At 42.7% G+C, this 288,358-nt stretch overlaps 1 protein-coding gene across 2 annotated transcripts; it reads left to right on the top strand.

Annotated features, from left to right (window-relative positions):
• The first annotated feature begins 51,590 nt into the window (after window positions 1-51,590).
• LOC124802856 lies at window positions 51,591-275,467 on the top strand. 2 transcript variants are annotated; one of them, XM_047263888.1, is made up of 9 exons: window positions 51,591-51,861; window positions 140,937-141,137; window positions 178,872-179,083; window positions 194,764-195,195; window positions 195,314-195,743; window positions 203,397-203,615; window positions 239,840-239,984; window positions 262,752-265,317; window positions 273,610-275,467. In XM_047263888.1, the coding sequence occupies exons 1-9, from the start codon at window positions 51,706-51,708 to the stop codon at window positions 274,613-274,615; spliced, it is 5,367 nt and encodes a 1,788-aa protein (XP_047119844.1). In that variant the 5' UTR covers window positions 51,591-51,705; the 3' UTR covers window positions 274,616-275,467. The 2 variants fall into 2 exon arrangements, with proteins under 2 accessions (XP_047119844.1, XP_047119845.1); XM_047263889.1 differs by lacking the exon at window positions 51,591-51,861 and adding an exon at window positions 152,983-153,072 and having other exon boundaries at window positions 141,120-141,137.
• Window positions 275,468-288,358: the final 12,891 nt, after the last annotated feature.

Genomic DNA, 288,358 nt, shown 5'->3' with positions numbered 1-288,358 from the left:
TTTTTGTAGTTTTTTTCGTCTGACGCTTATTTCGTGAGTTATTTGGCCCAGTCACGATCAATGGACCACACTGTATATAGCATTGTAAAGTTAGTATGGTTCATGTTATGGCATGAGTAGAGAGCATGACTGTGTGTCCTATTGTAAGAGTCTTTCCGCATTTGACGATATGTATGGTAGTTTGCATGATTCAACTGTCAGTGCAATATGGCGATCTGTGTAAAATAACTGCTGGAAGTCTCGTCTGCAGAAGGAAAAAAAAGGCTGACAGTGCTTCGATATCGGCGGTATCAATAATTCGGCGGGAAAATTCGATAAGACCCGATGATAATGCTCGATTCATTCACATCCTTGGTGCTGGGACATAGGAGCCAATACATAGCGTTGAGGACGTTTGCGTATGTTGAAAGCAGGATGGATATCACGTTAGGTACACTGCGACGAGTGAATTGAATGTTATTTTCGTAAACAGGTTCTGTTAGGGCAAGAATTTCCGTGCATACAACAGAGAGATCAAGAAACCGAGCGTTAACTATTTCTGGGACAGTGTACAGTTCCCGAGAGGTCGACTGCTTCTTATTTCTTTTTTCTTACAAAGCCACGTGAGGTAAGAATAACATTGAGAATGTTTTAGAAGGTGAGTCGCCACGCAGATGTTTTGCGGTGAGGTGAGAGCCACGCTGGATATTTAAGTATAGTTAAAAGGGTGTGTCACGTCACGCTAGGAGCAATACGCATCGGCGATAAAGACATCTGCTGCTCAGAGGTATGAGCGTGTCTTGGAATTCTGTGACGTCAGTATAAGCGTGACTGTATTCACGAAAATAGAAGCAGGCGACTTTCACCTGCATTCGGCGGCGGCTCGCGGCTGTGCGCGCCCCTTGGAGCGCCTGTGCACCCATGTGTTCATGTTAGTGTCTAGGTGAATACGCATTTAGATAGGAATTTCCCAGGTGCCAAGTATGAATCAGATGGCGCCGTCTCATGCTTGTGGGACCTGGGCGGGGTCACGTGCGCGGTTTGACAGCTGACAGCCACATATCTTCACGCTCTAGTTGACAGGATGTGGGGATGGGGGGAGGTGCTGTTTGTGAACATTGATTGCATTATTTTGCAAATGGGACTGTAGGCTGCGCCATGCTCTATTTGGACAGTTTACGAGTACTACACATCACTATGCTGTATTGTTTAGGAGTAGTTTGCAGTGTAAGGTGGCTATAATTTCGCAACTTGCAAACACTCATCCACATACTTTACCATGATCTACAAACACAATTACGTATCATGTGATAGGTTGTACACCATATATATGAATATACAAAGGAGACTGACATTGTCGCGTACGTCTTGTAAAAAATTGTTAACGCTTATTGCATGAAAGGTAATAGAGTGGCTTTATTATAACGACGGTGTAATGGATGATTGCCTATACTAATAGAGGTTGCCAGTGGAAATGAAATGGCTGGAGGAACTGTAGCCCTGGGTGGAAGGCCCACACAGGTGTGTTGGTCCTCCTTAAACACAGGAAACAGCAAGATGGACGCCGTAGCACATAAGCGCTGGAGCACAATAGAGTCGCGACTGGCTGGTGTTGTAGCCGAACCGGAAGGATTATACTTCAGAAACGCTGAAAATCTTGGATGCACGTAAGAGGATCGAAGAGGTGGTACCTTGGAAACCACGCAGGCTGGGTTATTTTCAAGGATTTTTACTCAGAAGCGTCCCATTGTATGAGTATAGGTTTTTCCTCGCAAACTTTCTGCACTGTATGACGGAAGACTAAAATGTGGTTGGTCGGTGTTTGGAAGAATCTGTAGAGAGGGAGAATATTTCGTGGTTTTGGGAATATGATTCGTTGTCGGAATTACGAGGGTGAGAAGCCAAGCCTTGCTGGGAAGCCAGCACTGGGGAGACGTGGTCTTCCATTGTGAGCGCCCGTGTGTGACGGTCGCTCGGTATCATCTTTTGTTGGTACAGACGGACTTGCTGTCTTTGCTCTCAGTAGAGTTTATAGTTAGAACAGTTAGAAACTGTACTGTTGTGAACCTATACTATTCTGGACTTCACCTCCAGGTTGGATGTCGTCGTTGAGTACGCAGCGTTCTGTAATTGAGAGCACTTCCTCTGCCTATACTTAATGTTGAGACGTTATCTGAACTCCGTCCTTGTGGTTGGGAGTTCGTGTTTCTCATCTTTAGAACACAGAGGGGAGAAGACAGTATTAGAGTATATTAGTCAGAGGACCACCTTCTGACATCCTAGTGTTTGAAAGAGTTTATTTGAAGCTGAAGTTCTTCCATCGTCGCAGACGAGTACGAGAACCATCACTTCGATGCACTGGATGCAGTACATACAGTGATATCGCAAATTGCTTCGGCTTATTAGGGTTATAGAAGCTAAACAGCTGTGATCACGTTAGTTTATTTCCACTGAGGTTTCACACCCCCGTAGATCATCTTTGAAAGTAGTGTCTTCTAGTGTTTGGTACGTAGATGATTTCAGTCATTTGGTGTTATTGATATTTGACCACACAGTCATAATAAGGGACAGAGTTTGGCAATTGATCAGTAATTTTACTTAGGAAATGTAAACTTTGTAATATAAAGGTATTTTTTAATCCACAATAAATATATATGCAGGAACAAAGTTTATCATTTAGTAGGATTAGTTGCCTTCATCATTTATTTATGTTTAGATTGTAATTTATATGGTAAAGTCCATTAAGAGATCCTAAGATCTGCTTCAGGGGGTAGTCGGACAGGGCCAAATCTTCATTTTAGCATTTATTATTTTCCATTGCCCACATTCTTTTACACCTGCCTGGAGTAGCATCTTGGATATGGTGACCCCGCCAGGATCATACTTAGACTATTCTGATAGTATTCATAAAGTGGTTTGAAACCTCAGAAATTTTCAAAAATTTTTTTTTCCATTTAATGTTTAGGTGTTATTGATAGTGATCAGCAGTTTGCATGTATAGTTTGCAGTGGTAAAGTCATGCAATAACATTAAAAATAATATTTGTGGATTTATTGTATTTCTTTACAGAGGCATTGCAATTTATTGATTTATGTTATGTAATGTGTAAGTGTATTTTGTTGTATTGTAATGTCACTGATCATTTACGACATGCCGTTAGTTTAGCTTCTTTGTTGTAGATATTTATCTTATGTGATGTTACATAATAAGTGTGGGTATTGTAAATTGAGCGTATTTTAAGAGAGAATTGTCACCAGGGATCAGTCCATGTTAACTAGGGTGAATGCGCGCTTAGTAGCACAACAGAGCACTAGTTGTAATGGTGTATAAATGACAGATAGACGGGGTAGTCAGGAAATCCTATGGGATGAGAAAGAGTTAGTTATGTTAGCAGCACAAGGCATTGGTGAGAAGAATACCGATCCAAGGGACCTTTTTGAGTATGATAGACACAGTCAAGCCTGTGGTAGGCAATCTGATAGCGAAGATGAGGAACAGCGACACAATGAGGCAATCGTAAAGATATGCGAATATAGTGTAGGGAGCCCAAGTGAACGCAGAACAATTAAGAATTGTGGCAGATCCCCGTCTGTGGCATCGTCACGAGGCAGCATATCAGGGGCACGCAGTGATGACTTTCTTGAACACCAAGAAATGGAAACGGAAAAGGGGAGGAGGTCACTTAAGAGTAGATGAATGGGAAGTCACAACAGGAGAGAAGATTTAGATAATGCAGGTCTGTTGGACATCCTTACATACCTAAAAGTAATGGGAAGTGAAATGGGAAATAAAATTCAAAACGTTAGTGCTGACATGCAGAAGGTCAGGTCTGAATTGAGAGAGCAAATAAAAAGGCGAAATGATAAAGTATGCTCTGAAATGGGTAGTAAAATTCCAAACGTTAGTGCTGAAATGAGAAGTACAATTCAAAACCTTAGTGTCGAGATTCAGTCGATAAAACGTAACACGAGGGAAGTGAAAAATAAGGTGGTAATGCTCCGAATAAAACTAGAACGAGAGATTGCGGAGGTCAGAAGAACCGCGAACGAGGCGCTATTACAAGCGAGGAAGGCAAAGCGGTTTGCTCTTGAAACATTAGGGAAGACGGAAAACACGACAAAGACAGGTAGAAGTGCATTGACGAAGTTGCAGAGGCGCGTGAAACAAGTAAAAATAACGCAGCTGCAAAAGACGGAAATTGCACCAAATAAGGCATTGACCGAGGAGCTCTCCCAATTTAAACAGAACATACAAAGCGAAATTAAGCAATTATCTCAGTAAGTCAGGTTGCAACCAAGGCAAAAATCACCTCTCAGAAAAGGAGTAGTAGGCGATTGGGAAACAACAGAAACCGAAAGAGCCAGTTCAAACTCTACACGATCATGTCCAAGGCCAGACGATATTAGAGTGTGCTCGAATGTAAGAGTTGCTCGTCAACTACAGACTGAAAGTGTATCTGCAGAGCAACGAAATATCACTAGAGATATTGTTCCTGCGTCTACACAGGGCACGACTGGATCGCAAATTGCGAATATGGCGAACAGCAACGAAATATTTCATACACATAATTGTTATCCAATAATGCGCACCATGAAACATTTTTCCAGTGAGGAAAACGGACAGGGAATAGAAGAGGAGATGCCCAAAGTAACGGTAGACAGGGAATGTTTGCGCCAAGTGAGAATGTGATAGGCCGAGCGGGAAGAAACTCTAATGAAATTTTCGATTTTAAGGATTTTATCTCTGTACGAATATTTCAGCATTACAAAGACGAAGGTAATGTTTTACACCCGAAAACCTTTATTGATCAATGTTATTTGTCATTACCTCCTCACTGGCTTCTGATGTACTAACTGGACTTCGTATGTTCACATATCGAGGGAACAACGGCCGAATGCGGAACGTTGCAAAAACATTCACGCCATACGAAGAGTTTCGTGGTGCATTTTTAAACAAATGCTGGTCCAAGGAGACACAGGACAAGATCAAACAGGACATAATGATGAGTAGAGACTTGGAGAGTTCATGGTTCCGTAGACTGGTGAAGTTTTTCGAAAACTTTACCAAAAAAAATCAGTATTTGGACGACCCATGCACACCGGCTGAGATCATAAGATTGTGTTACATGAAGTTGCCAATTTCCTACTAGCAAACGCTCGTCGGCCGATATGGAAGTGATGTAGAAGGGTTAAGGTATCCTGAGAGAGTTGGAGTTCGCTTTCAACGAGCAGCAGGCGCAAGAAAAACGTAGGCCGAGAGACATGCAAGATGAAAGAATGGAGAACAACGGAGGGAATAGTAGAGGCCAAACTTGGCAAAACAATGTAAATCGTCAGCCTCACCAAAACTTGGACCAGAGAGATCGTAGCGGGAGTAATGACAATGGAGGAACTTTGGCAGAGAATATAGGCAATAAAATAACAGGAGATGGGAGCCACAAAATAATGGCGCAACATGGAGCGCCAATAGAGAAACTCGTCAATGGTCGGACCGAGGATGGGGTGGAACGAATAACAATAGGAATCGAGAACAATCAGTTGAAATTAGACCACCCAACCCTGGGAGAGTACGGAAAAATAGCCTAGAATAAGGAGGAAGAATTAAGGTGAGTATATTGTTTATAGTTAGCAATTAAGTATTACACTGAAGGGATCTGTAGATTTATCAAATTTTATATAATATTATTATGTTAAAAAGAGGTACTACAGTACATAAAAGGGCAGGATGTCGTGGGTAAGAAAATTAGGAGAGTTTCTTGGTGCAGATTATAACTATGTGCACAGCAAGCTGAGCGTGTAATTTTAGAAGGTGTTTAGAGTTTAAGATGTGCTATCTGACCATGAAAGAATAAACTGAAATTGAGAAACGTGTGGTGCTGCAAAATGTTGTAAAGTTGTGAATAGATAAAATTGATACCCAGTTGATGTGGAACGTATTAGCAGAACATCAGCATTTGAAAAGTTTTAGAACTAATGAATGAAACGAGTGTCTATTTTACGTATTTAGCAATGGGATCATAAATGAGTAACTTGCTAATAGGGTTTGCGGTGACACGCAGGTGTGTCGCCCAAGTATGATTTGTCTCCATTCAGAGAAATGGGAGTTCAATAGGTGGCCAGATCCGCGTGTCTACGAGAGAGCGCACCGTTTTTGTATGGTAATGTTGTATTTATGCTGTACAAAGAGACGGAATAATTGTTTACATGGTCTCCATTTCTGCGGAATTCCGTAGGAGCGCACCGAAATATTATTTAAGTGTTAGAGAGACATGAAATGGAAGTGTAATAAGGGGATAGACACGTAAAGTGTAATAAGGGAAAAGTACGAAGCTGAACGTTCAAAGCACAGGACACAGAGGGTAATACATAAGGGCATGGCAGTCGTGTTGATGAGCAGTGATTTTATATAATGTACTAAAATCTTTATATTTCCAGGTACCACTAATAAAATAACATGTAACTTTCTTAAGATGAAAAGAAGAGACCACCAGAGAAAGGTAAAAGCAACAGTTCCGAAAAATGGGGACAGCGTCAGAGAAGGTAGTACTGAGTAAGACCATGAGAAAAGGTACGTAAAAATATGACTAAAGAAGCTTGCAGTAATTTATACTAAACTTGCTACGTAGTTTATAATTGTCCACAGGAAACAAGCCGAAGCATGAAATGAAGAAGAGGCCCACCTAATCATTCATTTGTGCATGCTGGGTGTGTGTGCAGATGTGCACTTTATTGTTCACAGATATTCACGACGACATCCACGGCGAACCCAAGAGCCATGAGATCGGACGATCTTGTGATGCACAACGACAAAGTAGTTTTCTTTGAATAGTAGCGTATTTAGGCTTATATAAACATCCTACTGGCCAGTAGTTAACAGTAGTGTAACAAATGGTTAACAAGTAGTTGGCAATTATTTACATTGGGTCCGGTGATGAGTATAATGCTACATTTGCATGGACAACTAATGAATATGTACTTTTTATAGGTATACAGGTGCTGATAGATATTTAATAATTACAGTACATAGGTTGAGGTGTGTTCTTTTATTAGTAACATTAATTTTGTACATGAAAAAAAATTATCAAAATAATAACAGTAAATACGTGAGTGTCCTGGCTAATAATACAAATAGAACAATAATAAATGTAAAGGTAAATGACCTCATTAACCAGTGCATCTTAAAATTTCATATTTCACAAATGTCAATAAATTGTGTTATGTGTTGTATAGTATTTGTTGTAAATCGGAAACTAATTGTAAGCACTAGTGAGCACAGAATGCGCAAAAAAAAAGAAAAACTTTGCGAGATACACAGGCAACAACATGATGTGTCGATGGAACGGGAGGCTAACAGGATGCCGTCTGTAAACCAAAGCCCAGCTGCGGACGTGGGCAAACAGCTGGGCTATTCATCAGTGACCTGAAGGTCTCGGGCGGCAGACAATGACGGCACAGGTAACAGGCGGCAGCCGCTACAGCCCTGCTCGTTCGGGCCAACATGGGTGTTTAAACGGCCACTGATGACTTGTCTCCACTGCTGTATTACACGATGGAGATGAGATAAGCCAATTGTACACATAATACCGTCAAGTAAGCCTACAGCAACTGCTAATAGCTGTACAGAACTGTCAACTGTGTTTGCTTTCTTCTGCGGTCCTCCACCTTATTCTGCAGTCACCTTGCATTGACTTCTGAGGAATCTGAGTCACACACAACGGCTCAAGTTCCATGTATAGTGTCACCAACCAGATAACCTACCGGTCCACAATTACTGATATCCTTATCCAAAATACAATAGTTATCTCAAGAAAGAGGCGACATGAAGAACAGAAGAGTAGGACCACAAGCATAGTAAAAGAAGAAACATGAAGAACTGAAGACTAGGCACAATTACACTTCTCTTAGCCAACGCAAAAGAATTCTAGGTGACCTATAACGATCTTACCTGACTGTACCTCCCTCATACTGTGTGCAAATTCGACGAAAACTTGGCTGTTTCAAATCATACACCCACTTACCTGGCTGTATAAACCAAAGGTCCTTCTGCATCATCAATTCCGCGAGAGACTGGTAACCTCACGAGATCAACAATCGACTGAAGGTCCAAAGACTGACTTGTAAAGGCAACATGTCCGATCTCTAACAATCTTCGTGTCCTAAACTTCACAAAAAGAAAAACTGTAGCTTCCACTCCCGTACACAAATGAAGACGTAAGTGTGTTGTGAAATACGAATCAGTGTGTGAATCTTGATAAAAAAAGGTGCATAGTGTAGTGGACAGTGAACAGTTACACTCAGAAACTAACAGTTTCCGATATCTACCATTTGTGTAAACATTTTGTACTTATTTTTCAGGGTAGTCTTATGAAAATATTTGTGTATGTATTGCTGTAAAATATTGTTTGACTTTGTCTTTGATAATGACGCGATGTCCTTCACTGTTTTTATATATTTGTGTATTTCCAGAATTTTATTTGTGTATGTACTTACGTAAAATTATTGTCGATCATTTTCTTTGTTAATGATACTATGGGTTTTTAATGTTTTTATGTATTACATTTTACACACTGTGAACAAACACATTAGTTAAAATTGGTGCTCGATCCGAACTCTTATCACAAACATTAATTGTCACAGTAAACGTAAATGCAGTTTGTCAAAGAACACTTTAGAAAATAAAATTTTGGAAATGTTTAAAGAGTATACACGTTAAGGAAAAACTAGTCTTGGCCAATCAGTTTGTGAAATGATGTTTTCTTTTGTAATGTAAGCCAAGAGCATAAATATGACCAAGTGAAATTACGTAGGATGTTTCACAGAATTTTATGTAATTGTATAATGACCAATAGGTAACCTCTTGAATAATTGATGTAACTGCTTATCTTGCATATTAATGACTAAATAAAGCACATGTAATTTATTGGACGACCACTTTGAAAAGATTAGGGTACTTTAATATTTCTTGTCTCAGCTTATCTCTTAGGGATGGATGAATGACAGAGATCGTGGACCTTAAGTCTAAAGAAAGGAACTGCTATTTTTGAAAAAAGCATAAAAATTGTTGTATTGTTGGATAATTTCTTTTGATATTGTATATTCCAGTTGTCACGTCTCGAGAAAATGTCCCAAACATAAAGGGAACACAGATTATAATAAACATGTAATAAGTAAATTTATGGCAGTAAACTCATGAATGAATGCAGAATGACTGTAGAAGAACATATCATGATTCAAGTGTTCCTCTGCCCTCGTATTCTTATTAGTTCGCTTGTACAGACAATTGATGGTTATATGAGTTTTACTGGATGAGATAACACTATAAGAGTTACCCCATCCTAGTACAAAATAGTTGGTTAGGTGGGGGTATTGTAAGGTGGCTATAATTTCGCAACTTACAAGGAGTCATTCACATACAAACGCAATTAGGTATCATGTGATAGGATGTACATCGTATATATCAATGTATAGAGGAGACTGACATTGTCATATACGTCTTGTGAATAATTGTTAACGCTTTTGCATGAAAGGTGATGGGGTGTCTTTATTATATAAACGGCGTAATGGATGATTGCCTATACTAGTAGAGGTTGCAACGCCAGTGGAAATGAAATGGCTGGAGGAACTGTAGCCCTGGGTGAAAGGCCCACACAAGTGTGTTGGTCCTCCTTAAACACAGGAAACAGCAAGATGGACGCCGTAGCACATAAGCGCTGGAGCACAATAGAGTCGCGACTGGCCGGTGTTGTAGCCGAACCGGAAGGATTATACTTCGGAAACGCTGAAAATCTTGGATGCACGTAAGAGGATCGAAGAGGTGGCACCTTGGCAACCACACAGGCTGGGTTATTTCCAAGGATTTTTACTCAGAAGCGTCCCATTGTATGAGTATAGGTTTTTCCTCGCAAACTTTCTGCACTGGATGACGGAAGACTAAAATATGGTTGGTCGGTGTTTGGAAGAATCTGTAGAGAGGGAGAATATTTCGTGGTTTTGGGAATATGATTCGTTGTCGGAATTACGAGGGTGAGAAGCCAAGCCTTGCTGGGAAGCCAGCACTGGGGAGACGTGGTCTTCCATTGTGAGCGCCCGTGTGTGACGGTCGCTCGGTATCATCTTTTGTTGGTACAGATGGACTTGCTGTCTTTGCTCTCAGTAGAGTTTATAGTCAGAACAGTTAGAAACTGTACTGTTGCGAACCTATACTATTCTGGACTTCACCTCCAGGTTGGATGTCGTCGTTGAGTACGCAGCGTTCTGTAATTGAGAGCACTTCCTCTGCCTATACTTATGTTGAGACGTTATCTGAACTCCGTCCTTGTGGTTGGGAGTTCGCGTTTCTCGTCTTTAAAACACATAGAGTAGAAGACAGTATTAGAGTATATTAGTCAGAGGACCACCTTCTGACATCCTAGTGTTTGAAAGAGTTTATTTGAGGCTGAAGTTCTTCCTTCGTCGCAGACAAGTATGAGAACCATCATTTCGATGCACCGGATGCAGTACATACAGTGATATCGCAAATTGCTTCGGCTTATTAGGGCTATAAAAGCTAAACAGCTGTGATCACGTTAGTTTATTTCCACTGAGGTTCCACTCCCCCGTAGATCATCTTTGAAAGTAGTGTCTTCTAGTGTTTGGTACGTAGATGATGTCAGTCATTTGGTGTTATTGATATTAGACCACACAGTCATAATAAGGTGCAGATTTGGGCAATTGATCAGTAATTTTACTTAGGAAATGTAAACTTTGTAATATAAAGGTATTTTTTAATCCACAATAAATATACAATCCTGGAAATTGAAATAAGAACACCGTGAATTCATTGTCCCAGGAAGGGGAAACTTTATTGGCACATTCCTGGGGTTAGACACATCACATGATCACACTGACAGAACCACAGGCACATAGACACAGGCAACAGAGCATTCACAATGTCGGCACTAGTACAGTCTATATCCACCTTTCGCAGCAATGCAGGCTGCTATTCTCCCATGGAGACGATCGTAGAGATGCTGGATGTAGTCCTGTGGAACGGCTTGCCATGCCATTTCCACCTGGCGCCTCAGTTGGACCAGCGTTCGTGCTGGACGTGCAGACCGCGTGAGACGACGCTTCATCCAGTCCCAAACATGCTCAATGGGGGACAGATCCGGAGATCTTGCTGGCCAGGGTAGTTGACTTACACCTTCTAGAGCACGTTGGGTGGCACGGGATACATGCGGACGTGCATTGTCCTGTTGGAACAGCAGGTTCCCTTGCCGGTCTAGGAATGGTAGAACGATGGGTTCGATGACGGTTTGGATGTACCGTGCACTATTCAGTGCCCCTCGACGATCACCAGTGGTGTACGGCCAGTGTAGGAGATCGCTCCCCACACCATGATGCTGGGTGTTGGCCCTGTGTGCCTCGGTCGTATGCAGTCCTGATTGTGGCGCTCACCTGCACGGCGCCAAACACGCATACGACCATCATTGGCACCAAGGCAGAAGCGACTCTCATCGCTGAAGACGACACGTCTCCATTCGTCCCTCTATTCACGCCTGTCGCGACACCACTGGAGGCGGGCTGCACGATGTTGGGGCGTGAGCGGAAGACGGCCTAACGGTGTGCGGGACCGTAGCCCAGCTTCATGGAGACGGTTGCGAATGGTCCTTGCCGATACCCCAGGAGCAACAGTGTCCCTAATTTGCTGGGAAGTGGCGGTGCGGTCCCCTACGGCACTGCGTAGGATCCTACGGTCTTGGCGTGCATCCGTGCGTCGCTGCGGTCCGGTCCCAGGTCGACGGGCACGTGCACCTTCCGCCGACCGCTGGCGACAACATCGATGTACTGTGGAGACCTCACGCCCCACGTGTTGAGCAATTCGCGGTACGTCCACCCGGCCTCCCGCATGCCCACTATACGCCCTCGCTCAAAGTCCGTCAACTGCACATACGGTTCACGTCCACGCTGTCGCGGCATGCTACCAGTGCTAAAGACTGCGATGGAGCTCCGTATGCCACGGCAAACTGGCTGACACTGACGGCGGCGGTGCACAAATGCTGCGCAGTTAGCGCCATTCGACGGCCAACACCGCGGTTCCTGGTGTGTCCGCTGTGCCTTGCGTGTGATCATTGCTTGTACAGCCCTCTCGCAGTGTCCGGAGCAAGTATGGTGGGTCTGACACACCGGTGTCAATGTGTTCTTTTTTCCATTTCCAGGAGTGTATATGCAGGAACAACGTTTATCATTTAGTAGGATTAGTTGCCTTCATCATGTACTTATGCTTAGATTGTAATTTATATGGTAAAGTCCATTAAGAGATACTAAGATCTGCTTCTGGAGGCAGTCAGACAGGGCCAAATCTTCATTTTAGCGTTTATTATTTTCTATTGCCCACATTCTTTTACACATTCCTGGAGTAGCATCTTGGGGCAGGCCAGTACTGATTTTTTTTGCAAAATTAGTAGTTGTTTGCGTAGCTGGAGAGCGTTGTTTAGTAGTAGTTTACAGGTCTGGGGCCTGTGTGAGATGGCTCCAAGCATGTCAGAGTGTGTGTTTTGTGTTAGTGTGCTAAATATACTCGATCCCTAAGTAAATTGTTTCAAAATAAATAGAGTGCAGTCCTGCCTTACTCTGCACAGCAACCCAGAGCAGGCTAGTCATTTTCGCGCCATTTTCCCTTCCAGACTACCATCTTGAGTTACATCACACGAGGGAAGACAGCACCATTTGGTGGCAGTGCTGTGCACCAGGTCAGTTGTAGTCTAGATCTCGTGTTGGAGAAACTGCCTGCAAAATAAAGACTTGTCTCTAGAGTCATTTTCCCGCCTTCCCCTCCCCCCCCCCCACCTTCTTGGATTATGTCACGAAACGGAAGACAGTACTCTCTGTTGCTGGTACTGAGTACTAGGCCACATGGCGAACAAAATGTATGCAGCCATCTTGAATAACGCTACTTGTGTCATCACCAGACATCGCAGTAGCGTCTTCCAGCAGTGCCGATATGTACTAAGTCAGCTGGAGTCCGCATCTCATGGTGAACACACTGGGTGTCGCCATCTTGGATTATGGTACTTGCGTCATCGCCTGACGTCATGAGAACACCCTCTGGTGGTGGCAATGTGTACTAAGTCAGTTGAGCTCTGGGCCTCGTGGTGAACACACCTGCATGAAATTGTTTAAATAGTAAAGACAAATCTCCAAGTCCTTTTTGCCACAAATTCTTAGTAGGAGGTGGCAGTCGGGTGACTCAGATTAGTACAAGTGTGCTTTCTTTCACTCCATTTTCTTAGCTTAATAGACATATGCGAATTGACGTTTGTTTATGGCCAAAATTAAAACTTGGCGCCAAAATCCGCCATCTTGAATGATGTTACAGCTACCATCTTGGATGACATCATAGGAGGAAGTGACAGTCGGGTGACTTAGGTTAGCCCAAGTGAGCTATCTGCCCACGATTTTCTTTGCTTAGTAGAGATAACTGGGGTGTGGTGCATTATCCTGTTGGAATTTGAACTTATCGCCATTTTTTCTGGGGGAGGAGGGTTACGTTAGTGGAGGTAGTCCAATTGCCCCATTTTCCCGCCAAAATTCAAACTTCCCGCCAAAATCCGCCATCTTGAATGATGTTACAGCTACCATCTTGGATGACATCATCGCCGCCATCTTGGATGACGGTACGTTTAGGCCATACAGGATTTGTTCCAATACTTTAGTCAAGTCCATGCCACATCGTGTTGCAGTGTTGCAGCTTTTCTGCGTGCTCGAGGGAGGCCTACGCGATATTAGGCAGGTGTAGCAGTTTCTTTGGCTGTTCAGTGTATTAACACACATTTTTATTAATTTCATTGTAGAGCAAATATCAGTCATTGCTACTTAATTTTATCGTTTTCCACGTCATCACGATGGTTACTCATTCACTGTAGATTCGTCATTTCCTTCTGTAGCAGGATAATCTTCTGTTCGCAGGACATCGTTTTAACCTAAGCCACTTTGCGTGTGTGTGAGAAAGGGTGGGAGAAAGAGGGAACAAAGGGGTTAACAAATTGTGTACATCAGCCTTTTCATGTTTTACATCTACTACTATACCAGCATCTCTGGTCCGCATGCACTGCAGCCATTCCTCCCCGTCCCTTTTCCAGTTGCGTAAACAACTGCAAGTAAGTCTTTGCACAAAGTCGACTCGCTCTAATTTCACCTTCGTGATCTTTTCGTGAGATAGGCCTACATGTAGGAACAAGCAATATAATAGTTTAATTGCTTCTAGCCGAGTGGATTGGCCGAGCGGTTTGAGGCGTCATGTCACGCCAGAGGTTCGAGTCCTCCCTCGTACATGGGTGTGAGTGTTGTTCTTAGCATAAGTTAGTTTAAGTATGTAAGTCTAGGGATCGATGACCTGAGCAGTTTGCTCCCTTAGGAATTCACACACATTTGAACTTTTTTTTAAATTGCTTGTATACTGTTTAAATAAGGTGAGGGCATGGAAACTCCATAGCAATTGGCTATATATGACGTGGAAGGCAGTCTAAAAACCACGCCATAACTGCCAAGTGGAGCAGCATAATGCTGTTAAACTCACCGCAGGGTATTCTGTATGGCCCTGTCTCATCTGGTTAACTTGGAAATTATACATTGTGTTTCACAATTCAAGTTACGCACTTCCAAAGGCTATAGACGGGACTTAGTAGATCAAGTTTTACGTAGGAACGCATGTCCAGGAACGTCATCCAACGATGCTACAGGGTGTCAGAGTTACAGGGGTCGGCGCCTATAAATGTATGCATATACAGGGTGATTCTGTGATGATGTTACAAACTTTCTAGGCTGATGGAGAATTTGAGTCTAGGGTCTCTATACCAGGAACGAACGAGTCGAAAGCAGTTCTGACAATGGGATACATGTACTGGTACTACTGTTACTAGGATTGTGGGGCAGGCAACTTTCAGAGGTTGGCACTTACCGGTGTGATGTGTGCTTTGTCAGCAGTCATTCGACCATGAAATCGAAGTTTTCTCACCGCCCACCTAACTGTCATAGTACTTGCAATGGATCCTGATACAGTTTGGAGTTCCTATGTGATGGTCCGGAAAGATATCTGCCTATTACACATTACAACCCCCTTCAATTGTCGGAGGTCTCTGTCAGTCAACAGACGAGGTCGGCCTGTACGCTTTTGCGCTGTACGTGTCCCTTCACGTTTCCACTCCATTATCACATCGTAAACAGAAGACCTAGGGATGTTTAGGAGTGTAGAAATCTCGCGTACAGACTTATGACGCAAGTGACACCCAAACACCTGACCACGTTGGAAGACCTCGAGTTCCACGGAGTGCTCTCTCACAATGTGTAATGACTGCTGAGGTCGCTGGAGCACCTGGCATTAGGAGGCAGCACAATGCACCTAATATGAAAAACGTCTGTTTTTGCGTGTGTCCAGATCACGTAGTGTATGTTCAGTTCGCTTCATCGCGCCATGCGTGTGTAGCTTTAGTGTCATGGTTATGTTGTTGGTGAGCTTGAAAGAGACAAGGAAGAGCGTGCATCCCTGCGCAGGCACACAACTTGCTCATGTCGAATAACACCACCGGTTTCGACGACCCTACTCGGATGAATCACCGTTAACAGTGTCACAGGTCCTCATCCTATAAGATACAGCAGACAAGTCTGAAAACTAGCCAGGAGACTGAATCTATATCTGACAGTCAAGAACTCCATGCCACAGCATCTCCCCCTGTCCTCCTTTTGTTTGCCAAATATTGGCGGCGAACGTTTCATTAAACGGCTGAGTCTAGGACCATCCCAAAAAGTGAGGCAGATGGATGTGTAAGGAATTGTTTTTCGTCACACAGGATCAAAATACACTAACGGAAAAAAATCGCACCACCAAGAACGAACTGTGTAACATACATTGAGGTGACGAAAGTAAGGGAATAGTGATATGCACATATACAGACTGCGGCAGTATCGCGTGCGCAACTCATAAAAGGGGCAGAGGGCAGTGCATTGGCGCAGCTGTCATATGTACTCAGGTTATTCACGTGGAAATGTTTCCGATGTGATTACGGCAGCATAACGACCATTAACAGACTTTGATCGTGGAAGAGTAGTTGGAGCTAGACGCAAGTAGTAGGGACGCCAGCACGTGTTGTTAGTGCGGGCCTGTCTACATCGGTGGCAGGTATGCACTCAGGGGCAACCTATGATTGACAGGTACTTAACCTATTGTTCTCTTTTGATTGACAGGTACTTAACCTATTGTTCTGCTAAAAGGATCCTTCCTTTTGATTGACAGGCACTTAACCTATTGTTCCCCACCCCCACCCCCTCACCCCCTGCTGCTACAGGTACACTTTCAGGTCTGAGTTATTGGAATACATCCCTCTCACACTCATCAGTTTGATTGACTACCTAATTAAATTCATCAGTTAATTAACCTATCCCCCACTGGTAAAAACCCGTCCCCTTCCACCCTCCCTACCAGAAAATGGCGAGAAAAAGACTCAGTTGATCGGTCATTTGGAGGCAAATCGATTACTGTGTGTGGAACATTGTTTCAGAGGATTCAAGGCAGTGTATGGAATATATAGAAATTGGTGGAGAGGAAGGATTTTATAACAGGAAATTCAAGGGTATATTGTTTATTTATAAAAGATTCAGTTTCTGGGGTTGGATTTCTCTTGCTCATCATTCTCTGCTGTTTGGAAACATGTAGGTCCTGCAAGAAGCAATTACATGGGGCAAACATGTTGCATAACCTAATGTTTGGCACTGTACTCTGGGTGTCTTAACCTAATGTTTGAGCCTTTGTCAGCACTTAACCTATTCTTCTGTTAACCGGTTTTCCATGTCTCCCCCAATTCCTAAAACTGTTGTACCGCATTTGATACTATTTTCTGGAACACTTTTCGAATTTCACATGCTTTTGAACGACATTTCTGGCGCATTCTTTGTTGTCCCCAACCCCCTGAAACTATTGTACTGCGTTTCACATAAAAAATATGCAAATTAAAGTAGTTTCATGCACATAACCAGCAGTTCTGCTCCATGTCAACCATTCATGCACACCCTCCCCTTAACTATTGTACCGCTAACACCACATTCGTATAAAAAATTTATGCAAATTCATTAAATCGATATTCTTCAGATGTATGGGGTAGTTTTTTTTTTTAATTTGCAGTGTCCTATTGGTCAGTAAAATCGATGGAATATAGTTTAAACGAAAGATCGCTAGTAAAAAACACATGCCACCACTCGACGCCCGACGCTGACGCCGGAGTCAGAGTGTACCGTCAGCCTCCGCAAAGTGACGCCACGGCCAAGCCACGCACAGATGCCCATTTCGGCCCCTCGAGAATGAGGTGGTGGCATCCCTTTAATACTTGACACCTGAGAAATTCCTCTCGAAATGCGTGATCACCTAGGTACCATTGCTGATGCGACCGGACGGAAGTGAAGACCTATTTGCTGATCGCAGACCCTCCAAGGGCGCGTGCGCATCGACGCCAGCACGAGCAAACGCCGGACGAACGCCAGCGCGAGCCATCATTCTCACGCCGCTGCCGCTGCTGCCTGCAGCGACCAGGGGAAAGTTGGGTCTGTTTTCGTGTACGTGCTTAGTTCTTCGAGTGTTACACTGACGTCACAGAACTCCAAGGCACGCTCACACAGGTCCCATATGCGAGACGCCTCTGGGCAGCACATGTGTTTGCCATTGCTGATGTGACAAATGGCTCTGAGCACTATGGCACTTAACATCTGAGGTCATCAGTCCCCTAGAACTTAGAACTACTTAAACCTAACTAACCTAAGGACATCACACTCATCCATGCCCGAGGCAAGATTCGAACCTGCGACCGTAGCGGTTGCGCTATTCCAGACTGAAGCGCCTAGAACCGCTCGGCCACACAGGCCAGCTGCTGATACGACACCTGTAGATACTGACGTCACAGAATAGCACAGGGTGCATTGTTCCTAGTGATCCTAACGGGACAGCCTGTTCATCACTGAATTTACCTGTCAAACTGCTGCTGCTGACAGTGTGAGAGCACCGTCCACCATTATTTTCCTGCAGACGAGACTTCCAGCGACAAAATGCAACTTGCTAAATTGCACCGACAGTTAAACCCTGCAAAAGTTGTCTACAGATCATCAAATACATACAAGACTCACAAGAATATCGGGAGCCAGGAACTTATTTACCAGTGTAACTACAATTAAATATTACGATCGTTAAACTTCACATTCTTAAGAGCACTCATCCTAAGCAAAACTAATGTCATTTGAGACATGCACAGCCTTTATATACAAATACGTACATAATGTAATAGGAGATAGGGCTTTTCTAAACAACAACAAAGATGTATGGTGAGTAATTTTATTCTCGGTTTATTCAGTTCACACAAATACTATATAATTCTTCAGGTACAATGCAGTTTTTGAGGAACAATATAGTATTCTTGAGGTACAAATTGACTCTGCTGTTCCAATGCAGAAATAATTTAAACTTACACGCTATAACAGTAATACTGGTAGGAATTTTTTTTATAAACCTATGCAAAAAACTAATGCGGAGACACTTTCTTTACTACTATAACTAAATTCGACACCCCCAGTAGCATAGCTTTTACCTTAATTCTGATGGACTGTGCAAGCTTAGAATCTAATTTCGATAGTCCACAATAGTAAAGGTTTTTTTAAAAAAACAATTCTCTCACTCAATGCATGTATATACACCTGTAAATAGTACACAAAAATATTTACACGACCCACACACACACACACACAAAACTACCTACACTATGATAACTGGGTCATACGACTACTCTACAGACTCTCTCTCTCTCTCTCTCTCTCTCTCTCTCTCTCTCTCTCTCTCACTACCAGTCGATCAGAGTCCCCCACCGCTTCTCTCGCTAAAAGTCAGTAGTGTGAGTACGGCCGAGTTTCAATTCCATCATCACAAGTGACCCTTTTATCGTCATGAGGCGACAGACCGATTTTAGACTGCAGCACAGTGTACAACATGTGTCCTCTCGATCGAATACTGGTCTACTGTACCATATGCGGTGGTTGCAGTGCAGCACCGCTGACACCACAGTACATACACTGCGAACAGTCTTCCATAGAGAGGGCTCTCGATGCCATGCGAATGCACACCCTTACCCCGCCTCTGGGTGGCACCTTCCTACGTGCGTTACACATACATTTTTGAGCATGCCAAATTCAGAAGAACACAAAATCCCCAAGACCAACTAATTTTCACGGAAGCTCGAAATTTAGTGCGGACGTCAATGCGAGATGATTTTAATAGTTTCCACAATGAAAAATGGCTCTGAGCACTATGGGACTCAACTGCTGAGGTCATTAGTCCCCTAGAACTTAGAACTAGTTAAACCTAACTAACCTAAGGACATCACAAACACCCATGCCCGAGGCAGGATTCGAACCTGCGACCGTAGCGGTCTTGCGGTTCCAGACTGCAGCGCCTTTAACCGCACGGCCACTTCGGCCGGCTTTCCACAATGAAACATTGTCTCAAAACATGGTACAAACCCAAAGATATTCTGGTCGTATGTAAAGTACACCAGTTGCAAAAAACAGTCAATACCGTCACTGCGCAATAGCGATGGGAATGTTGCCGATGATGGTGCCACTAAAGCGCAATTATTAAATACAGTTTTCCATAATTCCTTCACGACAGAAGATGAAGTAAATATTCCACAATTCGAAACCAGAACAGCTGTTAACATGAGTGACATAAACGTAGATATCTTGGTTGTTGCGAACCAACTCAAATCACTTAAGAAAGGCAAGTCTTCCGGTCCAGATGATATACAAATCAGGCTCCTTTCAGAGTATGCAGACAATAGCGCCTTTCTTAGCAATCATATACAACCGCTCACTTGACAAAAGGTCTGTTCCTAAAGACTGAATAGTCAAGAAAGGAAATAGGAGTAAACCATTGAATTACAGACCCATATCACTGACCTCAATTTGCAGTAGGATTTTGGTGCATATACTGTACTCGAACATTATGAATCACCTTGAAGAAAATGACTTATTGATGCATAACCAACACGTATTCATAAAATATACACCACTGGCCATTAAAATTGCTGCACCACGAAGATGACGTGCTACAGACGCGAAATTTAACCGACAGGAAGAAGATGCTGTGATATGCAAATGAGCATTCACACAAGGTTGGCGCCGGTGGCGACACCTACAACGTGCTGACATGAGGAAAGTTTCCAATCGATTTCTCATCCACAAACAGCAGTTGACCGGCGTTGCCCGGTGAAACGTTGTTGTGATGCCTCCTGTAATGAGGAGAAAGGCGTATCATCACGTTTCCGACTTTGATAAAGGTCGGATTGTAGTCTATCGCGATTGCGGTTTATCGTATCGCGACATTGCTGCTCGCGATGGTCGAGATCCAATGACTGTTAGCAGAATATGGAATCGGTGGGTTCAGGAGGGTAATACAGAACGCCATGCTGGATCTCAACGGCCTCGTATCATTAGCAGTCGAGATGACAGGCATCTTATCTGCTTGGCTGTAACGGATCGTGCAGCCACGTCTCGATCCCCGAGTCAACAGATGGAGACGTTTGCAAGACAGCAACCATCTGCACGAACAGTTCGACGACGTTTGCAGCAGCATGGACTATCAGCTCGGAGACCATGGCTGCGGTTACACTTGACGCTGCATCACAGACAGGAGCGCCTGCGATGGTGTACTCAACGACAAAACTAGGTGCACGAATGGCAAAACGTCATTTTTTCGGATGAATCCAAGTTCTGCTTACAGCATCATGATGGCCGCATCCGTGTTTGGCGACATCGCGGTGAACGAGCATTGGAAGCGTGTATTCGTCATCGCCGTACTGGCGTATCACCCGGCGTGATGTTATGGGGTGCCATTGGTTACATGTCTCGGTCACCTCTTGTTCGCATTGACGGCACTTTGAACACTGGACGTTACATTTCAGATGTGTTACGACCCGTGGCTCTACCCTTCATTCGATCCCTGCGAAACCCTACATTTCAGCAGAATAATGCACGACCGCACGTTGCAGGTCCTGTACGGGCCTTTCTGGATGCAGAAAATGTTCGACTGCTGCCCTGGCCAGCACATTCTCCAGATCTCTCACCAACTGAAAACGTCTGGTCAATGGTGGCCGAGCAACTGGCTCGTCACAATACGCCAGTCCCTACTCTTGATGAATTGTGGTACTGTGTTGAAGCACCATGGGCAGCACGCCATCCAAGCTGTTTGACTCAATGCCCAGGCGTATCAAGGCCGTTATTACGGCCAGAGATGGTTGTTCTGGGTACTGATTTCTCAGGATCTATGCACCCAAATTGCGTGAAAATGTAATCACAAGTCGGTTCTAGTATAATATATTTGTCCAATGAATACCCGTTTATCATCTGCATTTCTTCTTGGCGTAGCAATTTTAATGGAGAGTAGTGTAGTTCTTGTGCAACACAGCTAGCTCTTCGTTCCCATGAAATAATGAGTGCTGTCGACAAGGGATCCCAGATCTATTCCATATTCCTAGATTTCCAGAAGGCTTTTGATACCGTTCCTTACAAGCGACTATGAATCAAATTGCGTGCATATGGAGTATCGTCTCAGTTGCGTGACGGGATTCGTGATTTACTCTCAGAGAGGTCACAGTTCGTAGCGAGCAGTCTGCAGCAGCGGCAGATTTAAATATACGATCGCAATAACGACCACATCCTAAAAAGGGTGCAGGTAGAGGTGAAAGAAAATAATAACGTGTTTCTTTTCACAGCATTCCAGATGCAATCGCATTAAACTGGCGCCCGAAACGTGGGGCTCGAATATGCAGTGGCCACAATAACTAAGAAATAGTTTGGGAATCGTTGCGATTGAACTTTGTTGAGAAAAGATTAATCACTTTCAAATGTGTTATACAATCCATACTGTGTGGTAATCTGTGTAAACGATCTTTTACATGAGAAAACTCAACATCGAGAGAGAGTATCCACATAAAGTAATTTAGGATCTGCAAAATGAGTTTTCACAAACTCACAATGAAAGCAGCCACCGCCGGACCTAAGCCATCACTCTGACGCCGCTGGCGACTGCGTGTGGCATCAGTATAACACACAAAGAACTTTAACTGTAGACGTGACTTTGACATGCCGTCGGCAGCGGCGTGAGAATGATGGCTTGCGGTGGTGGCTCGCCGCGGCGTCGACGCTAGCACCCCTTGGAGCGTTTGATACTTTGACGACAGTTCGAAAGCGTTTTTACGTGCGATGATTGTTTGTGGGCTACATTATTTCCGGCTTAGATTACGTCACGGAACGGACAAAGGCGCCCGAATATGTTTGCCTTAGATAAAATCCTTCAGCACCCATACGCCATAGGAAATATTCCACAACCAGCTAGACACAGACAGTGCTCGCAGACCGGCACAGACTTGTCCAGCGTGGTTCTGTCCCCTAAATAGCTGTCTCCAGCCAATCAGGTTTTGGCGTAGTGATACTTACTGCAGGCCGTGGCTCGAGCTTACCTGCCGGAAGTAGTGCTCGGAATGTCTGTTTCCATTATCTTGTATGTAAATAGCTGGTGTTTACCATGGTGCTTTTGGTACGCCTTGGGCATAGACAACCTCGTCCTCTGTGGTGTAATATGGGTTGCCGGACCTCCGGGGCTACCTTGGCTCCAGCATAACACCCCTCCCCTCTTGGAAAAGATGGTGCACACGGGCGACTACAGGGGAAAGCGGCATGGGGACGTCTGCATCGTCCAACTGAGACGACGCCGAAGAGGGGCCAGGAAGTGGGTTCAGGGGAAGCTCCCAGAGCTGTCCCATGTCCGGAGTATGTGGCAGCGTGGAGCTAGCAACCGACATCTGCTGTCTATCTGTGGGAAAATCATCCACCAACTGAGGAGAGGGCATCAACATAGGCCCCAAGGAAGGGACCAGCAGTGGGAGGGAAAGAGGGGAGCCGGCAGCTGGGGCTGCGGCTGCTCGACGAAACGAGGATGCAGTTGGTTGCAGTGACATGAAACCACCCTGTCGTCCAGGCGTACGTCGGAAAGTTGTCGACCACAGGGCCAGATAACAATCCCTGGAAGCCAGCTGGGCTGGGGCCTGAAACCGCGAACCCACACCTTGGAGCTGAATGAATATCGGGAAGTGCCTGGTAGGGCGCGAGGACCAACCTGTGGCAGGAGGAGATGGAGTAGGGTCCGAGGCTGGCGACCATGGATCAGTTTGGCTGGACTCTAGGTACTGAGAAATAATGTAAGAGCTTCTTCCGGAGAATGGTCCTCCTTGTAATTCTTCATCTGAGTTTGGATTGGGGATGGAAAGGAGGGGTAAAGATGTAGTGGATACCATTATCGTGGCAGAATTTGGCGAACTCTTGACTGCCAAATTGCGGGCTGTTGTCTGATACCAAGGTGACGGGAAGGCCTTAAATGGAAAATATTTTTGACAAGGCTATGATAGTGATAGAGGAGCATCGGATAATGAAAGGGAAGTGGGAGTAGGCATCTGTGATGAATAACCAGTAAGCACTGAGGAAACGTCCCGCAAAACCCACATGGATGCGTTATCATGGGAGGGAAGCGGCCGGCCGGGATTGGAAGGACTGGCATGGTGTGCGAAGGGCCTCAGTACACTGCTGACAACCCCAGACCATGCGCTCCACGTCCACTGTCATGCCTACCCAGAAGTCATGGCGACGTGCGAGTGTTTTCGTCCAGTGACCTTGATGTACTACATGGAGAATCCAGGACTGCAAGGAAGCTAGTACGAAGCCTAGTGGATTGGCGTCGTTTTCCACATGATGGACCACCCCGTCGACGGCCACCAGTTGATGGATGGAGAAGAAGAATCGGAGGTCAGCCTAGGTGGAGGAAGTGCCAGACAGCCGAGGAGAACATACTGGCACACCAGTTGGAGGAGTGGATCTGCGGTCGTCGCTGCGACCGCCCTATCATCTGTGACTGGGAATGCAAGTAAAGCATCCTGTATGTCGTCATTGATGTGAAAAATTAGGAGGTCCGACGAATCGAATGCCGAATCCCTGCTGGAAGGCAGTCGAGACAAGGCATCAGCGTTGATATGCCGAGAGGTGGTCCAGAAATGGATGGTGCACCTAAAATGTGAAAGGAATAGGGTCCATCGCTGCAGGCGGTGAGAAGTCTTCGTGGGTAACTGGGCTGTTGGGGAAAATAAGGCCACGAGGATCTTATGGTCAGTGATTGAGCGAAAAGATGTACCGTAAAGGTATGGTAGGAATTTGGTTCAGGCAAACACGATGGCTAGAGCCTCCTTCTCTATTTGGGAATATTTACATTGTGCCTCTGCAAGGGAATTAGAATGTACGACACTGGGTGTTCTGATCCATCTGGTATTCAGTGCGAAAGGACAGCCCCAACACCATAGTCTGAGGCGTCCATTACAGGTACGCACTGCACAATACGCCCACCTGTCGGGGCAGTCTTCCTGTGCATGATTCTTAAAGCATGCCGGGCAGGACGGCAGCCGGAGAGGCTGGCGGTGATGGCGAGGGCGTGGGGGCCTCCGTGCACTGATGGTCTGTGCCTGACCTGCGGAGCTGTCCAAGAGCGCGAATTCCTGGACAGCGCTACTGCAGATCAAAATGGTCGGCACTGGTCATCGGAATGGACGGCGGCAACGTCTTCGACCTCCGCCAGCGATGTGACAGGCTCCGAGGCCTCGTGGTGGCGGAGGGCCGCCACTTCCGTCAAGTATTCCAAACGCTTGTTGGCCGCTGTAGAGACTTCGTACTTGAATGCTACATCAATAATCTGGTCCAGAGTAGGATCGTCGAGTCTGAGGGCGTCGCGCTGGAAAGCCGCGTCAGGGGTGGCGTGGATGAGGTTGTCGTGGACCATCTCGTCCGTGTAGGATTCTTTGGAGACTCGTGTGTTGAAGTGACATCTCAAGCTGAGACCTTGCAGTTCCACTGCTCACTGGCGATAGGATTGGCCAGCCTTCTTGCGACACTGGTAAAATTCGACACGGGCAGCCAACACCTGGAACCATCATTGGTAGTAAGCCACGAGAACCTCACAAATCTGAGAGGAAGTCAAAGAATCCGGAGATCGAGGATGGAGTTCTGTCAAAAGAACATACACTTTGGACTGGTTCCAGGACAAAAAGTAGGAACGACGAGCAGCCTCTTGGACATCCTGGTGGATTTGAAAATGCTGCTGGAGCTGCTTCTCGTATGTTCCCCAGCCTTCAGCATCCTCGTTGAAAGCAGGAAATGACGGCGGCGGCGAACCCGGGCGTTTTTGCAAGAGTTCCGTATATAAACGTTTCTGTGTATCCTGAGATTTCTTGCAAAACTGTTGAAAACCTTGTAAGTCGTGCACACTTTGGGCCAGCTGCTGAAGTACAGCTTCCGCCATGAGGAAGACACACGCAGGAACCAACTCGTCGCCACTTGTGTTGTGACACAATTCGCAATTTTTCACGAACACAACTTTTATTGAGATAAGTTCACACGGTTGATGACTGAACAACAAATAAAAAGGTAACAATAACGATGGCAGTAAAAGCCTCCTAATTGAGCAAACAAAAGTTCACTTCTAATTTTCCACAAAGGATCATGGTAACACTCACACACTTGTAAGAGTCCAATTCAGAGACGAAGATGTAATGTTCCGCGATCCAAGTACACAAGGTCAGCATGCAGAGTGAACTTAACTTTGGGGCTGGTTCTAGCCCCTAAATAACCGTTTCCAGCCTATCAGGTTTTGGCGTAGTGATACTTCCTGCAGGCCATGGCTCGAGCTCCCCCTGCAGGGAGTCGTGCTCGGAATGTCTTTTTGCATTATCTTGTATGTAAATAGCTGGTGTTTACGATGGTGTTTTTGGTACACCTTGGACATAGACAATCTCGTCCTCTGTGGTGTAATATGGGTTGCCGGCCCTCAGGGGCTACAGTGGCTCCGGCATAGCAGAATTAAATCCATTTCTTCTTCTTATTGTTTCAGCGCATATCCACCAACACCAAAGCGTGGATTACATGAACCATGTCATGCAACAGCATACACAGTGGCACCAGCTGCTCCAGCAGCAGCAGCATCAGCAGCATTGTAAGTATATATACCATCTTGGTAGTACTGGTGTGACCAACTCCATAGATGATTTCGTGAGAGATCAAAATCGATAACGGTAACTTTTTCTTTTCACTAAGAATTTCGTATTGTATTCATGTTTTATTGTTTCAGCATGTATCCAGCAGGTAATTGATGAAGCTGAGAGGTAACAGCAACAGCAGTGGCGGCAACAACAGTGGTTGCAACTGCACCAGCAGCAGCAACTGCAATAACAACAACAATAACAACAACAGTGGCTGCAGCTGCACCAGCATCAGCAGCAGTGGCATGAACTGCAGCAGCATATAGGTCTTTCATTGTATATGTAATGTATTGTGACCAACGAGTCTGAGGTTGTTGTAGATGATTTAGAGGGACCAAAGTTGATAAATGTTACTTTTTCACTAATAATTTCGTATTCGTGCAGTGTATGTCCTGTATACATGGCTTCTTTCTAAAAAAAATCATTGTTTACGTAATATGTTGTAGGTGATGTTGTTGTAGCTGATTTCGAGGATCAAAAACGATAAAACATTCTTCTTTCCTTTTCACTAGGTATTTCGTGTAGTACTGTGTATATGTAATTAAACTACATTGTATATGTAATATGGTGTATATTCTTTGTTGTTGTAGATGATTTCCTGGCATAAAAAGAAGGGGGACAGGGAGGGGTATGCGCTAGAGATATCCAGGAGCCATCGCAGATCTCATGTAAGTGAGTATTCTAGAAATATATATATTTTGTTCCCCATAGTTTCTGTGTGTGGTGTTTTGTTATTATTAGATCATTATGTTTCAGGTGATATACGGGAAATGAATCGATAGCTCTTCCTAAATAATAAGCAGGCATGCATTAATGTCGAAAATAGAAATGATCAGGCTTGTTCTGAATGGTCAATCCTGGCTTGCGAGAGAAATTACAGACACAATCCTCAATGCACAACTCAGTATGGCAGATACCTTGACATTCATAAGTGTTATAACTTTGTTGGTATAGAGTTCCCCATCAAGAACCAGGACATACCTAAATTTGAGGAACTGAATACCGGCATATCGGTTCATGTTTATGGCCTGGAGAAGAAAAGCAAGTCACATGAGCAAGACAAGCATATCATCGTCGGCCCCTCCATTACTAAAAATTTGCCGGTGAGCATAAGCTGCATGTAAACATGCTGCTCTTCTCTGAAGGTGATAATTATCATTATGTTTGGATCAAGGACATGTCCCAACTCCTATTCTCTCAACTGAATAACGACAGGCCTAAAAAACATATTTGCTTACGGTGCCTCAATTATTTCTCCTCAGACAAATTACCAGCGGCGCATCTAGTAGACTATGCTTCCAAGGACCCGGTACGTGTTATTACGCCTACTGAGGAAAACAAATTCATAAAGTTTAAGAATGCTTACCGTCAGGAGCGATAACCGTTTGACTTTGAATGCCTCCTCGCTGCTGTGACCCACTGTGATGGTGAGCCTACAGCCTCGCATGACAGTGGTCCCTACGAAGAGTTTCCACTTTTCTATCTAACGGCAGCCCACAAATATGACAATTAACAGCGTTATTATACAAATCTTCATTGTCCTTCGATCTGATAATGGGAGCATTGCCTACTGAGGAAAACAAATTCATAAAGTTTAAGAATGCTTACCGCCAGGAGCGACAGCCATTTGACTTTGAATGCCTCCTCGCTCCTGTGACCCGCTGTGATGGTGATCCTACAGCCTCGTATACCACCTTTACAGAGAAACACGTACCATATGCGGCAGTGTACCACATTGTATCATCATATGATTCCTGTCTTAACCGCTACAAATCTTTTGTAGTGGGTAATCCTGCCGTTTGGTTGCTCACTGAGCTCGAAAAATTTTCGTGGTAGGTTGTTAAGCTTTACAGTGGCAACGATCCCATGACCAAATCGAAGGACAATGAAAATTTGTATAATAACGCTGTTAATTGTCATATTTGTGGGCTGCCGTTAGATAGAAAAGTGGAAACTCTTCATAGGAGCCACTGTCATCTAATGGGGTAGTTCCGTGGCGCATCTCACAATGCGTGAGCAAGTATCAGCTTCACACACCACTTTTCTTCCACAATTTCAGTGGATATGATGCTCACTTTCTAGTTGAGCACTTGGCTGATTTCGGTTGGGAGAAAAATCAAGTCAGTGTCCTACCTGACAGCGTTGAGAAGTATATTTCATTCTCCAAACGAATGGCGCCGAGAATTATGCTCCACTTCCTTGATACGCTACGTTTTATGCATGCACCGCTCCAGAAACTCGTTGAAACTCTACCTCGGGGACATGCATATCACTCGAGTTGCATTTCCCGATGAGGAAAAGTTTCTACTTGTGACTAGGAAGGGGGTTTTCACATATGAGTATGTAGATAGTATGGCGAAACCAGGCTACCTGGCATAACTGCATTCTCCAGCAACCTTACAGGCCATACCATAACGGATGCAGAGTATGAGCATGCTGTGAATGTCTGGTGGGAATTCAATATTTCTACTTTAGGAGAGTACGCATGGCTTTACATGGACACTGACATGTGCTTGCTTGTGGACGTTTTCGAGAAATTCCAGAGTCTATGCATGATCACATATTCTCTGGATCCTGCCTTTTATTATATGGCACCTGGGTTGTCTTGAGATGCAATGCTCAAGAAAAAGAACTGTACCATTGTATGCTGACATGCTTCTTTTCTGTGAGCGAGGGATCTGTCGGGGACTTTGCCAATGTGTCCATAGGCACGCAAAGGCAAATAACTCGCGGATGGGTGACAGGTTCAGCGCATCCCTTAATTCAAGTTATATAATGTACATTGATGTGAATAACTTATACAGGCACGCCATGCAGCAATCACTGCTGACTGGAGAGTTTTGATGTGTGTCTGAAGATGAATGCAAGGGATTAGGTGGAAAAATCATGGGAGGTGTGGCAGCAGATTCTGATGTAGGGTACATGGTAGAGGCAAAACTCACACACCCTATTAGCTTGCACAATGTGCACGCCAATCTTCTGCTGTGTGCAGGGCAGCTAGTTCCATGAGGAAGCTTCATACCAAAACTGTTCACAACACTGAGGGATTACAGAGGTATATTATTCCTTATTTTAACCTCCAGCAGTGTCTCAGCTTGGCTATGGAGCTGGTTAGAATCACCCAGGCTATTTCCTTCAAGCAGTCACTCTGATTGAAGGAGTATATTGATTTGAATACGAGTATATTGATTTGAATATGAGTATGCTTATTTGAATACGAGACTCAACTTTAACCTGCTCGATGTAGGCAGCAGCGGCATGAGAGCAATGGCTCGCGCTGGCATTGCATCTGGCAGTGGCTCGTGGCGGCGTCTACACGTGGGTGCTTTTGGAGCATCTGGGCTCTGCAAATAGGTCTTTGTACCGTCTGTTCACGTCAGCAACGGTGCGTATGTGATAACATATTTCGAGAGGAATTTCTCAGGTGTCAAGTATGAAAGCGATGCCGCCACCTCATGCTTGCTGGAGCCAAACGGGCACCTGTGCATGGCTTGTTCGTGGAATCACTTTGCGGGGGCCACCAGTGCACCTCGACTCTGGCGTGGTGTGTCAAGTGGTGTCGTGTGTCTTTTTTTTAGTAGTGATCTTTCGTTTACACTATATTCCATCGATTTTACTGACCAATAGGATGATGTGAATTAAAAAACTCCCCCATACATGTGAAGAATATCGATTTAATTAATTTGCATAAATTTTTTATATGAACGTGGTGTTAACAGTACAATAGTTACGGGCAGGATGTGCGTGAGTGGGTGACAGGACTAGAACAGTAGGTTAAGTGCAGAACACTATGTTAATTTGCATAATTTTTATGTAAAACACAGTACAATAGTTTTAGGGGGTTGGTGACAAAGAAGAATGCACCAGAAATGTCGTTCAAAAGCATGTGAAATTCGAAAAGTGTACCAGAAAATGGTGGAGGACATAACTGATTACTTAATTTGGTATCAAATGCGGTACAATAATTTAAGAAAATGGAGGTAACATGGTAAACCAGTTAACAGAACAATAGGTTAAGTGCCGACAAAAGCTCAAACATTAGGTTATGCAAGATGTTTGCTGATGTGTCGGCAGCTGGGCCAACACCTTGTAGATCGAGATGGCTGAAAATGCACGCTAGACTAACGCAGACGGGCGTGACGTACTGGAACAGGCTACGTAATTAATGCTATGAAGAAAAGTACGTAGCTGGATTAATACTTATCTTTAATCAATCATTGTGGTACATCGGTCTTGACAATACACAGGAGACTTTAATTACAATCACTGTAAGGCTAATGGCGCCTTGCTAGTTCGTAGCCATTAACTTAGCTGAAGGCTATTCTGTCTCTCGGCTAATGAGAGAGAAAGGCTTCGTACATCTAGTCGCTAGCTAGGTCGTCCGTACAACTGGGGCGAGTGCTCTATCGTATCTCGAGACCTGCCTTGTGGTGGCGCTAGGTCTGTGATCACACAGTGGCGACACACGGGTCCGAGATGTACTAAATGGACTGCGGCCGATTTAATCTACCACCTAGCAAGTGTGGTGTCTGGCGGTGACACCACATTTGCCCCATGTAATTGCTTCTTGCAGGACCTACATGTTTCCAAACAGCAGAGAATGATCAGAAAGAGAAATCCAAGGCCACAAACTGAATTTTTTATAAATAAACAATATACCCTTGAATTTCCTGTTATGAGATCCTTCCGCTGCAGCAATTTCCATATATTTCATACACTGCCTCGAATCCCGTACAACAATATTCCATATACAGCGATCGATTTGCCTCCAAATGACGGATCAACTGAGTCTTTTTCCTGCCAATTTCAGGGAGGGGAGGGAGGTTTACCAGAGGGGAAAAGGTTAATTAATTGATCAATTTAATTAAATAGTCAGTCAAATTGATAAGAGTGAGAGGTATACATTGCAATAGCTCAGACCTGAAAGTGTACCTGTAGCAGCAAGAAGGGAGGGAGAAGGGGAGGGGGTGGGGGAACAATACGTTAAGTGCCTGTCAATCAAAAGGAAGGATCCTTTTAGCAGAACATTACGTTAAGTACCTGTCAATCAAAGGAGAACAATAGGTTTGCCGCTGAGTGCATACCTGACCCCGATGTAGGCAGCCCGCACAAACAAAATGTGCTGGCGTCCTTGTTGTTCTACTACTGATGCAGGGGACATTCCATTTCGGAAATCGTTAAGGAATTCAGTATTCTGAGGTACACAGTTTCAAGAGTGTTCTGATAATACCAAATTTCAGTCATAACCTCTCACCATGAACCACCGAGAGCAGCGGAGTTTGCATAAAAAAAAGTGCATCTTTTGGCGTTAAAGAGCTATGGCAACAGGCGATTGACGCGAGTGTGTTTGCTAACAGCACTTTGTTGGCAGCTCCTCTCCAGCACTCGCAGTCATATCAGTTTAGCTTTAGACCCCTGGAAAACCGTGGCCTAGGCCGATTAGACACTATTTCAGTTGGTAAGAGCTGACAGTAGGGGTCGAGTGTGGCGCAAATCGACGATGCCGTGTGCGCATGTTGTCAACAAGTCATTGTGCGAGCTGGTCGTGGCTTAATAATGGTGGGGGCTATGTTTACACTGAATTCACTGGATCCTGTAGTACAACTGAACAAATCGTTGACTTAAATGGTTATGTTCGGCTTTTTGCAGAGCATCTGCAGTCGTTCATAGACTTCATGTTCCCAAACAACAATGTCATGTCAATGGTTCGTGGAACATTCTGGACAAGTCGAGCGAATGATTTGGGCACCCAATCACCCGACATGAATCCCATCGAATATTTGTGGGACGTAATCGAGAGATCAATTGTGCACAACATCCTCCAGCGGCACCACTTTCGCACTTACGAATGGCTGTAGAGACAGCATGGCTCAGTATATCTCAAACGGGACTTCCAATGAATCTTTGAGGCCCACAATTTAGATGAATGCAGATCACAGAATTCTGGCTTGAACTATTAACTCCAGATTAAAGTAGGTAATGAAAAATTTAGGTATACCCCAGGCATGCTCAGTACTCGAATGCAGTACCAAAGACACACTAAGCAACATTCGTAACATAATAGCAGTAATGGATATCTGCAAACTAAAAGCCTCCATAATTTCTAATAACTTTTCTAAAGTATTTTACAGGGTCTCCTACAGTTTTCTATTGAAAACAATGGAGGCATTTGGAATTAGTAATAAATTCAGGCAGGGCATCAAAATCTTGTTGAACAGGGAAAAATCAGAAATAAGGGTTAATGGAAAACTAACAGAACCCATTGCCGTTAGGTGATCAGTACGACAGGTCTGTCCATTATGATTGGCTCTTAATAAACTTTCAGCTTTTCAACCTTAAATAACACTCACAAAATCTTAGACTATTATTAGCTGTTTTTATTAAATTGAAAAAATAAGTGAAGACAACTGAGTGCAGAATAACGAGGGCAGCAAATATATTTCTCTTTGAAGTTACTTCATGTAAATCACAGATATAATCATTGAAATTGCACTCTCAACACTCTCCTCAATCCAAGGATTTTACATTTAACATTAACAAAAACTGAGATAAACACAACAAGCTTCTCAGAGCGATGGTTGTAGGAGCTGGTAAATCTTTTCTTAATATGTCTGTACTGTGGTCCTCCGAACGTACATGCTCGGTGATGATTATTTTGCGGTGGTGGACGCACACAGTTAAATTGAACCTCGACATGCCTCAAACCACTATGTTCCCATTTCTTCAGTTACACAGGACTGATTATCCTCGAATAAACGAACTGTTAGCTGGATAGGAATTTGAATGACCTGCAGTAAGTATTTCAGCCAGATTAACTCGGCAGCAGCTGTTGCCAGAGCTACTTATTCTGTCTCTGTAGACGACAAAGCAACACTAGTTTGCTTCTTCGTTGCCCAACAGGAGGTACTTCCAAACAACTGTAACAGATAACCAGAGGTAGATCTTGCGTCTTCCTTTTTGTTCCTGTTTACATCAACATAGGTCAGAAGGGCTTCTTGTTTCCCTTTCCGAGTACGTAGTTTCATGTAGATGATTCCTATGATACATCTCAAAACTCTTTTAAAGCATCGCTAGAGTTTTTCCGATGGATTGTTTTGGTATCTGCATAGGAAGTTGACCATAGCACACAAAGCGCCGAACTGGTTTAGCCGCGTGGTCCAAGGGGCCTAGCCACGGTTTGCATGGCTCGCCCCGTCGGAGGTTCGAGTACTCCCTCGGGCATGGGTGTGTGTGTTGTCCCTAGCGTAAGTTAGTTTAAGTTAGATTAAGTAATGTGTAAGCCTAGGGACCGGTGGTCTCAACAGTTTGGTCCCATAGGAACTTACTACCAATTACCACCACACAAAGCTCTCACTGCATGTATCAAGCATCCAATCAACTCCCTGCATGGCTTATTGATCCTTTTTCCTTCCTTAATTTCCAGTTTAACTTCCATATGTGTCTTGCCCGGGTTACAATCTTACACGCTGAATTGTTGTAGCAAACACTTCAAATACGACATTTGGCTCAGATACATTTCTTCTTTGTTCCTTGAAATCTCGATTCCCAAATATGATTGTGGCTCTCTTAGTTCCTTTACTGTAAACTTTTTCTTTAACTTAAATTTCACTCAGTCGATTTCATCTCTATTATTTCCTGCCATATGTCATCAACAGATAGCACAATGTAAATGACAACGTCCTTTAAATTCATATAGTACAGACAATTATCTGCTTCTGACGGAGTGAATCTTATAGTACGTATGAATAGAATGATTCCATGCTAGTGGTGCTTGTTTTAAGCCGTATAAAGACTTCGTAACCTGCAAACCAAACCACTCGTGTCTCTCAGTTCTTTAGGAATAACCATCCATATTTCCTCCTTGAGTAAGGCATGAAAAAAGTCATTGGTAACATCAAATTGTTCCAGAACCAGTCCGTGTTGCGTTGCAATAACTAGCATCATTCTAACAGTTGCAGTTCCAGCCACTGGCGCATACGTTTCCTCGTAGTCAGATCCTCTTGACTCTGAACATCCTTTAGCCGCAAGTCCAGCCTTGTGTCTTATGATATCTCCGTCCTTGCCCTTCTTCAATCTGAATACCCGAGTATTGCCGATGGCCTTCCTTCCAGCGGACAATTTAACAAAATCCAAGTCTTGTTTTCCTTTATCGAGTCAGTTTCATCCTGTACAGCTTTATGCCAGTATACGTTATCTTCCCAAGCTGCAACTTCCTTGTGGCTTTTCGGTACATCACCAACAAATGATTCAGCATTCAGTGCGAGAACGGCATAGTCATCTGGGTATTTGGAAGCGTTCCTCTTCCTGGTAGAACGTCGAACAGCTTCATCTTCAGCTTCCTCTTCGTCACTGGTCACTTGTAGTATGGGAATTCTTTCATGATCTCCATCATTTGATTTAATATTGTCTTCGGTGAGTTCACCTTCATTATCGTCTTTGTGTTTCTTCTTTGATGATTCCAGTACAGATTCCGGAATCCAGTCCTCAACTGGTATACGTTCAAAGTCAAACCTTCCTTTGTAGAAAACAATATTCCTTCGTGTGACTATTTTTCCATCCTCTAGACACCAAAGTCTGTAGCCATTAAGATAGTAGCCAGAGAAGTAGCACTTCAAAGATTTGCTCTCAGACTTTCCTGTTCTCAATTCATTAGATAAGCAATGTATCCAAATGCTCTCAGCTTACTTAAGTTAGGTTCCTCGTTGTACCACAGAGCTCCAGGAACTGTTCCTTCCAAACCCGCAGTAGGATTTCTATATACAGCAGTACGAACAGCTTCTGATCAGAACGTCTTACTTAATTTATATTGAAGCCTCACACAGCGATAATAAGAGTTCTGTTCATTCGCTGCGAGATACCATTTTGCTGAGGAGTACATCTGATTCTAAACTCAAACTGTATTCCTTGTTCTTCCAAAACTACTTCAAATTGCTCGAAATGTATTCACGACCATTGTCACACCGCAATCTGCTGATCTTCAAGTTGAAATGAGCTGTAGCCATTGCGTGAAACATGTTCAGATGGCGAGTTACCTTCTACTTCGATTCCAGTGCATAGGCCACCTGAAATACGAGTATATAAAGTCGTCGACTAACGTGAGCACGTACCTCTTACCGTCGAACGATTGTGATGAAATTGGCCCACACGAGTCTCTGTGGATTAACTCAAGAGATCTGGTGGCACATTTCCTAGTGTGATTGTATGGCAGTTGTGATTGTTTTCCTTTAACACAATCTGAGCATCATTCTGTAGGGATTGTTGAAGTGGCCACTTCCATACCATCAACTTTGACTGGAGACGTTTAATGCTAAGTGGCCTAATCTGCGGTGCACAATTTCACATTAATTTCAGTTGAAGCAGCTGACAAGACTATATGTTGCAAAAAATTTAAAACGTATAGCTGAGAGTTATTCCTATTTGCAATGGTAATGATTTCTTTTCCCCATTTAATTAAACCGTGATCTTTTTTAAACGTAAGACTAAAACCATTCATTCCCAATTTTCTAACTGACAGAAAATTGTATTAAGATTAGGAGTAGCTAAAGCATCTTTGAGTGTTATCTGAATTTCCTTTCCTTTTACAACACTAGTGACTTTAAATTTCTCCTTTTACTTTAGCCTCAAGAAAAATGCCTGACTTGGGCTCTTTCATTTGTTGTTCCAGTTTCTTCAAATTAGTGAGAGCTATCTTACTGTTAATCAAGTGTTCCGTTGCCGCAGAATCCAAGAACCAATTTATGTAGTTCACTGACTGATCTTCGCTTGATGCTGCTAAACTACGACCACTGAATTGGTGGATCCTGAATTCCTCTTTGGTAACTTAACTCTGCAGTTAGGTGTTTTGTGATCAGACTTTCCACAACGATGCCTTGTAAGGTTAAACGAGTTCCCTGAAGTTCCTTGCTGATTTCTTGTTTTACTGGCGTCTGACGAACTATTTTTCTTATATCGTTGACTCTGAAAAGCTGTAGGAGGTGATGTATCTTCATTTCTGTTTTTCCCGACGACTCTCTTCCACCTCGATTCTTCATCCTGCAGCCTATCTTTCACGAAGCTTAGCATCAAGTCTTTCATTGAGAGCGTCTCTACGGCAGTGGCCACTACGTTATATTCTGCAGGCATCGTTAGAAGTAGATGGTGTACGATGTCGGTTTCTTCGACGGTAGCTCCAGTCTAACATAAATCTCGAATCAATTTTTCAAACTTAAGAAAGTGATTAATTAGCGTATCACTTGTTGCATTAAATTTCGTAGTTACTATCTATTTTCTCAGCTGATGTTGACTAACAATTCATTTTCTCTCAAGCATATTGCACAGAGATGTCCATAAATCGAAAGAGATTACTGTAACGTAGAAAATTATTACGAGTCGTCATCTTGCCTTGAAAGCATAGCTTTCATGCACTCGGGAGGAAAGTGATGGTTCTCACGTCGGCACTTCTGACGCTGTCTACTGGGCCGAACGAGCCGCGTAGCCTACTTGATTAACACTGCGTGTAATATATTACAAATACTCTCTATAAATCTGAAGAAATGCTGTTAAATATTAATCGACCGTTTCCATACTTACGAGGTGCATTCAAGTTCTAAGGCCTCCAATTTTTTTTCTCTGGACTGGAAAGAGATAGAAACATGCACATTGTTTTAAAATGAGGCCGCGTTCATTGTCAATACATCCCAGAGATGGCAGCACTGTACGGCAGATGGAATTTTACCGCCAGCGGCGAGAATGAGAACTGTTTTAAATACTTAAAATGGCGACGTTTTCCTTACTTGAACAGCATGCAATCATTCGTTTTCTGAATTTGCGTGGTGTGAAACCAATTGAAATTCATCGACAGTTCAAGGAGACATGTGGTGATGGAGTTATGGATGTGTCGAAAGTGCGTTCGTGGGTGCGACAGTTTAATGAAGGCACAACATCATGTGACAACAAACCGAAACAACCTTGGGCTCTCACAAGTTGGTCTGACGACATGATCGAGAAAGTGGAGAGAATTGTTTTGGGGGATCGCTGAATGACTGTTGAACAGATCGCCTCCAGAGTTGGCATTTCTGTGGGTTCTGTGCACACAATCCTGCATGACGACCTGAAAATGCGAAAAGTGTCATCCAGGTGGGTGCCACGAATGCTGATGGACGACCACATGGCTGCCCGTGTGGCATGTTGCCAAGCAATGTTGACGCGCAACAACAGCATGAATGGGACTTTTTTTTCGTCGGTTGTGACAATGGATGAGACGTGGATGCCATTTTTCAATCCAGAAACAAAACGCCAGTCAGCTCAATGGAAGCACACAGATTCACCGCCACCAAAAAAATTTCGGGTAACCGCCAGTGCTGAAAAACTGATGGTGTCCATGTTCTGGGACAGCGAGTTCGTAATCGTTACCCATTGCGTTCCAAAGGGCACTACGGTAACAGGTGCATCCTACGAAAATGTTTTGAAGAACAAATTCCTTCCTGCACTCCAACAAAAACGTTCGGGAAGGGCTGTGCGTGTGCTGTTTCACCAAGACAATGCACCCGCACATCGAGCTAACGTTACGCAACAGTTTCTTCGTGATAACAACTTTGAAGTGATTCCTCATGCTCCCTACTCACCTGACCTGGCTCCTAGAGACTTTTGGCTTTTTCCAACAATGAAAGACACTCTCCTTGGCCGCACATTCACCAGCCGTGCTGCTATTGCCTCAGCGATTTTCCAGTGGTCAAAACAGACTCCTAAAGAAGCCTTCGCCGTTCCATGGAATCATGGCGTCAGCGTTGTGAAAAATGTGTACGTCTGCAGGGCGATTATGTCGAGAAGTAACGCCAGTTTCATCGATTTTGGGTGAGTAGTTAATTAGAAAAAAAATCGGAGGCCTTAAACTTGAATGCACTTCGTATTACACAAAATTCTATAGATAAGACAACCATACTGTTAAAATTTCAAACCAATAACTGCAATGCCTTTGGAGACATAAATTTTTCCAGAATGAGATTTTCACTCTGCAGCGGAGTGTGCACTGATATGAAACTTCCTGGCAGATTAAAACTGTGTGCCCGACCGAGACTCGAACTCGGGACCTTTGCTTTTCGCGGGCAAGTGCTCTACCATCTGAGCTACCGAAGCACGACTCACGGCCGGTACTCACAGCTTTACTTCTGCCAGTATCTCGTCTCGTACCTTCCAAACTTTACAGAAGCTCTCCTGTGAACCTTGCAGAACTAGCACTCCTGAAAGAAAGGATACTGCGGAGACATGGCTTAGCCACAGCCTGGGGGATGTTTCCAGAATGAGATTTTCACTCTGCAGTGGAGTGTGCGCTGATATGAAATTTCGTGGCAGATTAAAACTGTGTGCCCGACCGAGTCTTGGTCGGGCACACACTTTTAATCTGCCAGGAAGTTTCACATAAATTTTTACCTGAAACAAACAAAACCGTGCTGGCATTGAGAAACTGAGTTAAGTGCTGTAATGTATTCATCTATAGTATCAATTGAAATCACACACAAAGGGATAGGTTTATATAATTTAATTTTCTGGAATTTTCTTCAGGTTCATTACTACAGATTTCTGAGTTAATTGTAAATTGTAAATTGTAAATTGTAAAATCTCGGTGTGGCACACAGTTTTAATCTACCAGGAGTTTCATATCAGCGCACACTCCACTGCAGATTGAAAATCTCATTCTGTAATGGGAAGTAGTTCGGAAAATTATTGTTTCATCGTGTTTTGGTAGTGTGAGTGTTTCAGAGTCGCTGTGAGAGTGAATGGGGAAATGAGAATATGATATTTTATTAAAATTAGGAAACTATATGCGTGAGATATTTGTTGTGCAATAGGGGAATTTGTGACGTATGTCCGAGTCAACTCGATTTCCTAGAAGGCAGCCAGAAGGGACGCTGATTATTAAATTTATTAGTAATTTATTTTGTAGAAAGGCACCGTTAAATTTTATTTAATTTAGGAATTGCGAGATTTCTAGTCTAAATTACGCATGGTAATCTGATTGGTTGACATTAGAGATACCGCGAGTATAGAAGAGCTGATGATCTGATTGGCTGCCTCACATACTAACGAATAGGAATTCGGCGTTTCCCGCACGTTTGAGTAGGGTTTTGTGCCTCTGATCTATGAGTCAGGATAGTGGCTCGGTAGCCATCGTTCTAGCCACAGGGGAAAAAGAATTACAGGATTTGGTGGACACCATTGAAGCTAACGGAAAAAATTATGGAATGAAAATTAACACAAAAAACAAAAGTATTGGCACTAGCAGGAAATAAAGAAATAAAAATTATGTTGAATGGAGATATACTAGAACAGGTACAAAATTTTAAGTATCTTGGAAGTAGGTTAAACATCTACTGGAAGTGCACCACAGAAATTAAAACAAGGATAGCAATGGTAAAAGAGGCATTTTATAAGAAAAGGAGAATTTTCTGCAGCGGTCTGGACAGAGAACTCAGGAAGAGACTCATAAAATGTCTTGTATGGAGTGTTCTTCTGTATGGCGCTGAAACATGGATTTTGAGGAAGAAAACAGAGAAAATCTGGAGGCTTTTGAGATGTGGACGTGGTGGGGGATCGAAAGAATAACTTGGATGGACAGAGGAAAAAATGAAGAGGTATCCAGAAGAGTGGGAGAGAAAAGACAGTTACCAGGTGCAATAAAAAGAAGAAAATGAAATTGGAATGCACATATATTAAGAAAGAATGAAGGACTGATAAAAACAGCTTTAGAAGGTTATGTAGAAGGGAAAAGCAAGCGAGGAAGGAGAGATTTCAGATACTGGATGACGAGATGGATGGTACAACATACAGCAGTCTTAATAAGAAATCAATGGATCGCAGAAAATCGAGAGGAAAAGGACATGCTAATATAGCAGAAAACTGATGATGATGAGCCGTCTTGTGGTAAACACCTATGTTAAATCGCGCTGAACAAATTTGTTTAAAAAAAAAAAAAAAGCGTTTGATCTGTTCTCGTATCGCTGACGGAAAGCGAGTACAGTGTTGAGTATTTTGTGAAAGCTTGAACTTTATGAGTAGTTTATTCGCGTGTGAACATTTCAAGTCGTACATAAACTCCGCGTGGCGTGGTTCGAGCAGATTACGAGGCATTATGGCGAGCACTTCGTTATAAGAAGCATACTGAACGACTGACTGTAATCGTGGGTCAGTGACTGTTTAGGACGTTCAAAGTATCTTCTAAATATCTTCTGGCTGCTTTCGGGTGTGCACTTGTTACAGGAATAATAGTATCATTCCATAAATGATGTCAGGATATTAAATACGAAATTATAGCCATTTTCCTTGTTTTAAAGACAATAAAGTAACTAAAAGGAAATTTCTGACTTCTTTTTTTTTTTCAAACGATCATGCAATAATCCCGAACTCTCGATAGTTTAACTAACTCTCAGCTACTGCCCATGGACTAGAGTTATGTGGCCTTTTGTATTTTGTAGGTATTTTGTCGAATTTACGTTAACGTTGCTTTTGTCGGCTAAACCAGTATCTACCACCGCAGAGTGAAGGAGCAGGCAACCTGAAGGCTATCCATGTAGGTGGACTAATTGTTTCATGGATAGTGAGAGACCAAACAGCCCCGCCACAGTTACCTTACCTTTCGTATATTCCAAGTGACTGTCGGCGACGTTTTGGATAACATGGACTTACATTTCCGATCTTGATTAGGCAACTCAGCCAGTCACGTTTTCCTTGTGACACACTGCATGTCCACCTCTCCGTCCACAAATTCTACTTTTGTGAGATAATTCGCATGCACAGACAGTAAAAGTTTCAATTTTTCGAGAAGAGTTTCCATTCTGAATTTCCAGTTGTTGAAATTTGTTCCATCAAATCAAGGAATGCGATATTTTTCCACTTCAGTTGCCAACTTGAAAAACCTTTGCGTGAGTGTTCACTCATGGCCAGGTATTTTATCACAAATTCCGTTTTAAAACAAACCTTGGTCCATAACCTGAAAAATTTTCAGTTTCTCAATCTTAAATAACAGTCATAAAATGTTAAAGACCTTTATTAGTTTTATTAAATTGAAAAAATAACTGAAGACAATTCAGCACAGAATAACGACGGCACCAAAGCTTTTTTATCTTTGAAGTTATTTTTCGTAAATCACACATATAATCATTGAAATTACCTCAGCAGTTTGGGAAACTGAAAATTTATTGGCTCTTTACTTAATCGTGGTGGAGCCATTGATCAGGAAAGTGAACAGTGTGATTTCGGGTTTGACGTTATTAAAGTAAAAGATTTTGTGCAGGACATCCGCTGACGATCTATGTGTAATTGTTTCGGCATAAGAACAGACAGTCCGTCAAAAGCATTCTTGACAGCTACAGCTGCGTTGCTGGAGCCATTATCAACTATAACAAATCTCGAATAATGCACTTTGGTAATGGTTTCCAGTTAGAGGAACAACCATTAGATCCCAGTAGCAACGAAGATACGAAGTCTAGGGCCTCACAAAAGATAGCGGTTTGTAATAGGCGTTCAGGGTTTTACAAAGTTAGAGCCAGCATTCATGCGCACTCAATGCATAGTCTAAATAAGCATCAAAAGGCAAAACTAGTAAACGGCTGCAACTTAGCCAATGTTTTCTATGCCACATCCATACTGCCAGTCCCATCAACAATAGTTAAAAGTATCATGCCAGATTTAGGGTATTTTGTGTGTGGAGGAAATATATTCAAGATACAATACAAGAATGTAACCTCACCCTGTGAGAAAGGTGGAATCAGTATAACTGATGTATGGGCAACATGCAAAGAGAGTCATATAGCACCTGTTAATACTAGAAAAATACATCCAAAACTTAGGTTCTTGACAATGGCAATAAGTGAGAGTAGCCACCTAAGTTGCAGTGATAAAATGTACAGTGCAAGAAAATGGCATGGTCACTTAACAAAACAACACCTCCAAATAGAATCCAGAACAAGTACGCTCTTTTAAACTGGGCTGAGGTCTGGAAGAATATTAATGAACATCATCTACTAACACATACCAGATTGACGTGGTGTAAGGTTGTCAAAACCATTTCAGTACCTAGTCGGCTACATTCTATTCCCCTAGCTGATTCGCCCAGCTGTGTGAAATGTCACACAAAAGACACATTAACACACAGATTTACACGTTGCCAGCCAACGAAGTATGGCAGTGATTTCTAGGAAGACTTCCTCTAACATTAAGAATGGCGATACCATATGTTCATATACAACATGTACTGTGGCCATATGTAGACACAGCTCTCGGACTTCAAATATAGACTCATAACACCACATGATGAAATGTGGAGGAAACGAAAATGTAAGGAGGTATTTATTAACTATGCAGTGGCATGGTATTTTTGTACTTAGTAAAGCAACCAGTCGTTTTCTTGTTGTTTCGATATCTTTTAGAAACATTATATTCAGCCACAAAGTAAAAGTGAGAATACATGTCTAAGTCTATGTAAAGAATATGATACGATTCAGTATAAGCGAAAACAGTGTATTTCCGATATTAAATAGTAGGAAATTAGTTATTGTATGTTTACCAAAATTTTTGTAAATCAGAAACTGTACTTGTAAATTTTAAAAGGAAGAAAGGAAAACACGTAAAAGGGAAAGAGACAGAGAGAGAGAGAGAAGGTGACCACTCCCTTTAAGCGGAAAATATGGGTTCGAGTACCGGTTGTAATGGTCGCCTAGTCGTAGATATTGCTAATTGCTATAATCGCACTATTTCACTCCCATTTACGGAGCTCGTTAGCACTTGATGTTAGGTTGGCGCCATTAAAATGCATTGTAGTAATCGCTGCTGCATGCTGGATCGCTGCTGTGTCTCGATGTTGATGCTGGCTCTAAATCTGGTTGTCTAGGGGTAAAATGATGAGGTCCTGTGTTTTTGATGTGCTTTTGATGATAAATAACGAGCGAAACCAACAAATACTTAAACTTCAAATATTTATTACCCTGGTGGCCATCTTAATTCCACTGTCCACCAAAGACAATAACACAACACAAAGTAGTACTTCCTTTACGTGTTCTTTGCATTGTTTATACACCTTGAACAATAACAAACAAATACACTTTACCAAAGTGACATTCTGACTGCTCCCTCAACCCTTCTTGCTGCTTGTATTTATAACCTTGTCAAAGAACTACTAAAAAGAGATATAGTTTATAAGTCACATGTACATCTGTTATCATAATTTGTGCAGAAAAGTTATTAATTTACATCGAGTGACGTAATTTAACATGTTATTGAAATGACAGACAGATTTGTTGACTTGACAGACTAATTCTTTGGTACAAAAAGGCCGTTTTTTAGAAGTTTGTCAATTGACTTCTCTACTTTGCATAAATAAGTAAATAACATGAATTATTAAGAATTACATTGGTTTTCGTCTAAAATAGGATTGATTACATGAATACTGAGTGAAAATAGTCCTAGTGAACAAATAGGTTTCACTGGGTGATTTTTATTTAAGGAGATCCAAAATACCTAAGTTGACCATTATTTTTCGTACTTCATATTAATTATTTATGATGAACTTAGTGTTTTTACATGATGACATTTGCTGTATCAGTGATCAAGTGATATTAACTTTTGTGTGGGTCAGTTATTCAGTATAATTTAATGAGTTGACAGTTTATGGAGACATGTTATGCAATCATTGTTAACATACACAATAACTTTTCTATAATCATAAATAGTCGTTAAACTGGTTGAATTTGGAGGGTATCGCATACTTCGGTAAAGTAAAGCCTTTAATATGTTCTGTTACACGGTCCAGCACAAATTTTCATGTGTAGGTATTATTTCCATACCTACTATAGCTGATGTCAAAAGAATTCCTAATTGGCGAATAAATTTCATAATAGTATCTGATATGTTTGAATACAGCTATATAATTTTACTAGCAAATGAATGTAGATGTCTTGAAGTGTTTGAACAACAGTACTCTTGTTGTTTCTTTTCTGACGAGTTTGCCATACAAATGATATCAAGAACATAAGTTATGAAATTTGTTTTGGCCACTGCTAGTTCCTTAATTCTGATATTATACTTCTGCTTCTTGTATCGTGAATGGTACCACATAAAATATTATCACCGTTCAGTACTGGGACAAGCGAAGTACCATTGTATTGGCGTTAAGAAATCAGCCATTCGTAGTTTCTACGATTCTTATAGTCCGATGCACGATCGATGGCTATTTGTAGAGCTCGAGACATAGACGGAAATTTCACTGTTGGCTATTCCAAGTGACAGTTGTGGTAGGTGCATACATGTGCTCTGCACTTGAAGAAAGCATGTATACTGCAAATTATGTCTCTCGCCTCCTTGTGCAAAATTTGTCGCTTACCATCACTATAAGCTTTGACAAGTCGCAACAAATGGAACAAAACTACACTAAATAACTTGCTACGATCATGTTTAATACACTACTGGCCATTAAAATTGCTACACGACGAAGATGACGTGCTACAGACGCGAAGTTTAACCGACAGGAAGACGATGTTGTGTTTTGCAAATGATTAGCTTTTCAGAGCATTCACACAAGCTTGGCGCCATTGGCGACACCTACAACGTGCTGACATGAGGAAAGTTTCCAATCGATTTCTCCTACACAAACAACAGTTGACCGGCGTTGCCTGGTGAAACGCTGTTATGATGCCTCGTGTAAGGAGGAGAAATGCATACCATCACGTTTCCTACTTTCATAAAGGTCAGATTGTGGCCTATCGCGATTGCGGTTTATCGTATCGTGACATTGCTGCTCGCGTTGGTCGAGATCCAGTGACTGCTAGCAGAATATGGACTCGGTGGGTTCAAGAGGGGAATACGGAACACCGTGCTGGACCCCAACTGTGTCGTATCACTAGCAGCCTAGATGACAGGCATCTTATCTGCTTGGCTGTAACGGATCGTGCAGCCACGTCTCGATCCCCAAGTCAACAGATGGGGACGTTTGCAAGACAACAACCATCTGAACGAACAGTTCGACAACGTTTGCAGCAGCATGGACTATCATCTCGGAGACCATGGCAGCGGTTACCCCCGACGCTGCATCACAAACAGCAACGCCTGTGATGTTGTACTCAACGACGAACTTGGGTGCACGAGTGGCAAAACGTCATTTTTTCAGATGAATCCAGGTTCTGTTTACAGTATCATGATGGTCGCATCCGTGTTTGGCGACATCGCGGTGAACGAGCATTGGAAGCGTGTATTCGTCATCGCCGTACTGGCGTATCACCCGGCGTGATGTTATGGGGTGCCATTGGTTACATGTCTCGGTCACCTCTTGTTCGCATTGACGGCACTTTGAACACTGGACGTTACATTTCAGATGTGTTACGACCCGTGGCTCTACCCTTCATTCGATCCATGCGAAACCCTACATTTCAGCAGGATAATGCATGACCGCATGTTGCAGGTCCTGTACGAGCCTTTCTGGATACAGAAAATGTTCGACTGCTGCCCTGGCCAGCACATTCTCCAGATCTCTCACCAACTGAAAACGTCTGGTCAATGGTGGCCGAGCAACTGGCTCGTCACAATATGCCAGTCACTACTCTTGATGAACTGTGGTATTGTGTTGAAGCTGCATGGGCAGCTGTACCTGTACACTCCATCCACGCTCTGTTTGTCTCAATGCCCAGGCGTATCAAGGCCGTTATTACGGCCAGAGGTGGTTGTTCTGGGTACTGATTTCTCAGGATCTATGCACCCAAATTGCGTGAAAGTGTAATCACATGTCAGTTCTAGTATAATATATTTGTCCAATGCATACCCATTCATCATCTGCATTTCTTCTTGGTGTAGCAATTTTAATGGCCAGTAGTGTACTTACATTTATCTATGATACTCATAGCAGAGCACTGAGAAAACTACTGAACGTCCATTGGCTGTCAAAGAATGCATGATGCAGATGCTCAGAACAAGCCTAAATCGTTTATTGCCCCAGCTGTAGTTTATATTTATTCAGTATTTAACAGTGTCCATGTTTGCAGCGCAGTTTTCCATAATGGCTAATACGATGTGATTGTAGAACACACAAAGACAATATTTTTTTAATTTTATTGGCTTGTAGCATACAAAATTTTTAACTATCCAGTTTGGATGCATTGACACACATACACATAGCATATTACCATTTGTTAATCTTCTTTCATGTTTATGTCTTCAGGTCGAGACTTTTGTACTTATATTACAAAGATAAAGCAATAAAAAATTACAATACTAATATGACAAGCAAAGACTTACAATTACATTCCACAGTTACATTACTGATCTTTCGTTAGCAACCAAGCAAATAGGTTATATTATTATTCCCTTTCAATTTACGAGTAAAACTAGGATTGCAATAGTTAATTTCCCAATTTTTTATGAAAAAAAGGCAGGAGAAAGTTGTTAGGACACATACAAGTCCAGTGTGTTAAATAAATATGGACAGAGGCCCATTCACCCCAACTCAATGTGGAGTTATAGAATCGAGAATTACAGGGAGCAGAAGCTCTCCTGAACATGAGTATGAATATCGAGCAAACGACGTTTCAGCAGCAAAACGCACATTGGAGCAGAAGGTAAAACTAAAAGAGAAGTGACAAGCAGTCACCATCCAACAACACCAGTAACAAATAACAAAGCAGGTAAGGAATTCGACAATGCTCAACAAAGGTACATCTGACAGTTTAATTTCAATGTAGGATCAAATTCCCTTCTCCACAGGGAGATTTTGAGGATGGCACTGGGTGGTAACTCATTTAGTACCCAACTTACCCAAGAAAAGAGTAATAAACCAAGGCAAAATCCTTCACAAAAAATGTACAGAAGAAAGGTAATAGATATCATAGTAATGCAGCATGTCCATTTTATGTATTTGTTGAGGGACTTAATGGTAATGTAGGCAGATACCGACTCATGGCATTGAGGAAGATACTCTTTATCTAAGATTCTAAATAAAACCAGCAAATCGCAAATCTCAAGGTCGTGGGGAAAACAGAATTTATATTGATTTCTCAACAAGAGAGACTGCAAACGAGTTTGTGTAGGAACCCACTACATCATAAATAGAGGGTAGCATACATACCAAACAACAGAACACATCAGAAAGAAGTTATTAGGAACGTATATCCCGAATTAGAAGAGTTAGAGTTTAAGACGCTATTCAGTCCACAATTGCAGTCACACTTGTACGCAGAATTATCAAAAGAATAAGTAATTTAAAAATGACGAACTACATACCCCAGCAAACATGTGTGGTCACATTCACATTGCAGTTCCTACCAGAATATGTGACAATATATGGCATGAAGCGTAATGTTATACCGTACATACCCTTAGTTTTGAATGCCTTCAGTATGGCCATCTTAGTCACAGACTCGATGCAATCAGTGTGGAGGGACCATGAGACAGCTCAGTGCTCAAGTGAAGTAATGTGTTGTGTCGACTGTAAAGGGAACCATACATCGAGAGATAAGTCTTTCCCAGTATATCTCAAACAACAAGAGATTAAGAAAGTGTCAGCCACATACAATGTATCCTTTAATGAATCTGAAGAATATTTAAACCAAAGAACTTATGCCACGCTGGCAGGGAATATTGGTGGGAGTAAATCAGAATGAGAAAAAGTATTCAGCACAGATTTACGACTGTTCATCACAGTAAGCCAAAGCAAACAAAGGCTACACCAACTCCAAGTTCTTTCAGCAAATATAAATTTAGCAACATGTCCTGTTAAGGAGAATCATATGCACCAACGACCACATACCTCTGAACCACAAGAGGCAATTACATCAGGAAGGAGGATAAGAATAGGATGACAATTGAGCAGCTGGTGACTGGAATAACAAATATAATAAGACAGTTTACCTAATTAAACAGAGACAGTTTGGATCAAGCTCGTGTATACAATATTGCTGCATTGATAGTATCAAAAAAAATAAGGATCAGGACAGAAATAAGCCATAGTTGTGATTATAAACAGAAGAACAGATATTAAAGTTCTCCAGTGGAATGCCAAATCCTTAAATGCTAATAGAGAGTTGTTCATGGATGAACTTTATACTAATGACTACTCTGTCACTGTAATAACTGAAATCTAGATGAAACCAAACAAGTCTGTTAGGTGTCTAGGATATCAAGTAACAGGGTTGGATTGAGAGAATGGAAAAGGTGGAGTGGCATTACTGATTAGTACAAAACTCAATTAGAAGCCAGTTACCATGCCACTACCTAATCTTGACTTTCAACCAATGGCACTAGAAGTAAGTACTAATAAATGTCGATTCTCCATTGCAAGTGTATGTCATCCCCCAACATGTACAAATTCTGAGCAACACACACACAGTGTTGCAAATAATACCAAACCACTTCCTAATATGTGGGAACTTCAGTGCCCACCACACAGCATAGGGGTGTCATATGAATGATAAGGTAGGTGAGTACATAATATCTTGCATTGATGATTATAACATGATCATATACAATGATGGATCTCTAACATTAAACCAAGGACCATGGATGAAACCAACTGCAGTAGATATAATGCTAGCTTCTCCCTCTATGAACCAAATCACAGCATGGTCCGTTCTGTAGGATATCATGAGATCAGATTCTTTCACTTTAACTACGAATATACAGTGCGAGAAAAGTAACCAAGCACACATTTCCAAGAAATTTACTTCGAACATGAACGAAGCAGATTGATATAAATATTGCTAAATTCTTGAATTGAGGATAAAATCAATAGAAAAAAGAACAACCTCCACACAGGGCCTACACGCAATCACAGAACAGCATTATTCATGCAGCAACTGAATCCATCCCAAAACGACCTTTATCAACGACAGTAAGATGAATGGCTAATCCATGGTGGAATGGAGACTGCAATAAAGCTTTACAAGGCAGAAGGAAAGTGTTATGTGAACACATTAAAAGCCTTACTTGAACAGTTTTTTGCTCTATAAACAGCTCTATAAACAGCCAGAACCAAGAAAATACCGAAATCCATTAAGAAGAAGAATTGGGTAAAATATTGCAATAATTTGACCAAGAATATCAAATCATCAGAAGATATGGAAGAAGATCAACATATTTAGGAATATTACTTCTGAAGTCAATAACATACAGCCATATGAGTGGATAGAAGAATTTTGTGATCTTATTGCCCCACCAGATGTTCGCAGCAAGCCAATTAGGAGCAACTCTATGTGTGCTAACAACACAGTTCAGCATTGACAAGTTGACCATCAATCATCAAAGAGAGCACTAACACTGCCCTTGGAATGGATCACATCACGTAGACCATGATACATAACATGCCTGACAATGCTGTAGAATTACTTCTTCAAATCTATAATGGAATTTGGATGCACCAAGAACATTGGATTCAAGAGTCCACACTTCATAGAAGAGGTAAGAGAATTCAAATAATAATTGAAATATCACATATGCTTTAAACATTAAACGAAACTACCCTTGCCCATTCTTACTTATGGTTTCGAGCAAAGGGTTTCCTACTTCATGAAAGTAAAGCACAGGTACTTATCTCTAGTCTCAAAGAGATTCATAACCATCGTGAATTAGAAACTGTTAAATTTTTAGGTTTTCTTGTTGGCAATATATCTATCTGGGAACCACACATTAGAAATATATCTGCAAGATTTTCCTCAGTTATTTATTTAATTAGAAATTTAAAAAGATGTGTTCCAAATAACTATGTAAAAGCACTTAGCCACATGTGGCCCACTGGGACCATCCGACCGCCGTGTCATCCTCAGCTGAGGATGCAGATAGGAGGGGTGTGTGGACAGTACACTGCTCGCCCAGTCATTTTGATGGTTTTCCTTGACCGGAGCCACTACCATTCGGTCGAGTAGCTCCTCAATTGGCATCACGAGGCTGAGTGCACCCTGAAAAATGGCCACAGCGCATGGTGGCCCGGATGGTCACCCATCCAAATCCCGGCCATGCCCAACAGTGCTTAGCTTTGGTGATCTGACTGGAACCAGTGTATCCACTGCATCAAGGCCATTGCCTAATAACTCTATTAGATCAGTATAATTGCTTTCTTCGAAAGTATCACATCATATGGAATTTTATTGTGGGTAGCAGTTATGTAAATGAAGAAAGTAATAAGAATAACAACAGATTCTGATGAAACAGAACATTATAAACCTCTGTTCGTTAAACTGGAATGTCCGACAGTAGTAAATTTATTCATCTATAATATTTCATTGTATGTCAGAAACAATGTTTCTAATTTTGTATTGAGAATTGATGTACATAGTTATGACACTGGTAGTAAACATGTGTAAACATGCCATATCACAGATTATCTAAATCACATAACTCTTACCTAGCCCTTGAACTAAGCTACTCATAAACAATCCTTTTTACACAGTTGGCGAATTGTTGAAGACAAAAATACTTCCTTCTAAAATGTAGTTTCTATATTCACCTATTTCAGGTAAATTAAATTACTTTGATATAGTAGTTAATGTAGAAATGTATGCTTTTGACTTTGTCTATTGCTGTAACAACTATATTTCTCACATCCTATATAATATTGTCAGACTGGAAAAGTGTACTTCAAGCAGTATCAGATACAAAAACCTCAAAATCCACCTATTAGTACCTACTTCAAGTTCCTTATTGGTATTGTGAATGACTCAGATGGCAGAAACGAATTGCCTTTATGTGGGCGAAAGCCCATTGTGGAATCCCAGGCAATGAAAAAGCAGATCGACTGGCAAAGCAGACTATGAGCAATGGGATAAACTAGATATAAAGCTTCCGCACACAAAATATGGACAACGTATTTGGAAAAAGGCATATTTATTCTGGCAGGAGGAATGGACGCCTAGCTCCGAAACAAATGAAGCAACTATGCGCAAATACAACCACGAATTCGGAAATGACCTTGGTTTTAGTACGTTTGTAGACCCCCCGACAAGCAACATCCACACTAAGGTGAGTGGAGCATTTCCAAAGCGTTTATACAGCTGGGCGACTGCATATAAATCAAATAGCAGACAGTGATTGTGACGATACTACATATAAAGTCACGAACTATATATTACTTCAATGCAGAAAATATAATGAGGCGAGGTGCAAGTTTTTAGTATTTGTTATCAAGAATAAAATCCCGCAACCAATGTCAGTCAAGTCCTTCCTATCTCACCAACCATTAAAACCTACAAGAAGATAATCGAATTTATGTGTAACCGGCATATAAAAATATAAAATATAGTAATCGACTATTAGGAACAGGAAAAGGCAAGCTACACTAAAAGACACGGATATTGAGTGAGGAAAGTTATTATTATTACGCAGTAATGGTGTCTGGCCGAAGTCAGAAAAACCATACAACAAACAATTGTATTCCAACTCTGGTGTCGAGACATCGCAAAGCGAGTTTTAAATTTGCATGTGCATCTGTAGACAGTTTTCATCTTCGAAGCTTGGGTGCCTTGTCCCCAGATTGGCACCGGCGAAAATATGAATCGTGAAATGTTTATCATTTCTGTTGTGTCGAAATGCCTAATAGGCAGCTAAAATAGTGCGAAAGGCTTAGTTATGTTAGAATTGCCATGTTACTTGTAGTGTATGTTAATTGCATAATGTCAATAAACGTGACAGTTAATGCAAATCTGGTAAGTGTCAAAAGAGGAAAGATGTTGTTGACAGATGTCAACGAACTGAAGAAGCAAGAATTAAACAGACGTCGAAGGATTCGAATAGAACAGGTTTGAAATACCTCTGTGTGTGTTGTGTTGTTCAAAAGGCTTTGACACTATGTTATTGTGGTGTTGTGAATATGACTGTGTAAGTGAAGCTCTTGGGAATTTGATAACTACACAATTGTTTGGGTTTATTCAGATTATATGTCCAGTTGCAGGCATCATAGCTACTCATCTTGTAAGATTGTATTAGATAGTGTTATCCCGTTTACTCAAATGAATGAACTGTTTATTATTGGCAATCCGTCGGTAGAGTGAAAAGACGTTACTTTCAAGGGGCCTACATGACATTTACTTTGTTATGTATTTGTGTGACTCCATGACAAGTGGTGTACATTAAGGGATAGCCTCCCCTCGATCATCCCAGATTGTGTTAAATTTTAGTGTGCACATTGCAAAGAAAAATTTACAAATATCTTGCTCCCAAACGTTGTCTGAATAACGTACATTTTGTAGGTTTTCTGGCATTTGGCTCGCTACTTTTGCTCAAAGTGGCCCTCAAAGTTTTCAATTTGTGTAGAAACAAAATTTCTTCGAAGTTGTAGAATTTTTTTTTTTTTATTATTTTTTTTAACTGTGTAGTAACTTGTCTATGGAACCAGTAACTTTTGACATTTTGAGTTCAACGTTATTGAGATAGGTGGGTGAAGTTACCTGAAAACAAATTTGGGGTCGACAGAAGCGTCCGATCCCACGCGTCGGCTTTGACCCGTGACGTAAGGGTGTTGTGTGTGACGTCATGACGCCGCGGAGTTTGGTTTGAGTGTGGCTGTCTCCAGTTCTGTTTTATCTTATTTTATTTACTTTTCTGATCTGTTCGTTCTATCTCGTGAGATTTTTTTTAAATTTAAAAACACTTATTACTTATTTTAATTATCTGTTTCCTCCAATTTCTGTTTTAGTTTATTATATTTATCTTTCTGATCTGTTTGTTCTGTCCCGTGAGATTTTTTTTTTAAAAAAAGACAAAAAACACTAATCAGCTACTGAAGCATCTTTATCTTCTATGGGTTGCAGGGGTTACGACCCCTGGGGAGGTGGGTGGGTATTCATGCATGGCTGTCTTCACTTACACGTTGTAGCTACGCAAGGCGTCTAAATTTGTTTATATTTAGTTTGCCCCCCACTCAAAACACCCCATTTCCCGCGCTTGTCCTGTTAGTGTCATTAGGCTTCTTGTGGAAAGTGTGTGTGTTTGTTTTTGTTTCCGCCGTATTTGTGACGTCATGGGTCAAAGCAGACGGGCGTGATCGGACGCTTCCGTATTTCCCAAATTTGCTGCCTAAGTAAATGGTTTGTCAACTCTGTTATCGCAGAAGGGACGCTTTGTGCATAGTTGTCAGTTACAGTATTACTAAAAGCTTGTGTTTGTCCATTGCGGCTTGTGCCATTATAAATTAGTAAAAAAGAAACTTGTGTCCTCTGCCAAAAGGCCACACGCGATTGCCAGGTTAGTCGAGGACTTTCTCCAGGCTCCAAAGCCTACTAGTGAATTTCTTAATAAATATTTCCAGTGCTCGAAGCCTCTGGAGATTTTAGCAGAATTTTCTAAACTTTATGTTTGAGTAGCGTTCTGGCTCATGAGCCAACATACTGGCATTCAATGGGGATAAGAAAACAGTATTGCTGTTGTAATGATTTAAATTTATCAACTGTAGTAATGACTGCTTCTGAGGAATTGTGTTGCTCAAACATTGGCAAACCATCAGTTATTGGCAAATGTGTGTGTGTAACACACTATCATGGTTACAGTATTGAAACCACAAATTCTCGGACATCATCAGATGATTCTGATATTTTGCCAGCTGATGATAAGAATTCACACGACAACCTTTTCATTTGAATTGTTTTCAAATCAGGTTGAATAGGTTAGCGATTTTGTATTGTTTCAGCAACTCTTGAAACCAAAGGAATCCTTTCTCCTGAGAAGCTCTACCTGATTCAGTTTGGACCATCTGAACAAATTTGATTCAGTTGTGTTCAAGTTTTGCTTACTGAATGTTTGTAGTTGCAGAGACGTGAGGATTTTATAGTGCAGTGGAGTCGTAAACTAATTCATGTAGACAGTTGTTTTACATTGCTCCTAATCACCTGAAGTCTTGTGATCAGAATTTATACCAAAATCTGTGAGGTGGTAGTACTTGTTGATGAGGTACTTGAAATTTTGTACTAGGTTGCTGAAAGATATGCTTTTCCGTAGATTTGTCACTTACAGTTTCAATAATCACCCAAGTTTTGTCAAAAAGACAGAAGACATGAGATGCAAATTGTATCTTAGCCTGTCACTCTTCTTCCTTTTCTTCTTCCTCCTCCTCCTTCCTCCTCCTCCTCCTCCTCCTCCTCCTCCTCCTTCCTCCTTTCTTCCTTGGCATTTATTCTATTGGTATGGTGTACACGTTTCAGGATTAGACCAGTTTTGTTTTATTATTTAACTTTGTGGCCAGATACTCGTTCTGACAACAGTCATCCACTCTAAGGGGCAAATCGTGTGTACCATCTGCCTATATATCACAACTGTTTGTATATTGTATTCTTTAAGGCAGAATTTGGGGGTCGACAGAAGCGTCCGATCCAACGCGTCGGCTTTGACCCATGACGTAAGGGTGTTGTCGTGTGTGACGTCATGACGGCGCGGAGTTTAGTTTGAGTGTGGCTGTCTCCAGTTCTGTTTTATCTTATTTTATTTACTTTTATGATCTGTTCGTTCTATCTCGTGAGATTTTTTTTTTAATTTAAAAACACTTATTACTTATTTTCATTATCTGTTTCCCTGAATTTCTGTTTTAGTTTATTATATTTATCTTTCTGATCTGTTTGTTCTATCCCGTGAGATTTTTTTTTTTAAAAAGACAAAAAACACTAATCAGCTACTGAAGCATCTTTATCTTCTATGGGTTGCAGGGGTTACGACCCCTGGGGAGGTGGGTGGGTATTCATGCATGGCTGTCTTCACTTACACGTTGTAGCTACGCAAGGCGTCTAAATTTGTTTATATTTAGTTTGCCCCCCACCCAAAACACCCCATTTCCCGCGCTTGTCCCGTTAGTTTCATTAGGCTTCTTGTGGAAAGTGTGTGTGTTTGTTTTTGTTTCCGCCATATTTGTGACGTCATGGGTCAAAGCAGACGGGTGGGATCGGACGCTTCTGTATTTCCGAATTTGGGGACCAGTCCAGCATTTGCCTAAACATACATGAGAAGCTGCCTAATTAGACCACCACAATCAGGCTGGCCGGTGTACCAACACTCAACCGTTAATCTGGTTCATGGATTCAGTCTGGGTCTTGTCCATCTCCCTGTACCTTTATCTAGCATGCTGCACGTTATGCTGTATGAGCACCGTGTGTGTCGTGAATATCGTGGTTCACATATTGTCCCCCCACTGCAACATGCAGAAACCTACTTGTGAACTTCATTTTCATATCTATAACTTAACAATGAATGAAACACATAATTGAATCTGCAAACATAAACAACACACTGTACCAATAATTTCATAAACAACATGTTGTACTAATAATTCAAGCTGCAAATGTCTTTATCTGTCACCAATCATGCTAAAACTTTTGCATTGTATGAGGGTTGGAACTTTAATAGTAGCAGCTATTAATTTACAGCTCGTACAAAATTGATACGTGTTTCAAAGTTTTACTGGCCTTCAAAGTAGTCGCCAGCAATGTGGAAGTCGTAGGATACTCTTAGCAGTGCCAGTTGTGTTGACAGTTTGAGCGGTGCAGTCTATTGCCCGACGAATTTGTAGTAAATCTGAAGTGAATGCTGTGAAGTGTTTCCTTCAGTTTAGAAATCCATTTGAACTTATGAGGGCTTAATTCAGGGGAGTGCAGTAGTTGGTGTTGCACTTAGCAGCCCCATGAGTCAAACAAATCAGTAACAGCTTGCACTGTACGTGCTTGAACATTGTCCTGCAAAATGATGGTCAGGCCCTGCAGAAAGTGTCATGACTTCTGTCCTTAGCTGGTCGTAGGTTGTGTTCCAAAAATGAACAGCATAGAGACAGAAGTGATGACATTTTCAGCAGGACCTGACCATCGTTTTGCAGGACAATGCTCAAACACATACAGTGCAAGCTCTTACTGATTTGTTTGACTGATGAGGCTGCTAAGTGCTATACCACCTAATGCACACTCCTGACTTAAGTCCTCATAAGTTCAACTGGATTTCTAAACTGAAGGAAACACTTCATGGCATTCTCTTCAGAACTGCTACAAATTTGTCGAGCAATAGACTGCACCACTCAAACTGTCAACACAACTGGCACTGCTAAGAGTATCCTACGACTTTCACATTGCTGGCAATGGGTTATGCATAATGCTGGTGACTACTTTGAAGGCCAATAAAACTCTGAAACACGTATCTGTTTTGTACGAGCTGTAAATAAACAGTTGTCACTATTAAAGTTCTGACCATCATACTTGCTCATTTTGCCAAACACGAAGATGGTGGTACCACCTGTCAGCTTTGACCCCAGATTCCTTTAGGCTGGCAGACACCCTATTTCAAGCTTATACAATGCAGCAACTGTTACGTCACTCTTTACACGCGTGAACAAAAACAGATAGTATGAAAAATAGTTTCAGAAACGTGTGAAACTAACAGAACAACTGGGGAATTAGGGGGTTTGCTGGAGGGAAAAATTAAATATATTACAACCCTAATAATGCAGACATGCAGAAACAAATACAAAGCCAAAAAGGAAGCATACTGAAATCCTCGGCAATCAATAGAACCAGAATAAATTTTTAAAAACTGGTACTGGAAATTTGAGTTGGCTTATACAGCTCGAACAAATTCTACGAACACACACCTAGTGCCAGAAATTTTACTTGATTTATATAGCTAAAACGAAGTCTATGGTACCACAGCCAAAACTCATTTGTATAATTAACATTGAAAATGTAACCTCATAAATGTAGCTAAGGTGAGCTTCACAATATGTACCAATCGCAATCCAACATAGTTACAGTTAATAGAACAATCCAAAAATTCACAAAAAAAATAGCATCAACACCTCCTTTGATATATAGGAAATAGTGTTAAGCACATAAACACACATACCATTCATACTAAAACTATAAACTACTTACCATATAAAATCAGCCGAGACACAAATTTTGCAATACCAAAACTAATGTGTCATCAACACACTCTTTCAAATGGCCAACTTGGGCTTCTCAAACCAGGAATCGCTCTACATAGAACATACAGACATATTCTGCTGGCATCACCACATATACAGGTCCAAGTTGCAGAAACTTGGTCAATCTCATACCGTCGCCACAAAGAAAACACTTCACAAGCTCAGGAAGTAAATCAAATAACTGTAGGAATTTAATTGTGGTCTACATGTTGCCCCCCATTGCAACATGCAGAAATCTACTTGTGGACATCATATCCATAACACACAATTGAATCCACAAACATAAACAACATGCTGCTCTAATAATTTTAAAGTACAAATGAATCTATTACTCATAATCGACGACATCAAAATAACTTGTTAACAGATTGCCTCCGACTCTTCCAATTTTAATCTTGGAAACAGCATTCTGTGTGTCCAATGAATCACTAACGTCATTCGCAAACAATTGAGAGATGTAAATATACCACACTAGAGACCATCACCGTAAACTTCAACATGCCCTCTATAAACACTTTCCATTTCATATTCATTGCGTCACCATGCTGTCACACAGTACAACAAAGTTAAGTCGCATGTTGAAGTAGACGTATGGTACTGCAAACTTCAGCTTACCCCTCATTTCCGATAAAATAGACAGCAATGGGATGCACAGTAGTATGGCTGTTTTCCTGTCGAAAATCTTGGACAGCATTCAGGACAAAAAGGAGTAATTGTCTGCAAAGTGAAGCGGTATATTTCCTTCACCAAGCTTACAGTGGTGCTTCACAATTTTGAGATATTGTGTTTGATTTTTTGAAACAGAGGTGTCAGTGATGAGATCAGAGAAATTTATACAACAAAATCATCTGCTGGCAGTTGCTTAACTTAAAGTGATGCACAATCTGTTTGAATCCACTGTTTGTACTCCAGTTTGTTTAGGATCGTTGCCCTTGGACAGATCAGTAAGGTGTGATTTAAATGCATTTTTGACATTCCTCTGCATCACCTGTCCCCATCCCAGTCATTTTTGTTTCTCAACAGTTCATCAGCATGGAAGCCTTGTAAATCACATTTACTGACTCTATGAATTTTAAGTGGGGTTACACCAAGAGAACTCAAATGCCATTAAATTAGTTTCATGCTTATGGCTGCACACCTTCATCAGATTAAGCCTAAACTGTAACAGCAGTTAATTTGTTACTCCATATGACAGCATAAATACAACTTTCGTCCAGTTGGACCTTACCTGCTGAAATTTATCAGCTGAATTGCCAGAGTGTCATCAGTCAGATTTTTCCATTTGTGATGATTTTTCTTTGAGAAAGAATCGAACTCAGCAAAATGGTTTTATGATGAAGAAAGATTATACTTTCATCACTGAGCTCAGGCCAGGACAATTCGACAACGGTTCCTTTTTTTCCAGGAGAAAAGTCTGCAACACTTAGCAGCTTTTTACAGGGATTGTATGACAGCAGAAAGCATTCAAATTATCAAAAGAACAGTTTCACAGATCTTCATTTGCAGAATTCATATATATTCTAATCAGTAGTATAATCTCAGTTTCAAAACTAAAGTTTGATTAAATTTTAAAAATTAATTACTTTTTCCTTGTATGATATGGTTTACAAATATTTGTAATTTTTATGTTATGTGTATGACATCAAATACTGTAAAATAGACTAACCAAAAATAAATGTAATTATGCACCTGAGAAAACAAATAATAGTTCATCTATTTTTACATTAGCTTGTAGTTGATGACTGTTGCACCACCTTCCTTCACAAAAACAAATTTCGTTAACAAATAATAGTTCATCTATTTTTACATTAGCTTGTAGTTGATGACTGTTGCACCACCTTCCTTCACAAAAACAAATTTCGTTACCAATAGGCCTATACAAACATTGCTATGATTTTTTGCTGATTGCTGTAGCTCATGTTCGCCAAGCTACATTCTTTGGGGGTAATTACCAGCAAATCAGTTACGTGTAGATCTTAAGAGTCAGTTTGATGTGTGAAAAGAATAAGCTTAGTAAAAGTTGTTTTTCATCTTTATATACATATTTTACTTGAATGAGCTAATAGTCATTTGCATGAGAAACTTTACTGGATAATTGTAGATCTTTAAGGATGAAAACATTCACAGAAATTTCGTGTTTTTCTGAGAAAAAGATGCTCTTTCAAGTGATACTTAATGCTAGCATCTATCAGTCATCCTTCCTGAGACACAAAAGCTCAAAAATCACTTATTACCGTAGCAGCAAATTTTTCATGCAGTTTCATCACTGTCTATCTTAAATACTATAAAGCCAAAGTGATAAAACTTACAGATTTTATAAACAAGTTGCTAAAGGTCACAAAAAGATAGGTTTCTAATACACCTACATAAAGAGGTCAAGTTATGTCACCTTGGAAGAAATTTTGGAGCGAATAAATTTATTGACAACTTTGAGTGCCCTTGGAGTAAAGATAGTGAGAGAAATGACATAAAACTTACAGAATGTGCACAATGCAAGCTGTTGAACTACCTTGCCAAGTTTTTGTAGCTTTATCACAGTTATCCACAGAATTACAGCACTACCTTCATGCTCAAATTTTGAAAATGTCACTGTGTCAATTGCACACCTACATTTACAAGGCTCTTACAAAGAATAAAATTTGAGACCAATAAATTTGTGATCTTTCTTTGGTTGTTTAGCAGATGTGCTCATCAGATTTGAACAAAATCTGAGATTTAGCACTTCACATTTATGTTGGATGTAAAATGAACATCACTGACACGAATCTGATAATACAAAAGGTAATAGCTGTATTGAACAGATATATCTACACCCATCCTTGTGGAACTACTGTGAAGTGAATGGCAGAAGGTACTTCCAATTCATCATCATCATCTTGGACAGTTTCCAGCCACTGGCTGGGTATGTCGGGAACACAAGCCTCTCCATCGTGTTCTGTCTTTCCACCATTCCCCCTCTTCCACCTTCGTCCAGTTCTCTCCTCTTCTCATCACACATTCCTTCACTCCCTTCACCCATCTATCTCTTGGTCTTCCTCTGGGCCTCTTCCCCTCCAGTTGCAGATCAAACATCCTCTTTGGAATTCTTCCCTCATCCATTCTCTTCATGTGTCCATACCACTGCAGTCTTGATTTTTCTATCCTGTCCTGTACTGGTTCCTCCTTTAGTCTTTCCCTCACATACACATTTCGCAATCTGTCTCGTCTTGTTACACCCAACCTGCTCCTCTGGAACTTCATTTCACTAGCCTGTATTCTACTTTTGTCGCTTTTGTGCATTACCCATGTCTCACTTCCGTATGCCAATATGGGGACAAAGTAGGTTCGGTATATTATTCCCTTGGATTTCTGTGGCACCTCCTTGCTCCAAATAAGCCCCCTAATGCATTTGTAGAACTGCCCTGCTTTTCTGCACCTTTCATTTATTTCCATTGCGTTTCCCCCCTTACTTTCAATCACGCTTCCCAGGTACTTGAAGTTCTCTACCACTTGTAGTTTTTCCCCTCCACAAGTTATATCCACATTTGGCCTATTCTTCTTCCTTGTTGTGACGATTATTTCACTTTTCTTTGCAGAGAAATGCATTCCATATTGTGCTGCTGTTGCCTCCCATGCATCTAACTGCTCTTGCACCTCCTTCTCGCAATTTCCCCATAACATCAGGTCATTGGCAAAAAGCACTGCTTTCATTTTATGATCTCCAATTGCATCTGATACTTGCTGTAGGATTTCATCCATAACAATAATAAACAATAAAGGCGAAAGTGCACTTCCCTGTCGCAGCCCATTTTCCAGCTTGAACCATCCAGTACGTTCCCTCCCCACTTTCACACAACTCTCACTTCCCTCGTACATTTTTCTGACTTTTCGTGTTATCTCTTCATCTATCCATTTTGCGTTCAGCACATCCCAGAGCTTGTCCCTACAGATACTGTCATACGCCTTCTCAATATCCAAAAAGGCCATGATTAAGTCCATTATTCCATGTTAAATTGGGATTTCCTCCTGCTCCATATGAGCATGGAGCATGGGAAGTATGAATGCATACAACATCTGCATGCACTGTAATTAGTCTAATCCTGTCATTGCTGGCTCTGTGCAAGTGATACATAGGGGACTGTAGAATATTCCTAGGTTCTTCACTTAAGAGTGCATGTGAAAACTTTGTACATAGTCTTTCATGTTATATGGGGTTACAGAAGTGTCAGACTCCACCTGTCCGCTTTGACCCATGACATCATCAACATGGCGGAAATGGCTATTCTAAGCGTCTCCAATATGATGCCTATAATGTCACTACATACACATGGTAACAAACACAAAAATACATATAAATAAGGCAATAACATCTCCCTCCTAAAATACAATCAAACAAACATGACAACTGCGGGAAATTGGGGGTTTTAGGGAGGAGACAAGCTAAATATAACAGCACCATGATCAAAAAGCACACAAAATGACAAAAAAAAATGTACAGGAATTGGACACTTCCCTTAACCTATATAGGTCAACCGCAGCTGACGATACCAAAACACCAACGCCTACAGCAAAAACTGTGGAAATTGGAATCAGACATTTCTGTGGCCATAGCTGATGCTACCAAAACACCAATACCAACATAAAACTACGAAAATTAGTCGGTCATTTCCATTGACCTATATACGTCAACCATAACTATTGATACGAAAAAACCAACACCTACAACTATGAAAACCAAAACCACAACAACTCAAAAGTCAAATATCTCTATGTAAATGAAAACACATTCACTGCACAATAAATACACAAAACATTACAACTCAAGAAAAACAGACCCAAAAAAAATTTCAACACTGCATAGTAGGTGGTGCGCGCGCGCGCACACACACACACACACACACACACACACACACACACACACACACACACACACACACACACACATGGGGTGCCATCAAACATAAGAAGACGACATCTACAAACACAACCAACCCATAAACTCCGCGCCTTAATGACGTCACACACCACAACACACAAGTTATGGGTCAAAGCAGACGGGTGGAATCGGACACTTCCATTAAGCCTGTTACGCTGTTGTTGGTGTCAGTCTTTAGGCATCTGCTAGTTCATGTTTTACATCATTTCCATGACATTCTACATGAATCAAACTTACCTGTGATCTTATTGCTGTCCATATGTTTCTATATTAAGTATCCCTTATTCTTATATGGCTACCACACACTTCAGCAATATTCTAGGGTGTGTCATGTATTTGATTTCCTTTGTAGGCTGTTTACATTTTCTGAGTAGCCTACAAAGAACCGAAGTCTACCAGCCATATTACTGACTCCATGTGATACATCTGATATCCTTCGCAATTGTTAAATCTAGGTATTTGTAAGAGTTGACCGATAGCAGTCGTGACTCATTGATAGTATAGTAGTACGATACTGCTTTTTTGCATTTTATATTTCTGAATATGTAATGCATGTTGCCAGACTTTGTACCACTTTGAATTTTCATCAAAATGTGACTGAATATATGTGCAGCTTTTTTAACATAATATCCACATCTTATTTTATTTATCAATCACAGATCATGAAAATGACACAAAATTTGATAACTGACACTTTGTAGTTATATAGTAATATTTATTTATAATAATTATAATTATTACATTTTACATTTAGACTTTACATTGAAAATTACACACATTCAGATTTAAGTACCATACTGTTATGAAATTCTTTACTCTTGTAAACACAGTTGTTCATAAGTGGATTCTCTAGAAACCTCTCCCAGTAGTTAATCTAACAATAGTGAAGAATCGGGAATGATATGGATAGATTTACAGAGGGGTCGAGCAGAGTATGAAGTCAGGATAGCTGTTGGGGACCTGTGAAGTGCCAGTGACACTAGTAAAATGTTATTAGAATGCAGTCATTTATTCTCGTCATTCCTTCTCACCAGGCTTGACTGTTGCTCATTCAGCTGCATGTTGGGTTCTAGCTAATTGTCCAATCAGCTCAGTGGTAGCATGCCTAGATGAGAGGTTTGGCGATATCCGTGTTGCCAGTGAAAAGGTGTGGCTGTTGCCCAGCATGAAGTGGTCTCGGGCAGGCTATTTGTTGTCCGCGTCTCACTCTGGATTGTAGCATGACTCTTGATGACCTGTCTGTGGTGTACCTGATGGGAGTTTTGTGGTCTGTTGGTCTCCTTCATAACTCTTGAAGGTTTCAGAACCCAGAGATGCCTGAGTGCTGAGCAGGAACCTGGATCTCAAGAGGCTTCTGCATTGAAGTTCAGTGCTGGCAGCACCCTGCATTGTGGTGTTGTTGGAAGACAGTCAGTTTCCCCTTCGGTAGATGGTAGGTGGCGAGCAACAGGAAATTCATCAGGTGGAGATCATAATCTCAAGTATCATCGGCTAGTTCATAGACTGTGCAGGAGCATCTAGGACATAGATTCACTGCTGTATCGTAATCCGGTGCCATCATTGTGGATGCCATCTATCCCAATAATCAACTCATGACGAGATCTGGGGTTTAAAGAGAGCTGGTGTGAGGCTATGACACAAGGCTCAGTTTGTTATGACCTCGTGTCCACCTTATTCTGCTATATTCATTTAACAGGTTGTTAATTGTTGTGTCAGTTTCCTGCAGTGTGCTCATGTGAAAGAGAGTGTTTCTTGCAACATGTCTCATTAGCTAACAAATAGGCTTGTCTTTCTTTGGTTTTCTGTCACAGTCTCCTTCCTGCTGAATGTGTATCCTCACTCAACAAATGGTGTTTATATGTGTCAATGACCTAACTCATTTCCTGCTTCCATCTTTCTCTGCTGTGACTTGAGTTTGCTTGTGGCCGTGTGAATGACTTTTAATAAATATCTACCCCCATACTATTGTGTTGCATAACACAACTCTCCTCAAAAAAAAAAAAAAAAAAAAAAAACTTGTTCCGTATTTTTCCATTTTAACTTATTACTAATTAGTCTGTAGCTGCAGGGATGCTGAGCCGCGATAGGCACAATAAAAAGATTGACAAAAACATAGCTTTCGGCCATTAAGGCGTTTGTCAGCAGTAGACACACACACACACACACACACACACACACACACACACACACTCACGCAAGCGCAACTTGCACACACAGCTGCAGTCTCAGAGAGCTGAAACTAGTGTAGTATCTGAGACTACAGATGTGTGTGCAAGTTGTGCTTGCGTGCTCGCGTTTGTTTGTTTGTGTGTGTGGGGGGGGGGGGGGGGGGCGCGGGCACGCGCCTGCCTGCTGCTGACAAAGGGCCTTAATGGTCGAAAGCTATGTTTGTGTGAATCTTTTTATTGTGCCTATCGCGGCTCAGCATCTCCGCTATATGGCGAGTAGCAACTTTCCTTCTCTCGTATTGTTACACTCCATCCTGGATTTTCTGTTGTTTGACTTGAGTCTGTAGCTGTCTTTTATTTTTTTTTAAATTGCCATTTGTTTTCTTGGTTGCTTCTCAACCTAAGTCTTGAATCTTAGTTGTCTTAATTAATATACTTAGCCATTCTGTCCTGGTTGTGTACATTAGTTACACTTCCCACTTACATTACTTATAAGTAGTTTGCATCCATTCCACCAGTACCTGGTGGATGGTTGCCTCATTTGAATGAGATGTCTTACGCTTTACACAACACTAAGTCTCACAAATGAACATTAGAACCAAGATTATTTTGTTGTTGATGCACTGAAAATAAATGTATTTTGTCTAGATTTCTTGAGATAGTTTCACATGTTGCATTATTTGATCGACTGAAATTTGTCCTTTTTCTGGAGTTATTAATTCATCTAGGGATTGTAGCAAAGTGGAATGTAAGGTATCACTAATAAAGATTAAGTTTTATTTAGGTAATATATGTGGTCGTTACTGCAGCCAATACAACATTGGTCTCAACATGTTAATAATTATTATGTCCATGATGGTAGCTGGAAAGTGAAATTGTCTTCCTGCTGTTTCACATATAGTTCTGTTAATTAAAAATCCATTGCCCTGTAATTCTAGTTTCATTATGCTGGTTGGCTTGCCATTTTTATAGCAGGTGATAGTTACTGTTTCATGTGTAAATATGGAGTAAATGAAGTAATCTCCAATTTTCTAGAATTTTAGCTGAGAAGTTAAACCTTTGTATTCACACTCTACCACTTCCATTGTCCCTAAGAACAATTACATTTCACGTGACTGGTTGTTCGTCCAACAAGAGTGATAATCCATCTGCAAAACAGTCTTGTGACTGTGTTTTGAAGGTGCATTAGTGATCATATAGGATTTGGGTCGAATGCCCATATGCCGCTTCATCCGCACACTTGTACCGGAATTTGTGGCACCTGAAGTATTAGTTTTATATGACCTGGAGATCTCCAGGGTATGAAACTGGTCATCATCCAGCGAAAACACAATAAACAGTTATTGCAGATTTGCACTTCCATTCAATTTTGATATAGACTATTTTATCGTCTGTGATTTTAAATTGTTTGAATTTCCTTAAAATTATGTACACATTCTCTGTTGTTTTGCTGTCTGAAGGATCTACTGAAAAGTGGGGCATTGCTACTGGTGACTTAAATTCACTTGAACTTGACTGTGGATCTTGTGCAGCCTGCAAAGATTCTAATTAAACCATCAACTCATCATGGCATAACTTCTGTTGAGCATTGCCCTCTAATAATTGTGACACTCCATCAAATTGGTTATAATATCACTGGCAGTAGCTCGCCTGTACCTAGCATTTTTGTACAGTTTACCACTATCTTATAATTATACTGAAAATACGTGCTGTAAGCCCCTCTCACACATAAAAAGTATTATATAGCTGGGTAGCTCTTTTGACAATGGTGACAGTACATCTGTTTACATGTCCGTACTTGCAGGTATGCGAGGAATACATTCAATTTAAGAATTTGGATTCTGGTACTTATTTGGTTGGTGCACTGACTCTGCTGCTGCTGCTTTCTCCAGCTGTTTCCAGAAGTTTGGTGCTGGGTCATTTAATTATTAAACTGGACACAAGATGTTTTCCGTTTGTTTATTTCCAAAAGCCACATCATTTCCTAATTACTGCTGTATATCAATTACAATTTATAAAATCGCAGTTCATTGTGCATCGTTACCAAGTGTCAGAGTGTAACAAGCTACTAGCTTCTACCACTGATGTCTGTCTCTGATAGACTGACAAAGTACTTTCCCTTTCTCTGTACACAGAAACAGATGCTTTACGATTTGTGGGTAATGCCACGTTTACTTGTCAATTAAATAATTTTGGTTTAATAACTTCAATTCTTGGAGTTATATGATTGTTTGGGTAATTGTATTTAGTTATTATAATAAATCAGATAAGCGAAAACATAGGAGAATTGCCATTTTTAAGTCTTTCATTAAGCTAGTCAAATTTGATCATTAATCAGTCATTGAATCAGTCTGTAATAGATGTGATTTAGAAATATAAGTGCAGTTGCACAAAAATGCCTTTAGTTTGCTCGCAGTAATAAACATTTAAATAAACTTATAACCCTTCTACTTTCCCTGTGAACATAAATACAAAAAGTGTAGAGAAATTGTTTTACAGAGATAAGGCATTTTACTATTATGTGATAAAATTGTTTTAATTATGGTGTGGATTGTATCTCCTTGCACTGACAGTCATTAGTGTTTGTTTGTGTACCTGATTTGGACTAAATTTGGAAATATAGCTGTAATATGAAGAAAATGCTGTTAGATTGATATCTTCGTTAATGACAAAAGGAGGTGTTCTATGTCGGCCATAGACGTTAGAGATTGTGTGACATAACATAATATGTCGTCTCTGAGGAATAACTTTTCTAAGTAAAATGTAACGTCAGTAAGATTTAAAGAAACAATAAGTACAGACACAAAGAAAAATTTCGTGCATAAGATGCAGGGCGTATTGCTACGATTCAAGAAACCATATGCATCTTGCCTGTGATTATTCACTGACCGAAAGAACAAGTTATATGACATGACTTAATAAAAATTTTCTGTCATGTAGTTGCACACACAGGTTAGTAATGCTTTTGGCCACAAGACCTTTTGTTGGTTAATATAATTTCTTTTAAATTAAAAACAAGCTCAGCTTTTAAAGAGACAATAATATGTATATACAGTGGAAATTTGATTTTACATTTTTAATTATTGTACACCATGAATTCATAGCCTCTGTGAAAAACCCTTAAGATCAATGCTCAAAATCCCCCAATTTTACATTTCTTCCTAGTAAGGTTTACTTCGATATGAAGTTCTTATTGAATGTCTTGCTTAACTTCTTCCTGTTTTTTTCCTATTGACATTTGATGCGACTGAACAATTTATAAGTGGCACAAAAGACAAACGGTTCACTACATGGGTGGTGTCAGAGTTAAGGGAATATTTTAGGTTGTTGTGGACAGGGGCAGCATGAGAGAGGAAATGCTGATGTCGTCAGTGTTGCCAACACAACTTGCAACATTTAGCTTCACCGCACAGTTATGATACGACTTCTGCTAGATTGCAGCGATAATTTAAAAACAAGACAGCCAATACAAAGTGTTCTGCACTGAGCCAATACGTGATGAAGGGGCCCAGCCACTAACTTTTCTTGTGCCACTTATAACTCGGTCTCATCTTTTTACATGTATTTCCAATGTACGGTATTCAGCAAAAATATCAATCATCGACCTTTTCAATTCAAACACTGAGTTTAGAGGAATATGCTTGGTCATAATTGAGGAAACGCCACCAGTTTCTTGCTAGTGAACTGTTATTGGCTGGTGACTTGTTAAGTCACCTAATAGCCAGTGCAGCCACCGTGCCACACTAACACACGTAAAATGAGCTCACCTACTGGATGTGTGGGGGAGTGGACCTTCAACAACCAGAGTGCAAATAGGGGTGAAAGCATTTTGGGTAGTGCTGAAAATATACTTTTTGTGCAGATGATGTGCTGTGACAGAGACTTCACACAGAAACAGAACAAGGGTTTAGAGACTATAGCATTCAAATCTGACATGGTACAGTTGCAAAAACTACATACGCCTTACACTACTCACATATATACTTTGCACCACACACGCTACACACTGTAGATCGTAAAGATTGACAGCAATGATAGAGAGCTTCAAGCCTAAAATAACATTTTTACAGTGGTGAGCATATGAAGTGCAGTTCATAAGAAAAGTGTTAAATAATAACAGCAATGGTGACAAATTTTGTCATTAAGCGGCTGCTGTCATGTTTTTGGTTTAATTCAACATGTTCATTAATTTTTGCATTTTTCTGAGTGAGTACAAAGGAGTCTCTCTCAAAAACCCGTGTTTCAAAAGTACAATTTGTTGTAGCTTGTTGGAAAATAGCTCGATTACCTTGTACCCAGATGCCAATTTCAATTTTTTGACGAGTTTTTACGTGCTGTTACACATCTGTGTTGTTTTGTAACTAATGAAATCCATTACTACAAATTATTGTATAAACATTGTACTGTACATTTAATTTCCTTCACTTAGTTTTATACAAAGTATTGGAGAGGATTGCAATTTTTAATCATATATGCCAAGTACTTGTGTTTTTGCTCGTATTTTGGGGATTTTAACATTTTCCTTGATTTTGCATGTTTTCAGTTTTTTGTTTTATAAGTTTGGACTGCACAAAAATGTACAATAGGGGTTTCAGTGAGAAGTATACGTATAGAAAAGTTTATGAAATAATATTTTTTGTGTCATTACATCTACTGCGCTTGTACCTGGTTACTATGCAGGAGTGATATTTTTCGTGATTGTTTTCTCAAAATTCTGACAGAAATTTTGTATGAGCGCTCTTTGTTCTTAAATGATTAATCAAACAAAGCATTCTCTTAAATGAGGAAAAGTATTTTTGATACAACGTGTATCAGCAGTGCAGGATTCATATTGGATTTATTTATAACCTTGATTAGTTGTGCGTTATGTTGTTAGTAAACAGATACTAAGTAGGGATAGCCATTTGTTTTAAATTCATATGCACAAAAATAATTTTGTTTGTGTTCTGTAGAAAAGACAACAAACATTAATATTCTGCACAATTTGCTGCTCCTTCATTCCATCTCTGTTTTTAATATTATTTGTTATTTTCTTGGTCAGACAACTTTAATGCGGGGGAAACACTTGTGTTGGTATCAGTAATAAGATGTTTTACAGTAGTGTTACTTAAGCTATGCAAGTTATGTTTCAACTCCAACTTTTAATATTTCACTTGTCTTGGTATCAAAACATGTTTACTGTTACAAAACACATGGCATAAAAATAATCCCTAACCTGGTGCCTTTCCAGACCAAAAACATCTCTCTTTTCAAACATTTCCAAAAATCTCCTCATCTTTTGCAACTGCATGGAACTCTTCCTTATATGACTTCATTTATCGACAAATACCTTAACTCTTCTACTCTTTAATATAATAAAATAAATGCTGTGTCCATGATAAACATGTATACACATTTTTGCTGGTTTGGGACATACCTTGCTAAATCTACGGAGCAAGAACTAACTCATTTTGCCAACTTTTTTATTAAGAAACTACAGTAAACCAAAAACAGTAATATACTCTTCAGAGATAAAAAACCAATAATGATCCCGTCTGTGGAGCAAGCAAATAACAACTAATTAGCTATAATCGGAGTTCCCTTCGACTCTATACCTGTACAACTGTTCCACCTCAAAGTCAGCGGTTAGCAACTGGTAGATAGCCTAAAACAACAGAAGCAATATCTCACAATCGTTGCGGAAGAGAGGGTGGACGAGGTGGCACACTACTGTACCGGCCAATCTTCTCCACACTCAACGAGTCCGGAACTGCCTGCTGAACTGTCGCACGTCGTATTATCTAGCCCTGGGCAGAAGTATATTTCTGGGACTATTTGCACACACGTGATTGCCAAGAAATAGTTCATTGGTCATCGTGGCCCCTTCCTCTGCTGCTGGTTGATACCCTCTGATAGACATTGGCCATACCTACGTGTTTGTTGTCAGCTACGGTACTTGCTTGTAATCACTCTTGCGTCGGCCAGACTTCACAGCGGAGTCAGCAATGCGCATCAACGTCAGCAGAGTTGCCACGTCTGTGGTGACTGCAGCACCTCTCACACGTCTTTCATATATTGTCGCAGCTTGCATAATACATCTAAAACTCCAATGGTTGTCACAGCCAATGTTTACCTGGCCTTCCCCCACCTCAGCTTTTTCTGTTTGAATTTGTATTTACTGTTTTAAAGTTATTCTAATTTTTCATAAGTAGATATTTATGCAAATAGGCTAATAGATATTAGATGACTTTTCATAAGAAAGACACATGTATAAACTGATATTAAATAGTTTGGTGAATGACTATTTGAGCCGAAAACACAAAGGTAAGAAGATTAATTTCTTGTCATAGTTGATAGATCTGTGTTCTTATACTTCTCATGTGTATTAGACAGGGCTTTGCTGTTAGCTATCATACTTGTACAGCTTTAGTTAAGTGACATTGTGAGTCCTAATAACCTTCAGTATTTTGGATACACAATCAATAAGGCTTTTCTACTACCTCAAAGGGACCTATGTGTATGTCAAAAAGGTTCTTTATTTCAGCAGTTTCCCCCCCTGAGATTTCACTAACACCAAGTCCTCCAATTTAAATTTTGAAAACTTGCCTTTCACATCATGCCCTCTTCTTATTTCTTTTTGTTTTTTCATAGTATTCCTGATCCTGACTTCCTTTCCTCTTAAGACATGGTTCTATGAGCTGGATTTCTATATTTTCTGTAAAGAAACTTGTCGCCCTTCTGTCATACATGAATCTGAAGGGTGGGAGTCCAGCTGATGGATGTTGCAGACTGTTCACAATATCTTCAGAGTCTGTGACATATTTTATCCAGTCTACTTGGTTTTTGTTACAGTAGACTGTACAAAGCCTTCCAGTTTCCCTCCCCTCAGGGAGCTCATCATTTAGTTGCTGGGTACGGGCTTGGTGACCCTGGGGTCCCTGAGCTGGGGACTGGGTAGCGCCACCAATCCTCAATACCGTAAGCTCTGAGCGTGCTTTAACGACCACTGTAAGGCGTGACAGTGGAATGCTGTACGGCACAGAGCCCGGGGATCTTTGCTTAAGTACCTGGGTCGCGAGGATGGTATAAACCTCTATAAAAAAAACCTCAATCTCAAGGTGTGCTGTGCGCCGAGGAGACGCATGGCTGTTGAGGTAGAACAGTTGCTAGCGGGCGACCTCTGGGGAACCTGCCGCCCCCCGGTTGTATTAGGCTTACCCAGGCAAGCGGGGCTTTGTCTGGGTGGACATTCCTTCCCCTAGCTGCTCGTGGGACCACCATGAAACGAAATACGAATAGTGCGCAAGCACGAGTCTCTAAGAAAGGAAAGTTCAATCCTTTACAGTATGACCCCAGTTGTTCCCTTCCCTGTCCACACCAGGGGAGGAACGGCAGTCTAAATTACCTGGTGAGACTTATTCATCTCGATTTCTGGTTTGCAGCCGAACAGATGGGGACTCATTTCTGACCACAAAGCCTCAGTTTTTTGTGGAAAATTTAGAGGACAAGTTTGGAGAAGCTGAGGGCATGTCTAAAATGAGGACTGGAGCAGTCCTCATACAGACAGCATCCCCAGCACAGTCACGGGCATTGCTTGCTTGTGACAAGCTCAGTGATGTTGCACTCTCAATTACGCCTCATAAGAGCCTCAATATGGTTCAGGGACTTATTTTTCATCATGACCTGTTGTTGCAGTCTGATGACAAGCTCCATGCAAATCTGGAACGCCGCAGTGTCCACTTAGTACGACGTGTCTTCAGGGGACCTAAAGATAGTAGGGTCGCCACCGGCGCCTTCATCTTGGCTTTCGAGGGAGACACCCTGCCCGAGAAGATCAAGGTGATAATATATCGATGTAATGTTAAGCCTTACGTCCCTCCTCCCATGTGGTGCTTTAAGTGCTGGAGGTTTGGGCATATATCATAGAGATGTGGCTCCAACCGTACCTGTTGGGATTGTGGACGTGCCTCCCACCCCAACGTCCTGCATTCACCGCCCCGTTTGTGTCAACTACGGACAGAAACATTCACCTTGCTTGTCAGACTGCGCGGTTTATCAAAAAGAACGGAAGATTATGGAGTATAAGACGTTGGACAGGCTCACTTACACAGAGGCTAAACACAAGTACGACCAACTTCACCCTGTGCACATTTCATCGACATTTGCTGCAGAAGCTTCGATGTCACCATCCCTGGCGATGAGCCCCCAAGCTCAGTTGCTTTTTGTGGGCCCTCCAGCCCGGCCACCTATTCCTGCCCCCTCAGGTAGTTGGGGGAACACCCTCTTCCATTGCTCCCTTGTTATCAACATCATGAATAGCAACCCCTTCTTCTATGGAGACTTCAGTCCCCACCTCTGAGCCGGACCCCCTGCGGGTCCAGGGTAAGAATAGGCCCAAGGTATTCCTGCCTGTCCTTTTAGTCAAAAGGAGTCCCTCCCCCTCAAGGGGGTAGTTTGCGTCTGCGTCCGGAGATGGATGGTTCACCGACTTACATTTGTGGTCATTTTGGTTTTTCACTTGTTCTGGTTTCTTCCTTCCTTTCTTTGTCCTTCTCCCTCTCTCACTGTCTTCCTTACTTTTTACCTCCTCGCCTTCTTCTCCTCGCCTTCTTCTCCTCGCCTTCTTCTCCTCGCCTTCTTCTCCTCGCCTTCTTCTCCTCGCCTTCTTCTCCTCGCCTTCTTCGCCTCGCCTTCTTCTCCTCGCCTTCTTCGCCTCGCCTTCTTCGCCTCGCCTTCTTCGCCTCGCCTTCTTCGCCTCGCCTTCTTCGCCTCGCCTTCTTCGCCTCGCCTTCTTCGCCTCGCCTTCTTCGCCTCGCCTTCTTCGCCTCGCCTTCTTCTTCACCCTATGGTCTCTGCCTCGGCATTTGAGACAGTCTGTCCTTTCTCTCCCTCTCTCCCTTTTTTTTCCCTATTCTTCTTTCCTCCCTGTGTGTGCCTGAAGGCCGACCCACGTGTTCGCACGCATAGCCGGTGACGGGGTAATGCATAATTCCCCGCCCTGGGTAGACAAGTAAGGCACGCACGTACCCCCTAGTAAAGGCCAGGCCCAGGGAGGGGCGATTGCCTAAGCTGACACCTTCCGACCATGCCGATTGGTCCCTCCATCCGTTTCTCAGAGGTATGACCTGAGATGTAAACTCACCTAAGGCGGGAGCGTCCTCTAAGAGGGTCCCCACAAGGATGGAGCGCACCATTGGAGATGCTGGCAATTGTGGAGGATTCCTCCGCAATGGATTTCTCTTCTCCTCTCTCGACTTCTGCCCAAAAACGGAAACTTGACCAGCCATCAGTGACAAAAGTACTACCACCTGCCCCGAAGTTCCTCATAGTTTCTAGATCTGAGGCCGGAAAGGATTTTTCATCTGTCAACCCTTTCGTTATTCAGACGGGCATAGATGCCATAGCCGGATCTGTCAAGTCTTGTACCAGGATGCATAACGGTACCTTGTTGTTGGAAACTAGAGCGCCTTTCAGGCATAAACACTCCTTCAGGCCACACTCCTGTACATGTTCCCTGTCCGAGTGGAGGCTCACCGCACTTTAAATTCGTCACGTGGTGTGGTATATACTAGATCACTCGACGGATTGACTGACGAGGAGATTCAGTCTTTCCTCGCTGAGCAGGGCGTGACGGCTGTCCATAGGGTCATGAAAAAGGTCGACAATGACCTTGTACCGACCCGGACACTTTTCTTGACCTTCAATAGTGTTCAGCTGCCGTCGCGCATCAAAGCGGGCTATGAGGTTATTTCTGTTCGCCCCTATGTCCCGACACCTAAGCGCTGCTACCAGTGTCAGCGTTTTAATCACACCCGCCAGTCTTGTTCTAATCCAGCTAAATGCGTCACTTGTGGCAGGGACACCCATGAGGGTGACTGTCCACCTCCGTCTCCTCATTGCATGAACTGTCAGGGTGGCCATGCAGTGTCCTCCCGCGACTGTCCCATCTACGAGGATGAACGCTGTATACAGGTAATTCGGGTCAAAGAGAAAGTGTCCACCTCGGCTGCTCGCAAGCTATTTGCTAGTAGGAAGCCCACGCTGCTCCCAGCGGTGAAATACAGTACTGTCCTCGCCTCTCCTCGGACTACCAGGGAGGTGTCAACGCAGACATGCGATCTGACCTTTAGCGCTACGGTCGTCCGTTCGGCCAGTGCTAAGATCGCCCGGTCAACGTCTCCTCTTCCTCCCGTCACCCACAAGACACAGGCACCTTCATCAGCTTCTGCCAAGACTAAGACCCAGAAGTCAGATGCATGGGCCTTCAAGAAGGAATCGTCCCGTGAAGACTTCCTACGTACCCCGAACTCCCAGCCATCGACCAGTACTTCGACTAAACGGCCTTCCAAGAAGGTTCATAGGAAGCAAAGTTCTCCTTCTCCGCCACGGCGCGTTTCTTCTCCTGCGCCACCCAGCAGTTGCCGCCCCAGGCCGTCAGCCATTTCGCCTGGCCACACCGCTGCTAGCCGAACATCTGGCCGTTCACTGGCGGAGGAAGCTCCCCTTCCCGGCCATCTTAACATGGTGGCCGACGAACCTATTGCAAAAATGGATGATGACTGGCTGCCTATTGATAGCGGCAGCAGTGCTCGCTCGAAACCAGGCCCTCAGCGGCCTTCGAGATGACCCCTTCTTGCCTTTTCTTTTTCTTCTCAGGATGGCACTTCTTCATTGGAATATTCGCGGCATTCGCTCCAACCGAGAGGACTTAAAGATGCTGCTACGCTTGCACTGTCCGCTCGTTGTAGCTCTCCAGGAAACGAAGCTACGCCCATGTGATCGAATTGACTTGGCACACTATGCTTCTGTGCGTTTTGACCTACCCCCTGTGGCAAGTATTCCGGCTCATGGAGGGTTTATGTTGCTGGCCCGGGATGATATTTACTACGATCCCATCACATTGCACACTGTTCTGCAGACAGTTGCCGTCCGAATTACTCTCCCCACTTTTACATTTTCCATTTGTGCCGTTTACACTCCATCGTCATCTGCCATTTCTAGGGCAGACATGATGCAAATTATTGCTCAGCTATCTGCACCATTTTTGTTTACTGGAGACTTCAATGCCCACCATCCCCTTTGGGGCTCTCCAGCATCCTGCCCGAGGCTCCGTGTTAGCAGACCTTTTCAACCACCTCAATCTTGTCTGCCTCAATACTGGCGCCCCTACTTTTCTTTCGGACACAACTCACACCTATTCCCATTTAGACCTCTCTATATGTACTACCCAACCTGCACACCGGTTTGAGTGGTACGCACTTTCTGATACGATTTCGAGCGACCACCTCCCTTGTGTTATCCATCTCCTGCATCATACCCCATCTCCATGCTCAACTAGTTGGAACATTTCCAAAGCAGACTGGGGGCTCTTCTGTTCCAGGGCAACTTTTCAGGATCGAACCTTCGCAAGCTGCAATAGTCATGTCGCACACCTCATGGAAGTCATTCTCACTGCTGCTGAATATTCCATCCCTCATACTACTTCTTCTCCACATCGCGTACCGGTCCCTTGGTGGACCGCAGCATGTAGAGACGCTTTACGTGCTCGTCAACGTACTTTATGCACTTTTAAAGACCACCCTACAATAACGAATTGTATTAATTATAAACGATTGCTTGCGCAGTGTCGTCGTGTTATTAAAGAAAGCCAGCTGGGCTGCTTTCACAAGCTCCTTCAACAGTTTTACTCCTCCTTCTGTTGTCTGGGGAAGCCTGCGCCGGCTCTCTGGCACTAAGGTCCACTCACCAGTTTCTGGCTTGATGGTGGCGACTGACGTCCTCGTGGCCCCTGAGGGTGTCTCCAGTGCCTTCCTCCCCCGAAAACAGTCAGAGGAAGCAAGACCGCCTAACTTCCGCTCCTCGAATCATGAAAGTTGTAATGCCCCATTCACCATGCGGGAACTCGAAAATGCACTTGCCCGGTCACGGTCCTCCGCCCCAGGGCCTGATTCTTTTCATATTCAGATGCTGAAGAACCTTTCTCCCGCGGGTAAAGGTTTTCTTCTTCGTACTTATAATCGCATCTGGATTGAGGGTCATGTTCCCACATGCTGGCGCGAATCTGTTGTTGTCCCGATTCCCAAGCCGGGGAAGGACAAGCACTTGCTTTCCAGTTATCGACCCATTTCCCTTACCAGCTGTGTCCGTAAGGTGATGGAACCAATGGTTAACTCTCGTTTGGTTTGGCTGCTCGAATCTCGACGCCTACGTACCAATGTACAATGTGGATTTCGTAGGCGCCGCTCTGCTGTTGACCATCTGGTTACCTTGTCGACCTTCATTATGAATAACTTGTTGCGGAAGCGCCAGACCGTGGCTGTGTTCTTTGATATGGAGAAAGCTTACAACACCTGTTGGAGGGCGGGCATTCTCCACACCATGCATACGTGGGGTCTTCGCGGTCGCCTCCCTCTTTTTATTCGTGCATTTGTAATGGATCAACAGTTCAGGGTATGTGTAGGTTCTGTCCTGTCCGATGCCTTTCGCCAGGAGAATGGGGTGCCACAGGGCTCAGTTCTGAGCATCGCTCTCTTCGCCATAGCGATCAATCCGATAATGGATTGCCTCCCAGATGATGTATCAGGCTCCCTTTTCGTGGACGATTTTATCATCTATTGCAGCGCGCAGCGTACATGTTTGCTGGAGCGCTGTCTTCAGCGTTGTCTTGACCATCTTTACTACTGGAGTGTCGCCAATGGCTTCCGTTTTTCTGCCGAGAAGACGGTCTGTATTAACTTCTGGCACTACAAAGAGTTTCGCCCACCGTCATTACATCTTTGTCCCGTTGCTCTCCCATTCGTGGAGACAACAAAATTTTTAGGTCTTACATTTGACAGGAAACTTAGCTGGTCTCCACATGTGTCATATTTGGCTGCCCATTGTACCCATTCTCTAAATGTCCTTCGTGGGGAGCGGATCGAACCGTCCTACCTCACCTATATCGGTCGATTGTCGGCTCAAAGCTGGATTATGGGAGCTTTGTATTCTCCTCTGCACGGCCATCCATCTTACGCCACCTCAACTCTATACAACATCGGGGGTTACGTCTTGCGATCGGAGCATTCTATTCTAGTCCCATTGAGAGTCTTCATGCTGAAGCCAGTGAATTTCCACTAACCTACCGGCGCTATATACTGCTTTGTCGGTATGCCTGTCAGCTGTTGTCAATGCCAGACCACCCATCTTATCGTTCTTTTTCTGACGACTGCCTCGACCATCAATACGGGTTGTATGTATCTGTCCTGCTACCCCCTGGAGTTCGCTTTCATCGCCTCCTTCAGCACCTTGATTTTTCACTCCCTGCAACCTTTAGAGTGGGCGAGAGCCAAACGCCACCTTGGCTCCAGGCTCAGGTTCGCGTTCACCTTGACCTCAGCTCGCTCCCAAAGGAGGTTACCCCAGCTTCGTACCGCTCACGGTTTGTCGAACTTCGTTCGAAGTTCATTAATACGATCTTCATTTATACAGATGGCTCTAAGACCAATGATGGTGTCGGGTGTTCTTTTATTTTCGGGGCACACAGTTTCAAATACTGGCTCCATGGCCATTGTTCAGTCTTCACAGCTGAGCTATTTGCCCTGTATCAGGCTGTTCTTTACATCGGCCACCACTGACATTCTGCTTATGTCATCTGCTCCGATTCCCTGAGCGCCATCCAGAGCCTCAGTGATCCGTATCCGGTTCACCCTTTCATGTACCGGATCCAACGCTCTCTTCAGCAGCTGGCAGACGACGGTTCTCCAGTTACCTTTATGTGGGTTCCTGGCCATGTCGGTATACCTGGGAACAAAGCTGCAGGTGGCGCAGCCAAGGTTGTGGTCCTCCAACCTTGGACAGCTTCTTGTTGTGTGCCTTCATCTGATTTTAGCGGGGTCATTTGTCAGCGCATTTTATCGCTGTGGCATGCCGATTGGTCTACACTTACTGAAAACAAGCTTTGGGCCTTGAAACCTCTCCCCACGGCTTGAACGACCTCTTCACGCCTTTCTCGGTGGGAGGAGGTCATTTTGGCCTGGTTATGGATTGGACACTGCCGGTTCAGCCATCACCATCTGCTGATGGCTGTGCCGGCGCCTTTCTGCCCATGTGGGCAGTTGCTGATGGTACGCCACATTTTAATGTCCTGCTCGAATTTTAATACACTGTGCATTGCTCTTGGCCTGCCATATACTCTGGATGACATTTTAGCGGATGACCCAGGAGCGGCTGCTCGCGTTCTTCGTTTTATCCACTTGACAAATTTGTCTAAGGACATTTGATTATGCTGTTTTCTTTTAATCGCTTGCCTGTTAATGTGTGTTTTATAGTGTTGTCCTTCTTAGTTGCTGTTTTAACCTTGTGCCTCGCAGTGCATTCATAACTTAGCCTGGGCACTAGTGACCTCTGTAGTCGTGCGCCCTAAAACCACAAAAAAAAAAAAACTCTGAACCGGAGAAGTGCCCGCCTCCTCCGGCTCCCCTCGCATGGAAGGGATCGCTTGGTGCCCTCCCTTCAACAGTTACTGCCCCTCCAGATGTCAGCCAGTGGCTGAAAAAGCCACCACCTGAGGGCTGTGGGGCTTCCAGGTCTTCCTCGGGCCATGAGACTGGGTCGGAAAAACCCACGCATCCTGATAAACTGAAGGACAAACGGGACCCTACCAAAAAGAAGAAAAAGCAAAAGAAGGACATTGAGACAGAAAAGTCCACCACTGCACCTGAAGATGATGTGGAGCATCTAGCATCCCCTCAGGAGCTAGATGTTGCTCGACCCGCAGCTCCTATGGAAGTTGATCAGGCTACTTCGCAATCGGTGGTGGCGAGCGCTTGTAAGGCATAACCTATAACCCCGCCCCCCAGGTTCCTCCATATCTTCACAGTTGTATATCATTATCCTTCAATGGAATTGCCGTGGTTTTTTCCACCACCTTGCTGAGTTGAAACAGCTTTTGTGCCACTTCCCTGCCACTTGTCTGGCCCTACAGGAAACCCCCTCCCTCTGTGGCTACCAGGGTTACTATAAGAACCACGTAGAATACAACAGAGTGTCTGGCGGTGTCTGTGTTTATGTTCTTGCCACTGTTCCTAGTGCCCCAGTGCCACATCACACAGCTCTCGAGGCTGTGGCTGTTAGAGTCCGGGCAGGAATGGAGCTTACCATCTGTTCCCTCTACCTTCCCCCGGATAAGGTTGTCTCTCTTGCTGACCTAGCTGCCTTGTTTGCCCAGCTCCCCCCGACATTCCACCTTTTGGGGGACTTTAATGCCCACCACCCTTTATGGGGTGGGGGCCCAGATCTCGGGCCAGGGTAGGAACGTTGAGGCTCTCTTGGCACAGCTGGACATTTGCCTCCTTAACACTGGTGCTCCCACATATTTTAGCTTGACTCATGGCACATACTCGGCCATTGACCTCTCTATTAGTAGCCCAGGCCTTCTTCCATACCTCAGTTGGAGGGTCCACGACGACCTCTGTGGTAGCGACCACTTTCCTATCCTGGTTTCTCTTCTTCAATCCCAACCCCTGACCAGCTGCCGCGACGGTCTCTTCGTGGAGCTGATTCGGCAGCCTACACTTCAGCTACTGTGGCCTTCGGTCCGATTCCTGGTGCCATCGATTTGGCGGTGGACGAAGTCCCTATGGCCATTGTTTCTGCTGCTGAGGCAACTGTCCCCTGCTCTTCCAGTACCCTAAGACGTAAGTCAGTCCCTTGGTGGACACCAGAGATTGCAGAAGCTATCCGGGACCACCGGCGAGCCCTGCAGCGACACTGGCGTCATCCTTCCCTAGAGAATCTGGTTACCTTTAAATGGCTGCGGGCACGGGCTCGGCCGTTAATCCGGCAGAGCAAACAGGACTGCTGGGAATGATATGTTGCCACCATAGGTTCTCGCACCTCCCCATCTCAGGTGTGATCGCGGGTTCGGTGCATTTTTGGCTTTTGCCCTTATGCGTCTGTCCCTTGCCTTTCTCTTCGGGGTACAGATTCTGCTGACCCAATCGCCATCGCCGAACATCTGGCAGAGTACTTCACTCGTATTTCTGCGACAGCAGGCTACAGCGTAGAATTCCGCGCCATTAAAGAGCAGGCTGAGCGTACGCAGTTGTCGTTTCTCACGCACCGTTGGGAACGATACAACGCCCCGTTTAGTGAATGGGAGTTCCAAAGTGCCCTTACAGGCTTGCGCCGATACCTCTCCGTGTCCAGACCAAATTCACAACCAGTTTCTTCGGCATCTCTCTCCGCACTGTCAGGGTGAATTACTCGCCCTGTTTAACTGCATCTGGACAGAGGGCATTTTCCCAACTCGTTGGCAGGATGGCATTACCATCCCAGTGCTGATACGTGGTGCAGAACTGCTGGTGGTTGATAGCTATCGCCCTATCAGCCTTACCAACGTTATGTGCAAACTCCTGGAACAGATGGTGAGTCGGCGGCTCATGTGGATCTTCGAAGTTCAGGGCTTCCTAGCCCAGCAACAGGGGGGCTTCCGTCAGGGCCGCCTAGCGATCGATAATTTAGTCTTGTTAGATTCAGCTATTCGTACAGCTTTTACTCGGCGAGAACAACTAGTAGCTGTTTTCTTTGATCTTCGGAAGGCATACGATACCACCTGGCGCCATCATATCCTTGCTATGCTGCACGAATGGGGCTTATAGGGTCCACTTCAGATTTTTCTACGGAATTTTCTATCCAATTGCTCCTTTCGGGTTAGAGTTGGCACATATTTTAACTCTGCTTATCTGCAGGAGAATGGTTTCCTGCAGGGCTCGGTTCTCAGTGTTCCCCTCCTTTTGGTGGCGATTAATGGTCTTGCGGCTGCGGTGGGCTCATCGGTCTGTTCCTCTCTATATGCCGATGACTTTTGTCTTTATTACAGTTCCCCAAGCATCAGTGTCACTGAATGGCGGCTGCAAGGAGCTATCCGTAAGGCACATTTTTTAGCCTCCAACCATGGTTTTCAGTTCTAAGCCTCTAAGACCCAAGTGATGCATTTTTGTCATCGTCAAACGGTCCACCTCCATCCAGAGCTCTGCCTTGCCAATGAACTCCTTCGTATTGAGGAGACGCATCACTTCCTTGGCATGCTGTTTGATGCTCAGCTCACTTGGACACCTCATCTTCATGAACTCAAACAATGGTGCTGGCGTCACCTCAACATCCTTCGCTGCCTCAGCCACACCATTTGGGGGGCTGCACGAACAGCCCTCCTACAGCTCTGTAAGGCCTTAGTCCAGTCCCGTCTCGACTACTGGAGCATGGTGTACGACTGAGCAGCACCTTCAACGTTGCAGATCCTCGACCCGATTCTCCATTGTGGCGTCAGACTGGCGACAGGTGCCTTCTGCACTAGTCCGGTGAATAGCCATCCAATAGAAGCTGGAATCCCTCCCCTTCGATTCCGCTGACAACAGTTGCTTGCGTTGTACATTGCCCGTGTCCATGCCTCGCCCGACCACCCAAACCGCAGGCTCCTTTTTCCATCTTCTGCACGCCCCTCCCCACGACGGCAGCCTAGGTCGGGTCTCCTGATCGCGGTCCGCGTTCGTTCCCTTCTCTCGTCACTCGAGTCCTTTCCCAGAGTGTATACGACCCAGGGCAACTGGGAGATGCGGGAAATTTTTCATCCGGGAGAAAACTGGGAAAAACCCGGGAATTGTCTAGAATTCCGGGAATTTATCATTGTTTCAGTTTTCAGTTAAATTTTTGTGATTTTGACTGGTAAGAACCAATACTCTATTACTGTATCCCGCTACTGCTGAATAATACTGTACCAAGAAAACATGAATGAGAGAAGAAAAAAAAAATGAAAATAAAACTTAAGTTGCAAAGGAAATGCGCCGTATACAACAAAACAGTGGTCATACAAGCATCTGCCAACGCAAAGTGTGCAAAGACTTTAGGAAGACTGTGCAATGTTTTATAACAACAAATTGCCTCCGATAAGCGTGACGAGACAACTGTTTAAATTAGATTAGTTTGAGATGTTGCGAGTGGGCTCTTGAGCATGCGCAGTTGAGTTGCGTATACCTTCTCCCGCTTCGGGTTACAGAGGTGTGGCTGGGCGCCACCACTTAATATTGCCCCGGTTCGGAAATATAGTAAATCGGGGCTGATGCACAGAGCAGTCTGAGATGAGATGGGGAGTCTCCACGTGACCTGTGATTTTGTTGTTTCCTCTTCGTTTATTGCTCTCATGTTAAATGATAAACAAACGGATTTTTGTGGCCGGGAGCTATCAAATGAATTAAAATACGTTTGCATAATTACGGAAGGCTAAAATATGTTATTAGTTCCAGATTTTATTTCCGTCTTTCTGACAGTCAAGAATTAATCGCCTTACAGAACAATTTGGCTTAAAATTAATCTCTTCTGCTGGGGCAGTCAATTTATTTGAAACAAAGTGTTTAATTTCACACTATTGGCTAGTTTCAACTATTCGCTGCATTTCAAGTGCATGTATGGCATTATGCCATAATAAAGAAACAAACATGAGATAATACAGTACTGGTACTCCAAGAAAATTTACATATGAATGTGCATTTTCAGCCGAATTCTGCGTTTTAGTATGGTTCACGAAATTCCGGCACTCTTGAAGTATCGTCTGATGTCTTGTTTCCTTTACGACATATGTAAGATCTTTTAATGTTTTACACGTACGAACATATGGGCATCCTGCGTCATCGTAGCTGCGCAAGCGCGGTGATGCCTGTTATCTGGCGCTCTCTTGCAACTGCTCAAATGAACCTGTTTCTATCAGGCCGCGGGAAAATACTGCGAATTGTGGTTTGAAAAGCTTACATTCAAAGCAGATTCCCATTTACGCCAGATGAACTATGTGCGAGAATGTATGATGAATTTCTTAAACCACAAAGCGTTTGACTCTTATTTAAAAATCAACTCTTTGAGGACAACCATTTAGAAGAGCCCAGAAGATCAGACATTTACGTCGTTATTAAACATTCTACTGGCACATTTGTGATGAAATTGAAATGGGAGATACAATACTGTGTGAAGAGTTTGACAGAGCACTGAAAGACCTGAGTCAAAACAAGGCCCCTGGAGTAGACAACATCCCATTAGAACTACTGACGGCCTTGGGAGAGCCAGCCCTGACAAAACTCTACCATCTGGTGAGCAAGATGTATGAGACAGACGAAATGCCCTCAGACTTCAAGAAGAATATAATTATTCCAATCCCAAAGAAAGCAGGTTTTGATAGATGTGAAAATTACCGAACTATTAGTTTAATAAGTCACAGCTGCAAAATACTAACACGAATTCTTTACAGACAAATGGAAAAACTGGTAGAAGCCGACCTAGGGGAAGATCAGTTTGGGTTCCGTAGAAATATTGGAACACGTGAGGCAATACTGACCTTACGACTTATCTTAGAAGAGAGATTACGGAAAGGCAAACCTACGTTTCTAGCATTTGTAGACTTAGAGAAAGCTTTTGACAATGTTGACTGGAATACTCTCTTTCAAATTCTAAAGGTGGCAGGGGTAAAATACAGGGAGTGAAAGGCTATTTACAATTTGTACAGAAACCAGATGGCAGTTATAAAAGTCGAGGGGCATGAAAGGGAAGCAGTGGTTGGGAAGGGAGTGAGACAGGGTTGTAGCTCTCCCCGATGTTATTCAGTCTGTATATTTAGCAAGCAGTAAAGGAAACGAAAGAAAAATTTGGAGTAGGTATTAAAATCCAGAGAGAAGAAATAAAAACTTTGAGGTTTGCCAATGACATTGTAGTTCTGTCAGAAACAGCAAAGTACATGGAAGAGCAGTTGAACGGAATGGACAGTGTCTTGAAAGGAGGATATAAGATGAACATCAACAAAAGCAAAACGAGGATAATGGAATGTAGTCGAATTAAGTCGGGTGGTGCTGAGGGAATTAGATTAGGAAATGAGATACTTAAAGTAGTAAAGGAGTTTTGCTATTTGGGGAGCAAAATAACTGATGATGGTCGAAGTAGAGAGAATATAAAATGTAGACTGGCAATGGCAAGGAAAGCGTTTCTGCAGAAGAGAAATTTGTTATCGTCGAGTAATGATTTAAGTGTCAGGAAGTCGTTTCTGGAAGTATTTGTATGGAGTGTAGCCATGTATGGAAGTGAAACATGGTCGATAAATAGTTTGGACAAGAAGAGAAATGTGGTTCTACAGAAGAATGTTGAAGATTAGGCGGATAGATCGTGTAACTAATGAGGAGGTATTGAATAGGACTGGGGAGAAGAGAAGTTTGTGGCACAACTTGACTAGAAGAAGGGATCGGTTGATAGGACATGTTCTGAGCCATCAAGGGTATTGAATAGGACTGGGTAGAAGATAAGTTTGTGGCACAACTTGACTAGAAGAAGGGATCAGTTGGTAGGACATGTTCTGAGGCATCAAGGGATCACAAATTTAGCGTTGGAGGGCAGCGTGGAGGGTAAAAATCATAGAGGGAGACCAAGAGATGAATACACCAAGCAGATTCAGAAGGATGTAGGTTGCAGTAGGTTCTGGGAGATGAAGCAGCTTGCACAGGATAGGGTAGCATGGAGAGCTGCATCAAACCAGTCTCAGGACTGAAGACCACAACAACAACAACTGGCACATTTGTGTGATGTTCTTAAAGTGTAACACGCGCAAAAAAGACCAGCATTATACGTGGAAGCTTAGCTTCTCTTACAGCTTATTAATCTTGGAGACAAATATTATATGTTAATGCTATGTATGTTAATTTAAACCATTAACTTTTCTTATTTGTGTGTTCGCGCTACTGTAGAGTGATCTTGCTATTGGCTTACTACATCATGTGTCGTATGCTGCCATCAGCTGGCTAGATCACGTGACATGAGCTATGACTGTCTTACAAAATCGCATCAAAATCTTGATTTCAAAGTTTCGGAAAGGAATATGCGGTATTTGGTGGAATTCAAATTTATAATTTCGTAATATGAAAATATGCAGCGTACATGTTGCTGCACATCAAAGGTCTTTAAAAACGTGTTCTCCCCCCCCCCCCCCCCCCCCCCCCGAGTTTCGTTTTCCAAAGTGCCGGGAAATTCTACTTCGGTATATAGGCCTAAAACCATAAACATTCAAACGATTGATGAGTTTTTCTGTGCCGAGGAAGAGTATACTGTCACTTAACACGGAAAAAGTGTATTTTCACCCGAGAGAAAGTGTATTTTTAACCAGGAAAAATCTGGGAATTTTTTTTTTCCTTGTCCACGTATACACCCTGTTTCCCCTTCCTCCATCCTTCCGGCCCTCTTCTTCTACCTTTTCTTGGTCCCTCCGTGACTTGCGGCTTCGCTTGGATTTGTCTTGCGACGCCAAGTCCTCCGTTCCACCTGCCAGTCTTCGTCAACAATTCCTGGCTCTTCTTACCTCGTTTCGCGATGCAGATGTAGTCTACACCGATGGTTCTGTGGTCGATGGACGCACTGGGTTTTCTTTCACCACCCCTGGAGCTTGGTCTCGTGGAAAGAGACCTCGGGTCAGCTCTACATCGCAAGATCCGTGATGTCTGGAGCTCTGAATGGTCTGTCTTGAACATGCCAAATAAGCTCCACATGGTCAAGTCGTCCACAGCTGTATTGAACTCATCCTTGAGGGACTCAGTTGTTCTCTGCCATCTCCAAATTGGACATACGCGAATGACCCACAGCTATCTCCTTCGTCCTGAGAACCCGCCCAAGTGTCGCTGTGATGCAGGGCTGACAGTGGTCCATCTTCTGATGGACTGCCCCCTTTTAGCCCCCTTGCAGCAGTCCTTTAATTTACCAGCTGCACTTCATTTAATTCTCGGTGAGAATGCCTCTATAGCTGACTCAGTTTTACGTTTTATCCGTGCAGCTGGGTTTTATCACTCGCTCTAGTGTGGGCGCTCTCACATAATTTCTCAGGCTACACCCACTCCAGCGACTTTTAATTGTGACGTGGGTACCAAAATAGTGTCTTTTATGGTAACAAGTTGTGTTGGTACCTCTATCAACACTCTCCAGCTGGAGGTTCTTCATTTGTAGTTGAGTGGTTGACCTTTCACCTGATCCATCAACCACTTTAGTCTGTTTTACTCTAGTCAACTATTTGCTCTGCTCCTTTTAAGTGTCCTCTGTTTTGTGTTACTGCGGTGTTCATTTTAGCTCTGTACCCCTTGGTGTTTCCTCCCTCTGGGTGCAGAAGTCACACTTTTACTGTTTAGGCCTTTTACAGGTATGTCTGTTTTTAACTGGGGACTGATGACCTCGATGTTTAGCCCCCATCAAACCCCAAAACCAAGCAACCAACCAGTTTCCCTCATGTAATTTTCAGATGGATTGTTGTATAGATGATAGACTGAGATTGATATGTCTAATTTTGGTATGATCAATGAAATCCTTCCATATTGGAGATGTGTACTGTGACCCATTATCTGAGAGGATAGCTTTAGGTTTCCCAACTTTGTTTAAATAGTCACTGGTAAATTTTGTAAAGGGTGGTTTACTGGTTGGTTTTTGGAATGGGTGTAGTTTGATTAGTTTTGAGAAAATGTCTACAATTACAAAAAATATAGCAATTTTGTTTTTGACAGGTGTCCATGTATGTCGACATCATTGAGATGTAGGTTTTTATCTGGCAGTAAGTTCTGCATCAACCCCCTACTATTTTGGTTACTAACTTTAACACTTTGACATATGTCACAGGTATAAAGTTTCTTTTTTACTCTCTTAGCAGTATTGTGAAATTATAGGTTTTCTTGTATTTTTTGTTTACATTTAGTGATTCCATAGTGTCCAAAGCTTTCATGCATGTAAATAGTGAATGTGTCTATATTGTACTGGCCAGTATAGTTTCCAATTATCTAAGTCAGGTTTGTACCTTGCAAATATTATTCCCATGTGGACAACATAATACTAGTCAGTTGTTTCTTATTTCTCCTTCATTTTTTTTCTAGAAGACTTTTTAACTAGTCTCCAATTATCATCATGATTTTAATTTCTCCTAATTTCTTTGTAAATTTTCAAACTTTTGTTTCCTGTTTTTTTTTAATTTTTTTATTTATTTATTAAAATTTTCCTCTATAAGGAGGTGTTTTTCCTGCCCAACAAATACCCAGAAATTATTACGTCTGTTACATAAGATCTTAATTTATCTCCTCAGGATGTCCCTCCAGGTGTTTCGATCATGTATGTCATCTTCCTCTGTGCCAATTCTTCTCATTGTTAACTGTACATTTTGGAGCCAGGTGGTCATAGGCCACCCTCATCTTTTCCTCCGGTTCCCATTCCAGGATCGTTATTGGTATTCTGACTTCTAGTCTTCTTACATGCCCATACCATTGTAGCTTCCTTCTGTCCACCCCGTCATATATTCTTACTCTTACTTCCGTTCTCTTTATTATTTTACTGTTTCTTATTTTCTCTTTTCTAGAAATTCTTTCTGATCTTCTCCAGAAGTCCATTTCTACTGCTTGCAAGTTGTTTTTTTTTAAAAAAAAAAGTTTCAGATTAGTAGTCCATGTCACCACTCCATACACTATAGTATCAATTTATATATGATTCTTTTGACTTGGTTTATTACATTTCTGCTCCATAAGATTAAGTTGAGCATCCCAATTCTACTGCCAATTCATTTATTAATTTCTTCTTTTGATTCTCCCTCCATCTCTAAAATGGATCCCAAATAATAGAATTTATTGATCTTCTTAATTCTGTTTCCCTCTATGTATAAGTCTTTTGGATCATTAATAAGGTGTTCTGTTTTCTAGTACTTAATCTTCAATCCCTAGTTTCTGTATTAGATTGCTAACTGATTTTCCTCTTAATTCTGTGTAGATAGATAATTTTAAATCAATTTTCTTCATATGCTCTGCTGTTCTCACTGTCATTTCCTATTATTAACCTTGAGAGAGAGTATCAGCTGTTACATTTTCTTTTTCCTGAATGTATTTCACATTGTAATCAAACTGCTGTAAAAACCATAACCACCTGGTAGTCTTGCTGCGATAAAGTTTACATTCCTGAACATAACTTAATGCTTCATGCTCTGTATATATATGATTACTTTATGGCCCAATGTGTGGCTAATAATTCTTTCTATGTTGTTGTTGTTGTTGTTGTGGTCTTCAGTCCTGAGACTGGTTTGATGCAGCTCTCCATGCTACTCTATCCTGTGCAATCTTCATCATCTCCCAGTACCTACTGCAGCCTACATCCTTCTGAATCTGCTTAGTGTATTCATCTCGTGGTCTACCTCTACGATTTTTACCCTCCACACTGCCCTCCAATGCTAAATTTGTGATCCCTTGATGCCTCAAAACATGTCCTACCAACTGATCCCTTCTTCTAGTCAAGTTGTGTCACAAACTTCTCTTCTCCCTAATCCTATTCAATACCTCCTCATTAGTTACGTGATCTACCCACCTTATCTTCAGCATTCTTCTGTAGCACCACATTTCGAAAGCTTCTATTCTCTTCTTGTCCAAACTAGTTATCGTCCATGTTTCACTTCCATACATGGCTACACTCCATACAAATACTTTCAGAAACGACTTCCTGACACTTAAATCTATACCTGGTGTTAACAAATTTCTCTTCTTCAGAAACGCTTTCCTTGCCATTGCCAGTCTACATTTTATATCCTCTCTACTTCGACCATCATCAGTTATTTTACTCCCTAAATAGCAAAACTCCTTTACTACTTTAAGTGTCTCATTTCCTAATCTAATTCCCTCAGCATCACCCGATTTAATTTGACTACATTCCATTATCCTCGTTTTGCTTTTGTTGATGTTCATCTTATAGCCTCCTTTCAAGACACTGTCCATTCCGTTCAACTGCCCTTCCAAGTCCTTTGCTGTCTCTGACAGAATTACAATGTCATCGGCGAACCTCAAAGTTTTTACTTCTTCTCCATGAATTTTAATACCTACTCCGAATTTTTCTTTTGTTTCCTTTACTGCTTGCTCAATATACAGATTGAATAACATCGGGGAGAGGCTACAACCCTGTCTCACTCCCTTCCCAACCACTGCTTCCCTGTCATGCCCCTCGACTCTTATAACTGCCATCTGGTTTCTGTACAAATTGTAAATAGCCTTTCGCTCCCTGTATTTTACCCCTGCCACCTTCAGAATTTGAAAGAGAGTATTCCAATTAACATTGTCAAAAGCTTTCTCTAAGTCTACAAATGCTAGAAACGTAGGTTTGCCTTTTCTTAATCTTTCTTCTATGATAAGTCGTAAGGTTAGTATTGCCTCACGTGTTCCAACATTTCTACGGAATCCAAACTGATCTTCCCCGAGGTCCGCTTCTACCAGTTTTTCCATTCGTCTGTAAAGAATTTGCGTTAGTATTTTACAGCTGTGACTTATTAAACTGATAGTTCGGTAATTTTCACATCTGTCAACACCTGCTTTCTTTGGGATTGGAATTATTATATTCTTCTTGAAGTCTGAGGGTATTTCGCCTGTTTCATACATCTTGCTCACCATATGGTAGAGTTTTGTCATGACTGGCTCTCCCAAGGCCATGAGTAGTTCTAATGGAATGTTGTCTACTCCAGGGGCCTTGTTTCAACTCAGGTCTTTCAGTGCTCTGTCAAACTCTTCACACAGTATCTTATCTCCCATTTTGTCTTCGTCTACATCCTCTTCCATTTCCATAATATTGTCCTCAAGTACATCGCCCTTGTATAAGCCCTCTATATACTCTTTCCACCTTTCTGTCTTCCCTTCTTTGCTTAGAACTGGGTTGCCATCTGAGCTCTTGATATTCATACAAGTGGTTCTCTTCTCTCCAAAGGTCTCTTTAATTTTCCTGTAGGCAGTATCTATCTTACCCCTAGTGAGACAAGCCTCTATACCCTTACATTTGTCCTCTAGCCATCCCTGCTTAGCCATTTTGCACTTCCTGTCGATCTCATTTTTGAGACGTTTGTATTCCTTTTTGCCTGCTTCATTCACTGCATTTTTATATTTTCCCCTTTCATCAATTAAATTCAATATTTCTTCTGTTACCCAAGGATTTCTACTAGCCCTCGCCTTTTTACCTACGTGATCGTCTGCTGCCTTCACTACTTCATCCCTCAGAGCTACCCATTCTTCTTCTACTGTATTTCTTTCCCCCATTCCTGTCAATTGTTCCCTTATGCTCTCCCTGAAACTCTCTACAACCTCTGGTTCTTTCAGCTTATCCAGGTCCCATCTCCTTAAATTCCCACCTTTTTGCAGTTTCTTCAGTTTCAATCTGCAGTTCATAACCAATATGGTATAAAATTTCTCATGTTTCTGTAAGACTTGGCTCGCAAAAGCTATTGATTTGTGTTCTGTATTTCTCACTTCTACCTTTCCTTGAAAATGATGTGATCACAATCCAGTACCACTACTGTCAGTCATAATGTGAAAGGGCAGAGACATAACAGGTATTGACAAAATTGAGCTTTGATATAACTTTTTTTTTCTTCAAATGCAATGTGACATTCTTGTTTCCAGTCCCATATGATGTTCTTTTTGAGTAAATTACATAAACAAGGAGCATTGAGGGCTTGATTACTTACAAATTTTCTTTAAAATGCAGTTAATCCAAAAAGACTTCAATTGCTTTTTTTATTTTTGGGCACAGATATCAAAGCAATGGCATCCATTTTATTTCCTACTGGTGCAATTCCTTTTTCTGAAGCAATGTGCCCTAGAGACTTCAATTCATACACCCCAAATTTACACTTTTCTAACTTTGTCATCCACCCTTCCACAGCTTTAGATGCACTTCCTTCAACATTCCAAGATGTTCTTCCCAAGTTTTATCAGTTATTAAAATGTCGTCTACATGGATTATTAATTTCAAGTTTACCTCAATCCCCAACACAAAATCTAAGACTTTGATAAACTCAGACAGATGCGTTCAGTCCAAAAGCCACAACACAGTATTTGAAACAGTTTCCACTGTTAAAAAAAGCAGTGTATTTCCTGTAATCAGGATCCAGGTACACTTGGTGAAAGCCTGAAGTTAGCTCTAAGCTACTCAGATATCTGACACATTGAAATTTGTGAAGGAGTTCATAAATACCAGGGAGGTTATCATTTCCTTTTAGATGTTTATTAAGCTGTCTGACTCCTCCATCTCGTTTTGGTACAACTACCAGTGGGTTAGACTCACTCCTATGCCTTTCTAAAATCCCCTATCTCCCTATTTTTGAATTTCCTTTTCTATATCTTTTCTTTTTGCAAAAGGTATCCCATAAGGTTTTAAGAGAAATGGTTCATGTGGCCTGAGGCTTAATTTACACTGGTAATTCTTCACCCTTCCTGGTCTGTCACAGAATATATCCTGAATTTCCCATAAGACTTTCTTTAACTGTTCTTTCTGACTGGAATCTAAAGATGTGGTTGCATCTACTTTTCTGTTTACAAGTTCCTCAAAGTTCTGATTGTCATTTGGATCACTGAGAACCTCTTCTGAAATATGTCTGTTATTCCCCACACTTCTACATTCTGTGTCGTTACACTCAATCCTGCTATTCAAAAGGTACATATCTACTTTGATGGTTATGCCATCTTTGGGATCTGTTACCATTATACTTTCCACCCCAATACCATTTTAGGTATCCAGTCCATACCAAACCGGACATTTTTTTTGTCAAACCTGGGGTCAACAAACGACCATGCTCAAACTGTTTCTCAATCTCAAAAGTGAAAAGTACTTGACGCAGTATCATTTTGCCATGACTCCCTGTAGCTCCTGCGACTCTTACTCCAATTACTAGTAATTCAACAACACTTTTCCCTATCACGATCTTATATCTAAACTTTTATGTTATTCCTAAGATAGGGTTTCCTGTGCCTAGTAGACATTTACCTTCCCAACCATTTATCTTAACTTTGACATAAGGGCAGCCCAATTCATCCTATGTATCTCTTTCTTCAGTATTTTAAATGATAGGTCCTTTTCAATTCCCTTAAAATCTAAGCCTTTTTCCTCCTCCTGATCACGAGATTCACTTCTTTTGGTTTTAATGAGATTGAGATATTTCAGATGCCTCATTTTTCCTGTTTGCTTTCTACTAGGGGAACCACACTAAACAGACTGGTGGGTTTACCCCATTTTTTATTTGACTGGTCTTTTAACTCTTTCCACCATTCAAGATAATGAGCCTCACTGATTTTAACTAGCCATTTCCAAAATCTTTATTATCATTATTATTCCCATAATCTTCCTACATTATTCTTAGAAATATTTTTCCTTTTCCCTCAGATCAGAAACTTCTATTTCACTGGTCATTAATTATGTGGTTATTAAATTGTATGCTTTGAGTGGCTTATGGTAGACAAACATTGTCCAACAACAGTGGTGTTCCTGATGCTTCTCACATAGTGACTTCATCCTGCTCTGTTTTTTCTACAGTATCTTCTACTTTATTTAACTTCATATGCATTTATGACAATGTGAAAGTGCTCTCCCTCTACACACTCTTTAACTTCACACTCTCCACAAAAATTAGCCTTATCTTTCTCTCATTCATTATCATCATCCCTATCTACTACCTGTTCCTTCTTTTGCATCATTGCCACAGATTGCTGCTTTCCAGATTCATCATTTACATAACCCTCTACTTGCATTGTAAACAATATCTTAAGACTAGTCACCATCTTCAGTATCCTCATTTGTTGTTTTCCTTTCTGCCCAGTTATAAAATCCACGTAAAGGTACTATATCCCCTTCACTACCCATCTCCCTCCCTGCTCTTACTTTTAGTTGCTGAACGTTCCTTGGCTCTTGTAGTGTCCTTTTTTTCCAAACTCTGTTGTGCTTATTTGTTATGTGGTCTGTCTGTTTTTTTCCCAGTTGCTGTTGTTGAACCCTCTTTGTCTATTCCTGTTTGTTATTGATCCTATTATACCTTGGTCTATTCACATCAAAACTGTGGAGCCTCATTGAGATGATTTTGAGATTTCCTGTCTGTTATTCCTGTCCTCAATGTCTCCAGTTGTGGTTTCTCTCATTTTGTCCCCCATTCCCATTATCATTAATTAGTTGCTACGAATTCCTATTTTGATCCCTTGCTCCATTGTTTTGGTAGGCAAACCTCTAATTACCATATAATCTACCCCTATAATTACCTGTGTTACCATAATTTCCTTCCCCAGCATAATTAACATTCCTATTGGTATCCTGCTCAATAATCCTCTCCAAAACTCTACCCAACTTATTGATGTATTTCAAAAATGCATCAATTGAATCATCAGGACATCTAAGTACTTCGCACTGAAATTTGTGTGCCAACCTTCTCTTACGGGTGTCTGGGTCATAACATTGAAAGATTCCTCCAAATGTACTAACATTTTCAGTTGAGCTAACAGAAGTCGAAACAGATAGTTTTGTTCGTATAGAATATAGACAAGTCCATTCAGAAATTCACTCTTTATTCTGGCCTGTTCTGACTCGGACCAAACTTTTTCTCAAAAACATGTTTCAGATTCTTCAAATGATGTCTACTGATCATCATTTAAGTTTGCCCAGGGCAATGCCTCTCCCTCTGTCTTTACAGTTCTGAATAATGTCCATCGGATGCAAACTGTCACTGTGGACCATACAATACCTCTGTTACTACACAAGCTTTTGGATGCACAAAGTTCATGAATTTCTGCCGTTCTCCTGTCTAAGTGTACATCACCATCTACTTTCTTATACTTACTCTATAGCTTAGTTCCTTGTCCAGATGTTTCTGCACCTACGATAACATTTGCAGGTACAACATCATGGCTACTCTGCAGGTCTTCAATCAGTTTCTTATGATTATAAATGTCATTATCAAGTTGATATTCTTTCAGCAAATGCATGTACATCCTCTACTATCAGAGTTGTGAATGCTTTGAATTGTTTATTAACAAGTTTCATGTTTCCCTCAAAACATTCTAATACCTCAGTTATGTCAGTTAACTTTTGATTTGGACACTGGAAATTTTAGATTCCAAGTCTGTTTTGGCACTCAAGAAACCTGTTTTTAGTTCTCAGAGTTCAGCAAACATAAAAGTCGAAAGTTGTTGCAAATCTGGCTTCTTGTCTACTCCTGCAGAGCCACTTACATGCTGTATTTGTTCCTTGGATCTCTCTCCCCCCTACAGCTCCTCTACCATAATGGCTCCTCTTTCTGGTATCCATTTTTATCATTATTAATGTTTCCCCCTGAAATTGAATTATTGTTATTATTCTACGGCCCTTAGCTGCTGTGATGACTTTATTCCTGTGACGCTGGTCATGTAGGCTTGTGTTCTTTAGTTTAATTCAAACGGCTTCCATGTTTGTTTGTTGTTGTGGTCTTCAGTCCTGAGACTGGTTTGATGCAGCTCTCCATGCTACTCTATCCTGTGCAAGCTTTTTCATCTCCCAGTACCTACTGCAACCTACATCCTTCTGAATCTGCTTAGTGTATTCATCTCTTGGTCTCCCTCTACAATTTTTACCCTCCACGCTGCCCTCCAATACTAAATTGGTGATCCCTTGATGCCTCAGAACATGTCCTACCAACCGATCCCTTCTTCTGGTCAAGTTGTGCCACAAACTTCTCTCCTCCCCAATCCTATTCAATACCTCCTCATTAGTTATGTGATATACCCATCTAATCTTCAGCATTCTTCTGTAGCACCACATTTCGAAAGCTTCTATTCTCTTCTTGTCCAAACTATTTGTCGTCCATGTTTCACTTCCATACATGGCTACACTCCATATGAATACTTTCAGAAATGACTTCCTGACACTTAAATCAATACTGGATGTTAACAAATTTCTCTTCTTCAGAAACGCTTTCCTTGCCATTGCCAGCCTACATTTTATATCCTCTCTACTTTGACCATCATCAGTTATTTTGCTCCCCAAATAGCAAAACTCCTTTACTACTTTAAGTGCCTCATTTCCTAATCTAATTCCCTCAGCATCACCCAACTTAATTAGACTACATTCCATTATCCTTGTTTTGCTTTTGTTGATGTTCATCTTATATTCTCCTTTCAAGACACTGTCCATTCCATTCAACTGCTCTTCCAAGTCCTTTGCTGTCTCTGACAGAATTACAATGTCATCGGCGAACCTCAAAGTTTTTATTTCTTCTCCATGAATTTTAATACCTACCCCGAATTTTTCTTTTGTTTCCTTTACTGCTTGCTCAATATACAGGTTGAACAACATCGGGGAGAGGCTACAACCCTGTCTTACTCCCTTCCCAACCACTGCTTCCCTTTCATGTCCCTCGCCTCTTATAACTGCCATCTGGTTTCTGTACAAATTGTAAATAGCCTTTCGCTCCCTGTATTTTACCCCTGCCACCTTTAGAATTTGAAAGAGAGTATTCCAGTCAACATTGTCAAAAGCTTTCTCTAAGTCTACAAATGCTAGAAACGTAGGTTTGCCTTTCCTTAATCTTTCTTCTAAGATAAGTCGTAAGGTCAGTATTGCCTCACGTGTTCCAGTGTTTCTACGGAATCCAAACTGATCTTCCCCGAGGTTGGCTTCTACTAGTTTTTCCATTCGTCTGTAAAGAATTCGTGTTAGTATTTTGCAGCTGTGACTTATTAAACTGATAGTTCGGTAATTTTCACATCTGTCAACACCTGCTTTCTTTGGGATTGGAATTATTATATTCTTCTTGAAGTCTGAGGGTATTTCGCCTGTTTCATACATCTTGCTCACCAGATGGTAGAGTTTTGTCAGGACTGGCTCTCACACGGCCGTCAGTAGTTACAATGGAATATTGTCTACTCCGGGGGCCTTGTTTCGATTCAGGTCTTTCAGTGCTCTGTCAAACTCTTCACGCAGTGTCTTATCTCCCATTTCATCTTCATCTACATCCTCTTCCATTTCCATAATATTGTCCTCAAGTACATCGCCCTTGTATAGACCCTCTATATACTCCTTCCACCTTTCTGCTTTCCCTTCTTTGCTTAGAACTGGGTTTCCATCTGAGCTCTTGATATTCATACAAGTCGTTCTCTTATCTCCAAAGGTCTCTTTAATTTTCCTGTAGGCAGTATCTATCTTACCCCTAGTGAGATAGGCCTCTACATCCTTACATTTGTTCTCTAGCCATCCCTGCTTAGCCATTTTGCACTTCCTGTCGATCTCATTTTTGAGACGTTTGTATTCCTTTTTGCCTGTTTCACTTACTGCATTTTTATATTTTCTCCTTTCATCAATTAAATTCAATATTTCTTCTGTTACCCAAGGATTTCTACTAGCCCTCGTCTTTTTACCTATTTGATCCTCTGCTGCCTTCACTACTTCATCCCTCAAAGCTACCCATTCTTCTTCTACTGTATTTATTTCCCCCATTCCTGTCAATTGCTCCCTTATGCTCTCCCTGAATCTCTGTACAACCTCTGGTTCTTTTAGTTTATCCAGGTCCCATCTCCTTAAATTCCCATCTTTTTGCAGTTTCTTCAGTTTTAATCTACAGGTCATAACCAATAGATTGTGGTCAGAGTCCACATCTGCCCCTGGAAATGTCTTACAATTTAAAACCTGGTTCCTAAATCTCTGTCTTACCATTATACACTCCTGGAAATTGAAATAAGAACACCGTGAATTCATTGTCCCAGGAAGGGGAAACTTTATTGATACATTCCTGGGGTCAGATACATCACATGATCACACTGACAGAACCACAGGCACATAGACACAGGCAACAGAGCATGCACAATGTCGGCACTAGTACAGTGTATATCCACCTTTCGCAGCAATGCAGGCTGCTATTCTCCCATGGAGACGATCGTAGAGATGCTGGATGTAGTCCTGTGGAACGGCTTGCCATGCCATTTCCACCTGGCGCCTCAGTTGGACCAGCGTTCGTGCTGGACGTGCAGACCGCGTGAGACGACGCTTCATCCAGTCCCAAACATGCTCAATGGGGGACAGATTCGGAGATCTTGCTGGCCAGGGTAGTTGACTTACACCTTCTAGAGCACGTTGGGTGGCACGGGATACATGCGGACGTGCATTGTCCTGTTGGAACAGCAAGTTCCCTTGCCGGTCTAGGAATGGTAGAACGATGGGTTCGATGACGGTTTGGATGTACCGTGCACTAATCACTGTCCCCTCGACGATCACCAGTGATGTACGGCCAGTGTAGGAGATCGCTCCCCACACCATGATGCCGGGTGTTGGCCCTGTGTGCCTCGGTCGTATGCAGTCCTGATTGTGGCGCTCACCTGCACGGCGCCAAACACGCATACGACCATCATTGGCACCAAGGCAGAAGCGACTCTCATCGCTGAAGACGACACGTCTCCATTCGTCCCTCCATTCACGCCTGTCGCGACACCACTGGAGGCGGGCTGCACGATGTTGGGGCGTGAGCGGAAGACGGCCTAACGGTGTGCGGGACCGTAGCCCAGCTTCATGGAGACGGTTGCGAATGGTCCTCGCCGATACCCCAGGAGCAACAGTGTCCCTAATTTGCTGGGAAGTGGCGGTGCGGTCACCTACGGCACTGCGTAGGATCCTACGGTCTTGGCGTGCATCCGTGCGTCGCTGCGGTCCGGTCCCAGGTCGACGGGCACGTGCACCTTCCGCCGACCACTGGCGACAACATCAATGTACTGTGGAGACCTCACGCCCCACGTGTTGAGCAATTCGGCGGTACGTCCACCCGGCCTCCCGCATGCCCACTATACGCCCTCGCTCAAAGTCCGTCAACTGCACATACGGTTCACGTCCACGCTGTCGCGGCATGCTACCAGTGTTAAAGACTGCGATGGAGCTCCGTATGCCACGGCAAACTGGCTGACACTGACGGCGGCGGTGCACAAATGCTGCGCAGCTAGCGCCATTCGACGGCCAACACCGCGGTTCCTGGTGTGTCCGCTGTGCCGTGCGTGTGATCATTGCTTGTACAGCCCTCTCGCAGTGTCCGGAGCAAGTATGGTGGGTCTGACACACCGGTGTTAATGTGTTCTTTTTTCCATTTCCAGGAGTGTATAATCTATCTGATACCTTTTAGTATCTCCAGGGTTCTTCCATGTATACAACCTTCTTTCATGATTCTTAAACCAAGTGTTAGTCATGATTATGTTGTGCTCTGTGCAAAATTCTACCAGGCGGCTTCCTCTTTCATTTCTGTCCCCCAATCCATATTCACCTACTATGTTTCCTTCTCTCCCTTTTCCTACACTCGAATTCCAGTCGCCCATGACTATTAAATTTTCATCTCCCTTCACAATCTGAATAATTTCTTTTATTTCATCATACATTGTTATTATTCTACGGCCCTTAGCTGCTGTGATGACTTTATTCCTGTGACGCTGGTCATGTAGGCTTGTGTTCTTTAGTTTAATTCAAACGGCTTCCATGTAATGTCTTATTGTGCCTCTTGCTTGCTTTCTGTTGCCAGTCTGGTTTTTCACTCCCTTTTTTGTGATGATACATCAGAATTGGCCATAACAACAATTTGTTGCTTCTCTGTGAATAGAACATCATTAACATCCAGCATAACAACATGAGATAGTTATCCAGTTTCATGCTTGGTTTATAAAACATCCAGCCCCATATTCCAAAGCTACGTGTAAACCCCTCTCATATGTGAAAAGTATTGCTCTTCTGACAGTGATGGCAGTACATCAGTTTGTGTCAGTGCTTGTAGTTAAATGACAGGATGAACACATTCGAACATTCAGTTGAAGAATTGGAATTCCGGTACTTATCTGGTTGATGTGTTGTCTGCTTCTGCATTCTCCAGCCATTTTCAAAAGTTGAGAGGTGAGTCACTTAATTATTAAACTGGAAACAAGATGTTTTCTATTTGTTTATTTGCAAAAGCCATGTCATCTTCTAAGTGCTGCTGTATATCAATCACAGTTTATAAAAACACGGTTTTCTGTGCATCATTACTAAGTGTTAACTACCAGCTTCCTACCACTGACATCTCTCTCTGACTGAATTGACAAAGGATTCTTTCTTTGAACACAAAAACAGACACTTTCTGATGTGTGTGTAATGCCACATTTAGTAGTCAATTCAACAATTTTGTTTTAGTGACTTCGAGTCTTGGAATGACACGATTGTTTGATTGGTTGTATTTAGTTTTTATAATAAAGCAGATAACTGAAAACATAAGAATTGGCATTTTTATGTCTTTAATTAAGCTTGTGAAATTTGGTCATTAATTGATCTTTGAATCGATCTGCAATAGATGTGATTTAGAAATGTAAATGCAGTTGTGCAAAAATGCTGTTAGAGTACATGCACTAATAAACACTGACATAATGTTACAACTCATTTTTCTTTTCTTCTGAACTTAAATATGAAAATTGTAGAGAAATTATTTTACAGAGATATGGCATCTGTCTGTTGTGTGGTGAAGTTGGTTTAATTATGGTGTGCTTTAAACTGAGAAACTTGTACCAAACAAAAATAATACAACTTACAATGTACAAAACTAGACTCGACTATTTCTTTTATCTGATCATCACCCACTGACACTGACTACACTCGTGTACTACACGCCCATGCCATCTATAAGAAGAACAAGTTATTGGTATGAACATAGGGCACAATTCACTGTGACCTGCTAAATTACGTATAGTACAACTCACCAGTGCCAAATTTACAGTTTCCTCTAAATTCTGATAAATCAACAGGTTCTGTAGGTTTCACAAAAGATACTTTGAATTTAGGAGGCCCATCAATATGCCTAAACTCTGCCGTATGAGACCAAAGAAGAGAAATGTGTCATTTTGTACTTACCATATTGCAGTTACAGCTGCAATGTGGGAACATCATAGAAGCAAACTGATGCCTCCAAATTCCAGTCGTCGGTATCGAACACTTCCGATCTCAGATCCTCTGATGCTACTGTTAGAGTGCATGCTTCTGGCACCAGTTTACAGAGGGCCCGAGTGGTGACATCTGTGGGTGAATCAGGATAGCTGTTGGAAAGCTGTTAAGCATCAATGATGCAAGTAAAACTTCATTAGAGTTCAATCATGTATTCTCAATGTTCACGAGTTGTCATCCTTCTGCACCAGCTTCAGTTGCTGCTCTTTGAGCTACATGTTGTATTCTAATTGAAGTCTGTTCAGTCAGCTCAGCAGCTGTACAACCGGACGAGATTTAGCATCCTCAGTGCCAGTGCCTCCTCACGGGGGCAGGCGTGGCCCTCGCCCCCGTGAGGTGGTTTCGGGCTGGCCGATGGGATGTCCTGGGTCCTAGTTCAAATTGTATGACGACTCATTCACGATGTACCTGGTGTCAGTAGTCACGTGGTCGATTGATCTTCTGCCTACCCCTGGTAGGTTTCAGCACTCAGAAGCACCTGACTGTTGAACCGAAATGTAGATCCAACAGGACCTGTTGCTGGCTTCTGCATTCAGTTCACTGCTGGCAGTGCCCTGCAATGTGGTATTGTCAGAACACGGTCAGTTTCTCCGTTGGAAGATGGTGAGTGGCAAGCAGCAGGAAGCTCATCAGTAGGAGACCATCATTTCGAGCATTGTCGACTAGTTTGTAGACTGTGTGGGAGCATCTAGGACATAGATTCACTGCAGTATCGTAACGGTGGAATTGAGTGCTATAACTATGAATGCCATTGATCCCAATGATCAGCTTATGATGAGAGCTCAGGTATGTAAAAGGAGCTGATGTGAAGGCTATGATAACTTCATGTTCCATCTCTATTCTGCCATATCACTTAAGTCTGTTAACTGCTCTGTTTGTTACTTGGTATGTACTCTCATGAAAGAGAGAGTTTCTTGCAGTATGTCTTATGAGCTAACAAATATGCTTGTCTCACTTCCTTCAGTTTGTCACAGTCTTCTTTCTGCTGAATGCATATCCTCATTTGATGGATGGTGTCGTAATATCAGCGACCTGACCTGCTTGCAACATATTGGCTTGCTTCCTGCTTCAACCTCTGTCCCTGGCGTGACTTGGGAGTTTGCCTGTAGCACTTTTCATGAGTTTTAATAAAATTTTCTAATTTCTGTGCCATAACAGATAGCTACTCACCACACACAGGAAGTGTTGAATGGCAGAATGAAAGAAGACTGTTAGATATTATATTATTTAACCAGTTTGGTGAAGTTCTCCTTCAGATGTAGAACACACACACACACACACACACACACACACACACACAAAAAATTAGCAACTGAATCACATCATCCACCAGGCCTTTAACTACCTCTTGTCTTGTACACTGAAATGGAAAACATCCTGCCTCCAATTGGCATTCCACCTCTCACACTACCTACGCAGTATCATTGCCCATCCTTATTCCACCCCTAGTTCTAACTCCTTGCCCCACTGCTTATATCCCTGTAGTAGACCTAGTATTAAGATCTGATGCATACATGTTACCGCTACCACATACTCCAGCCTTGTCATAGGGGTCTCCACTCCATCAAACACCCCCCCCCCCCCCCCTCCCCCGCAGGGGGCTCACATTTCTCTTGTGAGTTTGTGCGTGGCTCACACAGGGCCCCAAGCTATTGGGGCCTGTTCTTACTACCTAGGCTGCATTTCCTTCCCTGTGCCCATCCCTCTCTGTCCTCACCCCTTCCTCTCTGCTCCCTCCTTCCCTTCACTCGCTGTTCTTACTTACGCCAACATGGCTACACCTCCAGTTTTTGTTCCCCTTGCCTTTTCCTTTTCGTACTTCCTTTTTACCATTTTTGATCCTACTTTGGAATTCGACTCCCACTCTAAATTTTCTCTCTGTAGTGTGAGCTGTTTGGGGAAGAACTCCCTCCCTAACATGTGTAGCATTTCCTCTACCTCCTCCTACCCCTCTTCCTTCCCTGCCATAGCCCTCCCTCTGCCACACTAGGTCACCAGCATTTGTAGCTAGTCAGTGTGGTTGGGTTGTTATGTATCCATCTGGCTATGCCCGCAACAACACAGGGATCACACGTCTGATACCTGGGCTGTTGTATCCCCATGTGTGCCTAGTAGTGGTTGCTTGTCATTCTGGAGTGTAAGAGTTCTCGGTAGCAGCCACTGTGCCAGACAGTCCTTGCTGTGGCTGGGTGGTCGCCGTGGGGAGAGACCGTGATAGAAGTGGCTGATATCAGGGCGGATGCTGTGCATATGAAACATGTTAAGTTCCAAAAAATGGGCCTTTCTTCTACAGTCCCCTTTTCAGTTGGTAATTCATCATTTAATGCTGCTTCTTATGCCCCTGCGGCCATCCCTTTATGGCTACACATTGGGAGAAGGGCCAGGTTCACTTGGGGTGTGAGACTTTCCCCACTATTTAATCTGCACCAGGACTGATGGAGACACATTCACCACCACCAAGCCAATATTTTTTATGGAAAATATCAAAGAGAAATTTAGTGCAGTGGAGTCTCAGTAGGATGCAGTTGGGTTTGCTTTTAATCAAAACTTCCTCTGCAACCCAATCTGCAACCCTTTGTGCCTCTGACCATCTTGATTAAATCTTGGTTTCCATTAATTTTCACCAGTCTTTGAATAGGGTTCAGGGAGTCACTTTTCTTAGGACCTAATCCTGCTAACTGATGGGGCACTCTGGGCCAATCTGGAATTACTGGGCATTCATTCTATTCAGGTCATAAGGACCATCGCACTGATACCGCTGCCTTTATTCTGGCATTTGAGGGAGATACCCTTCTGGAGAAGGTCAGGCTTTTGTGTTATCGGTGTGACATGAATCCGTAGGTCCCACCACCCATGAGGTGCTTTTGGTGCTTACATTTTGGCCACATATTTTCCTGCTGTGCAGCAGACCCTCTACGCAGTGTATGGGAGGCCCACTCTGTGAGGGGAGCCCCTATTCTACACACACACACACACACACACACACACACACACACACACACACACACACACACACACCAAATTGCCCGGTTTATATGAAGGAAAAGAAGGTACAGGAGTATGTCTCTTGATCATTTATCATACACTGAAGCTCATCAGAAATATTACAGATTTCACCCTGTCTCGATGGCATCTAACTTTGCCCCTGTTATGTCATTTCCCTTCCTCCCACATCTTTACCTCAGACCCGCCCCTCTGTCCCCTCCCCATCCCCTGTTGTTTCCACGCCCTTCTCTCTTGGTGATGCTCCCCATTCCTGGCCAGAGAAATGTCCCAATTCTTTGGCACCCACTGGTGACTTCCAGGCTGGAGGCCTGCTACCACAACTCAGCCACTGGACCCACAGTCCAAGTGGGCAGATTTGTCTGCTCTCTTTCAGTTCCCGACCTTGCAGAAGCCTATTCTCCCTCCGTGCCCTGCCCTCCTTGACCTATGAGAGAAGAATAAAAAACATAACTATCAGGACAAGGCCCCTCCCACCCGGCACCCCTTGATGTGCCATCTCCCTCTTCGGCAACCTCTTATTTATGGATGTCACCCCATCCTCGTTAATGATGGATGGTGACCCAGTGGCACGATTGGCTGCAGCCCCTTCGGCCATTGGATCACCATTCCATGCTTATTCAGTGGAACTGAAATGGATACTACCATCACTTCCTGGAGATGCAACAATCCTTTTTTTCATTTCACTCTGCAGCTGGTGTCGTTCTCCAGGAATTTGTTTTACTGATGCTCACTCACCGACCCTTCATGGGTTCCAAGCTTTCTGTCAGAACCAGCTCAGTCCTTTGAGGACACCAATGTCTTTTGCATGTTGGTCTGTGTGGATGTTAGTACGTGGATGCCCCTTCGTACCACGTTGGAAGCAGTTGTTGTCTGGGTCCATGTGGACTCTGTGGTCTTGGTTTGCAATCCTTATCTCCCTCCTGACAGGCCACCTGCACATGCTGTCCTAACCGTCCTCCGTCAGCAACTCCTCCCCTCCCCTTCTCCTTGGGATTTTAATGCCAAACACCCTCTGTGCAGCGGTGCTTTTTTCTTTAGTTGGGGGCTCCTTATTGACCAATTTCTTGCAGACCGTGACCTGTGTCTTTTTAATAATGTTCCCCTACTCATTTTAGTGCTAAACAGCACTGTCTCTGGCATTGATCTTTATGTCACTTCCCCTCCACTTTTTCCCCCTTTACACTGGTCACCACACAATGACCTCTGCAATAGTGACCACTTCCTATTGATTCTCTCTCTCCCTTCCCACATTCTGACGGCCATGTTACTGCAAAGGGCTTTCCATTGTGCTGACTGGCCTCTTTATATGTCCCACATTATGTTCACACCTTCCTTGTCAGGTTGTATTGATGAAGTCATTCGTGATCTGTTCAGTAAGATAATTAGCGCTGCCGGCATTACCATTCACCACACGGCAGGCCCAGTTCCCTGTTGGTCAGTATCGTGGTGTAGCAAGGCCATTGCCACCGCCATTCGTGATCTCTGTTGTACCTTGCAACATCTTAAGTGGCACCCATCTTCCACCAGTCCTGTTTTGCCCTTCCAGGTGGCATTTGTACAGATTCATCAGTACTTGCGGAACACCTCACAACCCACTTCGGCATGAGCCTTCTATCAACCTGCTTTCCTCATCTGGAAACAGCAGGCTGTAGCTTTCTAACGTTTAGCCCTTGTCGAAAGGAATCCTACAATGAACCTTTTACTTAATGGGAGCTTCTTCTTGCCCTCTCTTCTTCCCACGATTCAGCCCCAGGCCATGATTCCATCCGTAACCAATTGCTTCAGTAACAATCTCCTCCAGGTGTTTAATTGTATTTGGCTCCAAGGCATTTTTCCCTTTCAAAGGAGAGACAGTATTGTGGTTCCTATCCTTCAGCCTAGCAAGGGTCCATTGTCCCCAGATAGTTACCAGCCCATCAGTCTGACCAAGTTACGTGAACGGATGGTAGCTTGTTGGCTCAGTTGGGTCCTCGAGTCTCAGGACCTTTCTCCTTACCAATGTGGCTTTCAGGAAGGACGATCTTGGATTGATCATCTGCTTTGATTGGAAACCAGATTTGGCAGTCCTTTTCTCAGTGCCGCCATCTGTTTTCTCCAGACTTTGTAACACCTATGACAGAACTTGGTGCCATCACATCATACTTATGCTCCACAGGTGGGATCTTTAGGGTCCCCTCCCAATTTTTATTTGCTAGTTCCTGTCCCACAGGTTGTTCAGAGAGCTCTTGGCTCATCCAAGAGAATGGCCTTCCACAAGGCTCCATATTAAATGTCCTTCAATTTCTCCTCACTATTAATGGCCTTGTGACCTCTGCCGGACCATTGCTCACCCGTGATCTGTATGTGGATGATGTCTGTATGTGGAGCGCATGAACACTCTTGCACAGTTTTCAGTTCTCTCCCCTTAAGTATGGGGTGGTTCATTTATGTCACTGTACTCCGGTTCATCCTGATCCGAAGTTCTATGTTGACACCCAACACCTGACCGTGGTCCCCCAGTTGCATTTCTTGGGTCTTCCTTTTGGCAATGAGCTTACTTGGTTGCCCCATATCTGCCTTCTGAAGTCTGGCTGTTTTCATAAAGTCAATGTCCTTCCCATCCTTGCCCACTCCTCTCGGGATGTGGATTGTTCAGCCCTTCTCCACGTTTATCGGGCACTAATTCTGTCTCATCTGGACTATGATTTTCAAATTTATGGATCAGCTACCCCTTCCACACTACTCCTATTGTATCTGGTTCACCATTGTGGTATTAGTTCATTCACTGGTGCCTTTCACACTAGTTGGCTTGACAGGCACTGAAAATCCCAGTGTCACCTCAGCCATTGGCATTAAGAGCAGTGGTCCAACCCAACTTGGAAAAGATGTTCAGGAATCGGTCCCACGCAACCAAGCCATTCAGTATACGTACTACTGACTGTCTCAAGGATCTGGATCTATCAGATCTCTGAATACACCATGGCAGATGGAACGTGTTGCTGCCTTTGTGTCTGTAGAGGCCCAAAGTGACTTTAAGCTTCACTTGGTACAAGAAAACTTGTACTCGAGATTACATTTTTGCAACTTTGTTTTCTTCCATTTTAAGTACATACCACAGTTTTATCATTGTTTATACAGATAGATCCCAGCAACAAAATGACCTCTTGTTGTTTCTGTCTCTGTGGAGAGGTTTCAAAGTATATCTTCTGGAACAATTGACCAATTATGATGCAGAGTTATATGGAATTCTGATGGCGCTGGAGAGGATTCACAGACATCACCATACAAGGTTTCTTGTCTGTTCTAACACGCTTAGTTCAGTACAGGCACTTCACCAAATGTATCCAGTAGAGCAGTTGATACAACTCACCCATGACTCCTTTCAGCAGCTCCAACACCGTGGCAAAGAAGTGACATTTTGCTGGGTACCTGACCGCATTGGGATACAGGGAGACAACATGGCTGACAAAGCAGCTAAGGAAGCATGCCAAGATGATGTAGTCCATCAATGTCCCATCCTGTTGCATGTAATCATCTCATTTTCTGACAGATGCATCATGTGTCAGTGAAAGACTGAATGGTTGAAGGTGACAGAAAACAAACTGTGGTCAGTCAGATCGACTACATAGGCCTTCATGTCAACCTCACTGCTGAGAGGAGGTTTTGCTTACCAAGCTGCACATCGGACATAGCCCTTTAAAATATGGCCGCCTCCAGCAGGTGGATCAGCTTCTCTGTGACGTTTGTGGTGTACCACTTTCAGTTCAGCATATTTTGGCGCGTGTCTTATATATTGATATGAGGGCAGTCCTCAGTTTCAATGGAGATTTGCTCACCATCCTCACGCATACTGATTCCAATGTTACAAGAATGGTGAAGTTTTTTAACTGTCATCAGAAATATTACAGATTTCACCCTGTCTCGATGGCATCTAACTTTGCCCCTGTTATGTCATTTCTCTTCCCCCAAATCTTTACCTCAGACCCGGCCCTCTGTCCCCTCCCCTTCCCCTGTTGTTACCACGCCCTTCCCTCTTGGTGATGCTCCCCCGTCCCTGGCCGGAGAAATGTCCAAATTCTTTGGCACCCACTAGTGACTGATATTTACTGCAGAACTGACAACCATCTTTTGGGCCATAAACAGTCCTCCATCACTGGAATTTTTTGTATACTGACTCAATGATTAGCCTTCAGGTTACACTGACCATTTATCCTACCACCCCTTGGTGTCTGCCATCCATGACCTTCGCACCGATTCTGGTGATGCTGTTTGTCCAGTTGATTTCCTTTGGGTTCCCAGCCAAATGGGTACCCAGGTAATGAACCGATTGATTGGGGGGGGGGGGGGGGGGGGTTTAGCCACCTACCCCCCATTCTCCAGGGTGGGACTGCAACTTTATGTCAAATCCATTTTAGCTCAATCAAGCAGTCAAGGATACATGTGATGTTTCTCCTGTCAAAAATCTGCCGTCTTCATATTGGCCATACTAGGTTGACCCATGGGTCTCTCTCTCTCTACACACACACACACACACACACACACACACACACACACTCTCTCTCTCTCTCTCTCTCTCTCTCTCTCTCTCTCTTAAGTATGTCCACCCACCCTCCTTATCCCTGATGTTAGTGGATGCTTGGTTACATCTATCCTTGGTTTTCTTCACAAAAATGGTTTGTCCTCCAGGTTTACGTCCTGAAATTGGAGTCCCTCAGTTAGCGCTGGTGTTGGTTATGGAGACCTTAGCCTTCCCTCCACACTGGTCACATTGTGCCACACCTTTTTTCCCTTCATTGTGTCTGGTCTTTCGTGCTATTTTGTTTTCCCTTGTCTTGTGTCTTCATCCCTGGGTGTTGTCCCCTTTGTCACTATTTATCTCCATCCCCCTCCTGCTGCACAACCTTCCTTCCTTCCTTTTTTTTCCATGCTGTTTGTGTTGTTCCTCCCTTGGTTTCTGCCACATTAGATTATGGTACTGATGACCTCACTGTTTGGTCCCATCCCCGAATCAACCAACCAGCTATCCACTCCATCAAAGGCAAGCTCACCTGTGAAAGCATTCATTGCCCTTCCAATTTAACTGCAACCACTGTGCTGCATTCTACTTGGGCATGACCACTAACCAGATGCCTGTTCATACAAATGGTTATCGACAATCTGTGACTGAGAGACAGCTGGACCACCCATTTGCTGAGCATGCCACCCAACACAGTGTGTTTGACTTAGACAGCTTTACAACCAGGTGGTTCATTGAACCCTCTGCCAGGCACTTTATTGTTAATAGGAGAGTAATCATGTAGACGTAGACCATTTGGATTTATTCCACAGTTTGTGGGGTGGGAACGCTCCATGCAGCTTAGCCTCCATTCTCATCACCCCATGGCCTCAATCTTTGCTAGTTGCTGTTGTCACCTGTCTTGATCTCCTTCCCTGTCCCTACTCTAGCTCCACACAAGCCTTCTATTCCCCCCTCCTCAGCGCACCTCACACTGGCAAAGTCCTTTCGCACAGTATCCTTATGCTCCAACAATCATTCCACCATCCTGCCTCCAACATGTCCCTCCACACATCCACAGGCAGAACTGCACCATCTTCCCCCCCCCCCCCCCCTCCCCCACTCCTACGCATCTTTTCCTCGCTACCCGACACCTCTGCTGTACCCTAGCTACCCCAGCCTAGCCAATATTGGGTCCGATGGCAGTCGACCCCTATCACCTGAAGACATCAGTAGCCATGCAAATATATATATGTGTGTGTGAGTGTGTGTGTGTGTGTGTGTGTGGGACAGATCCTTTTTTTGTCCTGTATATGGAGGATGACTTCGTTAAGATCCATTGTGGGTGATGCACTCGATAGTGAATTATGTACCCATGTTGCAGTAAAAACACTTTTAATTCACAGAACAAGTTCACAATAAAGTTGGGTTCTGGCTAACAACTGAAAGATCGTCTGTGATCATGGAAGAAGTTCAAAAACAGTCTTCTGCTGGAATACCATTCCCGTTTTGGAGTCTCATCCTGGAAGACTGTGGACACAATGTGTCTAGTGCAGTGCAGTGAGGCTTCTTATACTTGCGGTGCGACATCTGGCATGTAGTTAGTGTGGAAATGTTTGCGGGATCTTGTGGTTGTTTACATGGAAACATCCAGACCAGTCTCAGTGAAGTTCAGGCTGATGAAATGAGTGGTGCAGCCAGCTCCTGGCCCAGAACTGAGCGAGGAGTGGAATTCTCTCTGCTGGAGGTTGTGCACCACCTTAAATATCCAGCAGGTGGAAGGAAATCTGTAGTGGCGTGGCAAGACAGCCAAGCCACTCGGAGGTAGCTGAAAGGCACGCGTTAAGCTCACGCAGATTGGTGTGAGGTCTGGAACAAGGGAAAGTAATTATCCTATAAAGAAAAGAACGTAGTTCTTGGAATACTTAACTTTAATCCACAATTGGAGAACATCGCTCTTGTTAGACATTATTACACTGAATATAAACTGGTAATGGCGCCTTGCTAGGTCGTAGCAAATGACGTAGCTGAAGGCTATGCTAACTATCGTCTCGGCAAATGAGAGCGTATTTGTCAGTGAACCATTGCTATTAACGTCGGCTGTACAACTGGGGCGAGTGCTAGTAAGTCTCTCTAGACCTGCCGTGTGGTGGCGCTTGGTCTGCAATCACTGACAGTGGCGACACGCGGGTCCGACATATACTAACGGACCGCGGCCGATTTAAAGCTACCACCTAGCAAGTGTGGTGTCTGGCGGTGACACCACAAAATCTGTGGAAGTTTGAAGACCACATGACCTGCAGATAGAAATTGGTTCCTGAATAGCAGCACTGCCATTTTGTGACAGTGAAGTTATCTACTCGCATATAACGAGTCTGTGTTAAATCAAGTTAGTTGTTGGATGTTTTTACTGGCCAGCTGATTCCGCTGTGACAGTTTTACAATAATTCAAACAAATTCTATGGTAGGTAGTGCTTAAATACGCAGATCGTGCAATAACTAGTTGGTGACTGTAACCTACAGAGTATAGACTGAGAAGTTTACAGCTTCATTGCAGTGGCATCAGACAGAGAATCTTCTGAAATACTTCTCCTGAAAACTGTCTTGAGCAGCTAGTTTGATAGCCCACACACAGTGGAAATATTTTAGACCTCGTAGCTACAAATGGAAGAGCAGTTGAATGGAATGGACAGTGTCTTGAAAGGAGGATATAAGATGAACATCAACAAAAGCAAAACAAGGATAATGGAATGTAGTCTCATTAAGTCGGGTGATGCTGAGGGAATTAGATTAGGAAATGAGGCACTTAAAGTAGTAAAGGAGTTTTGCTATTTGGGGAGCAAAATAACTGATGATGGTCGAAGTAGAGAGGATATAAAATGTAGACTGGCAATGGGAAGGAAAGCGTTTCTGAACAAGAGAAATTTGTTAACATCGAATATAGATTTAAGTCTCGGGAAGTCGTTTCTGAAAGTATTTGTATGGAGTGTAGCCATGTATGGAAGTGAAACATGGACGATAAATAGTTTGGACAAGAAGAGAATAGAAGCTTTCGAAATGTGGTGCTACAGAAGAATGCTGAAGATTAGATGGGTAGATCACATAACTAATGAGGAGGTATTGAATAGGATTGGGGAGGAGAGAAGTTTGTGGCACAACTTGACCAGAAGAAGGGATCGGTTGGTAGGACATATTCTGAGGCATCAAGGGATCACCAATTTAGTATTGGAGGGCAGTGTGGAGGGTAAAAATCGTAGAGGGAGACCAAGAGATGAATACACTAAGCAGATTCAGAAGGATGTAGGTTGCAGTAGGTACTGGGAGATGAAAAAGCTTGCACAGGATAGAGTAGCATGGAGAGCTGCATCAAACCAGTCTCAGGACTGAAGACCACAACAACAACAGCTACAAATGGGCGCGACCTTATCAACAGCATCAGTATTTAGATGAGGTTTAATGATCACGATGTTATCAGAGTGACTACGTTTATTAAAGTTAATAAACCAGTCAAGAAGGCTAGGAGAGTATTTCTCCTAAAAAGAGCATTTAAGCAATTGTTTCCCCCCAGGGGGTCCACAACTCTTTTGTGGATACGTGCGTAGCGAGCACGGGACCCTGAGCTAATGTGGCCCTCCTTCCTTTCCGGGCTGCATACCCTCCCTTTCTGCATCCTTCCCCGTCCCCCATCTTTGCCCCCCCCCCCCCCCTCACCTCTGGCTCTTTCCTTCCCTTTCTCCCCCTCTGGGAGTATGGTTTGTGCCTACGTCCGGCGACGGACGCTCGAAACTATTACAAATTCCTTGCTTTCTACACTTGCAAGTCTTTGTCCTTCCTCTGTCCTTCTCTTTTCCTTCCCTCTTCTCTTTGCCCTTTTCTCCGCTGCGGCGTTTGAGACCACTCTTCTTTCCTTTCCCTTTTTCTTTTTTCCTCCCTGTGCGTGTCTGAAGGCTGACCCACGCACTTCCATGCGTAGCCGGTGACGGGGTAACGCATAATTCCCCACCCCGGGTAGACAGGTAGGACACGTACATACCCCCTGGTAACGGCCAGGCCCAGGGAGGGGTGATTACCCGAGCTGATACCTTCTGAAAGTGCCAATTGGTCCCTCCGTCCGTTTGTCAGGAGGTGTGACCTGAGGTGTGAACAATCACCTAAGGCGGGAGTGCCCTCTGAGAGGGCCCCCACAAGGGAGGAGCGCGCCATCGGAGACGCCGGTAATCATGGGGGATTCTTCCGCAATGGTTTCCTCACCTTCCACTATGTCTGCTCACAAGCGTAAGTTCACAGAGTCTCAGCCACAGACAGTTCTTCCATCGTTGCCACAGTTCCTTGTTGTTTCTCGGTCTGACGAAGGTCACGACTTCTCCACGGTCAACCCTTTCATTATTCAGAAAGGTGTCGACGCAATTGCAGGTCCTGTAAAGTCTTGTTCCAGATTACGGAATGGCACCCTGTTGTTAGAAACAGTCAGTGCCCTCCAGGCACAAAAATTGCTGCGTACCTCACTACTACACACCTTCCCTGTCCGGGTGGAACCGCACCGTACTTTAAATTCCTCGCGTGGAGTCGTTTATACACGCTCCCTCGATGGATTGTCTGACAAAGAAATTCAGCACTACCTGTCTGACCAGGGCGTAACGGCTGTTCATAGAGTTATGAAAAGGGTTGACATGAACATCATTCCAACTCGCACTGTCTTCTTGACATTTGACAAAGTTCAACTCCCATTGAAAATCAAAGCAGGCTATGAGATAATTTCCGTTCGCCCTTACGTCCCAAACCCTACGCATTGCTATCGCTGTCAGCGGTTCAATCACACCAGACAGTCCTGTTCCAACCCGGCCAAATGTGTTACGTGTGGCAAGGATGCCCATGAGGGTGCTTGTCCACCTCCATCCCCTCGCTGCGTCAACTGTATGGGTGACCACACTGCTACCTCTCGAGATTGCCCCGTTTTTAAGGACGAAAAGCTCATCCAGGAAATAAGAGTGAAGGAAAAGGTGTCGACCTTTGCTGCTCGAAAATTATTTGCCAGTCGACAGCCCACCGTGCCTCAGACAGGAAAATACAGCACTGTCCTTGCTTCTCCTCGGCCAACAAAGGAGGCGGCCACGCAGACTTGCGACCTCACCTTTAGTGCCACGGTCGTCAGATCGGCCAGCGCAAAGATTGCCTGTTCAACCTCACCACTTTCGCCTGCCCACTCTATGGCTCACCCTTCGTCGGGTTCTGCTAAATCTCGAGCCCAAAAGTCAGACACCAAGACTTCGAAAAAAGAGCATACTCGTGAAGAGTTTTTACGTACCGCAACTTCCCAACCATCGGTGCCTCCTTCATCTAAACATCATACTTCCAAGAAGGCTACAAAGAAACCCAGTTCCTCTCCTTCTCCGCCAAGGCGTGTCCCATCTACAGCACCACCTGGCGGAAATCACCCTCGGCCGTCTTCTGTGTCGCCGAGGCACACTGTTGGTGGCCGATCAACCGGCCGATCGCTGGTGGCAGGAGCTGCTCCTGACCAACCTATGGATCAGGATCTTCTGCCTTCGGCTGAATGCCATTCCATGCTGTCGGTCGCAAGCTCTGAGCAGTCGAGTTGACAGCACCCTTGGTCACATTCCTCCATTTTCTGTTCACCCTATGTCCATTATCCACTGGAATATCTGCGGTATTCGAGCCAATCGGGATGAATTGTCGATCCTATTACGATCCTACTCGCCGGTCATCTTCTGTCTTCAGGAAACAAAGCTGCGTCCCCATGACCGCTTTGTTCTCCCTCATTTTCAGTCCGTCCGACATGATCTCTCCTCTGTTGAAGGCACTCCAGCACATGGAGGACTCATGATTCTTCTCCATTCTTCTCCATGAAGCTCTCCATTATTACCCAATCCACTTAAACACTTCCTTCCAAGCTGTCGCCATCTGTCTTTCCCTTTCCGGATACACGTTCTCTCTTTGTACTGTATACATTCCATCGTCCACGCCAATGGCACAAGCTGATCTCCTTCATCTTCTTGGTCAGCTTCCACCCTCCTATTTGCTGGTTGGGGACTTCAATGCCCACCACCCGCATTGGGGATCTCCACATCCTTGTCCACGTGGCTCACTATTGCTAGACGTCTTCCACCAAGTGGATCTAGTTTGCCTCAACACTGTGGTCCCTACATTTTTATCTGCCTCCACGACAAATTTATCTCATTTGGACCTTGCGGTCGGTACTGTTCCGCTAGCTCGGCGCTTCGAATGGTTCGCCCTTGATGATACACACTCGAGTGACCACTTTGCATGTGTCCTTAAACTGCAGCCTCAACTGCCATACATGCACCCGCGACGCTGGAAGTTTGCCCAAGCTGATTGGACACTTTTTTCGTCTCTAGCGACATTCGATGACAGTCACTTTCCCAGCGTCGATGATGAGGTCACCCATATTACCGACGTTATTCTTACAGCTGCGGAACATTCAATACCACGCACCTCCGAATTGCCCCAGTGCCCCCCAGTTCCTTGGTGGAACGAGGCATGCCGTGATGCAATACGTGAGCGGCGACATGCTCTTCGCGTTTTCCGTCACCATCCTACTTTGGCCAACTGTATCCGCTATAAGCAGTTCCGTGCGTGATGCCGTCGTGTCATCCGCGATAGCAAGAAGGCAAGCTGGAAATTCTTTATTAGCTCATTTAACACCTTCACTCTCTCCTCGGAAGTTTGGAGTCGGCTTCGACGGTTCTCACGCGCACCTAGTTTCTCCCCGGTCTCTGGGCCCACTGTCGCACATGATACATTCGTGGACCCCGTCGTAATTTCTAACTCGTTGGGTGAGCACTTTGCTGAGATTTCGAGCTCTTCAAATTACCCGCCAGCGTTTCTCCCGAAGAAACGTGCAGCGGAAGTGCGACCTCTTGCTTTCTCCTCTCAAAATTGCGAAAGCTACAATACTGTTTTCTCCATGCGGGAACTCCAACATGCACTCTCTTCTTCTCGCTCCTCCGCCCCAGGACCGGATGGTATCCACGTCCAAATGTTGCTGCATTTATCAACCCATAGTCTGCGTTACCTCCTTCGCCTTTATAATCGAATTTGGACCGACAGTACTTTTCCCAGACGATGGCGGGAAGCTATCGTCGTTCCTGTTCCGAAACCTGGAAAGGACAAACATCTCCCCTCTAGCTATCGCCCCATTTCTCTCACGAGTGGTGTCTGTAAGGTTTTGGAGCATATGGTGAATTACCGTTTAGCGTGGTGGCTGGAATCCCGCAGTCTTTTAACACCTGCCCAATGCGGATTCCGAAAGCATCGTTCTGCAGTTGACCATCTTGTTGCTCTCTCCACTTATATCATGAACAATTTTCTCCGGAAACGCCAAACAGTAGCAATATTTTTTGATCTGGAGAGAGCATACGATACCTGTTGGAGGACAGGCATCCTCCGCACACTGTTCTCTTGGGGCTTTCGAGGTCGGCTACCCCTTTTTCTTCGCGAATTTATGGCAGAGCGCACATTTAGGGTGTGGGTGAACACTACTCTCTCCCGTACTTTCTCCCAAGAAAACGGGGTACCCCAGGGCTCCGTGCTGAGTGTTGTACTGTTTGCCATTGCCATCAATCCAATTATGGATTGTCTCCTTCCTGATGTCTCGGGCTCCCTCTTTGTGGACGATTTTGCGATCTACTACAGCTCTCAACGGACCAGCCTTCTTGAACGACGTCTTCAAGGATGTCTCGATCGCCTCCACTCTTGGAGCATCGAAACCGGCTTCCGTTTCTCTCCCAGTAAGACCGTTTGTGTTAATTTTTGGCAACGTAAGGAGTTTCTTCCGCCCTCCTTACATCTAGGTCCTGTCAACCTTCCGTTTTCAGACGTCGCTAAATTCTTGGGTCGTATGTTTTACAGAAAACTGTGCTGGTCCTCCCACGTTTCCTATCCTTTGGCTCGCTGTCTGCGATCCCTTAACACCCTCCGTGTCCTGAATGGTACCTCCTGGGGAGCGGACTGGGTGGTCCTTCTCCACATCTATCGCGCCTTAGTGCGCTCGAAATTGGACTACGGAAGCATAGTTTACACCTCTGCTCGGCCGTCTATTCTTCGGCGTCTCGACTCTATCCACCACCGTGGATTACGTTTAGTGTCTGGAGCTTTTTACACTAGCCCTGTGGAAAGCCTTTATGCTGAGACTGCTGAACCTCCGCTGTCCAATCGGCTAGCAGTCCTTCTGAGTCGTTATGCTAGCCATCTGTCTTCCATGCCTGCTAATCCAGCCCATGACCTTTTTTTTCGACGCCTCCTTTGATGTAGGGTATGCAGGCCGCCCCTCCTCCCTACTACCACTGGGAGTCCGCTTCCGTCAACTGCTCCATTCTCTTTCCTTCCGCTTTCCTAAAACCTTCTTGACAACTTGGGTACAGCACCGCCTTGGCTCCGTCCCCGGATCTGCCTGCTCCGTGACCTTTGTCGATTTCCCAAGGATGGTACCCCTTCACTTGTTTATCGTCGGGCATTTGCTACTCTATGTGCACAAATGACGGACGCCACATTTATTTACACTGACGGCTCGAAAACATCGTTAGGTGTAGGGAGTGCCTATATTGTTGGCGACACCCCAAATCACTTTCGGCTTCCCGACCAGTGTTCGGTTTATACTGCGGAGCTTTACGCTGTTCTCCAGGCTGTCCACCACATCCGTCGCCATCAGCGGATACAGTACGTTATCTGCTCAGATTCTCTCAGCTCTCTCCTCAGTCTCCAAGCTCTTTATCCTGTGCAGCCTCTGGTCCACCGGATTCAGGACTGCCTGCGCTTGCTCCACCTGGGGGCGTCTCGGTGGCGTTCCTCTGGCTCCCGGGACACGTTGGTATCTGTGGAAATGAGGCGGCCAATATTGCAGCCAAGGCTGCAGTCTCTCTTCTTCGGCCAGCTATTCAATCGATTCCCTTCGCCGATCTACGGAGCGTTCTATGTCGTCGTGTTGTTCATTTATGGCACGCGCATTGGTCGACACTTGCCCATAATAAATTGCGGGACGTGAAAGCTCTTCCTTGTGCTTGGACCTCTTCCTCCCGAACGCGTCGTCGGGAGGAGGTAATTTTAACTCGACTCCGGATAGGGCACTGTCTTTTTAGCCATCGACATCTTTTAAGCGGCGATCCTGCCCCACTCTGTCCCCACTGCTCACAGCTGTGGACGGTAAGACACCTTTTAATTGAGTGCCCCTATTTTACTCCGTTACGCGCCCGTCTCCAGTTGTCGCCTGATATATCGTCAATTTTAGCAGATGACACACGCTCGGCCGACCGCGTTCTCCAGTTTATTAGTGCCAGTGAAATGACGTCAGTCATTTGAAGCTTTTTTTGGGGACAACCAACCCCTTTCTGTAGTGGATTTTTAAGCCTTCCTTCTGCTTTTAGTTTCTCCAATTTTATGACTTTCGTTCCCATTGCTGCTGGTTTTCAATTTTGGTTTTTTACTGTTTCCTAAGTCACGGACCGGGCGCTAATGACCATAGCAGTTTTGCGCCCTAAAACCAAAACAAAAAAAAGAAAAAAAAAGCAATTGTTTGCATCTCACTAATGCAATGAATAGACATCATTCAGTTCCAGTACGATTGACCTAGAGTAGTTGTAGACTGTAAATTGTGCTATGGTTAAGTATGTGTCTGGTAAGTGGATTAAGGAAGGAAAGTACCCACCATGGGTTAAAAACAAAATATGGTAAATGCTGAGGAAGCAAAGGCTGTTGCAATCTCAGTTCAGAAGGTAACACACAAATAACAACAGGCAAAGGTTATTAGAGATTCGTGCATCTGTAAAAACATCTGTGCTTGAAGCATAATACTATTACTATCATACCATACCAAAATATCTGTCCACGAACCTGAGAAAATTCTGGTCCTGCATAAAATTGCTAAGCAGATTTAAGGCTTCTATCCACTCACTTATTGACCAATCTGATGTGACTGTACAAGATAGCAGAAGTATAGCCAAAGATTTAAGTTTAAGAAATAATTCATGCAGGAGAATCATACAAGCAAATTGTTGTTTGACCATTACACGTACCCCTGTGTGGACAACATAGTAATAGCCATCCCTGGTATAGTGAAACAGCTGGAAGGATTCAAAACAAATAAGTCCCCGGGTCTGGATGCAATCTCATTTCAGTTTTACAAAGGGTGCTCTACAGCATTGACCTCTTACTTACCTCGCATTTATCACAAATCTCTCACCCAGCACGAAAGTCCCAAGCAGCTAGAAAAAGGCACAGGAGACTTCTGTCTATGGAAAGGGTAGAAGAATGGACCCGCAAAATTACAGCCCAGCATTCTTAACATGGGTTTGCTGCAGAATTCTTGAAAGTATTCTAAATTCCAGATACAGTAAATTTCCTTGAACAGAAAACTTTTCTTCACAAATCAGAAAGGTTTTAGAAAGCGCTGTTCATGCAAAACTCAGAATGCCCTTTTCTCATGTAAATACTTCAAACTATGGATGAAGTACAACAGGCACATACCATATTTCTAGATGTACCAAAGCATTTGACACGGTGTCCCACTGCAATGAAGGCATGAGCATATGGAATACGTTCCTCAATATGCAGAAAGCTCAAAGACGTCTTAAGTAATAGAGCCCAGCTTGTTGTCCTCACCGTTCATCAGAGACAAGGGTATCATCAGCGGTGCCCAAGGGAAATCTGATATGACTGCTGTATATATATATATATATATATATATATATATATATCAGTTTACAGCTTTTTGCTGATAATGCTGTAGTGTACTGGAAGATCTCGTCGATGAGTGACTGTAGGAGGATACAAGATGACTTAGACAAAATTTGTAGTTGGTGTAATGATTGCTAGCTAGCTCTAAACGTAGAAATGTATAAGTTAAAGCAGATGAGTAGGAAAAACAACCCCATAATGTTCAAATGCAGCATGAGTAGTGTACTGCCTGACACTGTCACATCATTGAAATATCTGGGCATAATGTTACAAAGGTATCAGATAGATTATATAATGGTAAGACAGAGATTTAAGAACCAGGTTTTAAATTGTAAGACATTTCCAGGGGCAGATGTGGAGTCTGACCACAATCTATTGGTTATGACCTGTAGATTAAAACTGAAGAAACTGCAAAAAGGTGGGAATTTAAGGAGATGGGACCTGGATAAACTGAAAGAACCAGAGGTTGTACAGAGTTTCAGGGAGAGCATAAGGGAGCAATTGGCAGGAATGGGGGAAATAAATACAGTAGAAGAAGAATGGGTAGCTTTGAGGGATGAAGTAGTGAAGGCAGAAAAGGATCAAGTAGGTAAAAAGACGAGGGCTAGTAGAAATCCTTGGGTAACAGAAGAAATATTGAATTTAATTGATGAAAGGAGAAAATATAAAAATGCAGTAAATGAAGCAGGAAAAAAGGAATACAAACGATGTGCTTGAGGACAATATTATGGAAATGGAAGAGGATGTAGATGAAGATGAAATGGGAGATACGATACTGCGTGAAGAGTTTGACAGAGCACTGAAAGACCTGAGTCGAAACAAGGCCCCCGGAGTAGACAACATTCCATTGGAACTACTGACGGCCTTGGGAGAGCCAGTCCTGACAAAACTCTACCATCTGGTGAGCAAGATGTATGAAACAGGCGAAATACCCTCAGACTTCAAGAAGAATGTAATAATTCCAATCCCAAAGAAAGCAGGTGTTGACAGATGTGAAAATTACCGAACTATCAGTTTAATAAGTCACAGCTGCAAAATACTAACACGAATTCTTTACAGAGGAATGGAAAAACTAGTAGAAGCCAACCTCGGGGAAGATCAGTTTGGATTCCGTAGAAACATTGGAACGCGTGAGGCAATACTGACCTTACGACTTATCTTAGAAGAAAGATTAAGGAAAGGCAAACCTACATTTCTAGCATTTGTAGACTTAGAGAAAGCTTTTGACAATGTTGACTGGAATACTCTCTTTCAAATTCTAAAGGTGGCAGGAGTAAAATACAGGGAGCGAAAGGCTATTTACAATTTGTACAGAAACCAGATGGCAGTTATAAGAGTTGAGGGACATGAAAGGGAAGCAGTGGTTGGGAAGGGAGTAAGACAGGGTTGTAGCCTCTCCCCGATGTTGTTCAATCTGTATATTGAGCAAGCAGTAAAGGAAACAAAAGAAAAATTCGGAGTAGGTATTAAAATCCATGGAGAAGAAATAAAAACTTTGAGGTTCGCCTATGACATTGTAATTCTGTCAGAGACAGCAAAGGACTTGGAAGAGCAGTTGAATGGAATGGACAGTGTCTTGAAAGGAGGATATAACATGAACATCAACAAAAGGAAAACGAGGATAATGGAATGTAGTCTAATTAAGTTGGGTGATGCTGAGGGAATTAGATTAGGAAATGAGACACTTAAAGTAGTAAAGGAGTTTTGCTATTTCAGGAGCAAAATAACTGATGATGGTCGAAGTAGAGAGGATATAAAATGTAGGCTGGCAATGGCAAGGAAAGTGTTTCTGAAGAAGAGAAATTTGTTAACATCGAGTATAGATTTAAGTGTCAGGAAGTCATTTCTGAAAGTATTTGTATGGAGTTTAGCCATGTATGGAAGTGAAACATGGACGATAAATAGTTTGGACAAGAAGAGAATAGAAGCATTCAAAATGTGGTGCTACAGAAGAATGCTGAAGATTAGATGGGTAGATCACGTAACTAATGAGGAAGTATTGAATAGGATTGGGGAGAAGAGAAGTTTGTGGCACAACTTGACCAGAAGACGGGATCAGTTGGTAGGACATGTTCTGAGGCATCAAGGGATCACCAATTTAGTATTGGAGGGCAGCGTGGAGGGTAAAAATCGTAGAGGGAGACCAAGAGATGAATACACTAAGCAGATTCAGAAGGATGTAGATTGCAGTAGGTACTGGGAGATGAAGAAGCTTGCACAGGATAGAGTAGCATGGAGAGCTGCATCAAACCAGGCTCAGGACTGAAGACCACAACAACAATGTTACAAAATTATATGAAATGGAGTGAGTTTGTAAGGATGTAAGGATTTTAGTAGGGAAGGCGAATAGTCAAGTTTATTGGGGAATTTTAGGACTTTAAACCGGGCACTAGCAGGATCTTTTCTTGAGTACTGCTTAAGTGTTTGTGATCTGCACCAAATCAGAGTAAAGAAATACAGTGAAGCAATTAAGTCAGACTGGTAACTTTATTACCAGTAGGTTTTAACACATGTATCATGGAGATGCTTCAGGAACTCAAATGGGAACCCCTGGAAGGAGGTGACATTACTTTTAAGGGACACTACTGAGAAAATTTAGAGAATCTGAGCTGACAGCAGAACAATTCTACTGCCGTTCATGTACATTTTTCTTAAGGGTGATAAAGATAATATAAATTAGGGTTCATACAGAGGCATATAGGTAGTCATTTTCCCCTTACTGTATTTGCAAGTGGAACAGGAAAGGAAATGACTAGCAGTGGTACAGGGTACCATCTGCCACACATAGCAAGGTGGCTTGTGGAGTACATATGTAGATGTACGTGTGTGCTGCATGGTTCTTGCAATGATTGCTGTGTTAACAGATTATTTATAAATAGTACCATGACTACAACACATGATGCCCTTGTGATATTTGTAAAGAGTCCCAGAAGAAAAATGCCCATGGGCCAAGGGTAGGCAAACCCACAGGGCAAAGGTGTTGTGCTGGAAGCATAAAGTAGTCAACTGGGGAACATAGATACTGTTTAGCTGAGGTTTTCTGTACAGTTTTCAGTTAAAACTGGTGGCGAGTCTCAGAAGGGACTGAAAGATCCAATTACAAGTTTATGCCCTTACCCAATCAATAACCCATGGTACTTTTATTTTTAACATATGGATCGGAATTTCTTGTTCATTACAACAAATCTACACCTATGTATGTACTCCGCAAGGCACCATACAGTCCATAATGGAGGGTACCCCGTACCACTAGTAGTAATTTTCTTTCCTGCTCCATTTGCAAAACTGAGCAAGGTGCCACAGTGTTTAGCACACTGGACTCACATTCAGGATGACAACTGTTCAAACCCATGTCCAGTCATCCTGATTTACGTTTTCTGTGATTTTTTCCTAATTCGCTTTAGGCAAATGCCAGGATGGTCCCTTTTGAAACGGCATGACTGACATCTTTACCCACCCTTCTCTAATCTGATGGGACCACTGACCTCGCTGTTTGGTCCACTCTCCCAAATCATCCAAACAAACAAACCACTTGCAAACAATGCAAGGGGAAAAAAATGTATGAGGCCAGCGGTAGAATCATTCTGCACTCAGCTTCTAATGCCAGTTCTCTCTGATTTTTCTCAATAGTGTTTCTTGAAAAGAATGTCACCTTCCCTCCGGAGATTCTCATTTGAGCTACTAAAGCATCTCCGTGACACTTAAGCATTATTTGAATCTACTCATGACAAATCTAGCAACCCACCTCTAAACTGGATTGATGTCTTGATTTAATCCATCCTGTCGCGGATCTCAAAACACTCCAGCAGTGCTCGAGAATAGGTCAAACTAGCCTCCTATACACTGTTTCCTTTACAGGTGAGTAACACTTTCTAGAATTCTCCCAGTAAACAGAAGTTGACCATTTGCCTTCACTACCACAATCCTCACATGCTTATTCCATTCCATATCCCTTTGAACATTATTCCCAAATGCTTAAACAAAGTGACTGTGTCAAGCAGAACACTACTAATACAATACAATCTGAAAATTGTGGGTTTCTTTTTCCTACTCATCTACATTAACTTACATTTTTCTACATTTAAAGCCAGCTGCCATTCATTAACCAAATAGAAATTTTGTCCAAGTCATCTTGAATCCTCCTGCAGTCTCTCAATGACACGTTGTACACCACAGCATCATCAGCAAACAACCACAGGTTGCTGCCCAGCCTGTCTATCAGATGATTTATGTTTATAGAAAATAATAGCAGCACTATCAAAATTCCCTGGGGACTCCTGATGAGACCCTTTTCTCTGATGAATGGTCACCATTGAGGGCAACATGCTGGGTTCTCTTACTTAAGAAGCCTTAGAGCCACACATGTATCTGGGATTCTATTTCGTATGCTCATATCTTTGTTAACAGTTTGCACTGAGGCACCATGTCAGATGCTTTTCAGAAATCTAGGAATATGGAATCTGCCTGTTGTCCTTCATCCACAATTCCCATTATATAATTTGAGGAACAAACGTGTGGTTCCTGAAGAGAGGCAGCAGCCTTTTCAGTAGTTGCAGGGGCAACAGTCTGGATGATTGACTGATCTGGCCTTGTAACACTAACCAAAATGGCCTTGCTGTTCTGGTACTGCGAACGGCTGAAAGCAAGGGGAAACTACACTAAAAAGATTCAGAAGGATGTAGGCTGTAGTAGGTACTGGGAGATGAAGAAGCTTGCACAGGATAGAGTAGCATGGAGAGCTGCATCAAACCAGTCTCAGGACTGAAGATCACAACAACAACAATTTGAGGAAAAGCCATGCTGAATTTCACATGAGTGAAATCTTGCTGATTTCTGTGCATAAAGCTTTTCGGCCTCAGGGATATTTATTATATTGGGCCTCGGAATATGTTGTAGAATACTGCTGAAAATTGTTGTTAAGAATGTCAGTCTGTAACTTTTATGGTCCATTCTTTTACCCTTCTTACATCACCCATTAATCACCCCATATATGATATACATGACTTGTCGCCAAAAAATCTCTCTCCTGTAAATAGACAGTTTTGTCTGTCAAGCTGAACAGCTTTTTGGGAATTTTTTAGTCTCTGGGTGGAGGGTTACCTATACCTAATAATAATAATAATAATAATAATAATAATAATAATAATAATAATAATAAAAAGGAAACTTATGTACACCTCACAGCTATCAATAGCTGCCCGAACTAAATTTTACCAGGGGCTGTCTATGTGATCCAGTTGTTCACAATTTAGAGAAGGTATGAGCAGTGCATCTCTGTGTCACGTTGGAGGCAGGCAATTGCAGGATAATGTCCAGCCATAACTGCAGGTTAAAATCAAACATTGGAAAATCTTGGATGCAATCTAACAATATTATGAAAGGGAAAGTTACTACTCACCATATAGTGAAGATGCTGAGTTGCAAATAGGCACAACAAAAAGACTTTCACTAATATAGCTTTTGGCCAGTAAGGCCTTCATCAAAATTATGCGACAGATGCACACTCACACAAATGCACCTCACACACACATGACTGCAGTCTCAGGCAACTGAGGCCACACTGCCTCAGACTGCAGTCGTGTGTGTGAGTTGTGTTTGCATGTGCGAGTATGTGTGTGTTGTCTGATTTTGATGAAGGCCCTACTAGCCAAAAGCTATATTTGTGAAAATCTTGCTGTTGTGTCTATCTGCGACTCAGCAGCTCTGCTATATATTGAGTAGCAACTTTCCTTTTCATAATAATGTTACATAACTGTGTGTTCTTTGATTGTACTGCGAGAAGGCTCATCAAACTAGAACACACAAAATATTAGTGCACTTTATTACATAAATAAACAAAATATTTGCTTAACTTTGACCCACTTCTTTGCACAAGATTGTTGTACGATTTACAACTGTCCTTGATCAGCAAAGGATCAGTTGATACACTCATCAAACTATTCTGTTGAGTAACAATGTTCATCCTTTAGTAAAGGTCACATAGTGGCTAAACTCTCACATGCGCAGCACTATACTAACCTCAGGTTGAGAACACTACAATGCTGTGAAGGTGGTGTAGTCTTCTATAGTGCCTCTGATTGGTTGTTGCAGATTGCAGCGAGGCCTTACTAATGTCTTAATTGTATTAATATGTGTTACCAACTTTGGTGTGGCGCCACGGTCTCTGGTTGATACTACAGTATGTAATAGCCAATAAACAATTGTTAATCAGATATTCAGCAGATCTGCAATGTCTGTGTTGAAATATTATCACAACTTTTGTCTCAGTGGAAGAATTTAGGTTCAGGTGACAGAATGATCTGTAGCATAACCCAAAATCTAAGTTAGAAGTTTTGAAGTTTGATTGTGAGCTGATGAAGCAAAGGAATGTGAATACTAAATCTAGGGTGTGGTGACAGTCTGATCTGTAGTGCAGCGTGAGGGTGGAAGGTGGCACTGTGGTTGTAAGTTGGCAAAGTTGATGAATATGATTGTAAAATGTAGGTAACCACTTGCCACCCGTTTTCGACATTCACTTTGAGGTTAGTGTGTGGATGACGTTCCTCTGCAGCGCGTGATGATGCATACTTTATCAATGGTGCTTTTAGGAGCTGCTATTTGGCGTGTTTGTGCTTGGCCACCAAAGGCCCCCAGCCTTTTCCCTTTCATGCTGCACGTCTATCCTCTTGATGTTCTTTATCCCCTCCTTTGAGGAACATGTCTGAGCTGTTTTTGGATATGTATTCTGCATTTTCAGTAGTCAATATCAGAATATTCACCAGATTCTTACTTAAATTGTGTGTGAGTTTCGTATACGAGGTGTAATTTCGAGTTTTAGTTACTGTAATTGTAAATTCAGGCAAATTGTAGCGCAGTCGTTGGGCATTTGTACAGGTTAGTTCATACATTCTTTGCGTGTTTCCCTTGCGTTATCTAGGCACGGACTCGTGTTTCAATAACTGTTGTTCAACATTGATTAGAACGGACAGGGACTGTGATTGCTGTGTTTGGATGAGGGCTGAGTTGGCATCCCTTCGCTCACAGCTGCAGGCGGCGCTGACTTCGGTCGCGCAGCTTGAGGCTGTTGCCAGTGGGCACCACTGTGGGGAGCCGGACTTGGGTATCACGGGGATGTCAACCTCGTCCCGTCTGTCCCCAGATCGGTCTGCTGCTGTGATTGCCCCAGTTGCTGCCCGCAGTGGGGCTGAGCCCTTGCCTGTGGTTGATTGGGAGGTCCTTCCAAGGCGTGGCAGGCAGCGAAAGACATCCCCGGAGGCTGATCAGAAAGACTCCCCGGTGCGTCTGACAAACAGGTTTCAGGTACTGTCTCTGGCTGAGCCAGATGCAGCTGCCTGCCCTGTTTCGGAGGATGATTCTCCGCCTTCAAGGTCCGGGCAATCGCAGAGGGTGGGCTTATTGGTAGTTGGGAGCTCCAATGTTAGGCACGTAATGGGTCCCCTTAGGGATATCGCGGCTGAGAAGGGGAAGAAATCCAGTGTGCACTCAGTGTGCATTCCTGGTGGAGTCATTCCTGATGTGGAGAGGGTCCTTCCAGATGCCATGAGGAGCACAGAGTGCAGCCAGCTGCAGGTGGTGGCACATGTCGGCACTAATGACGTGTGTCACTTTGGATCTGAGGAAATTCTCTCTGGATTCCAGCGGCTATCTGATTTGGTGAAGGCTGCTGGTGTTGCTTACGAGATGAAGGCAGAGCTCAACATCTGCAGTATCATTGACAGAACCGACTGCAGACCTTTGGTGCAGAGCCGGATGGAGAGTCTGAATCAGAGGCTCAGACGGTTTTGCGACCGTGTTGGCTGCAGATTCCTTGACTTGCGCCGTAGGTTGGTGGGGTTTCGGGTTCTGCTGGATAGGTCAGGAGTTCACTACACTCAGCTGGCGGCTACACGGGTAGCGGAGGCTGCGTGGCATGGACTGGGCGGTTTTTTTAGGTTAGAAGGCCTCGGGGAAAGTACGGGGTGGGCTGCAATCTCAAAGGGTGCATGGCAAATACAGGACGTGCTTGGATCAAGGAACAGCCGGAATTGTAGTTGTAAATTGTTGTAGCTGTGCTGGGAAAGTCACTGAGCTTCAAGCGCTAATAGAAAGAACAGAAGCTGAAATCGTTATAGGTACAGAAAGCTGGCTAAAGCCTGAAATAGGTTCTGCAGAAATTTTTAAGAAGTCTCAGATGGTGTTCAGGAAAGATAGATTAGGCAGAATTGGTGGTGGAGTGTTTGTGTGTGTCAGTAGTGGTTTATCTTGTAGTGAAGTCGAAGTAGATACTCCGTGCAAATTGGTATGGGTGGAGGTTATACTTAACAGCCGAACTAAGTTAATAATTGGCTCCTTCTAGTGACCCCCAGACTCCGATGATATAGTTGCTGAACAGTTCAGAGAAAGTTTGAGTCTCGTAACAAATAAATACCCCACTCATACGGTTATAGTTGGTGGGGACTTCAACCTTCCCTCGATATGTTGGCAAAAATACTTGTTCAAAACCGGTGTAAGGCAGAAAACATCTTCGTGATCATAAGGTCGTTGTAGCTAGGCTCAATACTGTTTCTTCCAAATCCACCAGAAACAAATGCAAAATAATTTTATTTAAAAAAAGCGGATAAAGTGTCACTAGAAGCCTTCCTAAGAGACAATCTCCATTCCTTCCGAACTGACTGTGCAAATGTAGACATGTGGCTCAAATTCAAGGTATAGTAGCAACAGCAATTGAGAGATTCATACCTCATAAATTGGTAAGAGATGGAACTGATCCCCCATGGTACACAAAACAGGTCCAAACGCTGTTGCAGAGGCAATGGAAAAACCATGCGAAGTTCAGAAGAACGCAAAATCCCAAAGATTGGCTAAAATTTCCAGACACGCGAAATTTGGCACGGACTTCAATGCGAGATGCCTTTAATAGGTTACACAACGAAACATTGTCTCAAAATTTGGTACAAAATCCGAAGAAATTTTGGTCGTATGTAAAGTACATAAGCGGCAAGACACAGTCAATACCTTTGGTGCGCAATGCCGATGGTACTGTTACCGACGACTGTGCCACTAAAGCGGAGTTATTGAACGCAGTTTTCTGAAATTCCTTCACCAGGGAAGACGAATGGAATATTCCAGAATTTGAAAGACGAACAGCTGCTAGCATGAGTTTCTTAGAAGTAGGTACCTTAGCGGTTGCGAAGCAACTCAAATAGCTTGATACGGGCAAGTCTTCAGGTCCAGATTGTATACCGATTAGGTTCCTTTCAGATTACGCTGATACAATAGCTCCCTACTTAGCAATCATATACAACCGCTCGCTCACTGATAGATCTGTACCTACAGATTGGAAAATTGCGCAGGTCGCACCAGTGTTTAAGAAGGGTAGTAGGAGTAATCCATAGAACTACAGACCTATATCATTGACGTCGGTTTGCAGTAGGGTTTTGGAGCATATACTGTATTCAAACATTATGAATCACCTTGAAGGGAACGATCTATTGATACGCAATCAGCATGGTTTCAGAAAACATCGTTCTTGTGCAACGCAGCTAGCTCTTTATTCGCACGAAGTAATGGCCGCTATCGACAGGGGATCTCAAGTTGATTCCGTATTTCTAGATTTCCGGAAAGCTTTTGACACCGTTCCTCACAAGCGACTTCTAATCCAGCTGCGGGCCTATGGGGTATCGTCTCAGTTGTGCGACTGAATTCGTGATTTCCTGTCGGGAAGGTCGCAGTTCGTAGTAATGGACGGCAAATCATCAAGTAAAATTGAAGTGATATCAGATGTTCCCCAGGGAAGCGTCCTGGGACCTCTGCTGTTCCTGATCTATATAAATGACCTGAGTGATAACCTGAGGAGTTCTCTTAGGTTGTTCGCAGATGATGCTGTAATTTACCGTCTATTAAGGTCATCCGAAGACCAGTATCAGTTTGCAAAGCGATTTAGAAAAGATTGCTGTATGGTGTGGCAGGTGGCAGTTGACGCTAAGTAATGAAAAGTGTGAGGTAATCCACATGAGTTCCAAAAGAAATCCGTTGGAATTCGATTACTCAATAAATAGTACAATTCTCAAGGCTGCCAATTCAACTAAGTACCTGGGTGTTAAAATTACGAACAACTTCAGTTGGAAAGACCACATAGATAATATTGTGGGGAAGGCGAGCTGAAGGTTGCGTTTCATTGGCAGGACACTTAGAAGATGCAACAAGTCCACTAAAGAGACAGCTTACACTACACTCGCTCGTCCTCTGTTAGAATATTGCTGCGCGGTGTGGGATCCTCACCAGGTGGGATTGACAGAGGACATCGAAAGGGTGCAAAAAAGGGCAGCTCGTTTTGTATTATCACATAATAGGGGAGAGAGTGTGGCAGATATGATATGTGACGTTTTTCGTCGCAGCGAGATCTATTTACGAAATTTCAGTCACCAACTTTCTCTTCCGAATGCGAAAATATTTTGTTGACCCCAACCTACATAGGTAGGAATGATCATCAAAATAAAATAAATCAGAGCTCAAACAGAAAGGTTTAGGTGTTTGTTCTTCCCGCGCGCTGTTCGGGAGTGGAATGGTAGAGAGATAGTATGATTGTGGTTTGATGAACCATCTGCCAAGCACTTAAATGTGAATTTCAGAGTAATCATGTAGATGTAGATGTTTTTCATTCCTTTTCCCTTTCTTTGTTCACATTCTCCTATTGTTCCTCCACTTCAGTGTTTGAGGTTCTTCTTCTTCCTCTATGTGCGCTCCTGAAGGCCGGCCCACATGTCTGACACGTAACAGGTGACTGGGTAAAGTGTAATTCCCAGCCCCTGCTCGACAGGTAGGGTTCACACGTACCCCCTGTTAAAGGCCAGGTCCAGGGAGGGCTGCTACCTTCCCAAATTGTCAATCGGTCCCTCTGTCAGGTGTTCAGGTGGTGTGAACGATCACCTAAGGTGGGTGCACCCCACTTCTAAAGGGGCGCCCAGTTGATCAACATGGGGAATTTTCTTGCAATGAGCCAATCATCTTCACAGTCTGCGGCTACGAAACGTAAACAGAATGAGGCTAATAATTCAAAGACCCTTCCAGCTGCACCGTGGTTCCTCATGTGTTTCACATACTGAAGACAATCAATCCTTTGCTTTGCCTTGTGAAATCCTGCTCTCGTTTATGCAATAGCACTTTGCTTTTGGAGACTACTTTTGATTCTCGAGCACAACAATTGCTTGCAGCTTCACTCCTCCATAGATATCCTGTTCGTGTCGAGGCCCAGCGAATGTTGGATTCTCTCCATGGTGTTATTTACACTAGGCTGCTCGATGGTCTGCTACAGTACTGCTGTTGCTACATCTCACTCCACAAAGGACACGGCCAGGAAGACATGCGACCTCAAATTTAGCACCGTGGTTGTGAAATCACACAGCATCATGGAGCATTCCTGTCTCTTCATCCAGCAGTGCAATACGCCACCAAACTTTTGCCTCGTGGAGCGAAGTCACCAGCTACACAACCGGCAGGCCGGAAAGGACAGAAGGAATACTCCTGTGAAGACCTCCTACATCCCTCCAGCCAACCGACTTCTGAGTCCTCCTCTGCCCACCGTTAAGGCTCCTAGAAGTCAAACAAAGACAAACGGTCTTCTCCTTCACCGCATCAGAGATCCTCTCCGACAGTGTCACCACCTGATACCCTCACCTGGCTGACCTCCGTGTTGCTGGACTGTACCACCAACTGCATTTCTAACCAGGACTCTGCAGGCCAATGGGAGAATGCCAATGATTCTGTAGACCTCATGGAGCAGGATCCTCCTGCCTCTGTGCCCTTTAGCAGTGAGTCTTCGAAGGCCAATACTCAGCAGCTGTCGAGGTGACACCCCTTCATTTTTCCCTTGACGTGACTCTCCTTTCGCGGCCTTCAGTCCAACAAAGTGGATTTATTACTGCTCTTAGAATCGCAGTGTCCACTTGTTCTGTGCCTTCAGGAAACAAAATTGCATCTTCATGACTGCTATTAGCTCTTGCATTTCTTTCCGGTCCATTTCAACCTCCCGCCGAAGATGGCATTCCCTCTCATGGGCAAGTCATGCTGCTCATATGGGATGATGTGCTTAGTCAGCCCATCTGCCTGACTACTTTCCTTCAGGCTGTTGCAGTTAACCTTTTCCTTCCTCACTTGACCTTTTGCCTTTATACCGTTTACATCCCTCCATCATACGATGTCACCAGAGCAGACTTCCTCCACCTTATTAGGCAGCTACCTCATCCTTTTCTGCTGCTCTATGACTTTAATGTGCATCATTCCCTTAGAGGTTCTCGCAGAACCTCTCCGAGAGGTGCCCTCTTGGCTGCCCTTCTTAACCAACTTAACCTCTTCTGCTTTAACACTGGAACACTCACATTTTCAGACTCCACACACACCTGTTCCCATTTGGACCCATCCTTTTGCACTGCCCAACTTGCCCATCTATCGAGTGGTCCATTCTCTCTGACACATACTCAAGTGACCATTTCCTGTGTGCTATCAATTTGCTGACTCCTACCCCACCTATGTGCACACGCAAATGCGAGCTTCCTAAGGCTGACTGGAGGCTTTACTGCTCTCTGACAACCTTCCACAGATAATATTTCCCCAATTATGATGACCAGGTAGAATATGGTACAAACGTTATCCTAACCACTGCAGAATGTTCCATTCCTTGCACTTCCTCTTTACTACACCGTGTCCCAGTCCATTGGTTGACTGAGGCTTGCCATGATGCAATTCGCGTGCGGAAACATGCTCTCTGCATTTTTAACTGTCATCCTACGATGGCAAACTGCATTCATTATGAACAGTTGCATGCACAGAATCATCGCATTCTTCGGGATGGCAAAAAAGCTAGCTGGATTTCCTTCACTAGTTCTTTTAACAGTTCCACACTATCTACCATAGTGTGGGCCAACCTCCTACAACTCTCTGGGACCAAGAGCCATTTCACAATTTCTGGCATGACAGTAGCAGACAATGATGTAGTGCACCTATTGCTACACTGTGTGATCAAAAGTATCCAGAAACCTGGTTCAAAATGACTTAAAAGTTTGTGGTGCCCTCCATTGGTAATGCTGGAATTCAGTATGGTGTTGGCCCAACTTAGCCTTGATGACAGCTTCCACTCTCGCAGGCATACATTCAATCAGGCGCTGGAAGGATTATTGGGGAATGGCAACCCATTCTTCATGGAGTGCTGCACTGAGGAGAGGTATTGATGTCGGTCGGTGAGGCCTGGCATGAAGTCGGCGTTCCAAAACACACACCCCAAAGGTGTTCTATTGGATTCAGGCCAGGACTCTGTGTAGGCCAGTCCATTACAGGTATGTTATTGTCGTGTAACCACTACACCCCAGGCCGTGCATTATGAACAGTTGCTCAATCGTGTTGAAAGAAGCAAGAAGGTGCTTAAAACATCAATGTAGGCCTGTGCTGTGATAGTGCCATGCAAAACAACAAGGTGCGCAAGCCCCCTCCATGCAAAACACGACCACACAATAACACCACCGCCTCCGAATTTTATTGTTGGCACTACACACACTGGCAGAGGCGTTCACCGGGCATTTGCCACACCCACACTCTTCCATTGGATCGCCACATTGTGTACTGTGATTTGTCACTCCACACAATGTTTTTCCACTGTTCACTCCTTACACCAAGTGAGGCGTCGTCTGGCATTTACCAACATGACGTGTGGCTTGTGAGCAGCCGATCGACCATGAAATCCAAGTTTTCTCACCTCCCGCCTAACTGTCATAGTACTTGCAGTGGATCCTGATGCAGCTTGGAATTCCTGTGTGATGGTCTGGATAGATGTCTGCCTATTACACATTACGACCCTCTTCAACTGTCAGCAGTATCTGTCAGTCAACAAATGATGTCGACCTGTACACTTTTGTGGTGTACGTGCCCCTTCATGTTTCTACTTCACTATCACATCAGAAACAGTGGACCTAGGGATATTTAGGAGTGTGGAAATCTCACGTACAGATGTATGATACAAGTGACACCCAATCCGTGAGTTCCACGGACCGCCCCATTCTGGTCTCTCGCGATATCTAATGACTACTGAGGTCGCTGATGCGGAATACCTGTCAGTAGATGGCAGCACACTGCACCTAATATGAAAAACATATGTATGGTTTTGGGGCTGTCTGGATACTTTTGATCACACGGTGTATCTCCAACACCTTGAGCCGCCGTTTTGCAGAGATTTAAAGCTCCTTCCACATCACCCTGCCTGCCTCCACCAGAAACGAGCATAGGAGATTCAGGTGATACCCTTCTCTTCTCAGAATCATGAGAACTACAATGCCACCTTTACTATGAGAGAGTTACATCATACTCTCACTTCATCATGATCCGTTGCCCCAGAGCCAGACAATGGTCACATTCAGATGCTGCAGCACTTTTCTGTTGTGGGCAAGGACTTTCTGCTTCATACAGACAACCACTTATGGCCAGAAGACCTATTTCCCAGATACTAGCATGAAGCCGCTGTAATACCCATACCTAAGCCCAGTAAGGGCAAACACCTTCCTTCCAGCTACCACCTCACTTCTCTCACCAGCTGTGTCTGGAAGATGATGGAATGTATGATTCGTGCCTGGCTGGTATGGTGGCCCGAGTCTCGCAATTTACTAACCACTACACAACGAGGATTTCGAGCATGCCGTTCTGCAGTTGACCATTTCATTACTTTCTCCACACATTTCGTGAATGGTTTTCTGTGAAAAGCCCAGACTGTGGCCGTGTTTTTCAATTTGGGGAATGCCTACAGCACCTGCTGGAGGTCTGGTATCCTCTGTAATCTCTACACGTGGGGCTTCCGTGGCCGCTTGCCCCGTTTCCTTTGAGGAATTTTTAAAAGACTGAGTTTTCGTGGTATGTTTGGGTTCTGTCTTGTTGGACACCTTTATCCAGGAAAACGATGTGCCTCAGGGTTCTGTCCTGAGTGTTGGCCTCTTTGCTATTACCATTAACCCTATAATGGCCTGGCTCCTGCCAAGCTTCTCCAGATCCCTTTTTATTGATGATTTTCCCATCTATTGTAGTTCTCCACGGACATGTCTCATTGAGCAGTGTCTTTAGCGATGTCTCGATCGCCTCCACTCATAGAGCGTGAACTGTGGCTTTCACTTTTCCACTGACAAAACCATTTGTATGAATTTGTGGCAGCACAATTTGTTTCTTCCACCATCTTTACATCTTGGGCCTGTTGCCCTTCTGTTTGTTGAAATTACGAAATTCCTGGGCCTCGTGCTTGATAGGAAGCCTTCTTTGTCCTTCCGTGTGTCTTACCTGGCAGCCTGCTGCACACAGTCCCGCAATGTGCTTCTTGGGCAGCAGATCAAACTACTATCCTCCATTTGTATTGGTCCCTTGTCCGTTTGAAACTAGACTATGGGTGTTTCGTTTATGCATATGCACGTTCGTCCCTCTTACGCTATCTCCATATTACCCACCATCGTGGTATCTGTTTGGCCACTGGTGCCGTTTACACTAGTCTGGTTGAGGATCTGTACCCAGAATCTGCCGAACTACTGCTGTCCTACTGCTGTGACTTTCTCCTCTGCAAGTATGCGTGCCGTTTGTCTGCCATACGTGGCTACCCATCCTACACCTCATTCTTCAATGACTCTTTTGTTCGCCAGTATGGGGAGCGTCCCTCTTCTGTGTTAACTCCTAGAGTTCGCTTTCAGCTCTTGCTCCGGCAACTTAATTTCACGCTGCCTGCAGCTTTCCCAGGGTGTAAACCATTCACTACCTCAGCTTTGTGCAGCGGCCCGTGTTCACCGTGGCCTTCATTCGGTTCCTAAGGTCACTATTCCGGGCATGCTCTATCATCTTCAGTTTCGTGACCTTTGCATGGAACATTGCAATAGTACGTTTGTGTACACTGATGGCTCTCGGGCTGTGTGTGGTGTCGGGTATGCCTTTGTCATTGGCACCGACATTTTTCGATATCAACTTCTGGAACACTGCTCAGTATTTACAGCAGAGCTCTTCACCCTGTATCAGGCCATGCAGTACATCTGCTTTTCAATTGCATCTTCAGCTCAGACTCCCACAGTGCCCTTCTGAGCCTCTATGTGCTGTACATTGTCCATCCCTTAGTGCAACAGGTGCAGGAAAGCTGTCGCTTGCTCACTCTTGATGAGCCACTGTGATGTTCATGTGGGTTCCTGGTCACAACGGTCTGACAGAAAATGAGGCCGCAGATCCTTCTGCTAAGGCTGCAGTCCTTGTACCTCAGCCCGCTGGTTCTTACATTCTCTCCGATCATCTCTGTGTCACAGTCTGTCGGCAGGTGGTGTCACTTTGGCATCTTTGGCATTACCAATAGTCCTCCCTTCATGGTAACAAGCTCTGGGTTATTAAGCCTCTCCCAGGCTGGAGACCACCTCTCGGCCCTCTCACTGTGAGGAGAACATTTTAATTAGGTTGCATATTGGGCACTGTCTTTTTAGCCATTGCCATTTGTTACGTGGTGCTCCCCCATCACGTTGTGCACATTGCACTCAACTTTTGACGGTCCATCACTTCTTGATGTAATCCCCTTTCTTTAACCCTTGACGTTCTCGTTTGTGTTTGCCATCTGAGTTCCTCAGCCATCGACCGCGTTATACTTTTTATCCATTGTAGCAATATGGCAATGGCCATTTTATTTTTTAGTTCATGACCTCTGTTTCTTTATGGCATATTTTATATACCTTTCTCCATGTCCCTGTTTTTAGCTGTCTTCTCTTCCGTCTATTGGGACTGATGTCTAGCCATTTTTAACATCTCATTCTCTTTGTGTTCTTTAGTTTTGACGTAGGCATGTATGACCCTAATTGGTTTTGCTTCCTAAAACAAAACAAAAGAAAACAACATTTAGGAGACACCTACAATCGTTAAATATGTGGCACTTGTCTAGGATGCCCCAGCCTAACGTCTCACAAAACCTATGAAGTGTTTGTTTAAAGAGATCCACAAACTTGGAACCATGGGTCCAGGATCATTTTTCTGACTGACATAGGCACTGAAGTTTCATGCAAGATTGTTTGGGCAGGGCTTAATATTGAGTGTGGTTATAAACTTATAATGTGCAATTATTGGGAAATTTAGCAGCAGCTTCTCAACAATACCTGAAAACTAGTCACTTAGAAAATTTACTAGTACTTGTGCAATTTCTATAACGCACTCCCGTCTTTGAAGTATACGTTATAGTACTTGTATGCATCTTTTTGCGGGTTCTTGCTTTATGACGTGTTATTGCTTTACTTTTTCAGAATCAATTTTGACCTTGCCTTGGAGTGTGCAACGATTTGAAATTTCCTGACACATCAAAACTGCACTCAGGGCTGGGACAATCGAACACTTGCCTGTGAAAGGCAATGTTCCCATGTTCAAGACCCAGTCGAATGCACAATTTTAATAGGGCAGGAAGTTATTTTACTGTAATTTTTCGCATTCCCTGCCAATTTTTCATTAAATGATTTTTTTGTAGCAAGCAATACCATTGGATTATGTCTTTTTGTAACTGTTATATTAATTTAGGAACTCTGTATTTGTACAGTGTTTTTGTAAGCAACAGAGGTATTTAATTGTCTCGTAGGATTTTCCCATACTTACAGTTACCCATTTATGTTTATTATCTGGTGCTGGTGCTGAAGCTGCCAGTTTTGGAAATATCTCCTCAGAAATTAGTTCGATAATGAGCAGGATTTAGAGAATTTTGCATCTACACACTTTTCTGCACAGTTTTCTTTATATGGTTCATCCCAAATATGTTGTGCTAATATCTGTGAAAAAGTATATAGTTTCAGAGTCAGAAAACTTCTCTGTTTCAGATTTATTGTCTAGCAGTAATGATCTGAGAAGCCAAAATCTTATTTAATACCCACAGCTATTTTCATTACCGATTTTTGTAAGTACTTGGTCTAAGGCTGAAAATTGATTTTTGGTTATTTCCATAATAGTTGTACCATGTGTGCCATGCCTCAATTATTCAAATTGTTCACGAAGCTGTTAACAATTTAAGCCTTAATGCTTGTATTTATATTGGTATCTCAAATTAAAATTTTGTTAGGTTTGTGAACTGAGACTGTGCCCAGAACTTCAGTTAATTTAGTAAGACGGTTGTGCGCATTGCAACTAAATTAGTATTACGCACTCGAAAGTTCAGTGGCTGACATTTCAAAAAGTTTATTTACATTGCTTGTAATCACATCTTGCCCACTGCTTATATATGTGCATTACCCCTGCTCTTACGACAGTTTTACAGTTGCAGCCCACCCTGTCGTATGTCAATATCATTACCATTAGGTGCAGTATTTCAGTGCCTCTACACCATTGTTGCATAATGCATATCACTGAGCAGTTAAAGAGACTGTAATTCAATTACTGTGGCTTGTGTCCTTGCATTTTATATTTTTCCTTGTTACTGGTGATCATTTCCTCCATATTGTTACATTCTGTCTTCTGTGTATACGTATCTCTGTGCTGGCCAAACACTTTTTAGGCTGGGAAAACTGCTATCACAATCTTTGTTAAAAAGGCCTTATTCTTTTATAATGTACAAATCTTTTTTTTGGCAAAGGTAAAGCAGCTTCTCAACACTGTTTATTGTTCATATCAAGTATTTGATAAGAATCTGGAAGGACTAGTGCAGATTGAGGCCAGGAGGCTTGCAAGGTCAGAGGTGGTGATTCCATCTGCATAAACTGGAGAACCTAATACTGGAAGTGAGGGTACTTCCAGGTGGCGCGGGTTGTGATGTAGTCCTCGAAGTTAAGTATCTTGCGTCAAAAGATGTATTTGCCATTGTATCTCCAACACAGCTCTTTTCCACTGTTTAGCAGAGGCCATTAGTTCAGGTGCATAGTTAATGTACGATTTGGATGTTTTTCTAGATGGCCCTGCCTCTGGTAGGATAGGATACAACTGTAACAGCACGCAAATAGGATATGTCAGGTTGGTCTGTAGTACGTGTGTCTCACCTGGGTGTTCCACAGGATTACAGCCTTGTAGCGAGAGGTTAGGAGCTGAAGAGGGTAGTGCATGGAATAGTGTACTCTAGAGCAGTGGTTCTGAACCTGGTGGCAGTTACCCCTTGAAGGGTGAAATGAAATAGTTCAATTGTGTATCGAAAATAAATAAATAAATAAATAAATAAACATGGTTCAATTGTATATCAGTCACGAAATTTATTATTTTTGAAAGATTGTTACTATTATCACTGTTTCATAATACTGTAATGCTGGCTACAAAAATTACCAGTAATTACATTTTTTTTAATGCAGTAGCATTAATGCATGATGACCAGTGTGATGGAGGTAATAGCTTGTGAAACAAATGTGTGAACAACATCTTCCTCGTTCCTCACATAATCTGCCCAGCACATGTATACTTGGTACACTACTCCACACACACATACTTCAGCAAAAGTGAGACACATATGTTTAAATGTCTTGTGAAAATACCATCTCAGAACTAAAGGTAGTTTGCAACAGGTAAATAAATTGACAGCACAACACAACAGTAACTATATAATGGCTATTACATTGTTGAGCATGCAGTAAAGGAAACAAAAGAAAAATTCGGAGTAGGTATTAAAATCCATGGAGAAGAAATAAAAACTTTGAGGTTCGCTGATGACATTGTAATTCTATCAGAGACAGCAAAGGACTTGGAAGAGCAGTTGAATGGAATGGACAGTGTCTTGAAGGGAGGATATAAGATGAATATTAACAAAAGCAAAACGAGGATAATGGAATGTGGTTGAATTAGGTCAGGTGATGCTGAGGGAATTAGATTAGGAAATGAGACACTTAAAGTAGTAAAGGAGTTTTGCTATTTCGGGAGCAAAATAACTTATGATGATCGAAGTAGAGAAGATATAAAATGTAGACTGGCAATGGGAAGGAAAGTGTTTCTGAAGGAGAGAAATGTGTTAACATCGAGTATAGATTTAAGTGTCAGGAAGTCGTTTCTGAAAGTATTTGTATGGAGTGTAGCCATGTATGGAAGTGAAACGTGGACGATAAATAGTTTGGACAAGACGAGAATAGAAACTTTCGAAATGTGGTGCTACAGAAGAATGCTGAAGATTAGATGGGTAGATCACATAACTAATGAGGAGGTATTGAATAGAATTGGGGAGAAGAGGAGCTTGTGGCACAACTTGACTAGAAGAAGGGATCGGTTGGTAGGACATGTTCTGAGGCATCAGGGGATTACCAATTTAGTATTGGATGGCAGCGTGGAGGGTAAAAATCGTAGAGGGAGATCAAGAGATGAATACACTAAGCAGATTCAGAAGGATGTAGGCTGCAGTAGGTACTGGGAGATGGAAGAAGCTTGCACAGGATAGGGTAGCATGGAGAGCTGCATCAAACCAGTCTCAGGACTGAAGACCACAACAACAACATTGTTGAAAGGCATATACAATATCGTTGTTAGTTGTTAATAGTGGCAGTGGTAAGATGCAAAGCATTAGCAGCCTGAAGTCTTCCCCCTTTCTGACACTTCAGAAGTAAAGAGCCCATCAATCAAGTAATTTGCAAACCTAAGTATAGTGCACAAATTTTAACTTTGTCAATTTTAAATGGGGATGGAGGTGAAGCAAATGTCACTAATGAGAGGGATGGTGCTAGAAAAGTGTGTTATATGACTAGTGTCTTCCCTCAGTGGGGATGGTTAGCTATCTTTACTGAGAAGGGGTTGTTGGTAGAAATGCACTGAAAATTGCTTCTTCCTTCTACAAAAAAATGTTTGTTAGAAATAATAATACTGATTATCTCCCTGACTCAATAGTTCGTGGTTTTGTAAAACATCTGCAAAAATTAAATATTTTATTTTTCATAATTTTTGTAAATACAAGTGTCCAAAGAGTATTCTTTTTCATTCTACAGTTTAGTTGAGTGCTAATGTTGTTGTTGTTGTTGTTGTTGTTGTTGTTGTTGTTGTTGTTGATGATGATGATGATGGTGATGATGATTGGGGGGGGGGGGCGTTCACCTTCTTTGTTTCTTCATTTGTTCGTCCTCGGTGTCAACGTACTGGCTAAAAAAATAGGGTCTGGGAGTGAAGTACTGTCTACTTTAAATGATGTAGCTGACAGGTGCACATTTGCATTTCACAGTTATTTACTTTCATTTTCCACAATCCCCCCAATAATACACAGTTTTATGGCCTGTGCACAATTGTTTAACTTTCGATAAGCCTCATTAATAGTTTGCAGGCAAACATCCACGTACTGCTACAGTACTTTCCTGTTGAACATCGCCGGCCGGAGTGGCCGAGCGCTTCTAGGCACTACAGTCTGGAACCGCATGACCCCTACGGTCGCAGGTTCGAATCCTGCCACGGGCATGGATGTGTGGGATGTCCTTAGGTTAGTTAGGTTTAAGTAGTTCTAAGTTCTAGGGGACTGATGACCTCAGAAGTTAAGTCCCATAGTGCTCAGAGCCATTGTTTTGTTGAACATTTACAAGCAGTAAAAACCTAACTACAAAGTTCACAGTTCTTGAAGAATAGAAGGCTACGTATGGAGCAGAAACTGTCATTGTTTTAACACATGGCATATTGGTTTAACACTGATTTCACTGTTAAGTTGATGCATTGTTGTTGTTCTAACCAGCACAGGTTTCTCGTCTGAAACTGGGCCGTGTACCGACTGTCTCAGGACCAAAAATCGGGCCCTTATATATCCTAACAATAATAGACGCTGAAACTACACATTGTTCAAAGTTTAAATTACAGAAAGTACAATTAAAACTTAACTCATTAAATTAACTGAGTACACCGAAAAATTGGTTCTTTTTGACAGTTTCTTCTGCTACAAGGGTTAAGCCGAATTATTTGTTTAAATCATGAAATTATCATATATTATTACACAAAAACACTTTTGACAAAACTGTTATTTACTTTTCCATTAATTAAGTGCTGGATTTGCTAACATGTTTTTGAATAGAGCCAAATAGGTACTTTAAGATTACCAGCATTTCATGTTCCAAATGTTTACAGTTATAGAATTTATATTTGTTTATAAATCAACAACAGAATTTAAGTTAAGAAACAATTACTGATTTCACCTTATAACAGAAGGTACTAACTAGAAATTGTCAAAATAAATTAGAAAATAAATTACATACATAAAACTAAGCACAAAATTAGATCTGGTGTTATTTTCTTTAAAACTGAGGCCCAACCTTATCTTTTTATGAAAATGCAGATTATACTCGCGTATGTTAATATTATTAGTCAAAAATGGAAAAACTAATTTTAAAGAAGCAGATAGCAAAACAAGAAGGGAAGTAAAAATCCCAGCTTGCTTTGCCACAAGGGGTACTAGCTAATATATGATCACACTCAGAGGTAATGGTCTCAGAAAGATTTAAAACCACTGCTCTAGAGGTGGCCTTTACATAGCACTGGATGTCAAATGACGTGGTGGTGGTGGTGGTGGTGGTGGTGAATGGAAACTGTGATCAGATCTATTCTTTTTAATCCCGTAAAGATACAGAAATAAGCGCACTATACTGTCCCACATAATTTAAATATATAAGCTTTCTCAATTTGTCTCAAAAGTATGATTCATTATTATCTGGTGAAAAAATAGCATTGAATGTTTAAAGATATTACAATACTGGAAGCATAAGACATAAATAGCACAAAAAAGAGGCAAGTCTTTTTGTTTCCTTGTGAGGATTTGAGGCAGGTGGACAGAGATTTATTTAAATATAATTTTATTGTGTTCTTCAAATGCTGTACTGTTTTGTGTGCAATTGTCAATAGTAGATATAATTTTTGTTTTAGCAAAGGAAATTAATCAAGAAAGTGTTTTGGCTTTAAAGCAACTATTGCTAATAACGGAAAGTTCATGTATATGATCTTTATTCTATATTCATATAGTAATTCTGTTTAAGGTTCGTCAGCAGTCAAAAGATATTGCTGATCACATCCGAAAAAGAGTTCAACGGAAAAAAGATAATGTTTTAAAAGCAGCTGAGATGAAAGAGAATTTTGAGTTACAAAATTGTCAGGAGAGAAAACTGAAGTCATTGCAACAGAAGTACCATGAATGCTTACATGAAGTTGGACTCGCTCATACACATGCAGCACTTCAGGTATGAGTTCCTTGTTTTTGTATCTCATTTAGTGTGTTGGTAATAAGTGATGTCTGAAAGCTACTTTTAATACTTAATGTTTTCGCATATTTAAGCTGAATGCTCTGTTAAAAACTGAAAATAAATTTGGTATAAATACTACAGAATAATTTAAGTGTTTAAGCTACTACTAATGCATTGTTGTTATTCAGTAGATTTGTACCAAGAATTAACCTGGATTGAAGGTTTCCATTGCTTTTCAGGATGGATGCTTTTAAAGATTACTGATTGCAATAGTTGCCTGGCACAGTTTCCATAAATTATGAGGTCCAACTTCTGTTAAAATATTGGAGAACATAAGCTTCTTGCAATCCTCATTAGTCAGTTTACACTCACATCACAAATGTTTGAGAACACCAGAACTCTGTATTAAATTAATAAATCCATGTTGCTGTGGTTTATATGAAAACTATAACCGCAACAGTATATAATACTGTTAAAAAGATAGATTGCTGATCACCATATAGTAGAGAATGTTGAGTCGCAGACAGGCACAATAAAAAGACTTCCAAAGAAGTTAGTTTTCAATCAAAAGGCCTTTTTCTGAATTAGACAAAACACATGTGCACACACATATATAATCACGCAAACACAGCTCACACACCTATGACCACTGCCTTAGGCTGCCAATGCCAGACTGCGAGTAACTGTGCATGATTGGAGAAGTAATCTGGGTAGTGGGGGTAAGGAGGAGGCAGGAAAGGGGAGGGGGAGGGATCGCTTGGTGGGGGTGGGGATGGTAAAGTACTGCTTGTGGGAGCATACAGGGTCAAGGTGGACAGAGCAGGGCAGATACCAGCAGTTTGGAAGTTAGACAGATGGTTTGGGGGGGGGGGGGGGGGGGGGGGGGCAGAAAAGTAAAAAAATTGTGGGTCTTGGTGGAATAGAGGGATGTGTAGTGCAGGAGTGGAACAGGTGGGTGAAGAACAGTGACTAACGGAGGCTGAGGCAGGGAGCATTCCCACCTGTGCAATTCATAACAGCTGGTACTAGTAGGAAGGATCCAGATGACATAGGCTTTTAAGCAGTCATTGAGATGAAGAACAGTATGTTGGGCAGCATTCTCAGAAACCAACCTGCCACCGGCAATACCTCCACTGTGACAGCTGCCACCCGTTCTATACCAGGAAGACCCTTCCATACAGCGTAGCCACTCGTGGCTGTCACATCTGTAGTGATGGACAGTCCCTCTCAGAATTGATCAAGGGCCTCACTGTAGCCTTCAAAGATTGTAACTACCCCCCCCCCCCCCCCCCCCCCAAACCTTGTACAGCAACAGAGCTCCCATGTCTTTCCTCTCCAGTCACCCACAACCTCCCGAAGTCCCACCGTTCGCAAGAGAGGAGCATTCCCCTTATGACTAAGTACCACCCAGGACTGGAGCAATTGATTATTCTCTGCCAGAGTTTCAGGAATGTGTTCTATCCACTATCCTTCCCACCCCTCCCACAGTGGTAATCCACCACTCACTGAACCTAAACAATATCCTCATCCTGCCCTACACAATTGCTGCTCAAAATCTCTTGCCTCATGGCTCGTACCCATTTAACAGACCTAGATGCAAGACCCGTGCTACACACCCTTCCACGTCACCTACTCCAGTCCGGTCACAAGCATCATCTATCCGATAAAGGCCTATGAAAACAGTCATGCAATTTCAAGCTAAGCTCCGAGTGCTATGTTGTGTTCTACAAGGGCATGACAACCAACAAGCTGTCTGCATGAATGGCCACTGACAAAGTGTGCCCAAGCAGCAGCTGGACCACCCCGTTTCTGAACATGCTGCCCAACACAGCACTGTTCATTTCAGTGACTGCTTCACAGCCTGTGTCATCTGGATCCTTCCTACAAACACCAGCTTTCTTGATTTGCGCAGGTGGGAACTCTCCCTGCAATATATCCCATGTTCCCATAACTCTCCTGGCTTTGACCTTTGTTAGTCGCTGTCTGTAACAACCTAGTAATATATGACACCAATTCAAGAAACACAAATGGATTTATTTATAAGTCTCTGAACAATAATGGCACTAACCCCTTTTGTGAATCCACATGTAACAAGACAGAACAACTGATGTGAGCAGCACAGCTGGATCTACAGAGAGAGGGTCAGCCAGCAATGCACCATGCAGATGTATATATACATGAGTCACCAGCATTTGGCAAGGCGAAGACTCACACAGGCAGCCCGCACTGATACAGTTGGTGACCTGTTCGAGCACACACCCGAATGAGGCGACACCACATTCGGGACATTCAGACTCACGTGCACTAGTAGCAGGATACAGTACTGTCACGACCTATCCCCCTTCCTGTTCCCACTCCAGAGCTATATAGCCCTTTATTCCACAAACACACTCACAGTTTGTTTGTTTTTTTTACTTCTCTCCTTTTCCAACCCCCTTTCCCCCACATCCCCCTTTCCCCCCCACCCACTTCCCACCCTCCATCTAACCTCCCACTTCCACCTAGTTGCCCTACTGCCTTCCCACCATGCTCCTGTCTGCACCCACAAGCAGCAATTTACCATTCCAACCCTTACCTTGCTATCGCTGCCCCTCCCTGCCCAGCCTCCTGAGCCCAACCTCCCCAATTGCTTCTCCCATTATATGCAGTTGCTCACAGTCTGGTCTCAGCAACCAGAGACAGCAGTCGTGTGTGTGTGTGTGTGTGTGTGTGTGTGTGTGTGTGTGTGTGTGTGTGTGTGTGTGTGTGTGTGTTTAATTGAGGAGGAGGTGGAGGTGTTATGGCCAAAAGTTTGCTTGTTCCCCGTTATATGGTATCCTTTCATGATATTGTCATTAGTCCATCCTGGATTTTCCATTGTGACGCTATATGTATACTTATCAAAATATTATAGTTCAGTTGTGCACTTAGTTATTATGGCTAATGAATAATTATATACCAGTTAAAGTCACTATATTTGATATTTATTTGTGTGTGTCTTGTGGACACAGTGTTATGTTAAAAGAAGTTAGTATTGGATGAAATCTCATAGTTCAGTTTCTGACTTGGCCTGCACTATTAATTGCAATTAGGTACATTACAGTTACGTGCACATAACATTTGTCTGAAGTGTGATGAAGTTCATTTGGTATGCATACCATTTAGGTTATGTATCAAAATACAATCATTTATGTTCAAAATTTAGTTGTCTGACACACAGAGCATGTAACAAACATGTCACAGTTTAACACTTTCACATTTAGATGTTTACATTATTCTACCTTCTTCATCTCATAAATTTGTTTCCTCAAGTGTCTTTTATTGAGTGTCAAGTTGTGGAATGTTTCATTGAGTATGCATTTGTAAAGTAATTTAAAGTACAGCTGTGGGCTTAAGGCTACAAAAACAATCAAGATGTTACTAATCTCCCATGTAAAATTAAATATTCCTCTATTCTCCCTCATTAAATGAAGTAAGCTCTGTTCTGATCTTACTGCGTAGATGCGAATGCTGCACAACCCTGTATGTTGGTGTGACTGCGAATCAGCTGTCCACCACGGTGAATGGCCTCTCCTAAACTCCCGTCAAGAACAAAGTTGACCACCCGTGCAACATGCACAATTTCAGTGGCTGCTTCACAACCCAAGCCATCTATGTCTTTCACTCTGCCACCAGCTTGTCTGAACTACACAGATAGGAGTTATCCTTAGAACACACCCTCCGCTCCTATAATTGTCCTTGCCTCAATTGTGGGTAACTCATTGTCTCCACACCCTCCAGCCAACAGTTTCCCCTTCCTCCATTCTGTCACCCGCTCCCATTTCACATCCACATGTCGCCTTCAGCGTGTGCTACTTCCCATGGGCCAATACAATCATGCAAGCCCCTATACCTGCTACCTCTCCCTCCTGCATTCCTAGCCAGCAAACTATCTACTTCCCTACTAGCTGCTAACCACCCAGACACCCACCCACCCCTGGACCATCTCCCTGCCTTCTGCCTCCCTCTCCCTCTGCCTACCCCATCTGGCTCTGCCACCACCACAACCAGTCCCCTTGCCACAAAACAGCATTGGCTCTGTTAGTTTAGCTGTCACCATGTAGAGGAGTAGGCAAAGAGTAACTTCAAAAGCTAGCAAGTTTTCTTTCTTTAGACATCTCAGGCCTTCTGGTTTTTGGTGAGTGGTCTCCTCTAATACAAAAGTGTTTACATATTGATTTATGGGGCTTGACTTCATGGAATGGCATACGTGACTACCTAGAGATAGTCTTTCTCTGGTTTTAAAATGGACCTCATAACCACTTTCCATCAAGAGTTGTTAGAGCAGGTTTCTGTCCAGCTTTTATTGAATAGATGTAATAAAACTTGGACGATACTGTATTGAACCTTGACTAGTTCTGTGTCTGTGTGTTGGGCAGCAGACAAATCAGACTTCAGTTCCCACATGCCAGATGGGTTGTTATACACATCTGAGATGTTTGAAGATTCCATTTGTTTCTTATCCATAAGATTCTAACAGTTGTAACATTTGTGATCTCTATGGTTAAAAGTTCAGGTAGCAAAAGTGACTCGGTTATTAAGTAAGGCCTTGTCTAGCCTGAGTTCCACGTAATGTACATTTTCCTTTACTAATGGTGTAGATTCTGCAGATATTAGGAAATCTCACCTTGGTCCATAGTTATTATGTTTCATATGTCTGGGTTTAGTCTTTACCCTCCTGAAGACTGTGGTGCTCTTTCTGCACAGGTGATATTTGAACAGTTGTCTGTCTCTCTGTTGATCCACTGTGCATGTGGGACAGCAGCTGGTCAATTATTTAGCAAGAAAAATCGCCGAACAGCCATGCAGTTTGAGAAGTTATTTTATTTTCACAACCAGTTTTGACAGTTCACTAAACCATCTTTAGACCCTCATATGCATCTCATGTGTAGACATTCAATACATATCAATATTGACGTACTAGAGCCATCAGTTTCTGGGTGTCGTTAATTCATATTTCAAGTGCTTCCTTCAAAGACGAGTTGATCTGCAACTTGTAGTCAAATCTTTCAAGAAGCACATGGAAAAACAAATTCATGACCTCCAGAAATTAATGGCTCCAATATATCAATATAGATATGCTTAGAGTGTCTATAAATGAGATGTGCATGTGACCTGAAGAAGGCATACTGAATTGCCAAAACTTGTTCTAAAAATTTAAAAAAAAAAATCACAAATTGCACAACTGTTCGATAGTTTCCCTTGCAAAATAATTGACTGTCTGTTCATGATAGTTGAATGACATTCTTCACTCCACCAAGGGACAGGCCAAGTCTTGGATGATAAAATAGCTTTGGTATTAGTGCACGGTATATGTGGGATTTGATCTGCACCATCTTGGATGTTGTTGTCGTAGTATTAGAAAACTTTGTTGTGTAGTTCCCAGTTAGCATTGTCATTGTCTATAAGCTAATTGTTACTTACACTTATCTCTTTTAGATGGAGCCAAGCTGAAAAATAATTACTAGAATGCACTTTGTTAATGGCTGCTCAGTGTACAAATCTGCAAGGACAGCAAAATACATAGTGGGATATACAGGGTGGTCCATTGATATTGACCGGGCCAAATACCTCACGAAATAAGCATCAAACGAAAAAACTACAAAGAATGAAACTCCTCTAGCTTGAAGGGAGAAACCAGATGGCACTATGGTTGGTGCGCTAGATGACGCTGCCATAGGTCAAACGGATATCAACTGCGTTTTTTAAAAATAGGAACCCCATTTTTATTACATATTCGTGTAGTACGTAAAGAAATATGAATGTTTTAGTTGGACCACTTTTTTCGCTTTGTGATAGATGGCGCTGTAATAGTCACAAACGTATAAGTACGTGGTATCACGTAACATTCCACCAGTGTGGACGGTATTTGCTTTGTGATACATTACCCATGTTAAAATGGACCGTTTACCAATTGTGGAAAAGGTTGATATTGTGTAGATGTATGGATATTGTGATAAAAATGTCCAACGGGCATGTGCTGCTCGGTATCCTGAATGACATCATACAAGTGTCCAGACCGTTCGCCGGATAGTTAACTTATTTAACAAAACAGGAAGTGTTCAGCCACATGTGAAACGTCAACCACGACCTTATACAAATGATGATGCCCAAGTAGGTGTTTCAGCTGCTGTCGCGGCTAATCTGCTCATCAGTAGCAGACAAACTGCGCGAGAATCGGGAATCTCAAAAATGTTGGTGTTGAGAATGCTACATCAACATTGACTGCACCCGTACCATATTTCTATGCACCAGGAATTGCATGGTGACGACTTTGAACGTCGTGTACAGTTCTGCCACTGGCCACAAGAAAAATTACGGTACGATGACAGATATTTTGCACGTGTTCTATTTAGCGATGAAGCATCATTCACCTACAGCGGTAACATAAACCGGCATAATATGCACTATTGGACAACAGAATATCCACGATGGCTGCGACAAGTGGAACATCAGTGACCTTGGCAGGTTAATGTGTGGTGCGGCATTATGGGAGGAAGGATAATTGGCCCCCATTTTATTGATGGCAATCTAAATGATGCAATGTATGCTGATTTCCTACATAATGTTCTACCGATGTTACTGCAAGATGTTTCACTGCATGACAGAATGGTGATATACTTCCAACATGATGGATGTGTGGCACATAGCTCGCGTGTGGTTGAAGTGGTATTGAATAGCACATTTCATGACAGGTGGATTGGTCGTTGAAGCACTATACCATGGCCCACACGTTCATCACATTTTGATGTCCCCATATTTCTTTCTGTGGGGAAAGTTGAAGGATATTTGCTATCGTGATCCACCGACAATGCCTGACAACGTGCGTCAGCGCATTGTCAATACATGTGCGAACATTACGGAAGGCGAACTACACGCTGTTAAGGGGAATTTCGTTACACGAATTGCCAAATGCATTGAGGTTGACGGACATCATTTTGAGCATTTATTGCATTAATGTGGTATTTACAGGTAATCACGCTGTAACAGCATGCATTCTCATAAATGATAAGTTCACAAAGGTACATGTATTACAGTGGAACAACCGAAATAAAATGTTCAAACGTACCTATGTTCTGTATTTTAAAAACCTACCTGTTACCAACTGTTCATCTAAAATTGTGAGCCATACGTTTGTGACTATTACAGCGCCATCTGTCACAAAGCGACAAAGTGGTCTAACTAAAACATTCATATTTCTTTACGTACTACACGAATATGTAATAAAAATGGGGTTCCTATTTTTAAAAAACGCAGTTGATATCCATTTGACCTATGGTAGTGCCATGTAGCGGGCCAACCATAGCACCATCTGGTTTCCCCCTTCAAGCTAGACAAGTTTCGTTCTTTGTTGTTTTTTCGTTTGATGCTTATTTCGTGAGATATTTGGCCCGGTCACAATCAATGGACCACCCTGTATAGTAGTGTATGACCCTGAAATGATGCTAAGATGCACCATTCCACCAGTGTGTAGTTTGCAAGTGTACTTTGATGGTAGCAATCTCTCTGTTGCCACCTTGGAAAACAGGGTTTTTCGCTTGTAATCCATATTGTACTTGGGCAATATTTTGATCGCATAACTCACAATCTTCCTCAGGTGCTCCCTGAGGCAGAATCCAGTGTGGAACGATAGAGTATTTATAACTATGTACCGTAGCTGTTCAAACAGCTAAGTTCATGTTTTTTGGCTGCTGTTAGTAGTATTGTCAGCTGATGTTCTGTTCAACCTCATGTTGATTGGTCATTCATTCCTCTGATTGCCGTCATTTAAGCTTTTCTGTGGACTAGGCTGTTCTGTTACCATAGCTGGCTGTGTCAGGTGCTCTGTCCGAGGTCCACACCCACTAGGGGCAGCTATCGGAGTATTTTCTGATCGCCATTGTTCAAATTGCCATTCGTTCTCGAAATGATCATCCTCAGTTACTCAATTTCCTTTCTGAAATACCACCATCTATGCATCCTGTGTGGTTGTGCTGCGTTATTTGCTTTGTCACCATTTCCAAAGTTATTTCACCTGGAGTCGGGATGTTGCTTCCATTACGTCTTTTTTTTTTTACCTTTATTTCGATGTACGGATTGAATACCCAGAAGAACTTGGAGGTGGAAAAGAACATCAGATGACAAAATTATTAACTGACAACAGCCAAAAAATACACACAGCAGTCCAAACAGCTACAATTAAAAAATGCTACAGTTGCCACTACTGACCTACTTGGACCTCAGATGGAGTGCCAGGCTTGGTGTGGACCAATGACGGAGTGCTTAGCCCCATGTAGGCATAAATGCTTTATCTGTTCCGTACTTGATTCACCCTCAGGGAGCATTTCATGCAGGTAAGACACGGATTAACAGCAGAAAACCAGATTTTCCAAGGTTGACAATGCCTCACCAGGAAAGCCTGAAGACTAGCCCCTCTGTTATTTGTGGCAAGGATAGATGTTGAAGAAGTCACAGTAAAAAGAATGGACAGGATATTTGTCACTGAGAGCTACACTGTCGAGAGTTTCTTGACGTGCTATAAACACAAAGCATGGGAAGTTCGCATTGCACAAGTCAGAGTGTGGAATAGTGTCTCTCTTAATTGTGTATGCATACTAATAAATTGAACAGAGGATATGAAGATCAAAGTTATAGTGGGAATTAGTGAAATGTGATGGCAGGATGAACACAATTTCTACTCTGGTGCACAAAATCAAATAAGAATGATATGTGAGTAAGTTTAATAAGACACTAGGAATGTAGATAGGCTACTACAAACAACACAAAGAAAATACACACAGCAGTCCAAACAGCTAGCTTTGAGAAATGGTGTAATAAAGGCAACAACAGAAATGTGGCCGTTATAGCATAGAAAATCCCCGACAGTTAAAGTGGTCTTTGATGCATCCTATGCCCAGTTGCTTAACACTGTTTTTATATTTCATGGCCAATATGGTTAAAAAGTCTCAACTCTTGCCACAGTAGTAAAACTTTGAATGCTAACTAGCTCAACATAAAATGAAGAAACTGAAAGCAAATGTGATGAGATGAAAGAAATTATTCAGATAGTTAAGGCAGTTGTGGTAGAAATTTGATATGGAAGTAAAGGAAAAATAGCAGGAGAACATGTGGGAGAAAGAGATGTTAGGGGAAGCCACCTGGTAGAAATTTAAATGGAGCAGAATTTAATCAATTTTGTCACTTGATTTAAAAATTGTGAAGAAATTTGTGTATGTGGAAAATATGTGGTGACAGCAGAATGTTTCAGATGGAGTACACAGTGGGAAGACAGATTTCAGAAACAATTTTAAACTGCAAAACATTGCCAGGGGCAGTTATGGACTCGGACAACAGTTTATCATTTATGAACTGGAGATTAAAGCTGAAGCAACTGCAGAAAGGTAGGAAATTAAGAACTCCGAACCTGGATAAATGAAAATAACTAGAGGAGTTGAGCATTTCAATGGGATCATTAGGAAATGATTAACTGAAATTGGGGGGGGGGGGGGGGGGGGGGGAGTATACACTAGCTTTGAGAAATGGTGTAATAAAGGCAACAACAGAAATGTGGCCGTTATAGCATAGAAAATCCCCGACAGTTAAAGTGGTCTTTGATGCATCCTATGCCCAGTTGCTTAACACTGTTTTTATATTTCATGAAAGTGCATAAGTATTGCCTCCGTTGTTGATGACAGTGGATTTTAGTTAATACAGATGGCAGCCTTCTGCATCTTGCAGCAGTGCTGCGAGCTGTCTTGATTTTTCTTGCACCATATGGAGGACAGGCAAAGAGCAAAGGCAGAGTATAAATGTTTGGATCAACATAGGATATTGAATTTAAATAAAAAAAGGAGAAAATATAAAAATGCTGCAAGTGAGCCAGGCCAAAGGGAATGCAGAAATCTGAAAAATGAAATAGGAGAAATGCCAAATGACTAAGCAGCTATGGCTAGAGGACAAGTACAAGGCTGTAGAAGCATGCATGAATAGTCAAAAGGTAGATGCCACTTATAGGAAAATTAGGAAGACCTATGGAGAAAAGAGAAGTAGCTGTGTGAACTTTAAAAACTTGGGTGGGGAAGGCAGTGCTAAGCAAAGAAAGGAAAGCTGAAAAGAGGAAGAGATTTATGGAAGGTAAATGGCGTGAAGACAATTTCATAGAACAACAAGGAGTAAATGGAGATGACATGGGAGATATGATAACATATATCAGTACCTCAGAACTCCTGAAATCTTTGGGAGAAATGATTGTGATGAAACCATTCCACTTGTTATGCAGCAAAATACCATCAGATCTTAAAAATAATGTGATAATCTCAATTTCTAAGTAGTCAGCTGCTGACAAGTGTGAATATTAAAGAATCGTTAATTTGTGGTGACCATCTTTATAAGACAGCTATGTAAGGTTTCGGAAGCCATCCTCTGTGATTTGAGAGAGTACAACTGTTTCCAATCCAGGCATTTCGGTATGATTTAGCAGTAGTGGAGGTGAGAGTCGAGACAGTGAAAAGAGAGGCCATTGCAACACACAACTTTGCCAGGAGCTACAGTGAACTCTTTGTTTGCAGTGGCACAAGAAATTCAATACGGTGGTCTGGTGCCAAACCCGAGACAACTTGGAGCTGCCGTATTGATGACAGACATATCATACACAGTGACAACTGCGAAGTCTTGACTCGGACAACAGTGCTAGACTGGCAGCATCTCACACAGCACGGTATCAGTCATCAGCTGTAGTCTGTTGCAGCAGCAGTTGGCTGTTAGAGTCACTGCTTGAGACTGTACTATATTGCAGTGATAGAAGTGACGTTGGGTCGAAGTGGCACATTTGTTCTGATTTTTGGACTCTGTGTTCAGTTACCCTGTATGTGCAAAAGGCAGTTGTCAAACGTACGTCAGCTGCCTGATGGGTGCTGAATAGATGCTGACTGATGCACTGGTGGTTGGCTGGCTGGGCATGTATGAATAACACTTAGGTAATGGATTGTTTTGCTGCCATTTGTGGATCTGTACATAACGATCATTGCTACTGTGCCGATTGGTGCCTCTCTCAGTTGCTTGCTATAATGTCGCCACAATACTGGTAACAGTGAGTGTGTTGGTGGTGATGTCAGCTCTGAGGTAACTTCAATAATAGGTGCGGAAGCATGCTTCAGGTAATGTGAACGTAACAAATTTAATAACTCATCGTTACCAAACAACAACATTAATTATTCAAAAAAGAATGGGAAGACTGGTAAAAGCCTGCCTTGGGAAAGATGTAGTAGAGCTTTGCATACACACCAACAATTTTAATAGAGATGGAGACTGTAATCTCTTTGACGCTTGGCAATGCAAGATGGCACACATTCAAAGAAATGCAAACAAAAATGCTGACTCGTAAGGTTGTAGGTGTTACCTGTAAAGATAATTTTTCTGCATAAAAATGTGTTAAAACGTTTTTGCAGTATAGTGTTGAGTTGTTTGTATAAAACACTGGCCAAAAATAGCTGAAAGTTTCCACTAACATTTTAATTCTGTCAGATGGTAAAAGATGTGGAAAAAAAGATGCAAGGAATTGGATTGGCTCTTGAAAAATCATTGTAAGGTGTGTATCAGAAAACAGAAAATAAGGGTAATGGAATGTAGTTGAATTATATCAGGTGATACTGAGGAAATCAGATTAGGAAATGAGATAGTAAAAGTAGTAAACACCAAAACTGGCTATGTATCACATAGGATGTCGGGTCAGGATCAGCCAGCAGTCTCTGACACATCAGTTGAAAAAGTCAGGCAGTTTTACATTTATGTTCTGTGTAAATCAATGAGACTTTCAGTTTAGAATTCATTATGTCCACTGTTACAGTGTGCAAGGTATTATGGAAACCCCTGTCTTTCGAAGCCAACAAATTGGAACTGTTGCAAGCTTTAAGAGAAAGTGACAAAGAAAAACAAGGTGAGTTTTGTGTAGAAATGTTTAACATAATGCAGTCTGAAGATTTTTCTTAAGAAAATTATGTTCAGTGATAAAGCCACCTTCCATACCTGTGATAAAGTGAATCGCTGTGATGTTCGGATATAGGGTGAGCAGAAACCATGTTACATAATTGGACACGTATGAGAATTACCTAAGGTAAATGTTCTTTTGTGCTGTAAGCTGTAAGAAAGTTACAGTCCTTTATGTTTTGCTGAGTCAACTGTAACTGGCATATCATACTTGGACATGCTTGAATGTTCACTAACGCCTCAGTTATAACAGGGTATGGGCACAGAACTTATTTCCTAGCAACACAATTGTCGTGAAGTTGTCATATATCTCCACAGGAATGTGCTGACACGAACTGGACTTGGTGGATTGATTGATTGATTGATTGATTGATTGATTTTAACAGGAGAGCTGAAACAGCTTAGGTCTGACCTGCCACTGCCCGCACCGAAACTAGTTTATTGTGTGGTATTGCTCCCTGTATATCTAGTAAAGCCAACCAGTGCAAGGAGTCCCTCTACCAGTTTTTTGCTAGACAATTTCTTCAGGTCTAGTTGTCCCGAAGATTCTGTATCTTTTGCTCTCGAATGCCATGCATTCGAAGATTAGATGTGATGCAGTTTCTTCACCCTCATCACAAATCCTACATTTAGGGTCCTCTTCCATTATACCCATTGTGTGTAGGTGTTTTTTTGAAGTTCCCAAGGCCGGCCATCAGTGCAGTCATGAGTTTGATCTCTTTCCTGTTCAATCCCAGGATTACAGAGCTTCTTTTAAAACATGGCTTGGGCATCATTACCTTACCATGTTTTTGTTTATGGACCTTGGTCCAATATCCTACATGCTGTTTCCTAAGCCAGTTCCGTAGTTCTAATTTGATCATAGCCTTTGTGATTGTCAGGACAAATTCCAGTCCAATAAATGGGGTCGTTGCCCCCATCCTAGCCAACCTATCGGCTTGTTCATTGCCACAGATTTCTGAGTGACCCGGGAACCCACACTAGGTTCACACTATTGCTTCCCCCTAGCTCTACCAGAGCCCTGTGGCAATCTGCAACAATCTTAGCTCTTGTTGCAGGAGCTGCCAATGATTTCAGGGCTGCCTGGCTGTCTGAATAGATGTAGATGCTACTGTCATGGTAGCACCTACGCATATTCTCCTCCACACGTGCCCTGATTGCAGTAACTTCAGCTTGGAATACAGAGGCCAGTTTCCCTAGAGAGATGATGCTCTCCAGTCTTGGCTGAACCCCGTGCAACCCTGCCCCAACGCCTTGGTCTGTTTTCGACCCATTGGTGAACCAAATGAAGTCCCCCATACAGTGTCGAACTGTTTTCTCCCACTGCTCCCTACTTCCAATTATTATGTTGTAAGGCTTGTCAAAGCAGTTTGGAGTTATTATATAGTCGGCAGGTATTTCCCCAGCCATACCTATATTTACCTCACTCGCTATGTTCGTGTGTGATTCTGGATATCCGAATGAGACCCAGTTTTGGCCAGTTTTAAGTCTGTGTGCCTCAGCTGCTGCCTCCATCTTAACCCAAAGGTGAAGTGGAGGCATATCCAGCATGGCTTCCATTCCAGCAGTTGGTGTGCTGCTAACTCCACCCGTTATGGCTAAGCAGGCCAATCTCTGCACCTTAGCAAGCTCTTTAGCAGCAACCTGCACTTCTACCTAACCACTGTGGTGTATATCCAGTGCATACCCCTGGGGCTTAGGCCCCATTTTTTGCCACAAGTCCTCCTAGTACTCGCTAAAGTACTTTTTGCCTTGGAGCAGATACTCTTAATATGAGGGGTCCAAGTTAGCTTCTCATCCAAGGCTACCCGTAGATATTTCTCTGTCCCCTTCACAGGTAGAATTTCATCGAAGAGCTTTAGATTCCAACTTGCATGCTGAATATGTCTCTTCGTAAATGGCACCGCAACAGTCTTCTTAGGATTAACTCTCAGATCCTGTTTAGTGCACCATTTTTGCGCAATGTCCAACCCTCCTTGTGCGATATTCCTGACTGTGTCAGTGAATTTGCCAAGTATTACTATGACAAGGTCATCTGCGTATCCTTGGCAGAAGCATTGTCTGGAATTCAGTTCCTCAATGAGTTCGTTCACCACTAGATTCCACAATAGAGGAGACAAAACTACTCCTTGTGGGCAGCCTCTAGTGGTCTTAATAACCATCTTTTCATTCATCATGGTAGCCTCTACCTTCCTTCCACTAAGCATGGCCCTGGTCCACCTACATATAGTGGTCCCCAGGTTATGCACCTCTCCTGCCCTTACCATGGAATCAAAGGTCGTGTTACTGAAGGCCCCCAGATATCCAGGAAGATGCAGAAGGCTATTTCTTGGAAGTTAAGTGGTGGCCCATGCATCTGGTGTGTAACCGGTGACCGGGTAATGCATAATTCCCAGCCCCGGGTCGACAGGTAGGGTTCGCATGTACCCCTGGTACAGACCAGGCACAGGGAGGGGTGATTACCTGAGCTGCAACTTTCCCAAATTGCCGATTGGTCCCTCTGTCAGGTGTTCGGGAGGTGTGAACAGTCACCCTTACGTGAAGGGGGCCCACAGTTGGAAGGAGCGCACCATTGGAAACACCGGCAGTCGTGGTGGATTTTCTCACAATGAGTCAATCATCTTCCCAATCAGCATCTACGAAACATAAACATAATGAGGCTAATGATTCAAAGACCCTTCCTGCTGCACCACGGTCAGTCCTTCACCACAGTAAATCCATTTATTATTCAGAAAGGTGTTTATGCGATTGCCAGCCTTGTGAAATCCTGCTCTCATTTATGGAATGGCACTTTGCTTTTGGAGACCATTTCTGATTCTCAAGCACAAATACTGCTTGCTTCTTCTCTTTTCCACGGCTACCCTGTTCGTGTCAAGGCCAATAGAACTTGGAAGTCTTCCTGTGGTGTAATTTACACCACGCTGCTCAACAGTCTAACTGAGGCCGAAATCCCATCTTACCTCTCTGAACAGGGTGTCATTGCCATCCATCGTGTCACGAAAAAGGTAGATACATACTTATTGCCCACCCGCACTCTTTTTCTCATCTTTGATAGAGTGGTGCTTCCATCTAAGATCAAAGCAGGCTACAAAATTATCACAGTCCGGCTGTACATTCCGAACCCGAAGCACTGCTACCAGTGTCATCGTTTCAATCACACTAGAACGTCTTGTCGACACCCAGCCAAATGTGTAACCTGTGGTAGGAATGCACAGGATGGCGATTGTCCACCTTCTTCTCCTCACTGTATCAACTGCAATGGCAGTCATGCCGTCTCCTCTCAGGATTGTCCCGTGTATCTTGATGAGCGGCTGTCCGAGAGATCTGGGTAAAGTAAAAAGTTCCTTACCCAGTTGCTCGCAAGTTACTGGCTAGTCACAAACCCTGTGTTCTCCCATCTAGCACCTGTAGTTCAGGTCTTGTTACCCCTCGCTCCATGAAGGACGTGGTAATGCAGACATGTGACCTCCAATTCAGCTCTGAGGTTGTGAAGTTGCCTACTGTCAAGGTAGCATCGCTAACCCCTCCCCCAGTCCAGCTGTGCAACAAGCTGTCAATATTCTCGCCTCAAGGTGCGAAGCCACTAGCTACACAACCAGTAGACTGGAAAGGACAGAAGGAATACTTCTGTGAAGACTTCCTCCGTCCCTCCAGCTGAACAACACCCGGGAAACAGTCTTCTCCTTTGCCAACTCGAAGGTCCTCTTTGGCAGTGTCGCCACCTGATACCTTAGCCCAGCCGTCCTCTGTGTTGCAAGCGCGCACCACCAACCATTTTTTAGTATTAGACTCCACAGACCGACCGCACAAGCAAGCCGATGCTTCTGTGGATCATGTGGAGCAGGATCCTCCTGCTTCTGTGGCCCGTAGTAGCAACTCTTCAGCAACTGTCACTCAGCAGCAGCCGAGGTCCCACAAAGAGGACAATGCTTTTAGCATTGCAGCGTCCCCTTGCCCCTTGTACTCTGCCTTCAGGAAACAAAATTGCACCATCACGACTGCTTTGAGCTTTCACATTTCTTACTGGTTCGTGTTGACCTTCCTCCTGAGGTTGGCACTCCATCTCTTGGTGGCGTCATGCTGCTCATAAGGGATGACATTCATAGTCAACACATCTCCCTGACTACCCATCTTCAAGCTGTTGCAGTTTGTCTTTCCATTCTCCACCTGACTTTTCCCCTCTGTACCATTTAAGTCCCTCTGTCATCTGATGTCACTAGGGCAGATTTCCTTCAGCTTATTGAGTAGCTACCTCTCCCAATTTTGCTACACGGTGACTTAAATGCGCATTATCTCCTTTGAGCTTCTCTCAGGACTTGTCAGAGAGGTACTCTCTTGGCTGACATTCTTAACCAACTTAACCTCTTCTGCCTTAACACTTTCCTTTCTGACTCCTCGCATACCACACATCTATTCGCATTTGGACCTATTTTTCTGCACTGCCCAGCTTGCCCATCATCTTGAGTGGTCCGTTCTTTCTGACACCTACTCCAGCGACCATTTCCCATGTGCTATCCATTTGCTGAGTCCTACCCCATCTGTATGCACGTCCAGATGGCATCTTACTAAGGCTGACTGGCAGCTTTACTCCTCCCTGGCTACCTTCGAAGAACAAGATTTCCCCAGTTGTGATGACCAGTTGGAATATTTCACTAACGTTATCCTTACTGCTGCAGAATGTTCCATTCCTCGTACTTCCTCTTTACCACGTCGTGTTCCAGGCCCTTAGTGGATTGCGGCATGCTGCAATGCAATTCGTGCACGAAGACATGCTCTCCTCATTTGTAATCGTCATCCTACAATGGCAAACTGCATTCATTATAAACAGATGCGTGCAAAATGTTGTCGCATTCTTCGGGATAGCAAAAGAGCTAGCTGGATTCCATTCACTAGTTCTTTCGACAGTTCCATTCCTTCCCCTGTCATGTGGGCAAACCTCCGAAGGCTCTCTGGAACTAAGATCCATTCCCCAATTTCCAGTCTGACTGTAGCAGACAATGTCGTCGTGGATCCTGTTGGTATCTCCAACACCTTGGGCCGCCATTTTGCGGAAGTCTTGGAGCTCTTCCCACTATCAGCCTGCCTTCCTCCACTGGAAACGAGAAGAGGAGGCTCTCTTCTCTAAATCATGAATGCTACAATGCCGTCTTTACTGTGAGGGAGCTAGATCACGCTTTCAGTTCATCCCGATCCTCGGTCCCATGACCAGACACCATCCACATTCAGATGTTGCAGCACCACTTTTCTCTTTCGGCCAAGCACACGGCTCAACACGTACAACCGCATCTGGGCAGGGGGTCACATTTTCCAGACGCTGGCGTGAAGCCACCGTCATACCCATACCTAATCCCAGTAAGGACAAAAACCTTCCTTCTAGCTACTGCCCCATCTCTCTTACCAGCTGTGTTTGCAAGGTGATGGAAAGTATGATTCCTGCCCGGCAGGTACGGTGGCTAGAGACTCACAATTTACTGACAAATGCACAGTGTAGATTTAGAGCGCGACGTTCTGCAATTGACCATCTCATTACTTTGTCCGCCCACACCATGAATAGTTTTCTGCAAAAATCCCAGACTGTGACCATGTTTTTCTATTTGGAGAAGGCCCATGACACCTGCTAGAGAACTGGTATCCTCCATACTCTTTGCACGTGGGACTTCTGTGGCTGGCTGGCTGCCTGTCTGCCTTGTTGCCTTCAGGCATTTTTAAAAGACCTAGTTTTCAAGGTGCATGTGGGTTCTGCCTTGTCAGACACCTTTATCCAGGAGAACTGTGTGCCTCATGGTTCCGTCCTGAGCGTCATCCTCTTTGCTGTCGCCATCAAGCCAGTAATGGCCTGGCTCCTGCTGGGCTTCTCCGGATCCCTTTTCGTTGACAATTTTGCCATCTATTGCAGTTCTCCACGGACCTGTATCACTGAGCGGCGTCTTCAGTGATGTCTCGATCGTTTTTACTTCTGGAGCATTGACAATGGCTTTCGCTTTTCATTGACAAACCATCTGCACGGATTTCTGGCCACGCAAATGGTTTCTCCCCCCATCTTTACATCTTGGGCCTGTTGCCTCTCCCTTCATTGAAACCATTAAATTCCTGGGGCTCATGCTCAATGGAAATCCCTCTCGGTCCTCCCCTGTGTCTTACCTGGCAGCCCGCTGTAAGTGGTTCTTTGATGCCCTACGTGGCCTCAATGGTAATTCCTGGAGTGCCGACCGAACCACCCGCCTTCATTTGTACCAGTCCCTTGTCCATTCAAAACCAGACTAAGGGTGCTTTGTTTATGCGTCTGTATGTCCATCCCTCTTTACGCCATCTCAACACTATCCACCATCATTGCGTCCGTTTGGCCATGGGTTCCTTTTACGCTAGCCCGGTTGAATGTCTGTATGCTGAAGTTGCTTCCTCCTCAGCAGGTGTACATGCTGTTCGTCTGCCACGCGTGGCCACTCATCCTGTCCGTCTTTCTCGATGATTCCTTTGATCACTAGTATGGGGTGCTTCCCTCTTTTCTGTTACCTCCTGGAGTTTGCTTTCGGCACTTTCTATGGTGGCTTATCTTCACGCTACCTGCAACTTTCCCAATGGGTGTGAACCCTTCACCACCTTGGCTTCGTGAAGCGGCCCATGTTAACCGTAGCCTTCATTTGCTTCCTAAGTACACTACTTCAGCCTCAGTCTATCACCTTCAGTTTCACGACTTTCGCATGGAACTTCGCGATAGTACCTTTGTATACATTGATAGCTTTCAGACTGACCGTGGGGTCAAGTGTGCCTTCATCATTGGCACCCATGTCTTTTAATATCGGCTTCCAGCACACTGCTCAGTATTTACAGCCAAGCTCTTCATCGTGTATCAGGCCACGGAGTACATCCACTGACACAGCCTTTTCAATTGTGTCCACTGCTCATACTCACTCAGCGCCCATCAAAGTCCATGTGCGCTGTGCACCGCCCATCCCTTAGTGCAGTGGGTCCAGGAAAACTGTCTTTTGCTTACTTCTGGTGGAGCCAGTGTAATGTTTCTGTGGGTTCCTGATCACGTCGGTCTGCCAAGAAACAAGGCTGCTGACGCTGCTGCTTCGTACCTCAACCCGCGAGTTCCTATATTTCCTCTGATAATCTCTGTGTTGCCATCTGTTAGGAGGTGGTGTCCCTTTGGCATCGCAAATGGTCCTCACTTGCGGGAATAAGCTCTGGCTTATCAAACCCCTCCCAGTGGCTTGGTTGACCTTCTCTTGGCCCTCCCGCCTGGGAGGAGGGCATTTTAACTAGGCTGCGTATTGGGCACTGTCTTTTTAGCCATTTTTATTTGACAAGTGGCGCTACCCCACTTCTTTGCTCATATTGCAACCAAGTTTTAATAACTGTCCGCCACTTCCTGACGGACTGTCCATTTTTTGACCTGCTAGAGTTTGCCGTCTGAGTTATCGGCCATTTTAGCAAATGACGCACAGGCTGAAAACCGTGTTTTACTTTTTATCCGCCAAAGCAATATGTTGTTTTCTTGCACCCTAAAGCAAAACGCAACCAAACCAAACAGTTGAGGAGAACCAAATTTTGAGAACCAAATTAAATACAGCTGAGAATGAATGTCTACACAGCTTGTGGACAATTGTGTCTCAAGGAACTGGGATGATTAATAATGGCACAGTCCTACAAGGCTGAGAGCTCATAGGCAGTCCACAGACGAGCAATGAGGTACCATAAATACACAGTCCCCAGAGACACTGAGCTTGTTGGCAGTCACTTGCAAACACTGTGATGTGATACTGCTGGAAGTGCTGACGGATGTGCAGTAGTGGACACAGCCCATGGTGAGGACTAAGCTGGCTCCAGTAGCAGCAGCAGGCATCAATATGAAAGGGGCTGGCAATGGTAGGAGGGATGGCTGGAATAGGCCCCTCAAGAGAAGACTGACGAATGGATTGCCATTGCCGCTGACAGACTCGGAACGGCAGGAGGACCGGCTGGGACAGGTAGGGTGACAGTAGGTTGATGGGACAAGTGACAGCACGAGGGCTGGCGATATCCGGACTGACAATAGGACTGACAAGTGTGGCAATGGCAGAAGGGCAGGCTGGTAGAAGGCTGACGTCCGATCTTTCGAAATGTGGAGTCCTGATCTGAGTAGGCGCCTGCTGAAGGATGTATTCACGGTGCCATGGACATGAGACCACGTTGATGAAAGTAGGTCATAAGAGTGCAACGCTGTGTACTGAGACTTGAACACCACGTAGTGGTGAGGCTGGCACCACTAGACATTGGTGGCTGTGGGCAGTTTGATTGTACAGTGTCTATTTATAAATGACCTCCGAGGTGAGGCGGAGGCCATTCCTGGAGCATGGAGTGTAAACTTGAGTGTGGTGGCCGAATATGCAGGGGCCAATTCTGCACATACCACAAAAGGAAATAAGGCCGTGGCTCACCTCCTTCCGGCCGGGTCAAAGTGATGAACTCTGGTTAACACATTCTTGAGTAGGACACAGCCATCCAGAAGCACAGCTTCCTTCTCAGACTTGAAGAACTGCCCACTTGTGATGCAAGTGCCCTGCTGATTACAGTTCACCAATTTTGAGTGCAGTTTATATCATGATGAGAAGGTAGAAGCTGGTTTATTAGCAGACCACCCCTCAATTTTAAGTGGTGATAGGATGAATGTGCCATGTGTACTATGGTTTGGTGTTTTATCTGACCTACTACGTAAACTTTAAGGCAGGAATTTCAGTGTGTGTGAAGCATGGTTAGCTCATCCAGTTAATATGTTAGGGTTCACTAATCAGCCAACCATTTTTCTTCTGGATGCCATGGTTTTCCTAGACTGGTGGTAGAATTTTAATAATCCACCTCAAGTCCATTTTCACTTCTGTGCTGTTAAAAGTGCCTGTGTGTACTAATGGGAGAAAGAGTGCGAGAGAGTGAATGTGATTTTATGTAACTTTTTAGCAAGCCTGCATTTTATGTTTCAGTCCTACTCATCTTGTACATCCACATATATACTCTGCAAACCATTGTGAATTGCTTGGCAGTGGGTATGTCCCATTGTACCTGTTATAAGGATTTCTTCCCATCCCGTTCTTGTATGGAGTGTAGGAAGAATGATTGTTTGAATGCCTCTGTCCATGCTGTAATTATTGTAAACTTTTTATCTCAATTCCTATGTAAGTGATACGTAGGGGGCTGTAGTACATTACTAGAGTCATTTAAAGCAAGTTCTTGAAACTGTGTTAACAGACTTTCTTGTGATAGTTTACATCCATCTTCAAGAGTCTTCCAGTTCACTTTCTTCAGTATCTCTGTGGCACTCTTCCACAGATCAAAGAAATCTATGACCATTTGCACTACCCTTCTCTACAAATGTTCAATGTTCCATTTTAGTCCTCTTTAAATGGGCTTGTGTGCTCAGAGTTCCAAAGGGAATCCAGTGGGACACCTTTCCGTGTTAGTCCTGTTAGGTATGGGTTCCACACACTTGAGCAACATTCTAGAACCCATCGCATAAGTGATTTGTAAGCATGCAATCTCCTTTGTAGACTAACTGCATTTCTCCCGTATTCTACCAGGGTCATTCCATGTCAATCCAACGCAGTAAAGTAACATTTTCACCCTGACCATCTCAGATTTATTTCAAATTTGGTGCATTCAGTGACCCATATAAAAGATGGAAAAGTACCAATTTGCAGGTGTGTGTGTGTGTGTGTGTGTGTGTGTGTTATTACTGTGAAGAAAGTTATAGGTCTGTAAAGTTTGGAATTAGTGCGAAATTTACATGTGTCTGTCACAACATAAATGACTGTAATTCTAGTTCTAATTCAGTTACAGCAATGAAAATGGTACCATTGGAAAGCTAACAAATAGACCTTCACAAGTTTCTGAGAAGTTTCATACTAAAGGACATTGACCTTGACCTTTGATCTTGAATATCTCAAAACATCCCTTCTTCAATTTTTTTGAAAAAAAAATTTCTTAATTGCTCCACCCCAAGGCATCATGCACAAAAAATTATTTTGTCAACATCAATACACTACCAAAATGAAGAAGTTAACACATATATGGAACACAAATCATGATAAAGTAAAATTCATAAGTAATATTGTACAAAATATGGTTTACATTATTATAGTGGTATTATGAATTATTTATATTACATTACATTATTTACATTACATTTGTTATGAAAAGGCAATGAAAAGTCATTATATCTCTCCTCATAGTTCCCCAACTAAATTGTTAATGTTCGCCAGATCTGATCCAGGCAGATTGTACGTCCTTCCAGTTGGTGTCACTGGATCCACTCTTGTGATAATATCACATCTTCTGATGATGCAAGTGTCTGGTCTGGCAAGAAACACAAATGACAAAGATGGTCCATGTGGATGCAAGAAGTTGACCTTTACTTCATCTGTTTCTTCACATGTCTGTAAGACATATGCAATCCACCAATGACTGTCATACATACAGGTAAACACTGGACTCGCATTCGGGAGGACGACGGTTCAATCCCGCGTCCGGCCATCCTGATTTAGGTTTTCCGTGATTTCCCTAAATCGCTCCAGGCAAATGCCGGGATGATTCCTTTCAAAGGGCACAGCCGACTTTCTTCCCCGTCCTTCCCTAATCCGATGAGACCGATGACCTCGCTGTCTGGTGTCCTTCCCCAAAACAACCAACCAACATACAGGTAACAAAGCCATGTATATTTGTTAACAGCATTTCATTCACCACAGCAATCGCTGACTCTTCTCTACTCACTAAAGAAGCAGAACAGAATATGTCTTTGTCTTTACTGAACCTTTAACAGGTATTAAACAACGAAGCTTGTGGGTACCTGGAATCATCCTTGTATTTTTGTATGGCTGTATCTTCATCATGATGGGAAACCGATGTGTAATGGATGACACATGAAGAAATATTTTCCTTGCACCGTCAAACAACTGTCATGATGTGAAAATATGATTTTCGTCAGGTCGCTTGAGACTGGCAAGTCTTGCTAATCTCTTTACAGTCCCTGCTACCCCATCACAAGGTCCTTGACGGTAGAACAGATTCATAAAGCTATTTCTGTTTTTGTATTGGGCAACACATCCATACAAAAAGTAATAAATGTGCTTTGGATTTGAAAACTGACATTTTAAGAAATTGATGAAATTTGTCTGGAAAGAATACACACACACACACACACACACACACACACACACACACACACACACACTGTATCATGCTGAAGGCAGTCAGATATTTCCGTGTATGATACATGTCGTATTTCATTAGTGCTTGAGTCTCTGTAGTAAGCTACAAATGAGTGAATTGTAGCCTGTGAATTATTCCAGTGGAATCTGTATACCTCATCCTGAATGGTGAAGGAGTAATTTTCTGCCAAGTCACAAAGAACAAGAAACTCATTTACCTTGAGACCTTCCTTAGTGATTTTACAGAAATGTGACTGCTGCTGGGAGGTAAATGAGTGCAGTAGGAGCTGTTGTAATCTCGATGCAAACACCTCAATGAAATCATCTTTTGACTTTGTTATAGCCTCTAGAACTACCCTGCCTGTAGTTAACCAACACTAATATGCAGTTTCGTCAATGCAGTTCTTACCACACAGACCATACAGAAACCAGTTAGTCTTGTCACGCCTGGACAGTAGGGACATGAACCCAAGAAACATGCTCGTAATGCAGGATTATTTGTAACAAATGCTATACAGTGCTTGTATGATGGTAATGTGTATTCTTCACTCTTTGTTAGTGCTTTAAGTTTACAACCTTCAATCATTAACTTGAAATTCTGGTGCAAGACACACATGCAAACAGCATGGGTTCCACTGGCATTGGCAAGAACACAGTGCTTTGGCCGCAACTCAAATATTTTGGAGAATCCATTATTTATATCTAGGTATTTATCTTCTGAAATATGCACACTGTTCCTTAAGGTTGTGCAACACTAGCTGTTTTTGTTTATGTACTGTAATTCCATTTTCTTTCACAGGCACAGTCTTTTCTTCCTGGCATCATACGGCTTACATCATGGTCACAGTAAAAATGATGCACACACTGAACAGTATTCTCACATACTGTCTTACCTGACTTTAGATTTGGTGTCGCTAATACACCATGTTCTGCTACTAACTGTTTTGCTCTCCTTACCATGTAATCTGAAGCAGAAAATTCTTTCATAGTTTTCCTCATACTCCAACTGTTTGGAAGCACAGTTAGAATTTGTGTTTGGCCGCACATGCGGTCTGAAATGTGAAACTTATCTTTCAGCTGGGTGATAATTTCGCTTTCTCTATTTTCACTCTCTTCTTTTTCCAGTTGTGCCACATAAGTATTCTCCAACACAGAGGCTAGTTTTTTTCCAGTTTTTGCTTTGGGTATTTTTTCTCACACTGAAGCCTCTTTTTCTTCACAGGAGACTATTTAAAGCATTGATTGTCAGATCTGATGCTACTTCATCTTCACTTAAATCTTGTCTGGAAGTACCTGGCACAACTGAGGCAACATCTGCAGTGATTGTTGGGTTTTGCAATATTTTTTTTTACATTTACTGCAAATTTTTCCACCTAACAATACATTAGGATATTTGTTTATCATCCACTCCTGAACATTCCTTTAATTCTTCTGCCCTCTTGCATGACCTTGTTCCCTAAACAGATTGCAACAACACAATTTTGACTTGAAACCCATTTTTTACTAAATATTACTTTACAATACCTTTGCACTTCGTTAAACAAGCCACAGCCAAAAAACGTATGAAACAAAGTTTGCATAATACATAGAGATCAGTGGACTACTGGTGACTAGTTGAAAAAAGTCTCTCTCTGATGGCTGTTCACTAAAACAGACATGTTGATTGGTTGAAATAAAAGTGTCTCCCATTGGCTGTTCACAGCTAGAACTCGTCTGAATAAAAGTAACTGCTATTGGCTGGTCTTATAGAAAATACGGGACACATAGCTGCTTACTGCATGTTGATGGTGTACTTAAGTTGACAAAATAATTTTTTGTGCATGATGCCTTTGGTGTGCCATCTTGATATTTACCATATTTATAGTAACATACTGCAGCAATTAATTTTTTTTTTTCAAAAAAATTGAAGATAGGGTGTTTTGAGATATTCAAGGTCAAGGCCAGTGACCTTTAGTGTGAAAATTCTCAGAAACCTGCCATATGGTGTATCAATGTAAAGGTCTATTCGTTAGCTTTCCAGTGGTACTATTTTCATTGCTGTAACTGAATTTGAACCAGAATTACTGTAATTCATTTATGTTGTAACATAAACATGTGAATTTAGCACAAATTCCAAACTTTCCAGACCTGTAACTTTCTTCACAGTTGTAATACACGTCTGCAAATTGGTATATTTCCGTCTCCTATCTGTGTCATTGAATGCACTAAATTTGAAAGAAATATGAGAGGGTCAGGTTGAGAGGTGCGCTGAATTGACATGGAATGACCCACCAATAAAATGAAGGCTACCACCTTCTTTACCCATGACTGAGCCTTTTTGATCATTCCATTTCATATCCCTGCAAAGTGTTATACCCAGGTATTTTTATGAATTGACTGATTCCAACAGTGACTCATTGATATTGTAGTCACAAGATACTATGTTTTTTTTCATTTTGTGAGGTGCACAATTTTACAATTCTGAACATTAAAAGCAAGTTATGAATCTTTGCACCACTTTGAAATCATATTATGGTCTGGCTGAATATTTATGCTGCTTCTTTTGGACAGTGATTCATTATTGATAACAGCATAATGTGCGAAAAGTCTGAGGTTACTGTTAATATTGTTTGCTAGGTCATTAATAAACAACATAAACAGCACACATCTCTGGGGCACACCTGAACTTATTTCTACATCTGACAATGACTCTCCATCCAAGACAACATGCTGTGACCACTCTACCAAGAAGTCCTCAATCCAAACACAAATTTTACTTGATACCCCATATGATCATACTTTTGACAATAAGCTTAGGTGTGGTACTAAGTCAAATGCTTTTTAGAAATCAAGAAATACTAAATTTATCTGAGTACCTTGATCCAAAGCTTTCAGTATGTTATGTGAGAAAAGTGCGAGTTGGGCTTCACATGATAGATGTCTTTGAAATCCATGCTGGTTGGCATAGAGAAAGCCATTCCATTCAAAATACCTCATTATATTTGAGCTCGGAAAATGTTAAAAGATTCCACAACAAACCAATGTCGAGGACATTGGACACTTCCACTACCCTTCTTGTAGATGGGCATGGCTCGTGCTTTTTTCCAAGAACTGGGCACTGTTTATTTTTGAGGGATCTGTGATAGCTTATAGTTAGAAGAGGGGCTAACTCAGCTGCAAATTCAATGTAGAATCTGATAGGGATTCCATTGGGCTCTGGAGCTTTGTTCAGTTTTAATGATTTCAGCTGATCATCAACACCACTGATGCTAATACTTATTTCACTCATCTTTCCAGCGGTACAAGGATTTAACTAGGATGGTTCTCCTTAGTTTTCCTTTGCAAAGGGACATGTAAATATGAGGTTAAGCATTTTGACTTTTGCTTTACTACACTCAGTTTCAATTCCTTCACTAGGAACTGGACACTACTGTTAGTGCCACTGACAGCCTTTACGTACAACCAGAATTTCTTTGGCCTTGTGAACGATCATTTGACAGTATTCTGATACAGTAGTCATTGGAAGCTTCACACATTGCTCCCTTGACAGCAAAATACTTTTCATTCAGTATCTCTGTATCTGTAGCCCTATGCTTTGTTTTACACCTATTGTGTAGTACTCTGTGTCTCTCTAAAGAAACTGATAGTGGATAACATGGAGGGTCTGTCCCATCATGAACTGTTCTACTGGATACATATCTGTCCAATGCATGGTCAATTATTCTTTTAAACTTGAGCCATAGTTCCTCTATATGCTCCTGCCCTGTGGTGAAAGTTTCAAATTCCTCATGACATCTGACATTACGGATTTTTTAATTGAGTTTTCTGAACATATATATCTTTCTGCTTGTTTTAGTTGTCCTTTGTACTTTGGTAATCATTGTTTCCACAATCACATCATGGTCACTGATACCAGTTTTGATGTGAACATTGTCAGAGAGGTCAGATCTGTTTGTTGGCTATAGATCCACTATATTACCTTCATGAGTGGGGTTCCAAGCTATCTGTTCCACATTGTTTTCAGAGATGTCTTATCATGCCTACCACTAACAAAACTGTAATTTTCCCAATTAATTGTTGGATGATTGAAGTCTCCACTGATGATTATAGTATGATTTGGGAACTTGCATACCATTAAACTGAGGATTTCTCTAAAGTTTATGTACATCAGGAGATGAGTCTGATGGGCAATAGGAGGATCCAATTATCATTTTACGCACAACCCTGATGCTAAGTCTTGCGCCAACAGTCTCACGAGCAGCTTCAATTTATATCTCAGTGGACTTGAGTTTTAAATTTTCTCCAAAAATCTCACTGCTATCAATTTCAAGTTTCAACCATCTTTCTGTACCCAGTATAATGTGACTTCACTGCTTTTCAGCAGCACTTAAAACTATGGCACTTTGTTGCAAATGCTTTGGCAGTTAACCATTAGGATTTTAATGCTCTCACCTGTGGGAGGCATTTCTTTCAGTCTTACCCTGATTCTTCTGGATTTCCCATGGCTGTCGTTATCCAGACGGCAGGCATCATTTGTTTCAATGTGAGCCACAATATGCAGTTGGTTGTGCACTGTTTCCTCAGTGGCTCCTGGAATAGCCTTCTCAACATGTTGGCACATACGGTGAGCGCAGCTGGTGTCCTTCCCTGTCCCTTGCAGATATCTCCCTAAGGGGTACTATTGTTTGCCATATGTTTGAACAAAAAATTAATAGACTCCTATCTTTTACATTTGGCTCCTCTTGACACCAGACAAAACAAGTTTCCCCAAAACAGGTTAAATGACTCCCATTGGCTCAGTTTCAGTTTTAGAGGAGGACTGTACCTCAACCATGTTCATCCTTGTCCACCCTGTACAAGACGCCTGGCTCTACCGTTGAAACGCCATTTGCAGTCAAATGGACAAGTGATGACAGATCCTGTACTTTCTACAGAGGAGCCAGGATCCGCAGGAGAAGACACTACTTCAGGACCCTTTGGTACTGATACCACAGGCACATGACTCACAGGACCTCTTCCAACATGATGATTGCAGCCGCTGCCAGTCGTTTGGTGGTAGTCAGGATGATTTCAAGCTGTTTAAGAGTGTCAACAAACTATTTCCGTATTCAGAAACAGCATTCACAGTGGAGACGCATTTTAATGGTGCAATGTAGTACAGAACAGTGAACAAATAACATTTAAATTAACCCCCCACCCCCCAATTATCTTTTAATCTGTTGAGCTAAATAATTCTTAATTTCCAATAAAAATTGGAGCGAAAACACAAAATGAGATCTGTTAAGGTAACAGAAAAATCTGTATTAAAAATTATTTAGTTTCCTAAAACTTTTGTTAGCAAACTAAAACAGAATTAATTTACAATAAATACAGCTAATATATAAGGCTACTCCTCTTTAAGGAGACATACATGTAACACAGTACATTAGTTAGAATATTGTTACAATAACTAAATCACAAACATTGATTTACTACAAATTAGATTATGCACAGGACGATGGTAGCATCCAAAAATTCGCGAAAATGCACATTTATCTGCATTGATATACAATGAAATCCAGGGGTGATCTGTTCTTTGGCAGTAACTGTGAACCTCAAACATTTATTTGCTATGAAATAAGTTACATATCCAAAACACTCGTACCAGAAACTTATGAAAATATAGTTTTGTAACCATCCAAAAATTTTGAAAAATAACCTGTTGCTCACACAGTTACACAATGAAATTAGAGTGTAATTGTTTTAACAAGCATAGCCCTCCTGTTCCCAAAAATTTAAAAGAACACAAATAAGTTTAAGCATACCATTGACGCCATGACGATGGTCCAAGACAGAAACTGGTAGATATTTGGATTTAAAATAAAAACAGCTGATGGTTCAAATATGCATTTTATACAATCTTAGTACTGTTCTCGCTACACACCAATCCAAAAAGGAGTATTCCTGTGATGACTGTCTGTGCATATCTAGCCAGCCGACATCTGGCTTTTCAGCTGACAAATGCCAATGTTCTAAGGAGTCAAACAAATGCAAACGGTCTTCCCTTTTTTCACCTCGGCATTCTTCTTCAACCACGTCATCATGCGGTACCCTCATGCAGCTGACCCCTGCTTCACCGGGACGCACTACCAACAACCAGTCCGCTTGCCAGCCAAAGGTGAATACAGACACCTCTGTCGAACTAATGAACCAAGCTTCTCCAGCGTCTGAACTTGGTCCTTGTGCATGTTCGAACTCTGCCGCTCGGCAGCCCCCACAGTTACTACCATCTTATTTGACCCATTTCCTGCATCTCCTGTGTATCATCAGATGTTGTTATTCTCCAATGTAACATTCATGGCATCATATCCACTAGGTTTGAATTATAGCTCCTCTTGTGATAATACTGTCCAGTTGTTTTCTGCCTCCAGGAAACAAAATTACACCCTCACAATTGTTTTCACCGCCAACACCTCACTTCAGTCTGTTTTGACCTTCCTCCTGAGTTGGGGTCTCACAAGGGAACCTCCCCATCGCACCCCCCTCAGATTTAGTTATAAGTTGGCACAGTGGATAGGCCTTGAAAAACTGAACACAGATCAATCGAGAAAACCGGAAGAAGTTATGTGGAACTATGAAAAAAAAAGCAAAATATACAAACTGATTAGTCCATGTGCAACATAAGCAATACAAGGACAATGCTAGATCAGGAGTGCCGTGGTTAGCGTGAACAGCTGCGGAACGAGAGGTCCTTAGTTCAAGTCTTCCCGCGAGTGAAAATTTTACTTTCTTTATTTTCGCAAAGTTATGATCTGTCCATTCGTTCATTGACGTCTCTGTTCACTGTAACGCGTTTAGTGTCTGTGCTTTGCGACCGCACCGCAAAACCGTGCGATTAGTAGACGAAATGACGTGCCTCTCCAATGGGAACCGAAACATTTGATCGCAAGGACATAGGTCAACCGATTCCTCCACAGGAAAACACGTCTGATATATTCTATACGACACTGGTGGCGGCATGTGCGTCACATGACAGGAATACGTTGTCGACCCACCTAACTTGTACACTTTGCAAATGGGTAAAAAGATTCTTCTACCTTGCCCGATTTAGGTTTTCTTGTCGATGTGATAATCACCCCCAAAAAAGTGATCGCATTGGACGGGCGGACGGACAGATAATTATTGTCTGAAAACAAAAAATTAAAACTTTTCACCCGAGGGAAGACTTGAACCAAGGACCTTTCGTTCCGCAGCTGCTCACACTAACCACGGGACCACGGCGCTCCTGAGCTCACATTGTCCTTGATGTTGCCTATCTTCTCATGGACTACTGAATTTGTATATTTTGCTTTTTTTTTTCATAGTTCCATACAACTTCTTCCCGTTTTCTCAATTGATCTGTGTTCAGTTTTTCAAGGCCTATCCACTGTGCCAACTTATAACTAAATCTGAGGGGGGTGCAATGGGGAGGTTCCCTTGTCAGGCTCATGGAGGAGTCAAGTTGCTCATTTGAGACAACATCTATAGTTTCTGTATTTCCTTGCATACCCATCTTGAAGTTTTTGCTATCTATCTTTCCCTTCCTGGTTTTGCCTTCTCTCTTTGCAATGCCTATTCATTCTCGTCTCCTGCTGTCACCAGAGTAGACATTAATTTATTCCTCAACTTTCTACTCCCTTGTTGCTCCTCGCCAACTTTACTGCCCACCATCCCCTTTGGGGTTCACCATGCCCCTGTCTGAGAGGCTCTCTCCTAGTAGATATCTTCAACCAGCTCAATTTCATCTGTTTGAACACAGGTACACTTGCATTTCTTTCTGATTCCACGCACTCCTTTTCCGCCTTGGACTTTCCAATATGTACTGCTCTGCTTGCTTGTTGCCTCATGTGGTCTGTTCTCTCTGATGCACACTCTAGTGACCATTTCTCCGTTGTTATTTGTTTGCTAATGCCTATCCCATCTGTGCATGCAACCAAATGGTAGCTTTGCAAAGCTGATTGGCAGCTCTGTTCCTAAATGACCACTTTTGATGAACACCATTTCTCCTGCATTGATGACCTGGTAGAATACCTTACAAATGCTATCCTTACTGGCATGGAATCTTCCGTACCTCACCCGCCCATGGGGCCGACAGTCCCTTTTGTGGGTATGTGTGTGATGCGCATGGGGCCCCGAGCTATTGCAGTCTCCTTCCTGTTTCCAGACTGCATTACTGTCCCTGTTCCTCTCCTTCCCTGTCCTTGCTCCTTTCTCCCTGCCCCCTCGTTTCCCTCTTGGTGGACTTCTGTATATTGACCTGGTTATCCTCCCAGCTTTGTTTTTTGTATGTGCTATTGTTTAGTTTGCTGTTTCCATCTCCTTTTTGGCATTTTTGGTCTCCTTGGTGTTTGACCTCCATTTCCAATGTTTTCCGTTCAGTGTGAGCCATTTGAGGATGAACTCCCAACCTAGTTTCCATGGTGCAGGTTCCTCTCCCCCTCCCCTTCCTTTTCCCCTTGCACCCTGGCCCCCTTCCTGCTAGGTCACCAGCACGGTAGCCAGTCCTTGTGGTGGGGCTGTTAAGTACCCACTTGACTGAGCCCCCTGACAACACAGGGATCACACTGCTAGTACCAATTTTTAAATGCCATCCCATGATGGTGAACTGTGTCCATTATAAACAGCTATGTTAAAGTGTTGCCGCATTTTCAGGGATATCAAAAAGCTAGTGAGCATTCGTCTCAGAGCTGTTTTATAAGTTTTACTCCCTCTCCTGTTGTTTGGGGTAATCTTCATCAGATTCGGGAACCACTGTTCATTCCCTGGTTCCTGATTTGAACATAGAAAACAGTGTTGTTGCTGACCCTTGATATCTCCAACACCTTGGGTCACATTCCTCAGAGCCTGATATGGAAGAAGTTCAGAAGTTACCAGACAACTGCTGTAATACCTTCAGTGGGTTCAATATTTAACTACATGGTGCAATCCCAGCAGAGCGCTTTTACGCCACACATAGCTCGTGCAGAAAAATTTACCCTTGTTAAAGTTAAGACTTTTCATCACTCTCATTTTTAATTACTATGCTATGTTTGGTAAGTTCGAGAGCATGTTGTGTTTTCCGTGCAGATCACCTAAGAAGCATATCGCCTGAGTTTTACCATTATTTCCTTCTGTTCAAAAACTGACATTTTAGACTATATTGTTCTCTGCTTGCCTATTTTTGCGTCTTTATTACAGCTGTTCACATCACTGCAGATTAGTTTGACCAGGTGGCTGGCCAGTGCTTTCCAAGTTAAATGCACCAGTAAAGCTGTTCTCCTGTATTACTGCTGAGTTGATGTATGTGTAACGCACAGCATAAAACCTATCCTCATTATCTTACTTGACTGTGCTCGTGACAGCTTGGCTTCTGCTCTACGTGAAATGGAATCCAGTGAGGTTCCAGCAAACGTGGCAGAATACATAGTGTTTACATGAGGTTTATTCTTATGATGAATGGAGTATAGACACTTTCAAAGTAGGCCCCTCAGCTTTTACACACCTCTCCCAGTGGTGCTGCCACTGCTGGAAGCATTGCTGGAAAGCTACTTTTTGGACAGTGCGCAGCTGCTCTGTCGAATTCTGCATACTGTCCCTGTTGGCAGGGGATTAGGGAGGTTGACAAACCACAGCCATGTTGTATTTGGCCAAAAACCTCTGAATCTGCTTTAAACATGGCTGCATTGTCAGCGACCATTACAAGGTAAAATTAAAACAATTGCAGCCCTCGGTCGCGAAAATGAAGTCTTTTTGTCCTAGGTTTTGGCCACTTCTAAGATAGCCTTCATCAGAAATAAAACATTTGAAACTGACACGTCACATATAAAATAAATATGAAGAGATAACACTTCAGTCACAAAGCGTTATCACTTCACATGTATTTTATACTTGACATGCCAGTTTTAAATGTTTTATTTCTGATGAAGGCACTCTTGGAAGTGGCCAAAAACTACGTCAAAAGGCTTCATTTTCGCGACCGAGGGCTGCAGTTGTTTTAATTTTACCTCTGAATTGATTGATAACAATGAGCAGGTGCATTATCACGGTGAAGGTGACAGTTGCCTGCTGCCCACAAGTCCGGTTGTCTACCTCACGCTGCTTCATAAAGGTGACACAGAACCTCTTCTTAGCACTCCTTAATTACATTAGTACCTTCTGTGGCATACTCATGATGGACCACACTGTTGGAATAAAAAAAGACAGTCAGCATGACTCACATTGCTGCAGATCTCTCTCCCTTCCTTTGGTCTCAGGGATGATGGATGTCAGGATCGGAACTTTGTTTCTGGGTCATACCCATAAACCCAGGACTCATCACCAATGATCACTGTGTCAAAAGTTTGGCATTACGATTCACAGTTTCCAGCCTTTCCTGTGCGATCTCCGAACAAAGTTGCTTCTGTTCAGTAGTAGGCAACTTTGGCACAAATTTTGCTGAGATCCTCCTGAGGGCCAAATTTTCTATTAAAATGGAGTGCATGGACCCAGTACTAATTTTAACCTTGTCTGCAGGTTCTCTGATCATGATCTGTCAACATTGCATCACCAGGGTCCTTGGAGATCAGTAACAACCTCATTTGCGGATGTCGAGGGTCTACCTGAACATGATTTACTCTTCACTGATGAGTGGCCATCTTTGAAGCAATGTTACCACTCCTTAATCTGTGTGGTACCTATTGCTTCATCCCAAACACTTTTCAAATCTTGCAAAGTGTTTCGACTTGAGAATCACCAAGCTGAAATCAAAATTTGATGCAATAGCATTGTTCCACTTTTGTGTCATTTTGCCCACAGCTCAAAATCCAAAGACTACCACTTACTTGCAGTTTCTTGTGAATAGCTAACCAGCAACTGGTTGTTCCTTAAGCCATTAAAAAAAATCGAGCATGCACACTGTGTATGCCTATAAATATAGAGAGCACACACATCCTGATACCATTGTTGGTTTCAACAATAAAGAGTATGGTTCGATACTGTCTGGACAGCCTTCGTATTTATTTTTCAGGCCTCCTTTCAGCCTTAATTTATTACTGTGTTATCTGTACTACAGGCAAATAGTACGTCACCAGCAAGACAAAAGTGGTTTATATAGAAAGGGTGTTCAAAAAGTTTTGCACACCCATCTCTAATTTTTTTTATTTTTTGCAGAAGGAGAATGAAATTTTTTGTGAACATACTCGGAACTTTTAGCTGTACATTGAGCCTACTCAATGTAGCCTCCATCAGCTGTGACGCATCTGGCCCAATGTTCTTTCCATGATGTAAATGCTTTTTGGTAAAATTCTGGGGATTGACTTTTACACCATCGCTTGACACAGGAAATAATGTCTTTCTCACTATCAAATGGTTTACTGTGCAGGTGGGCCTTCAGATGACCAAATTGGTAAAAATGAGACGGAGCTGAGTCCGGACTGTAGGGAGGATGAGGAACAATTTTCCTACCCATTTTCCATATTTTTTCCTGCTTCATAAGGGCTGTATGGGGTTTGGCATTGTCGTGGTGTAGTCTGATGAGCTGACCCTTAAGCTGTGATCTGTAGGTCTTGGTGGCGTGTTGCAGCTTGTCCAATGACAAACAGTAACGGTCCTGATTAATTGTGGAGCCAGGTTCCAAAACGTCAATGAAAATTACACCACACTGATGCCAGGAGGAGGAGGCCATCAACTTTCAGCCTGTTGTTCATGAAAGTCTTGGTTTCTTCTTCCGAGTGGAACCTAGATGACACCACTCCATGGATTGGGTTTTGCTCTCTGATTCGGGCAAAAACAACCATGTTTCACCCTGGGTAATGATGCCGTCAAAACTCTGTTTCCACTCTCTGGTAAAGCTCTTCATGAGAACCTCGCACACATTCTTGCTCATTGTTTTCATTTCTCTTGTCACTAATGTACCCAATGTGCACAGATTTTTCAGTACCCTAGCGACTGTACCAGTGATACCACATTACCCAGTCACAAACGAGTCATTTCAGCAAGCTGTCGTGTCATCACACATATGTCATTTTGGATGATTTGATCAATGGTCTCCTTATTCACATCACTCACTGCCGTTGATGGTCTAGCACATTGTGGATTGTTCAGTAGAGAGAAATCATCTTCTTCAAACCACTGCAACCACTGCCGGATACTGCTGTGATACACTGTGTCCTCCCATAAACAGGGGGCAACTTCCTGTGAATCGATGTGGCAGAGTAATCACCAGTCTTAAAGATGAACTCCATCACCGACTGTTGTCACAACCTGACATCTACTTAACAATCCATTATGGCTCACCTATCAGTAAAAGAAAATACTTTTCTGTATCAACTTACAGCTAAATGTTCCAAGTATGTTCAGAAATAATTTCATTCTCCTCCTGCAAAAAAAAAAAAAAAAAAAAAAAAAAAAAAAAAAAAAAAAAAAAAAAAAAAAGGGTGACAAATGTGCAAAACTTTTTAAACACCCTTTGTATGTTACACTACATCGTACTCTTCATTTTCTCAGTTTAGGAATCTGAAAACTTCATGCAGAAAAACTGGTAGTAGTTTTGGAGGTGTGGAATTATCTTGCCTGACTACTTCTTCAGCTCACAGTTCTCACTGCCTTGACGAGATCGAATGGCAGCTGTACGCTTTATCCAGTACAGAAACACAGATTGAATATGTGTCTTGTTTCTTAATGGCTGTTTCTGCAGATTTTATTGAAACAGGCAAAGACTTTGTAAAAATCAGTGAATCCCATAAAACCTAGCAATTCTTTCTCATTGCTCAGCTCAGTAATTTCATTCATGACTTCCAGATGGTCCATTGTGCTGTATCCAGCTTGTTCCTTTGCCTGATTAAAATGCAGATTTTTTTGTGGGGTTGGTGGTGATAGTCTCTACAATCTTGTCCAGCATGACAGAAAGGATACTGATACTGAGATAGAATAGGTGCAGTGTTCAAAGTTTTGGGGATAGTCTGCCTCCACAGACAATCTGTGAATAATTATGGAACTTTCTGTTGTGTTATTTTGCCTCCACATTTAACCATTTCTGTTGAAACACCATCACCTCTGTCTGCCTTTCCATACTTCATACCTTGGATAGCTGTGTGCACCTCATCTGGTTTAAGTGTGTAGTGTTTTTATTGTCATTATTAATTATGTGTGTTTCTGATTCATTTTTTGAGTATGCGGACACTTATGAAAATCCTGGAGTGTAGGCAGGTTTATATCTGCTGTTGGCTACTGTGCCACTTGTCACCTAAAACAGTGAAAAGTAGTGTGTACCCAGCATAAATTTCTGTTTTGTTTTCAATTGTGTGTATTATCAAGTTTCCATTATCTCATCCTCTCAAAGACATCTACAAATAGATTTGTTCAGTTCAGCAGGTGGTATCACGCTCGTGTTACCATAAAAAAAAATAATAGTAATAAATAATAAAAAATAAAAAAATCTTTTCATTGATTGTTGCATTATTCAAACCTGCAAAGCTTTTTTCAGTTTGAATAAATATGCCTGTCAGTTAATTGCCCTGTCCAGCTGTAAGTATAAAACTTTCTCCTTTTTAAGGTGATAAAGTAACTGTTTAATTTAATCGAATATTCCTCCCAGTTCTGAAACCAATTCTCGTAACTCATTTTTGACTTCCTATGAGCCGTAGACAAATAAAGAAGCAAGGTGTTGATAAGCAGCTCACAGTTTCCCAATGGAAAACTGTATACAGTTATAAATAATAGTGACACATTTTCAGCTGCAACTCACAGCAAACTCCCTCATGTATTGCTATGCTCAAGCAACTGTATATTGTTTTCGGTAATGTAAAGATTCCTCTTTTTAACATTTACTCAGTAAGAGGGTGGTGCTAGTCTGTAATCCCTTACATTTAAGTTTTGTATCACAGTAGCTGCATGGCGTTGTGTAGTGAAAGCCACAGTACATTCATCTTTACAGAAATTTGCAACTCTTTTATACAAGAATGAAGCTTGTATGCCTTTTCATTAATCTTTCTTTTGCAAACCGTCCACATTTACAGGAGTATCCCATTGATGAGCCTAATCCTTTATTTAATCTTGATATTTTTACATGTTCCTTAGATTATGTGCCTAATACACAAGTTGTTATATTCTCCAACTTACATCAACAAGGGTTACTAAATGTTATGTCTGTCAGGTCTTCAATGATATTATAGATATCTTCTCGGTGGAAAAAGTAAGTGTGTGTGTGCAAATCAAATGGTGCCATCTATATTTTGCACACAGTAGTTAGAGCATAAGCCGTGAATGTTAAACATGACACACTGAACAAGATTGAAATGTGCTCTACCCTCAGTTTACCAGTTGTTGCAGAATGACAGCATTCACAATTTACTGTCAACCATTCTGTATGTTTAGGAAAAAGTGGCTCATGATGAAAACTTAATTACTGTTAATGCTACTGATTTTGTCATTATGCTTAGTTATTGTCTATCAAATGTCCGGAAAAAAAGAACAAAAAACCTATCTCTGCTGCCTGGGAGATAAATACTTCTCTTTTTGTGGTTATTGATTTTAATGCACTGTAATATACCAACACTTATAAGTATTTGTCCAATGTTATAATTGTACATTTTCAAATTGACAATTTTTGTAGCCAGACCCAGTGTCAGTTTTGGCTGCACAAATAGAAAGAATTTCTGACCAAGCAAAAATAAGAGGCAAACAAGCACTTGAAAAGCAAAAAGCAGAGAACAGGAAAGCCTCTGAAACTGAAGACCTCCTTAAAACACGGAAAAAAACTTTTCGGGCTGCAGAAGACCTTATGGCAGCAAAGATTGTTGCTGGGAAGAAAACATTTGATGACAGGTATACAACTGCCTTCCTATTCTTTACATTGATGTGTTTCAGCTTTTGTTGTTTTTTTACTGTTGTCACTTTTATTTTTTTTTGCTACTAATCTATAAGGTGGTTTTTGTTGTTTACTGTTGCCCATCAAATTTATTCTAATGTAAGATTGTTTCATCTAATTGAGAGAACGCAGGATTAACTGATGGAAAGGCCTCATTTGTTGGCAACCTGTTTCATGTGGTAACTGCTGCTTAGGTTGCTTATTGCTAACTGAACTGGTCCTCCTCACACAGTCATTTTCGAAAGGAACTTACTCCAAAATCTTAAGTATTCAGAAATTAAGGAAAACATCCTCCAGGTAAATATATGCAATGTTGCAGAGTCGTCTTTCCAACGATTAAAGAACAGAACGAAATTGATATTTTGCCATTGCTACTGTTGGTAAGTTTTCCAATATTGTTGAAAAAGATAGGTTGACAATCTTGGAATAAGGCCCTTTTATTTTGGAAGTAATAGATTCACATGGTCAAGTTACATTTTTAAAAATATTTTAAATTGTTTCATTTTTTACTCATACATTTTTGTACTATTGTATCTCTCATCAAAGGACATGCAAAATGGTTTCACTGATCATCAGTACCACTGCTACATACAGGCCGTTTCATCAAATCATCATAGAAATACCTATATTCATGCAAAATATAATCAAGTAAACGTATATGTCTTGCATTTTGTTCCTGTTAATAGCCACTGGTCCAGTGTAAGCTCTTTTGAAATTACAAGCAACAGACAAAATAAAATATTCTTGATATGTTCACTAGACTACAAATGAATACATGATGCCATTTTACATTTCTCAGCGCTGTTCAAGAACAACAACAGCTGAACTTAGAAAAGTGAAACATGACACATAGTGCATTATGTGTTCAATAGAGGGTATACTATTGAAAGGGGATTATTCCATGTGTAAAAGCCTTTCTAAAATGATGCCACTGTAATGAAGTCGCAAACACACATTTACATTGTGTGGAATAAAGCCCTTTTCATGCTGAAAGATGTATCTCTGCATATAGAGTCTGGTACCATTTTTATCTCATTTTGTCAAAATTTGGAGTAAAGCCCTTTCAGAAATGACCGTATCAATTGTATCGATATTATGAAAAGGACAGTTGCTATTCACTATACAGCGGGGATGCTTAGTCATAGATAGGCACAACAAAAAGTCTGTCACAATATAAACTTTCAGCCAACAAGCCCTTTGTTGAAAATCGAAAGACCAGTGCACGATGGGAGAGGCAGCTGGGTGTCGGTAAAGAGGAGGCTGGGCAGGGATGGGGAGGGGGAGGGATAGCGGACGGTGAAGTGCTGCTGGGGAGCCTGCAGGGATGAGATGGAGAGAGGGTAGGGCAGCTAGGGTTGGGTGCAGGGGTTGTGTAGGGCTGGATGAGTATATTGTGTAGGTTTGGTCGATGGAAGAATACCACTGTGGGGAATGGTGGGAAGGATAGTGGGCAGAACATTTCTCATTTGAGAGCACAGTGAGAGGTAACCGAAACCCTGACGCAGAATTTAATTCAGTCGTTCCAGGGTGGTAGTGAGTTATGAGGGCAGTGTTCCTCTGTGACTGGACGGTGAGACTTTGGGAGGTGGTGGGAGACTGGAAAGATAAGGCACAGGAAATCTGTTTTTGTACAAAGTTGGGAGGATAATTACAGTCTGTGAAGGTTTCAGTGAGACCCTCGGTATATTTCGACACGGACCGCTCGTCACTGCAGGTACACCAAACACAGGTGTCTAGGCTGTATGGAGGGGACTTCTTGTTATGGAACGGGTGGCAGCTGTCAAAGTGGAGGTATTGCTGGTAGTTAGTGGGTTTAATATGGACAGAGGTACTGATGTAGCCATCTTGAGATGGGGTCAGCATCTAAGGATGTGGCTAGTTGGGCTGAGTAGGACCAGGTGAAGCAAAAGGTGGAGAAGTTGTTGAGATTCTGGAGGAATGTGGATAGGGTGTCGTCACCCCCATCTAGATCGCAAAGATGTCACCAATGAATCTGAAGCAGGTGAGGGGTTTAGGATTCTGGATGTTCAGGAAGGATTCCTCTAGATGGTGCCATGCGTACCCCATATTTGTTTGTAGATAATGCCTTAAAAGGAAAAGTAATCATGGTTCAGGATATAGTTGGTCATGTTGACTGGGAAGGAGGTTGTTGCTTTCGAATCCATCAGGCATTGGGAAAGATAGCATTCAATAGCAGTGAGGGCATGGGCATTAGGGATGTTACTGTAAAGGGATTTTATGCATCACATAGACGCTTTCTCACCAAATACATAATTTTATTGAATGTTGTACCCAATTCTTGTGGCTAAAGGCATAAAAATATTGCTGTAAATGCAAACAGTGGAAAATCCAGGATGGAATGACACACACACACACACACACACACACACACACACACACACACACACACACACACACACAGTGTCTTTGGCTACTGTGGCCAGACTGCGAGCAACAATGCATGATGGGAGGGAAGGGATAACAGGGTAGAAGTGGGATATGGTAAAGTGCTGCTTGAAGGAGTGTACAGGGAAGAAGTGGAGAGAGGTAAGGGCAACTAGGTGAAGTAGGGAGGTTAGACAAAGGGGTGGAGGGTTAGCGGAGGAGGAGAGAAAGAAAAAGACTGAGGGTGTGTTGGTGGAATAGAGGGCTGTGTAGTGCTGGAATGGGCTCAGTGGGTAAGGACGATGACTAAGGAAGATTGAGGCCAGGAGGGATACGAGAACTTAGTTTATATTACAGGGAGTGTTCCCACTTGCGCAGTTCAGAAAAGCTGGTGTTGGTGGGAAGGGTCTACATGGCACAGGATATGAAGCAGTCATTGAAATGAAGCATGTCATGTTTGGCAGCGTGCTCAGCAAACAGGGTGGTCCACTTGCTTCTTGGCCACAGTTTGTCGGTGGCCATTATTGCGGACAGACAGTTTTTTGGTTGTCATGCCCACATAGAATGCAGCACATTGGTTGCAGCTTAGCATGTAGATCACATGACTGGTTTCACGGATAGCCCTGCCTTTGATGGGATAGCTGATGTTTGGAGTAACTGGTGGTGGTGGTGGGATTTATGGGACAGGTCTTGCTTCTAGGTCCATTACAGGGTTTGAGCCATGAGGTAAGGGGTTGAGAGCAGGGGTTGTGTAGGGATGTACAAGAATAATGCTTAGGTTTGGTGGGTGGCAGAATACCACTGTAGGAGTGGGAAGGATATTGGATCGGACATTCCTCATTTCATGGCACGATGAGAAATAGTGAAAATCTTGGTGGAGAATGTGATTCAGTTGCTCCAATCCTGGATGGTATTGAGTGATGAGGTGAATGCTCCTCTGCAGCTGAATGATGGGACTCTGAGAGGTGGTAGGTGACTTGAGAGGTAAGACACGGGAGGTCTGCTTGTGTACAAGGTTGGGAGGGTAATTACAGTCTGTGAAGGCCTCGGTGAGACCTTTGGTATATTTAAAGAGGGTGGCTCGTCACTAGAGATCCCAACAGCTATGGGAGGCTAGGCTGCATGGAAGTGACTTCTTGGTATGGAACGGGTGGCAGCTGTCGGAATGGAGGCATCGTGGTGGGTACTGATGCAGCCATCTTTGAGTTGTAGGTCAACATCAAGGAAGGTGGCTTGTTGGGTTGAGTAGGACCAGGTGAAGCAAATGGGGGAGAAGTTGTCGAGGTTCTGGAGGAATGTGGATAGGGTGTCCTCACCCTCGATCCAGATCACAAAGATCTCGTCAAAGACCTTCTCTTCTTCTCTCCGTCCATACAGTAGAAACACTTTTTCACCACCTACCCTACCTAGCCCCCCCCCCCCCCCTCCAATGCCCACAATCACCCACTGCTAACTTTCCAAAATTTCTTAACCTCGTATCTTGCTTCACTATCATTCCCCAAGTCCCTTGCCATACAAACTAAACTTAAATCCTCAGTAGGAACCACAATCCACCACCTAAAAATCAATCCCAACGTTATAATCCTGTCTGCTGACAGTTGTTTTGAATCACAAGGGTTACCTGGCAAGAGGACTCCACCAGTTGTCACATTCAGCCACCTACAAATCCTGCCACAGTGACCTTTGTCAAAAAATCCAGCAGGATCTCCATTGTCTCCTCAAATCCATAGGCCGAAACCAGAATATCTCCCCGAAGTCCAACCCTCTCTTCGCCTCCACCACTCCCCACACACTTTTCTTCCACATCCTTCCTAAAGTCCATAAACCCAACCACCCTCCTCCATGCAGGTCTGGGGATTAGAATAGGCCCGAGATATTCCTGCCTGTCGTATGAGGCGACTAAAAGGAGTTTCACACATTTCGGCCTTTATGTGATGGTCCCGTGTAGGGTTTGACTTCCATGCTTCAAAATTTTCCTTAAGAGCTAGCCAATTGGGGTAGAGCACCGTACAAAGTGCATCATGTCCATTTGCATTGAGATATTTAGCCCACTTTCTCGTCGTCACATTACAGTCCTGCCCATTCTCCATCTCTTGGGCAAGGACACTGTATTGGTAGTTATGACAGCTTGGCTGTGGAAGTGGAAGGGTAGCCCACAACATAGACAGACAACAGTATTCACAATTACAAGCACCCAAGCTTTAATGATCTTCCAGCAATAAAGGCTCTTAACAAATCTCAATTAAGCAAGGACATAAACTTGGTTACAAACATATGTTAACCTTCAACCAGTGAATAACCACAATAAAGAATTGCCAATCAATAAAACGTAGATAAAGGACTGCTTTACAAGAATGCTTAAATTAAGTAAATCATGAAAGCTAAGTTACAAATTTTATGTTAAGCTTCAACAGGTGAATAACCCCAATAAAGAATTCTCATTTAAATAAAACATAGATAGGAAAATGCCTTACCAAAATGCTTGAATTGTGTAAAATCATGAAAAGCTGAGTTACAACTTTTCTCACAAACTGCTTAGGAATTTACAGCAAATAAACAAGTTTGATCTGTTTAACCAGAAGGTAACTGCCAAGTCCAAGCGACCGAGGCCACTCAGAGTGGACAACCGCCCCAACGCTGGTCATCAACCGACATCGTCACGGCCCAGTGGCCACCGTGCCAAAACAGACTAACGTTTCGGTACGCGACCGACAGCAACACAGGAGTAACAGTGACTGAAAGTCAGCGTACGCCTTACGAAACATGGCACACCCTGAAGCAGGAGCAGGCACAGCTGACTAGCGGCCATACAACTGTGAGCAAACAAATCTCACGCCGCCCGTACTAACGCGGGAAATGATAGCGAGCGACAAGCCGCCACGCGCAAAGCAGCAACCGTGCCTACCCCTCGACCACAGAACGTGCCCTGTCTCCTTGTCTATGGTAATACAATTTATAGCACACAAGAAACGATTTAATAAAGGCATTAGTTCAACGCAAGATCAGTTAACAGTTAGGTCCAGTAAAGATTTACCAACGGATTTACCTTCAAACCAACTTCCGGACCACAGGCGGAAATTAGTAAACTTGGCATAAGTTTTCACCAGACCGATAAACAAGAAATCAAATTAAACAGTTGCCAAAAATACAGTCACAATACGCAAGCCCCTCAAGACCTTGCTATCTTACTCACAGTTATTATTAACGGCAAAACATACACAAATGAATGACAAGAAATTCAGCATTGAAAGCAAAAAAACAACACACCACAAAGGTTAAATTAATTAATTTGCAGACGAGCCAGTCACTGAAAGCTCAGTTCCACAAGATTAGGACTAACCTCACTCGGCAGCAATACATTTGTGTGCGTGATAACTAAGTTGCCCAAACAGGACTCCAAAACCCAAAACAACAGGTCACACGTCAGCTGTCTTGTTCTCGGATACTAGGCACCACTGGGCTAAGACAATCATGACGAAAAAAAAATCTCTGAAATTACAGCTGCCTGCAGCAAAACAAATGAGTCAGGGTGCATGAATGTAAAACACAAACTACTGTTTCAGCCGGAGCATAACCTTTTCAATACACATACGGACAGAACAAAACACGTGAGCATAAAGGGAGCAGCAGATGCGTACCAAGCAAACTATACTGCGCCAAAATAAGACCCACTTCACGTCCGCAAACTGGAGCACTGCTCCCGGAACTGGTGTCTGCTCGCTGGACTGCCCCAACTCTCTGTCCCCCGGAAAGCGATGCTGACTGCCCCCTTGCTCAACGCTCCCTTCTCGACCGTGCACAACAACTCTTCTCTTGTCGCCTCAGAGTGCGGCCGCAATGTCCGTTCTCCCCTGCTGTCCCCCCAGACTCCCGTACTCACACTCACTCCCTCGTTAGGACCCGCTCCGACAGGAGGACGCTCGCACTCGCACATAGTGCCAACCTCAACCAGAGGAGTAATCGATAGCGTCTTGTGCCTGAGAGCTGCGCCACGGCTCAGACACCTTTGTGGGTGCATTTTCCACCATGCACTATGCAGTGTCGATTTCTGCTTCGATGATGACCATGGACTTCTTTGCTCCCGATATCCAGCACTGCAGCTAGTCCATTGTGGTGGGACCGTCATGTACCCTGTTGGTTGTAGCCCCCTGACCACACAGGGATCGCTCTGCTGATGCCTGTGCCATTAACTCCCCACATTTGCCAAGGGGTAGATGCTTATCACCCTGGGGCATCGGGGCTTCTAGCAATGGCCATCCTGCCAGGTGGCCTTTGCTGCGGCTGGGTGGCACCCATGGGGAGGGCCCCTGGTCGGAGTGGGTGGCATCGGGGCAGATGACACATGATGAAGCATAGTCCATCATCTCTTGCTGGTGGTGAAACACCAGCAGTCTCTAAGCGATCACAAGCACAATTCAACACACAGAAGTATGACCCCAAATCGTTCCCCTCCCTGGCCACACGGCCACACCATGGGAAGAATGTCAAGCTAAGGATGGCAACAGATCTTATTCGCCCCGGTACCTTGTATGTTCGAGAGCTACTGGGTAATCTTTCATGATGATGAACCCTCAGTTTTTTGTTGAGCGTTTAGAGGACAAGTTCAGGGAGGTGGAGGGCTTGTCCAAAATGAGATCTGGGTCAGTCTTGATCAAAACAGCATCCTCTGCCCAGTCATGGGAGTTACTCCCTTGTGACGAGCTGGGGGATGTTTCTGTAACCGTCATGCCCCATAAGAGCTTAAATATGGTCCAGGGTATCATATTTCACAGGAACCTTCTTTTGCAGTCCGACGATGAACTGCTCGTCAATTTAGAGCGGCGAGGTGTTTCGTCCAACATGTCAACCGGGGTTCAAAGGATAATTCGGTTGCCACTGGTGCCTTCATCTTGGCCTTTGAGGGTGATACATTGCCCGAGAAGGCCAAGGTGATGGTCTACCGGTGTGATATAAAGCCCTATATCCCTCCATCGATGTGGTGCTTTGAGTTCTGGAAGTTCAGCCATATGTCTTCCCGTTGTACTTCAAGCGTCACATGCCGAGATTGCAGATGCCCATCACATCCCAATACTCCATGTGCCCTGTCTCCAATCTGTGTCAACTGCGGAGAACACCATACTCCTTGCTCGCCTGACTGCAGGGTTCTCCAGAAAGAAAGGAAAATCATGGAGTACAAGACCCTGGACCGACTGACCTGCACTGAGGCCAAGAGAAAATTTGAATGCCTGCATCCTGAGCGTATGACATTGTCTTAGGCCGCTGCTATAACAGTTCTGGCACCATCAGCTCCACCAACTCAGGTCACCTCTCAGAGCCATCAGGCTACCGCTACCCCCTTGATTCTGGGGGACATTTCCCTCCCTGTTACTCCTGCACCATCTACTTCGGGAGCAACATCCCCCCACCCCCCAAACCATTGGGGACGTCCATTCTCACTTATAAGCCGGAGAAGCATAAGCCTCCTTCTGCTTCTTTCGCTAGGAAGTGGTCCCTTGGGTCACTCCCATCCCAGGTTTCTTCTAGTGGGAAAAACAACACCCACCAATGGCTGAAGAGCCCAAAAGCAGCTGGTCATAGGGCCTCTTGCCCATCCTCAGTCCCGGAGACTGAGCCAGCGAAGTCCTGCCAGCCAGGGAAACCCAAGGAGCAGCAAGATAAATCCAAAAAGAATACCCTTAAGACCGAGGAAATTGCGGTGGCACCCCCACCACCGCTACCTACAAGTTCTGCGGCTGAGGATGGGGTGGAGAATTTGGCGTCCGCTGAGGCCCTAGATCTCGCCAGACCCTCAGACACAATGGATATAGACTGCTCAGGCAATAAATCGGTGGCAGCAGGTGACTCTGAGGCGTAAACTGCCGCATTGAATGTTCCATGCCGTCCCAGCCTCACAATGTCATCCTCCAGTGGGACTGCGGCAGTTTTTTTCCACCGCCTGGCTGAGCTATGGCAACTGTTAAGCTTTACGCCTGCTATCGGCATTGCCCTCCAGGAAACCTCATTCCCAGCAATGCGAACCCCTGCCCTCTGCGGCTATAAGGGATATTACAGGAACCGTAGCGACTATAATAGAGTGTCGGGTGGAGTTTGCGTTTATGCCCTAAACTCAGTCTGTAGTGAACATGTGCCCCTTCAAACCCCTCTTGAAGCTGTCACTGTCAGAATAAGGACAACAAAGGAAATAACTGTCTGCCATGTATACCTTCCTCCAGCTGGTGCAGTTCCCCTGAATGTATTAGCTGCTGTGATTGACCAACTCCCTAAACCTTTCCTACTTCTGCGAGATTTTAATGCCCATAACCCCTTGTGGGGTGGTCCCGCGCTTACTGGCAGAGGCAGAGATGCTGAAACTTTACTGTCGCAATTCGACCTCTGCCTCTTAAATACTAGGGCCGCCACACATTTTGGTGTGGCTCATGGTAGTTACTCAGCCATTGATTTATCAATATGCAGCCCAGGACTTCTCCCATCTATCCACTGGAGAGCACATGACGACCTGTGTGGTAGTGACCACTTCCCCTTCTTCCTGTCACTGCCCCACCATCAGGCACACAGACGCCTGCCCAGATGGGCTTTGAACAAGGCGGACTGGGGAACTTTCACCTCTGCTGCCATGCTGTCACCGCTGAATCTCTCCCACATGGTAACATCAATGTGATGGTTGAGCAGGTGACTAGCACAATTGTTTCTGCAGCAGAAAAGGCGATCCTTCACTATTTAGGGTGCCTGAGGCAGTCCCTTGATGTCGCCAGAAATCACTGAAGCAATTAAGGATCGTTGGCGAGCTCTACAGCAGCATAAGCGGCACACTACCCTGGAGCACCTCATAGCCTTTAAACGGCTCTGTGCCCATTTTCGCTACCTTATCAAACAATGGAAGGAGGAGTGTTGGGTGAGATACGTGTCCACCATTGGGTGCCACACATCACCTTCCCAAGTCTGGGCAAAGGTCAAACGTGTTTTCGGGTACCAGGCCCCAACAGCTGCCCCCGGTGTTATGAGTTATGTGCCAACGCAATCACGATTGCCGAGCACTTCGTTGGAGCCTCTGCGTTGGAAGGGAACATCCTCTCATTCCCTGCACGTTGCAGTGAATCCTATAACGCCCCATTTACAGAGTGGCAGTTTCTCAGTGCCCTTGCACATCACCCCGACATAGCTCCTGGGCCTGATCGCATCCACAGCCAGATGATTAAACATCTCTCATCTGACTACAAGCAAAATCTTCTCATAATCTTCAACTAGCTCTGGTGCGATGGCGTTTTTTGATCGCAATGGCGGGAGAGCACCATCATTCCGGTGCTCAAACCCGGCAAAAACCTCTTTGATGTGGATAGCTATCAGCCCAACAGCCTCACCAATGTTCTTTGTAAGCTGCTGGAACGTATGGTATGTCAGCGATTGGGTTGGGTTCTGGAGTCATGTGGCCTACTGGCTCCATGTCAGGGTGGTTTCCGCCAAGGTCGCTCTACCACTGATAATCTTGTGTCTCTAGAGTCTCCCATCCGAACAGCCTTTTTCAGACGGCAACAACTGATTGCTGTCTTTTTTTACTTAAGTAAGTCATACTAAATGACTTGGTGGCGTCATATCCTTGCCACATTGTATGAGTGAGGTCTCCGGGGACCACTCCTGATTTTTATCCGAAACTTCCTGTCGCTCCGTACTTTCCCTGTCCAAGTTGGTCACTCCCATAGTTCCATCCATATCCAGGAGAACGGGGTCCCGCAGGGCTCTGTATTGTGTGTGTCTCTATTTTTAGTGGCCATTAACGGTCTAGCAGCAGCGGTCAGGCCCTCTGTTTCACCACAACTTCTGCATTTCGTACTGCTGCTCCAGTACTGTTGTTGCTGAGCGGCGCCTTCAGGGAGCCATCCACAAGGCGCAGTCATGGGCTCTAGCACACGGCTTCCAGTTTTATCCCCAAAGTCGTGTGCCGTGCACTTCTGTCGGTGTTGAACCATTCATCCAGACCCCGCACTTTACCTGAATGACGATCCACTCACTGTAGTGGTGACCTAACAGTTCCTAGGACTGGTTTTCAATGCTCGATTGACTTGGTTCCCTCATCTTTGTCAGCTTAAGCAGAAGTGCTGGCAGCACTTCAATGCCCTCCGTTGCCTGAGCAGCACCAATTGGGGTACAGATCGCTCTACACTGCTGCAGCTCTATAGAACCCTTGTCCAATCCCGAATTGACTATGAGAGTGTGGTTTATGGTTTGGCAGCGCCTTCAGCATTGCATTTACTTGACCCTGTGCCCCACTGTGGGGTTTGATTGGCGACAGGAGCTTTTAGGACAAGTCCGGTGACCAGCGTACTGGTGGAGGCTGGTGTCCCTCCCCTGCAGATCAGACATATGCAACTGCTCGTCAGTTATGTAGCACACATTCATAGTTCTCCTGAGCATCTGAATTACCGTCTCTTTTTCCCGCCCGCGGCACTCTATCTCCCGCATCGGCAGCCCAGATCGGGGCTAACAATTACGGTTCGCATGCAGTCCCTTCTCTCCGAACTAGAGTCCTACCCTTTACCACCTCTACTTATGATCTGTTCACGTATTCCTCCATGCTGTACGCCTCAGCCGCAGCTTCGTCTGGACCTTTTGCATGGCCCTAAGGACTCCATTAACCCCACAGCTCTCCGCTGTCACATCCTCTCAATTCTTGACATGTTCTGGGGCTCTGAAGCGGTTTACACCGACGGCTCAATGGCTGATTGTCACGTAGGCTTCGCATATGTTCGTGGAGGGCATATTGAACAGTACTTCTTGCGAGTCGGCTGCAGTGTTTCACTGCAGAGCTGGCAGCCATATCTCGTGCTCCTCAGTACATCCGCTCATGCTCTGGCGAGTCATTTCTCCTGTGTACTGACTCATTGAGCAGCCTACAAGCTATCAACCAGTGCTACCCTTGCCACCCTCTGGTAGCATCAATTCAGGAGTCCATATATGCCCTGGAACAGTCCCGCCGTTCCGTGGTTTTTGTGTGGACCTTAGGACACATCGGAATCCCCATCAACGAACTTGCTGACAGGCTGGCCAAACAGGCGATGCAGAAACAGCTTTGGAGATAGGCATCTCTGAAGCTGATCTGTGTTCTGTCTTACACCGCAGGGTTTTCCAGCTTTGGGAGACGGAATGGCATAACAAACTGCGTGTCATTAAGGAGACTATGAATGTGTGGAAGTCTTTCATGCAGGCCTCTCACAGGTAATCAGTTGTCCTCTGCCGGCTCCAAATTGGTCATACGTGGCTAACGGATGGTTACCTACTCCGTCGCGAGGACCCACCTCAGTGTCGCTGTGGCTCCCAAATGACAGTTGTCCACCTCTTGCTGGACTGCCCACTTTTAGCCGCCCTGCAGCAGACTTCTAACTTTCCCAGCACCCTGCCTTTGGTGTTGGGCGGCAATGCCTCCACAGCAGCTTTAGTTTTACGTTTTCTCCGTGAGAGTGGGTTTTATACTTCTATGTAGGTTTTAGTGCATGCCCTTTGTCCCTCTGTGTCCTCCACCCTAGTGCTTTTAGGGTGGAGGTTTTAATGTGTTGCAGAGTGGCTGGCTTTCCTTTTTTTTTTATTCTCGTGGTTGGCCAACCACTGTAATCTGCTTTCACGTTTTACTCTCTTCTGTTTCTAGCGTCTCTTTGTTTTCTTGTCCTCTTTTGTTTCATTTAGTATTTGTTGCCTTCCCTTCGTTCTTGTGGCTTTTCCTTTCTTTCTGTAGGAACAAGGGACCAATGACCTCGTAGTTTGGTCCCTTCTCCCGCCTTTAAACCAACCAACCCAACCACTCAGGAACCCCATTGGGGCTAGTTACTGTGCCCCAATGAGAGAATCTCCACTCTCGTTGACCAACATCTTCAACCTATTCCCCACAGTCTATCCTCCAATATAAAAGATAGGAACCATTTCCTCCACCAACTCTCTACAGTCCCTGTTCCTTTATCACATGTTCCCTGCTTGTCACCATTGATGCCATCTCCCTTTATACTAACATCCCTAATGTCCATGGCCTTACCGCTGTTGAACACTATCTTTCCCAATGCTCAATGTATTCCAAACCAACAACCTCCTTCCTAGTCACCTTGAACAACTATATCCACACCCACAATTAGTTCATCTTTGAATGCATCTGTGGTAGGGCAATGGGTACTCACATGTCACTATCCTATGTCAACCTCTTAATGGGCCATCTAGTGGAATCCTTCCTAAACACCCAAAATCGCAAACCCATCACCTGGTTTTGATTCATTAATGGAATATTTATGGTGTGGATCTAGGGTAAGAACTCCCTATCCACATTCCTCCACAACCTCAACACCTTCTCCCACATTTGCTGCACCTGGTCCTACTCAACCCAACAAGCCACCTTTCTCGATGTTGACCCACACCTTAAAGATGGCTTCATCAGTACCCCAGTCCATAAAAAACATACCAATCATGAGCAATACCGCCTCTTTGACAGTTACCACCCATTACATGTCAAGAAATCCCTTTCATACAGCCTAGCCACCCCTGGCCATCCCATACACAGTGACAAACCGTCTCTCTTGAAATATACTGGTGGTCTCACTGAGGCCTTCTCAGACTGTAATTACCCTCCCAGCCCTGTACAAAAACAGATATCCCGTGCCTTGCCTCTCCAGTCACCCACCACCTCCCAAACTCCTACTGTCCAGCCACAGAGATGCAGTCCCCTCTTGACTCAGTACTACTCAGGACTGGAGCAACTGAAACATTCTCTCCGTCACGGTTCTGACTACCTCTCGTTGTGCCATGAAATAAGGAATGTCGTACACACTGTCCTTCTCACCCCTCCCACAATGGTATTGCACCACCCACCAAATTTGCATAATATCCTCGTCCATCCCTACACAACAAGTGCTCTCAACCCCTTGCCTCATGTCTCATATCCCTGTAACAGACCTAGATGCAATACCAATCCCATACATACTACCACCAGTACCTACTCCAGTTCGAGCATATAATCAAGTTTCTTGTGAAAGAAGGCACACGATGGATTGTGTGTACCCAATTACATCCCAGAATTGTAACAAGGAAACAAGCCTGAGATGAACCTGGGCTGAGTGATGCCAGAATGCGCGTGTCTGTTGGAATGGTGCTTGCAACCCTGTTTTGGGTCTCTGGAAGTGTTTTTCTACTGGACTTCCAGCATTAACGCAGAACAATGAATGTAGCTTTTGGTTCAGGCAAAAGTCACATACTGCAAAAAATGACACTGACAACAGAACCGAAATATGTTTCTTCTGCACAACAATGCGAGGTCACAGTCTGTGACTGTACCAAGGGAAAAACTGGGGAAACGTATAGAGCAACTCTAGAACATCCTCTTTACAGTCCAAGTTTATCACCCTGTGACTACCAAATGCTTGGACTGCTGAAAGAAGGAACTCAGATGACTTGCTGCCAAAGAAGCGATAGAGGAGTTCATGTGCCTATGGCTGCGCACACATCCCTCTTCTTTCTTTAAGGATGGCATCAAAAAGTTGCAAAGCAAAGTGAGGACATACTCTAGAACAATGAAGTGGTTGTATTTTTGTTTTGTTGATTCAGTGACGTTTACAAAATACAATTCAGATTCATTTGCTCTCCCATTATATAATTACAATAATAATAATAATAATAAACACTGGAAACTCCAGGTTGGAATAACAATATTATAGGGAAGAGAACAGATTGTTACTCACCGTAAAGATGACTCACTGAGTTGCAGACAGGCACAACTAAAAGACTTGCACATGCAGCTACTGGCCAAAGCTTTCCTCAGCAAAGAAAATATACACACATTTACCCAAGCAAGCACACTTCATGCACACTCAGCCAACACACAACTGGCACCTCTGATCAGAAAACAAAATCTGTCTAATTCCTTATATTGTTAAATAACAACAGCAGTAGTAATAATCATAAATGGCTGGCTACTGCATACTTTCAAAGGGCTCCACTTCCTGTTGACCATACCGAAGCTCACAAAAATAGATAAGAGCATTTCCAACTTTCAGAACTATAGTTTCCTTTTTTAGGAGAGTAGAGGAAGTGATGAGGAGATGTTGAACAAGAGAAATTTATCATTCAGAACAAAGGAACACACACCATGAATCAAACTGCTACAGTGAAGAATAATAGTCTTAATAATGATCATGTTGTCATTCTAATGTAGTGTAATGTGAATTCACATTCATCTTATTACACCATTTTTACAATTTATTCAAGTTGTTATATTCTTTCATCTGAGGATCATGTATCAGTTTCATTTTACATCATCGTTTTGAGAATTTATTCTCATTTTCAAAAGAGTGATTGTACTCTTAGTTATTTTTATTAAATATGATCTTTAGAAGGTTATAGTATAACTTTTACACAGTAGTTATATAAATGGTACTTTTTTTCCAACTCATGACAGATGTTTATTGTACTATGAAATCACAGCCACTTAATGGCATCATAATCATTCTGTACAACCAAAGATGTTACAGATGCTAATTTATCAACACTGTAGGAAAAGACAGATTGCTACTTACTATAAAGAAGACACATTAAGTTGCTGACAGACACAATTAAGACACTTAAATAATGCTTTCAGGAAAAGAGAAAAATACACAAGCAAGCACACCTGTAGCTGATGAAGGCTGTGTCCAAAAGCTTTATGTAAGTGTCTTTTAATTCTGCCTCCCTGCAACTTAACATGTCTTCTTTACAGTATGTAGCATTTGTTTACACAAATATGTTCGCATGTGTGAGTTTCTGCTTCTCCTGTGTCACACATATGAACATCACCAAATTTAGTCATAGCCATGCATTATGTACCCTATGTAATGTACCCTATGTAATGTACAAGTACATAGTTTGTTCTCGTGGTTATCTCCTAAAAACACACAAGCAGCTGCAACAAAGATACCTGGAAACACTGACAAAAACTGGACAACATACAACTATTACAGGATAATTTTATCAATTGGTCTTATCAAAATGGGAGCTTCCAAAGTTATATTGCCTGGTTTACGTACTAATGACACTGTGTGAACATTCCATCTGAAGTAATGTTTATTTTTCATGTGTGTGAAAATTATCAGAATAGATGCTAGTAGTTCCTTTACCTAAAGCAAAGAGACTTACACAAAAATTTTTGTTGAAATTTTATTGAAGTTCTTAAGTTTGATGAGTGCCATCATATTTAATTATAAATAAGCTATGAACTGCAGACTGACTTCACTTAATCTTTATGTTACAGAGCAGAAAGAGTACCATTGATGTCAACTGCAGTAAATGTTCAGAGAGCTCCACCAAATAATATAGTACCTCATCGGCCCATGAGTACTGGGCCTAAGAAAGTACAACATGCAAGGGTAACAGAACACACACCAAAAGATTTAGTACAACTTGATGGCGACACAAGTGATAGCTTCATCTCAGCTTCAGGTTCTGATGAGGAATTACTGGTTGCCTGTTATGAATTTCAGCCTACTACATCTTCCAGATATAGTGGAAAGTCATACACAGTGGACAGTGCAGCAGATTTTGGTAAGGTGCCAAAGGATTCTTACTCAGATTTCAGGGCCACAGAACAGATACGAGGAAGAAAGAAATCGCCACAGTTTCTAGAACTTCCTGAGGTGATAGATGACGATGACGAAGACGATGACGATTGTGGCGGTGACAGCAGGTAGGTAGCTAAAAATAATATTAAACTTCATTTCAGAGTTTTCGATTTTTGAAAATGAATATAAGGTAAAAAAATTATCTGTTTCTGTCCTCCTTCAAAATGTGACATCCATTCCCAGGGAGACACCAGATAACCAGGATAAAGGATCAGATCAGTACTTCATGTCCAGTGATCAGTTGTCATCTTCTCAAAATCCTACATCATCTTTGGGTACTGACAGCAAGGGACCAATACGAGATCAACAGGCTCCACCTGAAGTTGTGAATAGCAAGACCAATGACCCGAAATCAGATATGTCGAAGATATCTAGCACTGAACAGAAATCTGTGTTTCAACCTATGATTAGTGAACAGTTGACAAGTTGTGAGACTGCTTCACACTACTCTCGACCCAGAACAGTTCCTGTGTGGCAATCAAAAGAATCACGGAGGAGCGTGCTATCTTACCCGTCCAGCCGCCAGGTGCACTTTTATGACCACAGCTCTCGGTATCAGCAACAGTGCTTCCATCCAAAGGACGTTGTTCAGAAAATTGACGAACCATTTCAGGTTAGAATAATTAATTAAATTTGGGATTTTTGTTATCTCTTTAAGTTTCATAGCCATGCATTATGTACCCTATGTAATATACGAGTACATAGTTTGTCAGTAGCTCTTGTTGAAACTAAATAAATGTTAACTTAACTGGGGCTGAGATATGTGATGGTAGTGACCAACTATATCTTGGAACAAAAATATTATCCTCATTACAGATTCATTTATCCTAGGGAGCGTTTAGCACAACATGGAAGAGTGCTTCGTGAACTGTGTTCACTGAATAAATATGTAACATGAAGGTAATAGTGTGATTATTATTGTATTTGGGAAAAATGGCCGTATGTGTGAGTTTTCAGGAATATAACAGTTTATTTTACCTGATCCTATACAAAATATCTGAATCGTTGAACAAGACCAGAGCCTGATTTATCATCCAGTTTATTTATTCGTGCACGTACCCTTGTATGTGACATAATTAACATAATGTCTACGAAAGGTTCTTGTTGGAAAAACCGTGAAAATGTTGATATAGTCTTGAATCTTCATGTGTTATGCTAATTATTCTTTCATTTATACTCCCAAAATTATGTTCAGCCAATTCGTGTGACCGTGAACATTTACTCGTATTACACAGTCATTTTCAGATACACATTCCAAATGGAAATCACCTTCGCACCTCATCATTCTGCATGTATTTCACAATAATGTTTGTACACCCATAACTGTATAACTTCTTCATTGATGACTCTCCATGTCATCTACTCTGAGATTTTCCTGAAGCTGCCCACACATTGCTGCAAGCTGTGTCCTATACTTGCTGTGATGTAAAGGTGTCTGCAGGTGAACTCTGACCACCACATGCCACCAGGGGAATACCTCAAAGAAGTGCTAAAACATGAAACAAATGTTTCATCTACATTTGTATGGATACTCTGCAAATCATGCTTAAGTGCACAGCAGAGGGTTTATCAATCCACCTTCGCAATAATTCTATATTATTCCAATCTGGAACAGCACATGGAAAAAACAAACACCTGTATCTTTCCATGTGGGCTCTTGATTTCCCTTTATGATGATGATTGTTACTCCCTATTTAGGTTGCTGTCAACAAAATATTTTCGCATTCAGAGGAGAAAGTTGGTGTTGCAGATTTCGTGAGAAGATTCCACTGCAATGAAAAACGCCTTTGTTTTAATGGTGTCCATTCAAAATCCTGTGTCATGTCAGTGGCACTCTCTCCCGTATTTCTCAATAATACAAAACATGCTGCTCTTCTCTGAACTTTCTCGATGTACTCTGTTAACTGTATCTGGTAAGGATCCCAGACTGCACAGCAGTACTCCAAAAGAGGACAGACAAGCATAGCATAGCTGTTTGGTAGATGTGTCACATTCTCTGACTGTTCTGCCAATAAAACACAGTCTTCGGTTTGCCTTCCTGAGAGCATTTTCTTTTTGTTCTTTACAGGTTAAGTTGTTTGTTATTGTAACTCTTAGGTATTTAGTTGAATTAACGGCCTTCAGATTTGGCTGATTTATTGTGTAACCAAAATTTAATGGATTCCTTTTAGTACTCATGTGGAGTAGTGCTTTTTGTTATGTAGGGTCAATAGCCAATTTTCAGACCACACAAATATCGTTTCTAAATTGTTTTGCAATTTGTCTTGATCCTCCTATGATATTACTGTATGATAAATGACAGCATCATCTTCAAAGGACCTAAGATGGCTGCTCAGATTTATTGTCTCCTAAATCAGTTATAAAGGTAAGGAGCAGCAGAGGCCCTATAACACTACCTTGAGGAATGCCAGAAATCACTTCTGTTTTACTCAAAACCTTTCCATCAATTACTATGAATCATGACCTCTGACAGGAAATCACAAATGCAGTCACATAACTGAGATGATATTTCCCTCATATAAAATGTTCTACATATTACAATAGTGATTCATTGATTTTTTGAATCTCATAAACATTATAATGTAAGAGCTGATCAAAAAATTTTCATTTGCTGCAGTGTATATGCAGCATAATGCAACTCCAATGCAGGTCTACACTGAGGTAACAGAAGTTGTGGGATGGGATATGTGCATATACAGATGGCAGTAGTATTGCATACATGAGGTATAAAAGGACAGCACTGCCATTTGTACTCAGGTGATTCATTTGAAAAGATTTCCAATGTGATTATGATTGCATGTCAGGAATTCCAAGATTCACAGTGTCAAGAGAGTACCAAGAATACCAAATTTCAGGTATTACCTCTCATCACGGACAATGCAGTTTCGATGACCTTCACTTGACAACCGAGAGCAGTGCCATTTGCATAGAGTTGTCCCCCTGGTAAAAATGATCTCCACTGTATAAAAATAAAATGAACTTAAATAATCCACTGCCGTCTTAAGTGCCTACATTGCATCCATACCAGTGTTTCTCGCCGTCATGTTGTTAATGGTATGTTGTGTTGTTTCATGTCTTTCCCCATGTTTTGTGAAATGCAGCTGAATTCCTCATTCTGCTTTTCCTTGATTTTCATTAGTGACGACATCTATTGTGCTACTGTGGCTGCATTGATCCAGTCCCAATCTAAAGCTGAAAGTGATTCTGTTAGCCAGAGGTGGACAGCCCTAATCTCACTGCTTTTATACACTGTTTTTGTGCAGGACTTCAGCAGAATATTAATATCTACAATACTATTACTGTACATTTCTGTTTCCTCATTCACAATATGTCTTATTTTTATTTTTATCTTTTTATTTTACATGTTTAGTTCCATAAGATCAAATTGAGGAGCAAATCTCAAAGGTCATAGAACGCATCAGTACATGAAATTACAGCATAGGTTTATGTAAATGCAATCAACAATATAAACAGGAATCAGCTTAATTTTTCAAGGAAGCCCTTGGGAGAATAGGCAGAGTGACCCATGAGAAAATTATTCAGCTTTGATTTGAAAGCACATGGACTGCTGCTAATATTTTTGAGTTCTTGTGGTAGCTTATTGAAAATGAATGCAGTAGTATACTGCACATCTTTCTGCATAAGAGTTAAGGATGTGCAATCCAAATGCAGATTGGATTTCTGCCTAGTATTAACTTAGTTAAAGCTGCTGATTATTGGTAATAAGCTGAATCATATACAACCGCTCGCTCACCGATAGATCTGTACCTACAGATTGGAAAATTGCGCAGGTCGCACCAGTGTTTAAAAGGGTAGTAGGAGTAATCCATCGAACTACAGACCTGTATCATTGACGTCTGTTTGCAGTAGGATTTTGGAGCATATGCTGTATTCAAACATTATGAATCACCTCTACGGGAACGATCTATTGATACATAATCAGCATGATTTCAGAAAACATCGTTCTTGTGCAACGCAGCTAGCTCTTTATTCGCACGAAGTAATGGCCGCTATCGATAGGGGATCTCAAGTTGATTCCATATTTCTAGATTTCCGGAAAGCTTTTGACACCGTTCCTCACAAGCGACTTATAATCAAGCTGCGGGCCTATGGCGTATCATTTCAGTTGTGCGACTGGATTCGTGATTTCCCGTCAGGAGGGTCACAGTTTGTAGTAATAGACGGCAAATCATCGAGTAAAACTGAAGTGATATCAGGTGTTCCCCAGGGAAGTGTCCTAGGACCTCTGCTGTTCCTGATATATATAGATGACCTGGGTGACAATCTGAGCAGTTCTCTTAGGTTGTTTGCAGATGATGCTGTAATTTACCGTCTAGTAAGGTCATCCAAAGACCAGTATCAGTTGCAAAGCGATTTAGAAAAGATTGCTGTATGGTGTGGCAGGTGGCAGTTGACGCTAAATAACGAAAAGTGTGAGGAAATCCACATGAGTTCCAAAAGAAATCCGCTGGAATTCGATTACTCGATAAATAGTACAATTCTCAAGGCTGCCAATTCAACTAAGTACCTGGGTGTTAAAATTACGAACAACTTCAGTTGGAAAGACCACATAGATAATATTGTGGGGAAGGCGAGCTGAAGGTTGCGTTTCATTGGCAGGACACTTAGAAGATGCAACAAGTCCACTAAAGAGACAGCTTACACTACACTCGTTCGTCCTCTGTTAGAATATTGCTGCGCGGTGTGGGATCCTCACCAGGTGGGATTGACAGAGGACATCGAAAGGGTGCAAAAAAGGGCAGCTCGTTTTGTATTATCACGTAATAGGGGAGAGTGTGTGGCAGATGTGATACGCGAGTTGGGATGGAAGTCATTACAGCAAAGACGTTTTTCGTTGCAGCGAGATCTATTTACGAAATTTCACTCACCAATTTTCTCTTCCGAATGCGAAAATATTTTGTTGAGCCCAACCTACATAGGTAGGAATGATCATCAAAATAAAATAAGAGAAATCAGAGCTCGAACAGAAATGTTTAGGTGTTCGTTTTTCCTGCGCGCTGTTCGGGAGTGGAATGGTAGAGAAATAGTATGATTTTGGTTCGATGAACCCTCTGCCAAGCACTTAAATGTGAATTGCAGAGTAGTCATGTAGATGTAGATGTAGATATTGTTAACAAGAAATGACAGTAAAGAATATGTGTATTGAGGGGTCAATGTCAGAATACCCAGACTAGTGAACAGGAGTCAACAACACGTTTGTGAATTTACACCAATTATTGCGCAGACCACCAGCTTCTGAGCTAAAAATATCCTTTGAGAATGGGAAGAGTTACCCCAAAATATAATACCATATCTCACAAGTGAATGAAAAGAAGTAAAGTAGACCATTTTTTGTGTTGAACTATCACTTACTTCAGATATTGTTCAAATAGTAAAAATGAAAGCATTAATTCTTTAAACAATATCCTGAATGTGAGCAGTTTGCTTTCTATCTGAACACCTAGAAGTTTGAACTGTTCAGTTTCACTGATCTTCCGCCCATTCTGTGAAATTAAAACATCGGGTTCTGTTGAATTGTGTGTTAGAAACTGTAAAAACTGAGTCTTACTGTGTTGTAGCACTACTTAATTTCTACAGGCTATGAACTTAGATCATGAACTGCACTATTTGAAACAGTGCCAATGTTGCACATAATATCTTTTACATCCAAGCTAGTGTCATCAACAAACAGGAATATTTTAGCATCACTTGTAATAAATACTAGAGGGCATATCATTTATATAAATAAGGAACAGGAATGACCCCAGCACTGATCCCTGCCACCCTCCTGCTACCCCCCCCCCCCCCCCACACACACACACACACACACACACACACACACACACACACACACACACACACACACACACACACACACTGCTCTCCCCCATTTGACCGTGTCTCACTCAGACCCTACATCATAGCCATTCTCAACTCTGTGGATAATGAACTTTTGCTGTTTATGAAAGTAAGAGGTGAACCCGTTGTGAGCTACTCCCTGTATTCCATAATGTTCAACTTCTGGAGCAACATTTTGTGATCAACACAGTCAAATGCCTTAGTTAAATCAAAAAAGAGCCTAGCAATCAGTACCTCACAGAGAAAAGTTGGTTGTTTAACCACTTCTAAAACTGAACTGTACATTTGATAGCAAATTATGTGGAATAAAAGATAAACTGCTTCCGTAACAAGGTTTAAAAAAAACTCTCTATTGACATTGGATTAGCTTTCCTACATAATTTATAATTACATAACAGTTGTTTGTGTACAATAACATTTTAGTGTTAAAATTTGTGCATCATCGTCTGAAAGGCCATTCACTCTTTTACTAACAGAATGCCCATCTGATAATAAAGAATGAATAAAAATATTATCTTGCTTATTTCTATATTTACATCCATGCCTACGTGCACGTACAGTCTCTACAAGCCACTGCTAGTCATTCCCTTTCCTATTCCACTCACAAATGGAGTGAGGGACAGTCTACTGTCTATATGCCTCTGTACTAGCCCTAATTCCTCGTCCTCTGTCTCGATGATCCTTACACGGGACCTACATTGGTGGCAGCAGACTTGTTCTGCAGCCAGTTACAAACACCTGTCCTCTATACTTTCTCAATAGTGTTTCACAAAAAGTATGTTTTCTTGGCTCAAGGGACTACTATTTCAGTTCCAGAGCATTTCCATAGTACTTGTGTGTCAGTTAAACCTAATGGCAGCAAATCTAGCAGCAAGACTCTGAATTGCCTTAATGTCTTCCTTTAATCTGATTTGGTGGGAATTCCAAATACTCGAGCAGTATGCTAGAAAGGAGGCACTAGTGTTTTATATGTAATCTCCTTTACGGGTGAGCTACCATCTGCCTAGAATTCTGAAGTCAACCATTTGCCTTCCTACAACTGTCCTTTCCTACTTATCCCATTTCATGTCACTTTGCAACATTATTCTCAGATTTAAATTGACGTGACTGTGTTAAGCAGCATACTGCTAATGCTGTATTTGCGTATTGCAGGATTGTTTTTTCTTACCAATCAGCATTAACTTATGTTTTGCGATGTTTAAAGCAAGCTGCCATTCATCATACCAAACAGAAATTCTGTCCAAGTCATCCTATACTCTACTGCAGTCACTCTACAGTGGAACTGTTGCATAAGTTACAGCACCCTCAACAGTCACAGATTGCTGCTCATTCTGTCTGTCTGATAGTGTAGGAATCAAATGTAACATGTACTACAGTTCATGAGTTGTGATCTGTTACACTACCGACCGTTATGGCAGAATCAGGTGGCCAGTAAAAATATCACCTTCGGTAGTTATTCAGATGCAGATAACTTTGGTAAGACTCAGTTTCAACCTGAATAGACATAATATTTTTGTTGACTGCAGTGAACATCTCTCTCATATGATATCTAACCTGTCTTTTCAATGTTTTTTCCAGGACTCATTAAATATTTTGGAGCTCTGTGCTTTGTGCTTCCTCCAGTTCTGAGTTCCTTGTGTAGTTTTGGCATGACAGCTTTCCTGGAGGGCAGTGAATTCAAGCGCTTTGTTACAAATGCATTGGTAATTCATTGTTAGAATCTTGACATTCAAAGTGTATTTACTTAGTATGGAAGTTGATTTCGCTCTCTGTAGATCAAGTGGCGAGCGTTTTTCGAAGGAGCTCAGGCCTGCCCTCTCTGTGTAGTGCACCTCTGACCTCTCAAGGGAAATCTCATAATTCTCCATCATGTAAAGTAGATCCAGAAGTCTGTATCAAAGACCCTCACAGAATCAGCGGAGCCTCTGGTTGAGACACTCCACTTGACTTAGCTGCTTATCAAAGCTTCTCCTGTATCACCTTGCAATAGATTGTGGTTTGCCACAACACGCACACACACACACACACACACACACACACACACACACACACACACACACACACACACAAATGGTATATCTCGTAGGAATACTTATTTATATAGTAGACCTGACTGCTACTATGGGCTGTCTATACCTAGTAGCTTGGAGCGTAAAAATCGTAGAGGGAGACCAAGAGATGAATACACTAAGCAGATTCAGAAGGATGTAGGTTGCAGTTGTTACTGGGAGATGAAGCAGCTTGCACAGGATAGAGTAGCATGGAGAGTTGCATCAAACCAGTCTCAGGACTGAAGACCACAACAACAACATACCTAGTACTAAACAAGTAAAATTATTTAAGGATGGGAGCAATGCCAAATGAGCATTCAGTTGGGACTCCTGAAAAATTCATGTTTTCTTTGCAGAAAACTGCAGTGCAGCTTGCTGAAGAAGTTACAGTTGCATCAGAAGCAACACAGAAGGAAAGCCTTAAAACAAAGCTACATCGGGAACAGCTGCAACAGTGTCGGAGCAGCCAGGCCTTGGCTAGGGAAAGACTGAAGCGTCAGTACAACCTCCTCCTCTCAGAGTTGGAAACTTTATCTCGTAAGGAGCGACTTGCTAGAGCTCTAAGTGTGACAGCGGTAAGTAAAATGTTTCTGGAAAGTAATCAGGTACAGTGTATTTTTAGCCTTAGATTTAATTTCACAAGTACATATTTAAGTTTAAGGTTGGGGGGGGGGCGGGGGGGCGGCATCTGAAATATCTCAATCTCATTAAAACTAAAAGAAGTGAATCTCGTGATCAGGAGGAGGAAAAAGGCTTAGATTTTAAGGGAATTGAAAAGGACCTGTCATTTAAAATACTGAAGAAAGAGATACAGAGGATGAATTGGGCTGCCCTTATGTAAAAGTTAAGATAAATGGTTGGGAAGGTAAATGTCTACTAGGCACAGGCCCTGCTGAGCAATCTTCCCCTCAAGTTCAGTCATAGTATCGTAACAGGATGTGCCCAGCATGTCAAAATGTGTTTCTTGTGATCAGGAGAGAAGCTGGTATGTTTGAGAAGGTATCTTCTGTAGCCAGAAAGGCCTTGATGGTTTGGCTAGAACCATTAATCTGTTAAATTGTAATGGCACATTGCTGGTCAAGACAGCAACTTCACAGAAAGTTAACAACCTTTTAAAGTCAAAATTCTTGGGTGAGTACTGTGTTGCAATAGAACAGCAGTGTACCCTTAATTACAGTCAAGGAGAGGTCACATGCAGTGATATCATGCACTTCAGAGCTACAGAAGATATGAGCCAACTAAGGGATCATTGAGCTGAAGAAAATGTGTCTTATAGAAGGAAAACTGGAAAAAACAGTCTCAATTACACTGACATTTGATTTTCTGCCTTTGCTGTATTATGTTAAAGCTGGATTTTTGAGACTGAAAGTCAGAGCATGCTTCCCCCAACCTAAGAGGTGTTTGAAGTACGAGAAATTGGAGCACACCACTCTCAGGTGTATTGGACAAGCTACATGTGCTAAGTGTGGTATGGCTGCTCACCCTGATGGAACTACGTGTACCTCCCCTGACCTTTGTGTCAGTTGTTCAGGTCCACATCCAGCATGGAGCAGAGATTGTATGGTGCACAAGGAATAAAAGAAGATCCAGGTGACTAAGCATGTATCTTACACTGAAGTGAAGAAGATGTACACATTCCTTCAACCCCCAATATTTTCTGCTGTGCTTGCAAAGAAACCTGTGACTGTTAGTGTTTGCACCCAGACGTCACCTGTGGTGTTTGATACCATGAAATGCTCTTGCAAGTGCACCTTTGGCAGTGACAGTTCACACGGAATTGTTACTGTCCCAACACAAATTCCTATGGTGACCACTGCTTCCACTCCTGTTGCTGATGCTAGTTTGGCAGGCTAAGTGCTGCACCATGGGTTGGCACAGCCTACCTTGGTGTTGTCGAATGTATAAGAGAAGAGTAAGGTTAAGTGTACTGTCAAGAAGGCAGAAATGAAGTAGGTGTCTCGTCAGACCTGGGAACACTCACGACTCGGCTACAGACTTAGAACTTTGCTTTGATGAATCCCTAAGTTCACTCAGTTCTCCTCCTCCTGAAGTGGGTTCTCCTACATGCAGGGAGGGGAGGGGGGTGGCAAGGAGAACACGTAAACCTCTCAGTCAAATATCTACTGTGCTTCAATGGAACATGGGCAGATACAGAACACTTTTGGAAGAGCTGAAACTGTTGGCACCAGAAATACCCCTCTGTCTGTGTCTACAGGAAACACACTTTAAACATAGTGGTACCCCTATGGTCAGGGGATACAGCCCTCAGTGGAGACAGGGCTAAAGGTTGAGTAGCTATCTTTGTGAATGACACATACTACTCCATGTCTGTCTCCCTGAGACAGACAGGGTGTTGTTGCCACAGTGCATATTCTGTTTGCTCTCACCATTTGTAGTATGTATGTGCACCCAACAAAAGTTTGGATAGGGTGGGTCTTTCTGACCTGATTTTACAATGCCTTTCGCCCTTCCTACTTGAGAAGATTTTAATGCACATAATGTGCTGTGGGGATCTCCATCATCTTGCTCCCAGGGGTTGAGTTGTCGAAAGCCTTATTGTGTCACAGGAATTATGTCTTCTTAAAGCTGGTGGTAGAACACACTGACAGTTTAGCACTGCCATGGGGTTGTTTTCAGCCATAGACCTTGCTTTCTGTTCTCTTGTCCTTGTTAGTGCTGCTCACTGGTAAGTGGTCAGTGGCTTGCATTCCAGTGATCACTTCCATACGTAGATTCACCTCTCAGACAGAGCTGTCTCTGAAAGGAAACTGCCATGGTGGATGCTTAGCAGAGTGAACTTGACACTGTACAATCAATTAACTGTTTTTGAATGGCTGTGTAATGTCCAGGACTGAGTGGACCACATCACTAATGTGATCCACCATGCCACTGATGAGTCTGTCCCCAAGTCTCCAGACCAGTCTTGGAGGTGATGTCTCCCCTCGTGGAACGGTGGGTGTCACTATGCCATCAGGGAGAGACGCACAGCTTTCCAATAGTTTAAATGTCAATCTTCTGATATGAACCTCACAGCATTCCGAATCGTGAGGGCAAAGGCATGACAGATCATCAGAGAACAAGAAGAGGTCGTGGCAAGTGTTTCTGGACTCGATCAACCATAGTTACGGGAAGCTAGAGGGAGGATATCTGGCAAATATGCCAGATGACCTGCAGCTGCTGTACTGCTGGAAGTGTGTGTGTACAATCAACACCTGTGGACATAGTGAACGCAATGGTGGATTACTTTGGTTCGATCACTGCTGCTGCAAACCAAGGTCCAGCTTTCCACTGCCATCAAGCATTGGTGGAAAGTGGTGGCTACAATTGCCCTTTTTCCATGTGGGAGCTCGAGTATGCTCTGTCTCAGGTCAAGTACGGCATGTTGCAGTGTCTTCACCAGGACACAAAGAAAAAACTTTCCCCTTTTTAATGTGATTTAGTTGACAGTGGACTTCACACACTCTTGGGGGGAGGCAGTTTTAGAACCCTTTCTGAAACCAGAGGACTCCATATTTGCCCATCAGTTACTGTAGCATGGTCCTCACTAGCTGCTTAGGAAAGACACTAGAGCGCATGGTCAACTGCCATCTGATTTGGGTCCTAGAATCACGGGACCTACTTAGTCGCTCCCAGTGTGAGTTTCAGAGGTATCGTTCAACCCTTGACAACCTCATCCTGCTTGAGGCGGAAATCCAGTAATCCTTCCTATACAGACAGCAACTCATAAGTGTCTTCTTCGATCTTGAGAGGGCCCATGACACTACATGGATGTCATCAAGATTTGCTTACCTGGTCCATTTACAATGTATGATGCTGAATTATATGTGATCTTGAGGGCACTGGAGAAAATGCAGTGCCTTCCTGCTACCAAATCCTTCATGTGCACTTACTCCCTAAGTGCTTTTCAGGCTATCAATCACTTGTATCCAGCTATAAAGTATCTTCAGCTGATTCTTGACACCCTCTTCCAAGTACAGAGGCAGGGAAAGGATGTGTCATTCATCTTGATACCAGGGCACATGGCCATTCTGGGTAATGAAGCAGCAAATGCAGCAGTTGAGGATGCCTATTTGGAAATTACAATGTCTGAATGTGCTGCCCCTGTCCATGCTGTAACCTCGTTATTGAGACACAGCATCATGCGTCTGTAGCAGGAGGAATGGTTAGGGTTCAAGAACAAGTTGAGGCCCATAAAACCGACGACATGACCATGGTGTACCTCCTACCGGCCGCTGCGATGGGAGCAAATAATTTTAACGTGCTTCCAGATGGGACACTGTCGTTTGACACGAGAATTCCTGCTTCATCAGGAAGATCCACCAGTATAGAGTGCTTGTGGTGTACAGGTTTCTCTACGCCACATTATAACTGAATGTGTTTTATACCAAGCCATGAGGGCCTGGTCCACTTACTAGTTGACCTGCCCTCTGTTTTAGTTGTGATGTCTAGTGTCTTAGGTAGAAGGTTTTAATGTGTTTGTAGGATAGCTGTTGTGTGATTAGTCTATGAATTTTACTCATACACTGCACTGAGGCATCCGTCTTTTACTGTTTTGTTACAGTGTCAGTGAGAGAGTCCCGGAATGGCTGTGGATCCTATTTTTTAATTTACATTTTGATGCATGCTTTTAGCAGTTCATAACCACACTTGTAGACTCTGTTAGTTTTAGTATGAGCATTGATCACCTTACTGTTGTGTGCCCCTATGCATATCACCACCACCACCACCACCACCACCACGCTTTCACTCAAGGAAATGGGAAACACCACCAAGAGCAAGGTGGGCCAGTCCAGCTCCGCCTTGGCTCGAGAGTGCAAGGCCAGGGGAATCTACCTAACTAAAGTGCACGTCATATATCTTGGCGGCCGAGTTTAGGTTCGTTCTGCGCATCTGACATCACAAAACACAGTCAGCCAATGAACAGAGAACGACGTTGCCAGATCTCGTTCAGTCATAAATAAAGTAATAGAACAAAAGCAATGTCTTGATAGCAGACTTTCTTTTATAGAAAGTTTGGAAAAAGCATTCTTTATACCAATTGCTTCATATTCTATTAATTAATTAAACCAAACAAGCAATAAGACTCCTAATTCAGGCGATAGCAAGGAAAGGTGTTTGTTTCAATCTCACGAACTGCTTTTTCGCAATAAAGAACAGCGGTAATTGTTTATTTCCTATTGTACTTTGACGAAGTGTGAGTAATTCATAGTCATACCAACAGTGTTTATAAGTAGTTGCGTGAGTGTTAGTCCTTATGGAGTTACACTGTTCGACGAGCTGAGGTAGCGGAACGGTTAAGGTGTTGGGCTGCCAAGTGAAAGGTTATGAGTTCAAACCTCGTATGGTGCTTAATATTTTCTTTATTTAAAAACAATATTGGAGTGCCTTACTTCACGAATTTTATTCGTTTGAATGAAATTTCTAGTGCTTTGCCTCTTCATCAACTTTTTCGCTGCTACAGACACGTGCTCCCCGCATTCCGCGCTGCGCGCGATTTTGTCATCACTGCACTTCTCGCCTGTGCAGACACATGGTGTTCCCACTGCTTTGACACACTTATCATTCGATTTCACAAAAACTATTTGGCCAAAAAATTTGATTTTTACACGTCGTCTTGACTGATACCTTCCCCCCATAAATGACTTAATTTTGTTTTGATGTGCAGCATTAAATGTAGTAAACCATTGCACGAAATTTTGAAGAGTTTGCAGAGGTAAAAGTCCATAGCGTATACTTTCCGTATGGTTGATTTTAGTTGCCACAATGTTGAGAATGAAATTTGGACAAGATACCTAAATTTCATATAATATTTACTGTATAACAATATCTCATTTAATTTAAGTACCACATAGGTGTCGTATGTAATATTGAGAAATATTCCGTCTTTCGCTACTGTAATAAAAGTTTTATTTACACAGGGTGTGTTTGGCTTTATTTTAAAGCACTTCCATCAGTGAAAGGTATGGCACATACACAATGGTATTGATTTTCTGTTTCTTGTTTTTGTTCCACAGTCGCAGTTTTACCAATGGTATTCAAATATATCCCTCTTCTGCAACTGTAATAAACGACTTATTTAGACCAGACGCGTTTCTCTCTTTTGAAGCATCATAAGAGGACTGTATTTTGTGTCCTCCATTGCCAAGTCACCTTTCGTAGTTTTGTGCTGCGGTAGCATAATATTCAACGTTTGTGTTGGCTCATCAGTGTTTTAGCAAATAAATGCTGTTTGTGTGTGCCACACACAAAATTATATTTGACATAGCTCTGAGCACTTCACTGACAGACGGTATATTCAAGCCCTAATGTTTTTGTATGTCCACAGTTTTGTTTAATGTATTTTGTCTACTTCCTTTTGATTGATTGAAGTGCTTTAAAGTAAAGCCAAACGTGCCCAGTGTAAGTAAAACTTTTGTTACAGTCGCGAAAGGTGGAATATTTCTCAATATTACATACGACACTTATGTGGTACTTAAATTAAATGAAATATATAGGTATCTTGTCCACATTTCATTCTCAACATTGTGGCAACTAAAATCGACCATCCGGAAAGTATACTCTATGGACTTTACCTCTGCAAACTCTTCAAAATTTCGTGCAAAGGTTTACTATATTTAATGCTGCATAATAACTGCGTTGAACATTGAAACAAAATTAAGTCATTTATGGGGGGAAGGTATCAGTCAAGAAGATAGGTAAAAATCTAATTTTTGAGCCAAATAGTTTTTGTGGAATCGAATGATAAAGAGTGTCAAAGCAGTCGGAACACAATGTGTCTGCACAGGCGAGCAGAGCAGTGACAAAATCGCCCACAGCGCAGAATGCAGGGAGCACGTCTTTGTAGCAGCGAAAGGGTTAAAGCGGCCGTGGTGGCACTACTTCATGAACTGTGCGCTCCCCCCCTAAACGTAAGCTAGCGAACTATGCTATACTATGGCGCTGCTTTTCTTGGCGCGTGCGTCGTGTGCAACTGGCAACGCAGCAATCTCCCGCGTCTAGGTGGGCATGCGCGAGCCGCCAAGATAAAAGAATTGAACTATAGAAGAAAATATTGGACAAGCCAACTACTGGAGGGTTATGTGAGTTTGAAAGTCTGTTGCACACCCTAGGATTTCCACAAAGATATCCAGAAATTGTGAACAAGCACAGAAATTCCATTGATTGATATGGGATCTCGGGAGATACCAACTGTGACTGAAAAGCAAAAGCCCATCAAACCTGAAAAGATTTGCAAAACTACCGCCATGGATGACATTGGCCATAAATTGGCCAAACAAGAGGATTTGCTGTTTACCGTGTCCTTGGAGGTGACTGTTTACAGGCAACAGTGGCAGAGAGATAAGGTCTCAACATGCTTGAGCATTAATCTGGGAAACCACCATGCAGATATCTACCTACAGGTGCATCTGTCTCAAGAGATCCAAAACATTGATAAAAAATGTGTTGGGATCGCAATCGGGAACCAGTCCTGATGAAAATGCTTTCTGAATATCCATATCCGTGGTCTCTGATGCTGCATTCTGTGCAGTTGAGTGGCAGACTACCACAATTTGGCCTTTTTTCCAACACTTATAACAGGCAGACCGATGCTGGAGATACCTGATCTGTCAGTTTTGGAGTAACATGATAAATGGAGCAGTGTCTGGAGTGCTGTATGAGCACTGTGTGGAAGCAATCAGATCGGCTGGCCTGCAACACTGCAACATCGTTGTCCCCAGACACAGTGGATGCAGCCAGGTCCTCCCTGAACCACCGCGACCTTGCGCCAGGCTTCCAGTTGCTGAGCAGTGGTGAGAGAGACCTCAGATGATTGGTAAGTTGGCAAAATCTCTTCAAGTGAGAATTTTTCTAACTGGAGATTCTGTTGTAGGACTCCCTTATTCAGGATGAATGAATGATAACGTTGTGAACCGTGACATCCGCATACAATCTTTTGACTTGGGCGTGACAAAATGGCACTTGCCATGTAGTGGCGCAGGCATATAAGAACTGATAGTTGTTTCTTGCATTGGTGAAATTTAACCCTAGTGGCTGCAACATGCGTGCAACGGCAATAATAGAAAGGCATCGATGAACATAGTGTCAAACGATGATGAAGGTTCCTGCAATGAGCCCAACTGGTGCAACACCTGATAGAACGCAAGAGAAATCCATGACAGAAACAGTGCACAACATACCTCTGCATCCGTGATGTGGAAGGTGTAAAAATGCTGCTGTAGGCAGTATTTGAACACCTCCCAATCTTCCACTGCCTCGCCAAATGGCGAAAATGCAAGAATTTCTGGAGAGCAATGCTGGCACAGCTTGTTGCATAACTTTGGGAAGTTCCATTTGTTGCTGTATCAATGTCTGAAGCAGAGACTCCATGCAATGACGAGATCTGGAAAACAACTGCACAACACCAAAATACATGAAGATATAACTCTACTTGTTGCCAATGTTTTATATCCACAAGATAATACCCACACAAAATGACAGACACAATAAACTTTATTTAGTCGTGAATCAACCAATTACAAGTAGTACAGTGACCATGGTGTGGCACACACTAACAGTCCGATAACAGCTAGTCATAAAGTAAACATGTAACTGTGGGTGAGGGCCCATCTCTATAAGCTGTTGGCCAGCCAGTAGGGTGCACAGATGGGAGACTACCCACACATCCACGAGTGGTAGTCTCTAACAGTTCTAACTTCTAGCTGTGTCTGCTGACTTGGGTCACTACACTATACACAACCCATCAACGTGTGTAATGGAAACAAAAGATGACAAAATAACAAAACTTCAGTTGATATGAGACTACGATATAGTAGACAGCATTGACTGAGCTAATCAAGAATGTTGTTGTTATGAAAACAGAAGAAAGTATTGCAAGAAAGTATTTCACCATCTTATTGATCAATCACTATTCAACGCATTGATTACATGTTAAAAAATCATATAACATGAAGAAAACATTTTTGGAATTTAATATGGAACTAATGAAGACAGTTTTCCAGAAATAATTACAATCATTTTTGACACAAACAATTAAAATAATACTGATAGAAAGGTGTTTCATATTCCATATATTTCAGAATCCAGTAAAATGGAACTTCATAGAAAGTGTTCTTGATGTTGCTCCAGAAGTAATTCTGATGGGGGGAAAAAATGTGGAAAGAAACAAGCACCTGATGTGTAGATTGCAACGTGATCTTATGTATAGAACAGTGCATTCAGATGTGCCACACAAAGAGAAAATTTTGATTATAAATTTAGTTTTTTGTTATTTTTGTGAATTTCCTTTCATAAGTCCATTTAACTATTCTAATTATCAAATCAAATTGGTCCATGATTTTTATACAGAAAAATGGGGAAGTAGTTCATTGTTATCTGAATGAATATCTAGATTTAGTCACTGAAAGCTTGTGTTAGCCACATGGCAAGTAGCAATGTTTTTTATAAAGCTGTATTACAAGTAACAGTGTATGATGTGATTATAATTAAAGTCCCAGTTTAAAAAAGCTGTAAAAAAAAACACTCATGGAATGACATCAAATTTGAAAGGAATATAATTGAAGAAAGGGGAAATGTTACGGAAACAAATAATAATAAAAAGTTAACAAGAATTTTCTTTTAGATGTGTCATATAATAAATGGGTTGGGCTACAAATCAGACAAATCGGAATACGATGGCTATGGTGTGAATTGCACATTAAACTAACAGTACTGTGCAATGTGCAGTTTGGCATTCAACACTTGCAGTACTGTTAAGTAAGGCCATCCATCACAGCAAGGCTGTACCACAGCATATGGCAAAAATTGTATTTTAATTGCCCTGAAGCCAAAAATTGCATAGAAAGCAAGAATGACACTGGTTTTTAATTGTCCTATGGCCAAAAACTGCCCAATAATTAATGATGACATTAGTTTTTAGTTGTCCTGAGGGCAAAAACCACATAAACAGCAACAGTGAAATGGGTTTTTAATTGTTGTTAGACTGGTGCATGATATGTTCAGTAATCGAGAAACAGAAGGTTCCACAATAGCTCCCAGAGGTCACATTCAGAATGTGTTGCACAGTTTATGCCTTTGTTACAACCATGTTTATAACCAGAACACTGAACATGGCATGTTTCAGACAACCCCACAGCCAGAAGTCACAGGGATTAAGATCAGGTGATCAGGACTACCAGGCTGCAGGGAAATGGCGGCTGATAATTCTGGCATTTCCAAGGTACCTCTGTAGAAATTGCTTTACTGGCTGTGCATTGTGCAGAGGAGCACCGTCTTGCATGAGAATAAGTGTTCATCAGAGGCAAGGGTATTATCATCAGGAGTGCCACAGGGAAGTGTGATACGACTGCCATTATTCTGTATATACGGGCCAGGTGGGCATCAATTTGCTGTTGTTTGCTGATGATGCTGTGGTGTGTGGTAAGGTGCTGAAGTTTGGTGACTGTAGGAGGATACAACATGACATGGAAAAAATTTGTAGTTGGTGCAATAAATTGGCAGCTAGGTTGAAATGTAGAAAAGTATAAGTTGATTTGGATGAGTAGGAAAAATTAACCCATCATGTTCATATACAGCATTAGTAGAGTCCTACTTACCACAGTCATGCCATTTAAATGGCTGGGTGTAACATTGCAAAACGATATGAAATGGAGCGAGCATGTGAGGATTGATGTAGGGAAGGTGAATGGTTCACTTCAGTTTATTGGGAGAATTCTAGGAAAGTGTGGTTCACCTGTAATAAAATAGACTGCATGTAGGATGTAGTGCAACCTATTCTTGAATACTGCTAGAGTATTTGGGACATGTACCAGGTTGGATTGGGAAGACATTGAAGCAATTCTGAAGCAGGCTGCTAGATTTGTTAATGGTAGGTTCAACCAACATGCAAGTGTTACAGTGATGCTTTGGGAACTCAAATGGGAATCCCTGGAGGAAAGGCAACATTCTTTTCGAGGAACACTATTGAGAAAAATAGGAGAACTGATATTTGAAGCTGAATGCAGAATGCTTGTACTGCCTCCAACATACATTGCGTGTAAAGACCAAGAAGACGTGATACGACAAATTAGGGCTCAAATGGAAGCATATGGATAGTCGTTCTCCCTCAGTTTGTTTATAAGTCTAATAGTAAAGGAAATGACTAATTGTGATATAGTGTACCCTCCGCCACATGCTATATGGAAGATTGCGGAGTATCGATATAGATGTAGATCCTACTCATGCTATTGAAGGTTTGCAATGTCCTTGATATGCAAGAGACTCATAGCTTTTACCAGTGATGTTACAGATAAACAGGACCCGCATGACCCACCTCCATGAAAAAATGTGGGCCTACGATAAAAAATTTTGTCAACCTGCACCAAATAGTTCCGTTTACAGAATTAAGTCATTTCTGCAATTCTGTATATTGTCAAGTCTTTGGAGATGACAATGGACTTCATTCACAGAATGTTCCATGGCCATTCATTGTCCATCTCCCTGTGAGCAAGAAACTGTAGAGCAAACATGGATAATTTTCCATGGATAGTAATGCATTATGTTTTATAGAATTGTATACATCTCGCTCACAGGCATGTCTAAAGTTAGAACAGTGCCCTGTGCACTGCATGTCTGCACACTACTGCTCAACTCCTCTTGAAATACTGTGGCCACATTTTGTACCAACATTGGATCAGCTGTGTTCCTCCCTCCGCCACATTCTCTCTCTTTAAATTAAGTAATTTTTATCCAGTCCCTTGGCGGACATTAGTCCAACACCTTTTTTTCATACCCTCAAGTACCTGGAATGTATGCGGAGCTACTAGCACACAGTCATTATTCATGTGAAAGAGCTTTCCAAGCAGTTCATGATCTTGTATTAAGACGTCTGGATGAGCATCTCAGGCATAACCTGAGCAGCAGCTGTGTACCCTTGTCATTTACCTTTACATATTCTGCTGCTTACAGTGCCATCTAGTGGTGAAATTTCCGTATTCCCCCGCCCCCCTCCCCCAATCCGTTTCTCCCTTCTTTGATAATATCCCGTACAAATTTGATATTATTCTGAGCAGTGCTTCATTATTTACGGTGTTTCAAATGGGAACATTAATTATGACCCCATTGCGGGTCCGGTGGTTAGAACAGGCCCGAGGTATTCCTGCCTGTCGTAAGAGGTGACTAAAAGGAGTCTCACATGTTTCGGCCTTTTTGATGGTCCCCTGTAGGGTTTGACTTCCACGTTTCAAAATGTTCCCAAAGAGCGAGCCAATTGGGGAAGGGCACCTTCCATTGTGTCCATCGTGCACTGACACCTATTGCATCATTTGTCAACATGGATCTGCGCTTCTGCTCATTCTCCAACTGTTGGGCGAGGTCGCTCTCCTAAGTGCATGTTTTCCCATCAACTGTGCACCCTCATTTTCTACGCTGACAATGACAATGGACTTGTTTGCTTGGATGTGCCTGATATCCAGCACGGTAGCCAGTCCATGTACCCTGGTGGTTGTAGCCCCCTGACCACACAGGGATCGCTCTGCTGATGGCTGTGCTGTTAACTCCCCACGTATGCCCAGAGGTAGATGCCCGCCCCTTTGGGGCACTGGGACTCCGGGCAGTGGCCATCCTGCCAGGTGGCCTTTGCTGCTGCTGGGTGGCACCTGTGGGGACACTGGTCGGAGTTGGTGGCATCAGAGCTCCTGCACCACCTATTTCACGAGCAAACCCCCCGCCCCCTCCCACTATCAGGGATGTCCATCCCCACTTCTAAGCCAGAGAAGTGTACAACTTCTGCTGTTCTCGCTAGGAAAGGGTCCCTTGAGTCACTCCCTTCCCAGGTTTCTGCTAGTGGGAAAGATGACACCCGCAAGTGGCTGAAGAACCCAAAAGCAGCTGGTCGCAGGGCTTCCGCTCATCCTCAGTCCCAGAGATTGAATCAGTGAAGATCTCCCAGGCAGGGAAACCCAACAAACAGTGAGAGAAATCCAAAAAGAAGGTCCCCAAGACCAAGGGAATTGTGGTGGCACCCACACCACTGCTACCTCCAAGCTCTGCGTCTGCGGATGAGGTGGAGATTCTGGTGTCCGCTGAGGTCCTAGATCTCGCCAGACTCTCAGACAAAATGGATATAGACTGCTCAGGCAAGAAGTCGGTGGCAGTAAGTGACCCTGAGGCGTAAACTACCTCATTGAATGTTCCATGCCTTCGCAGTCTCACGATGACATCATCCTCCAGTGGAATTGCGGCATTTTTTCCACCGCCTGGCTGAGCTACAGCAACTGTTAAGCTTTACACCTGGTTTCTGCATTGCCTTCCAGGAAACCTGGTCCCTGGAAATGCAGAACCTTGCCCTTTGAAGCTATAAGGGATACTATAGGAACCGTAGTAACTGTAAGAGTGTCTCAGGTGGAGTTTGCATTTATGTCCTAAACTTGGTCTGTAATGAACATGTGCCCCTTCAAACCCCTCTTGAAGCTGTCGCTGTCAGGATAAGAATGACACAGGAAATAACTGTCTGCAATGTATATCTTCCTCCAGATGGTGTAGCATCCCTGAATGTATTAACTGCACTGATTGATCAACTCCCTAAACCTTTCCTACTTTTGGGAGATTTTAATGCCTATAACCCCTTGTGGGGTGGCACCGTGCTTACTGACAGAGGCAGAGATGTCGAAACTTTACTGTCTCAGTTTGACCTCTACTCTTTAACACTGGGGCTGCCACACATTTAAGTGTGGTTCGAGGTAGTTACTCAGCCATTGATTTATCAATTTGAAGCCCAGGACTTCTCCCATCTGGAGAGCACATGATGACCTGTGTGGTAGTGACCACTTCCCCATCTTCCTATCACTGCCGGGAAACTTTCACCTCTGCTGTCACCATTGAATCTCACCCACACGGAAACATCAATGTGATGGTTGATCTAGTGACTACTACAATCGTTTCTGTGGCAGAAAACGTAATCCTTTAGGGTGGCCCTGGTGAAAGACAGTCCCTTGGTCGCCAGAAGCCGCTGCAGCAATTAAGGAGTGTCGGCGAGTTCTACAGTGTCATAAGAGGCACCCTTCCCTGGAGCACCTCATAGCCTTTAAACAGCTCCCTGCTCGTGTACGCCAACTTATCAAACGACGGAAGCAGGAGTGTTGAGGCCGGCCGCGGTGGTCTAGCGGTTCAGGCGCTCCGTCCGGGACCGCGCGACTGCTACAGTCGCAGGTTCGAATCCAGCCTCGGGCATGGATGTGTGTGATGTCCTTAGGTTAGTTAGGTTTAAGTAGTTCTAAGTTCTAGGGGACTGATGACCACAGATGTTAAGTCCCATAGTGCTCAGAGCCATTTGAACCATTTGAACCAGGAGTGTTGAGAGAGAGAGAGAGAGAGAGAGAGAGAGATATGTCTCATCTATTTGGTGCCATACATCACTTCCCAAGTCTAGGCAAAGATCAAACGTGTTTTTGGGGTACAGACACCAACAGTTGTTCCCAGTGTTAACTTAAATGGCATGTTATCTACCGACTCAAATGCGATTGCTGATCTCTATGCTCGAGCCTCTGCGTCGGAGAATTACCTCCAGCCTTTCGCACTCGCAAATGGCGGCTGGAAGGGGAAGTCCTTTCATTTACTACATGCCACAGTGAATCCTATAATGCCCCATTTACAGAATGGGAGCTCCTCAGTGCCCTTGCCCGTTGCCCCGACACAGCTCCTGGGCCAGATCAGATCCACAGCCAGATGATTAAACATCTCTCATCTGACTACAAGCGACATCTTCTAGTCATCTTCAACTGGATGTAGTGTGATGGTGCTTTTCCACAGCAACGGCAGGACAGCATCATCATTCCAGTGCTCAAACCCAGTAAAAACCCAATTGATGTGGATAGCTATCGGCCAATCAGCCTCACCAACGTTCATTGTAAGCTGCTGAAACGTATGGTGTGTCAGCAGTTGGGTTGGGTGCTGTAGTCAAGTGGCCTATGGCTTCATGTCAGGGCGGCTTCTGCCAGGATCGCTCTACCACTAATAATCTTGTGTCCCTAGAGTCTGCCAACCGAACAGCCTTTCCCAGATGCCAACACGTGGTTGCCATCTTTTTTTATTTATGAAAACCGTATGACACGACCTGATGACATCATATCCTTGCCACATTATTTGAGTTGGGTCTCCGAGGCTCACCCCTGATTTTTATCCAGAATTTCCTGTCGCTTCGTACTTTCCTTGTCCAAGTTGGTGCCTCCCATAGTTCCCCCCATATCCAGGATATTGGGGTCCCACAGGGCTCTGTATTGAGTGTCTCTCTATTTTTACTGGCCATTAATGGTGTAGCAGAAGCTTTAGGGCCATCTGTCTCACCTTCTCTGTATGCAGACGACTTCTGCATTTCATCCTACTCCACCAGTACTGGTGCTGCTGAGCGGCACCTACGGGGAGCCATCCACAAGGCGCAGTCATGGGCTCTATCCCACAGTTTCCAGTTTTTGGCCGCAAAGTCGTGTGTTATGCACTTCTGTTGGCATCGTACCATTAATCCAAAACAAGGACTTTATCTTAATGATGATCCCCCTCACTATAGTGGAGACATATCGATTCTTAGGACTGGTTTTCGATGCCCGATTGACTTGGCATCCTCACCTTCGTCAGCTTAAGCGGAAGTGCTGGCAGCACCTCAGCTGCCTGAGCAACACCAACTGGGGTACAGAGCTCTTGTTCAATCCCACCTGGACTATGGGTGTGTGGTTTATGGTTTGGCGGCGCCCTCAGCGTTGTGTTTACTCAACCCAGGGCACCACAGTGGCATTTGCCTAGCGACAGGAGTTATTAGGACGAGTCCGGTGACCAGCGTCCTTGTGGAAGCTGGAGTGCCTCCATTGCAGGTTAGACATACATGACTGCTGGCCAGTTACATAGTACACGTGTGTAGTTCTCCTGCGCATCCAAATAACCGTCTTCTTTTTCCACCCAAAGTGGTTCATCTCCCGCATCAGCAGCCCAGGTCAGGGTTTCCAGTTGCAGTTCATGTCCGATTCCTTCTGTCTGAACTGGAACCGTTGGCTTTACCAATTATACTTGAGGTATACACCTCCATGGTGTACACCTAGGCTGCAGCTTTGCCTGAACCTTTCAAACCCCGTGGGGGCCCACAGTCCTTTTGTGGGTACGTGTGTGGCGTGCACGGGACCCCGAGCTTTTGCAGTCTTCTTTCCTTTCCTTTGAAGGCTGCCTTACCATCCCTGTTCCTCTCCCTCCCTATCCTTGCTCCTTTGTCCCTGCCCCCTCTTTTCTCTCTTAGTGGGCTTCTTTATGTCGACCTGGCTATCCTCCTGGCTTTGTTTTGGTCTGTGCTGTTGTTTAGTTTGCTGTTTCCATTTCCTTTTCAGCATATTTGGTCCCCTTGGGGTTTGACCTCCATTTCCAAAATTTTCCGTTCAGTGTGAGCCATTTGGGGATGAACTCCCTACCTAGTGTCTATGGTGCAGGTTCCTCTCTCCCTCCCCTCCCCTTTCCCTTTGCACCCTGGCCCCCCTCCTGCTAGGTCACCAGCATGGTAGCCAGTCCATGTGGTGGGGCTGTTAAGTACCCACTTGGCTGAGCCCCCTGAAACCACAGAGATCACACTACTAGTAACTGAGCTGTTAACGCCTCATATATGCCCAGGAGTCGATTCTCATTGTTTTGGAGCACCAGAACTCCTGACAATGGCTGCCGTGCCAGACGGCCCTTGCTGTGGCTGAGTGACGCCCACGCAGCGAGCCCCTGATCCGAGTTGGTTTTACTAGGGTGGATGCCTTGCGCATGAAGCGAAAAAAGCTTCACCATCCTGGTTGGCCACCCGCTGGGAGGAGGGGCAAGCTAGCTGGCTTGGGTTGAAACCTTTCCCTCAGTACCTGGTTTTTACTAGGATGGATGGCAGTAGTTTTGCCACGACCAAGCCTTTGTTTTTCGTGGAGAGGATTGATGATAAGTATGGCAAAGTTGAATCGATTAGTAAAATGCGGTCCGGTGCTTTGCTCATCAAGACATCTTCTGCTGCCCAATCTGACGCCCTGCGTGCTTGTGACTGTCTCGGTGACGTCCCAGTCTCTGTCATACCCCACCAATCTTTGAACTCAGTACATAGCATTATTTTCACTAAGATCATCTTCTGCAAACCGACGAGGAGCTCCGTGCTAACCTCGAGTGGTGAGGGGTTTGTTTTATCCGCCGTGTGCAGCTGTAGTGCCCCCAGAATTTTACGAAAGTCTGGAGACACTTGTGTTCCAGCCATTTCGAACACACGTTATTTTAAAGCAGGGCGTAAGGATGAGCATGGGATACTGCACCCATTTATTGTTTGTGCAGGCAAAACTGGAAGGGAGATAATTCGTCGGCGCTGGCAAGTGTTCAGCGCGACCTACCAAGAATAAACAAATACAGCCCGGAAGCTCCATGGCCAGCTGCAAAGAGTTATGTAGCATTGTATTGTTAAAAAACAAATGGAGAGAATTGAAATAGTGACTGTTTATTAGACATTGAACTGCTGTTGAGAGTACGTGGACTGGTAATGGATGGTCACCCACGATAAAAGCTTATGTATTAATTGTGTTAAAAAATGTGTAATTAACTGATTCTGGGTGCCCAGTAATGTGTGGGCTTACGTCATAAAGTTTATTTATGTATTTCCACTTTGTACAAAAAAACATGTTCTGGTGCATAGAATGATATTCCAAGAGTAGCATATTTTTTAAATAAGAAGAGAGAGAGCGAGAGAGTGAAAATTTCCCCTTCCTAGCAGTGAAATCTTCGGAGAAGCATCCGGTGCTAGCAGAAGACATCGGTGCTGCAAGAAAGCAAAACCAGCATTCTTCCAGAAGTAAGTCCACGAAAACGCTTAAGGTGTATAGAGAGAGCTTAACATTACACCGGGCCACCGCACAGCGAGGCCCTCCAAACAATCGCATCGCTATGGGCGGCTTTATCCAGGCCCTCGAGCTGGGTGTCCTCCCATAGAAGGTCAAGGTAGTGGTGTTTCGGTGTGATGTAAAACCTTATATTCCACCACCGATGAGACATTTTAAATGCTTAAGGTTTGGACACATGTCTTCCTGCTGCACCACTGGTCCCCTCTGTGGTGACTGTGGTCGCCCCCTCCGTGAGGGGAGTGCCTGTGCTTCCCTGTCAATGTGTGTAAATTGTAATGGACAGCATTCTCCACACTTGTCTATATGCCCGGTGTTTGTGAAAGAAAGGAGGATTCAAGAGTACAAAACCTTAGATCGGTTCACCTATACTGAGGCTCGTCAAAAATATGACCGGCTCCATCCCGTGTTTATGACCTCTACTTTTGCTTCAATTATGTCCATTCCCCCTCCTACCCCCTCCTCTTCCCAGCCCCACCCCATTGGCCCCATGCCTTCAGCCTCCCCCTCCTCCTCAGTACCCATACCCACCCCTTCGGGTGCTGCTCCCCCTCCCCCGGTGGAGAAGTGCTCCCCTCCTTTGGCAGCCACCCTTACTGGAGCTCTCTCCTAGTACTCCTCTTCCTCTTCCTGGCAACCTCCTGAAAGGCGATCTACTGCTCCACATCGACAGCATGATCCGTGGCCAGTGGGCGCCCAGATTACCCGGTGTAATTCCGTGCCTGCCCTCGTTGAAGTCTGCCCTTTTCTTCCTTCCCATTAGAAGAAGCAGAAACACAGGAACAAGGGCAAGACCCCTCTGGTACCCTCTGAGGTGCAGCCTTCCCCTCCTACAGTCAATGAACCAACAGAGTCTGACCCCGACCTGTATGGATATTACCCCATCCTTATCAGTGACTGGTGGCAACTCAGCGGTGTGACCGACTCTGGTTCATTCGCTGCCACTTTGGACTCCAGCTTGAGAATCCTTCAGTGGAATTGTAATTGATATTTGTGTCACCTTCCAGAGTTCCAGTCCCTTCTTTCCTTCTACTTTGCCACTTGTATTGCACTCCAGGAGACCCATTTTGTCAATTCTTACTCACCCACCCTTCGTGGGTTCCACGCTTTCTGTCAGAACCGAATTGGCCCCTTGCAGGTTTTTGGTGGTGTTTGCACCTTGGTCCGCAAGGACATTGTTAGTAAATGGGCTCCCCTCCATACCACTCTGGAAGCCATTGCTGTCAGGGTCCATCTGGCCACTCCAATCACAATCTGTAATCTCTACCTCCCACCTGACAGGCCACCCACATCCCATGCACTCACCACCCTTCTTCAACAACTCCCTTCTCCCTTCCTGCTATTAGAGGACTTTAATGCCCACAACCATCTTTGGGGTAGTCATACGACTACTGCCCTCGGCAGGACATTTGAAGCTGTTCTGGCAGGGCGTGACCTGTGTTTACTAAACACAGGCGCTCCCACACGCTTTAAAGTGGCGCACGGTGCTTTCTCAACCATTGACCTCTTCATCTGCAGTCCCGGCCCTCTTCCCTCCATTCAGTTGGGTGTCCACGGTGACTTACGTGACAGCAACCATTACCCGATTGTTTTGACCTTCCTTCAGTGTCTCTCGCTCAGTCACCCTCCCAGGTGGGCCATATCTAAGTCTGATTGGGGTGCCTTCTCCTCTGCTCCCATTCCCCCTGTATTGCCACACGACAATGTTGATGAATCTTCCCAGATGTTGACTGCCTCCAACCTTTCAGCAGCTGTTTCACCAATCCCTTCTTCTTCAGGTTCCCCCCGCCGGAAGATGGTCCCTTGGTGGACTCTGGAAATTGCTGCAGCCATGAAATACCGCTGCCGTGCTCTTAAACACTTCAAGCGGCACCATTCTATTGCTCTTCTTCTGGTCATTAAACGACTCCATGCCCGGGCCCACCACCTAATCAAATTTCAGAAACGGATTTGCTGGGAACGATATGTAGTTGCCATAGGACCCCACACCCCCTCTTCACAAGTCTGGGTGAAACTCCAGCGAATTTTTGGCCACTGTCCTCCCACCGGGATTGCAGGAATTTCTGTGCATGGTGTTGCCCTTACCAATCCAGACTTTGTGGCAGAAAATTTCGCTCAACACTTTGCTCAGTATCTGCCCACATACCTTCTCCTGAAAGAGCGTTCAGACCGACTGCCTTTGTCTTTTGTTTTTCACTGCTCAGAACCATACAATGCCCCATTCAGCGAGTGGGAATTTGCCAATGCCTTCGCCCTTTGTCCTGACACTGCTCCTGGACTGGATCGGATACGTAACCAAATGCTCCAACACTTATCGGTGGCTTGCCACTGTCGTATAATGACACTTTCAACTCTCTGTGGGGTGAGGGTGTATTTCCTACCCAGTGGCAGGAAAGCACTGTTGTTCCGGTGTTGAAGCCAGGGAAGCCGCCTCTACAGTTGGATAGCTACCATCCAATTAGCCTTATTAACACCCTCTGCAAGCTCCTTGAACGCATGGTGAGTCGGTGGCTGTTTGGATCCTTGAATCTTGTGACCTTTTGTCATTGACTCAAAGTGGTTGTCGCTGTGGTCACTCTACGGTGGATAGCTTGGTCCACCTGGAATCTATCCAGTCGGCATTTGCCCATCGGCAGCACCTCCTTGCAGTCTTCTTTGATCTGCATAAAGCCTATGACACCACCTGGTGCGACCACATCCTCACCACCCTTCACAAATGTGACCTTCGTGGCGCTCTGCCCGTTTTTATCCGTAACTTCCTTTCTTGTTGCTGTTTCCGGGTCCAAGTTGGTTCCTCTTCTCCCCATTGGCAAGAAAATTGGGTTCCACGGGGTTCTGTGCTGAGCGTTCCTCTCTTTCTCATAGCCATTAATGGTCTGGTGACAGCTGTTGGGCCGACAGTGTCCCCCTCTTTGTGTGCTGACGATGTTTGTATCTACCTCGCCTCCTCCGTAATGGGTGCTGCAGAACGCCATCTACAGGGGGCAATCTGTCATGCCCTCTCATGGGCTCTCTCCCATGGCTTTCAGTTTTCGGTGGCCAAGACGTGTCCTGCATTTCTGCTATTGCCGTACAGTCCATCCCCATCCAGAACTGTGACCAGCCCCTCGAGGTGGTGGACACCCATCGCTTCTTGGGTTTGGGCTTAGATGCCCAGTTGACATGGCGCCCTCACCTTCGCCAGTTGAAGAGGATGTGCTGGTCCCATCTCAATGTTGATAGGTGTCTGTGCAATTCCACCTTGGGTGCAGACCGCTCTGTTCTCCTGTGATTGTATCAAGCCTTGGTCCAGTATCATTTAGACTATGGAAGTCCTGTCTATGGTTCTGCATCGCCTTCAACACTGCAGATACTAGACCCCTTCCACCACTGTGGGGTCCGGCTTGCTACTGGTGCCTTCCGGACTAGCCTCGTACTTAGCCTTCTTGCAGAGGCAGGGATCCACCACTGCGAGTTTTGCGCCAGCAACAGCTGATATCTTATATGCTCTCCATTCGCTGCATCCCAAAGCACCCTAATTATGGTCACCTTTATCCAGACATGGAGATCACCCTGCCACAGCGGTGGCCACGATGTGGGCTTACCATGGCTGTCCGCAATCAGTGCTCTTTTTCGAGCTCCAGCAATTGCCTTTACCGCCTTTCTTCTCTGCTCACACACGTACCCCTCCGTGGTGCGTGTCTCAGCCGCAGCTCTGTCTTGATCTCTCAATCGATTCAGAGAATTCTGTCCCTCCAATGGCTCTTCGCTACCAGTTCTCCTGTCTCTTCAGTTCTTTTCAGGGTTCAGAAGTGATCTATACTGATGGCTCCATGGATGCTGGCCGCACTGGTTTTGCTTACACCTACGCGTGATGCACGGAACTTCATTCCGTGCCAGATGACTGTAGTGTTTTTACTGCAGAATTGGTAGTCATCTCGCACGCACTGGACCATATCCTCTCCTGCTCAGGACTATCCTTCACTATCTGTAGTGACTCATTGAGGGATTTGCATGCTGTTGGCCAGTGCTTCCCTCGCCACGTGTTGGTCATCGCTATCCAGGACTCCCTTTCTCTCCTCGCTCAACATAGATACTTGGTAGTTTTCATTTGGACCCCAGGCCATGTTGGGATTCCTGGCAATGAACTTGCCGATCAACTGGCTAAATTAGCTATTGGCATTCTGGAAATAGATCTTCACTCGGCATTACGTCATCAGTTTTTGGGCTTTTGGGATGCAGAATGAAGCACTCTTTCTTCGCCGAACAAGCTCAGGGCAATTAAGGATTCTACAACTCCTTGGCGGTCCTCCGTACGGGCCTCTCGTAAGGCCTCTGACGTCCTCTGCCGGCTCCGCATTGACCTTACTTTTTTGACTCACGTTTATCTCCTCCATTGTGAGAACCCCCCTCTCTGTTGTTGTGGATTGATGTTGACTGTGGTTCACATATTATTGGACTGCCCCAACTTAGCCACCCTACGATGGACTTTAGCTTTCCAGAATCACTACCCCTGCTGTTGGTTGACAATGCCTCAGCGGCGGATCTCATTTTACGTTTTATTCGTGATGGAGGTTTTTATCACTTTATTTAAGGGAGGGACCTTCTGCCTTATTGGTGAGTGGAGGGGATGGCAGGCCCTCTTGCTCCCCCCCTTCGCCCCACTGGATTGGCATCAACTGGGCTTGGTGGTTCACCCCGGCCTCTGCCTTCCCACTCCTTTCGTTACAGGGTCTGTTATGTCTTAAGCAGTTCTCTTGTCTCCTGTGCTTCTCCCTTCCCACCCCTGTCATTAGGCACTTGCTTTCCCTCACATCTACTTCCGCCCTTTCCCTTCCTTCCCTTAGTTTCTCATTTTATTGACATTGTACTTGCCCCTCCTAATGTGGGATTTTATCGGTTTAGTTAATCTAACATCGGAGGGACTGATGACCATGTAGTTTGGTCCCTTCTGCAACCAACCAAGCAACCAACCAACCAACCAACCTGGACCTTTCACATGACCCTAAAGACTGGGTTAACCCTGTGGCTCTCTGCTGCCACTTCCTCTCGATTCTTGACAAGTACCGAGGCCACAAAGTGGTTTACACCAACAGCTCGATGGCTGATTCTCAAGTCAGCTTCACCTATGTCCATGGAGGACATATTGAACAGCATTACTTGCCCGATGGCTGCAGTGTTTTCACTGCTGAGCTGGTGGTTATATCTCGTGCTCTTGAACACATCTGTTCATGCCCCAAGGAATTGTTTGTTGTGTGTACTGACTCCTTGAGCAGCCTACAAGCCATCGACCAGTACTACCCTCGCCATCCTTTGGTGGCGTCCATCCAGTAGTCCATCTATGCCCTGGACTGGTCCCATCTTTCACTGGTGTTTGTGTGGACCCCAGGATACGTCGACATCCCAGGCAACGAACTTGTCGACAGGCTGGCCAAACAGGCTATGTGGAAACCGCTTCTGGAGACGGGCATCTCTGAACCTGTCCTGCATCCTGACTTACGCTGTAGGGTTTTTTGGCTTTGGGAGACTGAATGGCATAACAGTACACACAACAAACTGCATGTCATTAAGGATACTATGAATGTGTTTCAGTCTTCCATGCGGGCCTCTTGCAGGGAATCGGTTGTCCTCTGCCGGCTCCTCATTAGCCATGCTTGGGTGACCCACGGTTACCTCTTGGGCCGTGTAGACCAGCCTCAGTGTCGGTGAGGTGCTCGGTTGACAGTAGCCCATATTCTGGCGCATTGTCCCACTTTGGCCGCCCAGCGACGAAATATTGGGTTATCGGGCTCGTTCCCGCTCATTTTATCTGACAATTCCTCATTGGCTGTTTTAGTCTTAAGTTTTATTCATGAGGGTGGGTTTTATCATATGATCTAAGTTTTAGCACATGTCCTTTGTCCCTCTGTGTCCTCCACCCTAGTTCTTTTAGGGTGGTGGTTTTAATGTGTTGCAGAGTGGTTGGTTTCTCCTTGTTATTCTCATGGTTGTCCAGCCACTGTAATCTGCTTTCTTGTTTACTCTCTCCTGTTTCTAGTGTGTGTGTGTGTGTGTGTGTGTGTGTGTGTGTGTGTTTTCTTGTCCTCTTTTGTTCCTTTTAATGTTCCTTGTCTTTCCTTCATTCTTGTGGTTTTTTCTTTCTTTCTTTCCGTTTTGTGTTATATGTCTTTTCTGTTTTATTGTAACACTTGTGGCATTGTTTTATTAGGAATAAGGGACTGATGACCTTGTTGTGTGGTGCCTTCCCCCCTCTTTCAAACAAACCAACCAACCAACCATTAACTATGATCACCTTGCATTGTAGATGGAACTTAGATGAAGCTTAGTATTTATAGAGGTAAAAGTGTTTCCTATGAAATATACTACTGTAATCAAGTAATTATTTAGCTATTAGTAGAAGATAAACAGCAGGTACAGTATATAGAAAAACTTAGGAGCAGTACCTGTATCCAAAGTAGCAATTTCCTTAGTAATCTATGTGAACCAATTTAGGTGGCATAAGAGTGAATAGCGTTAAGCATTACAGTGATAGTTTATTGTTAGTGCAGACATTGATTAAGTTTCTACAATCTCTTTGTCTCGCATTATTTTATACCATGATATGACCCACACCCCTGAAGTGTGTGAGAGAATGAGAGAGTGAGCGCAGGAGCTCTAGCCAAATCAGAGTATTACTCAACTGTTTTCATATCTGATTGTACCTCTGACATGGTAGGATTTGCAAGACTGGAACAGTTTGTGGTTTAAAAATGTCTAGTGTGAAATCTTTGGTTTCAGTTGGTGGCAGCATTGAGTCAATTTTGTTTTTGTTGGCGGTTACAATAGATGCTACGAGATTCTTGTCCCATTAATTTATTTTTGAGTCTCACGTCATATAGTTGAAAACATAACCAGTTTTGACTAAGACAGGAGTCATTGTTGGATGACATAGTAGTACTGCATTGAAATTGCAATTGAAAGTACTTTAATGGGATCCGTATTGTCTGGTGATGACTACACAAGAAGTTGAAGCTAGTTACTGTACTGGTTATGTGACCTGAGTCTCAAAAATACAATAAAATGATTTTGTTAGCAAGACTCTCTCTGTTTCCCTCAGGCAGTGTGTCTAGTCTGTGAATCTCGTGAAAATTTTTCCTCGTAGTCTGAACAACGTTAAAGTAGATGTAGTTCTCTCAGGAGTTTTTTGGACATTGAGGGTTGTCCGAATTATCACAGTGATTTGATTTGGAGAGTAATTGCAACAAGTGTTTGTTATTTGTATAGAAACACGTTCTGTACATTTTAAAATTTCTGTAATTTTGTAGGAAATTATTCCCACAAATTCAAGACGTTGTTGTTGTTGTTGTTGTTGTTGTTGTGGTGGTCTTCAGTCCTGAGACTGGTTTGATGCAGCTCTCCATGCTACTCTATCCTGAGCAAGCTTCTTCATCTCCCAGTACCTACTGCAGCCTACATCCTTCTGAATCTGCTTACTGTATTCATCTCTTGGTCTCCCTCTACGATTTTTACCCTCCACGCTGCCCTCCAATACTAAATTGGTGATCCCTCAGTTTCTCAGAACACGTCCTACCAACCAATCCCTTCTTCTAGTCAAGTTGTGTCGCAAGCTCCACTCCTCTCCAATTCTATTCAACACCTCCTCATTAGTTATGTGATCTACCCATCTAATCTTCAGCATTCTTCTGTAGCACCACATTTCGAAAGCTTCTATTCTCTTCTCGTCTAAACTATTTATCGTCCACGTTTCACTTCCATACATGGCTACACTCCATACAAATACTTTCAGAAACGACTACCTGACACTTAAATCTATACTCGATGTTAACAAATTTTTCTTCTTCAGAAACGCTTTCCTTGCCATTGCCAGTCTACATTTTATATCCTCTCTACTTCGATCATCATCAGTTATTTTGCTCCCCAAATAGCAAAACTCCTTTACTACTTTGTTCATCTTATACCCTCCTTTCAAGACACTGTCCATTCTGACATATTATTTACATAATATTAGAAAAGAGTAGACTGCTACTCACTATACAGCAGAGACCTTAAACCACACACACACACACACACACACACACACACACACACACACACATTCATGCAAGAACAGCTCACACATGATCACTGTCTCTGGCTGCCGAGGCTAGACTGCAAGCAATCGCACATGATGAGAGAAGCAGTCTGGATGGTGCAGGTAAGGACGAGGCTGGGGTGGGCAGGAATAACAGGGTCACAGTGGTTTATAGCAAAGTACTGCTTGTGAGAGTGTACAGGAGCGAGATGGAGAGAGGGTAGGGCCAGTAGGAGCAGTTTGGAGGTTAGATGGAGGGTGGAGCAGGGGAATGAGAGAAGTAAAAACCCTGTGAGTGTGCTTGGGGGATAGTGGGGTGGCAACTGGGAAGAGGATATGCAAGTGAAGGACAGTGACTAACAAAGATTGAAACCAGGGGGTTATAGAAACATAGGATATATTGCAGAGAGAGAGTTCAGAAAAGCTGGTGTTGGCTGAAGGACCTAGATGGCAAAGGCTGTGAAGCAGTCATTAAAATTAAGAACATTGTGTTGGACAGCGTACTCAGCAACCGGGCAGTCCAGCTGTTTCGTGACCACAGTTTGTCAGTGGCCATTCATGCTGACAGACAGCTTGTCGGTTATTGTGTCCATGTAGAAAGAAGCACAGTAATTGCAGCGTACCTTATCAATGATATGACAGGTTTCACAGGTATCCCTGTCTTTGATGGGGTAGATGATGCTTGTGACCAGACTGGAAAAGGTGCTGGTGGGAGGATATATGGGACAGGTCTTGAATCTAGGTCTGCTACAGGGACATGAGCCATGAAGCAAGTGGTTGGGAATAGGGGTTGCGTAGGGAAGGACGAGGATATTGGGTAAGCAGCAGAATACCACTGTGGGACAGTTGGGGATGATAGTGAATAGGAAATTCCTCATTTCAGGGCACCATGAATGGTAGTTGAAACCCTGACAAAGAACACGCAGTTACTCCAGTCTGGGGTGGTACTGTGTCAAGAGGGGAATGCATCTCTGTGGCTGGATGTGGTACTTTGGGAGGTGGGTGGTGACTGAAGAGATTGGAAGGGTAATTACAGTCTGTGAAGGCCTCAGTGAGACCCGTGGTATATTTCAAGAGGGACTGCTCTCCACTACAGATGTGAAGGCCACAGGGGGATAGGCTGTATGGAAGGGACTTCTTGGTATGGAATGTGTGACAGCTGTCAAAGTGGACGTATAGCTAGTGTTTGGTAGTTTTTTTTTATAGGCAGTGGTACTGTTGTAGCCATCTTTGAGATCAATGTCAACACTGAGGAGGTGTCTTGTTGGGTTGAGAGGATCAGGTGAAGTGAACGGTAGAGAAGGTGTTGAGGTTCTGGAGGAATGTGGATCGGATGCCCTCACCATGAGTCCTGATCACGAAGAAGTCGTCAGTGAATCTGAACCAGATCAGGGGTTTGGGATTCTGAGTTATGATGGCCCATGAATAAGTTGGCATAGGATGGTGCCATCCAGCTGCCCATTGCAGTACCCTGGATTTGTTTGTAGTTGATGCCTGCAAATGAAAAATAATTGCTGTTAAGGATGTAGTTGGTCCTGGTGACCAAGAAGAAGTTTGTAGGTTTGGAATCCATCGGGTTCTGGGAAAGGTAGTGTTCGTTAGCAGTTAGGCTATGGGCACAAGGGATGTTAGTGTAAAGGTAGGTGGCGTCAGTAGTGACGACCAGGGCACCATGTGGTAAAGGAACAGGGACTGGAAAGTTGGTGGAGAAAATGGCTGGTGTCTTTTAAATAGGCTGTTAGGTTGTGGGTAATAGGGTGAAGGTGTTGATCTACAAGAGCAGAGATTCTCTTAGTGGGGGCACAGTAACCGACCACAATGGGGTGATTGGGTCTATGGACTTGAGTGGGAAGCATGTAGAAGGTAGGCATGCAGGTAATGGTAGGGGTGAAGGGAGAGATGGACTCCAGAGAGTGGTTCTGGAGTGGGCCTAAGCATTTGAGTAAAGTGTGAGATCCTGCTGGATTTTTGGACTGAGATCACTGTGGCAGGGTCTATAGGTGGATGAATCTGATAGCTGGCAGAGTCCTTGCACTTAAAAACAACAGTGGCGGAACTATTGTAAGCAGGTAGGATAATAAGGTTGGGATCAGATTTTAGGTAGTGGATGTTTGGTTCTTTCATCAGACGTAAGGTTAGTTTGCATGTCAAGGGATTTGTGGGATGATGATGAGGCAAGGTCTCTTAGCCCTGAACCTTGCATCATCATCATTCCCCAAATTTCTCAACATGCAAGCTACCTTACATCCACAGAACAAATGGAAATCCACCACAAAAAACTGAGTGCAGCCTTATTATCCTACCTGCTGACAAAGGCTCCACCACTGTTGTTTTGAACTGCAAGCATTACCTGGCAGAAGGATTCTGCCAGCTGTCAGATCCATCCATTACAAATCCTGCCACGTTGACCCCATTCCAGCAATCCAGCAGGATCTCCAGCCCCTCTTCAAATTGTTAGGCCCATTCCAGAACCTCTCTCCAGTGTCTCTGTCTCTCCTCACACATACCACAACCCCCCTCCCCCCCTCCTCGCACATCTACCTTTTGCGTGCTTCCTAAAGCCCATAAATCCAACCCCACAGAACACTCCATTGTGGCCTGTTACTGTGCCCCCACTGAAGGAACCTCTCCTTTCACAGACCAGCACCTTCCGCCTATCGCCCACAATGTACCATCCTATTTAAAATATACCAACCATTTCCACCACTGAATCTCCACAGTTCCTGTTCGTTTACCACACAATGGTCTGTTCACAGCTATTCATGCCGTCTCCCTTTGCACTGTAATGCCTAATGCCCAGGGTGTACCTGCTGTTGAACTCTACTTTTCCCAATGCCCAACAGATTCCAATCGTAAAACCTCCTTCCTGGTCACCAAGACCCACTACGTCCTCACCCGCAATTGCTTCCCCTTTCACGGCATCACTTGCAAACAAATCCAGGGAACTGTAATGGGCAGCTTGTACCATAACACAAATGCACACATGGATTAATACGATTGTTTATTTACCTGCACTGGATACTGAACTAAAAGAGAGTCCATGTTTTGTGGTACAAGCTCTTCAGAAATAGTCCTCTTGCAGACAGTATCAGTAATCTCACTATCGTCACAATTCTGCCCACTATGAACAGTCATAGCCTGTGATAACTATACCCGCTTCGCAGTTAAAATGACACACGCCAAACATGAGTGTGAGTCAGTGAGTCCCTCTGGTCAGCAGTGGTTGTCCAAATACTTGCTATCAAGAGGGTGTTGGTGGTGTGCTGTTCGTTGGTGCGTCTCCGACATCTCTCGTGATAGACCAGCTCGATCCAGTGCCTACTGTCGATCTTCGCACAACACCTCTGCCGACCGGTGTTCTGGTGACAGTCTATGCCAGTACACCTTAGCTCTCCAGTTGTCATCCACTTCCCAAACTTCCACAGTCTGGCCACAGAGGAGCATTCCCCTCTTGACACTGTACCACCTCAGACTGGAGCAACTGCACATTCTCTGCCAGGGTTTCGACTACTTCTCATGATGCCTCAAATGAGGAACTTCCTACCCACTATCCTCCCCATCCACCCCATAGCAGCATTCGGCCACCCACTGAACCTACCCAATATCCTCGTCCTTCCCTACTCAACCGCTGTTCCCAACTCCTTGCCTCATGGCTCATATCCCTGTAACAGACCTATATTCAAGACCTGTCCCATACATCCTCCCACCACCACCACCACCACCACCACCACCACCACCTTCTCCAGTCTGGTCGCAAGTCTGGTTGCAAGCATCACCTATCCCATCAAAGACAGGGCTACCTGTGAAACCTGTCATGTGATCTATAAGCTACACTGGAACCACTGTGCTTTGTTCTACATGGACCCGACAACCAACAAGCTGTCTGTTCCCATGAATGACCACCAACAAACTATGGCCAAGAAACAGCTGGGCCACACAGTTGCTGAGCACAATGCCGAACACAATGTTCTTCATTTTAATGACTGCTTTCTCAGCCTGTGCCATCTGGATCATTCCTGCCAATTTTCTGAATTGTGCAGGTGGGAATTCTCCCTCAAACACATCGTACGTTTCTATAACCCTTCTGGCCTCAACCTTAGTCAGTCATTGTCATTCACCCACATATCCCCTTCCCTGTTCCCACCCCACCATTACACAGCATTCTGTTCCACACGTGCACCCCTCCTCCACCCCCTGCCCCCTTTGTCTAACCTCCAAACTGCAACTAGCTGCACAGACATAGAAAGGAAGTATGGAGGATTCCTGCAAATAAGGTGCTTCAAAAACTTGTGAAACTAGTGACTGGTACTTACTCTCAGGTGGTGAAATGTCAGTACAGAATATGTATGTATAATATTTAAATGATAAACCACCATTTCACTGGATTGTTTATTTGAGACCTAGGTTTGAACCTTTTATACTGAGTTTGTCATTAAAATATATTGCAGGACATCCCATTGCTGCAATTTTGGATGTCCTGCAGTATACACTGTGATCAAAAGTACCTGGACACCTGGCTGAAAATGTCTTAAAAGTTCATGGTGCCCTCCATCAGTAATGCTGGAATTCAATATGGTGTTTGCCCACCCTTAGCCATGATGATAGCTTCCACTCTCGCAGGCATACGTTCAGTAAGGTGGTGGAAGGTTTCTTGGGGAATGGCAGCCCATTCTTCGAGGAGTGCTTCACTGAGGAGAGGTACTGATGTCAGTCGGTGAGGCCTGGCTCGAAGTTGGTGTTCCAAAACATCCCAAAGGTGTTATAAAGGAATTGGTCAGGACCCTGTGCAGGCCAGTCCATTACAGGGATGTTATGGTCATGGAGCCACTACGCCACAGGTCGTGCATTATGAACAGGTGCTCAATCGTGTTGAAAGTGCAATCGCCATCCCCAAATCGCTCTTCAACAGTGAGAAGCAAGAAGGTGCTTAAAATATCAATGTAGGCCTCTGCTGTGATAGTGCCATGCTAAACAACAAGGGGTGCAAACCCCCTGTATGCAAAACATGACCCTACCATAACACCACCACCTCTGAATTTTAATGTTGGCACTATACGCGCTGGTAGATGACATTCAATGGGCATTCGCCATACCCACACCCTGCTATCGGATCGCCATATTGTGTACCTTGATTCGTCACTTCACACAATGTTTTTCCACTGCTCAAACCAATGTTTACGCCTCTTACACCAAGCGAGGCATCGTTTGGCATTTACCATCATGATGTGTGGCTTATGAGCAGCCGCTCTACCATGAAATCAAAGTTTTCTCACCTCCCACCTAACTGTCATAGCACTTGCAGTGAATCCTGATGCAGTTTGGAATTCCTGTGTGATGGTCTGGATAGACGTCTGCCTATTACACATTGCGACCCTTTTCAACTGTCGGCACAATCTGTCAGCCAACAAATGAGGTCGACTTGTACCCTTTTGTGCTGTATGCATCCCTTCACGTTTCCACTTCACTATCACATCAGAAACAGTGGTCCTATGGATATTTAGGAGAGTGGAAATGACACGTACAGACGAATGACACAGTGACACCCAATCTCCTGACCACATTCAAAGTCCGTGAGTTTTGTGGAGCACCCCATTCTGCTCTCTCACGATGTCTAATGACCACTGAGGTTGCTGATACGGATTACCTGTCAGTAGGTGGCAGTACAATGACAATGCACCTAATATGAAAAATGTATGTTTTTGGGGGTGTCCGGATACTTTTGATCACAGAGTATATGTTAATAACATAAACTCAGTCACTTTAAAATGGCAAAAAAGGTCAAAACCTAGGTCTTAATTAAATAAGCAACAGTACAGATGGTGTGTTCATTGAAATATTATTGTATGACCGTTGCTCAGCAACATCAAAACCTGTGCATGTATAATAGTATACATGTTTACACTATCCATGATTTTGGAAGTAATTGTACCTACCTTAGGAGTGAGTGATGGATTAAGGAAGGTTAAAAAGAAAGGGCAGATCACTTGAGACCATAGGATGAGAGGGACCTTGTTGCTTCCTCCTCTATCACCACACCTCCTATACCAACTCCTCACATATTTGCTCTCTCCCGCAGCACCCCAACCCTCTCTTCCTACCTGTTGTTTTCTTATTAGTCTGCAAATGTTTGTATACTCTGCATTGTTAACCGATGTACCATTTTGATGCCCTTTTTCATCTATTTTCCCCTTTCTAAAATACTTACTGAAAAACATTTCCAGGCCGGTAGTGGATTCTGAACATAATTAATTGATTATGAACTACATATTAAAACGGAGGAAATTAACAAGGAGGAACCTGGATAAATGAAAGAAACAGTACTCATTGAGAGTTTCAAAAGGAATACTAGCCAACAACTGACTGAAATGTGGAAAAGGAGTACAATGGAAGACGAATGGATAGCTTTGATAGATGAACATTTAATTCTCTGCTTCCTTCACTATTTCATGTTTTCAGTTGTTTATCTGTGATAATCCCATAAAATTTCTTATATGTTGTTGACTATTTCTTTTCCTCTTGTTTAAATAAACTTTTTTTCACAGTTCAGTAGAATACAGTATTGTATCACTGGTGCAGTTTTCAGACTCTGTGTGTTTATGTGAAGCTCTCAATTAATTGAGATGAGAAGGAAAAGGACTGGAGAGGTCTAGGAAAACGTGTAGATTTCAGAAAAGTCACACAGGTTTCCACCCTTAAGCTATTTAATATCTATAAATAGACATTTGTATTGTAAGAGTAATGTATTGTACCTGTCATCATCTCATTTTTAGCTGTATAGTTGCATCTCCATCATGTGCCGCTTGGTTCGTCCAATATCTGATGAATTAGATGCTTATACAGATAAGAGAATCACTACAATGCAGTACAGTACCTGATAATATAAACATTTGTAAATTTGTTGCAAGAATATGTTGCCTAATATCTGTTTTATCATCTTATTTAAACATCCATTAGTTCCTTTGGACCTCAGTATTCAAATCTTTTTAATCTTTAAAATATGTTTGTGAAAAATGTTGCATGTAATACATGAGGAAGAATCGGTACTGTGATGTCAAACGCTTTAACCAATAGTACACGTTTCCTTTAAAATTTCTGTATATTCTGTATTTATATTTCTGCATATTTTCATTTAAAATGCAGTATAGTCTCCCATAGATATTTGTTTACATCTCATTGACATTACAGTGGCTGATCTACAGTACTCTCCTGTCATGAACATGAACCAATGCTTTGTGATGTAAAAATAATAAAATAGACAATTTTCCTTTCACCATCTCAGTTTGCCAAGAATGCCACTACCATGAAAAAATGAAAAAGTATATAAATAAAATCAGTGGTAGTATTCTTCTAATATATCTGTTTTCCATAACAGGTGTGTATCTTTCAAGATTTTCTAACTAACAATGAAAATGATCAATTATTGACAAAATTATTTAATTGGATAAATAAAAAATCTACTCACCACGGCAGAACACACACACAAAAAAAGGGTTTTAACTAGCAAGCTTTCAGAGCCAGTGGCTCCTTCTTCAGACAGAAGGGTTGAAGGAGAAGGAAGAGGATGAAGGAAAAGGGCTCAAGAGCTCTAGGAAAAAGGGCAGATTTTGGGAAAATCACCCAGAACCACGGGTCAGGGGAGACTTACTGTACGGGATGAGAAGAAAAGACTGATTGTTTGGGACTGCATTGGATGAGATTTGAAAACCTTAGAGCTTAAAGGTGGAAGACAGGATTATATGCAGACAGAAATTACTGCCTAAACATAATTCAGGAGTTAATAAGAGTGAAAAATTAAATGTATTGTACATAACGGAGGTGGGAGGGGGCTGGTGAAAGGTAGACATGTAAGACAATGGAGTGAAGCAAAGAGTAGTTCCAATGAAGTAATGCTGAGATGGAAGAAATTAACATAAATTAAGGCCAGGTGGGTGGCGAGAACCAAGGAAATGTTGTAGTGCTAGTTCCCACCAGCAGAGTTCTGAGAAACTGGTGTCTGGGGAAGAATCAAAATGGTGCGTGTGGTGAAACAGGTGCTAAGGTCACTATTGTCATGTTGTAGAGCATGCTCTGCAACAGGATACTGAGAGTTGCCAATATACATCCTCTTCCTGTTCCCATTCTTCCTAATTGATGATTTGGTGGTAGTCAAACCAATGTACAAGGCCAAACAGTGTTTACATAACAGATGGTATATGAGGTTTTGTTTCACAGGTGGCTTTCCCTCTGATAGTATGTGTTTTGCCAGTTATAGGGCTGTTGTGGTGGTAGGAGGTTGCATACAGTAATTCTTGCAGCGAGGACGGTCACAGGGGCAGGAGCCACAGTGTAGGGAGATGGGTGCAGAAAGGGCATAGGGTCTGACAAGAATATTGCGGATATTGGGAGGGCAACGGAAAGCTATTCTAGGTGTGGTGGGCAAAATTTCAGACGGAATGGAACTCATTTCAGGGCATGATTTTAGGAAGTCATGGCCCTGTCAATGGTGTGCTTCGAAGTTGTTCTTTGGAGGGCTCAGCAGTACCAGGACTACCTCAAAGTCATCCCTTACTAGCCTTCCAAGAACTCCTAACATCTAGCATTGCTTCACAACCCTTCTTCGGGTCTCTACAACATGACCCTAACATGTTACCTGCAGAACTCCAGGCTGTACGTTCCAAAAAAGCTGATGACTCCATCATTATCCTCCCAGCAGACGAAGGATCTACCACTGTAGTACTTGACTGAAAGGAGTATGTTAGTGAAGGTTTATTCCAGCTGTCTGGCACCTCTACATACAGCATCTGCCATCAAGATCCCATCCCTGTGATTCAAACTGCCTGCAGTCCCTCCTTAAAACCTCAGGCCCCTCACAAGGACTGTCACCTCAATCCACAGAACTTCTCACCCCATCCAAACCACACACTTCCACCTTTTACCTTCTTCCTGAGATCCACAAAAACAATCTTCCTGGCTGTCCTATAGTGGCTGGCTTCAAAGCACCCACCGAATGTGTATCTGCCTTAGTTGATCAACATCTGCAACCCATAGTACAAAGACGCCCCTCCTACATCAAAGATACCAACCATTTCCTAGATCATCTGAAATCCATACATGTCCCACTCCCACCACACACCTTACTTGTCACCATTGATGCCACCTCCCTCTATACCAACATCACTCACGTACACTGTCTGTCTGCTGCTGAACATTTCCTTAGTTACCACCCACCTGATTCCAGACCTATGACATCCTTCCTACTCACCTTAATCAACTTTATTCCTACCAGCAACTACTCACCTTTGAGGGGCAGACATACAAACAGATAAGGGGTACGGCCATGGGAACGAGGATGGTTCCTTCCTATGCAACCTTTTCATGGGTCACTTGGAGGGGGCTTTACTGGGATCTGTAAGTCTTCAGCCCCTGATTTGGTGTAGATACATTGATGACATATTTACCAAATGAACTCATGGTGAGACTGACCTGCTAAAATTCCTAAAATGTCTGGATGCCTTCTCCCAATTAAATTTCACCTGGTCCTATTGAGAACCCCATGCCACTTTCCTTGATGTTGATCTTGTTCCCACTGAAGGTCAGCTACACACTTTCGTCCACATTAAACCTACCAACAAACAACACTACTTACATTTGGCAGTTGCTATCCTTTCCATGTCACATGTTCCCTCCCATACAGTCTTGGCACGCGAGCAAACGTGTTTGTTGGGATGCAAACTCTTTACAGCAATATACCACCATTCTCATGTTAGCTTTCACCCCACCTGCCTACTTAAAAAGCATGTTTCCCTGGCCATCATATCCAATCTCAGTATTGCTTATCCCTCCAAAAAAGAACTTCGTAGCACACCATTGGGGACTTAGTATTATCCTGATTTGGAATGTGTTAATCAGCTATTTCGACAGTGCCATGACTTCCTAAAATCATGCCCTGAAATGAGATCCATTCTGTCTGAAATTTTGCCCACCACACCTAGAATAGCTTTCCGTGACCCTCTCAATCTCCGCAATATTTTTGTCAGACCCTATGCTCCTGCACCTGTCGCCCTACGCTATGGCTCCTACCCGCATAACTGGCAAAACATATACTATCAAAGGGAGAGCCACCTGTGAAACAACATGTCATATACCAGCTGTTAAGCAAACACTATTCGGTCTTCTACACCGGCATGACTACCACCAAATTATAAATTAGGATGAATGGGCATAGGCAGAGGGTATATACTGGCAACTTGCAATATCCTGTTGCAGAGTATTCTCTACATGATGACATTCATGATCTCAGCACCTGTTTCATCACAGGCGCCATCTGGACTCTTCCCCCCAGACATTAGTTTCTCAGAACTTCGCAGGTGGGAACTAGCACTATAACATGTCCTTGTATCTCGCCACCCACCTGGCCTTAATTTATGTTAATTTCTTCCGTCTCAGCATTTCTTCACTGTAACTACTCTTTGCTTCACTTCATTTTAGTGTTCTACATCTTTCATTGTCTTACACGTCTGTTTTTCACCATTCCCTTCCCACCTCTGTTATGTACAATGCACTTAGCTTTTCACTCTTATTAACTCGTGCATGATGTTTAAGCAGTAATCTCCATCTGCATATTACCTTGTCTTCCACTTTGAAGTGCTCAGGTTTTCACATCTAGTCCTATACAGTCCCCAACAATCAGTCTTTCCTTCTCATCCCGTATGGTAAGTCTCCCTTGGCCTGCGGTTCTGGGTGACTTTCCCAAAATCTACCCCTTTTCCTAGACCTCTCCTGTCCTTTTCCTTCACAGCTTCGAAAGCTTGCCAGAGTAGATTCCAAGATTTTCTTCCACATTAATTACTTTGTATTCATAAACTACACATAGTTTTCATAATCAGCTTTTTGTTTTGTGGATTTTCAGCCTGCAATTCATATGAGTGAAGCAAGATGGAAAGAGAGAGGAAATATCAGACAAAGAAACATGGATTCAGTATTTGAAAGACTATACTACTGTAGTAAGGAGCCACACACTGAAGATAAGGCTAACACAGTGTCATGTTTACAAGGTAAAAATATATTTATGTTTGACAATTATCAGTCTTTTCCAAATTCTTCTTGCTTTGTTGTGATAGTCCAACTTTTTAACCACAAGTAATTTGCCACCTTTTCTCTACATGTTGAGATATTTTTGAGGAAAAAACTTACATATGTGACATGATAAAGTTAGAAATGGTAAATTTGCTGGTGTTCTGTACAAACCACATTAAGTACCTTTTGTCTCTGATAATGTAGAACTTTTCCAATAATGTTTGGTTTTCTTAAATGCAAAAGAAGTCACAGATGAGGAGGAAGGCTTTTGGACAAGTTTAACTTGATATGATCTGACTAAATGAGAACTGAGTTATAACCCATGTTAAATGTTCTGTCAAGCTGAATATACCACCTTTAACTGGAAAGAATCTTCAAAAATGTACAGTATATTTGGCAAACCTTCCTCAATATTTATTCTGTAGGTCTTTACTTGTAAGTTGTAATTTTATAATAGGCATAAGAGAGACTAAAAATTGTTTTTATTGTACTACCTTGTGTGACTGTCTCCCTTTATTTGGAAACATATTGTCATTTCTGCGTAACATTTTTATTTATTTTCTGTAACTGTCTTGCAGTTTGGATTGATGTTGCATTTATCAAGTTGTGACAGGTAGCATATAACATCTGAGGCTTGAAAACATTTGAGCACTGAACTGTAAGTTGCAAATTTATGCAAAAAAAAAGTTTGTTTTTGCCATATTATAAGCTATTGTAACACCTACAAAGTTTATAGTAATAACATTTACATGAATGAAAAGTGTAGACTACATAACTTTGGTGCACACAGCATTGATCTTGAATTAATTTGTACTTTCATAACACAATTTCTGTGTGTCATTGTTTTTGAAAGCTGGAAAAGATGGACAAAGGTACATGCAAAGAATTTTTCAGAATCCAGCATGGTTATTTTACAAATAAATATTTAATGATGAAACATACCATTGGTCTTATGTATAGCAATTGCAGAAACTGTTTTTTGTGTGTGTGTGTGTGTGTGTGTGTGTGTGTGTGTGTGTGTGTGTGTGTGTTTTCTGATGAAGGCCTGTTTGACCGAAAGCTTCATTTGACAGTCTTTTTGTTGTGCCTACCTGTGACTCATCATCTCCGCTATGTGGCAATTAACAGCTATCCTTTTCATAATATTGTCATTATTCCAGCCTGGATTTTCCATTGTTTAAAATTGCTCTTGAGTTACCTGACGAGTTTCTGGATTATGACAGCGATTTTTGGAAGCTGATTACCCCAAAAACACTGCAGTGCCTGTCGCTTGTAGTCATCTAGCCTTCCACAAGGTCACCTCTACAGCACAGTATTCTCATCCTCACTCTTGTCATATGCACTCTTTAGATGTGATATGCAAAGGTATAATACCACTGCTTGTCTTGAAGTCTCTTGATGACCCCACTCCTCTCCTGAGTATTTCACAAAAAGCCATACTAGTAAGTAAAATTGCTATAGAATTTCATACTTGAAACACTTTCAGCTGGAATATAAATAAAAATACTAACAATTTGGTTGCAAATGTTATTTCCTAAACTGCCAGAAATCCTGCTTATACATAGTCTGTCATCTTCAGAGTTGACTTTTTCAGTGTCTTCAGATAACTAATGAACAGTTTCATTGTTGGTTAAGCTGTATCTTGCTCAAATATACCTGCACCATCTAGTAACCAGTTCTTGAACATTGCCCTCCACTGAGCATTCCATTTGCATTGGAAGCATAACACACACGTGATTGAAAGAAAACAACAAGAAAGCTCGCCCATAAAATTATTGGCAATGTATTTGCAGGCCAGCCGTGCCATTATTATGAGTGTCAGCCCCATAGTCTTAATTTTGGTATCTGTAAGGAAACAGTCATTTGTATCAATATAATTCTTTAAAAATACGAAGGTGTAGTAATTCTTCAGTTTCTTTGACATTTGAGCTCTTATATGTCATCTTTCATGTGTAATTGTGCAAGAGAAATGAAAGGCGATGAAACTGCTTCCACATCTACATCTACATCTACATCTACATCTACATGGATACTATGCAAATCACATTCAAATGCCTGGCAGAGGGTTCATCGAACCACCTTCACAATTTTCTATTATTCCAATCTCATATATTGCGTGGAAAGGATGAACACCAATATCTTTCCATACGAGCTCTGATTTCCCTTATTTTATCATGCTGATCATTCCTCCCTGTGTAGATTGGTGTCAACAAATATTTTTGCATTCGGATGAGAAAGTTGGTGATTGGAATTCCGTGAGAAGATTCTGTCACATCGAAAAATGCCTTCCTTTTAATGATCAGCATAAATATAACATTGTTCGCAGCTGTATTTTAACCATCATTCTATGTCTGTTGAAACAAGTTATTAGTAATTTGTTGCAATTGTAATCTGACTGTTTTGGAACTTCTTTTTCATACATTTAGAAAGTGTAAGCACTGTTGTGCAGATGGCACATAAATTAAATAATGTATATGTCGTCTGTGTAACAATGCTTATACTTTGTAAATGACACATGGTAGCTCCAGAGATATCAAATTACTGTCACAACAAATTAACTACTAACTTGTTTCAATAGATACAGAATGACAGTCAAAATGCAATTGCCAACAATGTTATATGTACGTCAGTTTATGTAGATAACATACATGTCGCATGGTAATGGCAGTATTATCCACAGCGGACCTGTAGCGAAAGTGAAAGAAATAAAAATTAATGTCACACTGCAGCAAGTCCAGACACTCCTTAAAAATATGTCATTTGCTGGTGTGCACTACGCTACAGCTCCTATGGAACATAAATAATGTATATAATCTGCACCTGTGGTGCAGGGGTAATGTCTTTGACAAGTCATCAAAACATCTTGGGTCTTCGGTTTTTACCCTATTCAATGCTTAAATTTTGAATAAAAATCAGCAGTGATGGTGGCCAAAGACTTTCCATAGAAGGCCGTAGGCCTTGTCAAAGAGGACGGAGGAGTGGAAAGAGTTTAAGAGCAATATTTTAGCCTTGGAATGGGGAATTCCCCTAAAAAGCAGAAGAATCAGTGGGCACAATGGCAAGATGATGCAGAAGGCACTGGAAACTACTACATGAAAGACACGTGATAGGTATCCACAAGATTTGGGACCTGTAATTGAAAAGGTGTTATTACGATCCCTCCATTGGTAAAATATTATGGATTAGTACCCCATTTGGATGCCGAGCAGGAGACTGCCAAGAGGTAATTCAACATGTGAAAAAATTGAGTAACCTAGGAAAAGGGTAACATTCCACAAGACAGTGTGTGGAAATTCAGAAGTTTGAGTGTTGTGGGAAAACTAGAAATGAAATGCAAGCCACCATCTAGATATAGTGAGGGTCAGTGAAGTGAAATGTAAAGACAGTAAGGATTTCAGGTTAAGCAAGTACAGGGTAATATCTAAAGCTCAGAAAATTGTGTAACAAGAGGAGGATTAATAATAAATAGGAAGATAGGGCAGAGAGTGAATTACTGTGAACAGCTCAATGATAGTGTTGTCGTCATCAGAATTGACAGTGAGCCAATGCCAACAATGGTTCAGGAATACATCTTGACATTACAAGCAGAAGATGAAGAGAGGGTGAAACTATATGAGGTTATTGAACATATATTTCAGTGTGTAAAGGGAGCAGATGATCTTATAATCATGTGTGACTAGAAAAATATGGCATGAGAAGAATTCAGAGTAATGGGAGAATATGAGCTTGATATTTTTACTGTAGATGATGTATTGAGGAAAGAATTTGCACATTTATAAGACTTATAACACTAACGTGCTGTGAAATAAACTAATGTTGCCCTCTGAGAGGATTTCAAAGTTCAACTGTGCATGTGTCTAATGGAAAAGGGTATCAGACTATAATTTCGAATTATGTGAAATTGACAGTAAAACCAAACGGGCCTTAACGTTGGGAGTAAACAGAAGTGGTAAAATTATAAGTGAATGAAGAAAAATGAACAGTCACCAGCCTAATTAAGCACATTAATTTGGAAATATATATTTGAGAAAATTGGATATTAGTTATTGAAATTACTTTGAGGATACAAACTGACACAGTGCACTCTGTACTGTGTTTAGCAGCAGTTACTAATGATGACCACAATCATTCAGACTGAAACATCACTGCATGAAGTGCAGAAGTAATTTTGGACATGAGGGGCTCCTATCTTGATGGACATGAATAACATCTTAAATAAATACTAACAAAGAGATAGAGGGGCTGGCCAGTACTTACCTCGGCTCAGTATAGCCGATAGATACACATAAAACACATAAAACAGAACCGAAAATTTACGCTCCTAGCTTTCGGAACTAATGTTCCTTCATCGAGGAGGAGAGAGGGGAAAGAAAGGGAAGAAGGGAAAGGAGATTCAGTTACTCACAACCCAGGTTATGAAGCAACAGGGAAAGGAAAATAGGGAGGGTAGCAAGGATGGAGGCATGGTTGTCAGAGGGAAGCCAAAGATCTTTGTGTATCTATCGGCTGTACTGAGCTAAGTACTGGTCAGCCCCCCTATCTCTTTGTTAGTATTTGTTTCACATCTCATATGAGATTTTCCATTAATCATTAACATCTTAAATACACTGTTTAAGCTCCTCTGCATATAGCAGTTTTCCTTAGCAACAGTAATAGTTCATTTTTTTCTTAATGGGAGAACAATATGATGGGGACCCATAAATTGGTATATTTTCACTAGCCAAGGTTCTTTGATTGTTGCAAAAGTAAAATCTCTAAAAGCTAATGATTCACTTAAATTACTTTGCAAGGTAATAAAGTGCAATGCTGGGCTTAATTAACTTCAAAAGGGACACATTCATGATGTGTACCAAAACTACACTATCTTTGAAAATGTGCATAACTTCACTTCTAATAGTACTACCACAAATCAGTTCATTAAAGATTTAATCACCTGTGAAGCAGGTATTCTTGGCAGTAATATTTACACAATCTTGCACTGTAATCTTACAAAACTACATTTTATAAAAAAAAACTAATGATACTTTATCAAAAGAGTATACAACTTCTTTTTTATGGTTTTAGCTTAAGGTTTTCACTTTCCTATTGATTGATCTTTAAATTTTGGTACTTAAAATTCCTACCTTAACAATTTCACTTGGAGTAGTCCATAAACAAAGCATCCAAATTTTACGTCAACTTTAGCTACTTCTTTTACTTTAGACAAAAAATCTCTTTTAAATGCATGAATGCTAGAATTGCTCATTTAAATCAGGATACTCGGTTTTAGTAGCACTTAGGTGAGTACACTGCTTAGTTTCCTGATCAGGATGAAGTTATGGTTTCAAACATGAATTGATGTTTTTTTGTGATTATTACTGAAACAATACACAAATTAAGTGGTCCATGCCAATATACATTACATAATTGATTGCATGAAGTCTGTGAGGCAGTGGCGAAGAGTAGTGGCAGGCGAAATGGCGGCTAACTGTACTCACGGCTCTTGATGTGTGAATGCTCTATAAAATCTCTTCTTGGCATCGGATTTTTAACACGTTAGAGCTATTCCATTATTCCGTGAATACGAAACAATAGCCAGATCCACATCTGAAGCAAATCCCTTCTAATGCAGCTTCCAATTGCATGTCATAGCACCATCAAGGTGTTCTGTGCTAAGGCTAGCCACACACTGCATGCTGTTCACACAAAGGATCCGCTCTGTTCGACCACCGAGCCCACCTTTTACATTGCACCGTGCCACTTTCGTTGTGGAGGGGCTTCCCTAAATCATTTATTTGTTACCCTAATCATGAACCAGCTTTTAAAAAACATACTTCTTTCATAAACATATTCATATTATAATAATGTAAAATTTCAATATATTCTTTTGCTTTTTTTATATCCACATTAAAAAACTTAAATTTTCTTGCCATACATCGAGTTCAAACAACACAGAATGCACACTTCATAAATTGCAGATACATAGTTACTTAAAATAAACGTACTCCTAATGTAAGTGTTACAGACTCATAAATTTACAGAAAGCTTTTGACAACGTTGAGTAGAAAATGCTCTTTGGAATTTTGAATGTAGTAGGGATAAAATACTGACAGCGTAAGTTTATCTACAAATTGTACAGCAAAACAGGCTGCAGTTCTAAGAGTCAAATGTGAGAAAGAGGCAGTATTGAAAAGGATGTGAAAAAAAGTTGTTGCCTTTCTCTCATGCTATTCAGTCTCTGCATAAGGCAAGCAGCAAAGGGAACCAAAGAGAACTATGTAAAGAAAAGCAAAGTTCGGGGAAAGTAAATAAAATCTTTGAGGTGATTCTTCAGTTTCTCTCAGCGTATTTCTTGCTCGAACAGTCCACAGGTGTACTACCAGTCCATAGTGTCCAACAGGCACAATATTTCAGCAATCAGACATGTCGCCATCGTCGGGTGCGCGACGCCACCACAGACGCCGACGCCAGCATCTCAGTGACCGCCGACAGGCGACCACAGAGAGAATGCCTCACAGGGGGTGGGGATTTAAGGTGGCCACCTGCCCTCAGAAGCTCAAATCGTCAGCACACCTGACGATGGCGACATGTCTGATCACCGTAATATTGTGCCCGTTGGACACTATGGACTGGCAGTACACCTGTGGACTGTTCGAGCAAACACTTGCAGGTTCATTGGTGACATTGTGATTTTATTAGAGATTGCAAAGATCTGTTGAATTGAATGGATGGAAGTACTGAATCAAACTGGGGAGAAAAGGAAATGTATGGTAAAACTTGTGTAAAAGAAGGGTAGGTTGATAAATCATCCAGAGCCATCAAGGAATAATCAATAATGTAGTGATGGAGGTAAGGGGGATGGGGAAGTTAAAATGTGTAGAGAGTGAGTAAACATCAGATGGATGTAGATAGTTGTAGTTTTGCAGAGATAAAGATGCTTGTACAAGGTAGACCAGTTTTCCAGTTGAAGACCATAGCAGCAACAAGTATAAGCAAACACATCAGTCATTGTGAGAATTCAGGTAAACCATTGTCATTGGAAATGTTTTACATTCATGGCAAAGTGCAATTACTTCTGAAGTATTGAATTACAGGGTAGTGAGTCTTCTGGAAACCTGTAATTCTCGGGGAATTCCATAAAATGTCAGGGAATTCTGTGTTTTTAACCTAACATTGAAATTTTAATTTTATTGAGTTTTATAAATCACAAATTTTAAAATATTTAGTATTTCAAAGTGTGTTAATTATATGGATATTATTACACATAATTTATTGGTGTTTAAAAATTGCAGTCGAACTACTGCTTATGGGTATAATGTTGGAGTTTTGAGCTCAGTTCCTGTGCTTGCAGAAAAATGATAATGAATTCAGGATAGATCTAACTTTTTGCAAGTTCACAAATTATTGTTTTATCATCCATACATGTTTCACCACAGTTGTGGCATCCTCAGATGAGTTTTTATTATTTTCCTTTTATTTTACATTGTATGTGTCCTAAGGCTACCAACCAAAATCAGCCACCGGTCTAAATTAGGACACCTTGTCACCACTGTAATATTTTCCTATTCCTTAGCTGTGACAAGCTTGTTTTGTGTATCAGACAAGTTTTTGTGTAGTTGAGCTGTGCGTTTTCTCCTGTTCGTTTGTAAATTCTGTATTCTATTATGTTGCTGTGGCTTGGACACTTGTTTCACTGCACAAATTTACATCTTTGATGCACTTGTGACTGTCAGAAGAATGTCAGACACAAATTTGTGCAGTGAAATGAGTGTCCAAGACACAGCAACTTGCTACAAATTTTGATCTGCATCTCTCTATCTCTCTCTGTGGATGCTCGTTGATATCAGTTGTAAACTCTTTTTTTTTAAAAAAAAAGAACATCTGAAGGTCTAACATGGCCACTTGGATTTTGGGCCAATTGATTTATTTTGTGGCTCTGTGTAGGGAACCGGAAAAGATTGCAGGGAAGCTAAGCAGTCAACTGCCAAGATTTAGGCTCCTGTAGCCCATTGTAACTGCATTTACATAGTACTGTGTGGCACTCTTGCATAATTTTCTTCAGTATAAAACCAAAATGTGAAACCAAGAGAAAGTCTCCTTGCTAGATACCAGTCCAGATCTAGAAGGAATTTCAAATCTCTTCTCTGAATTTCACTTTGGAGATGGTGTCAGTCAAGGTCTGTTAGATCATTGCTGTTCTTTTGGCATACCAACTCATTTCTTTCACAATTTGGAACAGTACAGTTTGATCGTACATTTTTCCTGTTACAAAGCTGTGACTGTAGCTGATCAGGAAGCAAGTACATAATATATAAGCATTAGAATTAAAACCAGAAAGCCTATTTATTGCGTGTATTAAGTCGTCTTCATATACTGTGTCCTATAATGTGTCATTAGTTATGTAGAAGACTATTACTGTTTATAGCAAACTTTCTGGTTTTCATTGTGCAACCCGCCTGTTACATACCCACTTTCCAATTGGCTGTATTCACAGTTTATTAATAGGATAATTGTACGACATATCAACACCTTGAAAATGGCCTGTAAAACTGAAATTAGCCAGTCGTGCAAGATATAATAAAGTGGATACGGGTCAAAAACATTTGATGTGGAATACTTAAAAACATCTTTACAAATACACGGCTGTGCTATCACACATTAGGAAAATGATTGAGGCCGTTGCGGCTGTCTGTACAAGAGATTCATTCTGAAAGAGTCTGATGTCTCTGCACTAACAAGGAAATGGCCAGACCTGCCAAGTTGAAACTCCCCCCCTCCACCCCCCCCCCCCCCCCACTCGTAGTCAGTGATGGTTAAAATTGACATGCTCTTTACTGGCATTATTGTGTCCATCCTTATTAGAGAAGGCGGCTGGATTTATACAGATCCCAGTTCATGCGTAGTAGTCTCTAATTCCAAGCATCTAACATATGTTGCAGGTATGTATCCACGTTTTCCTGATGAAGGCAGTACATACTTTTTAAGGTAAAGTTGAATACCACACCTGTAGATAAAACACCCATTTGTGACCACATATCTACTTGCTCAATGCTGTATTTTTATGCTGCTGCACGATCATCAGATACCTGTGTTTACATCTTTCACTGGAACTACAATTGCTGCCATGTGAAGAAGTCCCTCCACTATAACTTGCAGCAATGGTACTGTAGGGAGAAATTCACCATTTCTTATATATGACTCTTGACTAGACAGAATTTGATATTCAAACAGTGAAAAATCTAGGATGGAATATAACAATATTATAGAAGGAAAGTTGCCGCTCATCATATAGGGAAGTACTGAGTCGCAGATACACAAGAAAGACTTTCACATATAAAGCTTTCAGCCAGTAAGGCCTTCGTCAAAAGCACACACACACACACACACACACACACACACACACACACACACACACACACAGAAACTGCAGTCTCAGGCAATTGAGATGCATGATGGGAGTGGAGAGTGGGTGGGGGTAAGGAGGAGGCTGGGGCAGGGTGGGAGAGGGATAGGTCAGTGGGGGTGGTGGACAGTGCAGTATTGCAGGCTAGATGGAGGGCAGAGGAGAGGTGGGGGGAAGTAGTGGAAAAGGAGAGAAGTAAAAAGACTGGGTGTGATGGTGGAATGATGGCTGTGTAGTCCTAGAATGGGAACAGCGAAGGGGCTGGATGGGTGAGGACAGTGACTTAACGAAGGTTGAGGCCAGGAGGATTACGAGAACATAGTATGTATTCAAGAGAAATTCCCACTTGTGCATGTCAGTGAAGCTGGTGTTGGTGGGAAGGATCCATGAAGCACAGGCTGTGAAGCAGCCATTGAAATGAAGGATGTCATGTTTGGCAGCATGATCAGCAACAGGGTGGTCCACTTGTTTCTGGCAACAGTTTGTCAGTGGCCATTCATGCAGACAGACACCTTGTCGATTGTCATGCCCATATAGAATGCTGCACAGTAGTTGCAGCTTAGCTTGTAGATCACATGACTGGTTTCATAGGTAGTCCTGGCTTTGATCGGATAGGTGATGTTTGTGACACGACTGGAGTAGGTGGTGGTGGGAGGACGTATGGGACAAGTCTTCAATCTAGGGCTATTACAGGAGTATGAGCCATGAGGTACAGGGTTGGGAGTAGGGGTTGCATAAGGATGGATGAATATATTGTGTAGGTTTGGTGGATGGCGGAATACCACTGTGGGAGGGGTGGGAAGGAGAGTGGGCAGGAAATTTCTCATTTCAGGACATGACGAGAGGTAGTCGAAACCCTGGCGGAGAATGTAATTCAGTTTCTCCAGTCTTGAGTCATACTCAGTCACGAGGCAAACACTCCTCTATGGCCAGACAGTGGGGTTTTGGTAGGTGGTGTGAGACTGGAAAGATAAGGCATGGGAGATTTGTTTTTGTACAAGGTTGCGAGGATAGTTATGGTGAGTGTGAAGGCTTCAGTGAGACCATGAGTATATTTCGAGAGGGACCGCTCATCACTGCAGTTGCCATGACCACGGCTGGCTAGGCTGTACGGAAGGGACTTTTTGGTATGGAAGGGGTTGCAGCTGTCAAAGTGGAAGTATTGCTGGTGGCTAGTAGGTTTGTTATGGGCAGAGGTACTTATGTAGCCATTATTGAGGTGGAGGTCAACATCTAGGAATGTTGTTAGTTGGGCTGAGTAGGACCATGTGAAGCAAAAGGGGGAGAAGTTGTTGAGATTCTGGAGGAATGTGGATAGGGTGTCCTCATCCGCGATCCAGATTGCACAGTTGTCATTAATGAATCTGAACCAGGTTAGGGGTTTAATATCCTGGATGTTTAGGAAGGATTTCTCTAGATGTTCCATGAAAAGGTTGGCATAGGATGGTGCCATGCAGTTGCCCATAGTCGTACACCGGATTTGTTTGTAGATGATGCCTTCCATTGGATGTTGGAAAAAGAAATATTCAATAGTAGTAAGGACCTGGGCATTGGAAATGTTAGTGTAAAGGGAGGTGGCATCAGTAGTGCCAAGCAGGGCACCATTTGGTAAAAGGACAGGAACTGTGGAAAGTTAGTGGAGGAAATGGTTGGTATCTTTTATATAGGAGGGTAGATCCCGGGTAATAGGTTGAAGGTGTTGGTCTGCAAGACCAGAGATTCTCTCAGTAACCGAACACAATGTGGCATCCTGCATGGTTAGGTTTATGGGCTTTAGGAAGCATGTAGAAGGTAGGACTGTGGGGAGTGGTAGGGGTGAGTAGAGATGGATTCCGGGACAGGTTCTAGGATGGGCCTAAGGATTTGAGGAGCGACCGGAGATCCTTCTGGATTTCTGGAATGGGTCACTTTGGCAAGGTTTGTGGGAGGAAGTATCTGATAGCTGACTGAGGCCTTCCGCCAGGTAATCCTTGTGATTCAAAATAACAGTGGTGGAGCCTTTGTGAGTAGGTAGGATTATAAGGTTGGGATCAGTTTCTAGATGGTGGACTGCAGTTTTTTCTGCATATGTAAGGTTAGTTAGCATATTGAGGGATTTGGAGAATGATGGTGAGGCAAGGTTCAAGTTTAAGAAATTCTGGAAAGTTAACGGGGTGATTCGGGGACAGCGGGGATGGATCATGGTTGGATGGAGGAGTGAACTGAGTTAGGCAGGGTTCAATATTGGTCTTTGGATGAGTCTGACTGGTAGGGTTGGTGGTGAAAAAGTGTTTCCACTGTAGGGAGTGGGAGAAGAAGAGATGATCTATAACAAGTCCTGCATGATTGATTTTGGAAGTGAGACGAAAGATGAGGCCTTTGCAAAGGACTGATGTTTCTGTGGGGCTAAGGCTTCCATAGGAATGGTTCATTACTGTGTTATGGGTCTGTTTAGGTTCTGGATTCTTTGTGGTGATGGGAGGGAGTTCTGGAGGGTGGGGTAAGAGTAGTAGGTCTGCGAGGCTGGGTGTGTCAGATATGAGGGGACATGTGGGAGGTTTGGTGGTTGTTTTAGATGTGGTGGACAGTGGTACTCAGAGGTGGGAGTAGGAAGTGAGCAGAGTGGAGAGCTTTGTAAGGTGGCACTGTGCATGTTGCTCAAGTTCCTGCAGGGCAAGAGTTTCAATGTGCGTTATGGGTCCCAGGAATTTGGAATTGCATAGCAGAAGAATTTTGCGGATGGGGAGAAGGTACTGCAAGGAGGTTTGGTCTTGGTTGACATGGTTTTCAGGACTATGTTGGTGAGGGCTAAGGATTGGTGGAATGTGAACAGGTAGAGGTCATTGTGTAAGGAAGATTGGCAGCTGGAGATGGGTATTTTGATGGTAAGGCAGCTTGGGGGGATTCCATGAGCCAAGCAGCAAAGTGTTAATATTATGTGGGACTGGGTTCTGGCTAGGGATAAGAAAACTTTTCTGTATTGACACAGATGAGAGGAGCAAGGATCCATGGTGGTGGAAAAAATTACTTAAATAATGAAGATTTACTTTCAAAAAATTTCGCAAAAATACACCCAGATACATGTGAAAATTCATGAAAAGGATGAAATGTATGCAAAAGGGGGAAACGAGATGAAATCTGAGGGAGTTAATGATAGCGAAAGGTGAAAACTCATTAAAATTGGCTTGAAATCACAAGGATCAAAGTAAAGATTATATATGATTTACCAAACGGGAAAGTGCTAGTAGATATGCACCATAAAAACACACACACACACACACACACACACACACACACACACACACACACACACACACAAAAATAACCATACACACATATACAGACACAAGCAGACATATTTAAAGGCAAATAAATATGTCTGCTTGTGTCTGTATATGTGTGGATGGATGTGTGTGTGTGTGTGTGGGGGGGGGGGGGGGGGGGGGTTTAATTGTGCCTATCTACCAGCACTTTCCCGTTTGGTAAGTCAGCGAATCTATGTTTTTAATATATTTTTCCCATGTGGAATGTTTCTTTCTATTTTATTTATATCTAAAGATTATATATTAATATAATGGAAGGAAACATTCCACGTGGGAAAAATTATATATAAAAACAAAGATGAGGTGACTTACCAAACAAAAGCGCTGGCAGGTCGATAGACACACAAACAAACACAAACATACACAAAAAATTCAAGCTTTCGCAACAAACTGTTGCCTCATCAGGAAAGAGGGAAGGAGAGGGGAAGACGAAAGGAAGTGGGTTTTAAGGGAGAGGGTAAGGAGTCATTCCAATCCCGGGAGCGGAAAGACTTACCTTAGGAGGAAAAAAGGACAGGTATACACTCGCACACACGCACATATCCATCCACACATACAGACACAGGCAGACATATTTAAAGGCAAAGAGTTTGGGCAGAGATGTCAGTCGAGGCAGAAGTGTAAAGGCAAAGAAGTTGTTGAAAGACAGGTGAGGTGTGAGTGGCGGCAACTTGAAATTAGCGGAGATTGAGGCCTGGCGGATGACGAGAAGAGAGGATATACTGAAGGGCAAGTTCCCATCTCCGGAGTTCGGATAGGTTGGTGTTGGTGGGAAGTATCCAGATAACCCGGACGGTGTAACACTGTGCCAAGATGTGCTGGCTGTGCACCAAGGCATGTTTAGCCACAGGGTGATCCTCATTACCAACAAACACTGTCTGCCTGTGTCCATTCATGCGAATGGACAGTTTGTTGCTGGTCATTCCCACATAGAATGCATCACAGTGTAGGCATGTCAGTTGGTAAATCACGTGGGTGCTTTCACACGTGGCTCTGCCTCTGATCGTGTACACCTTCCGGGTTACAGGACTGGAGTAGGTGGTGGTGGGAGGGTGCATGGGACAGGTTTTGCATCGGGGGCGGTTACAAGGATAGGAGCCAGAGGGTAGGAAAGGTGGTTTGGGGATTTCATAGGGATGAACTAACAGGTTACGAAGGTTAGGTGGACGGCGGAAAGACACTCTTGGTGGAGTGGGGAGGATTTCATGAAGGATGGATCTCATTTCAGGGCAGGATTTGAGGAAGTCGTATCCCTGCTGGAGAGCCACATTCAGAGTCTGGTCCAGTCCCGGAAAGTATCCTGTCACAAGTGGGGCACTTTTGTGGTTCTTCTGTGGGGGATTCTGGGTTTGAGGGGACGAGGAAGTGGCTCTGGTTATTTGCTTTTGTACCAGGTCGGGAGGGTAGTTGCGGGATGCGAAAGCTGTTTTCAGGTTGTTGGTGTAATGATTCAGGGATTCCGGACTGGAGCAGATTCGTTTGCCACGAAGACCTAGGCTGTAGGGAAGGGACCGTTTGATGTGGAATGGGTGGCAGCTGTCATAATGGAGGTACTGTTGCTTGTTGGTGGGTTTGATGTGGACGGACGTGTGAAGTTGGCCATTGGACAGGTGGAGGTCAACGTCAAGGAAAGTGGCATGGGATTTGGAGTAGGACCAGGTGAAACTGATGGAACCAAAGGAGTTGAGGTTGGAGAGGAAATTCTGGAGTTGTTCTTCACTGTGAGTCCAGATCATGAAGATGTCATCAATAAATCTGTACCAAACTTTGGGTTGGCAGACTTGGGTAACCAAGAAGGCTTCCTCTAAGCGACCCATGAATAGGTTGGCGTACGAGGGGGCCATCCTGGTGCCCATGGCTGTTCCCTTTAATTGTTGGTATGTCTGGCCCTCAAAAGTGAAGAAGTTGTGGGTCAGGATGAAGCTGGCTAGGGTGATGAGGAAAGAGGTTTTAGGTAGGGTGGCAGGTGATCGGCGTGAAAGGAAATGTTCCATCGTAGCGAGGCCCTGGACGTGCGGAATATTTGTGTATAAGGACGTGGCATCAATGGTTACAAGGATGGTTTCCGGGGGTAACAGATTGGGTAAGGATTCCAGGCGTTCAAGGAAGTGGTTGGTGTCCTTGATGAAGGATGGGAGACTGCATGTAATGGGTTGAAGGTGTTGATCTATGTAGGCAGAGATACGCTCTGTGGGGGCTTGGTAACCAGCTACAATGGGGCGGCCGGGATGATTGGGTTTGTGGATTTTAGGAAGAAGGTAGAAGGTAAGGGTGCGGGGTGTCGGTGGGGTCAGGAGGTTGATGGAGTCAGGTGAAAGGTTTCGCAGGGGGCCTAAGTTTCTGAGGATTCCTTGAAGCTCCGCCTGGACATCGGGAATGGGGTTACCTTGGCAAACTTTGTATGTGGTGTTGTCTGAAAGCTGACGCAGTCCCTCAGCCACATACTCCCGACGATCAAGTACCACGGTCGTGGAACCCTTGTCCGCCGGAAGAATGACGATGGATTGGTCAGCCTTCAGATCACGGATAGCCTGGGCTTCAGCAGTGGTGATGTTGGGTGTAGGATTGAGGTTTTTTAAGAAGGATTGAGATGCAAGGCCGGAAGTCAGAAATTCCTGGAAGGTTTGGAGAGGGTGATTTTGAGGAAGAGGAGGTGGGTCCCGCTGTGACGGAGGACGGAACTGTTCCAGGCAGGGTTCAATTTGGATGGTGTCTTGAGGAGTCGGATCATTAGGAGTAGCCAGCTTCATCCTGACCCACAACTTCTTCACTTTCGAGGGCCAGACATACCAACAATTAAAGGGAACAGCCATGGGCACCAGGATGGCCCCCTCGTACGCCAACCTATTCATGGGTCGCTTAGAGGAAGCCTTCTTGGTTACCCAAGTCTGCCAACCCAAAGTTTGGTACAGATTTATTGATGACATCTTCATGATCTGGACTCACAGTGAAGAACAACTCCAGAATTTCCTCTCCAACCTCAACTCCTTTGGTTCCATCAGTTTCACCTGGTCCTACTCCAAATCCCATGCCACTTTCCTTGACGTTGACCTCCACCTGTCCAATGGCCAACTTCACACGTCCGTCCACATCAAACCCACCAACAAGCAACAGTACCTCCATTATGACAGCTGCCACCCATTCCACATCAAACGGTCCCTTCCCTACAGCCTAGGTCTTCGTGGCAAACGAATCTGCTCCAGTCCGGAATCCCTGAATCATTACACCAACAACCTGAAAACAGCTTTCGCATCCCGCAACTACCCTCCCGACCTGGTACAAAAGCAAATAACCAGAGCCACTTCCTCGTCCCCTCAAACCCAGAATCCCCCACAGAAGAACCACAAAAGTGCCCCACTTGTGACAGGATACTTTCCGGGACTGGACCAGACTCTGAATGTGGCTCTCCAGCAGGGATACGACTTCCTCAAATCCTGCCCTGAAATGAGATCCATCCTTCATGAAATCCTCCCCACTCCGCCAAGAGTGTCTTTCCGCCGTCCACCTAACCTTCGTAACCTGTTAGTTCATCCCTATGAAATCCCCAAACCACCTTCCCTACCCTCTGGCTCCTATCCTTGTAACCGCCCCCGATGCAAAACCTGTCCCATGCACCCTCCCACCACCACCTACTCCAGTCCTGTAACCCGGAAGGTGTACACGATCAGAGGCAGAGCCACGTGTGAAAGCACCCACGTGATTTACCAACTGACCTGCCTACACTGTGATGCATTCTATGTGGGAATGACCAGCAACAAACTGTCCATTCGCATGAATGGACACAGGCAGACAGTGTTTGTTGGTAATGAGGATCACCCTGTGGCTAAACATGCCTTGGTACACAGCCAGCACATCTTGGCACAGTGTTACACCGTCCGGGTTATCTGGATACTTCCCACCAACACCAACCTATCCGAACTCCGGAGATGGGAACTTGCCCTTCAGTATATCCTCTCTTCTCGTCATCCGCCAGGCCTCAATCTCCGCTAATTTCAAGTTGCCGCCACTCATACCTCACCTGTCTTTCAACAACTTCTTTGCCTTTACACTTCTGCCTCAACTGACATCTCTGCCCAAACTCTTTGCCTTTAAATATGTCTGCCTGTGTCTGTATGTGTGGATGGATATGTGCGTGTGTGCGAGTGTATATCTGTCCTTTTTTCCCCCTAAGGTAAGTCTTTCCGCTCCCGGGATTGGAATGACTCCTTACCCTCTCCCTTAAAACCCACTTCCTTTCGTCTTCCCCTCTCCTTCCCTCTTTCCTGATGAGGCAACAGTTTGTTGCAAAAGCTTGAATTTTGTGTGTATGTTTGTGTTTGTTTGTGTGTCTATCGACCTGCCAGCGCTTTTGTTCGGTAAGTCACCTCATCTTTGTTTTTATATATAAGATTATATATTATATATATTACTGTGAGTAGCGGGTCTGAGGATGGATAAGTGTGAAGAAGAGGGATGGCAGATGGGACTGGATGAGGTAGAATTAGCGGGTGCGAAGTAACACTCTACATGTATGCTGGTGTCAATTTTTACGCAGTTTTTTGAGCCCACTTTGTGGCTAATTCTTGATCTGGAATGTAATGTTATTCATACCTTAAGAAACTTCTCCTTGGATGTTCACATTTTGCAATGGAAGCTGAATTGTCCTTTCATTTGCGTTATTCTGTTTCGGGGTTGATGCCAGTGACAGAATTATTCAAAAGTTTTTTTTCGAAGATCAAAATACGTGTTACTTTCTCCTAATGTATGCATTATAACCACTTTAGATGGTCCAGACATGTGGATCTCTTTTGGTGAATAAGGATTTCAGTTTTCAATTTGCTTACCACAGAAAAACAGAGATAATTACTGTTACTGCGGTTCGATGCTTAACCTGCAGTTGGAGCATCTGAGTATTATTAGTAACTACACTGTAGTTTGTAAATGCAAATAAAATCCACTGGCATATTCTTTTGGTATTCAGGCCCTCATTCAAGAGGTGCTCACTTCCATGCGAATTCTTCCTACTGTATAACTGAAACTTGACAACAGTGTAGAATATGTTTCGCAATAGTGTAACTGCTGAGTTAATTCCTGTGTGGCGTATGAATCTGCTGGCAAATTAACTTGATATTTCCTTGTCAGTTTGATTGAACAACCCGAGATTCTTCCTTTAAAGGTGGGACTTCATGCTTTTGAGTCCAGGGAGGTCATTCCATATAGAAACTGCAACTAATCTCGCCTTTTACATTGCAGTTTATTAGTTCCACCCGCCACTGAAACAATGAGGAAGACAAAGTGACAGCAGCACTTAAGTGGAACAGAGGTAATGTGTTTGGTTCTGAAGTGAGGGCTGCTACGGGTCACAGTTCCAGTCTGACTGAAGACCAGATTTTGTAGCTATTTCATGACAGAGCTGCAGTCAGTCAGATCCAAAATCAGTAAATAAGTTATAACTATGAAATATCAAATTTGCATACTGTTTCAGTTTGATATAGAAGAGCAAATAAACAAAGATTGTTTCAAACTCCAGAATGAATAATATCTTATTCATTCGTGCTATTATAGGCATGCAAATGTTACAGTACTTTCTGTTTTATTAAAATAGACTTCCACTGTAAGGTTACTATGGTGAGCTGAATTACAGTTCTTAGCTGTTGGCAACAAATAGCAACTGCAATAGACATGATGCTGGGGAGTGTTCGTAGTGCATAACATCCTTATTGAACCAGCAGCTGCAAAATAGTGTGTTCACATTGCTCTTTCCTCTCGGAGATGTCTTTTCTTATGGCTCAGTCGTCAATTTCCTGTGAAGAAGTTAAGATAAAAATGTCTATTTATGACACCAGTAACAATACTGCACAGGAATTCTCTTTCCTCGAGTCATCGGTCTTCTTCCCGATTTGATGCAACCTGCCCTGAATTCCTCTCTCGTGCAGATCTCTTCATCTCAGAGCGGCACTTGCAACCCACATCCGTAATTTTTGCCGGATGTATTCCAGTCTCTGTCTTCGTCTACAGTGTTTGCTCTCTACAGCTCCCTCTAGCAGCATGGAACTCATTCCCTGATTCCTTAACACATATCCTATCATCCTGTCCCTTCTCCTTGTCAATGTTTTCCACATATTCCTTTCCTCCCTGATTCTGCACAGAACCTCTTCATTCCTTACCTTATCACTCCAACTAATTTTCAACATTTGTCTGTAGCTCCACATCTCCAATGCTTTGATTCTCTTCTGATCCAGTTTTCCCACAGTACATAATTCACTATCATACAATACTGTGCTCCAAACGTACATTCTCAGAAATTTCTTCCTCAAATTAAGGCCTATGTTAGATACTAGTAGTCTTCTCATGTCCAGGAACACTCTTTTTGTAGTGCTAGTCTGCTTTTGATATCCTCTTTGCTCCATCCGTCATTGATTATTTTGCTGCCTAGTCATATACTTCGTGACCAACAATCCTGATGATAAGTTTCTCGCTGTTCTCATTACTTTAGTCTTTCTTAGATTTACTCTCAATCCATATTCTGTACTCACTAGACTGTTCATTCCATTCGGCATATCATTTAATTCCTCTTCACTTTCATGCCGGACAGCTGTCATCAGCGAATTGTATCATTGATATCTTTTCACCTTCAATTTTAATTCCACTCCTAAACCTCTCTTTTATTTCCATCAAACCCGAGCACTTCATTCTCGGTCATCCACTCTTACGATTCCCTCTTTGCTCTCGTACATGTAGTATAGTACGCATCTCTCCTTGTAGCTTTCCCTTATTTTTCTCAGGACTTTGCACATCTTGCACCATATTACATTGTCGAATGCTTTTTCCAGGTCGACAAAGCTTGTGAACGTGTCTTTGTTTTTTGTTTTTTGTTTTTTTTTCTTGTTTCCATTATCAATCACACTGTCAGAATTGCCTCTCTGAAGCCTTTACCTTCATGAGGCCAAACTGATCATCATCTGACACATCATCAGTTTTCTTTCCATTCTTCTGTATATTATTTTTGTCAGCAAACTGGATGCATGAACTGTTAAGCTGATTGTGCAATAATTCTCTCACTTGTCAGCTTTTGCAGTCTTTGGAATTGTGTGGATGATATTTTTCTGAAGATCAGATGGTATGTTGCCAGACTCATATATTCTACACACCACGATGACTAATCGCTTTGTTTCCACTTTCCCTAATGGTTCTAGAAATTCTGATTGAATGTTATCCATCCCTTCTGCCTTATTTGATCTTAAGTCCTCCAGAGCTCACTTAAATTCTGATTGTAATACTGGATCCCCTATCTCTTCTAAATCCAGTCCTGTTTTTTCTTCTGTCACATCAGACAAATCTTCTCCCTCTTAGAGGCCTTCAATGTAATCTTTCCACCTATCCTCTCTCTCCTCTGCATTTAATAGTGGAATTCCCATTGTGCTCTTAATGTTACCACCCTTGCCTTTTATTTCACCAAAGGTCATTTTGGCTTTCCTATATGCCGAGTCAGTCTTGCCGACAACCATTTCTTTTTTTTTATTTCTTCACATTTTTCATGCAGCCATTTTATCTTAGCTTCCCTGCACTTCCTATTTACTTCATTTTCCAGTGATTTGTATTTCTGTATTCCTGACATTCCGTGAACATTTTTGCACTTCATTCTTTCAATGATCAACTTATGTATTTTTTCTTTTACTTGAGGTTTCTTCGCATTTACCTTCTTTGTACCTTTGTTTTTCTTTCCAACTTCTGTGATTGCCCTTTTTAGAGACATCAATTCCTCTTCAACTGGACTGCGTACAGTACTATTCCTCATTGTATCTACAGGCCCTAGAGAACTTCAAACTCGTCTCATCATTCCTTAGTACTTCTGTATCTCACTCCTTCACATATTGATTCTTCCTGATTAATCACTTAAACTTCAACCTACTCTTCATTAAGACTAAATTTTGATCTGTGTCCATATCTGCTCATGAGTAAGCTAAACCTTAGAATCCAGTCTGATTTCAAAATTTTTCCCTGACCATTAGGTAATCTAACTGAAACCTTCCCATATCACCCAGCCTTTTCCAAGTACACCTCCTCCTCTTATGCTTCTTGAACAGAGCATTCACTGCTGCTAGCTGAAATTTATTACAGAATTCAGTTAATCTTTTGGTTCTCTCATTCCTTGTCCCAAGCCCATATTCTCATGTAACCTTTTCTTGTAATCCTTCCCCTACAACTGGGTTCTAATCCGATATGATTATTAGATTCTCATGTTCTTTTACCAACTGTATTTCCTTGTCAATATGGTCACATAATTTCCCTGTCTCTTCATCTTCAGCTTGTGATGTAGGCATGTATACCTGTACTATCTTTGTTGGTGTTGGGTTTGCTGTCAATTGTGATCAGAACAACCCTTCACTGCATTGTTCACAGTAGCTCATTCTCAGTGAGCGAAATTGTGGCATTCAAGCTAAACTGCAGTAATAGTCACGCCATTGGTTTTTATTGCAAGCATTTAGAGCTTGTTTTACTCCTACACCCGATTTCTGAACCTTGTCTATTAAAAGCAAGTGGAGTTCTATTGTTAAATGGTTGCAGTTCATCACATATGTCAGTTGTCAAGACATCTTGATTGTAGAAAGTGAGTCGTGACAGAATGGATGACTTTTCTTGAAACAGTTAAGTCCTTTGCTGACATGTTCTGCTCAAAACCACACACACACACACACACACACACACACACACACACAGTACAAATGTTCCAATCTGCCTTGCTGCCTTCACACTTCTGTTAAACCCAGAGCATACAACATGTTGCAAATCTTAGACTTTTTTCCACTTGTGACGCTATTTTACAACTCTTGAACAGCATTAATAAGTTTCAAGCACGCAAAATCCAATAAGTAACTAAAGATAAGAACTGCAAATCATGAAATGATAATTGGTAAATGTGATCATAGCACCATCTTCACCTGGTTGCACGACACCTAACGAAGTCGGCAAGTAGTGTGCGGCAGGTAGCCAAAGTGAAGGGAATTATTTTTTAGCTCCATCAGACTGACTACTTTCGCAGACAACCGAAAGGCGATTAAAAGAGAATAAAAAGAAAATGGAATGTAGTGGATTTGATCTCGTGACTTCATTGCTTACTTGCATGACGTTTAACAATAGACCCCGAACAGTTAGAGCCTTATAGCCTCTCGAAGAAAGGACAACACTTCCTCCAGACTCTTCCACATTTTACAATGTTTCCAGATGGCTTACCACCAGACTTAAAATTCTGTTTGATAATCAACTTTAATGGCCACCTTAAGTGAACGACTCAGACTTAGCCTCTGCGGCATCCGGCAGACGATTAATACTTTTTTGTCTATGGTTGTATATGATTTCAGTACACATAGGAGAACTTTTAATGTAAACTTGTTCAGATACAACAAAAGTTTGTGAGATGATAGACTTTAATTTTATTTTCTCCTGTGTTTCACAAAATTGTCTATTTTGAAGCAAAGCATCAGATTATCACAGCCGCTAGTTCACAGTTTCTCGACTAGCCGTCACAGTAGTGCCACAAGTCAAATGTTAAGTGATTGTTCTGGTGTTGTCAGTACTGTACCGAGTGCTTCAACATATCAGGAAACCTCAAGCCTATTGGAATGAAATGTTGTTTGGTGAACTCTACCCCTCGGAATTCTTCAAAATAATTTTTTTCAAAAACTCAGTGGCCAAAGCTTCACCTGTAAATGTAAGCTGACCCCTATAGTCAGCCATTAAATAATGTAAAAACGTTGAGCTCAGCAGCATTAATTTAATATGCAAATGTAAGACTACCCCATATTTTTCAAATGACAAATTTGGGAAAAAACTTCATCTTATATTTGGGTAAATATGGTATAATATTATTGAGCTGAACTATAATTACACACTATGTAGGTATTAGTGAAAATAATAATAATAATAATAATAATAATAATAATAATGGATGTAAAAGTTAGTGTCAAAATATGCTGCATTTCATTGTTTTTAGTGGTGGTATTACACATGGTAATCATGATCAGTGCCAGAAATACCATTACTATTACTACTACAATATGTTTCATTAATTTTATTTTCAGAAAAAATATCAGACACCGTGTGTAACAAGGGGAAAAACATAGCTGTGGAATCTGACGTGAAGCTGAATGTCGGACACTGTGTACCACCACAAACAGCAGTGCGGGTACCTGCATCTGGGAAGGTATTCGCGTCATCTCAGGTTATGCACAGTACAGCTGTTTCAAAGCCAAGTGAACAGCCAGCATTCGGTGGACCCCTACCTTCTAAGGAATCAGAGAAAGCATGTCAGTCCCAGGCTTCTGATGCTGAGGACCTTACAGATGGAGCTAACATCCATCTAGAAAAAACTTGCCCATTAGATTCAAAGCCATCTGGGATAGGACATACTCATCAGGAAAGTGTAGCTACCACGATTGAGGCAGTTCCTGTAAGTGCTTCTTTTTCCTCGCAAACGACAAGTAGCAGTTCGTCGAGTGATGTCTCATCTAATAGAGGAACATCAACAAATACTGAATCGAAAATTCTCAATTCTAAACACGAAATAGATGTATTGAGAAATAAGCGTACAAGGCAGACTGCTGGCAATAACTGTCTCGTGAACAAAATAATTTTGTCCGAATGTTCGGACACTTTAGTGACCACAGATGTCTCCCGAGCTGAACGTAAGCGAGAGCCACTAAAAAATAGTTTGGAGAAGAAATCTCAAAAATGTGGCCCATCCAAACATTACGAGTCAAACGACGAAGGAGACTGTAAAGAACAACAGAACAGTGCACATAGTGAACAAGTTTTGAGGAAGGCTAGCGAGACAAAAAGGCTGAAATTGCTAAGGAGTAAAGGAACTGAAGGTAAAAAAATGAAAGATAACTTTGATAAAGTTAAGTTGACTGCTTTTGGCTCCTCAACAAGTCTGGCCAGTGACTGCAGTGTGTTAGACAGTAGAGAGAGGCCAGAGGTAAATGCCACCAGTACTGACTCCCACAGTTCCTGTGGTGATGTAAAGATTGTTGTTGAGGTTTGTGATACATCACAAGAATTGATCGGAAATAGACTGTACGATACTGTCGACAGTGAACAAATGAATAGGGAAACTGAGAAAAGGAAACATTGTAAACGACATTGTTGGGAGAAGGTGCCTTACAGAGGTGTTTTCACAAAAGAACTGCAGACACAGCCTTGGAAAAACAAGTCTTGTGAAACACGAGAAAATCTTAGCTGCATTGGTACGTGCCCTCAGCTCGAATCGGGACAGGAGCAGCTTGATCCCACAGGACTTATATCACGTAAAACCTCGAGGCTTACGGGAAACAAATTGAATGTTGAAAAAACCCATGGAGATGATACGGTGCGAGGAAATAAATTACATGATGAAAGCGATGGTACTTCTGATTCAGATGATAATGAGGAGAAGCGAGACACGGTTTCCAAAGAATTAGATGAAACAATGAATGCGACATCTGCAAGCACATCTTATTTTAGTCCACCAGAAAAAATGTCTACGGCTAGAGCAAAAGAAATTGAGTCTGCAGTGGATGCCATAAGCTCATTTGAAGTGAATACACAGAAAAGTGATATCACTGTTGTAGATACGCACATAAGCGTAAATCCACAGCTGAGTTGCTACATCCGTAGATTGTTAACAATGAGTAGAGAGAGCATTGAAAATTTGAGTGTTTCCATTAGCAGTACCTCAATACAACCTGAAGAAATAGTTAACTGTTCAACAAATCGACCATTAAACAATGACGAATTTGAGAACTCAAACTGCCGTAGAGCTTGGGTATCACTATTGTCTGGTAGACGTGCAGATAAGTTAGAAATTTTACAGCAAAGGGCATTAGATATAAAACAAGATACCGAACAAACTATTGACATTTGTGGTACAGATGTTAAAATGTCACATCGTGCTAACTCCAGTAATTGCAATGATGTGCAGTTCACTGCTCCTACTGCCACACAGCTACCTGATGTTCATAGTCAGGAGAATAGAGATTCTAACTCAGTTGAATTACAAGAAAATAAAAATTTTGAAGAAGGTGCACCAGCATTACAATGTGAAAAAGTGACCCCAAGTGGTGCTGGTGCTGTCAATGAAGTAAACCACAGTGATTTAATAGTAGCCATGAACAAGAGGATTATTAGTGCAATCAATGAAATGAATGGCACAGTCTCGTCCCTTCCTTTGCAGTCAAATGTTATGGGACTGGAAAAGGCTGTCAGTAATACGGGTATGCAAAATGTTGCTGAAAGTACAACAGCTACTGACATTCCATCACCAAAAATGGATTTAAGTGACCTGGCAGAGAAATACTCTCAAAGAGTTTCTGACTTGTCCAAAAAACTGGAACGCCTTCGACTTGAGAAGCAACATATCGTGGAGATGTCCAGTAGTGGTAGTGATAGAGAAGTGTGTGATGAAACTGCATATTCAAATCCTCCCCTGAAAATGAGCATTGTTCCAGATGTTAAGCACCCTGTAATTTCCCTCTACCAACCTGAATATGTGCAACCACAAATAGCACCACTGGCCAGTGTTATTGTTCCGACATCACATGAGGAATGTAATGGTGCAATTCACAATTTTAGAGGGAAACCACCAGTGTCTCTCAACCAGAAATTAATAAGGTACGTTAAATTCTTGTTTCTGTTCATTATCTCTGTTATGATACTATTTATTTATTTATCCTATGATGAAGTCGCATATGTATATACAGCATTTGTGGACAAATATGCACAAGTTTGTGTAATCTTAACATCTCCAGGTCAAGTACTCTGATCCATTTGATCATGTGGTGGAAGTCTGTTATCATTCCTTTGAACACACAGTCAGTTACAATACAGTGGATTGAATGTAAGGCGCACCACAGACACAGTTTGCAGAACTAGCCCATTCCCACTTGTGCTTCAGGTAATGACATCTGCCTTGTCCAGATCATAATCCTCTAGTGACGTCTGGGGTTCTCAACTGGTGTATGACTAACGGTGACTGACTGCCCCCACTAGATTTCCTATGAATGGTTAACAGTGAAAGATGTGACTCAACCAACATCCAGAAATTTAAGAGCTGATACAAAGAGATGGTTTGAATGCTTTCCTTTTTATCTTTTTACATGTGAAAATACATGTGCTGCTACACTTGATGAGGGTAAACAGACTACTCATCACTATAATGTATTTGCAGTTCCAGTTTTTGATCATTATTTTATGTAGTGATTAGAGATCTGGTGGAGCAACAGACACTTGGTCAGCAGGCAGAGGAGTGTGTGCAGGAGGGACACAGATTTTCATTCAGTTGTGTTCCGTCTTGCCAAATTCAGTGAGATACTGAACGGAATGCTTCTATCTCACTTCTTTCCTGAGAGAAGGGGAAGACTACTCCATTTTGGGATTTAAAAACTGTATATTCTTATCAAGAGCCCACTGCTAATGATATCATAAAACATTGTTGCAATGAATGCCCAATAAGTTAAGAGTTTTGCATGCATGATTAAAAGACTTCAAATGAAGCTCCCATTTGCATTCCAAAAAAACACTAAATGACAATTTTCTTTTTTCCTTTTTTGAAAAACAGGATTAACTTGTTAACTAAACTGGTTAAAACTGCTGTCATATCATACTTTTTATGGCTTCTTTGTTACCCTGAAAGATGCATTGTATGAAGATGCATTCTATGACAGTATTGGCATAACTATGTTTGGGATATTCCCTTGCACTGCAGATCTGCATATTCTTATGTATTTCTATCAAAGCAAGATTCCAAAGAAGAATTGTTAACTTCACATAGCCTAATCAAATCATCCTCAACCTTTCTGAGACCATTACCCCCAAATGCAATCTCTTCCCACCATCACCCAAATTAGTGCCAAACTAAACTTTAGAATGAAAAAAAAAAAAACATTTCTTTGAATACTTTCATTTTTAAAATGGTGTAAGATAATATTTATATTTTGTATGTGTTTCATTAAACTATGAATTAATGAGTCATTGAGGATGATAGGAATTAGAGGAGTATGACCTTGGACATCTGCCATACTCTATTGAGAAATAATTGAAGACTGTCTGTGTGGCAAATCATACTTTCATTTTTCGCAAATTAAGTGCAGAGTAAAACATTATTGCATTCTCGGTAATTTATATAACAACATCTGAAATGCCTGACGGGTGTCAAAAACAGAGTGCAAACAATCATTCATGCTGTCATCCTTGGTGCTTTTCACTGGACTTTGAGTGGTTCACTAACATGTATGTCCCCCATGAGTGTTTACTGCTGCCTGGCACCTACGTGGCTTGTTCTGTATGAGTATATGGAAGCCACCCTTTGGTATACATTTCCTTCCTCTTTGAGAACTCTTGAGAGTTGATGGAGAATCTGTGGTAGAAAAGGACATCCATGAACACATCTGTCAAGTACATCCCACTAATGAGTTTAGATCAGGACTCACCATTGGCCATTCTATTACTTCAGTGTCCAGGCTTCACAAGATATCATTGGTCATGCCTACCATTTGGGCCTAGGCATTATCCTGCATAAGAACAAATTCAGGGCCATCACTGTGTGCAGCAGCCTCCTCGTGGTCCAGCACCATCTGTTCGATGTAATGCCTAGTGGTAAGGTGATCGTGGACAACGACAAGATCTGTACGGGTGTCAACGCTGATGCCTCTCCACACCATCAAAGAGCCTGACCTGAATCTTTTGATTTCCTGGACAACATTCGGCACGTACCATTCATGACGCTGTCTCCACATGCGATCACAGCCATTGTCTTGCACCAGAGAAATCTGGACTTGTCTGTGAGAAACATATTTCACCAGTAATGAGAGTATCCAAACAAGACATGTGGGTCATAGGGTTATTTCTCATATGTGCCTTACAATCTGATCAGACACAGTGGCTCAAGTGGCCCTTCTGGGATCATCTTGCAGTGCTCCTGCTGTAACTACTGGAAGGCAGGGATGGCCAGGTATCAGTCTCCAGGTGGCCTTCTAATGTGTCGGCAACCTTGTCTGACTCATCTTGTGCACTGACCTTGTCTCCTTGTAGTGTATCCATAACCTGTGGATGACAGATGGAGAGACAGGCATCTGCTGCAACACAACATTAAAATAATAATAATTATTATTATTATTATTATTGGACGTAGCAGGACACAAATTACTAACACCTCACTGCATCTTTAAGAACCTGAGACATTATTCATTGTGCTAAAGTGTCCACAAATGTTGAAAGAACATATCTAGTTTGTTACCATGTCCCAAAAGCTTTGATTGTAGCTATATTTCTAACTGAAATTTAATTATAACAAATTTTACCAAGAACAATGTATTTTTAATGGATCCTCCACGTACTGTTGCCTTCAAATGGCATACTCTCAAAATATGCAAGTTAGAATAATTCTTTTACCCCAAATATGACATTTCTCATCATTTTATTACAATGAATAATACAATTAATGGCAGATCTATCTGACATGCTAGAAATCACTATACACATCCAGAAAGACTCCACAAAGTACTATTCCATGCTGTGACATCAGAAACTTGGCATGTTCAACGCTCAATGTTCGTATGCACCGTAAGTGTACGGACTGTTTTTGAGTATCAATGTTTTGGTGGTGTTGTTCACTGGCAGTCGCCTACATCCTCACATGTCGATTGATCAGATTACAGACCATACCATTTGATTTGTAGATTAGATATTGGACAAGTCTTGATGTTACAACTTAAGAAAAACAAAATTAAAGTAATGGACATATATAGACATTCACAGACTTGCACATCTGTAATGACTGTAGTTATGGGAAGTGAAGGACAAGAAAGGGAAACAGAATGGAGTGAGACCGTTTTGTAGCCAATGTTGTTCAATCAGTACATTGTGCAAGTAGTAAAGGAAACCAAAGAAAAATTTGGAAAGGGAATTCAAGTTCAGGGAGAAGAAATAAAAGCTTTGACTTCATAGATGACATTGTAATTCTGAAAGAAAAGTTGAAGGACTTGGAAGAGCAGTTGGATAGAGTGAATAATCTCTTGAAAAGAGATTCTAAGGTGAACATCATCAAAAGTGAAATGATGGTACTGGGATGTAGTCACATTAACTCAAGTATTATTGAGGGAATTAGACTAGGAAATAAGAGACTAAAAGTAGTAGGTGAGTTTTGTTATTTTGGCAGCAAAGTAACTGATGATGGGTGAACTTAAGAAGCTAAAGCACTTCTGAAAAATAACAATTTGTTAACATAAAATATAAATTTAAGTATTAGGATATCATTTCTGAAGGAATTTGTGTGGGTGGTCAATGTGGACAATAAAACAGTTCACACAAAAAGGGAAAAGAAGCTTTTGAAATGTGGTGCTATGGAACTATCTTGAAGATTTGATGGGTAAATTCAATAGCTAATGAGGAGGTATTGAATCAAAATGGGGCGAAAGAGAAATTTATGGCTCAATTTGAGTGGATGGAGGGATTGGGTGATAGGGCATACCATGAGGCATCAAGGTGGTGTCACTTTGGTAATGAAGGGAAGTTTTGGTGGTAATCTTTGTAGAGGGAGACTAAGGCTAGAACAGGATAGATTATCATGGAGAGCTGCATCAATTGAGTCTCTGATCTGGAGATGACGATGACAAAATTTAGAGAGCATATAAAATTAGAAAAGCAAAGGAACCAAGTAAAAGTAAAAATATCATTGTTTCAGACGCCAAAGTTTACCTGCGATGGGCATAAAGTGGAAAAGTACTGTTAAATGACAAATGTTTAATTTGGCCATTATTGTTTGCAATCTTCAGAAAACTTCTTAAATTGTTAAAGAAACTGGAAATTTCTGGTAGTAAACAAACAACTTTGTCTGGGCTGGATTTTAAATGAACAAATTGCATTTAGCCAATACTGAAATTTTAAATATTTTATGGCAGTTGATTTCCCCAGTTCGTATGATGTGGTGCCCCATAAGAAGATAGTTGTTCGTTGTTATATGATTTCCATGGTTCACAATATTTGTTGCAGCAGTTCCCACTCCCATGTACATTTCTCAGTCACACAGGACATGACAAAGCCACTCCCCCCATCCCATCTACTCAATGCGGTTCACAATCCTAACTGAAAGGAACAAGAAGGAAATGGAAAGCCCACTAACAGATTGTGATCCCTATTGGAAACGTAAAACATTTGCCATTTAACTCTACTTCTTCATTCTGTGGTTTGTTGCTGGCAAAACTCTGTGGTGTCTTTTCAATGAAGCTTTTACTTATAATTGGCTACTTTGCCGTTCCAATTTTATATGCTTCCTAATTACTGTAATAAAATAATAAGTTTGTTTCATTTTATTAGATGTGTACTCCCCATTTGGCTAAGTTTCCTGTTATACTCTTAATTCTAATTTCACAATAGTGATGTTACAACATTTTAAACTTTTTTTTTCCACTGCACTCCTTGCACTTGAAACCAAGCATGCTCATGCACCCTCTGTAAACATAATTCTTCCAGTTTTAAAATATGGTGCATGAGCAGGTGTGGCAAATTATTTTAAGTAACTGCTGTGAGTGTTGGATAATGACTTGACATGTTATTTTCGTAACAAGATGTTGTGTATATTGTTATTTTATTGTTCTTCTTAGCTTGTACCTTTTTTATATTTTTAATTGTTTACTTTTTATAGTAATTTTGAACAGTAGAAAATCCACGAAGAAATAATGACAGCATTATGGAAAGGGTAGATTGCTACTCACCATATAGCAGAGATATTGAGTCACAGAAAGGCACAACAAAAAGACTGCTAAAGACATAAGACACACACACACACACACACACACACACACACACACACACGCGCGCGCTGACACAGCTCACACACAGTGAACAATGTCTCTAGTTGCTGAGGCTGGCCAGAGACAGTGGGCATGTAGTCAGGAGAACTTTTGTGAAGTTTGGAAGGTAGGAGATGAGGTACTGGGGAAGTCGTGAGCAGTTCTTGGATAGTTCAGTAGATGGAGCACTTGCCCCTGAAAGCTGAAGGTGCCTGTTTTGAGTCCATCTTGCACACTCTGCTGCAGAGTGAAAAATTCAGTTTGAAAGTATAAATATGAAGGAAGGACTTTTCTATAGATAATATTAGAAAAATTTTAAACATGGCTGAAGCAGCAACTGTTGAAAATCTTCACGGCAAATGATAACAGCCAAACAGTTGCAGAATAAAGATTTATTGAAATCCCTGTTGACCGAGGTTTCGATACATCTTCATCAGAAGAAAATACACCTGAACAGGATGACACCTTCATTAGCAAAAACCTGAGCAACATAACTGATATAGAAGAAAAAACACTTATAGCTTTAAGTAACCATGAAAATTACCAAAGTATTACAAGCACAAAAACTTTGTCACTTACTAAAATCACATCCTGCAGTGGAGATGCATAAAACAATCGTGCAAAAGGCGTCGTTAGAGCAAGAAGGGGTTTGAAACTATCCAAAAAAAATTTTGTTTCTAAGCTGCACCTGTTCGTTAACAATAAATCCATCTTTGTGAGATAGATGTTTGAAAATTTCTAATTCCTTGAACAGGTCCAGTTCGTAATCCTTACTCACTTCATGTAGGAGTTCTACGTCATCCAGTTTATGTGGTGTATGTTGTAAGAGCAATAGATGTTCAGCAAACATGGAATTGTACATGTTTTTCCCATTTTTACCTAGCATGTGTTCTTTATATCTTACTTTAATGGGTCTACCTGTCTGTCCAATGTAATACTTGGGGCAGTTGTTTGTACTTTTGTAAACTCCGGATTTAATGCTAAGTTCTTCCCGTGCCTCAATAGTATGAATCACTCTTTGTTTTAAGCTATAGCTTACGGAAAAGGCAACTCTGTAACAGTATTGCTTCTGTAGAAGTCTCCTTATCTTGTATGATACGTTCCACAAAAATGGAATAGAAATAAAGTTATTACCCTCACTGTATATTGCCCTGTTATTTCCTAAGGTTGAACATTTTACAGCTGTTCTCTTTTCTCCCCCCCCCCCCCCCCATCCAACAATTTGGTCAATTAACATAGGGTAGTAACCATTGTTAATAGCTACAGATTTTACTAAAGATATTTCTCTTTCTAAACAATCCTGTTTAGTAAAATCCATAGCTATTAACAATGGTTATGACCCTATGTTAATTGAACAAATTGTTAGGGAAAAAAAATAAATAAATAAAATAAAAACAGCTGTAAAATGTTCAACCTCGGGAGATAACAGGGCGATAAACAGTGAGGGTAATAACTTTATTTCTATTCCATTTTCGTGGAACGTATCATACAAGATAAGGAGACTTCTACAGAAGCAATTCTGTTACAGAGTTGCCTTTTCCGTAAACAATAACTTAAAACAAAGAGTGATTCTTACTATTGGGGAACAGGAAGCACTTAGCAATAAATATCCACAGTTTACAAAAGTACTTGTAATGACTGTCCCCAACTATTACGTTGGACAGACAGGTAGACCCATTAAAGTCAGACATAAAGAACATATGCTAGGTAAAAATAAGCAAAACGTGACAATTCCACATTTTCTGACCATCTATTGCTCTTACAACATACGCCACGTAAACTGGATGATGTAGAGCTCCTTCATGAAGTGAAGTGAGTAAGGGTTACAAACTGGACCTGTTCAAGGAATTTGAAATTTTCAAACATAAAGATGGGTGCAGCTTGGAAACAAAAATTTTTTGTATAATTTCAAACCCCTTCTTGCTCTAATGTAATATAGTCTGGCTGACTAGAAGCTAGTTTTCTTGTCTGTTCATCATGGTGAGATGCTCCTTTCCTGTCTCATTGGGATTTTACTATTTTTGATGATTGTTGTTCGCGGTTTTCGATGTGAATGCGTGGTTTAAATGATTTTGTTATGTTTTTTGTTTATGATGATAGATTGTTGTGATTTACAACATTTTGTTCATTTTTGCTAGTATGTATTCTAGCCCTTAATTTGCGCAAGGTTCTCATACATAAGACTAGTGCCCTCTCTGTGGGATATGTTCCTTAGCGCAAGCTTCCCCTGTTTGACGCTAAGACACGGGTAAACTGGTGTTCATATTTTCTGTTGTATGTGGGTGTTTTGAATGGTTCTCATATATTTTATTTATTAAGACAGAGGGTTTAAATTAGCACAACCTTTAAAATTGTATGTATTCCAGTGTTTTAATGTGCGCAAGTGTCTTGCAGTTACCATAAGTGCCCTCTCTCAGTGAAATTGTCTGCCCTAGTGCATCCACACCCTCTTCAGGCTAGTTCACAGGCTAAGTACTGATAATATGTCATGTTCACATCAACCATCTCTTTATAATTACGCTGTACAGATGGAGGTGATATTTTAATTTTAACTACTGATGACGCCTTTGGCACTATTGTTTTATGCATCTCCACTGCAGGATGTGATTTTAGTAAGTGACTAAAAGTTTTTGTGCTTGTAATACTTTGGTAATTTTCATAGTTACTTAAAGCTATAAGTGTTTTTTCTTCTATGTCAGTTATGTTGAAAAGTTTTTTTGCTTATGAAGATGTCTTCCTGTTCAGGTGTATTTTGCTTCTGATGAAGGTAAATTTAGATATACCGAAACCGTGGTCAAGGATTTCAATAAATCTTGATTTTGCAACTGTTTTCACCATGAAGATAATATTAGACAGAAAATGAATGCCACTTCATCAGTTGCAGGAATAGTTGGAGTAGGGCTGACAATTAGAGACAGTGTTAAAAATAATGTCCAGTCTCTGGTTTATGGAACTAAAAAAAAATCAGTAGGTACTCCAATTCCATCAAAAATATTATCAGTACTTACTTTTTACTTATTCTTTAAACAGATTACTACATCAGGTTATGTAATAGTTTGATAGTCAAGAAAGCTATGGTATTTTGTTGCAATAACCTTATACTGTTCTGTTTCAGAGATATCTGTACTCCCCATGAACTGTCAACAATAATAGAAGTGAATTCTCCGCAAGTACCTCAGGCACAGGCAGCTAGTGCCACTGAATTAGTCACAAATATTATGGAAGATAAAATTATTGATAGTAATACACAAAGTTATATCCCTGAAGTATCTGCAACTAAAGAGAAAAACAATAGTTCTGTTGAGGAACGGCCTTCATCTGCTGAAGATAAGAGTTTATCAGATTGTGGTGGAGATGTTGTAAGAGATATAATGGCTGAACTCTTAGAGCGAAAATTGTTGACAAGCCCTTACCACTGGTTGAAAGATGAATATGAAAAGAAGCTTGCAGAACATGAAAGTTCAGTGGCTGAAGCAGCCTTGTCCAATGAGGATAGCGAGAGAAAAAATTTAGGTGCAAAAACTTCAAAAGATATTTTAAATAGCTCACACAATGTCACAGATACTCCAGAACACATGTCGTTCCAAACATCTTCAAAGTCTGGAAACCTAAATATTGAAGAAGAATGTCCATTTGCCCGTAGTACTAGTGTTCACCAAACAGATTTGCACAATGTGTTTGAGAAACTGGGAATAGGATGGGCAAACAGCATGCTACAAAAAACTCGACAAGCAATGACCTACAGTTCTTCCAGCTCAGAGAACTCACATGATTTTTCTGCATCACGCAAAAAGAATTCTCTAAAAGATGCAAAAAAATCCAGGGAGGAACATCAGGCTCTGAAATGTGAAACTAGTAAGTCAGCTGTGATCCAAGACTTACTGCAGTACAAAAAAGAGCATTTTGTACCTGCAACCTTAAGTTTAGAGGATGTTCCAAAGCAGAAGTCAGCTAACCCTGAAAATTCTATAAAATCAAATATTTCTAAAACCAGAGAAACAGAAATTTCTACTGCAAGGGACGAGTCATGTGTTGATGAATGTTTAAGTATAAAAGTTCCAAATATTTCTTTAACTACAAAATTAAAACTTTCTGTAAGTGGTTCTAACAGCTCATCATGACACTAACATTTATTGCTGCCTGTTCTACTAGTCAGCCTAAAGGTTAAAAATTTGTTTTGTTTAATAGATAAAGTTTTACTGTGTATTGATATACTTGTTTATTTGTCTGTATATGTATAAACTAAATTTATTGTTGTGTCTGTTCTTGTATTAAAATTTCGTTTTTATTTGACAAATAAAAAACTGTTATGTTAACTATTAATTATACCTGGCACTGTAAAGCTTTGGAAAAAATGGCATAATGTTTTAGAGAGCTAAGTAACTGACTTAAGGTCTTTCATTCTTATATTTTTGACACAATTACATTAACATTTCACAATGCGATTACCAATTTCGACCACCTGTTGATCATTTTCAGACTCTCAGTACATAAGAAGAGGGTACCAATAAACTATATTTTGTACACAGTCCGCCAAGTAATTATGTAATGATAAAAATGATTCTTTTTCATTATGTAGATAAAAATTTGGTAGGTTTTATAATGTGTCTTTGTGTCCTCTTTTTATCTATTGACTGATGAAAGATGACCAATGTGTAGTCAAAACTGATAATGGCATTGTGAAATGCTCTTGTGATTGTGCCAGAAACTATAAAAGTAAAAATCTTTTGTGCTTGGTGTTATATAGCTTTTAAATATGTCTTAAAGGACACCTTGTAAAACAGTATGGGCTGCATTTAAAAGGTTTTTATAGCCATACCAGCGTTTGAGTGTACAGCATTTAACAGCAGCAACATACACGGCAATCTGTGTACTGTGAGACTAACGGTGGGTTGAACATCACAAAGCATTTGTCATTGATACAGAGACACACAATATCTGCCACTGGTGCTGCGTTGTACACTCAAATAATGGTTTGGCTATTAAATATTTTAAATGAAGCTCATGGTTTTTAAATGTGCTTTAACAAATAAAAATAAGGCTTCAAAGTATCCCAGGAATCCAGCATTCCTACTCCATCTGATTATCTATTCCTCAACATGACACAAGGTACCTTAAATCACTGCTAGCATTTCCTTTCCTGTTCCACTCAAAAACGGAGCAAGGAAAAATGACTGTCTGTTCCCTTTTAACATCAGTTTTGCACATTGTTTGAAACAAGAAGAAGAAATTAGATACTCAGTAGAGGTAAAATTAATTTTTGGCAGTCTTGTTAAATGTAAAGAGTATTATAGGCTTTTGCAGATGTACTGTCATCGAACAAGGGTGGGGGGGGTTTTGGGGGGGGGGGGGGGGGGGGAAGAGAGAGAGAGAGAGAGAGAGAGAGATATTTTGGTAATATCCAGTACCATCATAGTAATATCTTTCTGTACAAGTGATAGACAGTTGTTTGAAGTGCTACATACTAAATGGATGATAGTGTTTTTGGCTGGTAAAGAAACCTATACAAATATAGGCAATTAAAAACTGCCTGGGTAATAGTTGTTTTACATATCAATATGCTCCATTCCACTCGTCTGCACTTTATTTTTGATAGTTCACAATGTGATTGATTTTTTAATATTACAATTCTGTCCTGAAATGCCACCTCCTATGATGGTAGATGTGTACATTGACATAAAATGAATCACCATTATTTTAGCAAAATCTGAGAAAACACTTCGAAAACAGGAGTTGCAGAATATGAGATAAAAAACCAGAAACTCTAACAATTTGTTGTTCAAAGAACGTAATATGACAATGTCTTTGCTAGAATGCCACATTATTAAACAGCACTCATCAGTCACAAATGAAGGAAGCAGATGAAGTAATGTGAAAAGGTCTTATACTTTTCATAATTTACCCTCATTTCACATTGCACTTAAAAAGTCAAAACAAATATTGCTCATTGCCGTATGATGGATAAAGCATAAACTGGCCCCACCTTTCAGGTATTTGTGGGGAGTAGTACTTACTTATAGTAATTTGCTTGGAATTAAATGTTGCCTGTTAGAAACGTAAAATTGCTGTTACATTGCAAACACTGACAGCAGTGAAAATTGATAATACCTAATAAAATATTCCGAGCGGAACTACGACAGCTGGGACCACTAAGACTTTTGCATTCGAGTCATACATCAGTCTTTCTATAACACATGAATGTCATCCACTGTATCTTTTCTTTTAATGAAATCTATTGTTTTCATCCAAGAAAGTAACAATTTGGCCTGTCAGAGTATCACACTTCATTTAAAGGTTATAAATTTAGCAAAGAACATTCTGTGTATTCAAGACATTGATTTGTATTGTCTCTGGGAGAGGTTAGACAGGGTACTTTCTTAGATTACTTTTTTAACATTTTAAACAATAAAATTAGTCTACACAGAATCATTTCCAGCACAAGTGCGAACCGTAAGTCTTGTCACCACTGCAGAAAATATTTATCCTGCAGTGTTTCCAGTGTCTGTCAGTACTGTCTGACAAACAAGTTGGGGCTCAGCTGCCTATAATACAGGGGGCCACAACAGGAAATTACACGCTGGTGCCGGCCGGTGTGGCCGAGCAGTTCTAGGCGCTTCAGTCTGGAACCGAGCGATCACTACGGTCGCAGGTTCGAATCCTGCCTCGGGCATGGATGTGTGTGATGTCCTTAGGTTAAATAGGTTTAAGTAGTTCTAAGTCTAGGGGACTGATGACCTCAGATGTTAAGTCCCATAGTGCTCAGAGCCATTTGAACCATTTTTTACATGCAGGTAGGCTGTGAGTGGCGATTTCACAGGCGAGTCTTGCTGCACCACATACCTGAACACAGTCGGGATTTTTCATGTTTTCTTGTATGGTCAGTGAAATGATTCTCGTAAGGATGTCAACCTCTTTCACCATCTGGGACAGCATCACTTGTGAGCTGCTTCCCCCAACAAAAAAACCAAAGCTTTTGTTAGACCAAATAGATCTTTGCCATGGAGTAATCCCCAGTAATGTGTCAAACAAGAATACAAATATACAGGAGATAATAGAACAAAAAGATGTAAATAACTATTATATAAACCCGAATTTAAGAAACGCGTACATGTGTTCACATTCATAGTGGCATGGGCTTTCCAACTGGCTGGATACTGTCACATGTCTACAAAGGAAATGACTTAGAAATGAAAAGTAAAAGTACAAAACAGAAATTTTACTGAACTATCATAAATGCATAAGTACTGTTTTTAATGATATGGTTATAATAGAGGGAAACATTCCACGTAGGAAAAATATATCTAAAAACAAAGATGATGTGACTTACCAAATGAACGTGCTGGCAGGTCGACAGACACACAAACAAACACAAACATACACACAAAATTCAAGCTTTCGCAACAAACTGTTGCCTCATCAGGAAAGAGGGAAGGAGAGGGAAAGACGAAAGGATGTGGGTTTTAAGGGTGAGGGTAAGGAGTCATTCCAATCCTGGGAGCGGAAAGACTTACCTTAGGGGGAAAAAAGGACGGGTATACACTCTCTCTCGCGCGCACACACACACACACACACACACACACACACACACACGCACACACACACATATATCCATCCACACATATACAGACACAAGCAGATATATTTAAAGACAAAGAGTTTGGGCAGAGATGTCAGTCGAGGCAGAAGTGCAGAGGCAAAGATGATGTTGAATGACAGGTGAGGTATGAGTGGCGGCAACTTGAAATTAGCGGAGATTGAGGCCTGGTGGATAACGGGAAGAGGGGATATATTGAAGAGCAAGTTCTCATCTCCGGAGTTCGGATAGGTTGGTGTTAGTGGGAAGTATCCAGATAACCCGAACGGTGTAACACTGCGCCAAGATGTGCTGGCCGTGCACCACGGCATGTTTAGCCACAGGGTGATCCTCATTACCAACAAACACTGTCTGCCTGTGTCCATTCATGCGAATGGACAGTTTGTTGCTGGTCATTCCCACATAGAAAGCTTCACAGTGTAGGCAGGTCAGTTGGTAAATCACGTGGGTGCTTTCACACGTGGCTCTGCCTTTGATCGTGTACACCTTCCGGGTTACAGGACTGGAGTAGGTGGTGGTGGGAGGGTGCATGGGACAGGTTTTACACCGGGGGCGGTTACAAGGGTAGGAGCCAGAGGGTAGGGAAGGTGGTTTGGAGATTTCATAGGGATGAACTAAGAGGTTACAAAGGTTAGGTGGACGGCGGAAAGACACTCTTGGTGGAGTGGGGAGGATTTCATGAAGGATGGATCTCATTTCAGGGCTGGATTTGAGGAAGTCGTATCCCTGCTGGAGAGCCACATTCAGAGTCTGATCCAGTCCCGGAAAGTATCCTGTCACAAGTGGGGCACTTTTGTGGTTCTTCTGTGGGAGGTTCTGGGTTTGAGAGGATGAGGAAGTGGCTCTGGTTATTTGCTTCTGTACCAGGTCGGGAGGGTAGTTGCGGGATGCGAAAGCTGTTGTCAGGTTGTTGGTGTAATGCTTCAGGGATTCCGGACTGGAGCAGATTTGTTTGCCACGAAGACCTAGGCTGTAGGGAAGGGACCGTTTGATGTGGAATGGGTAGCAGCTGTCGTAATGGAGGTACTGTTGTTTGTTGGTGGGTTTGATGTGGACGGACGTGTGAAGCTGGCCATTGGACAGGTGGAGGTCAACATCAAGGAAAGTGGCATGGGATTTGGAGTAGGACCAGGTGAATCTGATGGAACCAAAGGAGTTAAGGTTGGAGAGGAAATTCTGGAGTTCTCCTTCACTGTGAGTCCAGATCATGAAGATGTCATCAATAAATCTGTACCAAACTTTGGGTTGGCAGGCCTGGGTAACCAAGAAGGCTTCCTGTAAGCGACCCATGAATAGGTTGGCGTACGAAGGGGCCATCCTGGTACCCATGGCTGTTCCCTTTAATTGTTGGTATGTCTGGTCTTCAAAAGTGAAGAAGTTGTGGGTCAATATGAAGCTGACTAAGGTAATGAGGAAAGAGGTTTTAGGTAGTGTGGCAGGTGATCGGCGTGAAAGGAAGTACTCCATCGCAGCGAGGCCCTGGACGTGCGGGATATTTGTGTATAAGGAAGTGGCATCAATGGTTACAAGGATGGTTTCTGGGGGTAACGGATTGGGTAAGGATTCCAGGCGTTCGAGAAAGTGGTTGGTGTCTTTGATGAAGGATGGGAGACTGCATGTAATGGGTTGAAGGTGTTGATCTACGTAGGCAGAGATACATTCCGTGGGGGCTTGGTAACCAGCTACAATGGGGCGGCCGGGATGATTGGGTTTGTGAATTTTAGGAAGAAGGTAGGGGTGCGGGGTGTCGGTGGGGTCAGGAGGTTGATGGAGTCAGGTGAAAGGTTTTGTAGGGGGCCTAAGTTTCTGAGGATTCCTTGAAGCTCCGCCTGGACATCAGGAATGGGATTACTTTGGCAAACTTTGTATGTGGTGTTGTCTGAAAGCTGACGCAGTCCCTCAGCCACATACTCCCGACGATCAAGTACCACGGTCGTGGAACCCTTGTCCGCCGGAAGAATGACGATGGACCGGTCAGCCTTCAGATCACGAATAGCCTGGGCTTCAGCAGAGGCGATGTTTCCTTTCACGCCGATCACCTGCCACCCTGCCTAAAACCTCTTTCCTCATTACCTTAGCCAGCTTCATCCTGACCCACAACTTCTTTACTTTTGAGGGCCAGACATACCAACAATTAAAGGGAACAGCCATGGGTACCAGGATGGCCCCCTCGTACGCCAACCTATTCATGGGTCGCTTAGAGGAAGCCTTCTTGGTTACCCAGGCCTGCCAACCCAAAGTTTGGTACAGATTTATTGATGATATCTTCATGATCTGGACTCACAGTGAAGAAGAACTCCAGAATTTCCTCTCCAACCTCAACTCCTTTGGTTCCATCAGATTCACCTGGTCCTACTCCAAATCCCGTGCCACTTTCCTTGATGTTGACCTCCACCTGTCCAATGGCCAGCTTCACACGTCCGTCCACATCAAACCCACCAACAAACAACAGTACCTCCATTACGACAGCTGCCACCCATTCCACATCAAATGGTCCCTTCCCTACAGCCTAGGTCTTCGTGGCAATCAAATCTGCTCCAGTCCGGAATCCCTGAAGCATTACACCAACAACCTGACAACAGCTTTCGCATCCCGCAACTACCCTCCCGACCTGGTACAGAAGCAAATAACCAGAGCCACTTCCTCATCCTCTCAAACCCAGAACCTCCCACAGAAGAACCACAAAAGTGCCCCACTTGTGACAGGATACTTTCCGGGACTGGATCAGACTCTGAATGTGGCTCTCCAGCAGGGATACGACTTCCTCAAATCCAGCCCTGAAATGAGATCCATCCTTCATGAAATCCTCCCCACTCCACCAAGAGTGTCTTTCCGCCGTCCACCTAACCTTCGTAACCTCTTAGTTCATCCCTATGAAATCCCCAAACCACCTTCCCTACCCTCTGGCTCCTACCCTTGTAATAACCCCCGGTGTAAAACCTGTCCCATGCACCCTCCCACCACCACCTACTCCAGTCCTGTAACCCGGAAGGTGTACACGATCAAAGGCAGAGCCACGTGTGAAAGCACCCACGTGATTTACCAACTGACCTGCCTACACTGTGAAGCTTTCTATGTGGGAATGACCAGCAACAAACTGTCCATTCGCATGAATGGACACAGGCAGACAGTGTTTGTTGGTAATGAGGATCACCCTGTGGCTAAACATGCCGTGGTGCACGGCCAGCACATCTTGGCGCAGTGTTACACCGTTCGGGTTATCTGGATACTTCCCACTAACACCAACCTATCCGAACTCCGGAGATGGGAACTTGCTCTTCAATATATCCCCTCTTCCCGTTATCCACCAGGCCTCAATCTCCGCTAATTTCAAGTTGCCGCCACTCATACCTCACCTGTCATTCAACATCATCTTTGCCTCTGCACTTCTGCCTCGACTGACATCTCTGCCCAAACTCTTTGTCTTTAAATATGTCTGCTTGTGTCTGTATATGTGTGGATGGGTGTGTGTGTGTGTGTGTGTGTGTGTGTGTGTGTGTGTGTGCGCGAGTGTATACCTGTCCTTTTTTCCCCCTAAGGTAAGTCTTTCCGCTCCCGGGATTGGAATGACTCCTTACCCTCACCCTTAAAACCCACATCCTTTCGTCTTTCCCTCTCCTTCCCTCTTTCCTGATGAGGCAACAGTTTGTTGCGAAAGCTTGAATTTTGTGTGTATGTTTGTGTTTGTTTGTGTGTCTGTCGACCTGCCAGCACTTTCATTTGGTAAGTCACATCATCTTTGTTTTTAGATATAGTACTGTTTTTAATCACTACACAGGTGATTAGAAGTCACCATCACTCAATTTCTTGTTGCCACTTTATTTGTAAATAGCATTGTCCTCTGTGCCATCAAGTGCATTAGAAGCAACTTTCTTTTTAAATGCATGATGAACAGTTTTATTCAGTATACATTTCCGAGATTGGTCAATCAACTCGTACACTTGAGACAAACTTGCATGCTTAACACATCCTCCAAGTGTTAACTGACTAGATTATTTCATTAGCCATTGTGTGTACATATTTTAAGTTTGTCCTTAAATGATGGCTTATTTAAACAAACATCTAATGGCTATAGCATTGATGTCATCCAAACAGCCAAGTCCATTCTACTCTTTCTACTAATTTTCTCTTTACAGCCTAGATAGTATGACTTGTGTATGAATATAATAATACAAGCATGTGTGGGAAACCTAGCTAGCGGCCAGAATGACATTCCTATACAAGTTTCATCCAGTCTAATACCATGTCCTCGGTGGAACAGCTACTTTTGCTAGCAAATATAATAACGCTGTTTGGAAACACCTCAAACTTAGATAACATCTTGCATTTAAAAACAGTGAATGGTGCCACTTTATGGCCAGCAGTTCTCCAAGCAAGCATGACAGACGTGAGCTGCTTTTCATCACCCCTTGACAGTATCTTGACATCTTTCTTCCATTTTACTTCTACTGTATAATTTGTTGGCATATCAAAATACACCAGAGTTTGGGCTACATTACCTATCTGACCATGAAGATCATCATTTTTTATGCACTGTCTGATTATGAGAAACTGAAATTCAAGTTTTTCTCATAGTTTTATGGCAGCCTCTGTGCATCTGAAGTGTGCCTGTGAGGAGAAAATACCCAGTGTTTCATCAAATAGGCAACCCAATTGTGGTTCCTTTGAAAATTGTGATTTTCTGCTGTCAAGCAGCTTAATGTGCTTTATTTAACTTGGATAATTTGTGCACTCACAGGCTTCTATCATTGCCCCGTAACAAAATCATTCAGCACAACTTCCAGCGTAGATTAGTGACTGGTTTGTCACCCAGAAAATGCTTTAGGATTGCTGGAACAAGCTAAAAGTTGTTTTGTTTTCTATCTGCTCCGTCTTACATTATTCTCATCAAACCCAAATCGCTGACCTGCAACACGATTTGATGTTTCCTCAATGAGAGAAATCATTTCTCTTTTCAACTCTGCAGTATAGAGAACGCACTTCATTGTGGTAGGCTAAAATCTGCTACTTCACAAAAGTACTAAAGTAGACTTAAACAAAGGATGAAATCCAAATGTACCATCTGCAAACAATTGGCCTGTGGGATCAATGGGAGAAACAAATGTAGTTAGGGGTGGGGGTGGGAAAAGGGGGGGGGGGCCTCAGTGCAGGGGAGCAGCTTCATCCATTGTGTGCAGCGAAGGTAACATGATTCACATTGATATGGTATTGTAGAAATCTCTCGCAGAAGAAACGAGGTTTCAGAAAAGCGCATTTGTAAGGACACTCGTGTTCAAATGGGGAACGTACTTTTACTAGTGAATGTGAAATTAAATTAAGGCAGCAGGACACTTATTATTGCTACATCACAAATGTTGGCAGCATTGAGAAATTACTAGATGTCCGTATTTACTCGAGTCTAAGCCGCACCTGAAAAATGAGGCTCGAAATCAAAGGAAAAAAATTTCCCGAATCTAAGCCGCACCTGAAATTTGAGACTCGAAATTCAACGGGAGACAAAAGTTTTAGGCCGCATCTCCAAATCGAAACAAAGTTGGTCCTTTGTAATACGAGACACAATTTAGGTCGAATGAATGACGATACAGCTACAGTAGTTTGGTGCGAGTCGTAAGCTTAGCAGTTACGCTTTACCAGGTAGCCATTGCTATGCTTCAGGCGCTCCGTCTTTATTTATACGGGTATCCTTCCTTTTTCACGTGCTTCATCCGGTTTGAATTGATTGCTTATTTTTCTTTGATCTGATAAGCGCCGTTTTCTTTGTTATAGGTGTTTACATCACTCTAAGCTGAAAATGCATTACTGTACTGTGTCATGCATTGTTTGTCGCATTCTGATAGTGCATATTTACGGCCTGTCGCCGCTCGTGGCATGGCTTCCTTTTGTGCAGGCTACCGCCACTTACAATTGTTTTTTTTTTTTAAAGGAACATCTCATTAGCGAAACAATGGCAAGAGACTGCTATTTGTTGTTACTTACACTGCTGCTTTCTTTGATAATGATCAACAAGATCCAAATAATAGACTGCGTATAATAGATGTTCTGAACAAGAGTTTAGCGAAAATTTTTCTCCGTTTGAAAATCTTTGCAGGCGCCTCTTTAGTACATTACATTCTGCACAGAAAGTGGTCATCTTAGATTTAAAAATCTAGTCAATTGCCGTGCTTCATTTTTGAGTGTATCACTATTAGGTATAAGAATAATACGAATATAAACATGACATGATATGTATATTCTTCCGCGTTTGCTGTTGTCTCAATCTAGTTTCGTAGTTTATTAGGCAGAAATAATACATGGCAAAATGTTTATATTCGTATTATTCTTATGGTGAAGAGAATACTGCATGTTATTCACAATTCATAAAAGTTCCTATTAGCAACAACCATCTCTTCTCACAGGTAGGAAAAAATTCAGAATGTAGAGTTGGCCATATTGACAAACATCCCAAACAGTCTTGCCAGTCAGATTTTCGTAGTACATTGAAATGCCGCTACATTCGAAGATGAACAATACGAAATTTGTATTTACTTAGTTGGATAATGTACGAAAATGCAGTGGTCGAAACTCGGGGCGGAGAAAAAAGCTCGTCTTCCACCCTTTTTTTTTTTTTTTTTTTTTTTTTTTTTTTTTTTTTTTTTTTTTTTTTTTTAATGACGCAGAGGTTTTGGTGCCAGTACAGGGTTATTACAAATGATTGAAGCGATTTCACAGCTCTACAATAACTTTATTATTTGAGATATTTTCACAATGCTTTGCACACACATACAAAAACTCAAAACGTTTTTTTAGGCATTCACAAATGTTCGATATGTGCCCCTTTAGTGATTCGGCAGACATCAAGCCGATAATCAAGTTCCTCCCACACTCGGCGCAGCATGTCCCCATCAATGAGTTCGAAAGCATCGTTGATGCGAGCTCGCAGTTCTGGCACGTTTCTTGGTAGAGGAGGTTTAAACACTGAATCTTTCACATAACCCCACAGAAAGAAATCGCATGGGGTTAAGTCGGGAGAACGTGGAGGCCATGACATGAATTGCTGATCGTGATCTCCACCACGACCGACCGATCCATCGGTTTTCCAATCTCCTGCTTAAGAAATGCCGAACATCATGATGGAAGTGCGGTGGAGCACCATCTTGTTGAAAGATGAAGTCGGCGCTGTCGGTCTCCAGTTGTGGCATGAGCCAATTTTCCAGCATGTCCAGATACACATGTCCTGTAACGTTTTTTTCGCAGAAGGAAAAGGAGCCGTAAACTTTAAACCGTGAGATTGCACAAAACACGTTAACTTTTGGTGAATTACGAATTTGCTGCACGAATGCGTGAGGATTCTCTACCGCCCAGATTCGCACGTTGTGTCTGTTCACCTCACCATTAAGAAAAAATGTTGCTTCATCACTGAAAACAAGTTTCGCACTGAACGCATCCTTTTCCATGAGCTGATGCAACCGCGTCGAAAATTCAAAGCATTTGACTTTGTCATCGGGTGTCAGGGCTTGTAGCAATTGTAAACGGTAAGGCTTCTGCTTTAGCCTTTTCCGTAAGCTGTCAGCTGTGGTACGTTTAGCTCCCTGCTTGCTTTATTCGTCGACTTCCGCGGGCTACGCGTGAAACTTGCCCGCGTGCGTTCAACCGTTTCTTCGCTCACTGCAGGCCGACCCATTGATTTCCCCTTACAGAGGCATCCAGAAGCTTTAAACTGCGCATACCATCACCGAATGGAGTTAGCAGTTGGTGGATCTTTGTTGAACTTCGTCCTGAAGTGTCGTTGCACTGTTATGACTGACTGATGTGAGTGCATTTCAAGCGCGACATACGCTTTCTCGGCTCCTGTCGCCATTTTGTCTCACTGCGCTCTTGAGCGCTCTGGCAGCAGAAACCTGAAGTGTGGCTTCAGCCGAACAAAACTTTGAGTTTTTCTACGTATCTGTAGTGTGTCGTGACCATATGTCAATGAATGGAGCTACAGCGAATTTATGAAATCGCTTCAATCATTTGTAATAGCCCTGTATTTATCTTTGTGCCTACAAAGCATGCCTATGTAGCGCTATGTATATTCGACGGCAGAAGTTAGTTGTAGCGGCACCCACCAACATTTTTCAGAACTTCCACTTGCTTTGCACTCGATTCTAAGCCACAGGCGGATTTTTGGATTACAAAAACCGGAAAAAAGTGCGGCTTAGACTCAAGTAAATACGGTACATGACGAGTGCTGATGGCTTCCGAAAGAAGCTGGAACCGCTGAAATGTAAAACTATACTTACTGTAATCGCCAGCTTCAGCAAGTTTATTATCAAGTCAATTTTTGAGGGTGTGTGTGTGTGTGTGTGTGTGTGTGTGTGTGTGTGTGCGTGTGTGTGTGTGTGTGTGTGTGTGTGTGTGTGTGTGTGTGTAAAGAAATTTTTTTTATTGATATATCTGAAAAACAGCTAAATTCAAAGATTAGCAATGTTAAATGTGAATTTTTGCCCAATAAAAAATAGTTATACAAAATACTGAAAGCACTAACACAGTGGCTTCTGTGGCATTTTTCAGAACTTCCTTAGGCTTTTCCTCCGAATCTATACCACAGGCACATTTTTAGACAGCAAAACTCCTGGTTACTCCACTGTTTCATTTTCCATTAGTATTGTAATTTATACCACTGCTGACAAACTGCACATTGTGGCAGTGGGTAGTATTTAATGTAAAATAAATGGCCAGTGGGCTTCATGTTATCTCCAGTTAAGGCTAATCTTTAGTTCCTTCATAGGAGCAAATAGCTCCTCACATGCTTCTCACCGTAGACAAGGTGACTAAGGTAGATTCTATGGACCTTCTCTGTCTATTTCTGCATACAATTCAAGGAAGTGAGCTCATGTTTGTGGTAAAGTATCAGCAGAATGAACAGTTAGACATTAATTGAAGTACAGGTTGTAATAAATGTGTGAGGAGGGGGAGGGTGGTGAGAATGAGGAGATTTTGTGTGTCATTCACAAAGACAAATACATGTGAACAGACTCTGCAGTTAAGAAAGTACCCAGTAACCAAAATGGTGATTTCGAAGTGCTATTTTCATACCTGTTACTTCGTGTGGGGTGTTAACGTACTGGGCAAAGAGCAGCTAGTTATCTCCTATTAAGGGCTTTTCCATTTGTCATACAAGAACAAACAACTTTTCATGTGGTACTCATCAATCGAGCCATCTGTCTCCATCTGCATCTACTTCTTTCACACAATTCTAGTAGGGAAGTTAAATTCAGCATGTAAAGTAACAACAGTAGAAACAGTGAGCTATTAATTGAAGTGAAGTTGCTGTAAGAATGTGAAGCAGTTAGTATGGGAAAGGGGGAGAGTCTGCATGTTTATATGTCAGTGTCTTCGTGAGTGTAACTCGTTGCTGTTATGAGATACCCAGTACTCAAAAAGGTGATGTCCAAGTACTTTTTCCGTATCTTTTACTTCATTTGTAGTACGTAATGTAAAAAAGTCAACAGAGAGCAGCATGTTGTCTCAAATAAAGGGTCTTATTAACTTTTCGATTTGTCTTGCAAGAGTGAATAACCATTCATGTGGTGCTAATCATGGTCAAATTGACAAGATGACTTAGTGTAGTTTCTATGGAGTCATCTCTATCTATTTCTTTTGCACGCTTCCAATAGGGAAGTTAAATTCAGCTTGGAAAGTAACAGCAGTAGCAACAGTTAGATGTTAATTGAAGTTAAGTTGTTGTAAGAGTGTGAGAAAAGAAGAGACATACACTGAGGTGAGAAAACTCATGGGTTAGCGATACGCACATATACAGATGGCGGTAGTTTCATGTTCACAAGGTGTTAAAAAAAAAAAAAAAAAAAAAAAGGCAGTGCGTTGATAGAGCTGTCATATGTACTCAGGTGATTGATGTGAAAAGGTGTCCAACATGATTATGGCTGCGTGTCAGGAATTAACAGAATTTGAACATGGGATGGTAGTTGGAGTTAGACTTATGGGACATACCATTTTGGATATTGTTAGAGAATTCAGTATTCCGAGATCCACAATGTCATTAGTGTGCTGAGAATACCAAATTTCAGGCATTACGTCTTGCCATGGACAACACATTGGGCAGCAGCCCTCACGTAATGACCAAGAGCAGCAGCATTTGCTTATAGATGTCAGCACTAAGATACAAGTAAACTGCATGAAGTAATTGCAGAAATCAGTGTGAGATGCACAATAAACATATCCGTTAAGACAGTGAAGCGATGGGAAGGGCCTTTCTGTTTCCATGTACATGTCTTTGTGTTATGAGATG

Source organism: Schistocerca piceifrons, chromosome 6, assembly GCF_021461385.2.
Source record: "Schistocerca piceifrons isolate TAMUIC-IGC-003096 chromosome 6, iqSchPice1.1, whole genome shotgun sequence".
Taxonomy (NCBI): Eukaryota; Metazoa; Arthropoda; class Insecta; order Orthoptera; family Acrididae; genus Schistocerca; species Schistocerca piceifrons.
The sequence above is the reverse complement of the archived record's forward strand: the minus strand, read 5'-3'. Positions and strand labels throughout refer to the sequence as shown.

What these genes read in the sequence shown, in the direction of transcription:
- LOC124802856 (XM_047263888.1), top strand. Translation starts at nt 51,706, where the DNA reads ATGTTACTTGTAGTGTATGTTAATTGCATAATGTCAATAAACGTGACA. An exon ending in GAGCTCTAAGTGTGACAGCG is followed by an intron (nt 203,616 to 239,839) that starts GTAAGTAAAATG and finishes GTGGATTTTCAG; the next exon opens with CCTGCAATTCATATGAGTGA. An exon ending in CACAGTGTCATGTTTACAAG is followed by an intron (nt 239,985 to 262,751) that starts GTAAAAATATAT and finishes TTTTATTTTCAG; the next exon opens with AAAAAATATCAGACACCGTG.